Below are 225,152 nucleotides of genomic sequence, written 5' to 3'. Positions count from 1 at the left end.
ACTGGAAATGTGCTTGTGTGCTGACAGTGTGAGCACTGGGGTTAAAAAAGCCCTTTCTACTATTCTCTTTTTTCATCATCTGATTTTTTACAGTTGTGCAGCAGGAGTTGTCTCACTCTTTTTAGTAATTCCCCTACAACCTCTAGCTAGCTTTGATAGTAGGTGGTGGAGAGGGGAGGGGGTGGAGAGGCTGTTGGGCTGGGGGGCAAAATGTGGATTTTTAAATGTGGGGGGAACATGCCCCCAGTGGAAACTACACCTGCGGAAACTGACACCAGTCTCTCCACACTGAGGAACTGCTCAAATATAAACCACACATACCCTCTAATGTCTGGTTCACTAAAGTGAGTTTAACATAAAAAGAATGTTTTTGATCATACTGAGCACTCTGCTTCAAGAGGTGTGAACTGCCTTTTTGCTGCACTACTGTATTGCATAACCGCCGGATTTGGGTTGTGGGAAGTGAGTTTACAGTTACAGTTCAACTCTGGTAGGTTAATACAAAACATCGCTGCCTCAGTCAGATAGACATTTTAGGCAAAGCGCTGCAAAGTGTTTTAGGAAGTGACGTTGTCACACACCATCAGGAAACAGTGTTTCTTTTAATATGTGTAAGTCGTAGGCTGCACATCAGGCCAGCAGCCAAATATAACACAGAAAACGTAGAAAACGTCTAGATTGCAAAGGCAGATACAGGAGAAAAGTGTGTGCTTGAGGAGCTTGGAGATTTTAGTACAGCTGAATGCCTCTCATTAGTACGTAAGGTGAGTTACTCAAAACAAAGTCTTGGTTTTAATTTGATGCTGTTTAGTAAGAAGTCATTCTTTATGGATAAACATAGAGAATTTTTAAAGATTTGGAACTTTGGCCCGGTCACCCGTAGACCTCGGTTGAAGAAACAACGTCATTAAGACAGGTTGCCTTTGTATTTTGTGGTGGATTTTTTATGTAGATAGAAGAAAAATTCAAATTTCAGTAGCATGAAAGAACTGTTAACACCAAGAGGTTTTGAACAAGGAAGTTGAGCCAGAATTGTTCCTCTAATTTGACTTGGTGAGACTAAGTTTAGACCTGGCTTTTCCACTGGCAAAAGCACAGTAAAGTATTTCATCAGTGAAAACAGCGGACATCCATAAACGATGCTCTCTTTAACTACTGTCATCAAAATCTTTGCAAGCATAGAAATTAGAAAGTAGGAAAGCTGGTATTAGAGAGGTTGTCAGATAACAGAGATCGCAGGCTGTTCAAAAATGTGGGTTTGAGAAGTTGGCTGTTGACGACAGCCCGCAGTTTGCTTAGCTCAGTATTGATCGTGTATTCTGGTGACTTACCAAGGTTACTAAGGAACAATGGCTCTATTCATGCTTTCAGTTAAAGTCCATCTGGCTACATCTCTTTAGTTTCATTTCAACATTGATAAAGTCGATTCTCAGTCCTTCAATAGAAGGACGCTCTTTATTGATGCAACATATGAACCTGACAGCTTCAACGTTAATACACTTCAGCTTTCAAAGGACTTTAATGATATTTTGTGTTGTTTCTGAAGTTTAGCCACTTTATATAACAATTCTTAATATTATGTTATAATGTTTTCATTGCAGGAAAGTCTGGCTGCTCTGCCATGTGTGCAGTGTTGATTGTGCACACTAGTGAGACCCAGGACTGGGCCACTTATTTGAGGCTCATCCTGGAGGCATCACATCACTTCTCTCAGGATTCCATTACTTTTTATCTTGCTGATGAAGGCAAATCACTGCAGGATGACGACTATTCGAATTTTTCTCTCCAGCAAATGCATCGTGCTTTTGGTCTCAGTGGCATTCTTAGACCTGCACAGCAAACCAGATGCGCAGGGCACCTTCAAGAAGGTTCTTCAGCCTCCATGTAAAGTTGTAGCGTTTATGTGTGGGGTGTCTGAGAGCGATGGCTTAATGGACTACTTTCAGCACTGGGACCTTTGGCGGAAGCTGGATTCAGAGGATGACCCATCAAAATACATCTCAACAGTCCTTGAGGTTATGGCTGAGGGTAGGTAGCCTTCATGTTCTCTAGTAGTAGAACCTCAGACACTGTATTCCTGAGCATACTGTAGCCCTCACTTTTGGGTGAGATAAATGATAACCATTAGAAGTCGCAGTTATTGCAATAAATTACTCTATGTAAAAAAACAATGCCACCAGGGGTTCTTTGAGTGATACTATTTTCAGCTCCCTATATCGGTAGTTCTCAACCCGGTCCTCAGGGAACCCAAGACAGTCCAGTTGCAACACATAAGGACAAAATGTGGTCCCTCTGGGATTCCCTGAGGAGCAGTTTGAGAACCACTGCCCTATAGAACCATGTTTGAAAAGAGATTTGTGCACGTGAAGAGCCCTGACATAATGTAAATCTATACCAGTTTAAGGGTTCTTCCTAGAACCTTCACATGATGTAGAGGTTTTTTCAGCTTTAGAAAAGTTCTTCATGCTCACACATCTCAATTACCAAAAATAGTTCTCAGGGATGGGGAACACCGACCACACCAACGCGAACAAACTTGAAAGTTTAAATGTTAACAGTTGTTCCTTGAATGTTCAGATCTTGAGTTAATGAAGAGAACATTCTAGAAGCTTTTAACAATCAAATGGCGCACCAGCTAAACTTCGTTTGTTCGGGTCGGGACTTTTTCGGGTCTGGTTGGTGTACTCTGTCCTTAAATAGCTATCTACTGAAAGGTTCTTTAGGGAGCCAGAAGTGGTTCTTCAGTGGCATCACGCAAAGAATGCTTTTTGGCACTTTTATTTTTAGGAGCGTACTTTTTCACTTAGTAACGTTCAGAAATGCATGTTTTAAACTTTCAACCACTATCACATTCAAGATTTCAAAGAGAAGAGGAGATGCTTTGTTATGATTTGTATTTTATGAAAAGTTAACAGGCTTATTTAATAGAAAGGAAAACCATCCTTTACATTTTTGCCACATTGTTTGTCATTTCTTTCAAAAAGAACCAAAAAATGTTTGGAAGTTTATTCTTGAATCAATCTAAACAAAATATAATTGTAGTTCATGTCAATGTAATTAATTTCATAACTTTGTAATTAATTACGTAATTACATCTAAATAGCACTGCAAAATGACAGGAATATCTCTAATACCTCTAGACCATCAAGGTTAAGGTTAAGATGTAAGACTGTCATGTGGAAGTTGCTCATTACAACAACTGACCTAGTTTATTGATTGTTAGTTAATAGTAAATAGGGGACAGTGCTAGTTAGAAGCATTATGAATCTTGTGGGTTTTATTTACTGTGATCTGTTCTTTTCATAGAAAATGTTGAAGAGTGTGATCAAGATCAACATCAAGATCAACATCAAGATCAACATCAAGATCAACATCAAGATCAAGATCAAGACCAATACCAATGGAGGACTGAGTATGAAATCCCACCACCGAAACAAAGTACAGACCTGACTGCCTCAGAATATGGCCTGACTGCCTCAGAGTATGGCCTGACTGCCTCAGAGTATGGCCTGACTGCCTCAGAATATGGCCTGACTGTCTCAGAGTATGGCCTGACTGCCTCAGAATATGGCCTGACTGTCTCAGAGTATGGCCTGACTGCCTCAGAGAATAACCTGACTGCCTCAGAGGAGCCGGAGAAGATAGAGCAGTGTCACCAGTTCCCCCCATTAGATGAGGATCCACATGTCTCAGATAGAAACCCAACACAACCTGTGAGTCCAACACAACCTGTGAGTCCAACTGCAGTATCATCAGAAGAGCAGGCCTGTCTGACTGTCCAACCACACAGAATACTTTGTGGGGTAAGTATATTCAGGACTTGAAAGGACATTTAGGTTCAGCTGCTTTTGTAACACAGATAATATGGAGGAGTCAAGCAATGTTCAGCCTTTTTTTCTCTGGGCCTTGTGTAATAAACATCTATGTCTGCAGCCTGCTGTGACTCCACAGCCTACTGACTTTGTTCCAGGAACTGTCAGGGCTGCTATAGCTGCAATGTCACTGGTCACACTTTTTTTTGTGACTTTCACACATTACGCTCTGTCAGTCTTTTCATTAACATGAAATGACAAGTGTTTGGATAAAAAAATCTTCCTGAGCAGCTTTTCTCCTGCACTTTCAGGCTCAGGTGGATGTTTATGTCATCATGGTTAAGAAGCTGGACAGTCAGGCCAGTGTGGAAGTGGAATTTTGCTGTAAACGTTCAACAAAACTCGTGCCTGGAGTGCTTGTGAACGACTACATTGTCAGAGCTCAGTCACCTGGTAGGTTGAAAACTGTTTTGAGTCAGATCAGAAAGGGGAACTTAAGTTTTAAGTTCCTCTCTGTTGCCTTTTCACCTTTTAAACTAATTTGCATCTTGCGACTGAGTTTTACCCTTTAAAAACTCCCAGGTTAAATGCTTTAATGCCTCCAACCCTAGGCTTATTATTCAGTAAATAAAGTAATCTTTGGACATACTACTCAGTAACTGCTATACAATTATTTGCAAACTAGTAAGAAATCAATATGTCCATTAAGTCCAATAAGTCCAGCTGATCTTAGACATGCTTCATCTTGACATTAAAACTTAAAATATTTTCAATTCGTTAGCCTTTTCTATATTCTATATTCTATATGTCTGTGGACAGTGGTAGTGGGTGGAGTTGCCTGTTGTTTGTCACAGCCATTTGGTTGGCACACACTGTTTTAAAAGTGTTTTATAGATAAAATCTGCTTTCTTGCTTACTCACTCACTTTAGAGTCACGTTCGGAAATTTGTACTGTCATTTTTTGACATTATTTGAAAATACCAGCTGCTGTTTACAGTGTGGGATGACAAACTGACCAACATAAATGGACCAAAATTACTTAGAAACACTTTTCTTCTTATATTAACTTACATTGAATTATTAAATCACATTACATTTTTATTGTTTCTCTTGTAAAGTTACAATTTTGGAGACACAAGGTTTTGTTCTGACTGTGATGGTATGTCATTAGAGTTGGGAACTGAAGTGTGGGTGTACATACAGGCCCTTTGGGCTTAAGTGGTTAAAGTGTAGTCATATTCCAAATCCGTATTGTTCTGCTTTCAGATATGCCAGCTGGAGATGTGTCATTACATCTTTATACTAATGAGTCAATTCTGTGCTCAACGACTGTGACATACTACACAGAAATGGAGGAAATTAGCAGTTATCTTGAGAAAGTGATGGATCCCATACAGTTCATGTGTCAGGTAATGATCATCAGTTTCCATTGTGTTCATCTATTTTTTATTTATTTAATTTTAGCATGGTAGCAAGCCTTTAAATCCCAATTAGCTTTTCATATGTGACATAAAAAATGATCATCACATGCAGTCTGCACATATAGCTTATATAGTGGCTGATCCAACATATATAATGGCTGATCCAACATTTTGTGACACCAAATTGTCATCAAATACAAAATAATAACATAATTATATTATAGGTAATTGGTCATTGGCATACACTGTAAAAATGGGAATTTAGAACTTCTTATAAAAGTTAGTGTCCAGGCTGCCTTAAAATTTTAAGTTATTTGATTTCAGATAATAAGTTGAGGGGTATAAAACACAGAATTTTGTTCTGTTAAGTTGTTTTTAAAATGTAATTAATTTAAAAAATACTGTTTACCATATGTGAATCCCATTCCTTTTTAAACATAATCCCTGCTCTCCAAGGTTTTATAGGGCTTTTATAAGGAAAATTTTAGTTTTCCTCCCTTTTTCGAAGTAAAACAGTGTGATGTAGCATGTAAACACTGCTCAAAACATTCAATCTCCAGTCCAAAATCAGCTCATTTTGAATTCATTTTTTTATGATGTCACATTTACATATATCCACCAAATTTAGCCTACTGCAATTTAGCCTTGCCAATTCCTGCTAAAGATAAACAGTGTTTCAACCCAGATTGCTTTCTGAATGAGGCACAATACAGGGCAGCCAATCAGAGCAGAGGCCATTTACATACATCAGACGCATTAAAAACAACAGCCTGTTTAATTTAGGCATAAAAAAGTGGTTGGAAAAATGGCCACGTAAAAACGAATTATGGCTATTTTTGTTGCATAAAAAGCTCACAGATACAGTATTGTATGGCTTTTCTTTTTCAGGCATTTCAAATTTCGTCAAATGCATCTGAGGCATTGGATGATTTGTTTACAAATTCACTCAAGAATCGGATGCCTGCGAATGGATTGCAAGTATTTGGAGTTAGTCAGCTTGAACAGGAGAATACACTGGCAAGTAAGACATATTGTGTTTGCTTTTTGATGCATTGAAGGATGATATGTTAGTGCAGAATGTGTGTGATGCCCTGAAGAAAGCGATGTACTGAATTTAAAATACATCACATCATTACATTTTTTTTTCTTTCGGTTCACTTACTTTTGGCAATAACTGTGCCAGTTTTATTTATTTTATGAATGCGTAAATGACATATATATGTTTCAGTTACATAAATTCAGTGCAATGCATTATGATTACAAGAATGCTGTGGTATTTGAAATGATGAAACTAGAGTGAATAATAAATGTTCGTGATAGAGAAACTGAACAACCCATATATCAAAATTTGCTCTCATGGCACCTTCAGATCAGCGGAACTCAGAACTCCCGACGTTGCTTCACTTCTCAGCCAAGTACGGCTTAAAGAAACTGACCAGCATGTTGCTGCAGTGCCCTGGAGCCTTGCAGGCCTACAGCGTAGTGAACAAGAATGGGGATTACCCAAACACTCTGGCAGAGAAGAGCGGTTTCTCTGACTTGAGACAGTTCATGGATAACTATGTCGTAAGTTTGCAGATTTGTTTTTGTGATTTGTTTGTGAGTCCTTAGATTGTTAGGATTTACTCTTATGGTTCACATCCATTCAATGTATAATTTGCTCCTGAAGAACCAAAGTTTCCTAAAGCCAGTCATTTTCAGTCTGTTTTAAGGCTTTAAAGGCACTTAAATGTCTCTTTGTATTCTGGGAGATACAAACCTTTGACAGGCTTCAGAGAGGAGCAATGAGTGATGAGTTTAATTTAAGAAAAGCAGCCTGGGTCTTGTTTTCAGGTCATATGAATTGATACCAGCACTTTAGGATCAACTCATCTTCTCGAAAATCAGCATTAAGGCCACTGACTTTAGAATATGTTTTGATATGTTACTATATGTTTACTATATTTTGCTACGTTTTCTTTTTTGAAAATATTGTTTTCAAGGATCAGGCTATATGGGTAAAACAGCTATGTAATAACTGAATAAGTGTGTGGTACATTTTCCAAAGTACTAGATAATTATTTTGCATAATGTAATAGTGAGTACAATAGACAGTTTAATAAAACTAGACTGAAATGCCCAACAGGTTCTAGATATTAACCCCTTAAATGGCCTGGGCTCTCCAACAGTCCCAAAGCTTTATTGCACACTTCTATAACCTGAGAATAGTTCTGCCGGTTTGCATTGAAGTCCCTGTAATTGCTGAATAAAAAGCCCTAGTATGTAATTTGGTCTGGGATTTTAAGGTGTCAGTTGAGTAAGTGGTACCTCCTCCAATGTGTTGTGTAACTTTTTTTGGTAAAATGAGGGTTAGTCCTGAGACAGTCTGACTAAATGACACTGAAACCCATAATACGTTCTAACTATTAGGCAGGTAAAGGACATAGTAAAATATCTTATATTTGTATAATTGTTTGGAGTAACAAGATGGTAAGTACAAACATACTACATACTAAATTCTGCTGTAATGTCACATGTTTCATCAGGTAAGCAAATAAGAAATGTATTAAATGCTTAAAACTTTGTAAAATTATAGCAAGAATCATTGCTTTGTTTTACAGTTGAGATTCACCTTCATTTCTAGGCAACATACAGGTACATACTACACACTATAAGGACTGATGTGTTTGTGTCACCTTTTTACCCCATATAACTTTGTGGTACTAAGAGGTGTTTCCAATATACTTACCTGGTTAAACATGTGTCATTAAAATGAAATTTTATATTTAGTAAGTTTGTTTGTACTTACCACATTTTTACTCCAAAAAATTTTTACTTTCTCTACTTATAAGATAGTTTACTATGTTCTTTATCTGCTTAATAGGTAGAACCAGTTAGGTGTTTCAGTGTAATTCAGTTAGAGACATAAATAGCCACACAGCTCTTTGGAGTTTCTTCCACACACTTGCTTTGTTAATCCCTTAAAATGCCAGACATATTACATACTAAGGCTTATTATTCAGTAACTACAGGGACTGGTCAAACTGTTCTTAGGTTATAGACATGTGTAATAAAACTTTGGGCACCCTGGGAAGCCCTGGCCATTAAAGAGGTTAGCATCTAACCTGTTGGGGATTTTTTAGAGTAATTTAGTTAAACTGTCTTATCTAGAAGTTTGTGCTTGTTACCTTGAACTTGCGGAATTACCTGGAACTTAGGGGGCTGTAAAAGAAGGTGTTACCGTTATATGTGTATGTTGAAAATTAGTGAATTACATGTTCACTGTTTTGATAATTACATTTTTAATATCTGTATCCATGAGGTGACACTGAAAGAAGCCAGCAGTGTATATTTTGTGTATGTGTGTAGGCGAGAGACAGAGAGAGAGAGAGATAGAGAGAGAAAAAAAAAAAGTGTATGAACTGCCACTACGCAGTAGCTAACACAGGAGGTAGCGCAGTATTATATTTGGTTTGGTGAAGCAGCTCAATTTGTACTGTCTGTTTACAAAGTTCACAAAGGATGACAGAACAAAGCTAATGTTTTAAAAGGCTTATTACATCCTGAGGCTTATACATGGACTACAATGCAAACTAATTCAGTTATTCTTCAGCTACAGAAGTGTGTAATAGAAGTGCGGACATGGCTTTAAATGGGAAAGAACATAAAAACACTTTCATTCATTGTCATTTTCTAACACATTACAGCTCTCATAACACTGTTTGAATTTGAAAGTTCACTGTTTTGATAATCATATTTTCAAAATATGATTCTTAGTTTTCATTTTACTGTTTGTATCTCCCAGAGTCCTTTACCCATTTAGGGAACATTGTAGCTGTCCAGAGTAAAACATGTATCTCCAAAATAGGAAGTTTACAGGAGAAGGCAAAAACTTTCTTAATTTGTGATGTAAGTTCACATAACGAAGCTGTATTCCAAGTAATTTTAGAGCATTTATTTTGGTTGTCATCATTAAAATCACACATTATAAAGGACAGCCATGTTCAGATGATGTAGAAAAATAAAAATGGACAAAAATGGAGATCCATGTTTTTATTGAACTGCGACGATATATATAAAACAATGAATGACTGCTTGAAATTGCTTTTTAGAAGTTTTAGATCTGTTTTTACAAACAGTTGATGTCAGTTGTATTAACCCTATAAACATTTTTTACACATTACATTACACTCACCAGGGTATATTTTGGTTTGACCAAATCGTAAGGCAAATTATTCAGTAACTGCATGAAATAAATGTAAATTTTTATTTTATGTAAAAGCTCCCCTCAAATGAACAGAAAATGTGTTTTATAATCATACACATATTTCCATATGCTTAAAATTTACTGCTGAAAGCCAAAAATCTTAGACTTTTGAAACATGAAAGTTATGAAGAATATGGCGAAGTGCATTTTGGAACCACCGGTGGTCTCAAGGAGTTGAAAAGATTAAAAACATTACACTCTTAAAATGGTTCTTCAAGGGTTTTTAAGTAAAAGGAATGGTTCCATTTAGGACCATGAGTTCTATAGAATGATTTCATGTTTACATGGTTGCCGTGCCGAAAAGCTCCTTCAGATTGATAGAGAATGTGTTATATACAGATATGGATAGTACCTAGTTACATTATATTTTCTAATCATAGTACTTCTATTCCAGTATATTAGTAAATAAAGGATTCTACTTTTTACTCAGGTACATTTCAGTCATTCATATGTAGTTACTAATTCCTTTTTTCACTATATCTTAATGGTGGCAATATGTGTTCTGCTTTGTGATTGGTCACATCTCCAACTTTGGAGCTTTAGCATTGCATTTTAGTACAAAAGACTCCCAAAAAGTGGAAAACAGTGCCATACAATCTTCATCACCATTTCCCCATACAAAGAACAATTTAAGCATGAAATGGTTCTATGTACAACTCATAGTTATACTCATAGTTCTAAATAGAACCATTCTCTTTACCAAAGAACCCTTGAAGAACCATCTTTTTTAAGAATGTAGGGGACAGTTTCAGTTCCTCACTCCCAAAGCTGCATAACACATTATCTTCATAGCAGATACTGAATTTACACTTGCTACTAAGTAACACTCTTAAAATTTATAACAGAGTGAAATAATATGCTTCAAGGCGTTAATGAGGATTTTGTATGCTGTGTAATCATCCAGGAGACAGTGGACTTGGTGAAGTCTCACATGGAGGAAACCATAACAAATCCAGCTGATGCAGACATCTATGAGCCGATGGCAAACGCCTCGCAAAATTTCGTCACAAAGTACTCCATCCAGGAGGACATATACGAGTCCATGATGGAGCTGAATCCTGAGATGCAGTTGTGTAAGTCTGTTCTATTTAACAGAGCTGCGTTTGGGCAGTTGGCTGATGTGATTGTAAAGCTCACTGCCTGAGAAGTCTTCATGGTTATACAACACTATAGGATGACTGTGACAGTAGCACTGAGAGAAATGTAACTAATTGCTAATATATAATCAAAAAATAAATCGTTACATTTCTTAATTCAATCGTGCCACACATTTCCATTCATTCAAATAGAGTAGAGTCAGTATGCATATACACTGTTAACATAAAGCTAAATTATTAATGGAACCACATTTAAACATTTCAGTTACATTTACGTTTACTGCAGTGGAATTCTCTTTGGATCAAAAATAAACTGTTTTCATTCATTGAAATGTTCTCTATCCAGCAAAAACTATGTGGACACTCCATCTAATTATTGAGTTCAGGTGTTTCAGCCACACCCATTCTTAACAGGTGCATAAAATCAAAAACATAGCCTTGCAATCTCCATAGACAAATATTGGCAGTAGAATGGATCATACTAGAGAGCTCAGTGACTTTAAACATCGCACTGTCATAGGATGACTCCTTTGCCACGAGTCAGTTTGTGAAATTTCTGCCCTGCTAGATCTGCCCCAGTCAACTGTAAGTGCTATTATTGTGTAATGCAAGTGACTAGGAGCAAAAATAGCTCAGCCACAGAGCGGGGCCGCTGAGTGCTGAAGTGTGTAGTGCGTAAAAATCGCCTGACCTCTATTGCATCCCTCATTATAGTGTTCCATAGTGCTTCTGGAAGCAAAATCAGCACAAGAACTTTATGCTGGGAGCTTCATGAAATTAGTTTCCATGGCTGAGCAGCTGCTCACAAGTCTAAGATCACTATACACAATGCCAAGTGTTGGCTGGAGAGTTGTAAAGCACACCACCACTGGACTCTGGAACAGTGAAAATGTGTTTTCTGTAGTGATGAATCACGTTTCACTATCTAAAAGTCTGATGGACAAATCTGGCTTTGGTGGATGCCAGGAAAATGCTACCTACCCGAATGCATAGCGTCAACAGTAATGTTTCGTGTAGGAGGAATAATGGTCTGGGGCTGTTTTTCAGGGTTTGGGCTCAGCCCCTTCGTTCCAGCAAAGGGTAATGTTGCTACAGCATACAATGACATACAAAGCAAACAAAGATTTTAGACAATTATACGCTTCCAACTTTGTGGCAACAGTTTGGGGAAGTTCCTGTTCCAGCATGACTGTGCCCCACAAAGACATGGTTTGACAAGTTTGGTGTGGAGGAACCCCGTGGCCTGCACAGTGCCTTGACCTCAACCCCACTGGACACCTTTGGATGAATGTGGGGGTGGGGTTTATGGCCAGGTGTCCACATGCTTTTGGTCATATAGTGTACTTTCATTAATTTTTGTCTAATTTACTTAAATTATTAATTTAAATGTTCTTTTTCTTCAGTGTATGAGGCTGATAACTATAGAATTACCCATAGTTTACACTATCTATTGATTTTAAACTCCAACATAACCAAACAGGACTAACCAGTGAATATATATATATATATATATATATATATATATATATGTATGTATGTATGTATGTATGTATGTATTTCATACATACTGAAAATTAATCAAAATTAAACGTAAATATTTTCTGTCTGCAGATGAGGACTTGAGCTGTGCCTTAAATGAGTCTGATAACCCAGAGGAAGCTATGTTGAGAAAATTTTTTGAAGGTAAGTCTAAATATTTCCTGCCAGAGCTTAAGGCGTAATCAGCATAATCAAAATCTTATTGTTCTGGATTATCATTGGGTAGAATATGAAAGATGAACGATTATCTTCATTCTGAGTCAGGTTGAATACTCTACGCAAAAATTGTTTTCTTGCTTAATACTGTTACTTTAAAAGGCAAGTTTGGTTGCATATTTACTTATGTTTAATAATGCATAGGAATGATATTGCAAGAGGTTTTTAAATAGCTTTTATGTGCAGTGTAAATGTTTAGAATTTATAATGGCAAGGTTGATCTATAACTAGTAGTACTTTCACTGGATTTGATTATTTTTGCATTTCAACTAATGTTAATAATGGCTAATTATTAATGTATAAGCACAGTTATAATTTTGAGATATTGTGACTTATTCAGTAAAACCAGAGGAGTATTCGGAGAACAGTCAAGAAGATGGGGTGAATAATGGTTATCCAGGCACAAGAGCTGATGAGGAAGATGAACATTTAGACATCTATGCAGTGGAGGAGGAGGAGGAGGAGGAGGAGGATCCATATAAGATCTGCTGTGCAGAGGAAATCTATGACACTGTAGATGAGCATGAGAGCTCTGCAGTGCTGAATCGTCCACCAGCCCCGATTCCTCGGCCAGCCGCATCATCTGAGCCTGATGAATGCAAAACCTACATAGCAAGTGGTAGGACCCTAAAGTGTACTATAACCAGAGATGGGTCCAAGTAACTTGGGTTGACTAGTACATTAGATGTAAAAGATATTTCTCAGAAAACACTAATATTACAATAAGTACAAATAATAATAATATTGATAATAATACAGTAAGTCACGATTATGTCTGTGTCAATGTTTTCTTTTTACCATTTCCAAACTTCTACTTGGTGCAGCCCAGTATTATTTGGTGTTATCATCCAATCCTTGGTTTTGGTATTCAGTGCTTCATTATGTTTAATCAAGTGTGATATTACCTCTTAAAATCCCATGCTTATTGCATACTATAGCTTATTATTCAGTAACTACATGGACTTTAAAGCAAACTGGCTGAGCTATTCTTAGGTTATAGAAGTGTATAATAAAGCTTGCCATGTAAGGGGTTAACAAATCCATGCAATAGGGCCTTCAAATAGAAATCTGGACCCAAACTTTGCATTTACTCTAATGATATATGCTGATTTTACAAGCAAAAACACACTTCTGGCCAGTTATTTTTAATAATGTACTCAGGTGCCCAAAATGTTTGCACAGTACTGTACTTGAGTAGAAGTAAAAGTATTACAATGTGAAAATACTCTGGAAAGTACAAATCCAAAAAAAAAAGTGTTTTTGAGTACAGATTACTCACCTCTGACTTCAACCAATGTTTTCTTTATTTCTAGCTGTATTGAAATGCTGTATTTCCCACTTTTCAGTTCTCAAATGAAACTGTTCATTATTGAACATTTAATCTGTGTTCTGAATCTGATGTTAAACATCCTCTCTGTGGCATATTATATAGTAAACTAGGTAGATCATTTAGCTCATTCTCTGCATTCTTTATCATGTTTCTGCAGTGTTCTCCTCCAAGGAATCATTATATTCACTAAGCGGCCGCACAGACAGCCAGCCTTCTAATGGTAGGATATTTTTACAAGCTTGCATTCAATTTAATGAACTACATGCATTATTTTGTACTTGCTATGAAACAAATATGAAAGTTATGTAGTTATGAGAGGGAGAAATTGTACATAAGGAGTTGTTCACCTGCTCTTCCAGCTTCAGTGTGGCCGGTGAGAGACAACACCCTCAGCAGTGCTCATGACCCCTACGCTGGCATGAAGACTCCAGGCCAGAGGCAGCTCATCTCCCTGCAGGAGAGGGTAAAGGTGGGGGCGCTGACCGTGGAGGAGGCAGTGCAGGAGTTCAAGGCTTGGCAGTTTGACCAGGAAAAACGGTCTCAGTCCGTTCGCTTTCAGCAGGTACTGACAGGCCATCAGCACTAAGCTTCACACATAGCGTAACACGGCTGTCCAAAAAAAATCCAAGTATCTCCTTTTTTTTATTTTTTTTATTTTTCTACTTTATTTGAGCACAGCTGCTGCAATGTTCCAAAACTGCTTGGAATAAAAGCTCTTTTATTGATTAACTTTAAAAATGAATAGCATTTTTGCCCTTACCTGTAAAATTACCATTTTGGAGATACCTGTTTTTCTTCAGACAGTGATGATAAGCAAAATGATTCAGATCTGGAAAAGTTAATGTTTTATGCACTTGACTGAAAACTTGTGGCACTATGCTGTAGCCAAAGGCTTAAAAGCTAAAAGAGACATCTTCATATGTCTGTATCTGTGTGTGCCCACCTCTAGGAGAATTTGCAAAGATTACGAGACAGCATAACTCGACGGCACAAAGAGAAAGGAAGAAGTGGAAAGGTGGAGGGTAAGAATTTCATATCATATAAAAGTTGGAATTCAACGATATATCCCTGTATTGTAAGCATTATGTGAGCAATGTCTAAAAATATATTTCATTCACTTTTTAAAAAGCATTTAAATAGTATGAATGCTAATAAGAACAGTTTTATTTCAATATATTTTCAAAGAAACCATGTTAATGAAATAACAAAATAACGAAATAACAAAATCTTGTAAAGTAATGTTTTAATTTCATGCACACCAAACAATCATTAAAAACCACTATCAACAATTAACGTCCTGGTAAAACAAAACGAATCATGTTATTTTCAAGTAAAGTATTAGAATTGGCTTTCATTTTTTTACCAAACTGATGGTACTAATAAAACATACTGCATGTTTACTGCATGTTCCCTGCAGAGATAGAATTACTCAGAATGGGCTTTTAGCCACTAATATTGCATACACATTTAGTAAGAAATAAGCCACAATTCCTACCTAAACAAAAACAAATACACAAATAATTAAAAAGAAATTGTTTAAAAAATTCTAAATAAAAACTAAATATTAACTATTTAACTGTCATTAAAAATGTGTTAGAGGAATATACACCAAAAATACTCTCACTCATACAATCATATCAAAATCTTAATTTTTTTAAAATAGTAAACTTATAAGAGAAGAAAAAAACAATGTGAATGAACATTAACGTAGCAAGATTTTATTTCAAGTAATTTCAGGTCATTTTATTGGTCCATTCATGATAAAATGTTCACATGATGTAAAGGGCAGTTGATATTTTAAAATTGTGTAAAAAAGTAGATAAAAAAATGAAAAACAATGAGTTTTAACAAAGGTTTTAACATGACAGCACATAACCTTAGTACTGCTTGCAGTGGGGTTATTATACTCTGCTATGTTACTCTCCATCTATGTGGTACTTTGTACCAGAAATGACAGTAAAATGGGGAAGTGAGTGATCTTTTTGTGCTATATTCACTATTTCCTATTATCTGTTAATCTCCATTTACTTCATGTTTTGATCAGATCTGGAGATAACCGCTCCCATGCAGAGAAGCCTCCAGTGGGGTTCTCATATAAATGTAGAGTGTTCAGTGTATGAGCCCACCCCTCGTTCTGTGATCCTGCCACCTCCCGTTAGCAGACCCCCACAGAGAGGAACCTGGCAGACAGGAAGCGCGTCCAGCACGTCTAGTGAGTAAAGTCTCATCATCTGAATATCTCATTAAGTTTTGCTTCTTCTTTTAGTTTACATTTAAATCTATTTTCCAAGAACTGTAAGCCTCTGTCTCTGTCACCACTCTGAGGGAGTGATGGGTATACAGTAGAGATGTATACTTGTGCATGAATCGAGCTTTTCGACTGAAGTTCAACTGAACTGAATTTTTTGTTGCAGCACCAACATAATGTTTGCATTCATGTAGTCTTCTAATAAAATGAGCAATATAATTTCTCATCTTACAGTTAACCTTATAAAAATAGCAGTCCCTTTGGATTTGCTAACATATTTTTACCTTAAACTCTACTTGTTATGACTCCATTCAGTGAGTAAAAGTAGCAACATACGCTCAGCTGAATGTTTTTTTAATTGGAGGAGATGAGGAATTGTACTATAATTGACTTCACTAATTGTTGTGGGACAAAAAGTAATTCGACATTACGCTTTAGTTTGCAGTTTGTTACTATTGAGTTTTTATAGACATGATAGACTGCACTTCACTAAGACTAACTGCTTAAAAATAACAACATTATGCACTTTCACCATCTGTGGTCGATAAAGGAGCTGACTGCCGCAGATATTTTGCAGCGTACTTTTCTGTGGTTTGGTTACATCCACGTCTCATCATTTAAGCTCTAGACACTTGAATTAGCCGTTGAGCACATGCAAACACTCTTAGACCAGTGTTTCCCAGAACTGATAAGCCTCTGACATGTAATTATCGCTCATGACAGTGATTAAAATGGCCCATGTTTAAGAATGCATCATGTTGCTGAGTTCTGTATGTATCAATCTAGAGCATTTACAACCATTATCTTAATACTCCCCTTTAGCTAGTACCTTTAAGTAGTTATGCCAGTCAGTCAATGTACTGTTCACTTATGAAGATTACAATTTAAGATAAACAGGTCAATAAACATGATCCAAAAAATCTTTTTTACATTAACTTAAATTACAAGTTAAGAATGTTTTTCCTGTAAAGTTACCATTTTGCAGTGTTTTTTCCTACAGTGATGATATATATAATATGATTTTTCTTTATGATTTATTTTTACTTATTTTTCATTGAGTCCATACACATGCAGGTGAAAATGCAAAAAAGAACTGCTTATTTCTGTAAAATAACAACACTAGCATGTTATGTGCTGTTAATTAAAGTGTAATATTGTTAGATTGCTTATGAAACTCATGTAAGACATTACTGTATAATCTGAAAAACCTTATGTATTTCTCTAGTACATTATATTAAATAGTGTTAAACATTACATAGATTTTACAGATGACAGCTAATTCATTAGACACAAACCTGTGAAAAAGCTTTTGTGGAGCTAACATTACATAATATTGCTGCTACATTTGAAGGCTGTTCATTCAAATGTTCCTGCTCTTTCATTGGATAAATCACAGTGACCTTCGGTTACAGAAAAGTAAATCTGCAGAAATATCTGGTGAAATAACAGTCAGAATCCTTTAGATAAAAGCTCAAAATAACATACATGCCCCTGAGTTTCACAAGTCTTTAAGGGTATATGAGGAGTCTTAACTACTGGCTGGGTCACCATGACTAAAGTAGCAGAAAAACTGGATGAAACAGAAAGGTGGTGTTTTTTACTGTAATTATATTTAAATAGAAATAGCTACTGTTTATTTATTTTTTTGTGGCCAATTTTGCTGTCAGACATTTTTTACTGGTTTTTTTTTTACAATTTTTTAAACAATGTAGGTAAGAAAAAAAGGAGTAAATTCTCTAATTAAGGCCATATAGTTATATCGATGATCATGAATATGCTGCTTTTCAACAGTATTGTGACATGTACCTTTGTCCTGAACAGGTAGCGGCAGCAACAGGCTGAGCACGCTGAGCACAATCAGCTACAGCAGCGGAGCAGACGGCGAACTCGAGGTGAGCAAACTTCCTTTCGTCATTTTTTAATAAGAACCACAATATTAACTACTGTCTTTCAGTCTAGCTAAGATAATGAGACATTTAAATTTTGCTTCTTTGGTTTTGTAATAAAAAAAATAGTTTAACCCCTTAAAATCAAAGGGTTATTACATACTAAGGCTTATTATTCAGTAACTACAAGGACTTCACTGCAAACTGGTTGAGCTATTCTTTTTATATCACAATTTACATCACAATATATCGACTTTTCTAAGCATATTATGGATATTGTCAGTACTTAAAGATCACTTTACAACTGCATGTTTGATAACAAAGCGAGCATAATTAGTCCTGTTTAATTGGATTATGTGCAGCACACTGACTGAAATGTTCAATACAAGGAATTGGATTCATAATTTTGGAGAATATTTTTTCAAATGCAGCACCTCTTTATCTGTTCTTACTTATCAGATATCAGAAAAAACAAATATTGTGACATATATTATGATATCATGTTTTGCCATATCGCCCACCGCTAGACTAACGTAACTATCACGTAATGGAAGCTTGTACCCCACCAATTAGCATTGCGCAAACTACATACATGAATCATAACACACTTTCTTCAACCCACATTCAGTCATCAGATGATCTTGGCCAAATGATTTCTGATCAGCGTTGGGGTGATTACTCAAAAAAAGCAACCTATTACAAGTTACCAGTTACTTCTCTCAAACTGTGATTGAATTATGTTACTTACTACTTTCTGGAAGAATGAATCTCATTACTCATTACTTCTAAGCTACTCTGTAAAACTCATGTGTACCAACTATACAATGCAATACCAATCCAATGGGCCTTTTCAGTAATATATTCAGAAAGATATAGTAAATGACAATCATTTTAAAGACTTGTAAGTATCCCGGCCTTTTAACAAGACACAGGCAGTTACGCTGATTGAAATGAACTGTTGATGCTGCTTGAGAAAACGAGAAACTAGCCAGTAGAAACAGTTCAAAAACTGCCTGGAAATCAGATCTTAATTAAAAAAATGTTAAGCTTACAGAACTGTTTCTGAATGAAAAGCAAGTGTGTGGGAGAGGTTGAGGTTATGTCTTCTACAGCATAAGCTTCTTATTAGAGTGATTAGATGCCTCAAAAGATTGTTCGCTGAGTTTACAGTGCTTCTCACACTCATGCTTTACTGCTCACGTTCACAGTCAGTAGTCACGTAGTCAACTGAATTAAGTAGCAGGCACATGCACAAATTATGTACAAGGACAGGCAAGGACTATATATATATATATATATATATATATATATATATATATATATATTGCTGTTGTCGGAACAAAACCTTGTATCTTCATTTTTGACGTTTTTCAGTTTTTCAGATATTTTAAAAAGACCTGTTGCCCTTTTCATTGTGTGTAAATTTCATGATGAATGGACCAAAAGAAATGGCCCAAAATGACTTGGAAAAAAGTCTGGTTCCATTGACTTACAAAGTAGGTTTTTACCTTCTCCTGTAAAGTTACCATTTTGTAGATACGAGGTTTTGTTCTGACAACAGCAATATACATAATTTATGATATACAAGCATTGCATGTGATTTATTTTGTCCTCTTAAAGACATACCAGTAACAAGTAGCAAAATTGTAATGCGATTACAAGAATTTTGAGTGTAATGTGCTACAACACTTACAGGAAAAAGTATGTTATTATAACATTACTCTGTACCGCATTACCCCTAGTTCTATCTAATGGACAAAAAGTGCATTGCATAGCTAAGTATAGTAACAGCCATCATGAAGCTTTAATTTTGTGTTTACTTTTGTCAGTTGAACCAAAATTTAAACTGCAGTGCATTGAATTACTTAGTTACAGAAAAAGTAATGATGTCATTGTAACACATTACTTTCTACTGCATTACTTTGTAATGCATTACTTTGTACACTCTCTAATGGACAAAAGTCCATTGCATAGCTAACAATAGGAGTATTTGTGGTGAAAATCTGAATTCTAGTCTGTTTTTCTTTTTGATCCTGTTTGGTTGAAGGAGCCTCCGGAGATCGCTCCTCCTCCTCGGCCTCCACGCCCAATGGTGGAACCTCCGCCCATTCTCCCCCCACCCAGAGTCCCTCCACGCACACCTGAACGGTGAGCCACACTTTTACGCACCTGTCTTAACGTACAGATGTCTGAAGAAGAATTAATCTTCCAAAATCAGATCCTCTTATGTCATTTTCTAGAACTCTATCTGATGATGTATAAAATCTGAACCAGTATCATAAGGGGACTTTCATATTTGTGTCACACAGTCAACATGTTCTCACAGCGCTTTATAGACACCTCTGGTAAGCGTACAAGTGTTTTATAAGCTGCATGAGCAGCGGAAACAGAGAGGAAGTGCCACGTGAACTACAAACAAGCCCCTCGAAACAGCAGCCTTCAAATGAGGCTACAGGAAAGAGACAGAACACAAAACTGAGACCTCTGAGAAACTGGTGTTATTGAAAATGCAGTATAAAGTAAGACGTTTGTACAAATGTTGTATTGTTGCACTTTATTAGTGTAAAATATGTAAAAGGTTTCGCTCTCTGTGCTCCAGATAAGCGACAGATGCAATCGTAGTCAGAGAGAGGGTTGGTTTTAAGCTCTCTCCTGTGTGGCAAACCAAGATAGGAATCAGAAACTCCACCGACCACAAATACTTAGTGCACAATTATGAAGCGAAACTGTACACCAGAATGTCTGCAGTCCTTCTTTTACTCTTAAACTAAAGTAGATAGTGGATTATATTTTATTCTGCAGTTCCAGCAGCTTGTGTGCATTTCAGAGAAGCTTAATGAGCACGGGTTCTCCATCAGGTGCATGGTGATTGCTAACAGAAACGGATTCTGTATTTGAGACTGAGTCAAGATATGGTAGGTTTGAAATCAACTTAGTGTAGATCAAGGTCTATGATATATCTAACTGTTTTCTTAAAAAGTATTTAATTAATATGATGGAGATCCTGCAGGTAAGGACTGAATTATAAGTTCAACAGTAGCTTCAAATATCTGAGACATCCATAGTGATCAACCTCTAGAGACAGTAAACCTTATATTCACAGCCTTCAAACTGTATAAATTCACTGATATCTGTACAGTTTATTTCTACCATTAAACCATCAGAAAAACTGTGTGAGCAAATTGTCCAACAGTTTAAAAACAATGGGCCTCATTCACCAACCATTCATAAGAAGAAATTTCTTCTTAGAACTCACTTAGGCAGTTTTCACAAAGATCCTGACATTCACCAGTGTTTTCTTATTTGGGATTTGTTCTTATGTAAGAACAGAATCTACACACACTCAAGAGCACAAAGGTGCAAACAGTTCTGCAGTTTAAAAACACGCCATGAATCTGTTGTAGACTTTTTCTTAGGACTTACCTCAGGAACAAATTTTGGTGAATGATGCCTATCATTCAGAAAATCCAGAGAATCCAGAGAAATCTCTGTGCATAAAGAGCAAGGCCAAAAACCAATACTGAATGCCCAAGATCTTCGATCCTTCAGACGGCTCTGCATTAAGAACCGATGTGATTCTGTAATGAATATAATCACATGGGCTTGGGAATAGTTTGGAAAACCCTTGTCAGTAGACACAGTTTGAAGCTGCATCTATAAATGCGAGTTAAGACTCAAATACGCAAAGCTAAAGCCGTATATTAGCAACATCCAGAAACGCCGCCAACTTTTCTGGGCTAAAGCTCATCTGAGATGGACTGACGCAAAGTGTGTGCTCTGGTCTGATGAGTCCACCTTTCAAATTGTTTTTGGAAAAATGGATGTTATGTTCTCCAGGGCATAGAGGAAAGTGACCATCCCGATCATTACTAATGCAAAGTTCAAAAGCCAGAGTCTGTCATAGTAGGGGGTGTGCCAGTGGGTAAGTTGTACATCTGTGAAGGCACTATTAATGCTTAGGGGTGTATATACATTTTTAACAGTTAAAGTTACAGATAAACAGTCTGGCACACAGTTAAAGACTGTAATTAAAGACAGTCAGAGAGAAAGAGAGACAAAGACAGAGAGCAGAGTCAGGCTGCATTCTGTGATGAACTGACAGAACAGAAAGTCTCTGATGATGTTGAATCTTCTTTAAGGTGAGATTGAGGTGCAAACACATCTTTGCTAATGCATTTTTAAGTATGTTACACTCCAGATGTGACTACGTATACCACATTTTACACAGGTAAGTTGTATAGGTTGACATTTGTGGACATTTGAAGAGCCATATTTCACAGTGAGCCACACTGTGGTAGAAGAGGGACTGTCTGAATAGTAATGAGTTCCAATAAGCTTTATTTCCAGATGATCAAAGCTGATTTGACCTGTTCCTATTTTTCCTCCAGACTTCCAGAGAGCATGCTACATGAGCGTTATGTATCAAGTCCGGCTCGTGTACTCCACCATGTCCCTCCACAGAGGCCCATCCCTCCACCACCTGTACCACGACGGCCACGGTGATCGCCACCTCATCCTTGCTTTCTTGTCAGTTATAACAAGCTTGTGGATTTGTGAAAGAAAAGGACTTTTCACAATGAGAGAAGCAGAAAGCCATGGAACATAGACTTCTCTTCATGACTGCCCTCTAGTGGCCATGACTGCATGGACAGCTGTAAAGGATTACTGCAACGTATGACAAGTGTTATGGCGCTTTCGAGGTTTTCTTCAGCAACATGAATGAGATTTTAGAACATTTTACAATTTACAACATAGAAGTAGAACATTATAAAATGAGAAGCACTTGAAAATGAAGCAATATAAATTACTAAATTGAAAAATCCATATCTTGACACACTGATAAACTGATAACTGGTTCTGTCACTGGTTAAATCCATATCTTAACTCACTGATAAACTGATCACTAGTTTTGTTGCTGGTTAAAACCATATCTTAACTCACTGATGAACTGATCACTGGTTCTGTCGCTGGTTAAATCCATATCTTAACTCACTGATAAACTGTCGCTGGTTAAAACCATATCTTAACTCACTGATAAACTGATCACTGGTTCTGTCGCTGGTTAAAACCATATCTTAACTCACTGATAAACTGATCACTGGTTCTGTCGCTGGTTAAAACCATGTCTTAACTCACTGATAAACTGATCACAGGTTCTGTCGCTGGTTAAATCCATGTCTTAACTCACTGATAAACTGATCACAGGTTCTGTCGCTGGTTAAATCCATGTCTTAACTCACTGATAAACTGATCACAGGTTGTCGCTGGTTAAATCCTTCTGCACATATGAACAATTATTAAGCCAGGCCCTTTAAATGTTTTTGGCCTCATGGGCAGTATGTCATGGTTAATCCAGTCCAATCAATATTACCTTTATCAGAAAATCTTTTTGTTTGTTTGTTTGTATTTATTCACAAATTAAACAGTCACTTTTGGCCAAATGCCTGTCTTCATGTGGTGAGAACAAGAATTAAAAGTGAGTGGAGCTTGAAAAAGACACTGAGACGTAATAAATGTAAGAATAATGTGCAGATTTGGGGGCTGGTAAGAAAACAAAGCTGTTTGTTCTGTGCAGTGGCATTCAGACTGAACTGAACTTGAAATAACTGCAAGAGGAACAATAGAAAGAAAGACATGAGAAGGAGAAACATGAATCCAGCCTTCTGGCTGTCTAACCCTAAGTGACTGGTTTATGGTTGGTTTATTTATAATTTTAAGTGTACTTGTTGTTCATGCCATTGTTTGCAGCTTCTGGACTTAATTTGTAGTCAATGCCATTGAGTTACAGTGGACATGCTTTGCTGAGCCTTAAGAGAGTAGTCCAAGGTTTTTCCTCCAAAAAACATTTTAAACATTTTCATGGTCATTAAAAACAATTTTGGTGTTATGGGAGGTAATTTTGCACTGTTACTTACTTTAGAAGACCACATTTCTCAAAAATATCTCGGAAGACTGGCAAGAAATTTGGTTTTAAATGAAAAATAAAGGGGCTATTCCTTAGGCCTAGAGTAATGTAGGCATGCATACAGTGGGGATAAAACAATCTTGTGCCAATAGTGCTATACTGCAGTGATCTTTTAAAGCACAATGACCTCAGCAGTATGTAGTGACCTCAGTGACCAATGATATCAACAATTGAACATTATGGAAATGTCATATGTCATAACAACAGCTTACCTGCTGAGAAAGATTCTAATGGCTAGAGGTGCATAGTGACTACAGTCTTTAAAAAGATGGTTCTTCAAGGGTTCTTTAGTAAGTACAGTAGTTCTAAAACCATGAGCACTCATTTGTATGCTTAAATGGTTCTTTGCATGGTGAAATGATTCTTCAGATTGATGGAGAATGTGTTGTATATGGTTCTATATAGAACCTTTTTGAAAATGGTTCTATAGAGCACCAAAAACAATAGAAGAACCATTTTTGGTGTTCTATAGAACCTTTTTAAAGGTTCTATATAACACATTTTCCATCAGCCTGAATAACTATTTTACCATGCACCATGCAAAGAAACATTTACACATTTAAGCAAATGGTTCTTTGAGCATTCATGATTCTATACAGACCTACTGTCTTTACTAAAGAACCTATGGAGAACCATCTTTTTAAGAGTGTACATTTACTTGATGAATTTGTTCTGAGTATTCTAAGTATATTCCTAAGTATAAGTAAATTGTTCTAATAATGTACGTATACTTAGGAAAGAACAAATTCAAGTAAATGCACACTCTTAAAAAAGATGGTTCTTTAAGGGTTCTATAGTGAAGACCGTAGGTCTATACAGAATCATGAACATTGACCAAAATGACCATTTTTTTCATTGGTTGATTTGCTGTTTTTTCCTTTTCCTTTCAGTCTATTTTGGACTTCTTTTACCCACATCTGCCTATTTAATCTCTTATATTAGAGTGTAGCTCGGCTCTGTTTCTCAAGGTTGCTGCAGATCTTCAATTGAAAGTCAAACTGATTAGAGCTTTAGGCTAAGCCAATCCCAGCGCAGGAGGCAGGACATTAGCAGCCAATCCGAGCTCAGGAGGCGGGGCTTGTCGGAATACGGGTGGGGAAAAATAAATAGCGGCGGGCAGAGCGTGTTTAAATGAGCCGCTGGTGCGCGCAGCACTACGAGAAACGTGCGACGGTACAGCGGGAAAGCTGGAGTGTTTCCGCGGGCAGGTCAGTACGGACATGAACAATTAAAGTGCGACTGAAAACGACGGACGTCTGAACATTGTAGACGAGTCGTAGACACTAGACCGAGGAGAAAACCGTAAGCGCGTGCTTCATTAGCGTGAACCCCATTCTCCTGTCTCTGCTGGTGCTCTGCGGCGAATGTGCAGCGTTTGCAAAGTGCAGTAGGGCAGTGTCCTCACAGTGCTGGACTTGGGCTACTTTGGGCTTCCAGAGGACTCTAAACACGCCTGAGAGGCTCGAAATGTTCCTCTACTGGTAGTTTTCTTGAGTTGTAGTTACTTCTGTCTTAAATATAAGTGATGTAGACTGAGTGTGAAACTGTTATTGAGTGTCTGTGTGTGTTTGTGTGTGTGTCTGTGTGAGGAGAGAGGGAGCAATTGCTGACGTCAGTAGAGTAGACAGAGGCTGGCTAATTTGTATTCTGCAGAAAAAAGGGCCCAGAAATGTTCTCATCCTTAAGCAGCACTCATGCAGCCAAATAAGGAATAGCAGAGCCACATCTTAGGTGAGGCAGGCACAGCTAAGAGGCTTTAGACCCAGTTTGACAGAGAGAACTAGACACATCATTGTGTGGCTTTTACCTGTGAGGCTGCTCCTGGACTGAGTCAGCCCCTTTGCCTTTAGGCCTGTGTGCATTCTTGCTTGTTGGTGCTGAATGAGAAGTGGCTTTTGGATGTTTTACAGTGACCTGATTTGTCCCTGATGGGATGCAGACACTGCGGCATGGGCTGAGTGGAGCGTCCGGCGTGAACTTGCAGCCACATATGGGCCAACTTTTAAGAAAATGACTATAAGCTGAAATATTAATGGGTATAGCAGTGTCTACACGTGCTTCCGTTAATCCTGGACAATGTGGCCTCATCACCCTCGCCTAAATAAATCATGTGTCGACTCTGGCTTACACTTGTAGGCTGCCTGAGGGATCTGCCTGCCAAGCACAAGTAGATGGTATCATTCTTGTACATTTTGAAGCAAAAACACAGATCACCAGCAAAGGCAGTTTACACAAATCAAGGTGGAGCAAAAATGAAATGTTGTTAGAGTTTCACTCACTTGAAGTATCTACAGAGTGTCGAAAACTCACATTTGCACAACATACTTGACCGAAGTTTGATTCTGTAGTTTTGCACTGGAGCTGGAGGTGGGCGATATGGCAGAATGTAATATCATGATAAATCAAGTTTTTTATGATATGTAACGTGTCATGTCAAAATATTTATTATTTCTGACATTTCAAAAACACTACCAAAATTTTTTAATCCAATTACTTGTATTAAACATTTTACACAGTGCTTTACTCAATCCACGTAAACAGGGCCAATTGTGCTCTCTTTTTTCTCTTCCCATGTAGTTGGTAGGTCATTTTTAAGTACTGATGATATCCAAGATATGCTCAGAAAAGCATATTGTGACATCTTGTGATTTAATTTATTGTGATAATGATAAATATTGTCATAGTGCCCAACTATGATGTTCATGTAACTAACAGGTAATGGAAGACTTTTATTATATTAGCCCCTTAACTCCAGTGCAAAACTAAAGAAGCAAACCTTGAACCTCAAACATGTCTTGGCTGATCAACACTGTTTGGTGTAAGGGGAAAATATTGTAAATTAGGTTTTTCAGTTCCCCACTCTTTTAATGTCTTTGAATGCTTTGCTGTTGTGTATTTGGCCAGCAATGTGAGAAGTTGTTGAAGCGCTTCACCTTGTATGGACATGGCTTGGAAACATTTTGGTCTGTTACATGCCTGCTGTGGTGGGATATTTTTAAACATTTCTTGGGAAATCGTAGATTATCTCAGAGACACATTTGTTTAAAAATGTTAAAATATCACTCCAGTTGGGTCCACAACACAGATCAACTTCCCAGACGTGATGAGGCAGTTGATGAAAGGATGGATGCGAGATCATTTCTGTTCAGCAGTTGAGAGTCGAGCAGCTCTAGTAATTAGCACCTAGTAGATAAACTTGTTGTATTCGCATGTAATATGGTAATTCTGGAATGTCAGTGGGGCTAAAGAGATTATTTAATTTTCGCTCGGGTGGACCACTGGGAAATACTGAAGCTTTAAATGTCATTGTAATTTGGTGGAGCTTATAATCTGTGGGTATCTGTGGATGGTGCCAACCTGAGAGAGCTGCTGAAACTTCATTTAGACATCATTTTGTACTCTTCATGCTTCATTTCACCCTTCATTTACAATTTTAATAGACATTCTTTTGTAAAACATCTTCTGAGCATTTTTAGTCTAACTCTAAAGCAATCACAAAAACTGTGGTATTGACCTGTATCTGTAGTGCTAGAGGACAAATTCCTTCAGTTATGTAGTGAATGAACTGTTCTGATGATTGCCTGTATGCCAGTTAGAAAGCTCTTGTGTAACTGTCACTTTCCCACATTTTATTATTATTTTAAAGTGGAGAGTATCTTTCAAAATAGACAATTCATTTGTGCATGTGTTGTAGACGTGGGCTCTCATAGGCCAAGGTTAAACCATGTGTCGTGGACAGAGTGTCCACGACTAGGTAAACTAGGTGAAAGATTCCAGCATTTGGGTGAAATTCCAATGTTAGCCTACCTGGCTAACGTCCCCTTCGTCTGATTGATGAATAATTTGTGTTGGCTGGTTAATTTTTTATAACCTTTGTGTAGAATCATGTTACGTGTGTCCAGTGTTCTGAGGAGACAGTCAGAAACGTCATGAAACTCAGCTTCAATGATTTGGCATTGACAGACTGAAGTACCATTCGTTATAATTTCAGTGCTTTGAGACAGATCAGACAGCGGTTTACTAGCGTGATAGAGTCTGTATGTGTGCTAGCAAAAATTACAGGTGATAACAACTTTAAATAATGCCAGACAGGCAGTGTGATCAAGCTGTTATGATCAGTCATAGCACATTTTGTTGTCGTTGATGCTTTAGGATTTAAGTGGGGTTGTAAGAAAACTCCAAAGGAATAGAACATCAGTGAAGATGTGAAGATGTTTTCTCAGCCTTAATTTATTTGTGAACAGGAAGCGCAATATGATAATATTTATCATTACAATAACTAACTTTGAAGTTTTGTATTTTCAGTGTGTTTCTTGTTCTCTGTTCCAACTTCTCAAACCAAAAATATACATTGTGTATCATAAAATATCGTGTATTATGATGTTGTATTTTTGCCATATTGGCCACCCCCACATGTAAATATTTATTTCTGAGAGCATGGGAATTTTAGCTTTTACTATCAAGTTATAAACACTGGCGTTATCTGAATAGGGTATGTTTACAAATAAGTAATTATGCATGAGAGCAGATTGTATGAGGGAAAAGAGAAACTTAAACATGCTCAGATCAGATGACATTTTTCTCTACAAATCAAATAAGTTTGATTTTTCACATATAGTAGTTGATGTCTTTTCCTTTCCTCATTCATATTCATGATTCGATGGTTGCCCATGAAACCCGTTGTTTCATCCTGCTTATGTAGCGTGAACAGAGCTGAGAACAATCTGGTAATGGCATGTATGTGGTCATTATAAACACCCATCAGCACTGCAATGATTGAGGAGTCGTCCACCGGATGTTTCTACCACAGACACCTGATTCTCTCTGTCCACATTGTGTTAATGTTACCCCACGTTGCCTAGCAACCCTCTGTCTCCCCCCTCACCCTCCTTCGCCCCGGTTGGCTGCGGTGGATGTGAGAGTGGTACTCAACGTGTGTGCCTATGTGCGAGCGTGTTTTTGTTAGTGCTACGCATTTCAAGGTCTTTGCGCACAAAGCAGCATACTAATGAATTAAAGTAAACAAGGCGGCGAACAGACAATTTATGGTTCAGTTTGGACTGCGCTGACAGATTTCTCCTTTCACTTCTTGCTGGCCTAGCAGATTGTAGAGCAGCTGGCAGAGATGGCGGAGGGCTGTTTGGCTGGGAAGGCCTCTACTTAAAGACGCAGATCACACTGACCACTCACGGCCCTTATCATGTGCTTATATGGAGTTTCTTTGTATATTCAGTTTATGTTATTATCCAACACACAGGTGACACTTGATGAGGATCAAGTTGACGTGAAGGATCAAGTTGATTTAGTAGTTCAGTAAGCAGACTCATTTTCTCTTTTCAGGGTGCTGGTAGTTCACATTGGCTCACAAGGGTGTTTGTGTGTGCCTATCTCACATAGTTGCATAAGTGTGTTATCGTTCTTTATAAAGGTGATGTAGTGGCAGCATTACTCAATAGTGAGCTGTAGAGTCTTCTGTCATGATGCTATGGAGGCACTTAAAATGGCTGGATTATCACAGAGCTGTTTTTAGGTGTGACGGAACAGTCTGCATCCCCCCGACCAAATTATCGGTCCACACTCACATAACAGAAGGCTCCGAAACAGTTGTCACAGTCTGCATTCCACACATTAACTCAGAAATGTCTACTGAAGAGGCTCTTGCGATAGCAATCTAGCATCATGACTAGCAATCATAGCAGTGCAGTAGTGGGATCTAATTATCATATCAGGATGGATTTTGTCAGGATCATTATTCTATTTTGAGAGAAGCTGAATGAGCTTTTGTGGGTGTTTTTGTTGCGTTTACTTTAGCACAGAAGAGTTTAGCTAAGACCTGAGTGCTGTTTACTGTGAAATAGAGGTGGGCGATGTGGCAAAAATCTAACATTGTGATACTTAAAGAAATTTTCACAATATACAATATGTCACTGTATAAATTATTCAGATGTCTGATCAGTTGGGACAGAGAAAAATAGAAAAAGCAGTGCTACATTTAAAAAAATACTATCAAAACTGTGAACACAATGATTTTTATTCAATATTTGGCATACTGTGTTGCACTAAATTCAGTGAAATGGGACTAATTTTGCTCTCTTTATAATGAAACATGCAGTTTTTTCAGTGCTCTACAAATACTGATGATACGCACCATATGTTTAGAAAACCATAGTGCATTTTATTGTGACATAATTTTTCCTGATAACTATTTTATATATATATATATATATATATATATATATATATATATACAGTCATATTGCCAAGCACTACTGTGAAATAAAATGTGTGGCCACTAGTTTTAAGAGGTTAAAAATTCTGATAATTGATAATATAAGCTGATATAATTTTGTAGTTGTATTGTGTATTGTAGATTTTCATGTTATACTACAATACCTTTAGTTAAACTATTCATTGCTGACAGATGTGATTATTAGTTCTCAGCTGTCACAGCAAAAATTTAAATTAGCATCAGAAACACAGTCTAAAATAATTTAAATATTGTAGCTCCAGGGTGGAGCTACACAGAAGTTTTTGCTGTTTTTGGTTTCTGCTACCTTTGATTTTTCTTATTTTTCATTGTTGTTGTTTTTTTTTTATAAATACATTTTTTTTGTGTTATCACATGTTGTTCTCTTGCTAAAGACGAGAATAGCGAGAATATATCTGGATACATTTTCCATGTTTTTGCTGTTCTAACTATGAACAGCAAAAACATTCTATATTTTTGTTAGTAGATGGCACTACGAACAGTAGCCAATGCTGAGAACAAGTAAGATCGATTTGTAAATGTCAAGAGAACTGGTCATTTGTAAATGAAAAGCAAGTTATGCCGTTATGTACGTTATGCGAGAAATGTGACCTGCCCCTTTTTACACACAAGTGTCATTGATGTGAGGAACGAGCCACCTTCTTCACTTTTGGATGGAGTGATATGGTTAACTGCGTCATTTGGTTCTAACACTGAGGTTGAAACATTCATATAAACAATTGTCACCAAAGTGTGGCAGTCAGAATCCTAGTCATCAATCCAAATGCCTAAATATTTATAGCAAGCGACGTGCTCTGTGGATGCCCCCTTTAGGATGCAGTTTTTACCAAATTACAGTCTACGGGGCCCTGAGCATTTCCCTCCATTAGGATCAGTTAGATCAAAGATATTTTATTACTGGATTTTATTATTTATATATATATATATATAGAGAGAGAGAGAGAGAGAGACAGCAATATCATGTACGTTATTCTATTTGAACAGAAGTTCTGTCTTTACACACTCTTCCAGCCAATCAGCTAATTAACAAGCCCTTCATGAGTTGAACTGGCTGTGGTAAAGCAGGGAAGAAAGTGTATTTATATATATAATACAAATTAGGTCCATCAAATGATTAAAACAATGAAACGCTGAATGGTCACATTATTTTATGTAGTTATTCGTGATGAATTACATTTGTCTTATTTGCTTTCACCTTAAAACTACACTTCGTAAGTTTGGGGATTTGGTGACCTCTCTGGTGGAAATGTGTAATTGCACACAACATGTGGCATTTTGTAACATCAGTTGTACTTTGGAACCCTTCCCTGAGCAGATGAATCTGATGATTATGAGCATGTTGAAAGAGTATTCAAAAAGAGCTCAGTTACAACTTGGTGGACAACAGGTCATCTAAGTTTGTAAGTGAATTATCTACTGTCTATTGTCATCATATCTTCATCAGTATAATGTTAATTTTGCATTTCAGACCTGGACGTTGAGTCGGACCGTCGTTCTGTGCCTGCACGTGTGATGGTAATACGTGAAGACATATGATGTGGTTCAAAAAACTCCCACAAAATCGGACCCCATGTCTTTGACTTTTAAATGATCATTTCAGGCTTTACAAAGCGACCTGAAAATCACGTGATTTCCATAGTGTGAATGCAGTTTCAGTTTTCATCACCAGCGGCTAGTGAGAGCACCAGTGGCAGCATGTTTTATCCAGTGAGCGTATATATCAGATATACAATCAGTAATTCTAACTCCGTGATTTTAGCCTCTTGCTTTCGTACTGCTATGGTACGTCTTGTTGGTTTATCCGTATTTCTCCCGTGAGCACTGTCTGGCGTCCTCTGGTGCTAATGCTACTGATGTTACTAGCATCAGTGCTGTGTTTTGCTTCCTTCAGTGATTAACTAATTAATCCCAGCATTAATTCTGGCAGTAACAGGAAATACAGTCACAGAATCTTAGCAAAAGCAGCTGTGCTTCAGGATGGAACTAAGGATGGTTTGAAGGGTCAAACTAGGATACTGCATTAACAGCATTAAAAAGGGGGCTTAGTCAATCATTTATTGCATTATTAATGCGTTAACTTTGATACCACTAGTACAAAAATATCACTGCTGTCAGAAACCTTGTATCTCCAAAGTTAACTTAACAGGAGAAGGAAAATAAAATCGTTACTTTAAATGGAAGTTCATAGAACCTTTATTTGCGAGTCATTTTGGAGCATTTTTATTAGTCCATTCATCATAAAACTTTAGTTGTAAAGGGCAGCTATCATTTTCAAATTCTGTAAAAAAGTACAAAATGACAAAAATGAATATACATGATTTTGTTTTGACAACAGCGACATTTTCCCCCTCCGAATGTATATGTGTATATATAACATACAGTGGTGTGAAAAAGTGTTTGCCCCTTCCTGATTTCTTATTCTTTTGCATGTTTGTCACACTTAAATGTTTCAGATCACCAAACAAATTTAAATATTAGACAAAGATAACACAAGTAAACACAAAATGCAGTTTATAAATGAAGGTCTTTATTATTAAGGGAAAAAGAAATCCAAACCTACAGGGCCCTATGTGAAAAAGTGATTGCCCCCTAAACCTAATAACTGGTTGGGCCACCCTTAGCAGCAACAACTGCAATCAAGCATTTGCGATAATTGGCAATGGCAATGAAATTGGCGCTGTGGAGGAATTTTGACCCACTCATCTTTGCAGAATTGTTGTAATTCAGCCACATTGGAGGGTTTCCGAGCATGAACTGCCTTTTTAAGGTCATGCCACGGCAGCTCAATCAGATTCAGGTCAGGACTTTGACTAGGCCACTCCAAAGTCTTAATTTTGTTTTTTCTTAAGCCATTCAGAGGTGGACTTGCAGGTGTGTTTTGGATCATTGTCCTGCTGCAGACATTACATGGGCTTCATTTATAAACTGCATTTTGTGTTTACTTGTGTTATCTTTGTCTAATATTTAAATTTGTTTGGTGATTTGAAACATTTAAGTGTGACAAACATGCAAAAGAATAAGAAATCAGGAAAGGGGCAAACACTTTTTCACACCACTGTATGTCAAAGTTTTTGAAACTATATATCATTAAGGATTACATTTTCACTCTTGTATATTAATAGTAAACTTACATTTTTTATTTGTTCTATTTACTGTTTTTTTTTTATTTTCTTTGCTGTTTAATTTTATTTTCTTTGCTGTACTTTTAGTTTTATGAAGTTATCTTTACTCCTTTTAGTCCTCTGTTTTGTGTAAAATGCTCGGCTACATTGTAAATGAGAGTCACCCTCAGTGTACTCTGAGTTTAAACAAAGGTTGCTTGCTTGCTTGATTGAGTATCTATATTACTCTATCATCTATAATTGAAACTCATCAAATGTAGTTTTAAATGGACTCTTAGTAAAAAAGTCTCTTTAAACCCTGTTGGGCAATGGCATTATGGCCTGGTCAGACTTTGTGAGATATCTACATCATAGATAAAGGCTGTTTGTCAGGCCTGGACAGTGATAGAGCCGCGCATGCTCGGACACCCCCTTGTTCTGTGAACGCCTGTTGTCCTTGTCGTGCCTGCCCCGGCTGACCAGAGCCATGCCAGGAACCTTTGACTCGTCCCTGCTACTGTTTACTCACCACCCATGCAAGTTTCTGATATGAACTCGCAATGAAGCCTGCCTGTATGTGAGCCCACACTTCAGTTTCTCTATCTGTCACTAAATTTACATATTTCAGTTTCATAGTAGTTACTGAATAATAAGTTTTAATATTAACAACTGCATAATAAGCCTGTGGTTTGTGGCCTTACATGTATCATTATTTCTGGTTTCTTTCTTTGGTAGCCCTCAACAGCCTGTGTGGTTTGCTTTGGTCACTGAGAGATCAGCATTGGTCTGGCGGTCAGCACTAATGTGTGGTTAATGACATCAGGGGCTGTTTACAGAGGGCGCTTTCTCCTGGTTAATATGTCAGAGAGTGTAAATTGTAAAATGCCATTGGTGTCACAAAAATGGAGTATTGTGTACGCAGTATCAGAGACCACCCTCCATTTATTTAATTTCTAGTCAAAACAGCCATTAAGTACAAGTTAGGATATATAAGCTTGCATAAGGAAGGGAAAAGTATTATTAAAAGATTATTAAAAGAAAAAATATTAGAAGCGATAAAGAAAATGGGACTCCTAACAACCTGGTAGACCACCACAACTGTCACCATCAGTTAAACAGTACTTAAAGTGTTCATCTTTGAGAGAGAGGAGAAAATCAAGCTTTACTCTTGCTTCAGATCTGAAAAAATCCACAGGTGTTTCTGTCTATCCTTCCACTGTGAGACAAAAAACTCTATGTGAGACAAAAAGCACTATGAGTCTGAAAGGATCTGTAGCTGCCAAGAAGCCCTTACTAAGAAAAGGAAATAGACAGAAAAGAAGAACATTTGCAGATCAAACAAAAAAGCTGCTGGTGGTTCTCAGAACAATGGACTGACCACCCCAGAGTCCAGATCTCAGTATCACTGATAGTTTGGAATTACTTGGATCGTGAGAGACAGAACATACAACCAGCTTCTAAGGCAATAGAAATTTCTTTGAAAAACTGAAAGCAAGTCTCTTAAAAAACTGGAAGCTGTAATAAAGGCAGTCAGTGAACAGTTTACTTGTTTACAATTTAATTGTTGCGGCTTCTGTGTAAATTGACTTATATGTTTTCTTTTTTTCCGGCATTGAAAATGAATAACTCAGACAGGTCCCTTTTGACTGCAAAATAAAGGGTGGTCTCTGACTTAAGACACTGGCCATATCCACATTTAATCTATCAAACGGCAGGCTTTGCTCAGTTATTAATCTTAAGACCTAGTATTTAGTAACTACTGTGTTATTCAGTGACTACTATTAAAGTAATATGTAAATTATGAAGTAATGAGAGTGAGGAATTGAGTTTTGGGCCAACATACAGGCCCTTCGAACGTGAGAGGTTAAAGAAGAATTTAAATAGAAGAACTGAAGAGGTTTAGACTTCTCTAGGAGTCTTACCTTCAGTGCTAATTTATAAAATAAAATTCTTATTTAACATTAAAGGTTAGGTGTGGGTGATGCTCACCAAACCTGAATTGTAATAATATATGTTGGGCTCCTTAAAGAGCAGACAGGGACTGCTTTTGCATCCAGCCTCTTTAGTCTTTAGTTTTGTTATCATTCACTGTGCTGACAGTGACTGTAGTGTGCTAAAATAAGGCATGTACAGATCCAGGCTAGCTGAGGAAAACGCAGGAGGCGCATACATTTCCTTTTACGCTGCAGTTGTTTAAACGTTACTGCTGGGAGAGCGGAGGAGCGGAGAAGCTGGAACAGTTGGAGCGCGTCAGTGCGGGCCGCGGGCCAGCGTGTCTGCTGAAGATGTTTACGGTACTGAGAGGGTCTTCTCAATTAAAGCGGTCCGGCTGCTGGTCTCCAGCACTCCTCTAGAGCCATGTTTGGAGCTGTGCGCTATGATCCAGCGCGGCCCTGCTCTATCTCTACCCCCCTCTGCCATTTGTTGACAAAGCAAAAGTCAAACGCTGACTTACGTAACTAGTCTCTCTCTCTCTCTTTCTTCTTCTCTCTGCATACAGCAGACCCCCGTCTACAGCTCTTTTGTGTACTAATGCGGCGCTCTTTTTCACAGTGAGGTAATCCCCTAGAGACTCCTGGATGGAATATCATAGTAAATTTGTCCATGTGCCTCCCTTTGAGATGTTGATGGTAGATGAAGAAGCAAGCAGGGATGCAGACAGTGCTCTACAGTTACATTCTAGAGGCTTCTGGATTAGCATGAAACGATTTTGCTGCTTTTTTTGTGAAACTTGATCACAGACATAACACCATATGTTAGAAGTCCAGTTTAAAGACAGTCTGCTGATTGTGTTTAAATAGGTGCCATTGGTTATAAATCATGTTTAACCCTCTGAAACAAAAGCATAAAAGTGGCCTGGGCATGTCTTTGTATCTGTATATAATGTAATTAGACTATCATCAAGTAATCCTATACAGCACAAACTTAGCAGTTCAGTAATGCCTGTTATTCAGTATAAAACATTAAAAATAAACCCAAAACTAAATAATTTTCCTTAAATTTGTGCTGAACACATTTCTGGACTGTTCTAAAATCTGTGCTGTTGCAGACTGATTTTAGACCTTCAAAATAAGGTTGAAGTAGGAAATCAGGAATGTTGGTACCAGGTTTCTTTTCTAGTTTTACATTCTGATGTTCAAACGTATGTATTGTGTAATACTCTCTGTCATTTTCATATTTGGAAACCCTTTATTCATCCTACTGTTGACATCACTAGGTTTCTATCTGTGGCATGCCCATCAGGCCCACTTGTTTTATGCGTATGTCTGTCTGGAATGTGGCAGACCGGCTGGGGACTGAAACCTCCCTAACTGCCTCTAACGAGTGAGTGGCAAATATGACGAGCTATCCCTTGGTGCTCTTGATCAGGTGCCTGTGATCCTAACAAAAGAGCTCGTGCTGGTGTTGACTGTAGAATAACGCCATGGTCAGTGCTCAGTCTGGCCTGTGCCCTGTTCCCCAGCCTCCAGACGCTCCTGAACAGCAGTTTGGCTGTCTACACGATGGACATTTGAATTCTGAGAAGGTATGAGATATTTGCTATCTCTCATGCGGATGCCTGGTATGTTAGATGGGGATGAGGAGTTTGATGGTGTAATTTGGTCTAGACATGTTAAGTAGGTGCCACATTCCCAGGTGGCAAGTGGTGACAGGTCCATCTTGGTGGTCGTGGTGTGGAAACAATCAAAGCATGGTCAAGGTTGAGTCCTTGGAAGAGAAAAGGACAGTATGGCCGTCTCCCGTTCCAAGCCTCACCAAACAGGGACTGTTTAAGAGAGTGTTTCTCTCTTTGGACAAGGACCTTATGAGTGTTGCACTAAGGAAAACCCACTGTAAGGGATCAGAATAAGACGAGCTAATGTAACATTTAACTGATAGTGTTTGATAGTGGCAAATTATGAAACTAACTAGATCTTTTTATAACAGACAACATGAGGATAGGTAACTGTGCTCAGTAAATATATATGCACATAGCATTAATCGCTGTTGTGTTTTAGATATTTGGTAAACAGTGGGAAAATGAATGAAATTTTTATCCCTCTACTTTAGTGTGCAGTTTGATACACACTTTTTTCTTCTACTTTATTGCATTACAAATTGCTGTTACATATTTGCTTGTCTGAGACAGTGACTGAGGACCATTTCCATTTAGGATTATGCAAAGCAGTGACTATGCTAACCAGAGCTCTTTGAGAGAACTGCGGTTAATATTCATTCTAAAGGCTTAATATTTCAAGTGCTTGTAGACCCTTTGTTGTGGTAACAATAAATTTCACTGGTTCATTTATTTTGGTAATCATTTTTCTGAGTATAGCTTTATAATTCATGTTATTTCTGATTTTGAGTTTGTGACAGGTGTATCTGCCTTTTTAGAATGACAAAACTTTGGGTGTGTAATTTCCAAAAATCATTTGATTGATATAGAACCTTTACATGTCAGTTTAGGGATAGTGTCTCGTGTTTGTGTGTATGTATATCACATATTTTATCAGCTCCACTTACCATAAAGGTGCACCTTGTATTTTTTTGGGTGGTGGATCACGTGTCGTCTCTGACATGGTGTGTGTGTATATATATATATATATATGTATATATATAGGTCTTGTTTATTGGTATTTTGGTTTAAAGAATGGAAAGTGTAAAAAGCTTTCTTTTATATAATCATTAAACTGATGCACATCATTTAACTCAGAAAACAAATCTGTTTCGGGTTAAATAACTTGGGTTAAATTATTTGTTTGTAATTGTGCATTTAGCCAGGCTAGTTCTGAAGAGCTCCCATGGTCTTATAATACATGCAAAGATTATGGCAATGTCTTTCTAAAGCTTATGATGTCCTGTATACAGTTTTGTCACATCTAGAGGTAGAGAAGAACCTTTTCTGCATCTTTGTTCCCGTGTTTGATCTCTTCTTTCACTCTTCACAGGGCTCTCCAGCAGGGGGCACAGTGCGATTTGATGCCACCCCTGGTGAGTCTTTCACACTTTGCTTCATTTCTGCCTGTCTGCTTTTGGATTTTATCCATAAGCTTTCTGAGTTCTGGGTGCAACAACATTTAACCATGAAGATGGACCTCCTGAGCAGCTCCTCAAATACTTTTACTGTCTGAAGGCTCACAATACCAATGACAGCGGAAGTAGTAGTAAAGTAGCAGTAGTAAATTAGCTGAGGTGGACCACATGCTCATCCCACTTGCCAAAATGATATATTGATAATTCTTCTGTAGGAACAACCAGATGAATCCCAAACAGTTCTGTTTATAATTCTTTTTATTTTAGGAGTGTAGAATGGCCTATGGATCATTTTTCCTCCATAGTAATATTGAAACACTGAAATTCTTAAATTGAAATTTAGTGTTCCTGCTGAAAACGCTTTCTATTCCATTACCAGTTCTAAATTGGGAACTATTTATATATTAATGTTATATTTAGATTAGTAGGCAAAATTGTGCAGTCTGAAGTCTTTCAATGCTTACCCATTGTAATTCATTGTCCGCATTATGGTCAATACGTACATTCTGTTCACAGCGCTTTGAATCACCCATGTTTTCCGGCATATAGTTGATTTCTTGCTGTAGGAAGGCTCATGAGTGAGCAAACACACACAGGCTCTCTCTGTGCTCCCTGCTGGATTACAGTATTGTTGAGTTTGTGTCCCTCTTTGCCGGGGCCTCTACATCCTTCAACCCATCTATCTTTCCTCGCTCGCTCTCATGTGTTAGCTTTCTTTCCCCTGACAGCGGGGGTGTTTATTTGTTCTTTGTAGTACTTTGTACTAAATAAGAGAGGGGTTAGAATGGAAATACAAACAGAAAAAAACTTACAAAGTATATTTAGGATACAACGGTAAGGGAATTTAGGGCCGATGCCGACGTCCAGTATTTTTCAGGAACATATCTGTTGTTGCTGATACATAAACATTTTGAAAGTGTAGAAATTGGAGCTAAACCTACATGGATTAGCATAAAGGAAAAATAGATTTCTGTAGGGTTAAAAATGCAGCAAAATTAATAAAATGCAGATCTTTTTAACACCATAAAAACTATACATACAATAAATCTTATCAAATATCGGTTTTAAGTATCGGTCAGATCTAAACAGCAGCATAAAGAATTATCTGCTGATACTGATAGAAAGCAAGTATCATCATGCATCACTAAAGAATAAACACCGATCAGGCATATCATTATGACCACTTCCTTGTTTCTATGCTAATTGTCTATTTTATCAGCTGTGTCTGATCCACTCAGACCAGCGCAACACACGCTGACACACCACATCAGTGTTACTGTAGTGCTGAGAATGATCCACCACCCAAATAGAACCTGCTCTGTGAGGGTCCATGGGGGTCCTGACCACTGAAGAACAGGGTAAATGGGGGCTAACAAAGTATGCAGAGAAACGGATGGACTACAGTCTGTAATTGTAGAACTACAAAGTGCACCTATATAGTAAGTGGAGCTGATAAAATGGACAATGAGCATAAAACAAGGAGGTGGTCATAATGTTATGCCTGATCGGTATGAAATAGACCAAGTAGACATTGCAACAGCTAAAATTCACTTTCAACGCAAAACTTTAATTTCTGATTTGGATCATAATCATATAACCTGACACCAGAGGCCCCTCAAATGATGATTCAGTCATGATGGCATTCTCATTGTTGTGTATGAACTCACAAGTCCAGTCAGTCCAACAAATAACAAACTGCTTTCGGGCTGCGTTACATTCTGCTGTTATACTTATCCTTTTTAACATTCTATTGTACCTCATTTACTTCCAGTGTAAATTGTGAGATGATGCAATGCAATACTGAATAACATGTAATCAGTCTTGAATAGTACTAATTGTCTGAAGCATCTCACTTATGCTCACACGTGGTTGCTTGTATCCGGCAGCGCGTCCACTCCTTTCGAGTCCACGCAGCCTCTCTGCTGTGCGGGTGACTCCTCTGAGGACCATGAAGAGCTCCCCTGACCTTATGCCCACTGGTGAGAGCATCTGTTATTTCCCACAGTCCACAAACACAGAGTTTACCTCTAAAGTCAAACTCACTAAAGCTTGTTGAGTGACACAGTCCTGATCTGGTGTTAGATATAATGAACAAGCCTGTTTTAACAGCCATTTTATCTCATTTGTTTGTCTTCTACTGTTTCTTATGTGTCGCTGCCCCGCAGAGTTGGATCCCACTCGTGTGTGTAAGGGGAAGGGTGCTGTAACCCTGAGAGCCACACTAGTCCACATCGACGATGAAGACTGTTTCCCCCAAGAGTCAGCCACAAACCCAGCCAAGTGTGAGTTAGAAGGCGTTTCCGTCCGTGTTTTAACTCTTTTTTCTGAATGATGTGCATAATAAAGTGCACAGTTTTGTGTTCAGTGGTTCTGTTTCACTTACATATATTTATGTGTATAATTGATATCAATAATTAATTTGATCAATAATAAAACTTAGTCAATAATTTGGTCCATTGAATTCATCTCTCAGCACCCAAGTTAAAAGTGCCCGAGTGTTTTGATAGGAAACACACTCAGCAACGTTTGATGGGCGGCTTGGTTGCTCGGCAGCGCAAATAACTTTCGATGAGAGCTCATATTTACCGGGGTCTGTCACAGAAAGCTTTTGTCTAGAACTCCCACATTGGGTGCTGGGACCGCCGCATGGAGTTATTGGTGATCATAGTGTTAGAGCTATGCTGGCTTGCTGCCAGGACATGGGGGAGATGCTTTAATTATTGCGCCAGAATAAAAAGGCCAGTGAAACAAACACTTCTTACAGTGGAGTCAATGGTCTCCCTGTTCTGATGACAGAGTTCACAGATTGTGAGAGAATCGTTGTTCCCAGCCACGGGAAATTAGCATCTCTGTGGATGAAGACCTTTTCAGGGAAGTAGTCCATACTGGCAGACGGGACTGGCAATTCGTTTTAATTGAGGATTAACAGTTCTGTTCTGGGGTAGTTTGTGGTTAGCATTGAAAACAAACAGGTTTACTGCCAAGTGGAGGCAGCAGTGTTTCATGTTTATGCCTTGTTAGGTGTAAAGAGGCTCTTGGGAGATTTATGGACTCTTTTAGACTCCAAGCTGTTTGGACTGGTTACAGGTGGGTGGCTTGAGGCGGTCAACGGAGATGCCACAGAAACCAATTTGGCAGAGGAAGAGGTAAAAGGCATCGGAACTGATTTAAATTCAGCGCAGGTCAATAAGGCTCCAAAAGAGGTAAGTCACCCTGCCAAAACATTGTTCTTTTTAGCTGAGTTGTTTCTATACAGATCACTTGGGTACGAGTACTAAACAAGATTTAATGTCAAATAATTATAAGGAAATTACTAGTTATTTTATAAATGTTATCACTGTACTCAGTATATGATATTCTTTGCACATTTGCTTGGCTACATAAATGTTAGAATAAGTTATATTCTGTGTTTTGTGTGGTTTATTTCGTTTTAATTTGAATCAAAGTGCATTTAAATTATTGAAAAAAAGCAATATTTTGTCCTTTGTCTATTTTGTGTGCTTGTAAAATGCAACTGGACAAAAAAAAACCCACAGGAACAGCGTGGAATGTATAGATGTGGTTGTTTATACTTCCCTGATGTTGTAACATTCTATTCAGGTTAAGTGTCCTGAAAGCTTGGATCAGTCTCACCTCTCCTCCAGCTCAGGTCCTCCGAGTGCTCTCATATCATCAGTCAGGGGGTCTTCCTCATACCCACCTACCAGCAGCGTAAATCCAACCATTGTCCTGCTGCAGCACAGCAGAGGTAAAGGCCAGTCTAATCAAAATATACATATATCAGATGTTAGAGATCTGTTGAAAGAAACATAACACAAACAAAGTTTATTGTCAAAATTCATTGTGATATTTGATATGCATATTGATGCTAATTTGTAATTTTGGCGTCCAGTATTCTGATATTTTTGTTAATTACATGGTAACTAATAATAGAGTAGATATACTGTATAATTATTCAAATGGAGCATTGAATCGATATTAAATGAATACAGAATTGCAGATTTGAGTGCCGTGTCATTTGGTATCAGTATCAAATAGTCAAAAACTCACATTTCAAGTACAAAACAGTTTGCCATACATGTCATTGTGAAAGACTTAGAAGGCATATTAAAGACCCAACGGTTAATCAAACCAATAGGAGTCTGGTGCTAAGCTCCAAGGGCCGGATTCATGAAAGCTTTCTTAAGAAAAACTTGTGAAAGTTCTTAAGACAATCACGTAGAAGTTTATAAGAATGTCCTTAAATGCCATTCTTGAATAAAAACTTTAAAAGTTCTTAAATATTCTCTTGAGAAAATCTTAATTATTTTCTTAAGTTTTCTTATCTTGGCTAAGTTGCATTTTACCATGTACCATAAATGACGCGAGATACATTTTGAAATTGTATTGGCTGTTATTTCCATTATTTAGTTTGATCCAATCAGAGGACAGCAAAATGGAGGAAAAACATCAAACCAAGCATTTTAAAAAATTTAGCAAACAAGAACTAGAGGCAATGGTGGAAGAAATAGCCAACAGGAAAAAAGTCCTCATTGGAAAATATGATAAGTGTGGGCTGACGGACAAGGATGGGCAGGAGTAGCAGAGGCGGTGTCCATGATAAATTTAGTTGCTGACCTTGTTAACTCTTACAGCCAAGTGTGACAGGTGACAAGACAAGTGTGAAGCTATTGTAAGGTTAAGAAAACATTTAACATAATATTTTCAAGAATACAACTTGTTCTTAGAATTATGCTTAAGAAAATTAAGAATAAGATAATTCTTAAGTAGTTAGTTGAAGAATGGTAATTTTTTTTTCGTAACTTTTTTCTTAAGAATGTTCTTAAGACACTTTCGTTAATCCAGGTTGGTCTGTATTAGTTGTGATTTCTCACTCTGAGTGTGACAGTGTGCAGTGTTGGTTTGCAGACGCTGCAGCGGAGCAGAGCAGAGTGTGTGATCAGAGCTCCAGTCAGAACCAGGTCAGGCCACAACCTGAAGGCCCTAACAGCCCCTCCGGTCAGATGGAGGGCAAGAGAATGAGGATGACCATGCACTCACCGTGCCCTGTTCCACCGGAGAAGCCTAGAGTCCCTGTACGGGTAAGAGAGAAGAGATCTTTTGCTAACATGTAATGCTTCAATAGGGATGAGTTTTCAGTTCAGGTTTATCAGGCCCTTTGAAGTTATCATAGGCGTGAAGTATTTTTCATAACACACTAGATTTGTTTGTTTGCTTTTTTCCCCCAGTAGCACTTTTTATCGATACATGCTAGACGGCCAGTTTTACAAGTACACTACCCTTCATAAATTTGCAATCACTTGTGATAATAATAGTTTTTTACATCATTCAAAATGTATAGTCACAAAGGTCATCAAAATTTATTCAATTTGTTTTGTTCAATTATTTGTTTGCCTAATTAATTGAATTAAATGATTATAGAATTTTGTAATTATCTGTTGATACTATATCTTGTACAGAAAGGCATTCTGAATGTTAAGGGAAAATTCCACCCATTTTTCAAACTTTCTATATAATTGAATGGTTGGGATAAAAACGAGTCATTCAGATTGGTTTGATGTGAAATGGTTGATTGTAGAGTAACTTACTGACTGAGATTTCTTTGCAGTGGTGGTGATAGAAACCAGGTGTCAACACAAATATAGCCATTTTATTTACTATCCCAAACCTAAACCACCAGTGAACTTTTATGTGTCTTCTGAGTTTTTTATATGTAATGTAAAATAGTGGAAAATCTTGAAAAATAAATTTTCTTTGCGGACTGTTTTACCTCATGGTGCAGTTCATGTATCTTTACACCATGAATGTGCTTTAAGAATGATGTTTTAGGTCAAAATTTAATCTAAACACTATTGTAAATAGTGTCACGGACACTTTAGGCAGGTTATTCATAACCGTTTCTTGTAAGAACTCTGAGAGAGCTTTTAGAGGTGGATACCTGCTGCCTTTCACCACCACTGGGAACAGTTCTGTCTTGGTAAGGTTCTCTAGACCATTTCACATCGAACCACTCTGAATGACTTTGTTTACATCTGAACCATATAATTATGCAGAATTCTTGAAAATTAACGGAATTACCTTTTAATTTTATTATAATTTCATTAGATGTTTTATCAGAACCTTCTTTTATTGTACTGTGCTACTACTTCGTAGTCATACTTTTGTTTTACAAATATGATTTGAAGCTGTATTAATTCCGATTTTTTAAGTGATAGTAGACCTGCTGTGGTGGTTACCTTCAAACACTTAGTGTCCAGTTCAGGTTGTAACCTTGGTACCACCAGGTGTATGTGTGACCCTCATTGCATAATGTTTTACAGAACACAGAGAAGTCCAAGGACTGGTACAAAAACATGTTCAAACAAATCCACAGAGTCCCAGGTAAATAGCTCTTCCCATGACCATGACTGCTGCTTTTTTATGTACCGTTGTGTATTGAGTGAGATCAGATTTGTGCTGCATCTGTTTCTTTGTGTGCATTCATGCTGTTCAGTGTGTGTTCTGTCTGTCATCCACCTTATTCAGAGCCTGTTGAGGAAAACCCATACCGTCCCACCTACATATTCCCTGAGAGCAATGACAGGCCACTGAAAACCAGAGGTACCATTAGTTAAAGTCAGCCTCATCTGCTCATTCTAAACTCTCCTTCACATGCACCTTGGTCAGAGCTCACTGCTTTCCAGTTTCAGCCACAGTGCGACTTTTTCAGTTCTGTTGTCTTCCGTTGCATTTGTTCCAGCGCAGAAGTGAGAAGAGCATATTCTAAACCTGCTAGTTTCCTAGTTTCGGGCAATATCAGTAATGATTCGTTGCCATTCACTCAACTTGTACTAGTGGCTTAATTTAAGCAGCCTGTCCTCCTGCCAGTGAATTTATCAGTGCAAATCTATACTTATCAGCACTGATAAACATTGCCTATTGTATTATTTAATGTTTTCTTGCTTTACAGTGTACTGTACACTGTCAGCACTCTGTCCTGAAAAGTCACTGAAATTTGCCACAGAAAAAATTTGGCATTATTGCTCTTGCTAGGCAGAAGGAGGCTAGATGGCGCTGTTGACTTTAAAGTTTGTCTAGTCTGTAGGTCTGAAGTTTTGCATGGCTCCTCCTTGCGGACACAGCCTTTCAAGTCTGATCAAAAACCGATGCTGTATATGGAATCCATTGTGAGTAATGCCCACTCCTGTCAATCAAATGACATTTCAAGCATCAATCAAAACATAAGTCTGTCAAGTTTTAATTACTAAAGACTTCCAAGGAGACTACACTGTATTTAAAAGACATTCATTGATTATTGCTTCCATTCTTAGAGCTCTAATGCACATGGAGTGCTTTAGATGGCTCTGCTTTTAGAGAAGCACTCTGTTAAATTATTGAAACAGTCAGGACAGACCTAATGGATTCAAAGTAACTGTTGCACTCTAAACAAAGTAAAGTAAGTGAACTGAATGTGTATCTGAAATGGCATGCAGTGGTAGGGTATACACTGGTCTGCATTCCTCTGGTGCAGATTTATGATGTGTACAAATCTTGTTTGACTTTACTGATACTTTCTCCCATCTTCACAGCCTTTAAAGGGCTCATATCATCAGTTTAGAAACAGAGAATTAACTCTCCAGCCTGTACAGTCTGTACTTTGAAACTAAGCAACAAAATGGCCTGTTTTGAATTTATTGTTTTTGTAATGTCATGAAATCCATCACACTTCCATACATCTTCCTATTCAGTCTACAGCAGTTTAACTTTGCTCTTTCACAATGAAGTTGCAAGGAATGTTTCAGGAGTGCTTGGACTGCTTTTTGAATAAGATGCAGTACAGGGCTGCCAATCAGCCATATACAGTAACAAAACAGCCAGTTAAAGTCTACAGAATACAGAGAGGTTGGAAAATTGAAAAATGAGTGAATTTAGATTTTTCTGGTTTTGGTAAATAAGCCTACGAAAACATCCACATTAAAAATATACAGTATGAGCCTTTTAAACCAAATAGGGCAAAAGTGCCCAAAGCACTTTCTTATTAACATTAAGGCAAGGCAGTGCTTGTTGCAGACCATCACTGCTGCAGGAGTGCCATCTACTGGTTGGACTGGACTTGAAATACAAGAGCTGCGTCCTGTAGGTGCTGATCAGCTGATAATGACTGCTACATGCCATGCTAATCCATGCAGTTTCCACCTACTGTAAATTAGGTGCACTGAATGTTTCACTGTACTTAGAATTCTGCATATGATTGAGCTTTAGTGGGTGTGTGAGATGTCTCTTCCAGGCCTGTTAACAAATAATTGTGATATATGGTATCTTTTTTGTGGTGTTAACCTTTTGTAATCACATAAATGAACAATAATCAACACCTTTCTCAGTGTTCCTATTAAAATCACAGCAGCTAATCAGCAGATAATTGAATAGTAGAAGGGAACTGTAGGCAGTGATTCTTATTGATCTTCGTCTCTTTTTCAGATGAAAGCCCTTCACATGGTGTAGATGGTGAGTGTGTTGTGTTTACCTGTGTTATGTAAAATAGCCCAAAGGATGACACATGCAGTCTGGATGGCAGGCTGATGGCCACAGTGGAGAAAGTCATTGCTTAAAGGGCCCATGTCTGTTTTGAATTTTATTTTTTTGTAATGTCACGAAAATTAACATTTACATATATTCACCGGTTCAGCTTACAGGTTAGCCGCACCCGTTCATGTTAACATTAAAAGGAATGTTTCAACCTGTATTGCTTTTTGAATGAGGTACATACACTCTCAGAAAAAAGGTATGAAACTGTCACTGGGGCAGTACCCTCAAGGGTACATCTCAGTACCTTTAGTTAAGGAACGTAACTGTACCATAAGTTGCACTGACTCCACACACCCTGTCTCGTCCCCAGGCTTTTTATTTTATTTTTTCTGTTTTAAAAAATTAGGTTATGAAAAGGTACAAATATTTACTTTTCACCCGGGAAAAGCTTATTTAAGGCACACAATTGGACCTTAAAACACCTGTTGTACCTTTTTGTACATTGTTTGTACTTTGATTAAAAAAATATACCTGCACAGTACATTTATTTCTAACAGTGTATAGGGCAGCCAGTCAGAACATACATTATTTGCATATATCCCTTGTAAAGGTACAGTAACAAAAATGACCAGTTTAATCCTGAGAGATAAACAGAGGTTGGAAAATAGTCATGTAAAAATACATTTTGAATGTTATTAGTACATTAACCCATACACTTTTCTTTATACATTATACTCATGGACAGAACCCAAGGGAAAAAATTAAAATACCAAAAATATAGGGTTTGGGCCCTTTAATGATGTCACTGTCAGCTAATGCCTTTTTACACAGATAAATGTAAATAATACATTTCTTTACAAAGTCTTGGAGTTTGTGTATTGGTTCATTGTGGATTGAGGTTATGTCCCTCAGGTGTTTATTAAAGTTGAGTGTTTTGTTGTGTCGCTTATTTGCTGAGTGTGAGTCCTTTGTTTATTGTGTCTTGTTTTCCAGGGCGAAGTGTTCCACGTTCTAAAAGCGCAGTGGACATGGGCACTTCCCAATCAAGCCGAAGGGTCCCTGTGCCAGCCCGAACGTCTTCCCTGCGGCCAGAGAGGTTTGTCCTTCTAGAGCAAGACCGTTTTCTCTTCTGGAGAAACTTGAATTTTATGCTACCACTCTTACGGGCATAACTTATTGATAAAGACAATAACAGCAAAACAAGTAGAACCATGAACAGACATTGAAAGTATTGATACAAACCATGATGAAGCCGTTACACAGGAACATTTCCATTCTTCATTTGCATGATGTGAAAGTAGCTGTTTTACACTATTAAGCTCCGTTCTCAGAGAAATCAGAGCAATGAAGCCATAAGCCTCAGTGAGGAGGATGCTCAACCAGAACTTGCCCTTGTTGGTTGCCATGGCAACTCTCCTCCTCACACAGGATTGGCTCTCTCTTCTGTGCTTCCCTGCAGGAATGAGTGGGAGCCCCCTGACAAGAAAGTAGACACCAGGAAGTACCGGGCCGAGCCCAGGAGCATATTCGACTACGAGCCGGGGAAGTCTTCCGTCCTGAGGGTGGAGAGACCGGTACGATGCTTCTGTGTCCATGCATGTCTTACGTGTGCTCGACCTGGTGGGGGAGTGTGTGTGCATGCCGTGTGACACTATGAGAGCTGATGTTTTTGCCTGCTTCGCTTACAAGGGCAGCGCACACGGCCGCGTCCACACAGGCTGAGGCCGTTCCCCGGTCCTATCAATAATCTTGTTTGAATGACTCACAACCTTGTCAGCTACAGGGATGTGGTTTATGTTTTGGTAGCCATCTCTAAAAGCCTTAACCCCTTGAACTCTAGGCTTGATATTAATCTTGTTCAGTAACGACCATGAATTATTCAGTAACCACTACGGCCACTAGGGCTGCACAAAATCGTTGTTAATTGTAATCTCATGAGCCTTTGCAATATTGATATTGTAGAGACCGGCAATATGTAAATTAGCTTAGCCATTTACAAAAGTATTTAATAATTGCAGTGAGAATTTTGACCAGTCACAGTGCTTTTGAGGAATCAAGGAATTTAGGTAAAATACTACAAGGCAGGTTTTAACCATGTTACACTGAGTGTTCATAATTTATATTTTTATTATTATTGCAATACAAAATTTTGTTATTATTATGTAGCCTTGATTTGTAGCCACAAAAGTGAGAAATTGAAGTCTGGACTTTTCTACAAGTCCTTTAGAGTTGAAGGGGTTAATTGCCTCCAGTGGGTTATATGAAGAAGTCAAATAAGATTCATGCATCTTTATTTTTCATGTGTTTTGTTCAGATCTGCACAAACCACTGTGGCTTTTCCCAACAAACCTCATTCTGTGTTTAAGAAAGGATTCTGCAGACGTAAAAATGACACTTTATTCAGCGCTGAGGGAAATAATGAATAAATAATGCAGAGGAGGCGTAGTAGGGGAGTCAGCTTTCTGTGAAAACGAGCACCTCCCTCCCTGAGCTTGCCAGGGCTTTTGTGCGTGTTTTTAGGCTGTTCTTTCTGCCATTCAGGCCTTTGCAAGCATGACTCAGAGTGCGAATGGATGTTATTATGTAATACCTCTGATGACATAGAGCTGCAATAAGAGTTTCTTTCTGGAGATGGTACAAAACAGCTCTGAGTCTCTTCATTCACAGTGCTCACATTAGAGGCAGAGAAAGAGCCTTTGAGGTTCTTTAGTATCTAATTATCATGAAGGTAATTATAATGGCCTCTGGTCAGCTCCTATCTAGGGCAAAACACAATCTTTTCTGTTTTCTTTAATAATGTAGCTCTGCAGAACAGCATAGAAAAGTGTTGCACTAAAAGTGCCATAAAACAGTGTATTTTAATTAAAGAAGCAACACCAAAAAAAGAGCTTTGTGAGAGCAGATGTATGCTTAGTAGAGAGCAGATGTATGCTTAGTACCTATATCTTTCTAATTGCTTACATAGTGTAAACTCCATGAGGAGTTTTCAAAGGGCCTCTTTCCGTCACTACTGTATTGTCTAAAGAAGCAGTTAATTTCCTGTTTCCTGTTCTCATGGCTGCTGACAGAAGCCAGACATTCAAACATGAAGTTATCAAGCAGAAACCTAATCCAATTTAGCATTAGCTGTGTTAGCCTCATCTTCTTAGAAACCTTCTACCTGGTGTGATATATAAAGATCCCAAGAAATAGGATCTTTCACAAGTGTCTCAGTGTATCATTCAGTCTCATGATCTTTGTATTTCTGAACTGTCCTCTTTCTCTTTCTCTTTCTTTGTCTTCCATTCCTTGTGGCCATGCCTTTGTAAACTCAGGACTTAAGCCCCGAAGATGTAGATTTAGAGAATGAACCATGGTATAGATTCTTTTCAGAGATGGAGTTTGGCAAAGCGGTAAGTTGTCCAAGTTAAAGTGACCTATATTTGAGAAAATGCATGTCATACCTTTTTAATTTGGCACCCTAAACATTCCTGCGTCTGCCTGGGAGGACAGCCTCTGCCTCTACCTCTATTTCAGCTTCACCCCATCACCAGAATTCCTCATTTCCTCAGCCCTGTCTCGTCCATGTTGCCTGATGTTATCTCTCACTCTCGAGGCTGAGACATTTTGCACAGTTTGTGGAATTAAGAGGTGTGGTTTTATCAAGAATGAAAATTTGTAGGGTGAAGGTTTAGTAAAAAATGCCAGGAAATAGTGGAAATACCTATTGGTGATCTTGGGAAATTCTGTTTAGCTCTATGATAAAAATGTCTGTTGTTAAAAATTGAGACCACCTCCTCCACGTTTTCATACAAACATCTAAACAAGGGTCCTCAAACTCCAGTCCTGGAAGGCCTCATTGGTTGGTTCAGATCATGTTAGAGCAGGGAAAACCCTGCAGAGTTTGGTGTTTAATCCGCTGTAACACAGCCCAAATTAACTTTTAAAGGAGTTGGTAATTAGCTGGTAAGTTGAATCACATGTGCTAAATCAGGGAGCACACTGTGGCTTTTCAGGATTTCAGTTTCAGACTGTACCTTCTCTCTTTTTTACTTTTCCTCTCCCCTCCATTTCATTGTCTTGTCTAGTCGTATTTGGCATCACATTACAGACTTCATTCTTCTATGTATTTTACAATGTAAAGCAGTTTTCTATTTCTGCCAACTCTCTAGAGCAGTTTTGTTTTCTGATGTGACATAAGAACATCAGCGTGAAGGTTGGAGACAAGAGAACCATGTGTCTGGAATCTTTACCTTTACAGTTGTGTTGGATTTGGTGTGCCGTGTGCTATTCTCTATATAATAACACTGTAATGTAATTATTAGTTTCTAGTATGCACTGTTAACTTTCATCTGTCCTTGAAGGCAGATGCAGGTAAACTTTCAGGCCCACCAAAAGCATGTTTGGCATTTGAAGTCAGTGCATATGATGCAGGAGGAACGGCTGTCATTATGCAATCAGCGGCAGTGTGCCTGTGCAGTGTTGTCAGCAACTCAGCACCTGTGAGTAAATAGCAAACTGATTTGCACTTCTGCTCAAGGACACAGTATCCCCCAAACTGATCAGGTCAGTGCAATTTTTGCTAAGGGAGGTTCTATTTACACACTGAGGAAAAACAATAAAGATTTTTGCATTATGTTTTTGTACTCAGAAATGTCTTAAAGTGAGCGTTTGGCAAAAAATCTAATGCTCCAAATGTAGTGACAGATATTTTAATGTCAGGTGACTCCTTGCTTAGGGGAAAGGGCCTTGTTTGTGTGTAGTGTGTATGTGTTTGTGTATAGAGAAGGGTTTATTTGAGGCTACTGTAGACTGACCCTTCACAGAGTACTGTAACCCCCCCTCCGCCCTGCAATGGTGTGCAACCTGAGGCCACTCGTCATGTTTATCATCATCTGGTATGCCACCTCCATTATAGATGGAGGCTCCTTTTTTTCCTATCTAGATGTTTATACCTATTTTAGATCTCAATGACAGATGACAGAGGGAAGACATGGTCTTCTGTCAAAGCAGCAGTTTATTTCATAGAGAAGTATAGAAAAGGAAAAACATGTGACATTATTTGGTGTCTGAAGTTTGCTTCTTTTGTTATTTGCTCTCAAGCTATGAGGTTAATGTAGTATTTAGTAAGTAATTAGTAAGGGTCTTATTTAAGACTTCAATGATGATATAAAATCAGAACACTATTGTTATATAATTGCTTTTCAAAAATTATTGTCATTGGATACGTTTAGATTTTACCTATTTTTTACCTAATCGATACTTGTTGATGCATGTATTGTATTATGGAACAGCAGAATGTTGAGGTGTCTCTGGGTTATTGTGCTAAAATGTGTGCATTTTCATTTAACTGCATTTGTAACCCTATCAGAATAAATGTTTTGTTTCTCTGTAATGCTAATCCAGATAGTCCCAACTTCTTAATTTTATAAGCGTTTATGCATCTGCAACAGTACCAGCACTGGCAGATATGTACATGAAACATAGAAGATGTCAGCGTCAGCCCGAAATTCCCATATTGGTGCATCCCTAAATAGAAGCACAGTTGTATACACAAAAGGTGTGGACAAAATTGAGGCTTCAGAGGTGGTTGATACTACTGTACATAGCTATGCAATGTACTACAGTATATCAGTGTGTGTTGTCAGAAACCACACAAGCAGCTCTAATTGAGATTGACAGTTTGGGGCATTTAATTTATGAATCAGGCATACACAGTGCTATAAGACACTGTTATGTGTAAGGTACAATAATATTATAGCATCAGTGCAAATTTCAGATGCAAACTTCAGATGCCAAACATGACTTGCATGGGATGAATGGCTGAATGATGCCTTGAGCAACTGGACAGAACATTTTCTTCTTATATGCTCAGATAGTTGGTATTTAGCTCCGCTCTAATGTCAGTAAGTAGTCATGAGTAATTGCAGGCCTGAGTCAGTGTCCAACCTTCAGTATGATGTCAGAATCAGTGTCTCATTCCTCCCCAGAGCATGTGCTATGGTGGGAGCTTGTGAAGTTTTCCCTGCAGCGCACACAGTCAGTGACATCATTAGCAAGTCTATACCAAATTAGTCCCACATTACGAGGGTTAGAGTCAGACTTTTTTAAGGTATCACACAACGATATGACAAAAGGAGGCACTTCAGCAGCTGTAAAATTTCATCACAAATTCTGATACTTTTTCAGTAACAGTTTCATACAAATGAATTATTCCAGACCAATGAAGCTGTGTTTTCTGATCCTGTCCCTACACTGCCCATTTTAGCGTTTGCTCTGCTCTAACGCACCCATTTTAAACCTAAGAGGGGGTTACTTATGAGCAGGGAAATCCACTACAATGTGCAGGATCACAACTAGAAATGCTGCCCCAAACACAGTTTTATGTTAGATGACAGCTGAGTACAGAGCAGTTCATTAGAACATGATTGTAGAATAAATTGCAAAAGTCTTTCTGACACAAGCACCTATGTTAACCAGCATTCTGGTCAGTTTAAACAAATGTGACAGATTTCTGATGTCAGAAGATGCCTTGCTTAGGAAGTAGCCCTTGTACATGCATGTGGAGGAGGGACTTATTTAAGAGTTCTATGAACTGACCCTTACTATAAACCCCCCCCCACACATAGCGTGCAACCTGAGGCTACTCGTCATGTTTACCATCATCTGGTATGCCACCTTTATTACGTATGCGGCCTGTTTTTCCCTTCCTGTTGCTTGTTTACATCTGTTTTAAATCACCATGACAGCAGACAGAGGGAAGGTACAGTCTTCTGGGAGTAACACCTTATTTCATTGAGAAGAAAAGAAAAAGCAAAATGTGTGATTTTAAGTGCCACGTTTCAGAGAGACAGCCTTGGCTCCTGTTTGTGTGTGAGGCTGCAGCGTAGCACTCTGACTTACATGCTATTTATACAGCAGAAAAGTAGTAAATTTTGTTGAGTCATCTCCAACACCTGTTAGGAAACTAGCACATGAAAACAGGCAAACATTGTTAACACAGTGTTCCATTGACTCGCTTTGATAGTCAGAGCAAAGGAATTCATCTCCTAGAAGACAATGTCCAATAGTGACTAATCTTCCATAAGAACCACATATTACATATGAAAAACATTTTCCTAAATAATACTTGACGACATCAACTTACAATAGCAGTTGGAGAAAAAATAAGGCCAAAGTTCAATACATGTTTATTAGATTCTCAGTTTCTTCTTTCTTTTTTTTTTTTAAAAAAGACTTTCAAAAGTAAGATTTCAGTTTAAGATTTAATGTTTTTCCCAGCTGGAGTTGTAATGCTCATAGTCATGAAGATGGACTTTTAGGCTAAAAAGAAAGGAGCAGCTATGTAGGCCATGGCTGTGCATGAAAAGCCACTGAACTATGCTTCAGTTGATTAGCACAGCACTCTGCCATTCAGCACAGTATTCAGCATGAGCTGATTCAGTTGATCTTCATAGACATTACAATTCTAGTTAGTAAAAAAAGCCTCCTGAATGATTGTTCACCAGCTAAAAATACTTTTTATAACTTCTTTTATAACCAACTATGGCAACAGTTATTTCCCTGTTTAGTGCTGCTGCATCATCCACAGTTGCATGGAGAAGGAGAGGAATATGAGAAACTGTTTGTGCTGCCTGGCTGGTAGCAACAGGCTGTGGTGAAAGCTCCAGAGAGAATGGCATTGGGCTTTGCCCATACTTACTTTAGCCAGTGTTAGGTCACTGCTGGCAGCACGGTCAGTCTTTGGCTTATGCAATAAAGGAGATATTACATGTTTCATAGCAGACTTAAATGTTTATCAGGGAGTAACATTCTGTTCTTATCACTTTAAATCCTAATATAGAGGGAGGATGCTGTACTCCCATCTTAGCCGAGACTCCAGACATGTGAAATGTTAGGATGGTTGGCATTTTATGTGATGGTTGAGTGGTTTAAATCTCAAAGCCTGCCTGTTTCCTTTCATTGATAAAATTGCAATTGATAGTTAGGTCACTGGCGCTACATTTTTGGGTAACTTTTATTATAAACCTGCAACTTAGAAACTCTCATTTTAACTGTGGCTGGCTAAGGATGAAGTAAGGAATTCAGTCTGATTATCTGCTCGACTTTACACTTGAAGATAGAAGACATTTTTTCCTGTAGTTTTATACACCATTCAACCGTTCTCATATTGCCAAATTGCCATCACTTGTCATATGAATCATTTTTATTTCATATACAACAACTGTATAATATTTAAATATTATAAACTAGACAGAAGTTTTTTTTTAATTATTTATTCAGTATTTGATCAAAAACAAGCTATTAAATGATAAATAATTGTACCTTAATGTATTACGATTATCTTACTATCTATTTACATTTTTGTTTGTGTGTGCTTTGAGATTTGACCACTGATTTTGAAATAAGATGCATTCTGGATGCTCATTTTCCTAGCTAATTATTTGAAACGTGAAGTTGCTCAGGACTCGCATATTAGAATAATTGAATACATCTGCAACCAAATTAGTTTTATATTATTGAAAACATTGATTCCAAACTTTTGAGCAGTAGATCATGTGAAAGTAATACAACATCATCTTGGCCAGCAGCAATGGCTGTAAATACAGAGGAGTGAAAGTGAGTTTTATTTACCATTATTACAGCAAGGGTGGGATTACATAACGAGTGTGGCTTTCACTTTCTTGCTGTTTCCCCTCAAACAGTCATCATTATCGCTGTGTTTGTGCTATCTCGGTATCTAGGTCTAGATGTGTGCTGCTTCAGATAAGGCCCTCACGCGTGCTTCCTGTTTGTGAATTTGCTGCACCAGTGCCAGGCTCAATTAACCGCTCAGGCCCGAAGCCCTACAAAAGCACGCTGCCTTCTCCTTCACAAGTTCCACAACAGGCAGACAGGATGGGAACAGAAGGGCCATTTTCCACTGATAAAAGTAGCTTCATGTGTCAGTTACCCTTGAAGAATGAAGCTTCTGGAACATGAGGGTTTATAAATAGAAGAGTCTTTAGACCTGCCAGATTGAAATTCTAATACAAAGCTTGACATTCATGTCCAAAGGTTATTTGTGATCCTTTTTTTTCCCCTAGCAACCAATGGGACATGTTGTGGTCAGGAGAATAGGGCCCATCTCTTTATCCGTTGGCTCGGGGGGAGTGGGCACACGGGCCGCTTTCCTCAAAAGGGACGGTAGCGGGTCGTGATTGTGCAATCTTATTTGCAAACAACACTTGTGCTTTTATTTTGAGGTGCTTTGTTGGTGCATGTTATTTTTGTACTCTGTGACGTCCACTTGGGGAAAAGCAACAGAAACAGTGACCTAAAATTAGCCGACTCTAAACCATTCAAAGCACAGCAGCCCTCTGCTGTTCGGAGTTGCTGCCTGGTAATAACAGCCGCTCTCCTTATTGGCCCGGTGCATGAGCCGCCAAAGCACGGCCAAATGAAAACTTCCTCTCACATACTATTAATGTCACCTCTGTGCGTATGTGCAGGATGGCGGATATGGGTGTACGCAATGCATGCTATTCTGAAAATGCGAGTGTGTGTTCTGTGTGAGTGTGTGTGTCTCTGCCCATGTAATTTGGCCTGCTTCCCACACCAGCTGGTTAATTGTCTGTTGGTCTGCTCGGCTAGTAATGAGAGTGACTCAATAGCAGACAAAAGAGAGGCTACACAGAGAGACAGGAGCTGATTGGCTGAGCCGCTGACAGCCCCCTCCCAACATGGGCGCCCCTCAGAGCCCCCACTAACCCCGCCCCTTTGCTTCCAGCCGCTTGTTTTCCCCCCCTAACTTGCATGCGGGCCAAAATACTCGCTTGCTCCTCCACGCTACACTTCGTCCGGAGGACCTAGGAGTTTCAGCTTTGACCTTAGGAGACCACTCCGAGGCGTTCAGCAGCTTTGACCGACTCTAATGTGCCCTCTCCTTTTCTAACTGCCAGAGAGTTGAGCCTGTGGAGCTATCAATGACTTCTTTGTTTGGTTTGTTGCAGAGTGCCCCCTCTTTCAGCCCCTTGGAAACACCCTCCGACCTGCAGCAATAGTAAGTCCTCACTCTGTTTCCTTCTTTTTTGCTATGTTTCGCATATTCATCTTCTTCTCCACCATTTTTCAGTGCTGATGTTGAATAGCTGTGTGTTCTCAGTGCTGTCACTGGGGCTGTGGAGACATCCCCTGCTTCCCCTCCTGTTTCCTGAGCGCCTGTTCGCAATATCAGTACAGTGTGTCCTGTGGGTGTGTGTGTGTGAGTGGGTGTGAAGCGTGTGTGTGAGCAAGGGGGTTTGCTGGAAGAGAAGGAATGGACAGTATGTGATGATTTATTCCATGCTGAAACCAGTGTCTGAAAATGAAACCTGGATGTCTTTTGTGGAAAGATAAGAGAGCGCTCCCTCCCACCCATCAGCTCCACAGAATTTCCCCCAGTCTCATCTGTGGGGGAGTGCACTAAGGGCTTTTTATTAGGCTAATGTTTTTCGTGCGACGGGGGTATTTAGGTAGCAGCCACACCACCGGGCACATTCTTACATCACATGGCTTTGTTTACGCCTGTGCTGATTTATGTTGTGTTGCTGTCGTTGGGACAAATTTCAATGAATCCCTGGCTTGCCACAGTCAGTGCTTTTACGGTTTCGTGGCCCAATGTTAGAAAGTTCCCCAAGCATCTTTCAAAAGCTGTGAGGAGAACATTCCATTCCTGGGTGAAAAACCTGCGGTATTCAAGCTTGCCTTAGAAAAAGATCAATAAAGTCTACAGTTTGCCTGCCAAGATTGTTTCAAGCCTTTTTTGGTTTGAAGATTCAGTGATTGTGTTGATTTACTTCAGTTATAGAAACTTGAAGTATCACTGTTACTTTTTACAAATCTCAGATATTTCTCTGAAATATTATTTACAAGAGGCACAGGTTTCAGCACAATGATTTGAGAGTTGTTCTGAGACTATCTCTTAACAATCTGTGGCATTTGGTTTTCATCTTTTGCTTTCCCTTTGATGGCTAGAGGATGTTTAGCTTTTTAAAGACTTTATTGTTTTTTTTCTAAAGCCACATGATTCAGAGCAGTTTCCCTGTTATAAACCATGAGGCCAGCTAGCATTCTGTGCTAAACATGGTGAAAGAATGCTCCCATGGCCTTTGTAGAATGGCATAGGATTCAAGATAGAAACACTTCATTTTTGCAGGAGTTTCCTTTTCTGCAGACAATGCTGTATTTCTGTATAGCAGACTGTTCATAAAAGCAGGCTGGACCTTTACCTTTATGGAAAGTAGTTTTACTTGTTCTGATATGTGTATCTACAACGGACTGTGAGCGAGATCTAATGCTCAGGTAAATCTGGTAAGATCATCTCCAATCCAGCAGCTGGTGGGCAACCGCTCAGGTTCCCGTGTTTGAAGCCCCTGGCGTCCGCTGTGACACAGATAGTCACTGTACACAGCTTCACTGGAAAGCATCTGCATTCCAGGAGTTGTCACTAGTGTCACTTATGTGGCTGTGTCACTTTTAGTGCCTGGTGGATTACACAGAACATGTAATGAGGCAGTCATTACAAATTGGCTGACTGGAAATGCCCAGTAATTTTTACTGGAAGCTGTTGCTAAAAAGCAAAACTGGATTATTTTTGGATTATGTTTTGTTATATTTACTTAATTATATTGAGTTTGTTGGAGCAGAACATGCTTTGTAATTGTGTTATACTTTTAATGCACATACAAATAAGGTGTAAGTTATCACAAAATTTCCAAATGAGCAGTTCACCCAAAATATCCAAATTATATTCACAAAATCTTTTGAAAATTGCGACTTTGTTTTATTTTTCCAATCTAATTATGTAATCCAAACAATTTGCAATCCTTTACTACTCAATTCTGCTTTTATGGAATAATTTAGTACATTTTTGACCCTCACAGGGCAGATCTTAGAAAAGCTGTGTTTTGGACACAGTAACACCTTTGTTGAATAGTGAGTAGTTCAGGAAATTTTTGAATGTGCTGAACAGTTTTACCCTGGAACATTTTAGCATGTGTCCAGCAATGAAAGGAGGGTGTGTTCGAGGGATGTGGTCTAAGTATTGAGCTGATTACAGCGGGTGAATAAGCAGCCTTCAGGGAGGGAAGAGCACATGTTTGAGACCATTCACTCTAACTTAATGCTTGAAATCCTCTTCATGCCTAAAATCCCCTCCCAAATCACTTGTTGGATTATGGCCTACATGAGGCTCACTGTTTTGTTTGTTTGCAGGTTAATTATAGAATGGCTTTTTTTGCCTCCAGGCATATGCTGTTATTGATTTATTCTCTATTGTGCAGCACTCTATTCTTATATAAGGCATGAGTTTAACATTCGCTGTAAGAGTCCACATTTCTGTCATGAGCTCCATGTAGGGAGCTTCAGCTGTGTTTTTAAAAGGCTGTCTCTCTGGCCTTTCAGGAATGCTCTGATAAGGGTTAATGCAGCTGTTTCTGTCTCATCAATATCAAGGTGCGAGCACTCAGGCTATGGCTGGCTGCAGACCCAAAGTGTTTCGCTTTGTATTCATGCCCAGAAAACAGTTTAGCCGTTGAAGGTCTGAAAGTAATTCCCAGCATTGGCCAGCTCTGGATATATATATAGACATTTATTTGTGATTAAATTGGAATTTTGCGAACTCCATTGATAAGGTCAACAATTTAACAGATATGAAGGAGCGCTCATATGAACGTGGTCAAGAATACTTAAAGAGACACTCTTTTCATTTCTGAGAATCTCCTCTGTGATCCTCTTAAAGTGATAACACAAACACTCTGTGCTAATTAGGCTTATGGGGTGAATCTGATAATTTCCTTCTCTGTGTTTGTTGTCAGCTCGGCCTGCAAAGCAAGTGCTGGTGTGGCGGGGAAGGAGGGCGGCTCGGCTTCAACTGAGCATGCGGCCCCAGAATGCGACCGGCACATTTACAAGAGTGTCCTGGAGGGCGGCGACATCCCATTGCAGGGCCTGCGTGCGCTTAACAAACGCCATCCCAGCACTTCCTCTAAAGGTAGGCCTGCAGCCTTCACTCTCCGTCATGGTTAAACCTGTGGCCAGGAATACTAAATACTCAAGCATACAGGAGTCTCTAGTGAACTAGACTTTACTGCATGTATTTCTAGTAGGGCTGCATCGTATGTGTTAGTGCTCACATTAATGGTCTGCTAAGCTCCAGCAGATGACTTGTCCTTTTAACCCTGCTCATCTTGTCATCAGCACATTCCTCCCGCCACAGTATCACTAGAGCAACACCAGTCATTTGTCTTCCTGTGTTCCGTCGAAGCTGTTTTTTTTGTTGTTTTTTTTTCACACTTGACACATAACAGATGTCTGGCCTGACCTTTAGTCACCTCTGTCTTCACTGGTGGCTGGCTGCTTTTGGCCAGAAGGTCCAGCCGCGCCAGACGAGGATGGTGGTTAGGGCCGGCTGGGCGTCTGTGGTACAGGCTGAGAGGGGGCTTTGGAAGCTGGCGCCCGGCTCTGTTGTTTGGGGTGTGAGGAAAGGGGGCTGCCGCTGTAGATAAATGCAGGGATATAGTGTTTGTTGCTGGACCTGTGGGGGTGGGATCAACTTGTAGGGCATGCATGCAGGGGTGGCCAAGCATGAGGAAGTCAGCTGTCAGACTCATGGAATGCCAGCACACATGACCTGGGGGAGGTTGGGGTGGTTTTTAAGGGGGTTTGGAAGGGGGTACGCACAGGGGGGGATGAGGCCTGTTTCCGCTAATAGTTAACACAGCCTGAACTTTAAGACACAGATGTAGCTCTCTTCTGTGCTCAGCTCATTTCTCCAGGCTTTTCCTGAAATTAAGTATAGCATCTGTATATTGTTGGTTTACTGTACTTTTGAAACAGTATCTTTATAGAAGGAAAAATGTCCCTTTAACTTAAAAACCTGTATAATTTTCAAGCATTTGTTCATTTGTTGATTTTGTTTGGCATTAAATACTCACACAGTATCAAGGGCAGCTGTTTCAAGAAAGTCTAAAATAAGGTTTTCTTGTAATAGCTATAATATGCTATTTGTCTTGCCTAATTTAGTTAAATGTTGGCTTTTGTAAAGAGATTGTAATTTTTTTGTGCAAATGTCCATGAAAGTATTTGTAATATACTCTGTGATGATTTCACTCTCTATTGTACAATAAATATACAACACTTACTAAGTAACACAAGGTCAATAAGTGTAAACAGAGTTAATGGACGTTTTGGATTGTGAGGTACATCTACAGTGTGTTTCAGAAGCTCCTGTGAGGCAGTACAGACATTAGGTCAGCAGAGTTTAGGTCAGATACGTCATCAGAAAGGAATTTCCTACACACTTCCAAACTCATCTGGCTCTTGCCATCACTAGTTGACTTAGGTACTCTGTAAAAATCTGTGAATTGGAAGCATTCATGCCTTCTGCAGCATGTAATCTTCAGGTTCTTCCCCCAGGATCAGCATATATACTTGAAAGAATTGCCTTCCTCACATTTTACGCCAATGTAAATCTGAGTTTTCTTAATGCATTTGAACAATAACCTTGGTGTCAGTGCCACATTTGACAATGCGCTGCCTTGGTGCAGACTGTGTAAGAGGTCATAGGATGACCCATGGCAGCTCTAGCTGGAAAAGACTTCAGAATAGGAAACAACCACATCTGGTCTACTTATGGACCTTGTTGCCAAGTTCCCACTGTGAGTGAAGTGATGAAGTAAATATGTGAGTGAAGGAATAGGCAAATACTTTATTTTAGAAGTTCAGATCTCATTTGACTTGGTCAAAATGGATATGATGTCTTTGAAGTGAAGCTCATTTGAAATGGCAAATACCATTGTCCCAGGACTACTGACATGTTGATCATCTCTCTATTCATGAATATTTAGATCTGACGTTCTGAGACTGAAGGAATAGGATTTGTGTTGTGTTTGCTGCAGCTTCAGTTAAGAAACTGCATGACTATGTATGTTAAATAAAGAAAGAGGATGTGCTGGTTGTGTTGTAGTGTTCTCAAGGGGGACTCTGGTATTTTATAGAGGGGGATCATTCAGCTCTTTTTTATATTTAAGATGCCAGAGATTTTCTGGTGCTTTCTGAACCAGTTAGTTCTGTTAGTTGCATAATTTAAGTAAAATGTGTTTCTTTTTATCATTATTTAATTTATGATCATTGCATGGCAGTTTCTTTTATTTTTATGTGCTCATCATATTCCTTCAAAGGTTAGGTATAACCAGTGATTTAAGGTCGTATTTTTGAGATTTTACTGTAATAGTTCTGAAGTAGTTCTCTGTGGCAGATCTGCATTCTGTAGCTACAGTTATATGCATCCTCTTTGATAATCTGATTTGTAATAGTTTTTATCTCATTTCTACTGTTGTATATTCTTCAGAGAAACAAAATTGTCTAGTACTGATGATATGATAACAATGAAATGTGTTTTTGTGTTTTTAATTTAGTGCAAGAGTAATCTAACATGCTTTTTGTTCTGTTACCCTGCATGCCTGCCAGTGGATTATAAAGGTGGGAATGGCTGTATGATTTCACCATGCTCCTCTGTAAATAGTCGCTCAGTTCTTGCCAGTAACACGCTAGGTAATCAGAATAAGAGTAAAAAGTCTCTGTCTGCTGCCAAAGCCTGCATCCCTCAAATCCTTCCCTCCAAGTTCAAGCCTAAGCTTTCCCCTTCTGCTGATGAGGGCCAGGAGAGGAGGGCTGAGCCTGCGTCTCGGCCAAAAGCGCACAGCTGTGAGGATCTGCACCAGGAGCCCTGCCATGTATTGGGCAACGGAGATGCAACAGACAGTGATCATGGGTTAGCTTCTCACTCCAAAGCCTCCAACTGTTTGCCTGAGAGCAGGACATCTCCAAAAAACGGTCCTCTCAGTGGTACTCTGAGGAGCACAGCGGAGTTCTCTGCACTGTACAGGAACATGCACCACATCCAAAGGCCCAGCTCACTGGGCTCCAGCCCACATGGCAGCGTCCGCAGCCTGGCCTCTCTCTTTGAGAAGCCAGGGGACGAGCTCAGTGGTCCGGAGCGGTCAGGGAATGTTCCGCGGGATGCCGTGACATTTCGGGTGATGGAGTTTGAACGCATCATTCAGCGCTCCAGTACGGCACCCACTCGCTCCGCCTCCATGCCCACCCTACCCAGCGGCCCAAGCCCCGCCCACAGTCCTGCCCCTGGATCTTGCTTCCTCCAGTCGGCTCTCTCTGCTGAGTCTTTGGTCGTGCCAGGGCCGACACAAACAGACGACTGCCCGCTAGTGCCTGTAGAGGACAAACTGTCCAGAGAGGAGGCTTCTTTCTCAGGTGGAGAAGCAGCAGAATGCATGGAACCCTCTAATCAGAACCATACCTCAAGAACTGACTCACACTCACACACAGACGGAATAGAAGAAGAACTGGAAAACAGCTGTGTTCAAAGTGCTGCAGCTGAGAATACTTTAAGTGGTCCCTCAGTGGCCAGCACCCCAACATCAGAGCACCATCATCACCACCATCATCATGACCATCTCCCCTTCCACCCACTCCACCTCAAACCCAGTAAGTGTAAAGGCTCCTGTCCGGCCTCCTACACCCGCTTCACCACCATCCGCAGGCATGAGCGCCAGCAAGCCAGCAGTAGCTTTGTCCCAGAAAGAAGAGCAACCCCTCCCACAAACTTATTATTGATGGGTCCAGCGCCGTTTTCCTTACGGAGAACGCTGCACACTCATCAGGCCAAAAAGACTCTCTCAGCCACCAAAGCCCTGGCCGGAGATGTGGCAGATGGTCGAATCTTCTCGTCCAGGCCCAGGCCTGTTATCCCTCAGCGTCTGTCTTCTCTGGAGGTGCTGGAGAGGCTCAGTAATGGCGACGGCTCGCCGTGCCAGGGGGGGGACGCCCATGAGCTCACGGACGGGGAATGCTCAGACGCCAATAAAAACCACTGTGGAGGTGGCTATGCTGCGACTCTCCTGAGTGTTACTCTCTCCACATTCACACTTCGCCATGGCCATGCCTGTGACCACTCATTTCCCTCTGATCCCTCTCTCCTGTCTGCTATCCCTTCACCACCAAATGACTTTACTTTCCCCATCTCAGTGGTGTGCAGTGTGTGGCCAACTTTGTGTGCTCTTGTGACAAAATGACATGATATCCATTCTACTTTGTTTGGTATGTGACAAAGATATCACATTCATCTCTGTTTCAGTTCTGCTGGTTTGTCTGAAAGTATGTCATTTCATGTCAATAATGTGATTTATTTATTTATTTATTTATTTATTTATTTGACCTTTTCTTGTGGTCAGTTGTTATTTCACTCAAGCAATCTTAAGCAATCTTGAATTGCGATTGATCTGTCAGTGCAGTCCTCAGAACCTAGCTGTGGCAACCTTTGATTCCAAATCTTTAAAATTTTTAAATGTCAGCCAAATATAATAACACAGATATTAACAAATACAGCTGTTATACAGTTTTCTGTCTTACCGAACAAAGAAAAGAGCTAATATAAATGAGATTTGTTCTTTATAAGCTTCTGCTGTGAATTTTAGCACCCCAGATTCCATCATAAAACTACACCTAATACTTAACCATATTATTTTAATGAAACACTTTCCTTGCCATGACTCATAGTTTAATGAAACATAGTTTAAAATAGCTTCGACTAAATAGTTCGACTGAAATGATTGTTCGTTTGATCTTTTTGCACCTTATTAATACATACTGTTTTACATTTGTCATTGTGATCTCTTTGTATTATACATTTGCACACTGTGAATGTGAATGTATATTCTCACATATGTGATGTTCTATAGTTTCTAATACCTTCTTTTATTTGGACACATCATGGCTAACATTCAAACATTTTTATACTTTTGTAATCTGATGTTTGCAGTGCTGAATCAAGCATGGAGACCATTGTGTGTTCACATCAGTTTGGTTCTCTATTTACTTGTGTGTTCTTTCCAACTGCATTATCCATGCCAGATCCTTCATTAATTATCCTCATTAACTTTTTAGTTTATTGTTGTGTGGTGGTAGTGTTTCGACTGTGGTGAATTAGCATGGGAGTTCTCTTGATTCCGTACATTTTTTAGTCATCATGCCGAAAATGTATTCCGTAAATTTTATTTTGTAAGTTACTCTTGTTTGTCTCAAACAGATTCCGAATCCTCACACCCATTAAGTCAAGGAGACCAGGGAGAAAACACAGATGAGGTGGTCCGCAGACGCTATGGAGACAAAGAGGTACAGGTTATGTTTTGGTGTTTGTAGTGAACATACTGACGACTGTTTTGTTAAAACATCGTAAATATTGTTCAGTTTTTCTCCACATACCATTTTTTAAATGCTTGAAAACTATTCATAATATCTGACAGTGAATTTGGATAAATTGTGCTAGAAGAATACTTTGATATATAGGTAATGAAACAATTTAAAGAATTGTATATGCATATAAAGTAAACTGTGTTTTATGAACTATTCTTACATTGATATTGTGAGTACACTGCAAGCCAGATATCATTGCTATCATAAGAAAACTTTACTTTGTCAGACTCATCTTTATAGGAATAAACGTTTTCTTAACATCTGATATTGTTACTTAAATGTATTTTAGATTTTTTTGTTTGGTGTTTATATTGTTTTTATTGTTAAGCATTCACATAGTATAAAAGGCAGCTGGCATTTTCAAATCGATTAAAAAAGTTACATGACAGCAGCGATGTATTTCCAGAAAATTCTAGAGGAGCAGAGGCGCCTGAAGCGAGAGCAGGAAGAAGCGGACATAGCGTCCCGGAGACACGCAGGCCTGGTGCTCACCCATCAGCAGTTCATCACCAATGACCGCTTTGGGGACCTGCTTACCATCAGCGACACAGAGAAAAGGAAATCTGGACCAGAGGTGACTGACTTACTGACTCATTAACAGGATGACTTGTCCCTTTTTTGAGGAAGTGTGGCTTATATGTTTCCCAATAGGACGTTCCACCACCGTGAGACAGACAGCTACATGACAGCCATGATGTATTGCTTGTATTATTTTTGACTGCATTGGTGCCGAGCATCATGTTCCAGTGTTAAGAGTCTGTATGACGTATGTTTACAGAGAACACCTGCCTTGGCCCTGTTTAACTTCAAAGCAGAGACTGTAAAGTGAGTGTTCTAAGTGATATTTGATATTGATATTTGTAGCATGATAAATTTATGTTGATTACTGCTAATAAATAATTTTAAATGATATATAGATAGATAGAATTTTAAAAACATTTTAAATTATTTATTAGCAGTAAATGCATATTGACAGTTTAGAAAGACCTAAATAATTTAAATAATACAATACTTAACTGGACTTCTCTCATTGTCAGGGAGCTGCCATTTCAAAAGGGAGATATTGTGTACATCTATCGGCAAGTGGACCAGAACTGGTATGAAGGAGAGCATCATGGTAGAGTTGGAATTTTCCCTCGCAACTACGTTGAGGTACGCTCATCTGCTTGCAGTAATATTTCTTTTTGACCTGTATAAAATAAGATTTCAGTCTGGTCACACTATATTCATCTCATGCTAATCATTCTCATTTCTGTTTTGTGTGCTGGATTTTTCTAGCTCCTGCCCCCTACAGAAAAAGCCCAGCCCAAGAAGAGTGCTCCCGTTCAAGTGCTGGAGTATGGAGAGGCCATTGCCCGCTTTAATTTCACTGGTGACACCGCTGTTGAGATGTCTTTCAGAAAGGTAGAAATTACAGACATCAGTGTATGGACAATGATTAAACTGAATATTTAATTATATCATCAGTGATACATTTTAGTCTGGAATCTAGTTTAATTTTAGAAGTACAACCCCATTTCCAAAAAAAGTTGGGACGCTCTGCAGAATGTAAATAAAAATAGAATGCAATGAAATGCAAATCATCTATACCATATTTTTAAAGGAAAATACTACAATAACAACATATCAAATGTTGAAACTGAGAAATTTTATTGTTTTTTGAAAAATATATGCCCATTTTGAATTTGATGCTAACAACACGTTCCAAAAAAGTTGGGACGTAGGATGTGTACCATTGTGTTTGATCACCTCCTCTTTTAACAGCACTCTGTAGGTATTGGAGACCAATTGCTGTAGTTTTGAAAGTAAAATGTTTTCCCATTCTTGATTGATACAGGATTTCAGCTGCTCAACAGTGTGGGGTCTCTTTTGTCATATTTTTCAATTCATAATGCGCTGAATGTTTTTAGCAGGTGACAGGTCTGGACTGCAGGCAGGTCAGTTTAGCACCTGGACTCTTTTAATATGGAGCAATGCTGTTGTTATACGTACAGAATGTGGTTTGACATTGTCTTGCTGAAATAATGAAGGCCTTCCCTGAAAGAAGTGTCATCTGGATATGTAATCATGTATATCGGTCAGCATTAATGTTGCCTTCACAGTTGTGCACGTCACCCATACCATGTGCACTAATGCACCCCATGCCATCACGAATACTGGCTTTTGAACTGTGCACTGATAACAAGCTGTGTGGTCTATAGCCCAGAGGACACAGCGTCCATGATTTCCAAAAAGAATTTAAATTGATTTGTGGGACCACAAGACACTTTTCCACTTCCCCTTAGTCCATTCTAAATGAGCTCAGGCCCAGAGAAGGTGGCAGCATTTGTGGATGCAGTGATGAACTGTGTTCACAGAAAGTGGTGTTCAGAAGTTTTTCTGAGCCCATGCAGTGATTTCCACTGTAGAATCATATCTGTTTTTAATGCAGTGCTTCCTGAGAGCCCAAACATCGCAGCCAGCAAATACTGGTTTTTGGCCTTATCCCTTGCATACAGAGATTTTTCCAGATTCAATAAAATCAGCAACAATAAAACAATACAATTTCTCAGTTTCAACATTTGATATGTTGTTTTTGTATTATTTTCAATTACATATAGGGTTTAAATGATTTGCACATCATTGCATTTTGTTTTTATTTGTATTTTGCACAGCATCCCAACTTTTTTGGAAATGGGGTTGTACATAACTGTTACAAAGCATGTATCCCTTCCATTTCTTCTCTTGTAAGAGTGTGTACATTTGTAGACATATATTGTATATACATACATTAGGGTTGTTAAACAGTTAAAATAATTAATGATGATTGCATACATTTGTGTAGTTAATTGTGATTCATCACATTTGCCCCCTTCTTGCACAATATTGTCCCTAAAGAGAGATTTTTTCAATGTAAAAGCAGTGCATTTGAATATAACTACACGAGTGGCCAAAAAACACTTAATCAGAAAGCATTTATTACTTTTAGCAATAACATTTTCATTGCGTGAACATGGGACTCACATGAACCAAACATAAAGCTCACATAAAGAGATGAACATGATAGTAGGGTGAATGATGTTTCCTATTTTTATCACCATGGCAAGAGTGGTAGTAGCTTTGGTTTTATCAGGAGAGCGCTCATGAAATTTGCCATTTAAAAGCTTTATTTGAATGAAAAAACTACGGCTGCTGAAGTATAGCAATAGCATAAAAAAAAAACATACAGCATTTGGCCTAAGACTCAAAAGTCTCTATTCTTTTCTGTTTAAGTACAATTACTCTCTTTAGAGGCTGTCAGTATTTTAAAGTTATCTATTTAACCTTCTCTTTGCCTGCAGGGCGAGCGCATCACATTGATTCGTAGGGTGGATGAGAATTGGTATGAGGGCAAAATCTCAGGCACCAACCGGCAAGGCATCTTCCCTGTCACTTACGTAGAGGTGCACAAAAGACCCCGTGTTAAAAATGGAGTGGACTACCCTGACCCTCCCATTAGCCATTCCCCTCATCGCAGCACTAATGCCTCGCCACAGGTGAGCAACACTCATGCTGCTCTGCTGCTCTAGTGCAGTGGTTCCCAGCCCTGATCCTGGAGTACTGCTGCCCTGCACACTGTATAGTTTTCCTTGCTTTAATGCACCTCCTTCAGCTCAGGAAGGATTTGTTAATGTTAGAGCAAGGAAAAATGTGAACTACTATAGTGAATCGGTTGTTTTTTGAGGAAAGATTTAAAAAACAAGTTAAAAGTTCTGTTTTATTTTCTAGTTGTATCCATTATTGTTTTCATTGTTTGATGGTTCACTCTCTTTTCCCTCCTCGATCTTCACACTTTTCTTCCTTCTCTTCTTCGTATCCGTCTTCCTGACCCTGATCTATGTGGACTCAAAGCCGTCCCGTAATCTCCTCACCACCTCCCCCCTGCCCCTTCCCCGCCCTCCTTCCCGTTCTGTGTCACCTGAGGTCCATGCCGTGTCCAGCGAGTGGATCTCCCTCACTGTGGAGGGGGTGAGCTGCAGCCCCCCGGCCGCCCCCACACCTCCCCTCCCGCCCCTACCCAGCGGCACCTACCGCTTGGGCGAGTATCTGCCGCCATCCCACTCTGCCAGCCCTGTGCCTCCTATCACCAGCAGTCCCTACTACATCTCCCCTGCAGCCTCGCCGTCCACCTCGCCCCTGCCCCCGCCCTACCCACCAAGGCCTAGCTCGGCCACTCCCTTCCTCACCTTCACCCCGCCGCAGGGCGAGGACTTTCTTCTGTGCCCCCCCTCGCCTCGCCTGTCCCGCAGCCTGAGTCCATGCGGAGGCGCTGGCCTGGAGGGTTGGCTGGGTGGTGGGGGTAGCGCCAGGCTGGAGCACGAGCTGCAGCAGGGGGAAAGGGTGGAGCTAGACAGGGTCGGCGGCCTCCACAAGGCTCCGTGCAGCTGGAGCAATAGCCCAGCAGAGGTATCTCCTGCATGGTGTGAAATGCTTACTCCAGGTGCAACCAGTGCTGTAGCTAAGCTTAAGTCACTAACATCAACTTCCGACCTAATGTTTAAATTAAAGGGCCCATATCATGGAGGATCTAATTTACTGTGCTTTTTTGAAATAAGAGTTTGATTGTATTCTACATACTTGTCCATACCAGTCCATATATGGAAATCACAGCAAATGGAATGCAAACTGTTTTGAATTCATCTTGGTTGTGATGTCACCACCGTGAATACATGTACATATGTAAAACAACAAATTCATGTTGAAATGGTAAAGAGTGTTGTTACTGCCACAGTCTGTCGCATAGTTGTTGGAGCGCAAGTTGGAAGTGGTCAGAAAACAATAAAATGTACTGTTCCTGGCTGATGGGAAGCAATGAAATATTTCAGGCTTCTGAAGGATCAAGACATTTGAAAGGAGTGGCTGAAGTTTATTTTTCCAATGTCCCTGAGGATTTCAGTCTGAACCTTTTCAACAGTTTGTACCATCAATTTCAACTTGGACTGCTTTTTTTGAGTGAGGCAATCAGAATAGAGGTCATTTACATATATCAGTTTTAAAAACAAAGTAAGAAATCTTGCCTAGTTTAATTCTAAGGGATAAAGAGAGGTTGGATTGTAAGAGAGGTTAAATTGTCATGTAAAAATACATTAATGCTGTTTTGGTATACAAAGTTTGACAAATTAAAGGTGGATTTTAGGGAAAAACAAAAACAAACCCAAAAAATATGGGCCCTTTAAAGGAACAGTATTGTGACTGAAATGAGATGTGATGCGAGCTTGTATACACACACGCAAGGCAAGGAAACACATTTGAGGAAGAAGTGGCTGCATGGATCCTTTTGAGAGCTGTTTGTTTAACACAAATATAGAGAAAACAGTTGCAGGCTTTCCTGTGGCTTCTTGTGAAACTTTGCATGTGTAGTGTGGATCTCTATATATGGAACGTTATACCAGCAGTTGAAAATTAAGCCAACTGCAGACAGAGAGATTCAGATGTGATCTATAATAATTTGTCTGTGTTCAGAATATGTTTCATTTTTATATTTTGCTTTAACAGCATCGGGGTTCCAATTCCAATACAATATATAACCTTAAGTGCTCACTACTATTCATAAGCTTTTCCACTTTGTAATGGTTGGTGTATGTGGGTGTGACTTGCAGGTTGTTGTTATTTTTGTGTGACTGCAACAGGAAATGTGGTGGCTGTTACTAACTCACACTCCCCAGTGAAGTTCTAAACAAAGATTCAACTAAAGTCCAGTTTAACCTCAGGGTGGCTTTTATAGCTGACCATTAGTGTCCTTTTTTCCTCAGCCTCTGAAGAATGAAGGAGACTACCATGGGCGATCCTCAAGAAGTCCGGTCATGTTGTTCGACATCCAGGATAACAACATGAATGCCAACTCATTCACGGTAACACATCCACATGACAATTTCTCCAACTCTACAAAACAAAGCCAGTTAATAGTTCATGCATAGATGGATTGTTGTTGTTATATTTGCAGTGTAAAATGGGGAATTCATGATCTAAATCCAGTCACTGTGAATCACCTGAACCCATCTTTCATTTCTGTCTTTTTTAAGTTTTCTAGTATTTAAAACTCCCTCCTTTAATGCATGCCAAAACTCTGTAAAATTTCTTGCATCTATAAATCTATCTAATCCTTCATTTTTCCTGTATGGACTCACTCTACTGTCTTACTCTTCCATGCCTATTCCGTGGATCCTTCTCACCACATCTGGCTTTTGTGGTATTAATGGACAACCCTTCTTTTCTGCCTTGTTACTCACTGGACTTCCATTGCTGTCTTCTCTAACCTGCCCGCCCCTTCCTCAAACTCAATCTCCATCTGACTGACTGACCCTTCCTGACCTTTCCTCTGTGGACCCTCCTTCTGCTGACTTTCCTCCTCCAAAAGGAGGCAGTGTGTAATGAGATCATGAATATAGCAGAGACCTCAGTGAGGTACTGCAGCACTTTGTCCCGTCCTTTAGACTCCACCCACAGACTGATGCCCCACCTCAGTAAACACTCTCTCATCATTTCCCAGCAACCCCAGTCACAAAGTAGCAGCCCCGAACCTGGACGCCTGAGCTGCGGCATGTGAGTATTGCGTCACCATCTGTATGTGTGTGTGTGTGAATGTGTACACCATCTGTGCACAACACTTATCATGCCACAACAATGAATCGTGTGTTACAGCATATTAGATCACCAAACAGTGCAGGACTTAAGCACTCCGACACTACAGAGCCACGTCCCTACATGATAAATCATATACTGTAATTCTCTGTTTAGTGTCAGGTTTTCTGCCTTCAGATTTGATCCTAATGAGATTTGATTTGTTTATTTTAACTTCATTCCAGAATCATCTACATCAGTGGTCACCAAGCCTCATTCTGGAGATCTACTTACCTGCAGAATATAGTTGCAACCTGCAACCAACATGCTGCCTCCCCCTTAGCCAACACTAATGTATCTGATTTAGCCAATTAAGAAGCTCTAAAGAAGTAAATTAGCTGGAGCAGGTGTGGCAGATTGTGATTGGAACTAGACTCGGCAGGAAAGTAGATCTCGAAAACCAGGGTTGGTGACAGGACTGACATACTTGAATCTTTTTTTCTGCAACAAAATTGGTCTTGATTAATTTAAAACACTAATTTCAAACTTTTGAAAAGTAGCATATGCCGATAGCCCTGTAGCACTGTCACACTTTAAAGCCCCCTTAGGTCTACCACGGCATGGAATACCTTGTTTTACATTTGGTTTAATTTTGTAGCTTATTGAAAGGAGCAGTGATGGACGATGGTGAAAGTGATGGATGAAGAAGGTGGATGATAAGCTTAGACTCTTATTGGTAGAGTGTAGGGTAATTACATATAAATACTGATGTAAGCTGTATAGTATTTACACTTATACATTGGTATACTAATGTATAGTAAAACCACCATTGTGATTTGACTTCTAAGGGTTAACACAGACTAAAAACAAGGACAGTAAGTGATATTAAAAGCCACTGATGCTAAATGGCAGGCAGTGGATTCATCTTATTCATCTCAAAACTAACCCGTTAACAATAAAAGCTCGTCTAGAAAAAGATACTCAAAACACAGGCTTCCATAGCCTTATGTAACTGTTCAGCAGTGAAGACTTTTAGGTGGACTGGTCTCACCATGGGAATAACTTACTATCCAAACTTTTCACTGTCCAACTATGTGTACTAGCTCTGTTCCAACTATGTATCATGGCTTCTGATGAAGCGCTCACTCCAGTCAGCAGACAAAACTATCAGTCTTGTTTTTGCTGATCTTATTTTCTTAAGTCTTTATAGACCAACAGAGTTTTTCTGAATATTGTGTAAAGTGCATGTAAAACTTGATTTTGTACATTTTTACATTTATACTGTCTCAGATAGTTAGAATAAGAGTGCAAACTTGAAACAGTGTCCGAAAGAAGCTGCTTGCATGTTTGCTTAACCAAATACAGGATTTATAATAACTTTCAAACACACTTGTGCCCCTTGTGTGTGACGTGTTGTGTGGCCATGCAGATTCCAGGCCCTGTACAGCTACGTGCCACAGAATGACGATGAGCTGGAGCTGCAGGAGGGAGACCTTGTGAACGTCATGGAGAAATGCGATGACGGCTGGTTTGTCGGTATGTCATTAGTCACAGAGCTGGATGCCATACAGACTGGGCCATATAGAGTTACAGTGCTACTAAATCAGTCTGTCTGCAGAGCCCTTAGCACAGCAACCACAGCCCAGCAACACATTGCCCTATCATCCTTCCGTGACTCAGACTCATTACTCTTCTACATGTGTATGTGTGTTTGTCTCTGCAGGTACATCCAAGAGGACTAAACAGTTTGGCACTTTCCCAGGGAACTACGTGAAAGCCGTTCATTTGTAACATGTGATAGCGAGTGGTCTGTATGTAGAGATTCTAACAGCCTCGATTGGACACCATTACCGATGAGCTCAAGTGTTGATTTTTTTTCCCCCCTTCAGTATTGTATTTTGCCCAGGTGAATGTCCAGGTATGTGATCAGTAAGGTTTGCAGCATGTCGGCGAGGACAACTTTACTGCAATGGCAGATAATCTTTTCAGTCTTTCAATTTTTTCTTTTAATTCTTGCTGTTGTATTTTTTAAGTGAAAGGCTCCTTTAACAGTCCTTAATACTTTACAATATATTTAAAACTTATTTAAAAAAAAAAAAAGTTATTTAATTTTACATTTGCATCGCTGAATTTAATGCCATGGCGCATGTTTTTACTGCATCACATACCTGACATTAACACACTAGAGACTAGTAACTCTGAAGTACACAAAACAGACTAAAAACACATGGAAGACTCCCAATTACTCTACTTTGAATGTATAAGGGCCTTGCAGTGTGTTGTAAGTTGTTGGAGGGTGACTGAAGGCAGTTAAAGGAGTTTGGCACCATTGAAGGTTAACGGACCGGACAAAGGTCAGCAAAGCCCCATGCGGGTCTAAGAAATACTTCAGTATTGAAAATCAATTTGGACTTCCTGTATACACACTGCCTTTGACAGCAATATAAAATTATGGGGCAAATTTTGAAATGTTTGTGTGGTTACAGCTTCTGTACAGACATGGCCTTCAAATGCACTGAAACAGACACTAATGTTTTAGTGTTTAGAGAACTACATCAGGTAGGGGTTGCATAGACTATTTGACTAGTCGGTTCACTACATCAGTGGTTCTCATAACAGTCCTCAGGGACCCCCAGACTGTCCAGATTTTTGCTGCAATTTAACTTGCAACACAGAGATAGAGCAAGAACATGGGCTCCCAGAGGACCGGTTTCAGAACCACTGCACTCATGTCCACTACTCAACGCTGTTGGCAACTAATCAAAGGACAGTGCCCAATGACCTCTTTATTTGTCTTTTCAACCATATCGCTGTTGTCGGAAGAAAACCTTGCATCTCCAACATGGTAACTTTACAGGAAAAGGAAAAAACATACTTCACTTTTAATGTAAGTCAGTGGAACCAGACTTTTGTCCAAGTCATTTTGGGTCATTTCTTTTGGTCCATTCATCATGAAATTTACACACAATGTAAAGAGCAACAGGTATTTTCAAAAAATGTCAAAAACTGAAAAATGTCAAAAATGGAGATACGAGGTTTTCTTCTGACAACAGTGATATGTAGGAATACAGTGACACAAAATGGTGTGTCTTCAGGGTTACGGTTGCCTAGTAAAAATTAGTAGTCGTGCAACCCCTCAGGATGTTTTTAGAACTGATTCTGTCAGCTTGACTGAATAACAAATGGAATCTGTTACAAACCCCCTTATCTCCATATCTCAGAACTTCATATTTTTGATGATAGTGCTTTTTCATTGAAATATAAACTGAATGGACCAGCACAAAAATTCTGCACTGAAAACATCCTGATTTGCTCTGAAACCGTCCTGACTGGCTTTCTTTCCATATAAACAGAGTAATGGAGGTATGTTATTATCTCTTATGGCGTCTCGCATTTTGATAATCATGACTGCAGTATTTTGAAGCACATCTGTTACTATATATAAAAAATGATGTAAGTTTTCTGTTGATAATTAAGGGAAGACTATGCTTTATTTTGGTGTCCATCGGCTGATAAATTTGAAACACTTAGCACTTAGTAGTGTGACTAACGTTGCATATTATACTTGCAGTTAGGAAATGTAAGTATAGCAACCAAATACTGTTTATTCCATTGGCTCGTACACTGTGACAGCGTTTTAGGGCCAGACGTGAGGCAGATACAGTGCTGCTGGAGTATCCAAACCAAACTTCTAGAAAAAATTAATAGTTCAGATTTGAAAAAATTTAAAATATGACTTTAAAATATTGTAATATTTATGTCCTGGAAATATGGAGGTTAAGTTACTTTGAAAGTGGCCCTATGGATTGCCCTAAAATACTGCTGCACTGTAGACCTGTGTGAGATATTAGACTTTTTTTTTCTTTAGAGAATGTTGTGAGAATGAAGGATAGCATGCATTAACAAAAGTTTATACTATCATTGCCAGCTACATCAGACAGTGGCATGCCTGATGGTACATCAGACAGTGAATGTGTGATACACGGCTGTGTTGGGAATGTGTGATGGGTAATGAAATGCCGTACCTCCTTCCAGTTCCAATCTTGAAGTGCCATTTATACGAGTAAGCTACAAATGCTCCAAATCTGGATGCAGGATGCTCAACAAACTATTTATAATTTTCACGCAAGATTAGTTTTCTCTGCTATAGCTGCGTTTCTGGTGTGGTTTCAATAGAAATGAAGATAAACTAATCAATTACTGTGTAGAACTGTGGTAAAGACATATCATGCATGGGTTTCTGGTGTTCTCTGACAGCCATGGAGAGTTTGAGCTTAAGGAAGGTTGAATGCTTCTGCTCTCTGTAGTATTGTGCAGCCATGCCAGAGTGTGTCGCTGGTGAGCATGTGAGGAGTGTCTCATCAGAGGGATGTCAATCTGTGTGTGAGCCTTCTGTCTGATACAAACGCGTAAGAAAACCCATTCATCAGTTACATGCAGTAGGACTGAAGATACAGTCACTGACCACTTCATTAAGTATATCTCCTTGTTTTTGCACTTTTCGTCCATTTTATACCTAACCTAACCACCACATCAGTGTCACTGCAGTGCTGAGAATGACCCACCATCCAAATTACACTTGCTCTATGGTGGTCCTGTCCATTAAAGAACAGGTAAAAGGGGGCTAACAAAGTATGCAGACAAACAGATGGACTACAGTCTGTAATTGTAGAACTACAAAGAACTGCATCTATATGGTAAATGGAGCTAATAAAATGGACACTGAGTGTAGATACAAGGCAGCGTACTTAATGAAGTGGCCGGTCGGTGTTTGCCCTTGTTTGGAATGTATTTGCTATCATCACCAAAGGTTTCAACAACCTAAGACCACAATCTGACCTACGTCAATATTTAAGTTGTTACCCTACATATCAGAAATTTGCCATGGCTTTATTCTGTTTGGCTCCACAAAATGTCATGCTATATACAGCATAAGCATAAGAATATAGTGTCTTGAGAAACCTGTGCTTTGGATATGAGCAAAGAAGCGAATTAGTTTTCTCCTTTCATAATTGTAAATATGTATATTGAATGAATGAATGACAGTGTTTGAAGTTACAACAGCCTCTATGAACATAGCAGTTTATACCACATGAAGACTTTTGAGAAAGCACAGAGTTGCTTGGCACAGGTGCTGTAACCAGAATGAACGAGTGAGAATATCTGACACTGTGCTAGGACTGAGATGCCTTTTGTCTCATGGCTTCATTTATTTGTGCCTCATTTTTATTTTGCCTTGATTCGTTCTTAAGTAAATCAATGTTCCTTTGAAGGATATGATGATTGTTTCAGCACACGCGTGTCATGGAAAACAATTACCGAGATCCTGACTGCGAACGCCACAGTTTATTAATAAAGCGTGTGACATAATGCCTGTAGTGCATAATGACGATGATGATGTGATCTTCCACATGCAGAGGCCCACCTTGCAGTTGTTGTTGTTTTTGTTTTTTTTTTTTTGCAGTGCTGTTACAGTACAATATTGGATTTAAAACACTATTTACTGCTGTGATTTCATTATTATGCAATATTTAATAAACTATATTACAGCTTTGGACTCACTCTTGGTCTGACTTTTCCCAGAGGCACTTTGTCAATCAGACATTCAGACATTAATGTTGGCTGTCTTTAATTTTGAACCTCAGTGTAAAACCACACACAGATGTTTCATGAGTTGTTCCAGCTGCCACACACAATATTTCTCATGTTTCTCATTCAAGCACTCTCACATAATGTGTCCTCACTACGAGTGCGCTTTTATCAGATTGTTTGCCAACATGGAACTTTAGAATCGGGTAGTAATTGGATCCAAAGCTTTATATTCTATATAAATTTGAGGCGGATGCCGTACAACCACCCTTCAGCTTTAAAGGAAACCAAGTGCACGTTATCTTGGTGCTGTAAAATCGTTATGTGCAGCAGCCGCAAGACTAAAAAGGAGCATCTTCATTGCCGTGCTCTTATTATGAAGGTAAACACTCATTTTTGTAAGCCTCTCTAGATAAGAGCTTCTGCTGAATGAATAAACATAACAGACAAATTTTAGCACTGTAGGCATTCAAATAAATAAACATCCAAGAGTGTTTAAGTTTACCAGACCCTCTCCAAAGGCACTCCTTGGGCTATGGTGCTGCTGTTTCAGCAGTTTCTGAATTGGACTTTAAGAAATTCAAATTGTGTTTTTTGGGCCTGTATTATGGCTTACCTTAAAAGCTTATTTGTAGTTTTTTTTTTTCCTGTTCATTTTTTGCCTCCACTTATGACATTCTTGAGTTATGTAACAAAAACAGTCATTTACATGACCTTTTTCCAACCTCTCTTTATCCCTTAGAATTAAACAGGCTGTTTTTATTACTATCCCTTTACTGATATATGTAAATGACCTCTGTTGTGATTGGCTGCCCTGTGTTGTGCCTCACTCAAAAATCAGTCCAGGCTGAAACACTTCTTATAACTTCAGTGAGTGGGTGGGGCTAAACTGCTGTAGGCTGAATAGGTGGATATATGCAAATGAGCTGGTTTACTTGGCATCACAAAAACAAGGAAATTAAAACGGACTATTTTGCTATTCAGTTTTCAATCATGGGATGAGGAGCGAGTGTTGTTCTTTTTACACCAGAACAATTTCCATTATCTGAATCACCTATGGAACACATTAAGTCACTCCATGATTCATGCAGCTGATGGTTCAAGCATGCAGTCTCCAACATCTTGGTGCAGTCTCACCATTACAGCATTAATAAATAGCCTGCTTTAACCACTGCAGTATCACTATATGTCCACACGAGGGCAGCACAGATCAGAAAATAGTGTCCCTAAGTGCAGACAGTCACAGATGAGAACAGCATTCTACATTTCATGCCCAAAAGAGCAAGCGAGTCTTTCATGAGAAAAGCTAATATAATTAAATAGATGTCCCTCATTATCCTAAAAGGGCAATTTCTAATGGAATACAGGCTCAAGTTGGGATATTTAATACACTGCTGAGAGGTCGAAAGCATGGCTTAATAGTTAAAGAGGACTCTAATGACGGCACAAATGAGCCGCTGACTCTCTAGACTTCTATTTAATACCACATACCACATCATAAAGCACAAAAGAATTGGAAATTACAAACCCTCAACTGAACTGTGACAAATTACATACACACTCTATGGCCAAAAGAATGTGGACTGTGGATTCTAATCAGTGGGTTTGGCTACTTCAGCCACAGCAATAACTGTAGAAACACTTCTGACCTTTGAAAAAAGTGATTGTTTTTGTATTGTAGTTCATGCTTAATGATGTTCATTTGAATGCCTATGCACTGCGAACAGGTTCATAAAATGAAGCAAACAGCCATGCAGTCTCCATGAACAACCACTGGCAGTAGAATTTGAACATGGCACCATCATAGGATGCCTTCTAACAAGTCAGTTTGTCAAATTTCTGCCCTGCTAGAGCTGACGCAGTCAACTGTAAGTGATTTTATTGTGAAGTGGAAACATCCAGCTCAGTTGTGAACCACGTAAAAACAGTCTGTCCATGGCTACAACACTAACTGCTGTGTTCCAAACTGCTTCTGGACATCAGCACAAGAACTGTTTGTCAGGAGCTTCATGGATTGGGCTTCCATGCTGAGCAGCTGCACATAAGCCCAAGGCCATCACACGTAATGCCAAGCGCCGGCATGAGTGATGTAAAGCACTAAATTGGAATGCCACATCACCCAACGTAAGTGCCCAACCTCACTAATGCTGTTGTGGCTGAATGGAAGCAAATCCCTACAGCCATGTATACATGAGAAAGGCTATGATTTTTCTTAGTGAAAGTGGCATAATTAATAGAAATCGTAAAAAAAAGACATTTTTTTTTAGGTACTTTGCATTTTGTTGCCATATGGCAACAGCATGCAACAGTGGAACTGCAGTCTGCAGTGCAATTCGCAATGGGAGTAAACCAGTACTCTGCAATAGGTCACTACCACATTCATCATGCAGGCGTGCCAAAAAATCCATGTGCCTAAATGTTTTGAGAATACAGAAAAGCATGAAAATAGTTATAACAATAAAAGATCAACTTCCAATGTAAAAAAGTTGTGGAAATGGTAGCGTCCACTGGAAATGCATTCATTGTCTCCCATTCTATACAATGCAGATTGCAGTGGTTGCAAGTTATATTTTATCATTTTATATAAAGTGCTAGCATCTAAACTGGTTTTATTTATGAAAAAGAAACTGCAACTGTTTCAGTTTTTTTTCTAGACGTATATAAATGCTGAACCATAGAGAGACTGAGAGCTTCAGTCCTCACCATGCGGTTTGTGTGGAAAAAGAACTGCGGAGTGCAACAAGAGGAGGTGATAACAAAAAAGCACATCATTTTACACAGAAAGCCTTCAATAAAGAAAAAGGTGAATATGTTTGTACTGTAGTTTATGCCTAATGATTTTGATTTGAATGCTTATGATTTTGGAATGAGATGTTTGCCAAATATTCATGATGTGCATGTGTGAGAGGTTCTGTGTGGAGTAAGATTATCAACCCCTTACACACCCAGCCTTTACAACCTGTACAGCTTCTAGTGCTTTATTCAAGTTGTTAAACACATGAACATATTTTTGCTGTTGGAATAAAACTTAGTTAAGGTTAACTAAGTTAAGCTGTAACTTTGCAGAAGGAAAAAACTCTAAACTTTTAATGGAAGAGACACAATATAAAAGGCAGTGGCTATTACAAAATTATGACAATAAAATTAAAAAATGCCAAAAATAAAGGAGGTTTTGTCTCAACAGCGATGATGTACTCATTCCCGTATACAGTCAAATGCAAAAGTTTGTGCGCCCTTGGTCAAATTAAGTTTTGTTGATTTTTTCAAGTGAAAGTAAGTACAGGGAACATACATCTGCACATTTTAATACACAGTTACTATTTATTTGCTTAACATATTAGGAAACATATAAAACATAAAACATGGTCTGTGAAAAAGTTATGGCACATTTTGTATTATGTTTTATTTTTTCCAATATGTTCAACTCGGCAAATTCATAGAAATTAATAAAATTAGCAAAAAAGCCATATTTAAGTTCCCTTATTTTCACTTAGAAAAGCAACAAAGTGTGTAATTTGACCATGGGTGTTCAAACTATACATGCATACCATTGTACTTAAAATTAAATTAGAAACTACTACATACTACTTCTATTATGTATGTGGAAAAGAATAATTACAAGAGGCCAAATACTTGATGACTGAATTGCAGGTGACAGAAAGCTAAAAAAATATAAATGCGTCATGAAGAGAGAGTCAAAACTCATGTCAGTGTATGCAAAATAAGAAGAAAGTAGAGGAACCGCACTGACAGAGAGACAGAAGGACACGGAACATGATAGGTGAGCATCATTAACTCACATCCTTGATATTCATGACAGGCCTTCCACTTAGAAGGCCTTTCCATCCAAAGCTGTGGACTGTGTAACAGCCTAAAAGAGCTTTTAGGGCCTCATCACATATCAGTTCGCCAGTTTGCTAACCATCGTATCCCTAGAGGGAAAGCAAGCTCATGACCTAGTTCATGTGTTTATTCTAATGTTAGAATTGTTTATTTTCTTCCGCCACAGAGCGATTAATTTTGCATGCTATTTACTCCCTTTGACTCAAGATCGTACCCTTTAGTCGCTTGCTGCATATTGTTTATGCAGGCGTGATGGTGGAACACCGAGCTTTGATCACAGCGCTGATCTGAATTAGCTGCAGCATCTTAACCAACATTTGATTGATTTTTTTTTTCCCCCCACTGAACAAACAACTGATTAAACACAAAAAATTGTTCATCGTTGTACAAAATGTATCACACTTAAAATCAGGTGTTTGAACAGAAACAACTTTTCACAAAAAAGCATGGGAATTTGGTATTCTGGGAGTAGTTGTTAAAAATAAAAGCTGGTCGATATTCAGTCAAAGGCATAAGTTTAGGCACCCCTGGTCAAATGACATGTTTTGTTGCTAAGTACACATCTGTCAATGAGAACACACTTCTGTGTATTTTAATGCACATTTACTGTTTATTTGCTGAATTGAACATACTGGGGAAAAATAAAACATAAAATATGGCCGGTATAAAGGTTATGGCACATTTAATATGTTATGTTTTATTTTTTTTCAATGTTAAATTCAGCAGTTATATAGCAATTGTACACTACATTTACAGAAAAATAGCATTTTTAAATGTTTACTGCAGAGAATTAGTTAACTTATTTTCAGTTTTGAAAATGAACAAAATGTACAATTATATAATAAAACAAGATGTAATCCTGATTAAGAATAGCAATGGATTCTCCCCCTCCCAAGGGGGAACTCTATTTGGAGTCTAGAAAGGCTCCTGCTCCTCCCTGGCTCCACCCCTCCACCATTACACACACCTACAGACACTTGCAGAGTTTGGCTTCTTACTTTTTGCAAAGTGTTAAAATTTTCATTAGTTTTTCATTTTATTGACTCTTTCCTTTTGGTTTTTGCTTTCAGTAAGTCCGAAGGTGCATGAATAGCTTTAGTTTTGGTATTTTGTGAAAAGCTGTAGTTTTAGTTTTATTTTGTTTAAGTTTTAGTTTTTATTATTTTGTTATTGCATGCTGTGACAGTAGATATTTAATAAGAGTAGAAGAAAATAAACACAACGGTAGACTGCGCTCAGCTCAGCTTTTGCATTTCTTAATGACAAACGCAGAAGGGATCTCATATTCATGTACTGCAAAAACAAAAAAAATACTTTTTTATTATTTATAATAATATTATTTAATATTTTATTAGATGTTTTTACTGTTATGAGAATTAATGAGCACATTCATTTTAGTAATAGTTTTAGTTAACTACACTCTTAAAAAAAAAAGATCTATATAGATTCTATATAGAACCATGAACACTCAAAGAACCATTTGCATGCTTAAATAGTTCTTTGCATGATGAAATGGTTCTTCAGACTGATGGAGAATGTGATGTATAAGGTTCTATGTAGCACCAAAAAGGGTTCTGCTATTGTTATGAAGCTTGTAACAGTGGAAGAACCCTTTTCGGTACCACATAGACCCTTTTCTTTATTAAAGAACCCTTGAAGAGCCTTCTTTTTAAGTGCGTATAATAACCCTGCTGTGTACCTGCCTGCCTGTCCTCGGACCTCTGCCTACTGTGACTCTGAACAAGCATTCCGTGACGAGAGATACGCCATCGTCTATCCTTTATGATATGATTGTGATTTTATACTGACCAACTATGCCAATGTTCAGGACATAAACATTTGAAGCATTCATTCTGTGCACCACATTGTGTAAAACATCAGCATGTACGGGTTTACAGTTCTGCCTCAGTTTCTGGGGAAAGCAGAAGATGAGAGACGGGCCACCAGGGAGTCAGAATGGTTTCCTACATTTTTATAGCATTTTTGGGTGATGCAAAACCAGCCCTTCTGGAAAGAGGGTATTATAATTATTCATCCTCCAGTTCCCCTGGTTGGAATAGTTTATCAGTTAGTCTTTGTTTCTTAGCTGTTTTCGAAACAAGTCATAAGAGCGAAACATCACAGAAAATCATTTCAAAGTCCTGTTTCACAATCCTAGCAGCCATAACACATTCACTGCTTTACTTGTAAAAAAAAAAAGTTTGCTGGCTCTGTGACGCTACAGTGAACGTCCCCTTTACTGGACGAGTGATGCTGCTGTGCTGCTCTGTGCCGTCTGTGCCTTCAACAAACGTTATTACAGTAAAGCAACACAACTTTTTCACTAAGGCAGAAGGAAGTTTCATAAGGTTCGGAAAGATTTCTCGCAGTGAGCAACTGAAGCTTTTTAATGACATCTTTAATTATGATCCCTTCAGGGTTTTTAGGTTTTCACTGATGCATCCACAATCATATATTCTTATTACTGATGCGTTCAACAGCAGTTATATGTTTAATAAACATGGGACAAAAAATATTCCACTGAACTAGCAACAACACCAACCCAGTACCAGGTATTGGTCTCGGATCGACCTGCAGTCATATGAAAAAGTTCGAACACTCCTGGTCAAATTACATGTTTTGTTGATTTTCTAAGTCAAAATAAGTGAACACATCCTCTACAGAGAACACACTTCTGCACATTTTAAAGATGTTTATTTGCTGAATTTGACATATTAAGAAAAGAAGCACAGAACATGGCCTGTATTAAAAGTTATGGCACATTTAACATGTTTTGTTTTTTCTAATATGTTAAATTCAGCAAATCACTAGAAACTGTGCCTTTAGAAAAATGCCACATTTAAGTTTGTTCCCTGTAAAGGATGTTAACTTATTTTCACTTAGAAAATCAACAAAACATGTAATCTGACCAGGAGTGTGGAACTTTTGCATAAAACTGTTTATTAAGTATATATGGACCATTCAACTGAATTCGTAACTGTGGTTCCAGAGTAAAAAACTATTTAAAAAATTAAGTATTCAGACCTTAGATATTTACAAGAATTATGTTATGATCTATTAAAACCCAATGCCTTAATTTTGACAGTAATAAAGTAAATATACACAAAATCATAATTTACAGGGTACTTTCTATTGGGAGGAACCCTAAACCCTACATTTCAACTTGTGAAAACAATATTTTCCTTACAATATTCAAATGTATTTTTTTAGTGTTGTTTTAAAAACTTAAAAAAAAAGGCTGTCCCACAGTTTCATGTCACTACCGAGACACAGAGTTTTACTCCATACTCCAGCCTTATTTTAGCCACACCCCTTTTTTTAGAGCAGGAAGTGAGACTGCATCCCTGTCCTTCATGGCCACATGATGAGCACTTACATCTCATTGTTCTGAAGTAAATGTGTCCCAAAGTCTGAAAATCAGTGTGAAACATTAAGAATTGTCATTACCAAAACATTTTCCGCGATTATGTAAACATTTTGTCTTTTAATAAAATATTATGAATGTGTGTACAACTGTTAAAAGCTATGTTTGCTAGTCATGAACTCGCTAACGTTTTTGAGTTGTACTCAAAATTAGCTAAAACTGTCACCGCCAAAACAGTCATTGTAGAAACATTTGGTAAAGTTTCGTAAGTATTATGATTATTTTGGTAGTGACTAAGTGGAACATTCAATCATTTATTTTATTATTTTAATAAACATAATAAAGGTATAAGGTCACTCAGAAAAAGGACTTTAGTCTAAAGTTCAAGTCAGTTGAAGGTCCAAAATGTGTTTTCAACTATGACTTCGAACCAGTTCAGTAGAATGATCCATTTACAAAATGTTGGATTGGATATGACAGGAACAAAAATCTGATTCAGTCCTGTAACAAATCTGTCCTGAAACAGCACCCGCTCAGTCTGTGCTGTGATGTTGTTAGCTGTGTTTCTACCTGTGGAGTTGAATGTTTATTCCGAAAGTCTCTTCTGAACATCATTGTAATTCTTAACCAAGACTACAGGATACTGTCCAGGATAATAAACCTCTTTTCTTTTTGTGTTCAAATAACAAGGCCCCCCATTTAGTAGGGTAGTATTAAAAGATACATAGAGCAGTAAATTATGTTGTGTTTTATTAACAATTCTAAAGCATTTTTCTCTGTGAACTTTGTTATTGTAAGCATTTCATAGACATCACAGTCACCACAGAATTTAGAGTATTAAGAATAAACATGATTTAGAATGAAGATGATGGATTTATAGCTTGGATTAAGCTAACTACAGAAAGCCTCAATCAAAATAACTAAATACAGTTGATGTAAACGTGTGAAAGATTAATAATGCACAGCAACTTTCTAAAAACTGTGAATTATGATTCTTGAAAAAAAAAAAAAACAAATTAGTATTGTTAAAGTAAAAATATAAAACTATGATAAATGTGTTATTTCAATGATTCTTTTAATTCTTCTTTAGGATTCAAACCATAGTAGAGAACGTTCTCATCGACAGCTGCCCAGGCCATGCGCTCTGTGGTGAATGTGGCGGTCCAGTCTCCCGTGGGGGACACGACTATAGCCCCCCCACAACCCTGCACACGCTCACCCATGTACTGCAGAGAGGAATTAGCTGCTTCCGAAGCTGTCCGTCCTGCCACAGGAAAACATCTCTCAGAATCAATGAATTAAAGGGAGCTAGCTGACCTGCATTCATTTCTGTGAACCAGAGTAAATGTAACAAGTTTTTACTTAACTAGTGGTAAAGGTAGTTACTATTTGCCTAGCTAGCTATTAGCATGCTAGCTTACCTAGCCGACATGAAACGAAGCATAAGATATTCAAGTGAGTTTGTGAACCTTGTATTTTTGTCAAATATGTCATTATATCACAGATTTAATGTACAAACTTTCATTTGTCATTATCCTCTGTTGTAAGTATCTGTGACTGCTATCACACTAATTTCAGCTAGCTATGGGTTTCAGTCTTTCCCACACTGAGTTACTCTACAGCTCTAGCTTAAACACGCAAGGCAAGCATTTAAGATATTTTTACTTTGTATATGGTTTTTCAGTGAATAGTACATACTTAAACCTAACTGTAAAAACACCTAACAGCCTAACTGTGAGTATTAGAGGAGTCTGTTAGCCTGTTAGCTTTTGGAAGAATAGCTGTTTGTACTGACAAACTGAAATGAAATAGTACATTCCACTGTTCACAAATTTTATACAATATGTACAATATGTCAATACTATAAACAAACAGAGTATGAGTGCTGTAACTATTAATTACAGTAAACACCTGGCAACTCTGCTGCTAGTAAATCACTGTAAATTTACAGAATCATTTTTCACAGTGCAAGTCCACTTATTGGCAGAGCCAATGGTAAGCTGTTAATGTCAACAAGACTCAACAGAGATTATGTAATATTCTATTATGAATATTCTGCACAAACCAGCTCAGTTGATTATCATAAGAGACAAAACTAACTGTAGTGCACAATTATGGGAATAATTAAAAAAATGGAAATGATCAGGTATCCATGCATTTAATGGCAGAGGACAGAACAACTTCAGACAAACTGGAAACGAAATATTGTATTGGGACCATTCTGAACACACCAATTCAGATGGTCATGTTGAACAAAATGAACTGTAGAGCACTGCTAGAGCAGATTATTGTGGCGTCAGTGTAGATGGAAACATGGCAGTGGGCTGTGATTCTGCTGTGAGTAGTGCTCTTATTGAAACACCAGCAGAAAGGCACATAACACTGCACTGAAACAATGTGGGAGGTCACCATTAGCCACAGGCTACTACCCCAACACAAAATGGCCAAACCCCAGACACAATAAAACATATGGTGCGTGCCTCCCATGAGTCTCTTTGCATGATCCTCTGCATGACCACACCTCTGGAGCCTCTACGGCATTGCGAGCCAAAACTGCTACATTATTTTTCTTCTCACTCGCTCCGCTTTTGTAGAAATTCAAATTTCAAAGGCCTGAAACTTAGACTTTTTGTTATTTTTACTGTGTCAGTTCCCTGCGGAAGGCTGTGCAACAGAAATAGAGTGTGAGGATTTCTATTTCCTCGTGCTGTGTGATAAAGCAGCGCGGCCTGCTACAGTCCTTGGGCGCAGCATAGGTCACTCGGGGAACAGGATAAGGCAGGCTGCTCACACAGCTGCTGTGTGCATTCATTCAGTGCTGCTGCTGCAGAGCAAAGGACTGTCAGAAAAAAAGATAAATGGTAGACCCTCTGTCTTAAGGTTTCTTCTGCTTGAAAAAAATCTAACGGGGGTTGACACTGCTGTGCATGGTGAGAAAGCAGAGGATGCATGTTTTAATCAAAAAGGGGCAGTTTCTCTTAAACCAAAGACTTGCTGCTGCTTACAGTGAGGCAGAATAGCTGTGTTGCTGTGGGGAGGCTGGTGTTTAAAAGGATAACAGCGAACAGACATGGCAAAAAAAGTGAAACGGCGCTTCCGCAGTCATTACCACAGAAGTTGCAAGCAAACAATAGCCCGCTGACCCTTCTACACACTCTGCCTCATTATCCTCTGCCAACAGCGGCAGCCTGGCCCGTCCCCTCCCCTCAAACACACCAATTAAAATGATTGGCAACAGCAGTGTCAGATCTCCACGCCACTTATGTTAATACAGCACGGTCAAGCAAAATCTGATGATAGGATGTGGAAGAGGGGGACAAAAATAGAATATTATCACAGAGATTTCACAACCCGCCGCATGCACAATGTATAGAACATGGCAGCGAAAGGCAAGCAGAGAAAACCCACAATAACAATAATGCCCAGCAGGCAAGAGCAGCGGCCATCAAGTCCGCTTCATTCCTCTGGATGGATTGTGAACTGCTATCATATGGGGTGCATAATATGGATAACAGCTTGTGCTCGATTTGTAAATGTTTACTTGAGGCATGCAATTTGGAAAACCCCGACACATTTTGTCAATACAAAATATGTATCACAATATTTCATTTTTTTGCAGGTTGATACGTTTAGACAGCCTCCAAAAAACAGCAGTGTTTTTAAAATGGTCAAAAACTGAGTACAATGATTTTTATTCAATGTGTCACACACTGAGCTGCATTAGATCCAATTAAACAGGACTAATGTTTAACTGTTGCTGATCTTTGTGCTGAAACATGCAGCTCTTTTTTAAGAACTGACAATATCCATGACTTCCTTAAAAGCATGCTGTGACATAATTTATCACATTAATCATAAATATCAGCACATTACCCACCTTTAATGTTATTATGTCTCATGTACACTACTGTTCAAAACTTTGGTGTTGTTTGATGTTTTTAAATGTTACATATTATTTACCAAAAAGTGTATTTCAGAATTCTGAGATCCAGAAGTGAAGGAAATAAACTAAACCATATTATCTGTTTACATCATTATAATCTAGGGCAGTTATCTGCCCTGAGATTTGATCTCCATTTTTGAAATATGATTAATTCTGCATATTTATTTCATTAAAACAAAAATTTCCAAACAGTTATGTTGTTAGGATGTAAACTTGCGTGTTTTAAAAATGTTTTGATGGGAAAGGCGCCAGTGTAGAGAAGCTTGCAGAGTCCGAATTGCTTACAGTGGTGGTGATAGGAACTAAACGTCTGAAGCATCTAATGCCTCTAAAAGACCTCATAGCAAGGTATTACACAAAATAGTAACAAATACTATTTGTCACTATTGAGATAAGGTTTTGCCATATTTTTTAAAGTACATTCATGGAGGAGAGGTGCATGCAGGCTGCTGTGAGGCAAAATAGGTCACTTTTTTTTCCCCCAGATTTATCACTATTTTATCATAATCCACATTATATATCACTGCTGTCGGAAGAAAACCTCGTATCTTTAAAAAGTTAACCTTACAGGAGAAGGAAAAACATTCTTAGTTTTGAATGAAAGTTAATGGAACTAGATTGGAACTAGAATAGAATACTTTTGGAGCATTTCTCATCAGGAAATTCTGGCACATTGTAAAGCTCAGCTGGTATTTTCTAATTCTGTAAAAAAGTACAAAACTGAGATACAAGCAGCAATAGAAGAACTCAGAAGACATGTGCAGGTTCACTGGTTGTTCTTGGATAATAAATAAAATTGCTATATTTACGTTTTAAACATCATGACCCCTGTTGCTATCACCACCACTGTATAAATAAGTTAGTTTATTTAGCCTACAATGAACCATTTCACATCAAACCACTCTGGCTGATTTTACATCTCAATGACTAGATTATGCAGACATTTAGAAAAATTGTCGCAATTCCCCTTTAATTCTCAATTATATATATCGTCCTCGGTCATTTTAGAATCTTCTGTGGCTCCATTCATTATTCATTACACTTCTTTATTTTTATTACCGGTTCCTAGTGTCCTACTCATTATGTGAACGCTGTCAAGTTGCACAGTGACTAGCATATTAGAATCATTTTATACATTTGTCTGCAACCAAATTGGTATTAATTTTTTGAAAACATTGATTCCAAACTACTGAACACTATTGTAGTTGTGAACTGGCTATGTAAAATTAAGTCAAATCAAATCAAACCAAATCAAGCTTTCTTGGTCACACACACAGCCATACCCAGTATAATGTGTAGTAAAATGCTTATACAACTGTCTGTTGCCATGAAAAACAGATTATACAGTGGAACAATATAAGAATAGAAAAAAGGGAAGAAAAATATTAAATATAAAAATATAGGGATATAATAAAATACAAGGATGTCTAATATAAAGTGCAGATGTGTGCATGTGTACAGTGATCCATCATTAGATCTTTAACCTGTCTTATTTGCACTACAATACACATGCAAAAAAGTAAAAAAACTTAGATACATGAAGAGGTTTGTACTTTATGGCTGTAAATTATAATACATTAAATAATTAAACAAGAATAATGCTCTCTATTTCAACACTACTGTGGGAACTCCATGTTTAGCCAATTACAGAAGGCCATTCACTTTAGAAGTATTACTGTCAGACTGAAAACTACAGACACTGCAGATTCATACTGGATTTAAATCACTCCTCTTGTCAGTAATGACAGCAATTACAGAACATCTGCAGATTAAACTGGTCTAGCTCAAATTGGGATTAAGCCATGGTCGATTTATCATCTATACAACTGAAGAATCCCCAACTCTGCACATTTTAGTGGTTTCTCTGCTTCCATCACACCTGATCCAACTAATCAGCTCATTAACAACCCCATACTGAGTACACAGCCATACACAGTATAATGTGTCGTGAAATGCTTATATGACTATCTATTGTCATGAAAAACAGAATATATATTAGAACGATATAAGAACAGAAAAACAGGAAGAAAAATATAAAATATAAAAATATAGGGATATACTAAAACACAAGGATGTGTAATATAAAGTGCAGATGTGTGCATATGTGAGCTTATGTGTGCAGTCATCATTAGAGTTTTAATCTGTCTTGTTTGCACTACACTTCATATATGGAATGTAGTTTATACTTGTTTTTAAATGCAAAAAGTAAAAAAAAACTTACATGAAAAGTTTTGTACTTTATGGCTGTAAATTATAATACATTAAATAATTTAACAGGCCTGCTGGCAAAGAAAAATGCTCTCTATTTGAACAGTAAACTGTAATTTTCTATGGATTTGCCTCCTTATCAAAATAATTACACTAGAGAACTGTGCAGATAACAAGGTGCTCATCAGCTGCTCCTGCTTTGCTGACAGCTGCCAAAAATTAAAACTGTAATTATGAAAGGGGGGAATGTTTTGGATCTGTTCCCTTTTACCTCCAGCTTTTTAATTTATTAATTCCCTGACATCGATAAACACAACAATTGCTGCGAGCAAATTAGCAAAGCCATTTATCTCGGCCAGTTACACGAGGAGAATAATCTACACTGATCTATCGCTTCCTCTATCTGCACCTCAGATCAGGTTCCATGACATCCACTATGTGGATTTAGCTCCTGCCTCATGTCAGGTGTTTCATTTCATCTTCCTCGGTGTGTAATCTTTACTGCATGTCCATCAGTCCAGTGCATGAACGTGCCGGCTTGATAAACCTTGCTTTCGCATGCAATATGACAGATCAACAGCACGACAAAGGCAGTTTCATCTGTGATTGCCAATTTGCTAAGCAGCAAAATAGAGTTCTGAAGGAAGTGTCTCATACTGTACCTTGGTCCATGTGAAAGAGGATGAGCCTGGCTAAGGTGACTTTCAGAATAGACTCGCCATGACCAGTGCAGGACACTGCGCCAGTCTTATTGTCTGCATATCCACCTGATCCTTATCACACAGAGGAGACAGCACAATAATACCCAGCCTTAACCTATTGTACCTCAAAAGAAAGCGCTCTGCCAAGCCAGTATCGATCAAAACTGTGCTCATCTCTTTGAGGAAAATGCAATTTTTCATGCTAAGAGTTAGTCCGGAGTTTTAGCTAAACACTGCAGTTTTTAAATTACACCATTTTAAAACCCAATGGCTAATTTTCCAGACACAGGAAAAAATGTTAGAGCTGGATTAGTTTTACCAGAGTGGGTTCTGTTATTTGTAAGGGATTTTACTGTAAGACTCATAAAGTTTTATCCTCATATTACAAGTCCAGACTGAAAGGTCAGCGTTATGCAGCAGGTGCCGTGCTAATTAATAAAAATAACAACGCGATGCATGGCCATGTCTAGTAACAGGTTCTGTTATTACTTTTCCATGAAGAGGACTGCTATTCAGAAGAATGGCTAGAAGGCCATTCAGAGAACCCCCTGCTCTGCACATTTTATTGTCTTCTCTGCTTCCAACACACATCATTTTATTTTGGTACATTCAGACTCTGGGGAGGGCAGTCCATTGTTCATTTTTTGTCTCATTTTCTCAGTAAAGATTTCATAATAGCTACACGTCCTTTGAGACCCATTATGTTGTCTTCTCATTGTTTTTTTACATCTGAAGCAAAAGTATTCATTCTCTCCTCTCTCTCAAAAATGAAAGCTTTGAGTACTGTTTATCTAAAGGGGCAGGTGTAGTGGTCTACCCACCATACTACTGATTTTTAGTTTGAATTGTATTGATAGATAACAAAAAAACAAAGTTAACTGTAGGATGTGCCATTTGCTGGGTGCTACAGATTGTTTTGAAAGAACAGTACAAAATACATAAAAGCTAAATAATAGTAAGTTTCCTTTAGCAAATGTCCAGTTGAAATGAGGTATTGTCCAATTAAAATGAGCTACTGTTTGTCAGGTTTGTAAACATTCTTACAGCATAGAGTAGCAGCATTCAGGAAGCATGGTTTCATTAACTTTGTTAATTCATGATATTTGGAAAATATGATACTGAATTTTATCAATACCACTCAGCACTACAATAAGGCAACTCACCTATAACTGGAGAATCTCCGACTCTTCCCACCATTTTGTTCCTGATTCCTCCTGTTGAAGTTGCACAGGCGACATTACCGAAGGAATCCAGCGCCACAGCTCCAACTGTGTCATGGCCCCTGCATAATTACAGAAGTTTGGTAAGTTTGAATAAGTAGATGTCAGATTTTTTTCAGATCTGTAATTTATGCTATTTGACGAGGCATTGCCAAAGTCCGCTGAAGAGAGTGAATTATTAATCACTCTTTCATTCAAATGCACCTCCTTTGTACTTCACAGAGGTTTCTCCTCCATATCCTGCCAAGCATGGTCCATTTATAATCTAATGGAAAAAGGGTTTATTATCCTTCCAACGGAGACTTTGTGCGTTTTTTTATTGTCTTTTTTGAGTTTGGTGTCCAAGAAAAGCACACTGTGATCTTGCTGTAGATATATGAGAGATGTAAGAGATGAAACGTCCAGCATTTTCTCAAGTCTTCTTGACACAGACAGCATACCTGAAAATGACCCATCATCATCTGTCAACAAAGAGCATGGGTATAAGTGCAGTACAGTTCTACAGGCACTGTTCCTACTGCATTTATGCCTAATCAAAGACACTGCAGAGGACCTCAGAATATTCTAGTGCTGCAAAAACACCCACATATCTTCAGTGGGGAACCCTCAGGGCTTTCTAGGGTCTTCAGAATAGGCCTAATGATTTCTGTGAAATAAAATGTAGTCCATTTTTATTGAACATAATAATCAATCCTGCTGTATTTAAAATACTCTGCAAGTATTGTAGAAGCAAACAGCAATTTTCCAAAAAGATATATATATTTTTTTGTGGTATCTAGGTATAAACAGTGAGCTCCCTCTTGGATGAATTAATGTGTCAGATTAACCACTGACACAACTATAAACTGAAATGGAATCAATCAATTGTGTTTTGATTTATGATAGACGGGATCAACTTTATGACAAATTTGATCACTGTAGGCCCTCTGAAAGTCTGAATATGAGCCACTGTCTAACCAGAAATATGTATTTTACAAGCTTCAAATGTCCATGTTTAATGTAGAATGGCCAGAAAATGTTCATGTGAATTGCCATTAGCTTAGCACTAACATACTACTAGAATTCAGCATTATCGAAGAGGTGGGTTTTCTTTTAAGGGCCTTGCTCTAATAGTCACAGTTCACCACTGGATATCTTACAAAACTAAAAACTTCATCAACCACGAGCACACTATGGTGTAATTCTCACAGTCACAAAAATCTAAATGCAAATATTTCATTTCACTTTGAAAAGTAATAAAAATACATCCTTCTGCTGGATAAGAAGCATTCAAGAACCCAATTGTTTTTTCTTATTCTGAAACCATACAGTGCAGTCTGTAAGTAACCGGAAAGTAATACAGTTTGTTGTACTGACTCTGTATTCCAGCGCCTGGGACTTGGAATGAAACAATAACTGAGAGGTTAAATGTTTAGTACTTGGTTTCAAACGCTTTGCAATCAATCACTGTCTGAAGTTCCCTACCTACAGACATCAGCAGATACTGGATACCTTCCCTAGTGATGTTCTGCAATGCAGTTTCTGCATGTTTCAGGGACTTTTTGCCTTCAGTCTTGTCTCCACCACCAGAAATACATCCTCATTGGGGTTCAGCTTGGGTGAATGACTTGGACAGTCAGGAGGAGTCCACTTTTTTGGCCCTGAACAACTCCATGCAGCTGTAGTAGCATGCCGCTCATCCACTCATATGGTCTGCCATGGTCTGCTGAGCTGTTTGCGACTGCTATGCTCACCGGTATATATAAAAAACAGCTATGATTTCTACATAATTTGCCTGATACAGATGTAAAAGACTCGTAAATTAAAGGACATCCTTCACTTCAAACTCAAAGTTATTGTTTCAATGTCTGTTTGAGTCAAAACACCCAAAAAAGAAATGTCACTCTTTAATGACTGTGCTATTGTTTGTGTGTCGCAAGACAAGCATGTGTTATGACAAAACAGCATGAAGGACAATTCAAGGTAAAATTAGGAAGCAGAATGCTCTCTGGGAGAAAAAGGAGAGCAAACAAACTCCTTATGAAGAATATTTGTCTGAACCAGGTGGCGAGGAATCACTTGTCAGGCTTCCGAAGCGGAGCATCAATCACTTTTGACAGGTGCTTGATTGCTCTTTTAAATCACCAGTGATGGCTGGATCTAGCTCAGCAGCTCAGGTAAAAACTGCATTTAAAAGCTGCCTGATGATGGACTGTATTTCACACTTTGAAGTAATCACAGAATTATGCAGTAAATCTTTTAATATCCATAAACAACCTAATGGGGCATGCAGACACTCAAACTACAAAGCTGTTCCTCATCTGTCCTGAGCCACAGGTGGTCTGACTTTGTTCCGAACTCTGTGCATCACGGGCAAACTGTGTTCTATTGTAGAGTTTCCAACACATATATATATATATATATAGCAGCTATGGTCTGTATAGTAAGCTCAAGCAGTTAACAGAGTATCATTACAGTGTAGTCATGATAAGACTGAGACATAAAGTGACAAAGTGAACACTTTTGTGTAATTAACTCAGCTATTTACGCTAACAACTATTGATTTACTGTACACTCTGAAAAATTTGTACCTTTCAGGGTACAAATGCTGTCACTGGGGTGGTATGGTGGTGGAACATAGTTGTATCATATTCCACTGCAGTTACATTTTTGTTGTATTGACTATGAGTTTGTTGTTTTGACCCCAGTTTAAACTCACTTTAGACAGAGGCATTGCATTCAACTGGTCTTGAGGACAATTGCCAAGCCCATTTTACCCCAAGACTGAGAAAAGACCAAGTCCAAATGACGTTGAGCCTGCTGATCTATGGTCCCAAAACTGAGACCAGACTCAAGTACTATAATACTACCAGTACCCTTTTTTTCTAACAATGTAGGTAATTATATCGCTAATTCTATGCTAAATTTCCCAATGGGGATCAGTAAAGTATATCCAACAATCCCATCATTTGTCCACCCAGCGCACACACCCACCTACCTACCTTGTCCCAATATATACATATATATATATATATATATATATATATATATATATATATTGCCAAAAGTATTCACTCTCCCATCTAAATCATTGAATTCAGCACCTAGGCATGCAGACTGCTTCTACAAACATTAGTGAAAGAATGGGTCGCTCTCAGGAGCTCAGTGAATTCCAGCGTGGTACCGTGATAGGATGCCACCTGTGCAACAAGTCCAGTCGTGAAATTTCCTCGCTACTAAATATTCCACAGTGAACTGTCAGTGATATTGTACCAAAGTGGAAGCGATTGGGAACGACAGCAACTCAGCCACGAAGTGGTAGGCCACGTAAAATGATAGAGCAGAGTCAGCGGATGCTGAGGCGCATGGTGTGCAGAGGTCGCCAACTTTCTGCAGAGTCAATCGCTACAGACCTCCAAACTTCATGTGGCCTTCAGATTAGCTCAAGAACAACATAGAGAGCTTCATGGAATGGGTTTCCATGGCTGAGCAGCTGCATCCAAGCCTTACATCACCAAGCACAAGACGTGTTCTCTGCAGTGACGAATCACGCTTCTCTGTCTAGCAATCCGATGGACAAGCCTGGGTTTGGCGGTTGCCAGGAGAACGGTACTTGTCTGACTGCATTGTGCCAAGTGTAAAGTTTGGTGGAGGGGGGGTTATGGTGTGGGGTTGTTTTTCAGGAGTTGGGCTCGGCCCCTTAGTTCCAGTGAAAGGAACTGTTAATGCTTCAGCAGACCAAGAGGTTTTGGACAATTTCATGCTCCCAACTTTGTGGGAACAGTTTGGGGATGGCCCCTTCCTGTTCCAACATGACTGCGCACCGTGCACAAAGCAAGGTCCATAAAGACATGGATGAGCGAGTTTGGTGTGGAAGAACTTGACTGGCCTGCACAGAGTCCTGACCTCAACCCAATAGAACACCTTTGGGATGAATTAGAGCGGAGACTGCGAGCCAGGCCTTCTCGTCCAACATCAGTGTCTGACCTCACAAATGAGCTTCTGGAACAATGGTCAAAAATTCCCGTGAACACACTCCTAAACCTTGTGGAAAGCCTTCCCAGAAGAGTTGAAGCTGTTGTAGCTGCAAAGGGTGAGCTGACATCATATTAAATCCTATGGATTAAGAATGGGATGTCACTCAAGTTCATATGCGTGTGAAGGCAGACGAGCAAATATTTTTGGCAATATAGTGTATATCAGTTGGCCAATAATATTGGCCAATATTGACATTTCATGTTTTTACCACATTAATATTTTTGGCAATATTGTGCTGAGAAACTTTTTTGGTCTCTTAAAACTTGATGGTTGTGTCACTGGAGAGCCCAAGAGAGTCTCCACCACTTCATGGTTAGTATAATAAAAAGATGTAAAATATATACAATTCTCCCCTTGAGAATAACAAAAAACAGTATAACACTTTTGAATGAAGAGAAGTAATGAAAAATAAGAAAAATAAGAGGCAATTAACAGAAACCAACTCTGCAAAAAAAAAATAAGACTGTGAGTTTCTGCTGTTTACTAGAGTTAAAAAGGTGTGACAGTTGAAAACAGCCAGTCGTATCTGTCAGTAAAGCAATGTTTTACTAAAACTATTGGAGCTGCTTTTCCCGCACAGGGGTTAAGCCTAGTCATAGGCTTATTATCAGTTATTGGAATTTTTAGTATTTAGTATAGTTCAGTATTCGCCACAAAATGTTCCTATCGGTCGGGCCGTAATGATCACACAAATGTTTACTCCATTAAGCGAACGAGTGCAATGAACTACTGGCAAACACAGTACAGTGTATTTGACTCCACTTTTTGACCTCGGAAGCAGGGCAGTGACTTTAATTATAACTGCATTTAAATCAGTGTGTGTTTTAATTTGGCTCTGTGCCCTCCGCGAGCGCTGTCACATGCGGCCTGGTGTTATATATGAGCAGGGTCAGGCAGACTGGGCAGTGGGAGCTGCTGTATAATCATCCTAAATGAAGGGTGGAGGGTAATTGCGTTCCAAGGGCTTCGTATAAAAGAGCTCACTGACAGTGGTGTGGCTGAGCGCGGGGAGGCCATCAATAATGAAGGTGCGGCGGCGGGGCAGGATGAAAGGCCGTAGCTCAGCCAGCTGTCACTTAGCACCCCCACGGCACTATTTTTACCGGCTCCCAGCGGGGCTGGGGTTACACCTTGCCTCGGCCTGGCCTCCCCCACTCCTCAGCTCTTGGCGCAGGGAAGCAGAGGTGACAGACTGGAGCGACTCTGCAGGAGCGGCTGCAGTGCCTTAAGGCCACTGGGAAAGCCTTGAGCCCCAGCACAGGTGCAGCTTACTGCTGTGAGGAACAGGGTCAATGGGCCTCTCCTAGGCCATTCATGTCTGAAGAAGCGTACACACTGCAGGCCTGTTGACCACAGAACCTTACAAGGGCCCTAAAGCAACTCCCGGTGATAAAAGAGGAACTACACATGAAAGTATCTAAATGGGACAGGTGAAGCATGCAGGGCTAATTCAAACCTGTCAAACAAACATAACTTCAAACAGGGCTAAAAATAAAGATAGATGCACCACTGTATGATAAACTGACCCATCACTGGGCTGACCTATTATGCTTATTGAACAAAATGTCTTGCAAAGAGTTCTCTCTCAGAAACTAGAGTAAACAATAATATCATGAAGGTTAGACTACATTAACATCTTAATTTTTTTATTATGTGATTCCCTACAAGCTACTGAAAAAAACGAAGCAAATGGATGTACAGGTTGAATCAAGGATAATATTATAAATACAGGGTGTGTCAAAAAGATTTCATAGCGCCATATTTTTACAACCGTGAGGTGCCTAGGAACCAATCACATACCAATTGAAAGAGGGGGTCATAGAGTTTCTGACTGTCGTATGGCAGTTAAGCTCGAACAGCTCAGTATAATACCCTGTATTATCACGTTTTTGGGTTGGGGTCAGTTAAATTTAAATTATAAAGCAGATAGTTGTGGTTCTAAAATCTGACTGGCTAAGCCATATTCAAAGTCGTTATAAAATACTCAAAGTACACACAATTCAGTTAAAAAACATTCACAGAGGATAGAGCTATTCTAAATAAGAAATCGTCTTGTTATCATTTATTTCTCCTAGACATGGTTCAGTTCTATTCAAAATTAGTATGATATGCAATTTTCTTCTATTCCTGAAATTTGTCTCCTGAAAAACAACCCTTGGATTTTTTCACTTTGAATAAAATAATATTTGCATTAAAAACTATGGGATCTCATCTGCAGTCTATCTGATTACTGTCTGAGAGACAGAAGAACAACTTCTCTTGTTTGTCTCAGATTTTCTTGTTTGTCTCCAGAATATTTTACAATTAAATGCTTGGGTTAAGCTCCTCTTTTCTTCTTATGGGGGTTTAAGAGAAATTGGTGATTCTCTTTTAATGGCATACTGAGACAAATAAAAGTTGATCTTAAGAAAGTCATTTTTTCTTTGGGTTGAGCTGTCTTTTACATTAATGTTTTCTTGGCAACCATGCTTTTTTCTTTTAGTGGACTACATCACTCACTGGCGGAACTGAAGAGTTTATATTGCAAAATGCTGTATATCCATTTGTAACTATTTTGCATATAACATGTTTTGGAAAAGGATATTATATATATATATATATATATATATATATATATATATATATATATATATATATATATACATATATATAAAATGGAAACAAAGAGAATTCTTGAAAGTGGTCTATTATATGTTTTGCAAAAAAATGCTTATTGCAGTGATAATTTGTTGATCATTAACTTTGTTGCGAATTTTAACATATGTTGCTTTGTCACTGTTTTATAAAAGCCTAACACTACCCCTTAACCATAGCAACATTACTGTAATTCAAGCTTTATTGCTTTATTGGGTTTGTTCAGGAGGCAAGTAGTAAAATTCAATTCACAAGTGCCCCGATTTATCACCTACTTTACCCAATTCATCTACTGAATTCAGTTTTTCCTTTTCTTTTTCAGTTGAGCTGAATTTAAATTTATGTGTTTATTCTGAGTTGTTGTTTGAGTCAGCTAAGTACCATGATAACTAGCTGAGATGGCATGCTTTAAGATGGCCAAGTACCTACCATTGTGAGTTAAAGAGCTCTTTGACACCAACAATATACTTCTTACAGCGGTGTTCCCATTCTTTCCTCTCCTCCTCAGTCACCAGTGCGTCTGTGGGCAGTGTAGGCACCCCGATGCTTTCTGCAAACAGGTTTGCCCCTCTGCCTGTCAACATGACATGATCAGTCTGAATAAACAAAAATTAAAACACGAAAAAACAGGTCAGTAATGATCTGAAACATTAAGGAGCAAAAGAAAATACACTGACACATTGCATTTATCTAAAATGATTCAAACATTTTATCTGCTGTACTGTTTTTAAAAAAAGCATGTGTTATAATTGAATAATGACATTTCACAGAAAATGGCATCATTATTCTCCAAGTTGCTCTGTGTAATGTAATTACCTACACTGCAGCAAAACTAGGTTTTGTAAAAGTCAGCACTGGCCTTCAAACCTCATCACCTGAACAGACAAATAAGACTGATGTACTACCTTGACCTGCGCACTCAGCATGCTAACAGCTCCAATTAGCTCTTGAGTCACAGCTGTGGTTCAATCTACCTCGTCTGTACATTCCCAGGCTGTGGGCTTTAGTGGCCTAGTGTACGGCTTGGAGGGAGCTATTAAATCACATCAAATGAAGCAATTGCCAGCATTCTTGCTGATACAAGCCGACTGAAGAACACAGCACCTACGGCTGGTGCTCAGATAATGAGCCGCAGATCAGAACTCTGCAAATGACCCCAAAAAACTGGATGATGTGCACTTCAACTCATGGTCAACTATGCAGGTAATTTCATAGCTGTATCATCACTATTGCTGTGACTCTCAACTGAAGGTCACTATTCACAAAATAAGTGGAGGCAGACTCTTTGAAAAGCCTACTGAAGGACTTGTCTTTCCCAATGTTGCCACCTAATTCCCAATGACAAATACAAACAGAAAAAAAATTATCTCAAGAGTCTTGCAGAAATAGTGGTAATTTGAGAAAAGAAGACTATGAAATGTTTGTTCTTTGTTGTATATCAGTTTGATTGTAAGCTCAAAATGAGAGCACTCTAAACCTTAAGTACAATTAGTCACAGAAAAGAAAATCCATATCCATGTAAATTCATATAAAAATACATCATTTGAGCATTTGAACATTTTACTTCAAAGTCTCTCTCACATTATGAGTGTAACACCAAGCTGATATACAACAAAGAGTGCTTTTTTGTAGGTACATGTAAACATGATTATATTCATTTTAGAATGTTCTCATAATGAGTGCCAGTCATTTTGTGACTCCACAAGCTTCACCATTGCGGCACAAAACAACACAGGCCTGTGCCCAGTGATGGTTAACTGAACTTTCTGCTGTCTTTACTGAGGAATATTTTACAGCTATTCCTTAGTTTGGAAGCACATGTTTAACAAAAAATGCCATGAAATGCCAAGATAACTAGATAAAATATATTCTTTTGTGACAAAATATTAGTAAATTCGGTCTCACCTTCTGCAGGGGTGTCCAAACTCTTCCCCAAAGGGCCGGTGTGGCTGCAGGTTTTCATTCCAACAGGGCAGGAGCTCACATGATCAACAGCTAAAGACAGAGACCAACTTATTAAACAAGTGGAATCAGGTGAGCTCCAGCTCGTTTGGCATGAAAACCTGCAGCCACACCGGCCCTTTGCAGATACCCCTGTGCTATAGCCTCCTATAGATTATCTACTGATGTTCGAATTGTAATAAACTATCTGGTGAAACTCAGTTGATTCTTAACAGTGGCAAGGTTAGGATTTGTATCAAGGTTAAAGTTAGGGCCAGGGTGAGGGTTAAGTTTAGGTTTTGGGGTGAGGTTAAGGCTAAGGTTAGTGAATTAAGGTGGATTTATAGATATTTTGTTGAATGTAAGTTAAGGATCTACGAAGCATCTAATGAAATATAAAAAATTGTGTTTTAGATATATAAATATAAGGCATTACGGAAAACTCCCTTAAGAGAACATCACAGCAAAAGAGACCCTTACGTTTTTCCTTGTGATTGTCTCACCATGGCAGAAATGGGTTTTAAGTACTGCAAATATGACTACATTCATTTTAAAATTATGCCAATAATGGGTGCTGATAATTTTGGAGGGCTCCACATCCTTCACCACTGGAGCACAAAACAGTATAGGTCTGTGGCAGTTAAGGCTTAACCCAACTAACACGGTAACAACCCCAAGTGACTGTAAAAATGTATTGTTTATTTATTGATTTACTGCATGCAAACCAAAGCAAGAGATGAATATTCCCACATGTATGAGTAGCTGAACCTTTAAATGTGCTTTCCACCTGGTTACCCTAATAATATTACTCTGTTACTAACACAGGCCTAAAAAGAGTGATACATATTGATCTATGCATGTAGATGCATGTATTTGGTACACAAAGGGATACACTGCAATAGATAACACTGCCATAATACCAAATAATATCATTTTCAGTGTCCTATTTAGCTCTGAGTTTGAAATAAAATGGAGACAGACGATAAGTCCAGCTTGGGGAACTTTTAAATATTAAAGTGGTTATTAATGTCATTTTTCTGTGTCAGATGTAGTGCATTTTAGATCACAGGCAAGAGCATGAGGTCACTGAAGCTCGATCGCTGCATTGATCACGTTCTGATGAATTTTTAATACTGCCTATTAAACAGACCTGCCAATCCCTGGTAAGGCCAAGGTCTTTTGGGGCAGTCAAGACAGGTGCTGTACCAAATCAATTCTCATGTAATCTGGGCTTTTTGTGTTCCCCCTGTGTCTGCAGCCTTGGAAGGTGAAATTGGTGTATAAGAGGTGTGAAAACCACTTCATAGAGGCTCTATTGACAAATATTTCAATAGCAGAATTCTAAGCAGCACAAAAAAAGACATCAGGAGAAAAATCACTGAAACAGGTACAAGATTCCTGAGACACAGGCTAAAAATTAATGATCCTAGTACTTAATTTTTGACTAATTCCTCTGGTATTGACTTTCATAAACAAGGATTGATGTGGAATTTACGCTGCTGCGAGATAAATCTGCTATTTGTAACAAGTAATTATAAACTCTGTCAGATACATTGAGCATCTTAGTCAGATGAATAAATCAAGGCAAAAGCTATTGCAGAATGACATGCTGTTAGTCTTCTGTTAATGAGCTCTCTGCCGTCTTCCCTGAGCTTTAAAGGAATTTTTTAAAACATTTTTTCTTTTGTTTCACAACAAATGCCCTAAAAATGCCATGAAATATCACAATAACTGGATCAACTATACGCTTTTTTTTTGATGGAAAACACTAGAAAACTCCTTTAAGAGAACATCTTAAGTCAGACACCCATTGGCCACACCACTCAAATCGCTTCCACGTTGAAGTCGTCAATTCCTTACTGTTAGCACAAGAGACCTTTACATTTCCCTCCTGATTGTCTCAGAATGGCAGAAATGAGTTAGGACCTACATGCTAAAGACACATTTCTCTCACAAAGCTGTCTTAAAAAAGAGAAGAAAAGAGCTGCACATTGGATGGCTTGAATCATTGAGCTCCATCTGAGCAAATTCATATTATAAGACTTCCATTTTCACCATTACAAAGAGTGCTGATTGAAATCAATCTGAAAATCAGCCAGCATTGATCTCCCTCTGACTGTCATCTCAAAGCTGCAGATGAAATAACATCTTAAAGTTTAAGGAACCAGAGAGAGTCATGATATTCCAGCTTCTGATCTAAATGCCATGGCTTTTTGGGAAACATTTACGTATTTTTAAGAAATACAGGTTGTAGTGCTGATCCACTATGTGTTTCATTCATGTGTTGTCTAACTTTGTTCAGTAGACTTGGCAGCACCTGGACAGGATCTTCAAAGAAGCCTTTCAAATAATAGGTAACTGGTAAGAACATCGAGTGCTGATTCTTATAATTCCCCATTTCCATGGTGAGGTTCAGCAGACAAATCAGCCTCAGCAGTTGTTATCAGAGCCAGACATACACATCAGTGAAGCCTATAATAAATGACCACATGAGATGGAATAAATATCATATTGTGATTATACTGCAACAAATTGCAGTCATTGTTTGCTGTACATTATATTAAAACATACTGGCAAACCTTTAATGTAAGACGATTAAAGGTCAGCCTGGAAAGAAAAAAAATATTTTCACCAAAATTTGACCAGAGTTTGTTGGATCACATGAATACACTGATTCATCCATCCACTCTGAACATCATCTTAACTGTCTGTTATCAGTCAAGATGCACATAATTTAAAAAAAGGAAGGATTTCTTAGTGGCTCATTTTCACATTACAGTCCTCTGTGATATCAGTACTGCAAAGGTCAATACCATGGCAATGATTAAAGGAGAATTCCAGTTTTTTCAAAATATCTGCTCAATCAATAAGCAAACGAAGTCATTCAGAGTGGTTTAATGTGAAAGATGCTCCATTCTAGAGAAATTTACAGTCAGAATTGTTCACAGTGGTGGTGAGAGGAACCAGACATCTGAACAGTTTAATGACTCTAAGTTACTTCAGGCAGTTATCACACAAAATGCCTGTGAATTCGCTACCTGTTGCTTGGAATATTGTTTTATGATAGTTTTGTGATAAGCTTTTGGCCTAAAGCACATTTTTAAAATACATACACAGTGTAGAAGTACATGCAGGGTGTCGTTAGGAAAAATAGTACCCAAAGAAAAGTTATTATTTCAGACTTACCACTATTTTATCATTACCGACATACCATATGAAATTATTTGCACTGCCAGCATTGTGGCCCCAGGTTCCTATCACCACCACTGTACAGAAATCTGAGTCTGTAAATTTCTCTACAACAAACCACTTCACATCAAACCACTCTGAATGATTCTGTTTATATATCAATGTATAAAATACTATTTAATTACAGACATTTTGAAAAATATGTGGAATCTTCCTTTAACAAACTATATATTGCGCAGTCCTACATCCAACAGAAGAAAGAGTGAATACAATTACATGAAACTGAAAATGTGAGTTCAGCTTGATCAATAGGGCAAATGCATCACACAACAGCTAATCCATCAAAGAAACAGAGGAATCGTGAAAGGGTAGAAATGGTGGAAAATGCACCTTTTCCATCACGGCACGGGCGAGGCTAACAGGATTGGCAATGTTTCTAACTGAGGAAACAGCTCCGGCGGCCAGTGTTTCTCCCTCCATGATGATGGCGTCCAGCTCCACTTCTCCATCAGTATTCAGCACAGCTCCATGACCTGCAGCAACACAGCGGCAGCGCCGCGGGAGACTCTTACAGTATCACTCTGAAGAGAATGACTGCTGCCCCCCCCGACCCCCCTCCACCCGCTGCATTCTTCCAGCAGGCTCCATCTCGTATCCCTCTCTCCACGCACATTTTCTCACAGAGGGAGGAAAAAGAGGGAAAATTAAGTTTGACCTTTAGTCTTGGTAAGGGACTCTACTCTGAAACTTCACAACACTTGGTGCGAGAGTGGACATACTCAGTCAATGGAAGCATGCTGGGAGAAATGAGTCTAACTACTATCATCTGGGTGGAATCTGGCTGGATCCTCCGCCTCATGCTTGTAGACCCCCTGTTCAGAGCTTTGTCAACTTACTGCGGCAAAAGAGCATTTCTACAGAAATGATTAAGGAGGGAGAAGTGCACAAAAGTAGTATGTATGAAATGACTGAAGTGTGAAGAGGATGGTTCAGGAACACTGCTACAGCATGAACCCACTGAAAGCCTAAATCGAGAGCGCCAAAACTTGAAGGCTGATTTTGTACTAGAACTGCACAATATGGCCAAAATACTACATGATGACTAAACATCTGCTATTTGGGTGATATGTAAAAAACATTATACATTTATAAAACATTTTTATAATACACGATATGCATCAAATATTTTGTTTTTCTGAGGTTTAATAATTTAGAACAGACAAAACAGAACCTCTGGAGACACATATAAAAAAGTAAATAATAGTAATAATAAGCTACAACTACATTTATTTTATTCAAAGTTTTACAAACTGCACTGCAACTTAAATAGGCCTAATTACACTCTATCTGTAATGAAATATGTAATTAGTCAGTGTTCTTTAAGTAGTGACGATATCCACGATATGCTCAGAAAAGCATACCGTGGTATAATTTATCACAATAACGATAAGATATGGTTATACTGCCCACCCCTAATTGCAATATACCTTGCAAAATATTCAAACTGTACTGGTGAACCATTAATGTGACATTTAAAGACAAGCCAACATTATTTTGACTAAAATTATTTATATTTGCTAGATGATATGAATTTGTCAGGATGCTCAAAGCACAATGAAAACATTAGTAATTTAATAATTTAATATGTAATAAATTTGAATGTGGATCTGATGCAGTGTATAAGGGACGAAAATAGGCTAATTAGAGATGCACAATCGCAATCAGCCAAGATCAGAATCAGCAGATTCTGCTCAAAGCACAAATTTGTCTTTATTTTGGCAGATCTGAGTTGCATAAATATTGTAAAGTGGGTATCTGAATGTATTTGAGTGCTGTTAAACCTATAGCTAAATGTCATAGCATAGTTATACTTGACTCATTGTGCTGAATAGCCAGTTGCCTCTTACTTTCTATGTGGCACTTTACATGATCCATGTTACTTACATAGGCAAATGGTTTAAAACTGAAACTTTAAAATGCCAGTTTGGCCCATTAATAAGCAAATAATGCTGCTCATATTGCAAGTAATTAAAAGTACAGGAAATGTGCTAGTGTGTTTCATGTATTCATTTACTGCACACTGTGTGAGCTTTGTATTAAAAAAGTCTAAAAAAGGTATGTTTTATTTATTTATAATTTTATTACGAACACAGGCTTGTTTGCATAGCCAAGCAAGTTCCGTCTCAAATATTACTAACTAGAGGTTGAACAACAAACCTTTGTCATGCTAAAATGTATATCTGTTTCCACATTAATATAAAATATAAAAACATTCATTTCAAGAAAAATATAGCAATTTATCTGCGTCCTTGAATTTTTCTTTCCACTCCATTACACATTAGGCATAAAAATAATGTACTGTCTCATTAAGTGACATCATGACGAGTAAGTGATATCCCGTCAGCCTTCAGGGGAGCAAGTTCTAAAAAAAAGTTGTTTTTATTTAACATTGATAATTTACTGTTTTCGGCTTCCATTACAAGGTACATCAAGTATAACATATCCACCCCGTCGTACAAAACAGACAGAGTAAACAGTTATTTATGAATTTCTTTGTAATGTTCACAGAAAGGTCACGTCATTTACTGTTAAAGCTGTACTAAGATTTTTTTGTTTAAACTGAAAAAAGTAGCATTACTGAGACCAGAGGAGAAAAACATGCTAAACTGTGGTGTCTGGGCGCTGCTGCAAGTCTCCCTGTAAAGTCTAAAATAATGATTTAAAAGTCAGAGGCGTTGGGTCAGGCTTCATGGGAGTTTTTGGACCACATCATATGCCTTTATAATATACATTAATATCTTTTAGAATTTTATTAATGTCACATGATGAAGGCATGATGACAATAGTAGAACTAAATAAAGTAAATAAAGTAGAACAATCACTAAATCATATATATATATATATATATATGTGTAAAGCAATAGCAGCGGAGCCTCTAGTCCCAGCCACAGCTGCTGAGCCCAGCAAAACACCAAAAATTGCCATTCTGTGGTTTGATTCTTGCTTTGTATTTACTGGGAATAAAGTGTATGGTGAGGTTACTTCACAGTGTGCCTGATGACCACGACTGCCGTGTTATTTCAGCAGAGGATAATGTCTTTGTGAATAGACTATGTCAGATATTGGAGGTCAGTTCACCTTGATGGAACTGAGTGGGTGGGGGCAGGACAAAATGTGTCTGTAGCAGGCGGAAGCGGGACAAATGATTCCGATTTTCTGCGAGATCGGGTGAAATTTTGCAGAAGTGGGACTAAAAAAATAGTCCCGTGCAGATCTCTAGTCCGATACACAACTGATGTTACAGAATGTTCTTCAGCATGTTGTGTACTATACATTTCCACCAGAAAGGTCTCCAAATCCCCAAAACGTACATAGTGCAGCTTTAAGAAACTGGCATGATACGGTTTTATAGCAGGGAGAGAGGTATTCAATTTTGCAAGAAATGTTCCCTCATCACAACAGTATAGTGGGGACTCCGTGTTTCTTCACACAAAAAATTTAAATGCTTAATGAGATATTTTTATTAAGATCAATATATAATTGAAATTATGGAAGACAAAAAAGTGTGATTTCTTGACAGAAAAAAATCAATTTGTCTATTTGGCATGGATTTTATGGACTTTATGACTTAATTACAAACTGAAAGCCTTGCTGATTTCACCACTGCAAAGGCCAGTATTGTGATAAAAACAAACAAACAATATTTTGTGCAGGCCTATTTTTGCATGCTGCAGCAAAAGCATCTTTCGAGCATAAACATCTCTACAAGATTGTAAATGCACAATATGCACACATTAACTTTGGCTGTTAAAAACAGTAAAAACAGAGTGACACCTGAAGCAACTAGGACAGCAAACATAAACAGCTAAGGAATAATCAGATACACATTCAGACACCATAACGCTCTCATATTCATCTCTTTTGCTGAGTGAGAAGCATCTTATTTCCCCAATATGCGCTCCACTCATTCACACCTAGCCGCGCCTGTCTCCTCTCTAAGTAGCACTGCATTAGTCAGCTATTGATCAGTCTGTGCTTCTGGCTACTCCAGTGTATAAAATGATCCCCCCCTTGATGAAGTGCTGATTCTGCTGCTCTTCTATGAAGACGATCTGCCATTTCACCTATGGTGGCAGTTAGCCATCACAAATGAGATAGACCCTGACAGGCAGCTTGTGTTAATGAAGTGTCTCGTTCGGTCCCTGCTGGCTCGCTGTAATCTGATGAATACTCAAGAACCTCTCACCTTGCTCTCGGGATAATCATTAACAACAAAGTGTCAGGGGTGTACAGTGAAACACAGTCCAAGTTCCAGCTTGAGAGGAAGTCCCTGACAACACACTATGCTGAGTAGTTTTAATGGTTACTTTGCTACCTGAAAGAGAAAACTAGACACTGACAGTTTTGCCTAGGAAAAAGAACCAGCATAAACCAAAAGCTAAGTGGAGTAAATTTAGAATAAATAAAAATAATAAAATAAAATAAAAGGATTCTAAATGGTTCTTGGCTAGGATGTTTAGCTTCAGGAAAAAAAAAAAAAAGTTTAATTGGTATGGAACCTTTACAATATGTGGAGGTGCTTTAAAGATTTTTCTCATTCATCTTATTTACAAAAACCTTTTTTAACCATCTGGGGTCCACAAACGCGCCCACATGTCGAAATTGGATATTTTCTATCTTTGTGATAATACAGCACAGAAATATGGTTTAAACATTTCCTGACTCTGTAGAGTCACCCTTTCGATTCCATCTTATTGCAAGACGGTATGTGATTCACATCCAGAGATATGAGGCTATGAAGAGGGACTTAGATACACATCACACTGCCTCTCACCGTGTGTAATTGGTGGATTCCTGTGTCCGTCTACATGTTGTGTAAAACCGACCAGTGGACACTCAGGAAATATTTAAGACCTTACCCATCATGTCGGAAAGAGCTTCATTCTTCCATCAGCTGACACTGGAGACACATGTAAAAATGGCATGCAAAGAGTTTACAGCCACTGAAGTTGCTGCAGCAGTTTTGTAAAGCAGCGTCAAAGATAACAGAGCATTTTGACACAAAACATATGGGTATCATGCTATATGCAGGTGCCTTTAAAAGCGAATTTAAGAGGATATGCAAAAATTGAGAAAATGCCCTCAGACCCCAGAGGGTTAAAGAACCATTTGATTAGTTTTAAAGGTTGATTCTATAAAAAAAACAAAAAACATGCTGAGTAGTTTTAAAGGTTACTCCCTTACTTAAGTGGAAACAAGACACACACTGACAGTTTCACCTAAGAAAAACAAGTCAGCAAAATCAGACCAAAGCTAAGCGGTGTTAATTGTGTTGGTGTTGATCTTAAAAATAAAGGTTATAAAAAAGGGATAATAATTCTTACCAAAAATATGTACAGGTACAGCAGGAGTGCCTTATCCTAGTCCTGAAGATCTACCAGTCCAGAGATCAGATCTAACATGCCTGGCTTTAATAATAAGATATGCATGAGCCTGTCACAATTACTACATAATCGCCTCATTGCAATTATTTGAAATGATAGCAATTGTTTGAGATGAATGCAATTATTTAAGCTGACTGCAATCATTCTCCACAGTTATTAGATTTTACAATCATATTATGCTGCAACAAACAAAATGTGAATTGGTTGCGCTGCAATGAGGCCAATAAATGTGCGAGCGTGAGTAATATTTGTTTATTTGTAAGCTATATAGCTATTCTAATGTTTTTAGAATGTATGCTGGCAGAATGAGTGTTTTTTGCTGATATTTTCACTCTTGTGAAGAACAAGTGGTCTTGCTTAATTCTACACATAATTCTGTTGATGAAAAATGTGTTGTATATGGTTAAAAAGGGTTCTTTATCGCAACAAGAAGGGTTCTGATATTATGATGTAAATCCTGTAACTACAGAAGAACCCCCCCCCCCGCCCCCCACTGTTCCACAGCCCAGGCTGATTAAGCATTATATAATGCCCAAAACACAGTTCAAAATCAGTATTTGAAAAAGGTTAAACATCAAGACTGCTACACTGACCAGCATCAAAAACCGGATCATCCTCCATCATCCTCACAGCATCTTCAACAGCATCCAGCGCGCTGCCCCCTCTGTTCAGAACCACGCTCCCTGCCAGAGCAGCAGCCTTTACCCCAGCCACAGATGCCTCGGCTAATGTGTCCGGTATGGCCCATGCTCCACCGTGCACCACAATCACAGGCTTCATCCTCAGGTTTCAGCAGGAAGCAGATAAACAAACAGCCCACACTGCCAGGGAAAGAGAAATTACTGCCAGGTTACACTTTCCCATGCACTGCCCTTGGCCTGCACTGCGCTATGTAATATATTATTCAGATGAGCACTGACAGAACAGGTTAATGTAACTCTCACAGCTCATCTCAGCGGAAAGCCCTGTTTACAGGACGCTGGCTGTCAGCCTGCTGTCATGTTTATACCTGCTCCATTAAGGTGAGGGCCTGTTCATTTGGCCCTGCCTGGTCTGCTCTTCATCCACACTGATATTCTACAGAATTACCCTCCCTCTCTCAGCAACTAAACAGATTCACACTTTTTATATAAACTAATTGTGTAAAATCTGTGCAGCTATGCAGACTTGTTCAACTTGCACTACATGTCCGAAAGTTTGTAGACACCAGCTTGTCCAAACTTTCTTCTGAAATCAAGGGTATTAATAAGAAGCTTGTACCCAGTTTGCTGCAGTAGCAGCTTGTCTTGGAAGGCTTAGACGATGGAACATTGCTGTGAGGATTTGGTTGCTTTCAGCCAACAGAGTATTAGTGAGATCAGGTGCTGATGTTGGATGATTAGTTCTGGATGACAAATGGCTCTTCAACCCATCCCATATGTACTGGATGGAGCGCCGCACCGCTCCACAGCCCAATGCTGGGGAGCTTTATACCCCTCTACCCCTCTAGCTGACATTTAGTATCAGTCACAGTGACATTAATCTCATGTGCAGCTGCTCCAGAGCATCTTAATCCATTGGATACTTAAATATATAACTTTCTCATTCTAAAGGTCCAGTATACTGGACAGTTTTTTCCCCAGGTATTCTAGCTCTATACAGAAGCAGGTACGTCACCACACTCACTTTTAGGAACTCTTTGTATTGGTTGATCGTTTAGTAGAATGTTTTCTTTTTCATTCTTGTCATGAACAAGAACAAATACGGCAGCGAGAGAGACGGATACTCTCCACCTCCAAGACTAAATACCAACTATTTATTTCAGAAATGTTCTTGTATGCATGTCCCTCTAGAAGGTCCCTCTTGTGAAAGGTAAAAAAGGAAATGGTAGTTAATTTTTACATACTGTAGAGATAAAGTTTAATGTCCAATGATCTGGACATTTGGACTCAGTGCTGTAAATTATGCTTTGATTATACGTAACAGTCTCATGCATTACAAAACACAATCATTCAAGACTTTTATTTTGTTAAAAGTAGAAGAATTTTATGTGTACACTGGACACTGGAATTAGGCACAAGATTTTGAAAAATTAACATTTATTATTGTCAAGATAACAGACCCAAACTAAAAACTGAACATTTCCAGAAACGTTATTTCTGTCTACAACACTGGACTTATAAATGTATGTAATACACCTATATTATGTAAATCAATGTACTATGTAATATAGATTATGTAATGTTTTCTGGCTTTTTTCATCAATTACTTCAACTGTTTCGACCATCTGTTAATTTTGGATATAGTATTGTACATCAGTGTATGTTCTTTGTGTTTAAAAGTTCTTTGCTCATTATAATAATATAAATATTATGATAAAAATCATTTCATATTTCAGGAGCCATTCATGCAGACGTCCAGGTGGTTCCAATAGTTCAGAAGCTCTTTCATGCTGCTGTACATCCAACGAACACTGGTATTAATAAATATGTTCATTTCTATAAAATCTCCCACATTTCAGTCCAAATGTCCAGTATACTGGACGCCAAGTATTTAAAAAAATAATAATTCATGTATTATGTTAGAAATGTGTGTACGGTATTATAATATATCACAGTGTGAATTAGGCTCATTACACTGCACTGTGTGGTCAGAAGAGCCTGAGCTCGATATAAAACCGAATATATCAGAGACGCTCATGACTGCTGCTTTAGCCTCCTATGAGGCAGATTTCACAGGCTGGTGTAGTAGGAAGCTCGCTGCTCTGAGAAAACGTTCATTTTCCTCATTTTATTTTATTCATGTGGGTACTAAGCTGAAGTTTCTGATATTCTGTGTTTCTCGTATGGGCTGTCTAGGCTGCCGTCAAGGCCACTCTCATTCTGACATTCTGGTCTGGATAACGTAACTTGTAAGCAAGAGCGAACTTAATTTTTCTTTACCTCCTTTTACAGTTTCCACTATCCACAAGACTAGACTTGCCTCGGGGATTCACGAAAACCGTTAAACGTTCACTCGAAACGATTTCAGCCGCCTAGTAAAGTCAAATAGTACAGCCTCGACCTCTCAACTCAGGCTGCTTTCACATATCATTAAAACTTTGCTGCACTAACCAATAGACTCTCAATGAGCTCATTGCGCAAATTGTTCTCTAGCCAATAAGATCCTGTAAATCTGAATACGGACTAATAGGAACTTTGACCGCTACTGGCTACTTGTTCGTTGATTGGTCCATACATAACATGAAGCCAGTTTTACTCTTTTTTCAGTCATGTATTTTGAATTTCAGAGTAAATTAATCTGGATCATTTCTGGCTAACCAAGAGGAAACGCTGCCCAGCAGGATCGTCCGCTTGACTCTCATTTTATTGCCTTTATGCAAATAAAATTGTTATATGTCGTCAATATATTCTACCTTCGAAATAGAATAAATACACTAATCAGGCATAACATTATGACCACTTCCTTGTTTCTACGCTCATTGTCCATTTTATCAGCTCCACTTACTATATAGGTGCACTTTGTAGTTCTACAGTTACAGACTGTAGTCCATCTGTTTCTCTGCATACTTTGTTAGCCCCCTTTTAGCCTGTTCTTCAGTGGTCAGGACCCCCATGGACCCTCACAGTGCAGGTACTATTTGGGTGGTGGATCATTCTCAGCACTGCAGTAACACTGATGTGGGTTTGGTGTGTTAGTGTGTGTTGCGCTGGTCTGAGTGTATCAGACACAGCAGTGCTGCTGGAGTTTTTAAACACCTCAGTGTCACTGCTGGACTGAGAATAGTCCACCAACCAAAAATATCCAGCCAACAGCGTCCTGTGGGCAGCGTCGTGTGACCACTGATGAAGGACTAGAGGATGACCAACACAAACTGTGCAGCAGCAGATGAGCTATCGTCTCTGACTTTACATCTACAAGGTGGACTGACAAGGTAAGAGTGTCTGATAGAGTGGACAGTGAGTGGACACAGTGTTTAAAAACTCCAGCAGCACTGCTGTGTCTGATCCACTCGTACCAGCACAACACACACTAACACACCACTGCAGTGCTGAGAATGATCCACCACCCAAACAGTACCTGCTCTGTGAGGGTCCATGGGGGTCCTAACCACTGAAGAACAGGGTAAAAGGGGGCTAACAAAGTATGCAGAGAAACAGATGGACTACAGTCTGTAACTGTAGAACTACAAAGTGCACCTATATAGTAAGTGGAGCTGATAAAATGGACAATAAGCGTAAAAACAAGAAGGTGGTCATAATGTTATGCCTGATTAGTGTATATATTTTCTATGGACAGATTTGCTAAAGTCATCCTGCTAAGTGAGAAATCTTGCTTTATGAAATAAGTGCATTTGGGAAGCATAAGAGCTGAACCAGTTCACTGAAGTGAGAATCTGAGATATGCCTGTGTGAATACATCTAGAAATATTAGAGATATGTAGATAGACCCAGTAGTGCACTAATAAAGCTCTTCTCATGTTTGTAAACACAACACCTATGCCTGCCCAGTTCCCACCATCCCCACCAACCACAGCTGTGTCTCAGTTGTCAAATCGATTGGAAGTGGAAATGAGAGTATGAATTCCTCACCCATTTCCTGCATGACCACTGAGATCATTTCATAACTGAGGAAGAAAGAGGCAGAGAGGGAGCTGTATGAACTGAGCAAGCTTATCGGATACCTGTAACCTGACTTGATGCACGCTTAGAAAGTTGAAAAGTGTGAATTTTAGCCGATGGGAATATTACTGCTATGGGCATACTGTCGGCAATGGGCATCTACTTACATACCATCTTGGTACAGAGGTTTTGTTGTGTTTTGTTTATTTCACGCAAATAACAAGTAAATGCTTACTATGATTTAATTACCGTCACATTAGCCAGTCTGGTCCGACACATTTAAAAAAGATGGTTCTTGAAGGGCTGTTTAGTAAATGGCTCTGTTTAGAACCATAGTACAAGAGAACCATGCAAATGGTTTTTTGCATGGTGAAATAGTTCTTCAGATTGATGGAGAACGTGTTGAAAAAGTGTTTTAAAAATTGTTCTACATAACAGCAAAAAGGGTTCTTGACATCGTTACAATAGCAGAATCTTTTCTGGTGCTATATAGAACCATTTTCAAAAAGGTTCTATATAGAACCATATGCAACACATTCTCCACCTATCTGAAGAACCATTTCACCATACAAAGAATCATTTGTGAGAACCCTTGAAGGACCATTTTTTGAGGGGTTTCAGTAAAATATATTTAGTAAAAGTGTTGCGTTTTGTTTCTGTTAAGAGTATAATCAAAACATAGGCCCATAATTTAAACAGGTTTTGTGTACAAACCTGTCAGGCACTCTTAATGGTACATCTACAGTACCTTTAGGTAATGAAAACAACAATATTCACATTGCATTTCAATAATATTTTATAAGTTGCATTGACTCCATACAAGACTCCAGGTTTTTTTTTTAATTTTGAATTTAACCCCTTAAATGGCCAGGGCCCATCAGCGGGCCCAAAGTTTTATCATACACTTCTACAGCCTAAGAAGAGCTCAGCCAGTTTGCACTGAAGTCCCTGTGCACTCTCGGAATTAAAAAGGTACAAAACTGTCAAACTCTTGTCACTAAGGTGGTACCCTCAAGTGTACATCTCAGTACCTTTAGTCAGGGAACATAACTGTGCCATAATCCATTGAAATTATATGTTATATGTAAGTTGTACCGACTCCACACACTCCGTCTCATCTTCAGGCTTTTTATTTTATTGTTCTGTTTTAAAACATTAGGTTATGAGGTACAAAGGTACAAATACATACTTTTCACCTGGGAAAACTTATTTAAGGTGAACAATTGGACCTTACAACCACTGTTGAACTGTTGAGGGTACATTTACATTGTTTTTACCTTGATGAACAAAAAAATGCACAAATGAACAATGTAATTACTGAATAATAAGCCTCAGTATGTAATAAGCCTGGGATTTTAAATGGTTAAAAAAGTTCAATTATGAAAATGTAGAAATATGCACTTTTATGAAAATGAATATAGTGTATCTTTAAAACTCATTTAAGGTACGTAAACTGACCTTAAGGATGATGTTGCACCTTTGGGAGTACATCTCTATTGTTTGTACCTTGGGGGACTAAAAATGACCTATACAGTAACGCTTTTTCTGATAGTATAGTGCATGTTTATCAGTTATCATGACTATCCCACACTTGGACAAAGACATTAAAGCTGATGGAAAACAGGAATAGATTGGCTTTAGCATTAAAAGCTGTTTGAAGCATGTAGGTTCTATTTTCTTTCTGGTGTAAAGAAATGATTTAAATCTTTGACAGGTTGATGTGCTTCATTTGAATGACCGCTCATTATTCCTGTAACTTTTCATACATAGAAAGCTTTGATGAGTCGGACCTCGACTTTAAGACCCAGAGACGAGGACGAGGTGCTTGGAGTGAAGGGAAAGTGCAAGCAAAGGCACTTCTAGGAGTCAAGTGTCCAGAGGATACTCACTAACCCAATCTCGGTGGACTAATGATGAATTAAAGCATCGTGTTTCTCTTGGTGGGCCTTATTCATTGATCTGCATATTCCTTGTGCATTTAAGAGGGCAACTGGGGGATCAAACACTTAAGCTATGGATTCTTTATTTAGATGTGGTTTGCAACTAATGAGTTAGGTAACACAAGCTGCTGTTTGTCCCTGAAAGTGACGGTGAACTCATTTCCTCTGCAGTGCAGCAGAGCTAATGCCGGACCCTCCCAACCACTCGCTGCATCCCAACACCAAGTGATGTATGGAGAGGTATAGCCTGTGATGTATGAGGAGGTATATACGGTGTGATGTATTGCTCCACTCTAACCGACTCATTTGCACCCCAGAATCATTTGTTCCACAGGATCAATGGCACATATTCCAACAAACATTGTGTATGTTGTGCATTTGTGGCAATTAAATTTATTGGACCCCCTCCCTCTCTTCAACAGCATGAGAAAAATGGCCAGCTATAATGGTGAATAGGGTCCAGTCATAGCATTGATTTAAGCAGAGGGTATTCTCTTATTGCCATCTTATTGATCATGGCCATCTATCATTTTTCAGCCTCTGCATTAATCACGGTTGCAGAATGGTTTCAAATAAACCCTCTCTATACATGGATACAAAGCCAGCGACAATGAAAATTATGGGGCCCTGTATGGACCCATGATGTATGCCACATCTTAAATGAATTAGCTGGGGGGTTAGTTCAAATAATTAATTCAAGAATTTGAATATTGTTCATATGTCATCTTTGGCTTATTTTCTTCCATACCGTAGCACACAGAAAGTTCATTTTTTTAACTGATACCTTTTTTTGCAAAAAAGGAGTTGAAGATTCAATATTCTTTTGGTTTGTAAAAAGCAAGGATGTCTTTAGGAGCTGCCCTGCATACTGATGCACATACACCAAACTCTCTTATCTTCTACTGAAAAATTCCAAATGTCATAAAAAATCAGCTGCATTTAAGCAGGTAAGACAAATGAAAATTTTGACCATGTTGTGTCCACTAAAAACTACTACATTCTCTATGAAAGTAGCATAACAATATATGCTACACTTCCACTTGGAGACAGGCTGCAGGTTTTTACTCTCAGGAAACTGTATCAGTGCAGCTATTTTACAGGCATTTCAGAAAGTGGTGACATACAAATAGCTTGTCTAGATGCATAAATCCTATCAGGAAAAAAAAAAAAAAAAAAACAGAAAAACAAAACCTGATGTGAGCGATAGTGCTTACTCTAAACGCAGGTTGAAAAAAAAAAGATATTGATGCCCTACATACCACAGTCTGTCAGTGGGGTTTGATAAACCACTGAATTTTTTTTTCATTATGATGCTGTTGTGAGAAACTCCAAGTAGATCATAAATTGCAGGAAATAAAGCAGTCTGATATATTTCCTTGCCTATAGACATAATCGCTTTTTATTAGCATGGAACAAGTGCCTGGAGGGATATGCCTCTCTCCATTTAAATAACATTATGAATAAACTACCAAATTATGACATTTAATTTGTTAATATTGCTTTGAAATGCTGTATTTCACACACACGCTACTCTGAAGGAGAAACAGAACGGGTTTGCTTTATTCAATTCAGATTTTGTTATGCGCATAATTTTCACGTCTAGAAATTCATTCTAGTGTACTTGTCCTCTAAATTGAGAGATGGTTAAAATGCTCACATTCAAGCAAAGGGAAAATTCTAGCATTTGCTAGAGCCGTGTTTCAATATGAAATAGCTCCTTGGATAAAAGATTTGATATTAATGGGGATTCTCTATTGACAGGTGCTGTCCAGGTCCCAGAGCAGGCCTCACCTCTGTCTAGAGAAACAGACCATTATGTTTATTTATGTTTTGACCCCCAGCACCAAGTTAACCCAGACTTTGATTATACCAATTTGCAAAGCAAATTATTCATTCAATCCTCTGAACAAAATGACTTGGTGTTCCTGTTTCAGTTGAGTCTGTGCTGTCCTCAAAAGAGAAGACACTATCAGCATAACATATAAGCATCCTGAGGGCATTTAAAAAAAAAAAAGAGTTAACTTAATTTGGCATGGGAAGGCGCTCTCAATAGAATGGACTGGACTGTAATAATTGCCGATATTCAAAGCGCCGATGGTACCAAAAATAGCCGTTTTCAATTTGCAATGTATGGTCTATTATATTCATATTTTTCTATCTTACCAGAGGCAGTTATTAAACTTTCTTCCACTGCGGCGCTCACTGTGGAAATTATTGTGGGTGACAAAGGGTATTGGCTTGTCAGAATACTGTGAGCCCACGCTTGAACTGAGCGGGTTGCTTGGACACTTTTGGCCAGGAGCAATAGCAAGCCTTATCTGCCCAGGCCTTCACCACAGCAGCTTTAATTTAGACGCTCTGTCCTAATATTGCCACAGTATGTTTATCCTCTTCTTTACCTCAGCAGAAACGTTTGAGCCCATAGACAGATATTAACGCTGCACTATGTAACATTTTTTTACTAAAACTAAAAGAGCATTACTGAGTCAGGAGAACAAAAACACACTGAAATATGGTGTGCGCGCGAGTCACCCTGTAAAGCCTAAAATAATAATTTAAATTAGTTTAATTTTAGTAATTTAAGTCAAAGGCGTCGGGTTGAATTTTGCACGAGTTTTTTGGACCCCATAAAACATTTTAATGTATTTTAATGTATGAAAATTTTATAACATATTTCATCCTTGGGGTCAGTTTGACCCCAGCAATTTAAATCTTCAGGAAATGTCAAAGTTCTGGTAGGAAGTATGTTATCCGCCTTCTCCCAGTCACGTGAACGATCAGTGGTTCTCGCACTACTACAGATGTGGTTATGGTAGGTTAGGGCCCTAATGCAGGGGGAAGTTTGTTGAAGATTATTGCAGTTACAGTTTATACTGACCTCAATATTATCCAAAACAACCAAAACAAGTATGTGTAAATGTTGATATTTCTTATGTTTTATACAGTTAAACAGCCTGGGGTCAGAATGACCCCAAAGAACACCAGTGTGTACAAAATGTGTGCAGGACATTGAAAACATATCATTATGTTAATTTTAAGTTTACTCTGTTGTCCTCATTAAATTAGAAAAAGTCATTAAATATGAAACAAAAAAATTATGTCAATCATTTAGAGACATTAAACACTGAATACAATAGGAGTGTTGCATCAGATGAGTCAAGAAAAAGGCCTGGCTTGATGTTTAGGTCTCAAATGCAAAATCAACATTATACTGATGAAGATATGATATCAATAGGGGATGATTTACTTACATCCTTAGAAGACACGCCCTGACAGAGTTCTCTTTGAAAACTCTCTCAACACACTAACAATCATCAGATTCATCCACTTGGGGAAGGGGTCCAAAGCAAAACCAACGTTACAAAATGTTCTTCTGCATATTGAACGCATTACACATTTCCACCAGAGAGGTTGCCAAATCTCCAAACATTACATAGTGCAGCTTTAAATATTACTACTACTACTATGATTCCTACGATTCCTACGATTCCTACTACTACTACTACTACTACTACTAATAATAATAATAATAATAACAACAATAATAATAATAATAGCAAAAGGGCAAAGCATTTCATTAAGGATTTTTTTGCTTTATTGATCAAATTTATGACAATACTTGACATTTATAGTAGCACAAAAAGGTTGGTGAATTCAAAAGGAATTTCTTTCTGATTGTGAAAATTTTTATTTTAGTTTTAGAATTTTTATTTTAGTTTATTTTAATTTTATTTATTTTAGTAAATGAAATGACTTACTTGATCTACAGTCAGTAGATTCATTCCACAGTGGTAGAAGTACAAAGCAGTTCTACATGAACCCATAACCTAGAGCACAAAGGTTTAATGTTTTGATCTATATAACAGATTTATCTAACAGCTATCAGTGAAGCCTGCTGTTTCTGCACTGCTGGAGGGAGAGTTGCAAAACCCTTGTGGATGCGTCAGTCTGGCAGAGTGTGGGGAAATATTTTTCCCCCATAAACTAGCTCACTGCTTTCAAACTTGTTCTCAAATTGTATCCTCTAAATTTTTTTAAATTAAGCTGTTTGTGCAGTACAGGAACAGTCAGCATGACCTTATTTTGGGAGCAGCCTCCTACCAGCTTCTGTTCAAATGGGGCAAAGGTGATGTCTGATGCAATGAGTGATCATCTCACTTCTTCTCCTACTCTCTTCCTTAGACTGGTGACTCAGTGGAGATCTTTGTCTGGCCCCAGGGAATTCCTCTTTCTGCAGTATCAGCGACGGTCCTACTCCTGCTATACTCGTACTGTTATCATTTCATCTGAAAACAGTAGAAGCTCTGGATGACACTTTTTGGCATACTTGAGATCCACTATTGTCACTATTGATTGTATTAGCAATAATCTATTATGTGTTTTGATGATTAATTACGTAGTCAGACTTTTAAAAAAGTTCAAAAGAACTTAGTGTAACTATAACAAACCGTACTCAACTTGATCAATTTCATTTAAAAAATACAAAATACTGTCAGGTTCTACTTCATACTGTAAGAGAGAATTTAAGTGCCAACTAACCCCACCTGTTTTTGAGGAGGTTCTTGAATTGAGCCATGCATTTTTTTCTTAAAAATAGATGTTGCAATATATTCAGATGGAAATGTTTTGCAAAATGATTTTCAAAACCAGAAGCGCACTGGATTTTGGTCTTTGTAGGTGAGCAAGTAGGTTGGCATTTATAGAACTGCTTGTGTTGTGTTTAAATGCTAAATCAAGAATTCTGTCAATGTTATTTCAGCTTTGCTGTCTTTGTGCAGAAGTGTAAATTATTTCCATAGCCAGGGGGTTTAATCCCTCCCTTTTCGCCCCTCATTGCTCGCTAGCAGCTCAACACAGAGTCACAACATTTTACACAAACAGTTGCAGCTGTGTTCTAGTTAATCTGATAATGGGCCTGCAGAAAGAGGCTAATCACTGTTCAGTCATCAACAAGGTGATTTTTTTTTTATCAGTGATTGTCTTTTTTAATATACTAATCAAGTTTAATCAAGTAATTGTAATAGCCCCACTTGTCATCAACCTTTTTTGGGGGCACGTTAGACCCTTTTCACAGAGGTTCTATAAAGCACTACCTTCATTGAGAATATAATTTACAGATTCTTATTATTTATTATCTGAGTAGATAAAATCCCTGATTTTCCTACTTAGCCAGTCACTGGCATTTCATCTCAGCACTATCAAGTCTTCTTGCTTATCCTTGGCAGCAGTTGTTTACGTAAAGCACAAAAGTACTACTGGATTTATCATAGAACAGTCATGACAAAATATCATAGCCTGCTCTCTGTGATGTTGACAGTTGCTGTCTCAGTGCACTGTAGCACCTGTTAGTGAGGAAATATACAGCCATTTTCCTCTGAAACAAAGAGTTGGCAAAAAGGAAACCCCCACAGAGTAAAACAGAAGGTTAACGAGACTTTGGGGTTTTAGACTTCATGAGGGCCATTAGTTCTCTAACTGAGCAAGCCTTAATATCCTCTTTCCCCCTCTGCAGCCCTCGCTCTGCCCCACACTCGCACTGCTTAATAATTCACACGCAGGGCTATTGCGTTCCACATCCTGGGTCTGGGCTAAAATAACAAATCCATCATGCTCGCCATCGGTACATTCCCACGAGTTTTTGATACACACCTAAGAACCCTGTGCGAGCCTTGTGAGAGATCTGAACAAGCTCAAGATACCAGCAGCGAGACTTAGGAGCTCTCTCACTGCCATTACTTTGACTTTACAATTGGGAAACTGTCAATGGTGACAAATGCATCGGAAGATCAGGGTTTATCAAGGCTCACACACATACACACACATGCTCACTCAGACACTTCACACACACAATCACACACCAACTGGCATGATTCAACGTTGCTTGTAATCATGAATTTTGTTGGGGAGCTTGCTCTGAGGCACAAAGTCAATTTACTATGACCAGCTCTGGATCTTTTGACCATTAGATAAAGATTGAGTACAACTTACACACAGCACAGCCAAAGCTAGACAATTCATCACTTTTATGAAATCTCAACTGAGAACAATTACTTTTCCCAGCATTAAAAAAAGAAGTCTAATTACCCTGCAGTGTTTGATGTGTGATCAATCTGGAATGAGCTGCGGATCTCTTCCACAAGCAGACATTTGAAATGTTAGGTTTTAGGCTTCTACACACGGGGTGTATTGCTGTAATTGATATGCCTTTTTTGTTTTCTGTGTTCCATTGATAAACGCTGGATAGGCAATAAAGCAAAGTGTTCAATCCGAAGGGAATTCCACTCATTTTTCTACATTTCTGTGTAATTAAGTCGCTAAGATGTAAACAAAATTCAGAGTAGTTTGATGTGAAATGCACCACTCTATAGAAACTGGATCAGAACTGTTCATAGTGGTGATTATAGGAACCAGACATCTGAAGCATTAAGTGGCTCTAAAAGCTACTTCACAGGGAGCATTTCCATGAAATGGATATGAATATGTTACCTGATGCCTGAGGCATTGTTTTATGATAGTTCTGTGATCAGCTTTTGGCCTTTTTAGATTTACTACTGTTTTACTCTCATTCACATTACATACAAAAAGTCAGACACCTATAGGTTCACTGGTCATTTTGGGTGGCAAATAAAATGCCTATATTTGCACTGCAGACATTGTGACCCCTGGCTCCTTTCACCACCACTGTAAAGAAATCTGTGTCAGTACGTTTCTCTACAGTCTATCATTTCACATCAGAGCACTCTGACATTGTGTACACCTCAGTGATTGAATTATGCAGACTTTTGGAAAATCAGTGGACTTCCCCTTTAAATCACAGAAATATTGTGTATTAAAAACAGATTTGTCTCATAAGAAAAGCAGAAGCAGAATCTTGTGCAGAATTAACCAGCTATTAGTGGTGAACACACATGCAGCCTGCAGTTTTGATTGTGACCACTAGAGTGCTGTAAAAATCCATTCAAATTCTTCATGTAGAAAAGCAAATTAATCTAGGCAATCAGTAAATAGTGTCAAGGCTCTGAAATTCCTTTTAATTGCACATCTTAACAACAAATCATCATGTACTATCTTGATCCAAAGGCAGAGAAATCTGACAGCCTATTATGGGACATCTCCAGCTGCAGGCTACTTTTGGAGATAATGAGATGATGGACAAAATGCTCTGTGGTATAATGTACCATTCTAAATGTTTAAAATGTTCTTCTTAGAAATGGAACATTAGGAACTCGGACTGATTAAGGCCCAAAGTCACTTTTTCAACCTCATTAAAGGAGACCTTGAAATGAACTTAAGACATTGTTAGCCATCCATATCTATATGACAACCGAGCCTTCAAAAACATTCACCCTTTCCAGCTATCAAACCAGATTAACAAGTAACCAGAGGACGTTGCCCAAATAAGCCATCGATGGAGGAGAGCAGTTTCATTAGAAGGGTGCTCACTGCACCAAGAGGTGTCTGAATAGAAGCCTCTTGTATTTATGAGAGAAAAAATAAAATATATTCTATGTCAAAGTGAGGTTATGTTGGTTTTAAAGAGGAATTGCACTGATTTTTCAAAATGCATAGTTAAATGGTTAAGGCGTAAATTAAGACATTTAGAGTGGTTTGAACCAGATGTCCGAAGTGTTTAATGTCTCTAAAAGCTCCCTCACAGACAGTTATTACATTCAGTTTTGAGAGAAACATTTGGCCTAAAATGTTAAATAAAAAAATATTTTTTAAATCCACTCATGGTGGAGAGGTACAGTCAGAACATTGCTAGGCAAAACAGTCCCAACAGAAAATGTGATTTTTTTTAAGATTAATGCCTATTCAACACTAACATTAATCATGATTCATGATCAACATTACGTATGAAAACCACAGAAGACACGTGTAGGTTTACTGGTGTTTTGGCTAGTAAATAAAATGGCTGTATTTGTGTTATAGACATTGCAACCCCTGGTTCCACCACCACTGTAAAGAATCTGAGTCTGTATACCATTTCACATAAAACTACTCTATGTTCGACTTTGTGTACATTTCAATGACTGAATCATGCAGAAAATTAGAAAAATCTGTGGAATTCCCCTTTAATAACAATTTTGATAACAATTTATTTGAATGTTGCTACACAATATTGACATAACCATGTCATAAATGTGTCAAGGCAGATGTCATATGCTGTCATGAGTTGTCATGACAGATTATTTTCAGTGATATCACAATGTCATGTGACATTTACTGTTAATTGTATCATAGTGGTTGGCTCAACAGAGTGCCCTTAGTTAGCCTGTGACATGTCATGATATTATGACAGATTATGTCATCTGATGGTAACATATACTGTTATATTAGTGAACAAAATATGACATCGTGTTATGACATGGTTATACCAATGTTATGCAGCAGGGTCCATGCACCATGTAAAGTGTCACCACAATTTAATAATGTGAAGTTACTTAAAACTGACAGCCGTTGCTCTCAAACCAAGATAAGCATTTAGCAATGTAACATGTACACCACAAGCTTGATATTCACCACATCTTTCCTTCTTTCCCACACTACCTACTTATTCAATACACAAATAAATCAATGCATCAGTCCTAACCCTGTTTGATTATTCCATTTGCCAAACACTCACTCCAATGAGAATCATAATCCTATCAAGTTGCATGGACGTGTCAGCTACCTAAGCAGCTGTTTTAATCAAGAAGAATTCTTTTACTGAGAATGAGAAAGTTCTCCTAAGGAGCCGGCCTACAGTTCTGTGGGTTAGCATATAAATTAAAACTAATGCCACAATGTACCGGTATGATTTGTGGGAGCTTCAGGCAAGTCTATTGCAGTTTCCGGAGCTCTTGAAGACAGTATGTATAATTGAGAAAAATAATCTACGGTGATCAGAGTAGAATCAGTAGAAGATGACTAATCATGGAATAAGGACAATACATTCAAAAGGGCCTTGAAATATACCAATGCGGAGGTCTTTGCACAGCTACTGTAGGTTTGCTAGGATTTAAACAACACAGCTCAGTTTTGTATGTATTCATTTTTTGAAGGTCTTTACTGATCAGAACCTAAATAGACTCTTTGAGGTTGCCATCAAAGAATCTATTTGGAGTAAATCAGGTCACAGTCAATAGACCATGCAGGGATGTAACTGTGAATCATTTTATCATACAGAATTACAGGCAGGACTACTCAGATCTATTACATTGGGATATCTCTAGGAACTACTTTTTACTGTGGAAAACAAATGATAAATGTCAAAGGTCACTGGTGCTTGCATTTTCACTTCATGACACTTTTTAGTACATGGCATTGGATCACCACGTTCCAGTGGACCGATACTCTATGAACATGCAGTCGTTGAATGTGACACTGGGTGTACAGATGTTTGCCAACAGCAGAGTAATCCATTCAGTCATTAATTAGGCAAGCAGGCTTTCTTCCTCTTCCTTCTGTCTTACCCCACTTCCCCACCTCTCTCTCTTTCTGTGTGTGTGTGTGTGTGTGTGTTTGTTTGCGAATGTTTTCTCTCTATAGACTGCCTGTCACAAATGCCTAATCCATCTTGGCAAACTGAAGCATACAGGAACACCATTGATTAGTATTCACGGACACAACAAATTGAGCTGACTTTGTGCCCTGCTATAAATATGTAACAAGTGTCTTCCTTAAGACAGATTTCACCTTGGTTCATTTGTTAGCTTACCTTTGTTTATCCTTTCTATGTAATCAGCTCACTTTTTCTCATATATTGGATGTCTGTACAATAATAAACAATTGGCTCCCCAAATTAAGCTCCCAAACATTCCTCATGTTATATTTAGGTGTATAGGTTATATAGGTGTACATTTTATATTGATTATTGCCTTATGTTTAACCCACGCCTAGTAGATTCAATCCATCTGTAATTGGCAAGACACTTGAGTCAATGCGAAGAGCAACCACGACCACACTTTCAAATTAGGTGGAAAACTTTAGTATTTACTCATCATTTTAGCCAACTCATTATCTTAAACGTTAGCTGTGTTTTGTCTCTTGCTGGAGGTTTGCGCAGTTACAGATATCCACAGCGCAGAGAACAAAACTGCTGCAAACTCTTTGGGCTTCTGAGGATGAGAACATTCAAACAAAGATGGTAATTGATTAGGTGGTTTCCAAGATAAAGTGAGGGACGATCTCTATACCAATATAGCTTGTTAGGGCAGCTTGCTGATGAAAACTCATCACTTCACTCACATGAAATATGTATATGAGCTTCTGTTATCTACAAACTTTGTAGAAAAGCCTTTAAGGCATTTCCATTTTTTTTGCTTCAATAATGCTGAAATATTGATATTTTACAGTGTTGTTAGAACAATGTGTATCCAGCTCTATCTATATGTTCTCCAGTAACAGAAACCCAAGCAGCTCTTTCTGGTGTTTCATAGCTAATGGAAAAGACTAAAAAAACTTCTGTCCACCTGAAATCAAAGTTAACCTTTTTACCTTAGTTCATGTCCTTGGTTGCATTTTATTTATAAAACAATTTGTTTTTCCATAATGTTCAATTAAAACTATAATTAATTAATAATTAAATATTATTATTATTTTTGATTATGTCACCATCCAGCAGTTGGTGGAGAAAAATAATATTAACCAATAATACCTCCTGTCCCTGTCTAATCAGCCCCACCACAATCTAAAAAGATGGTTCTTCATGGGTTCTTTAGTAAAGGCAATGGTTCTATTTAGAACAAAAGGGTCAACATTTTTGTATGCAACCTATACAGGACCAGTTCTATATAGAACCGGACTGATGGAGAATGTGCTGTAAATGGTATATAGAACCTTTTAGAGTATATATAGAATCCATATAGTACCAAAAAGGGTTCTTCTATTGTTAAAAGCCTGACATTGTCATAATAGCAGAATCCTTTTGGTGCTATACACAACCATTTTCAAAAAGGTTCTATCTAGAACCATATACAACTCATTCTCCATCAATCTGAAGAACAATTTCACCATGCAATGAACCATTTAAGCATGGAATGGTTTTTTATAGAAAACACATTGGTCTAAATAGAACCACTGCCTCTACTAAATAACCCTTGAAGAACCTTTTCAGTGTGTACCATCGAAAATGCTCAGCTAGTCAGAAACAAGTGTTTCACTTGGAAACATGATATGTTATGGAATAAACGTGTTATAGTTTCCTTTTCACGTTGGATTTAAGACAGTAGATCTGTCGTTTAGTAGCTGTACCAGTGAATACCTAACAGTGAGGCTGTCTGACTCTACAGAGGCAGAGACATTAAACGGAGGACCGTTAGATACCGTTAGCCAGTGCTGAAGGTGTTTGACGTTCTCCAGAATTCGCTTGTGAGACCCAGCCAATCAGGACGGAGCGGGGCGGGGCCAGAGCGCTCATACTGTGGCTATAGGCGGGGAGCGTTCGCCCGAGAGCCCTGCGTTTAAACCGAGCGCGAGGAGGACATGAGTGTTTTTTTGTTTGTTTGTTTCCACGCTGCCGTTATTTAAAGAGCCGTTAACGAAAATTCAGCTCAAACGACAACCGCTCTTTCAGTTCTCGACACATTTGAGGCGAATTCAGACTGCACGTCCCGTCTCTCGCCACTTTTTTGTCGTCTCACCTGCACTCGCCGTGCTCAGGAGAGGAGAGGTGCCCGGTAATGGATCAGGACAAGTACTTGCCAGAGCTGATGGCCGAGAAGGAAAGCCTGGACCCCTCTTTCGTTCACGCCATGCGCCTTCTGGCTGAAGGTAACACGATTATTTTTGCCCTCTTCACCGTTTTATTCTCCGTTTTGTTCATCGTTCTCCTGTATGTGTGCGGTGTCACAGTCTCATCGGGTCTACTTACCCGCTGTGCGTCTTTACATTGTGAGGTTTGCTAAAGCGCTACCAGTGGGGTTTTCATAGCCGTTTGTGTGGTTTTTATCTAAAATGCTCTTGCGTTTCTGGAGAACAGGGTGAGGGAGGGAGGGAGAGAGGGATGGAGGCGTGCCTGAGTACTGCTTTTCCCCGCCATGCTGTTAGGGGGTCAACAAGCTCCTCCTCAGGTGTATTGGGCTTCGAGCTCTGAAGTAGATTAGGGGACTTAAATGTCTGTTCCGAGGCAGCCAGGGCTCTGTCTGGTTAACTGGTGCGTGTGGTTCTCTCTTCATGTGCGCAAATAACCGGGTTAAACTTCGTCTTAAAGAGACCTCAGTGCTGCCCATGTCATCACCCCACGAGCTGGAATCACAGAGTGATTGAGAACTCAGTCTCCTGGAAAGAGACGGACTTTCCCTGTCTTTGTAGAGACCAGCTCAACTGATGAGCAGTAATAATTAAGATATATCATTGCTACTAGTACTACGAAAAACAGTAATGACAATAATAAAATTTAAACAACTTAAATTGTGATCACATCAAAGACAATATTACAGTAGATTTTGAGATTTGAGTTTTTTCCTGTCTAACGTTTCCTCCATTTATTGGTTAGTGCAAGGAAGATTAGAGAATGATCCATATGCAGCCAGTCAGAATGATCCATATCCAGTGACACGGACAGTAAATTGTATGCAGAATACATTACTTTGCTTAATTTTGTGGAAATCTGCTAGTAAAAGTGCTGTTTTGTTCAGCGATCCAAACGCCTCTACTATATACTGCATACTGACCTGACAATGAAGTCATGTGTCATAACTGAGGTTTTCACATTAATCAGTCATGATAAAACAATTCCATAACTTCATCTTATCATCCGTTTACAAATGGATGCATATCTGTCTTACTGACTTCTCCTGCCTTCGACAAGTCTTGTGTAGTAGGTACCAGAGAGACAGTCATAAGTGCAAGAACAAATTCAGCGGGTAGTAACATTTTTGCAGAAAACAATTTCAAGTCCAGGAAAGATTTCACCTCTCAACATCTGATTATTGTATGCTTACACTGTAATAAAGGTTATTATTTATAATCACAGTGGTGATATGAAGCTAAGAAGCCAATTAATTCATGATTTATAGACACTTCTTGAATTGTGCGTAATGTGAAGTGTGATCAACACTTCAGAGACAAATTTTAGAAATTACAGCAAATTACATAATTAATGTCATATTAGGATGTGTTCTTACTAAATGATGCAACTGACAACTATATGTATATATGCTTTAAACAGCATTTTTACAGTATGTCTATAAACATCATTTCTTCTCATAGAACGACTCTATTAGTGTTGCTGTGCTAGTTGATCTTTGTTTATTGCGCTTCCTAAAGGTTGACATTATCATTTACTCACTCAAGCGTGGTCAGATTTAGACTGCTCTAGAACCTGTTCCATATAAAGAGCCTTACCCTGTGGGCTCAGTAGCCTGTGCGTGTTAGTGTATGCTTTGTTTGCTTCATCAGGCTTAAAGGGAAACCTCAGAGAGCCCGTCTCATCCCCGGCATGATGCGCAACCTCAGTGCCATGACATATACGACAGCTGGAGTTTTCTGCTCCTCCGTTTCAGACAGGGATGATGAATGAGTTTGCTAGTGAGAGGCAGCTGAAGTTAAGAGAGGCTAACGCTTTGAAAGAGGTACTAAAAGAGGGCCTTGTTTTACAGAATCACTGATTTGGTCTTTGTGACATCCTCTGTGAAAATTGTTTGGGTTCATTTGTTATTGGTGTTTTCAAGAGCCTACCAGTCAACCATTATGCTTTTGTGATCAGTGTCCAAATTTGTAATCCTGATTGTCCGGACCCTTTGTGGACAAGTGCAGGGCTTTAGCTGCAACACATAATGATGCAAACAGAAGCGTCTTCTCTTCAGTCCCTGAAAATAATTTGCAAGTCATTCTCTTTATGGATTGATCAAGATATCATTCAACCAAGGGCTAATAAATAATTTGTGTGCTATCTGATGAATTTAAATAATAGATGACGAATATGATAATCTGTGCGCCTCGCCATATTGAGTGTGAATATTATCACAACATGCAGATTGACCCAGAATTAAAGCCAGTCACTGATAGTATAATAAAGGTGTATTAAAGGGTAAGTCAATAAGGTATAAGAACAGACATTGTATGCCATTGTCTGCATGCTCCTCAATATCATGTTAAAATAGACACACTGGTACTGCACTTGAGAAATAGCTGAGGGCTAATTCTCATTAAAAGTCTCCAAGGAGCAAAGCAGTGCAATGCATCACTGTCATCATTTCTAAAATAATAGGAGTTATTTCTACCAAATATCTCTGATGGTCCAGAATGTGGACCAGACACTTCAGACCGACACTCAAGCCTGTTTCGTATTACCCATATAGCGGGACTAAAACACAGGCAGAATTTCGCATGCTGCTTGTATTCACAGCAGATGTGATTCTCTAAAGCACATTTAGGGTGAAAAAAAGATCTTACAGCCTCGCTGTTTAAAGTCTCTCATGAGCCAGGAGAATACTGCTTGAACAGTGAGTTTACATCCAAAGAAGATACCAGAGATGCTGCTCCACTACTGAGCTTTTTCAACAAAGGCATGTAAGGAAATTTATAGGAGACTGTGTGAAGGTAAGTCTACAGGAGCTGAACAGTGACCAGTTGGTAGGGGCGCATACATTCGTTTTGTTAGCCGTTCCCTCATAAAACATGAACTCTCTCAGTGGCCCAGCTTAGGAGGTACAGAATGTCAAGTGAAGATTCCGTTGCTGGTCGAAACCAGTGGTTATAAAAGTTTTAAAGTCTGCTTGGCTGAACTGTGTTTAAAGTCATAGAAAAATACTTGCACATTTGACCACAAACATCAGTTGAATTCTGTATTAATGCACTTGGTCAAATTACATGTCTGCTTGATTTTCTAAAGGAAAATAAGTAAACAGATCCTATACAGAGAACACATGTCTGTACATTTTAATGCACAATTACTGTTTCTTTGCTGAATTTTACATATTGGAAAAATGTAAAATGTGTATTATGCAAAACGTATTGCACATTTTATTTTTTATGTTTATGTTATTGTTTCTTTTTATGTTATTATGTTTTTTTCCAATATGTTAAACTCGGCACATCAATAGAAAGTGTGCACTAAAATTTGCATATTTCATATTTAAGTTTAGTCCCTGTAGAGGATGTTTTAACTTATCTTCACTTAGAAAATCAACAAAACATGTAATTTGACCGTGGGTGTTTAAACTTTGCTTGGTACCTGTGCCCTTCATTATTTGCTCTTCTAATAGCGAAGTTACCATCGTCAGTCTAAACTACTGATCATAATATGGATAGCCATGGTTTGAAACTCGTGATTGGCTGAGCCATTGTGAAATACTTGATATGCTCACATTTGACCATACACATCAGTTAAATTCTGTATTAATTCGCCATCGTATTAAACACCCAGGAATTGTTATATTGCTAGGGAAAAATATGTTGCTTGGTCCTGTGCCCTTTATTGTTTTACTGTTTTTTCCATCTGTGAGTGTGTTACAGAAGGGGAAAACACTAAGATGTGCAAGGCAGGGGTGCTCCAAAACCAGCCTTGATTTTAAAAAAAGGAAGTGGAAAGCTAGACAGAGATGAATAGTGATTAATATGGACGTGTTAATATTAGACGTGGTGGAAAATAGTGCTAAAATTGGGCATTTTTCACTTCTAGTATTGAAAAAGGTCCCAGAAGTAAAACAGCTGTTTGAGTTGAAGCTATCATTTAAACAAAGCCTTAGAGGTTTGTCTGAATCTCAGCCTGAGACACTGGCTCCCTGCCAGCCTTTATTTACCCAAGCATGTTATCCAGGCATGCTTTATTTATTCCCTCAGAATACCTTCGTGATAGGCAAGCCTGTTAGCAGGGCATGTACCGTGACCAGCACCTGGACCCACACTAAGTGACTGCAGTCCTTTCTTACCGCATATTGGCTCACTTTAATATCCTCTTGTTTCAGGATGGACTGTTTGATGCACTTGTTCCTGATTCGGCCGTGATCAGAAACTCTGATAGACCCAACGCGGAATTTTTTGAAACCCTGAAAGAGGAAAGCTGTTAAAGTCTGACATTTTAAAATCGGAGTTGGGTGAACGATAATTAATGACCTGAAGAACAGCAGGAAGAAAGAATAACATTTTAAGGGTCTGAATTATTGATGTGTTTATTGTCTGTAAAAAATTTTGGCTCAAAGTCTTACCCTTTATTCATATGGCGTTGTAACATATAGTACATATGCAGGCAGTTAAGCAGCCCCACTTGGTAATCCTGTGAGACTCTTATCATTGCTGATTTGGTATGTAAAGTTACCATGTGAAGATGATTGTAAGATGATTGGTATGTAAAGATGATTAGGGCTATGGGTTTTAGAGGTCATAGCTTTTCTTATGACTTAATTTGTATAAAATCCAACAACACCACTCTTGCTCGTTATAATCACTTAGAATTCTTTAAGAGATCAGGTCAGGTTTTCCGTAATTCCAGGGTAGATAATAATGTCATACCTTAAGAGGGTGATGATTGATACGCAGTGATTACAGTGGAAATTAATTAGAGTGTAATTTACCATACATACATTGACCTTTATAATGAAAGGTTCTTCTTCCTGTCAGTTCAGGGCCTTCTCTCTCTCTCTTACTGTTTATTCAGTGTAGCTTTATTTGTAGCTGAATTCTGTTACTTTTCTGTTGGACTTTTTAAAAGTTCCTTTTACATAAGCAAACACACAAACATGGTGTTAGCATGCAAAAGTTTAGTGCTTGATTTTTATTGTAGGTTTGTTGCTGAAACCTGATAAGCCTGCCTTAACTGCAAACTGCACATTCAATTCTTTTGTGCTTTGCTTTTTGCATTTTTCATTGTAACAACCTGCAAACGTGAGGCCTATTTCAAGCAGTTAACAAAGCAGTATTACTTGAAATTGGGTCAAAAACAAAATCAATGGTATCAGCAATCAGCTAGATTAGCTAAGAATCTTGCCAAGATCTTATTTTGCTAACATGATTTAAGGCTTGTATACATTGCTAATGCCAAATAGTTCACTAGTTATCACATTATTAAAAGACTATTATTGTTCAGTAATGGGATTTCAAGTACAGAATGAGTTCAGGGTTGAGGCAGTTTGGGAGGGAGCTGTGTGGTTGAAATAACACACGTTCACCACAAGGGAGAAGTCTTACCCCCTGCACGTTTTTCATTCTACAAAGGCAGTTTCAACAAAAGAAGGTTCTCCATTCTAACTGGGAGAGTAAATGAGCTTATCTTCATTGCTATTTTATCACATATCCATGTTGCTTTATATGCTCAGTGACTAATACAAACCCAGCCTCCAAAAGTGTTTACTCTGTAATCTGAGAATGGTATATTTCTATACTCTTAAGAAGCCTCTGACAGAAAAGCTAAAGAGCATGGGTTAGTGTCTCCAATCCACGCCTCCGCTTCGAGTTGTTGATTTTAGAGTGTTCACAATACAGGGCAAATCTTGCCTTTGTGCAAAAGCTTTTCCAGTGTAAGAATAAGTAGGGAAATCTAAGAAGCTATGTATTCCATAAGTGCTGCAAAACCCTGTATAGCTGAGGATATTAAGTAAACATTAATCGAAATTGCTGTTTTCTTTTAGGTTTGTGCTACACACTTAAAAATAATGGTTACCCATTTGTTCTTGGCTTTGAGTATCTTACTGAAAAACCACTAATTGATATAAAACCTTTGCATAATGTGGGGGTTCTTTAACCTTCAAAAAAGGTTCTTCATTCTCATACGTCTTATTTACAAAAGTGGTTGATTAAAGAACCATCCAGTGAATGGTTCTTTAGGGAACTAAACTGAACTAGTTCCTCTGTTGCATCGCTACAAATAACCCTCTAGGGCACCTTATTTTTTCCAGTGCATAAGTTGATGTAATGGGTCAGTACCAGTAGGGGGCCTTTAATTGTTGATTTTATTTTGCTTTTCTGTAAAAAGAGGACAGTCTGTACTGTAAGTTTAACAAACTGAGGGTGTGTCTAATTTTCACAAAACGTCTGTGTGTGCAGAATTGATGTTGTAGCTGCCAGCAATGCGTAAATGAGGAAATCAAGGTTTCAATTTGTGTAAGAAAAAAAATGTGAGGTGAAACAAAGAAAAAGGTTCAATATAGAGATGTATTTTTTCAGAACAGCAGCATTTAAATTTGCTTACAGACCCTGTATCATTATGTATCGACCAGGGACATTTGTAGAAGACTTTAAAAATCAATCATGATTGATCACCATGATCTTGATTGAAATGCTGTGCCTCCATTTAGAGAGTGCCATCATAGACTTAAAAATAAACATCTTAAGGTGCCAAAATTCAACCAAAAATGTTCTTTGGAGTGATGCCATTAAAGGAACTTTTGGTTCCCTAAAGAATTTTCCATTAATAGTTCTTTAAAGAACTATTTCTGTGAATGAGTTTTTTTAACTACTTATCTCTCTAGTTTAGTTGTGGCCAGCTATACCCATTAGCTAGGTCTTCCCATCACAGGATGCTACTAAGCTGGCAGGGTGAAGGCTAGCATGTGCCCCCTCTGGGTCACAAGAAGCTACATTGCAGTTTTGCCACATAGCTCAACTTGCTTGGAGAAGAATGCTAACTGCCAATTCTGTTATGCCTGCATTGGGTGCCATCACAGGGGTCTAATGAAGGGAGAGGGAGGGCCATCCTACCCACCTAGAGAGAGCAAGGCCTGTTATGCTTGGACTCCCAGCCACGGATGGCAGTAAATTACACCACATTACATCATAATATGCATATCTACTGAGCATTAGAGGATCTCGTCAATAATTAAAGAACACTGACCTACTGTGTGTTTCCTTACAAAGAGCATAATTAGGCCCGTTTAATTGCACTTAGTGCAGCGCAGTATGTGAAGCACCAAACAAGTTTAATTGTAATAGATTTTGTTCAGATTTTTAAATGTTACACTACAGGGGCTTTTTAACTGTTCCAACTTATTAAATCTCAGGAAAATGAAACGTTCTGATAAATGTATTGTATCATGAAAATATCTTAAAGTATTTTGATGTATTATTTTTGCCATATCTGCCACCCCTAGATAGCTGCGGCAACATCAGGAATCGGAGTGTGAAGAGCCTTTTTAATGTTTAAAGAACCTCCACGTAATGGAAAAGGTTCTGTACCAATTACATGTTTTCCTAGAACTGTGTCCAAACCAAGAGCCATTTAGGAACCTTTATTGAGGGTGCTTTCACCCAAACACGTTTTATCCGTTGCCTGAAATGTTGGCAGAGTCGGTTGTCAATATATTAAACTGCTCAGTTTCACACAAACGTGTTACGATGATTTGAGCAACAGCTCCTTTCTTCTGCTGCGCCCTCTGAATCACTAATTTCAAAAAGAAACACATTTCTCTGAACCCTAAGAAAAACTTGATGTGTGGACAAAGGAAAGCTGTATTATAAAGAAATTGTAGAGATAACATTTACTACTTTATATTGTCTAATTTAGAATCCATTGCTTTGGAATGGATTTGGAAAGGGAATCCTGTTTTTTAGCATTATACTGTCCCATGGTAAGCAGGATTAAACCTACGTCTTAGTGCCTGCCCTTCTGATTCTACTTTACAAAAAAAGGCTTCCGCTACAGGGACAAACGTCTGCCTAGAGCTTTTTCCTTGAAGAGTGTATTGATTTTATGTATTGTGAAAGCAAAGCATGTTCTGTTGAGTTCTGGCACCCACTCTGTGGAACGGTGCCAGAGTACCTGGTTTCATCTGTGAGTACAGCCGGAGTCTAAACATATGGTCCAATGTGCAGCATCTCAGATGAGAGCTAATAAATGAGTGGGAAAAATGTGTGGTCTTCATGCTCTGGGTCCTGCTTTGCTCACAACAATAAAGTAAACTGACAAGGCCGGGAGATGTGTACTTGCTGGAAATAAATGTATTTTATTGTTTTCAGTCAAAGATGTTTCATTATGCAGTCTGGTAACTTAATTTGTTTCTCTGGCAACATAAAACTCAGGTTTGTAGACTGTGTGGTTTAAAAAAAGATTGATAGACTATACCATTTCCATCTCTTAGACAAGTGATGAAACACCTGAGTGTGCAAACGACAGCTGTTTGAAATGCAGTGTGATTATGGGGTCAGCTGTTGCTGATAGCTCTCCATTTCAAAACTCATCAAGCACTTTTTTCTCATTCACAGAACAATCATGCATAGGCTAATAGGTTAATGCCAGCTTTCACAATATTTTGGCGATTGTTGTTCTGCTGTAGAAATTGATAGATGCCCTCGCGCCCTTCTCTAAACAATGAGGGAATTTCTCCCCAGCTCCTTTTCTCTGATAATTTGTAGTCGTTAGATCCAGTTGCTTCAGTCTGATTGGCTGTGAGAATGAGAATCTGGTAAGATTTACTCTTTCCTTTTTTGGAAAAAATCAAGACTATGGATTTTGATTTGACTGCAGCATTTACAGAATCCCCACTCATAGATTTCTGTTCCTGAAATAACAATATTCCTAGGTAGCAGTGTTTGATAGCCTTATCAACATATTGTTGAAAAGAGTGCTGCCAGATTGTATTGTGCTCCATACCTAATTGCCATGAGACTAGCACTGTGTTGACAGAAGCTGGAATATGGACTCTGATCACTAACACAGTAAAAGCGTTCGCATAAACTCCATGAATAGACATAAACTACATACAATTTTAATTTAATTTCTAGTGATTGGGCAGTTTAACACTGGTCTGTGCATATAGGGCTCATGCCAGAAAAAACCCTACTTTTCAAGGAAACAGTTTTGAACAGTTTGATGTATTTTGTAGACTGTATATTTTTTACTGTTAAAGTTTTTTAAAAATTGAACATTCGCTCCCAAGTAAATTCACCCACAAAGACAGTTCATTTTTATTATATCTTGAAAACCAATGTCTTTTCATATTTCCTATTCAGCTTGTGCTATGCAAAAAAAAGGTGCTGTGCAGGTACATTTTTGGTTCATCAAAGCACAAACAATGTAAATGTACAACAATGTTTTTAAGGTCCAACTGTGTAAATTAAATATTTTTTTCCCAGGAAAAAAATTACGTATTAATTCCTTTTCATAAGCCTGATGTTTTATAACAGAACAGTAAAATAAAAAGCCTGGAGTAAAAGTGCAGTAGATTATTGTACAATTATGTTCCCTGACTAAAGGTACTGAAGATGTACCCTTGAGAGGACCATACCGGGGGCAAGAAGGGTACCACCACTGTGACAGTTTAGTACCTTTTTTTCTGAGAGTATACAGAAGTTTAGCCCTGCCCAGTGATGCTGAAAGTGTAAAGAGTGTTTCAGCCCAGACTGCTTTTTGAATGAGCCTTGAAACGGAGCAGCCAATCATAACAGAATGGAACTGGGGTGGTACCCCTCATATCACTGGGGGGTTACCCTCAAAGGTATGTCTTCAGTACCCTTAGTTAGGGGACATAATTGTACCATAGTCCATTGCACATATTGACTTTATACACCCTGTCGTGAAAAATTATGTTATGAAACAGTACAAAACTGCGCTTTCTCATGGGAAAGTGAATGTAGTGTACCTTTAAAACTTATTTAAGGTGTACAGCTGGTTGAATGATTAAGGGTACATTTACATTGTTTCTACCTGCCTTTGTATACAGTACTTTTGCTCACAGTATAGGTGATAAAGAGACATTGGAAAATGTTTATGTAAAATAAATTACAGCTTACAAATTACAGCAGAAAATTAAGAAAATGTAGGAGGATATGGACCCTTTCTAGGGTCGGTTACCGGAACAAGGATTGAGTCTAGTGTTGGACTACAATATATATTGAATGGAGATTCTCCACTGAAAAATACAGTCCACGATTGGGCTTAAAGTCTAGTGACCAAACTCTCGTGTTTAGACACCTGAGCAGTACAACTGTCTGATCTTTGTCAGGGGGTTTTACAGCTGCTGTAAAACAAGATCCATTTCTTATTCTCAGTGATTTCTTTAATAGTAACAGTACCCTCTGCTGTGCTTTAGTTACTGCGTGGCCAGTAAAGAGCTCTGTCTTTTGATGGGTCATTTGAAGAAACGCACAGCTCATGGAGATGAAGATTTATTTGAGAAGCAGTGTTCCAGTCTTTGCTCTTCCTGATTGGGCTGCATATAGTTCTTCAGTTTTGCTTGCATTACGATTGACAATTTACATTTTACCATCAGAAGACAAGGAAAAACAAAAATGCAGGGTATTCTCATTAACATTTCTGAATGCACTAACAGAGCTCTGCTCTTTCCCTCAGTCCCTTACTGTTCCTGCCCTCATCCGCAGACAAGCCATGAGGAGAAATCAGACTGAAATGCTGTCTCCCTCTAGTGCATCACACACACATACACGCACTTTCCTCTGTCTTGCACTGGGAATAAGAGGCCCCAGGCCAAGGTTCAATTAAGGAACCTTATTACGATCATGAGAGCTATTACTCTTTTGGAGAAGAAAGAGCTCTAATGAAAAGCATAGGAATGTGATCTGTGGGTATTTTGGAATTATCTCACATAGAGAGAAAGAGAAAGAGAGAGAGCAAGAGTGAGCGAGAGAGATCTACACATTACTGCGTACTTTTAAATTCTAGTTACATGTGAGCAGTAGGCCTCGCAGATTCTCATAACTGCTAACAGAAAATCACATTTTTTAAAACCCTTGACTTAATTAGCATCACTCTGTGTTGCAACTTCGTTATGGCACACTGAAAGCTGCCGGACCCCGCTGAGCTGACATCTGTCCACCAACAGCCTTAAAGCTTCACTGCTTTTTCTGGTAGTTTCCAGAGCAGACGTGAGGAGTTCTGCTGGGTGTGCAGGCAGAGATTTATTCTAATTGGAAGAGAGAGTGATGAGATGTCCTTCTTTGTGTGGAGGTCAAACAGCAACATCCAGGGAGTTTTCATTCCTTTTAGAAACATCTGGGGATGGATGTTGCCGTGCAGACAGCACTCATTAGCGTCTGCTAAATTTTGGTACCATGGTAATATGAACGTTTGAACAACGTTATTGTCAACTTACTCGGCCTTTGATAAGCATTTTCGAAGGTCTGTTCAGAAAGTAGTCTGGCACTTGAGATACCTTTTTTGTGCTAGAACTGCAGCTGACTTAGTGAAGCATTCCATTTCTGATTATGCAAAATCCAAAAGTACACTAATCCCTCAGGGTCGGTTGATTTTGTAATGTGCCTCAAACTGATATATCCCAACAAAGAAGAAAAAAATGAAAAAGATTGAAAAATGTAGCTCTAGAAGGGAAGATGGAACACCTTTAATATGTAGTAAATGAACTGATGCTGTGTGCCTCTCCCTCCAATATTAGATTCCAGCAGTATTAGCTGGCCTTATTAGCTACCAGTGATATTAGCTAATCTTTGTATACACGTTTTTAAAAGTGACTTTTAACAGCAAAACATCTAAATTAGTTTTCTTGCCTGCTTATTTGCACATCAAAGTGCATGTATACTGCACAAGCGTTAAACCCTGGTTTCTTGCTATATAACCTTGATAATGCACTCAAAAAATGAAATGTTGGTTTTAATCGGTTTTGATCTTTAATCTCTGAGTCAGTTGTTTCAATGAAATATGATGAGCTGTCAGATTTTCTTGTTTGGTCAATGCAACCTTATTGAGTAAAGCTCATCTTTTCCATTGGCCTCTGGCACCAGCTATTTGCTTATTATTGTACTCGTCCTCTTTGTGTTGTTTTTCCCAGCATACCTTCCATTATGTGTGCATCTTCTTTATACTCTTTGGTCAGCCACTTAGCCTCGTTATTGTTGGCTGTAAGGTTGAGTTACCATGTACTCTGCTGCTGAGCGTGTTTCTGCAACAGCAGGTTGGACAGAAATAACTAAAGCAAATTATGTATATTTTACTTAAACTCATAACTTGTGTTTCTTCATCAGTTGGACATAACCATATTAAGTTGAATGTTGGAGTAATGCATAAAGGCAGTTATAATGCAGTTGCATGGAACCACATGACATAACATTTTTAAGTAAATTCATTATCAAGGCTGATGTCTCAGTTGTATTGTTATACAAGAGTGGCACAGCTTCATTAAAATTTCTTGACTGTGGTTCTAAGGGTAGATCACAGACATGGCTAGGCTAATACAGCTGATGAGATTAGATGCCAGGAAGTTTCATATTTGGGAGGTGGATGGTGTAAATAAAATTGTGGGTGCGTGCATCTGTGGGGTGCAGCTGTTGCTCTAACGATAGAGTTCAGTGTGATAGCAGGAGTAGGTCTGCACAGTGCTTCATACCAGCCTCAAATGAGGGAGAGCAAAAATAAGTACTTAAAGTGGCAATAACCAGGAGATTCCTTTTTAGTTATTGTTGAAGCAGAAACTACTTTTCGTGAAAGTACCTATGATTTTCTTCAAATTATGTCACGTCTTTAAACATGTTTAAAACGATCCCACATACTTTATGCTCACTGAATTCATCCAGGGGATTCATTTTATTATCTTTTGCCAGCTCAGTGAAGCAGTGACGCTAGAAGCCACATTTTCAAGGGCTGCAATAGAAATAACCTTGAAAGATGATAAAGAATAGTGTAATGCTATGAAAGTGTAGAGATACCATGGATGTATTTAAGAGACTACTGTCGTCATGTCCATTGTGCCCAGATTCCTTCACTTTTAGTTGTTGCAATGAATTAGAATTTGCCTGTGGGAGATAAGACCAATACTTTCTCTTTCGTTGGCTCTTTGAACAGGAGAATACTTCTTACTGCCTTAACAACACTCTTTATTTCTCACCTAACTGCCTGAGTTGAGAGTAGATAATGGGATTCAATTTCTAGGGGCTCTTGTTCACTGTACAACCTAGAGAACCTGAAATGTCACAAAGTCTTTTAACGTGTTGTTGACAGAAAACCACCGGCAGGTCTGATTATGCACATTCTCTTGACCACTGAAACCCAGAGTGCTGTAAGAGGTTAATTTGTTTAGTGTTGCCCAATAGTTTCACCAGTACAATACAATACATTCTGATTGTCAATATTACAGTTTAGTTACACAACCTCTACTTTTCATAATGCTATGTTTTGGGGGAACATTTGGTTTGCAATCTGTAACAGCACTCAGATGGAGCTGAGATTACTACAGCATGCATTGGTACATGGTTTCTAGATTGGTGCAACTAGAAACACTCATATTCTCTCTCTTTCCTCCGCTGCATGGTTTATGATCTTGTATACAGAGCTAAAATGTTAATTCAAGGTGCCGTGTGGTGGCGTTTTAAGTGCTGAGGAACATAAAAAGGGTTTTATGGTGGTGGTGTCCTCAGCCACAACTCGCCACAGTCCCTCGTAAATCGAAGCCGCACCGTCCCTCATTGTTCGGTCTCACTCACCAAGTGTCTCTCATTTTCAGCTCAGTTTGAGTTCTTTTGTACCTTTCATCAGAGAACGGAGAGAGAGAGGAGGGAGAGAGAGGAATAGAGAGAGAGTTGGGTGTTCTAATCCACACTACCTCTTCACCACGAGTGACAGAATAAAAGAGATCCTGTCATGTTTGAAAGAGCCATCCAGTCTAGCTCGACAGAAATTGTCGCCATGCGCTATGAATGAATCATTTCAAAGAGCCCGCTGTGGTTTCACACTGTTGTTAGGCTTCTTTACTGGTGTGGAAAAAATAGACATATACACCTGCCACTTAAAACATTATCACACTGTATTATTATAAAACCTTTACATAAATTAATACTTACCATAAGGGGTGTAAACATGCATAGAGGAGTCATGAAGAATCAATGTGTAGGTAGTGAATAAACTACATTGATTTTGGAATGTTACAGTCAGTTATGATTGATTATAATCATAAATAATAAATAATGTTTAGTAATTTTATTTAATAAATCAATAAACTGTGCTCTTTGGCAGCTGTGCTAGACCAAATACAATTCTCAAACAGTACCTCCTTTGCTAATTAGCATGTAATTGCCTGATCACAGTTCTTTGAGATAATCGTGGTTGTTTTCCGGACTCATAAGATTTTACAAACATATTGTACCACAACAAGCATAGTGTGAGCCAGATACATTTCCATCAGGTGGCTTGAACCAAATATATATATTTCTTCTAACTTTTTTATTTCTGACTTCACTGTGAAACATAACAATTGCAGTAACTTATTTTTTGGTTTACTTTCCTCATCAGTTAAACTTATTAATGTAAATCTAGTAACATACTATTTCTTGTATAGTTCATTAGTTATTAAAGTAAATGTAGTTAAGCTTAATTAATTTGGGTAAGTCCTACAGACTGAAGAGTCTTTTGCACAAAATCTTGTCAGCATTCCCAACAGTTTTGTTGGTGTTCTTATTTTTTTTTATACTTCTTTTACATAATGTTATTTTTGCATCATAGCATATTCTCATGCTAAAATTTTAAGTGTAGATTTACATGTTTTTGTTATTTTCATCATAATGCTGTTGTGTCTTTAGGTTCACCAGTTCAGCCTATCGTCATAAATACTATTAATCGGTGAAAAACAGCCCCCAAGCAGTTTCTGAACAGAATGACAAAGATGCTTGAAGCCATTTGATGTTGTTTCAGTTGAAACCATCACACTACACATAAATGAATATTTGCAGCTAAGTGCAGTTAAATGAGAGGTTTACTTACCAGGCTGTGGTACCAAAATTTAATCTAACTCATCAAGAGTAAACAGAACTGAAAAAAGTAGAGTACTGCTAGATCTTTTAAAACTATTTAAAATTATTTGGCTATGTGAGTTAACCTTATTGGCTGGAGAAGTGTGGCTGTTAATTAACTTTTTTTTTTCAAGGCAATACATTTGCATGAAGTTTTTTAGTAAAGTCAACTAATTTAAGTTTACAGTGTTGAAGTTTAACTGTGTGCTGTAACAAATTAAAGGAAATGTTTGTTAGTTTGGTAGCTAGGTGGCTAAAGGTATATTTTGGCATGTATGCTTGCAAGTGACTCTGTGTAATTCAGGGGTGTCTATCTGCTGTTTTATCTGCAATGGGCCAGTGTTGCTGCAGGTTTTCATTTTGATCATCAGATTCTACTTGTTTAATAAGCTGGTCTCAGTCAAACAACTGATCATGTGAGCTGGCCATTTACGGGTAAGACTGGACACCCCTGTTGTAACTGTAGACGCTTGTTATGCACACTACAGTGCAGTGTATAATCTCTTGTTAGCGGCAAAGTGAAGAGATTGAAAACAAGATCACTAATCAGTATTTGTAGCTTTTTTAGGTTTGTATTTTGATAGTTAAATTGAACAACAAAACAAACTATTTCATATTAATCGCAATTTTTTATATGACAGTTAATCGTCACCTAAAACTGCATGATTGTGACAGGCCTACGTACTGAAAATAAATAAGTCTTTCTTAATGGCAGCCATGTTAGTGTCGAAAAGAAGATGAGCTGTGTAACGAGCTTTTCTAGTAATAGTGTTAAATACCACACAGTATTTGCTGTCAGCCTTGGTGTTGTTGGGTGTATATATATATATATATATATATATATATATATATATATATATATATATATATTGCAGTTTGAATAAGAAACTGCATATGCATTGAGGCAAAAACGCAGAAGAGAAGCGACCGTCTCTTTGGTTTAACTCCACTGTATGGAGGCTGTACTTTAGCTGGGCTATTTCTCGCTGTTAGTTCTTATAAATAGTCGTATATCACAGTCACCAGGAGAGCACATTAAACGTGCAACATATGCTTTATTACATATGCAACGAGGCAAAAACACAAAAGAGCAGCTCCACCCCTTCTATCTTATTATAGAGCTGTTGTGTCTTTTTGGCAAATCTTGACAGCCAATTTTTAACACCAAAATAGGGTTTACAATGAAGCTAAACATTAGTAAATCCGTCCATAAGTCCTTTGATTGATGTTTTCTTCCACTAATAACCTTCTGATGATGTCTGTAAAACAGTTAAATACACAATGATGCTTCATGGACCTGTAAATAGTGGAGCTTGTTTTATTGACATTATTTACATAGCTTGGTTAAGGTCATTGTCAGAATAACCCTCGCCCAACAAATGCAGTCTGCCTAGAGGAACAGATAATTGTAATAGAGGAACCCCGCAGAGAGCGTGTTTTATTGTAACCAAATGTGTGGACAAAGAGCAGCCTTTGAGCCGCAGGCGAGCTGGGTAACACACCGATAATCTATCAGCGAGGCAAGCACAACAAGAGAGCCCATCTTTTCTGAAGGCTGAGAGAAAGCGTACAGATGGGGTCCGCACCAGCAGGAGGCTCTTTTTGCATACCCCCCTCCGCATGAGCGAGTGAGAGCGGATAGAATGGATGTATGTGATGTGCTGCAGGTAGAGGATGCTGAGCGAGTTGCGGCAGAGGTGAGAAATAATGAGCTTCTCCTGCCGAGCTCTTTCCCTCTCTCTCTGTCTCTCTCCTCCCTCTCCCTCCTTTCGGGGCTGAGGTCTCTGCTGTATTGTTCTACAAGAGTGGCACAGGTTCATAATTCTTAATTCTACCGAGCATTAATTTACCTGCGACAGCGAGGGAAACCCCTGAGGAAGCGTTGGTGACAGCTTCATTCCTGGGCTCCTTAATGCTGTGTGTCTGCTCCGTCTCTGCCGCAATTCTCCAAAGCACCATAAAATTCCTCAACCAAGAAATATTACTGTTTTGCGCAGCAGGTTTTCAGTTCGTGTGTCTCCTGCTAACAAGCATTCAGTGGACCTAATGTGACAGGTGACACATCTACAACATAATCACAACATTCAGACACTTTTAACATGTGCACTGGGCGATCCACACAGTTAATAAATGGCTCAAAAAACAAATAGAACAAAGAGTCGTCTTCTCTGGTATCCAGTTTGGGGTTGGTCATGGGCAATAAAATCAGCAGTAGAGCAGAGTGGGGCAGAAAAAACTAACACGGGGTAAATTGTAACATGGATTTTTAATGTAAGTAAACAGGTTCAATATGCTTTATTTATGTCCTTGTATTCCTATAACAACATCATCTACAAATTTGGGCCGCAATCAAACAGATGTTTCTCTGGATTCACCCTGAAGACTGTTTTTGTACCTTTAAAGTAGATTATTTTCATCATAAATGTTTTTGAGTTATTTATATAAGTCACAGAATTCACATCTATTTTATTCGTCCTCTTGGTGTCTGTAACACAACATAAATTAGAAGCATGTAATCAACTCACAGTGAGAAATAGCCAGGCTAAAGTACAGACTCAGCAGGGTTAGTTACAACTAAGCCCCCCAAAGGGAACAATGGAAAAAGTCCATATCCCCCCCATATAATTCAAAACAGTCACTTGTTTGGAAGATTCATAGAAAACGTGCTATAAATGTCATGTAAAAGAAATAAAATTTTAGCATGCTGATATTTGCTGTTCTGATTTGTGGTCAGCAATTAATTTGCTTTTTCATGTAATAGGTTAGAAAGGTCATCTGGTTCAAACATCATAGAATTGTATTGAATCAATCAATTTGCATCCATTTACTAGACTTTTTAGCTACTGTTACAGCCCCATGGTCTGTTAAATTGTCAGAAAAAAGGTACTGTCAGGGATATTTTGTTCATCAAGGCACAAATAATGTTAATGTACCCTAAAAGGTATGTCAGTGTGTCTTCAGGTCCATTTATGTACCTAAAATGAGCTTTAAACGTACCCTACATTCATATCCTCAGTGGGGAGGGCCATATTTATACCTTTTCATAACCCAACATTTTAAAATGGTAATGCATTAAAAATGCAGTAGTATATGGTACAATTATGTTTTCTAACTAAAGGTACTGAACACATGTCCTTGAGGGCACCAGCCCAGTGACATGAGGAGTACTGTCTTTTTTCTGAGAGTGTACAGTTAATCCCACCTATGGGGTAAATTGTGATGTTTGCACTCACTCTGTTTACAGCTGAATTGTTTACAACAGTAGGCGCTAGAAACAAAGTTTTGTGTCTTTATTTGTTGCAGGAATGTGCTGGGTGCTTATAAAAAATCGATTCATATTAAAAAATATTTTGCACAAATACTTCTAAAAATTTTAAGAAAAAAACAAAATGTGTTAGGTTTTGCCCTGCTCTCCCATAAAGCACAGATTTGTTTGCTGCACAAACACATATACCTCTGAAAGGCAGAATGCTTCTGAGGGCCTTTATTTTGTTGTGCACATCTCTTTGTGCTAAAAGGCAAATAAAAAGAAAAGGCTATGCCACTCTTTGACCTAAGCTCTGAATACATTTCAAGGCGAGCTGTTTATTCTGTTGCAGAAATTGAAAAGTACGAAGGGGATGAGCTGAGAAAAGACGGGGAGGTGAAGAAGTACCTGGATATCATCAGCAACAAAAACATCAAGCTGTCAGAGAGAGTGCTTATTCCAGTGCAGCAGTATCCAAAGGTAAGATTCATGTCTTGCGCTGCTGTGTTTTCAGGATAATAATAGGGGCGACAGTTGGGAAGTGTTGACAGGACACCTAAATCAATGTTATGATCATGAGGACATCAAGATGTTGCCACCTCTTGAAAGAGATTTGTCAAAACTGTAGAGTTTCTGTCATGTTCTGGGTTGAACAGGTGGGCTTTCCAGTGCAGATTACTGATTGCTTTGCCACTTCTGTTTTCTCTGTAATCACTAAAAGTTTGGCAGCAAACGGTGGAAAACATGCATTTTATTGTTACTAGAAAGTTGCGTTTTCAGTTAAACTCTTTTTATAAGCTAGTTCCCTTTTCTCTTCCTGGGAAATAAGCGTTTCTTCTTACCCCATGTGGCCGTACGTTAAATTATTTGTGCCAGGAGATAAAGAGGCAGGAAATCATTTCATCTACCGACGCTATCAAACACCATCAATTTTGAGTCCTGTTACTGTTCATTCATCAGTGAAGAAGCTGGGAAACGCCCCATGTGGCTCTTTCTCTCAGTCTATAGCGCAGAGTACTTTTATTCACACACAGCAGTGAAGCTCTTGCAACCTATTATAAGGCATAACAGTTTGGATGCTGGATGATTACATTTTTATAAACTCGCCAATAGCTGGATTATGGTGGCAGAAAATCTTTGAAATACTGCTTTGATTCATCTGGAATTGAATCATAACACTTAATATTCCATATTGGCTGATGCTCGAAGGAAAAGCATGGCTTTGTGTAGTTTGCTCAGATTTTAACCTGCCGCCAGGGATCTCTGAGAGTGTAACACGCTGCCTGCATGAGGGCTGTATGAAATTTTAGTGACCAGTAATACTTTTAAAAATCTAAAATTCTAATGTAATGTAAGGCAATTCAGTGTAATGTAATTTAATCAACCAATATAATTTTCTTATCTCAGAGATGTCTGATATAGATGACAAGTCATTTAATATTGGTGAGTTATTGGTGGGATTTTTACCAGTACTAATAAATCTGCAGGCCCTCGATATCACCTGGGCCCAGGTCTACAAAGTTCAAAAAGGCGTGTAGGCAGTATTTATGTTCAGAGGAGGAGGTCTGTATTCAGCAACGTCAAAAAGTATTTGCCTTCCTCCTGATTTCCTCTATCTTTGCATATTGTCGCTGTCCAAAGAAAAACATGTATCTCCAAAATAGTAACTTTACAGGAAAAGGCAAAAACACTCTTACCTTTCAATGTAAGTCAATGTAAAGAGATTTTATTCTAAGTGATGATAGAGCATTTCTATTATTCCATTCATCATGAAATGTTCACACAACGCAAAAGTCAGATGGTGTGTTGAAATGATGTGAAAAATTGAAAAATGGACAAAAATGGAGATTGGTTGGTTTTCATTGGGCAGCGACAGTATTTGTCACACTATATAGTTTCAGATTCTCATTACTTTTTCACACAGGGCCAGTTGGTGTTGAATAACTTTTTTAATTCAATAAATGATCATTTTTAAAACTGTATTTTGTGTTAAGTCATTTTGTCTTTGTGTTACATAAAATTTTGTTCGTAGAAGTGAAACAGTTAAGTGTGACAAATAAGCAAAAATAGAAGAAACTGGGGGGAGGGGGGTATTGAATACTTTTTCAGAGCACTGTAGCCCATGTCCTAGAAGATGGGCACTATGAGACATCAAGATATCTGATACAAAAATGGGTGAAAACAAATAAATAAATAGTTGAACAAGCATGATCTGCATTAGTAAACAGAATAGTTAAAGGAATAGTTTGGCGAAAAATCTAATTTGCGCGATTTTCCGCTTACCCCAGATGTAGTCATTCAGCCAAGACATGATTGGTGTCCAAATTTTGTTGCTTTAGTTTAGCATTGGAGCTTAAGGTTAACATTGCTCAGTAATCATCCACATCCTCTCACTTGTTGTCTACAATGACTACCCCAGCATTCAGCTAGTGATGTTTTGTTCATTTTTATTGCCATAAACTCATACTTACCTTTTTCCTGACAGTTTCACACACCGTGGGACTAGTTTTAACAGTAACTCAGAAGATGAAAAAACTGTTAATTCAATGCAATTCTATGATGTTTGAACCAGATGAGCTTCCCAACCTGAATACATAAAAAATATATTCAAATGTGGCAGTGTAAGTTATACAGTGTACTAAACCACTCTGCACAACCTTAACGAAGACCTGGATGCAGTTTGAGTGAGTTGAGAGAAGTTCTGAGGATGTATTTTTGGAAAAAATGTGGGTGTCTTTTTCATGTTTGTTAGTTGCACTAGCCTTGTACATTAGCATACAGTGATAACATAAAGGAACCAAATGTAGTTACTAAACATGCTTTGGCTGATTGACAGTACCTGGGGTAAGTTGAAAAGTGTAAATTAGAACCATTCCTTTAAATTCCTTGACACCTGCTCTGTATCTATTGCAGTAAACAACATTTATAGTCAGAGCTTGGCCCAAGTTTGTGTTAAACTCCTAATAGTTTGAGTATACTTGCAGATAAAAAGCTGTGAGCGCTTATCACATGAAGCGATCTGTGAGAATCCTCAGCTTCTAGTAAACATATGCTCAGATTCTGGCCTACTTTTCTACTGCAACTAAAAAATGAGTTGCTGTAGTGTGCTGAAATGTGCTAAGACTCTTGGGTTGGTGCTGGATATTTGTACACACACACACACACATGCACAAAACAATTGTAGACAAAGTACATGCCTCAGGTTTTGTGTGCTAGATCTGTGTCTCGTTTAAATCATAAGTGCACAACAAAACAGGGTTTGTTTTGCCAAACCCGTCTTTTTCACAGGATTTGTAGCGCTGTGTAGTTATGATAACTGAACCATAATGCTTTCTAGCTATTTTCCTGGAATGCAGATAGCAGCTATGCATTGTTCCATGGCTGCCTTTGTGCAAACAATGTTAAGATTAGTTACATGTCTGGGTTGCGTATATAGCAGTCGGTACAGTAATTTAGTGTAAATGGTGGCCATTTTTTAGTCATGCACCCACCATTTTCTTTCATAGAGTTATGGACATTAGATCTGCACATTTCCTGCACTGTTTACAGGGCTGGAAGAGAAGATAGAGTAGCAATCCACATTCAGTGGCATGCGAACTTCAATCATGGCCTATGCAATGAAAATAAGAGATTCAAATGATGATAATTAAGAGAAGTCTTACCAGTACATACTTTTACATGTACAGATGTGATGCTTTCACTTGGGACCGTGCAGCATTGCTGGCAGAGGGTGCAGGTGGTGGATTTGGAGGGCTGGTGGGAGGGGGTTGTAGAGGGCCGTAGGATCCGCTGTAATTGGCGCCAGCAGACAGTGGCAGGTGTCGAGGTGAAGTGCGTGGGGTCAGACAGGAGACACAATAGTGACAATCAAATAACTTGCGCCGAGTTGAAAAATGTGCCACATCTGCCTGCTTTATTTGATGTGCTTCCACTTTTGACACAGTGCAGCTTGAGTGTCTGAATCTGGCAGTCTTCACCAACAATGAGGCTTGTCTGAAGAATGTGGAGAAAACAAGATGACTTTTCCTTAAGGACTAGGAGTACCAGTGACTTATAGAGTAACTCAGTAGTTCCAATGGTTAGTTAGAAGTTTTCACTCTTGGACGGCAATAGACGTTACACTGCTACACTGTAAATACAAAATTACGCATTCAGTTGACCCATTCAAGCTCCGCAAGGATGGAAATGGCCAGGTTTTACTCGGGGAAGAGTACAGTTTTTTTCCTTTTCCTTTCCTTTCCTAATCAAATAATGAATGTGTGAATTTTGTGCCTTTCCTGCACTCAGCATAAGTTTTGTCTGCTAAAGTCAAGAGCTGAAAGCTTGACTCTTTTGTTTTTCTTCGAAGTTTGACTTTTCTTTATATTACGATCTCAACTAAAAGAATAAAGACGCCTAAATTCCACGTTACCAGAAACTGTACTTTTGATTGATTGTTTCAGAGACATCAGTTTAATCGTAGCTTACACCTCAGTCTTTAAATCAATTTCATTTTCTTACGTACAGGAGGTAAGAGTAGGAAAGTTTTTTTTTAAAACATAACTGAACTGGTTAATGAACTAAGAAGTCATATAAGCCTTATAGCCATTTATAAAAGTTAAATAAACAGTGTAAAATACTGAAATATATTGCTTATATATGTTGTGATGTACTTAGCTAGAAGGTCAAAAATGTCCGGTGCCCATTTAGTTACATATACGCAGTGAATGGCTGACATTGGTAGTTTGTACAATATCAATCATAATTTCTCCTTTGGGTCACATTGTTTAATATGCTAATTTATTGTGCAAATTTTAAAATGAGATAATTTACTGAAATTTTCAACAAATACATGAATCGTTAAAAATGTTAATTACTTAGTATAGACTAGACACTCAAATACCACTAAGGTTTAAAGAAACAAGAAAGCGATTGACCACTTTTATTATCAATTGTGGAGTTTCTTATCTGCTTCACCATACCTTCTGAACACAGGGACGGACAGCTGCACAGTGCATTACTATAGAGACAGGGTGGGTGGACCCTGCTACACCATGACTTTTTCCTTGGCTGAACAGACTGAAGGCTGGACTTGGAGTGTATTCAACACCCCTTCAACCCGTGCACATGCGTTAGAAACAGTGCAAAGTGACTGGGCCTATATGCAGTTTCCCTATAAAAACAATTACCTAGATTTCAAAATCTTAATCAGAACACTGTACTGTCCCAGCTGTTCTTCCCAGAACAGTGTTCGAGTGCATTTCAGCCCATTTCCACCTTCAATGCTCTGCCCACAATGCATTCCTTCATGCCTGCTGTAGCGGGGTTGGACAAGCTTTAAAGACAAAATTCCATTCAACCAAATGAGCAATTGAAGCACAAAACTCACATTTTGTTAAAATAGCTACATTTAGAATGCATCATTAATTTCAATGATGTTTATTTTGTTTGCATGTGAAAAGTAACACTGTTACACAGGATAGATCATGTGTAGTTTTTCTTGACAATGCAGTCAATGCAGAGAAATAGCAAAGCATTCAAATACAAAAGAAAAGTTATTTTTGTATATAGTTGTTCTGGGTTATAGAAGTGTGTAGTTAAACTTTGTACCCACTAGTGGGTCCTGGCCGTTTAGAGGGTTCCGGAAACTAAAGGTTATTTAGTGACTCTAAATAAATATTGCTAAACTTACTCATTATGTTGAATGTAGGGATGAGAAATTGATCCCAAAAAGAACCAATTCCTTGGTTCCAGATATTTGGGAATCAAGAGTTGAATCCAAAGCTTTAGATTCAATTCAACACATTCCATTGAGGTTTGCCTGCACCCAGAGTGCACTTGGAGTATTAAAGGTTTTCTCACTCACTATATAGCCTGTCTGAAAAACTAACATATTCATAGTCTGGCTGCATTTTACTTTAGGCAAAGTGGAAACAAAGTAAATTGTAAAATTTGCCAGTGCCAGAACACCTACCCACCTGAAGGAGTTGACAGAATCAGATACAACTTAGGCAGCTCCTGATCGTCAGCCAAGTTAATTTATCTAGAATTAGCTCAAATATAATTAATGTTGTGTTCTTTATTTTTGCCAAATGTCTTTCTTCATGTCTTGGTTTTTGGAATCAAGATTATTGAGTGGAATCGATTCTTGGAATAGCCTCCACCAGTTTCTGTCTCTTGTAATTGGAATTTGGGTTGACACCAGCAATGCTGGACTCAAATAGAAATAGCTAAATTAGATTTTTGCTAGCATTCTGTGAGAAACTGTCCAACCAACTGTTACTAAGAAAGAACACATTTGTGGGTGGATATATCAATTATGTAATCAATTGCTTACCCCTTATTTACTACTACTACTTCAGACTTTTTTCCATATATTTCTAAGTCATGAAATGACAAAAGTAAGCATGTTTTTTTCTTCAAAACAACAAAAAGCTTTCATCAGATTGAAATAATCATATAATATCTCCTCTTTTACTATTGTTTTAGTATTAGCAGTTAAAAGTTTAGAATCTGCACTTTTGACATACTTAGTGTTTGCTTCGAGCTACAAGCGGGACATATTTAATGTTGAACTACACCATGCATTTGTTATCGCCCTCAATAACAGCGTCGTCTAAGGGTTAACTAGAGTTTTTATGTGTTGGTGGAAGAGTCAGTTTGTGGATAAATGCAGAGGATGACATCCAGAGCACAGAAGCAGCAGTGCCCAGTTGGAGCAGCTCAGTGTCTGGTGGAAAGGCTTATCTGGGAGGATGTAATTAATCCTAGTTGGAGGACTATTCTTTGCGTGTGTGTTGGTGCTAAATGAGGCAGTCTCTCCGGAACAGCATCTGTGCTGTGATTCAGTCTGGGCTGGAGTTGATCTGACTTTCTTTGATGTTCTCATTAAAGTAGGTTGACTTAAATTCACATATTTGCATGAAAGAGTCTAGCCTATTTAATTCCTCTCCATTCTCCTACTTTGCCGTGTCGTAGGCCTGTTTGTCTGGTCGGAACATGGCCCAATTTACTCAAACTTGTAAATGGTGGGTCTGAATGTACTTGCCCCATTTTATACAATGCATATTCTGACCCATTTACACTTTTAATTTAGCATCAAATCTCAAACATTTGCAAAAATAAATAGAATATAAATTACATATAATAATATATAATGAGCCTTGAGCTGAAATCTCAAATCCAGAACCAGTAATATGTGGTCAGTAGTTCAGACTGTGTTGAATATATTGTGTATCTGTGATACTGTGCTGAGGCAGTCAACAAAATCAACTTCTTATTTGAAATCACACAATATTTCCACAGAATAGTTTCATTACTTTCACAAGGAAATGACATATGAGTATGATTACAGCGGCAGTAGTGGCAGGTTTTTATGATAATGAACAAAAGCCATGGCAGTCGTGCCCACAGGCTTCTGGTAGAAAGACTGACAGGGGCATTGAAAAGCTCTCTCTATATGCAGAGAAGTCTGCCATGTTTTTTTCCTGAGTTGATATAATGACGCATCAGCATATTCTATGCCTCTTTAGTTTTCCTGAATCTGTTATGCGGAGTCATTTTTTTTAAATTACACAGAATCAGATGCACAGTGCTCAGCAAAAATGACAATGTAGGAGAGAGTGATGTTGGCTCGTGTTTTTTTTATGCATATGAGCCACATGCCCTAAAACACATACCATTAAAATGCGTGCTACAAACAGCACTATTATTTGTAACCATTTATATAAAATATAAATTGTTTATCTATAAATTACTTTAGCAAATGCATCATTTCACCAAGAAAAATAAACCCTGAGGTTGTTTGTGAAATGTGCAGCACAGCACAAAGAGCATTTTTCCTTTGTTCTTGCTTAGACCTGTCCTTATGGGTCTGTATGCATTCCATTATAACATCACACAACCATGCAGAGTTCTTTTCTTTGCTGTTTGTTATCTGTATGCTTATGAATAGCTAGGTGCATGATATGCCGTGACTGGGCCGGCGAGGCACAGCCAGCGGCCTGAGAGAAATATGGTTCCTGCTGACACACAACGTAGATGTCTGCGAGCAGATTCAAGCCAAGAGAGTATCTCACGCACACACTGTAGGCTGGTTGGACAAATGAATGGGAGTGCCTGCGCTGCTATCTAGTAATGTGAGAGATATGGTCACCATGGAAACCCCTGTATTAAGATTTAGAAGAGGCATTTGGACAATCCATCAAAGGGGCGTTTTTGCACATCAGAGTATTTCTGCAAACTTGTTTTATGACTGCCGGTGGTCTTTACCCTACACAGGATGATGTGGCTTTGATCAAAGACATTAGAAAGAGGATGAATGGGATATGTGTGCAGAAATCGAGATCTACTTATAGACTAATGCTTTGGGTTTGTGTGGCTGTGAAAAGTGTCCAGGCTCAATATCCAATTGCTTTGAACGCTCTTAAAAATAAAGGTTCCAAGATGTTTGGCTTGGATTTACAGTTCTATGAGAAACCTTTAATTGGAACCAAACCTCTACATTATGTGGAGATTCTATAGATTTTAAGGGGTAGATTTACTAAGACAGGCGCTAATTACCGACAGTCTATTGGCACTTTGCGCTGGTGGGGATGGTCAGTTTAACAGGGTATCTACTAAGATGGTCTATAGAAATGAACACAGGTGCAATTTCATAACTAATATATGAACAGCACATTATAACCACATTTGACTTATGATCACAAACAATTGCAGGAAGGCTAGTGGCAAAAATAAGATGAGCTTTTCTCAAGTGTTAAACAGCACGCGGTCTGTATTTACTATCAGCTTTGGTAAATCTGAGAAGGTGCTTTATTATAACAGTCTCCTCCCAGTATTGACCTTTTTTGAGAGCTTCTTGTGTCTATTTAGTAATAGCCACTTTTTGGGGCCAAACTGGAGTTTGCGACAGTGCAAAACTAGTAAATCTGCCCCTAAGATTCTTTGCACGCATGCATTTCACTGATAAAAAAGGTTCTTTAAAGGGCCAATCATTGAAATGTTTCTGAGGGAGCAAGAAGTGGTTCTTCTATTGTATCGCTCCAAAGAATCCTTTGTAGCATGTTTCTTTTAGAGTGAATATAATGAAAGATTTTGACTGAAACTGATCTTGTCTGCCTCTATACCATAGTTAGAAGCAGCCAGTGTTCAGTGCACCGCACGCTGACGATCCAAAGCAGCACAGAGTTTAGGGAGAAGAGAAAAACCATGCCATCACTCACAGTGCTCCGTGGGGACGGAGCATAAAACTGACAAACAGGTGTCCGGCAACAATTGCGGGGGGAGAGAAAAACTTGCATCATCAGCAGCTGGATCAAGGCAGTTGCTGCACTGCAGAAATTTAAGGCTGCCATCTAGATTGTCACAGTTTGCTAGCTCTATTCAGACACATCCTGCTGCTTAGAAAGGCACCTAGAACCTTGAGGGAGAGATTTAGAACCTTGAGCTTCAGCAGAACCGTAGTGGTAATTGGGGCGACGGCAAGTGAGTCAGAGGTCTACATGAGCCAGGATAATAGTATGGATCTGAACATGATTCATAGCTCAGGGGAAGATATAAGCAGCAGGTATTCATTACATGCTATAATAAAATTAATCAGATTATCAGCAATAATTACTAGCTTTACATGACACCATGTAGGGATGCCATGGTTACCAGCTGGTATGCCACATTATAAAGCTCAATGCTAATCCAATTCAAAGGTAGTAATTCTGACAACCATATATGATTACTCACTTCTTAATTTGTGAAGGTAGACGTAAATAAACCACTGCTATAAATTCACTGAAAAGCATATATTTTAACAATACTGTGATAATACTGAAACCCATGATAACTTTAGGCCTCTGATGTAATCACTGAAAGAATAAAAGATATCTTGGAACATGAAATGATCTTAAATCTGGTTAAGACATTTAATCTAGTGAAACTGCCTTATTCCGTTGGTCATGGTATTATATTATGATTAGAGTAATTTTAAAAAGTTGTAGAGCAAAAAAAGTTTTTATTAGTTTTATTTCAGTGCACAACTCCTATTTACATTCATTCTACATTCAGAACCATTAGCCTACTGTGTTTGCACACACAGTGGAATTAGACCTCCGCATTTAACCCATTCGTGCAGTGAAACACCCGTATACATGCAGCCCTATCCACAGCACCCGGGGAGCAATTGGGGGTTAGGTGCCCCCAGAGTGCACTTCAGTCACGTACTGTCAGCTGAGAGGATCGAACCGGCAACCTTCCACTCACAAGGCTGGTTCCCTAACCTCCAGCCCACGACTGCCCCTCAAGTTGTATTTGTTGAGTTTGACATATTGGAAAAAACATAAACATAAAATACAAAATGTGCCATAACATTTGCCCAGGCCACATTTCATGTTGTATTTGTCCAATATGTTAAATTCAATAAACAGTAATTGTGCATTAAAATGTGCAGAAGCATGTTCTTTGTAAAGGATGTGTTAGCTTAATTTCGCTTAGAAAATCAGCAAAACATGTAATTTTACCAGGGGTGCTTGTAAGATATATTATTTAGTAGATTTAGTTGTAATGTTTATTTAACAAATATAATTAAATAAAATAAAAATTAAACAACAAAATTACAGTTGAAGTTAGCACATTGTATGGCTAATCTGGTTTCAGTGAATGCAGTCTTTCAACCCTGCGTCTTGTAAGTCTGTTTTGCCACTTATTGTGAGCGTTATTCACTAGAAGCATGCACAAAGCACTCTTGGAGTGTTTTCAATCGAGCAAACACAGCATCGTGGAAACTTTCTGCTCTGCGGGCTGTGTTGCCCCACTTCTGTTGCAGTTAAAAGTCATGTAGTTTAAAGCTAAATGCATGGAGAGAATCAAAATGAGGAACTGGCAGTAGACTACAACCAATCTCTCGCACCCACCTTTCCTAGACTGACAACCTAACGACTGACTACCAGCTTCAGCACCAGTGGTAACCACTTAAATTTCTAGCACTGTTTCTAGCACAGTTTCACAGACGTCCCCAAAATAGCACCATTGCTGCATTTTTGTGATAACTGAGCAGATGTTTCTAACCTTACTAACAAGTTACAGTAGCCACAGAAGCATTTTCCAATATGGCGGTATGGGATTTCCCTCTGTAGCTCTTCACCTGAAGAAACGCACCTAATCAAACATGCAGTAGCATCTTTGCATGTTGTCCTCATAGACTCTGGGCTTATCAGTTTTCAGTTATTGTGACCTTAACACACAGAGGTTTCAGCTTGCTCTGTACACCAGAATAATCCTATTGTTGTTTCACTGTAGAAATCCTTGGTCCCAAAGGAAGACCAACCTAGTCAAAGGTGTTTAACATAGATAAGCCTGCGAGTGGAGCCCAGCGGCACACCAAGAGAGAGAACCAGAGTTTAAGCAGCTGTATCTTCTTTATGAATTAGGGGCTGCTTGAGGGAGTAGCCTCCAATTCCCAATAAAGTTGTTTATTTGAATAGGAACGCAGGCTCAGATAATGTGACTCGTTTGTGACGTACAGTGGTTCGATTCAGGGGACGGCTGTGGAGAAGCACCGAGCTCATGGCAGTTTCAGGTTATGGCAGCACAGTTCTGCAGCAGTTACGTGTAAAGTGAGCAGCCAAGGAGGTTGTGAATTAATAGGTGACCTATCTAATGAGTGTGTCCATCAGGCCCTGTTTTTTTACTGCATTATCATCATGCAGATTGCAAATAAACCATTCCCAATTTAACAAGGTGAAATTGAAATGGAATTACATTAATTATTTCTTTTAATTGAGTAATCTTGGCAGTCGTAAACAAATCTTTTTTGATTCTTTGCCCTTTCTTAAGTGCTCTGTGCTCTGAGGGTTGCATAGTTCTGGCTTCCTTCATGCACTAAAGCCTACTTTCTGTAGAAGCGTGGAAGCCGTAGGTTGGGAGGAAGTAGGCTGGCTGTTTCTCATCTGTATGGATAAGGGTCCTTAAAGGTGTCAGCCTCCTGACTCGGCGATGGTCTTAATGTGCTGTTTGTTTACCCAACATCTGTGCTGTCGGCCCCCGAGTGCAGAGCTCAGTGTGGGTGCAGTAATGCAGGAGATCCATCAACACATTCTCCTTAGGCGCTGCGCAACGCTGCTGCCTTTTTTTAGAGCTGCGCTGAGCATATCCTCCAACAAAATGCATGATGTGGGCTTTGTTTTTTAACATAAAATTTTATGCCCATTCCATTCAGTTTCCTAATTGCTGCCATTGTAATCTGATTGCTTTGTTTACAGTTGGAATCAAATCTGTTTCTAATCCGTTCCATCTGATGTCTCATAGCATAAGAAATATGACCTTGAATCTGAAATTAGCTACTATTAACAATATCTAAATATTATTTATGTACACAGACGTTCCGTTTGACCTTCAAATCACTGCACTCAAGAGAGATGTATTAATGACCTTACATATACTAATATGAAGGTCACTGCATTGAATACAACATGTAAAACTGTGTTTCCATTACAGATATTCTGTGTTTTATGCATTGCACAGGAAAAAAGTCCCTCTGTCTGCCTACCTTTCATCTTCTTAAATTTGGATGTCATATTGCCTGGCTAAGCTACAGTGATTTCAAAGCGTTGCAGTTTATTTATAGAGGGCATGAGGGCGTCTTCAACAGAGGAGCACTAATGAGACAAATCTGTAAGCAGCCTTCACATGTGGCCATAACTCAGGTGTGTAGAAATAGAAATTCATATCCCGATTCCTCCAATAATCTTCCTCAAAGCTCTTCAGCTTCCTCTGAAGCTCACTCTAATATAGGATGAGTGTTGTCAGAGCACTTCCTTTTTCAATTTTTCTTTCTCTCTGTCCCTTTGTCTCTTTTGCTTTTTATTTCTGTTCTACTTTCTCTCTCCCTCGCTCTCACCTTCTGTCTGTCGCAAGGCTTCCCAGTATCAGTGACTAATATATTATTTACCAACATATGGAATAATTTAATTATTATTAGCAGTTTAAAGTCAGTGTTTACAAATGATAATTTAATGTCTGATTTTAGCTCACGCACTATGGCATGCGCCCATCCCCCGGGCCCCGATGGCGGCCAAGAGCCGGCAGGAAGGCGAGGCCCAAACTCCAAGCGAGGACGAAGCCCCGTAAGGAGAGGTGAACCGCGAGTGAGTTTGGGCCCTGCCTTCCTGCCAGCTCTCGCGGCTGTCATTCGGGCAAGGGGGACGGGCGTATGCCATACATACTGTAGTCACTGGTAATGGGCATTTACATTGTTGACAACTTACTCAAATGGATAACATAATGCATAACACCCTCAGCCCGCACACAGACGATTGAACATTTTATTGTCCGTCCTGGAGAACAAGGCTAAAAACATACTTAATGCAAGTACAAGAATGCAAACGCTTTAAGCTACACAGATAAGATTTTGTGCTACGCTGTTCTAAAGTGTGTCACTTTGCAATACACAACGCATTCTGAGCACTGCAGCAAGCGGCACTATAGTGACAGCCAAGCCTGGCTAATCTGTCTTGTACTGCCAGTGTGCTGGGACACTGTGCAAACTGTAAACAAAAACAGAATGCAACGATGTGCAAATCATTTAAACCCTGTATTTAATTGAAAATAGCAGAAAGAATTTGTAGCCCGAATAACAGAATTATGTATGCCTGTATACATTGTATTTCCAACTAACAAGCACACCTTAGTAACACAGACCATTCAGGTGTTGCTTTTTGGTGTGAAAGGATCCATTTTTTATGGTATAGCCAGATTAAAGATTTTTATCATTCAATATTGCCCTGAAGGTTTGTTGCTGGGATCGCTGAACATCACTGTACTATATCAGTGCTCATGTTGAAAGCTGCAGCTGTGCTTTTGATTATTGTGTTTTCTAAATGAGTTACTGCTTGTAAAGAATGAACTTGTGGTGGCTGCTGTCGTGGAAACTGGTGATAAGCTCAACGGAACATCACTTCCTTCACAAATTCTTTCTTCCACTTGACTCTTTCCACTCAAACTTTCTAATTCTTTTTTTGTTTTCACCATCGTTATTCAGTTCTTTTTTATTGTCAACATTGCCGTCAGCAGTAAAAACACATTTTAATAACCCAGCCATTGCAGCAGGCTAGGAAGAAATGCGAGTTCTTGAAAGAGATTTGCACTTGCTTTTGTGATGGAAGCATTGACATTGCAGTTGGCTTATTCCAACAGAATCTGTTTTGATGCAGCCTATTTTGTGTCTGACCAAACAGGATGGATCTCGCGTGGGAAGGTTAAAAGTAGTCCTTTTGTTAATCATGTTGGATATTTGTGAATGTGTGAAAATAGTTCTGGAGGTTTGTAAAAAGGGATAAAACACAAAAAACCTTGAAGACAAGTGACCACTTGAGCCACAAGCTCTGCATTTTAGTGATCAAAATGTGAAATGTGGCCAGGGGCACCAGGCAATAGGCAACGTTGATCTCTGATTGTGGCTAATGTAAGACCCTGTTATCCGGTACTTTGGTTTGTCCTCTATAGTCCTCTTGCAGTCTGGGTGGTTTTAACCTCCGCAGTACTGTTAGTGGCCTAGTTGTGCTGTACCAGTAAGAGTGCTTGGGCAAGACTCCTAAAGTCTTACATTCTACATTCCACACATCCTACCACTGTGTACCAAGTGGCTGCTAATTTATTTATAAACTATTTGCATATAATAATGTAGTCATTGCTATGTTAAATTAATCATCCATTAGAGTTTTAACCACTTACACTCATATCACATCAAATATGGATTATAGAGTGAACAGGCTTTAAAATTAAGATTATTTAGCAGTAATATCTGCATCAGCCATAATGAGGTGTTAATTATCAGTTGCCATACCATCCAGAAATCAGAACTTCCAAATTGGCATCCCTAGTCTGTCTGTCTCATTGTCTCTCTTACTTTCTTTTTTCTTTTTCTTTTTTTTCTTTTTCATTTTTTCTTCCTTTTTTTATCTTTCTCTTCATTTTCTCTCTCTGTGTCTCTCCTCTGTGTTTCTGTCTTTCTATATCTCTCTATCATTTTATCAAACTATCTATCTCTCAGCTCATTAGCTCCTCCTCAGTCTCAGCAGGGTTGTATCCTCCTCTTAACGCCACTGTACTGTATCCTGCCACTGTCAGAGCTCCTCAGTGCTAAAGTCTGTGTCCACTGACTCACTCTAGCCAGCTCCTCTCTGCTGCCAGTCCTGTAGCGCTCACAGGCTGCAGCTCAGATCCGGCTCGGAGGAGCGGCTGGGCCTCTGCAGCAGCGCAGCTGTTTCAGCTGGCAGGGCCAGACTCGCCTCATCCGTGGATCTTATCTGGCCCCGTGCATCCCGGCAAGGGTGCAGCATTTCACCCTCCAACTCAAACAGAGGCAAAATGCCTAGCCACTATTTGGGATAATAGTGGCTAGGCCGCGCTCCACGCCAAATGTGAATAGTGCACCATCGGCTATGGAGTTTGAAATGGTATCGTTTTTTTTTTTTCTTGAAATCTTATCGGTATAATAATAAAGGTGGATCATGCTGTACAGTAAGACTGGTTTAGCATCAGGCATGATAAAAAATAGAATGAAAAAAGAACAGATAACCTGTCTTTACTGAAGTTTTTCATAACAAGCACTGATGGTATAGATGCACAGGGAGGACAGGTGTACTAAAAAAAGCTCACCGCAGAGGTGTTTTTTCATGGTAGATATATGCACATTTTTTCTCCACATGGAAAATACTTGTCTCACTCTAGTCTGATATATTCGTAAATATAGAAGCATCATTTGCATTAAGTCTGTCAGGAGTGGGTCACAAGAAGTGGAGGAAAATAGAACAGCTGTCCTAGGAGAGCTGTAATCCAAAATAAAATCCAGTAAACTAAAGTACAGGTGCTCTCGCTGCCATTGATTTTGGCAGCCAACGAGTCTTGTTTAAGAAAGTTCACAATATATTGTGACAGTTCGAGCAAGCAGAGGCTAATGAACTGTACATTTTCCATTTAAGTAGTTATCCTCCGTCCTATTCGGACAAATCCGCAGTGCTGTGATCCGGCTGAATCTCTGATGTGTCGAGTGTCATACTTAATTAACTGCTAGGAAATATCCCTATTAGACAAACCATCCCCTTGTCACAGTGCTAAAGTGCGTCTGGCCTGGACTCTGATGTGGCATAAATGGAAGGCTACGTGGTCCCTGTCCCTGGGCCCTGAAAAGACTCTGTGAGTACTTTGAGAGAAAAAAAATCAATGTGGTCTGCATCAGAGAGAATCCAGCAAAGGTGAAGGTCCCTGTCACAAAGCCTCAAGTGTGAAAACTCATTTGTTCAGGCAGCTCTGCGCATTCACAGCTCGGTCCAGTAGGTCGTAATAAGCAGAGGTATGGCCAAATCTCTCATTGGTTATCAATAAATCCACATCGTGCTGTTGACTCTTTCTCTAGCCCTTCTTCTGTCGTCTGATATGGTCTGATATGACCTATTGATGTGCGATCATTTTATGCTAATGCTTCTCCCATCATGCCATGCACACACCTTGCGAAGTGTCAGCTCCATCATCTTGGTCGTGTCACTGTTGCACCAGCGTCACCGTCCGCGCCCATCATTCTTCAGCCTGCCAGCCAGCCTGCCGCTGCTGGGGACTGCAGGGGATGGCTTGCGTCGTTTCAAACCTCATTTAACACTGAACCGTGCCCCCTAATAAAGCCCAAATTGCCCACCGTGGAGCTGGAGAGTGGCTCCAGACATTCATTAGCTTAATGAAAACAGGCCACTCCACTGCTGCCGCCCAGCGAGCGCCTTCGCTCCGCAGCCGAGGCAGCCATCTGCTCGAGGGCTCCTGGCCAACTGCGGAGAATTCCCGTTATATCCACACCGCAGGAGGATGGGCAGACAGCTCCAAAGCCTCCAGCTTTAACGCTTGGAAAAGAACATTCCTGTAGACGCAGTGCAATACTGCAGCAGAATTAAATGGCCAGTGGTGGAAAGAGTAATGAAATCCTTAGTGAATTAGAGTAGTGCTGCAGTGATAATTCACTTGATTCATAATCTGTGATAATTCACAGGTAAAAGGATTAATGAAGAGAAATGCTCAAGTAATAGCAAATTAGTACTTTTTTTGAAAAAATTACTCATATAATTAAGCTACTTTGAATTACTTTAAGTTAGGATTTGCCTTGCAGAAAGAAAGTGTAATGCTCTAATGGCACTTTTAGCTAAACCTAACCTATTACCTTAAATGTAAAATTACATTAGCTAAATTGGCTAGCTAACATGCACTTACAGTAGAAAATAAGCAATAGCTTTATGTTTAGTTAAAGAGGTGTCAAAACACTATTAAGTTGCATAAATGTCTTGAATTGAGCCAAAAATAATACATCTTTGAATACTTGATTCAAATAAATTAAAATATAAGTAAGATTACTTTGATTGAATTATTCCACAAAACGTACCATTACAGGGAAATATGTACACAGGTTTCTGTAATGAGAGTAGTGGTAATTAGTTGCTTTCCACCTCAGTAAATGGAGTGGACCTCCCAAATGGTGTCCCACTCTGTCATGTGGAACCGCACTCGTTTTCAGGGGTCTCTAGGCAGATGTGGTGAGAATTCAGTCTTGTTCTGTAAGTCATCTCCCTCCCTATGTGCAGCTGTTCTGGCTTCAGTGGTTTCCAGCCATGTGCTAGGCAGGGTATGTCAACATGTGTTATGGCCAACTGTTTCATCCTGACTGCCGCGTGTCAGCTAACCTTTGAAAATATTTGAAGGGCAAGCTCACTTCTCTTAGCAAAGTCTGTCGCCCAGCAGAGCAGAAAAGAATAGTAAACAAGCTCAGACAGTGTTCTGAAATAATGACAGAATCACTCATGAACAAATGCGTGCTGCTGGAACAGCCTAGCCTTCAAGGTACTGCCATTCACAGTTGACATTCTAGAAGGATACTGTATGTTTTAAATATTTGCTGTGTATACTGATGTTTTATGTCGCTTTTATAGTTCCTTTCCACTTTTTTAACAACAGTATTTTCTGAAATTCTCAAATAAATAACAAAAAGAACTCTCGAAGTCTGTGTATTCAGAGCAATCTAGTGTTAAGTGTTTACGGAAATGCATTTTAGAAGAATAAATCTGCAGAGCAGGGTAACATTTTAGAAGACAATACAATGAAAAAGCAACACTGAAGTGGAGCAAAGAAACAACAAGAAGAAAACATTCTTCATTATTACATTGATTTCTCAGACTTTCCTGAATGTGTGACATGTGCGCCAGGGTTGAAATCAATGTTGAACTAACACTTAGAGTGTTAATTTGACTTCATTAAAGATGGGTAACTTTCATGGTATAGAATACCCTGGGGAAAGTGGCTTGATTTTATATTGTATGTAGTAAACTTCAAGTCTGTTAGGAATGACAGTAAGATTATGCGACTAGTTCATAGAGGCAAAGGGAGACGAGAGGGGGAAAAAAGGAGCGCTGAGTAACTGGTCTCAATGACTTCTTGACCACTGTGTGGCTGAAATGGTAGATGTTGCCCCAAGGCAATCACTTGATAGCTCATCATCTGCACAGTATTACCCGAATCCCCATTGGAGATAAACTCATTATGTTACGCCTCATTCAAGTGTAGACCTCTGGATCACTCCAAGGATCTTTATTGGCATCTGCACATGTTCTAATATCTCTGAGAGCAGCAGAGGCCCACCGCTGACCCTGAACATCGATTAGACAGATGACTGACTGCGGTCCCTCCAGATAGAGGCGCACGCTCCGACATGCAGGTTTCGAAGGTGCACAAACCTGCCTGTGATCAGCGATACACATTTGATAGATGGATGCATCAGATATTCGATTCATTTTGAAAGCCGTTCTTTTCAGTTGATTTGTTTGGGTTAGGCTGTATCTGGCTTTGTCCACGATGAGGAGAAAAAAAAAAAGCTGTGGATGTTTTTTATTGACTGTGAGGTAAGAGAACTGTCAAGCAGCACGAGAGACCAATGGTATTGCCTTTTCTCTTCTCCATTACAGTTTAATTTTGTTGGGAAACTGCTGGGGCCCCGGGGCAATTCCATGAAAAGATTACAAGAGGAAACGGGAGCAAAGATGTCCATCCTTGGCAAAGGCTCAATGAGGGATAAAGGCAAGGTAGGATGACAGTCTTGTTTTTGCTCTTGGTTGCACTGTCTGAAATATGCGTGGCATTTGGTCGCCAACCAATATCACATTCACTTTAAATTATTGCAGGTCAGTTTATGTAATTAATCAAATTAACATGATGCATGTAACTGAACTACAGTGGGATTTACTGAACTAATAAACACTACCATTAAAATTTGTGTCACTATTACTAACACTAATATCATGAATGCTGCTGAAAATATTTTTGTTGTCCGGTCTTCCGGCTCTAAAAAATTCTACCACCAGCAGCGGGAATGTTACACAGACCACAGCGTTAAGTGGAATGTTCCATCAGGGGTTCAGGTTTCCCAACTTTTGCCGTCAGCTGCAGTAATGAAATAAACTGGATGTTGATTTTTTGGGGGGCCATTATGCTAAAGTTGCTGAATACCAGCTGAACCCAGTATTATACAACAACAAAAAAAGAGTACGAATAACAATATACACTGCTAAAGTTCTCTTCTGATAATCATCCATTTTTACCAGTACTGCTGTCACCATGCTAACGTTTACATGGCTTCAGGCCACTATCAGTCATGTTTTTTCAGCACAAACATGTGAAGGCAGCATAAGTGTTTGGTGTACAGTAGCCTACAGCACAAGAGATTGTGTTGACATAGACATAAACATGTCTCTTTGTCTGAGGCTGACACTAACACTAGTTAACATTACATTGGTTACAACGTTATCCATGGTTGTGGTAGCTAGTGCTAATAGTTGAAATTAAATGCTATAAATCTAGCTGACCTGACCATCTAGTTTATCCCATACGTAGAACAAATGGTAAGATTAGTTTTTTTTTGAGGGTGCAGTAAGGTCCCCCCCAAGAAGGTCCTCTTTAATCCCTCCAATGTTCAACCCAAAGTTATGCCCTTGCTTTGAATTTACATGATTCAGATGTGCCAGTTAATGTAATTCAAAGCACCATTTTTTCAGTGTACTGTTGTTTAGCTATAAAATAATTGTGATTATGTATGTATGTAATTATGTAGTGACTTGTAGCTCAAATAATTACACGTTTGATTTACAGTCTGTATCGGCAGGTTCATTTCTGCAGGTCTGCTATTTTTTGCTTGTTTCAAGGCAAAGAAATGGTAAAAGTCAAAAATGTAAAGCAGGGTTTATATTTCCCGCAAAACAAGACTGTAGTCAAGATGGTAACTTTTTGTAAAATTCAAAACATAAAACATACATATCAGTTGAAAGCTCAGAATCTGAACTTTCAATAGAATTTCTCCATTTGTTTCAAAGAGCTGTAAGTAAATAATAACTCATATCAAGAAAGCTTTGCTATTGCTGGTGATAACTGCAGCATCTAAGGGTTAAAAAATCATTCATTTTAACCAAGTCCATGATATATTTCAAATGTCATTGCTTATGATACTGTTTTGAGGGTGTGTAAGTCAGCATGTGTTGCCTGTACACAGCACTTCTTCCTTAGCAGAACCATTTATCCTTCTGACTCTCAGTCCCCTGAAAGCTTGTCTGTGTGAGTGTAAGCACATCCTCAGCAGCTGCTGAACTCAGGAGCAGCAACCTGCTCCTAACTGCGGTCTGTAGGAACTCTATTATTTTTAGAGTTAGACCTTTTTGTATACATTTGTTTGAGATGAACTAAGTGCTGCTAATTCCTGCACACACACCTGTGTGCAAACGCTCTTAGGCATATAGCTGAGCCAAACTGGCTGAGTACCAGCAGCTTCATCTAGAATAAAGCTTTATATTAACCCATCACTATAACCAAGTACTGACAGTGTGGAAATCCTGTTGGCCCAACTGTACTTGGAAAAAGACTGCAGAGGAAAAATCTCCCAGTACTGGAGCCAGTGCACAGCTGTATAAAACTTGCAAAGAAACATTTTATTTTCATTTGCCACTTTATTTTTGACAGCAAGGGCCTGAATCTTGATAAAGGTGCACGACTGAGTTATTTCACTTTATGTTTACACCATGTCTGCGCCAGTTCCAGGTGAATATTTAAGCGGGAATACATTTGCATCAAAGATTAGCTCTGAGATTCAAAACAATCCTACTGGCTCTTGTTTTAGTCCTACTGCAATCGGTTCCTGCCGAGCCAAGCGTTCTTGAGCATGTCTGAAGAGTACAACCACAGTGGGGAAGCATCATGCTCGTACCACCTGAAGACTGAAAATGAAGGGTATCACGACCACACGCATAATTGACGACATGTTAGACAGAGCCATATTATCTTGGCTAGATTTTCAGCACATTTACCTGGCAAAGATTTAAGACGTTCGAGTTTAAGGAGTTCTTAATTGCGTGCTGTAATGTGTTATAATTAGGTGGAGTGCATGTTTCCGCACTGCTTCACTCCTCGTTCCTCTCTTCTCTTCTAGGGTTTAATATTTCTTTGGTGGTTGGACAAATTCAGCGTAGTACTCTACATTTTTTAAAACAGAAAGCACCAAAAAAAGATTTTTTGAGCAAAAACATAGAAAAACAACTCCTTAAAGAACCTTTCAGTGGTTGATTCTTTCAGAGCTGTTTTTGTAAAAGAGATACTTGAGTGTGAAGAACCTTTTTAACCTTATATATATATATATAATTATAATACATTATATGGATATATTATATATATCCATATAATGTGATAGAGGTAGGATAGAATACTTGTTAATATTTTTTTTTGTGAATTATTAACAGCTAGATTTCATGCTATGAAATGCGTGGTACCAGGAGTTGTTTCTATATTTCTTTTGAACACAAGTCATGATACCAAGCTGTTTAAAGTGATGAGTGGAGAGAGTAAACTTGAGCTGGAACAAGCAAAATCATCGTTGCATTCATCTCCTGTGATCCATCCAGGATTTCCCTGGCCAGGAAAGAAAGATTTCCATTCCTGGACACAAAATGTCCAGCCATCCATGCTATTTCATTTGTACACAAAAAATGGCTTGATTAGTTCCGATTAACCTCAGCAATTACCCTCAGTAATCAGGACAATTGTCTGGGAAAGGTGCACTGCTGGTGACATATTCAGGCAACAGTCAGCACTGCAATGAAGTAACTGAAAAGATTAGGTTCTGTAGCTGAGCAGACATTAGACTGCATCGTGAGCATAGTTTTAGAATTTTGGAATTTAGAAAAAAATCAAGCCACTGATCGAGTGCACAGGATGTAGCAACCCTACTCCCATTTGGGAACACTTCAATTACCCAGTCAAGTACAGTAATGGTGGGCACAGAGTGGTAGATCAAATGATGACAGTGTGCCGACATTGCTTAACGTGAGTATCAAATACTCGTGCTAATACCTAACTCCTTTGTGAAGGCATCACCCAAATGCCTTGTTACCAGAGCGAGGAGAAAACACGAGATACAGAAGCTACTTCTCCACACAGGATTCAAGCAGCTGATTCTGAACGGCAAAACAAACGATTTGCGTTTATCGCTTCCGATTTGCCTTTCTACTCTCAGATGTAGAGTCCTAGATACCACAGTTTGCTTGGAATGATTAAGTCATGTTAGAAAACCCCCTCTTACACTCATTTCAGCCATATAATAACAGCAACACTTTATATTCAAACACAAAACCTGACTGTAAATTAAATTGAAATGCTCAATGTTGAAAAAGAATTGTAGCTGTATAGCCTACAAAAATGTCATTACTTTTATTATAAGCCATAATAACACACAATTAATGATGTAAAATGTAATATGGATCTTGCACTTTTATTTATATGATTTAATGTTTATTGAATGTCTTCTAAAAGATGACTTGGCTCCCTTGACAAATGACTGCTTTCAACAAGCACTGTGGTCTTTTTAGAACAACAGTGGGAATTACACACAAAAAATGGGAATTACCAGTAAATAAATACCCTTCTGTAATGTTAGGATTCTATACCAATTAAATGTTTTTCCTAGAACTGTGTATCCAAGCAGGGAGCCTTTACTTTCAAGAGTGAACTTGGTCTGTTAGGTGCAGGCTGAACCCCAGCCAGATTTGAGTAGCATTGATTCTTTTTGAGTTTTTGAAGTGGCTGTATGATTTTTTTTCTCTTAGCAGAACAGAATAAACACGAGCTTGGCCTCCAGCATGATCATTATTTATCCAGCTCCTTCTTTTGATCTTTTTTTTTTGTCTACACTAGTCCAGTTTTATTGATTTGAAGTAGACTGAATAGGTTAACACTGATGTGTTTACATTTTGAGCTGCTATAAAAATGCCCAGATTGAAGCTTTAATATGAGATGCAACCATCTTACGTAATGATCTTCTGCATGTCTGATTTGCTGCCTTGCTGTTCTCTTCTGTCTGTCAGCGAGACTGACACTGAGCCACAGGAGTCAGAGCTGGCTCCATTGCGTCCAAGATCCAGTTTTGCAATAGACACAGATTTCAGTCAAAACAAGATGCATAATTTATGCAGAGCAGTGCAACTTTCATGCCTGTGTTTCTCTCTCTGAGCTTAACTAAGAGGCGCTCAGGCAAGGAGCGAGGCCACCATTTACATTGCTTGTTTACCATTTCTCCCCGTGTGCCTCATGATCAAGCAAAATCTCCAATGCCCAGTAGGCCTACTGATCTAGAATGAAGACAAAATTACTGTTTTTAAAGTTATTTAGATCCCAGTCCAATTTAGGCTCTTAATGGAGAACTCCATTTTTCAAAATGTAAACAAAGTCATTCATAGTGATTTGATGTGAAATGGTTCATTATAAAGATACTTGCTAACTCTTTCTTTACAGTGGTGGTGAACCAGGGGTCATGAATATAGCCATTTTATTTACTGCACATAATGATCAGGAAATCTATGCGTATCTTGAGTTTTTATATGTACTGTTGGTATATAAGAAAGTGGTAAATCTGAAAAAAAGGAAGTTTTTTTTCTTTGGGTGCTATTTTGCCGTAGAATGCTCTGCATGTACCTTTCCACTGTAAAAAACATGTTTTAGGCCAAAAGCTTAACTCAGAACTATCATAAAACAATGTCTCAGACATCAGGCAGCATATTCAAAAGCACTTCATTTAATAACTTTCCGTGAGGGAGCGTTTAGAGGCATTAAACACTTTGGATGTCTGGTTTCTGTCACCACAACTGTGAACAGTTCTGACTGTTTAAGTTTCTCTAGAATGAAGCATTTCACACCAAATCATTCTCAATGACTTTATGTATCCTCACCATTTGATTCTACAGCAATTCATAAAAATCGGTGACATTTCAACCCTTTAAAGGTTTAAAGGTTTTTCGTAGCTCATTGAAAGAGGCAGAGAAACTCTGCAAATGCACAGATTAGAACCTTTCATTCAGTACTGTCTTAGTGTCTGTTAGCAGAAGAGGAGACACTTTATAATGATTTGAGCTGAATAAAGTTATTGATGTGTGGAAAGACATCTTGACATTGAAGCAAATGGGAAAAAGTTAAAAGTGCAGACTTGGATTAGCCACACAATGTAAATTGAAAGTGAATGTAGTTATTATGTAACTCACTCTGTAATTGTATAATTTGATAATTATGTTTGTGTAGTATAGAAAGTGACAGTAATAACTCTAGACTTCTGAAAGTGAAGCTTTCTTAAAATATATTGGATACACACGGCAAAGACGCTATTGTGGCTGTTGAAGGAATCATCAACTTCGTCAAACAAAATCGTCAAACAACACCTTTTTGTTTTGTTTTTTGTTTTCTAACTGAGGCAAGTATTTTCTAACTGAGGCTTCATTGTTCTGTTGAGTCTTCATTCACTGATCTCACAGCTGAGCGACTGGGCGAGTTCTTGGCATTCAGGAAGGTGAAATCTGTTGTTTGGTAATCAGAGCTGCCCACTGATACTGTACAAATATCCTGTAGCTGTCAGTGCAGCATGTTCCTCTTTTTACCCATTGAGAATAAATAAAAAGAAGGAAACACTTGCCATTATGTCATATCTGTAGTGGGTTCTGGCGCACTTAGACAGACTCACTTCAGTACCTTTTAAAACTTATCCTGGAAGACAGAGTCAGCTTTTAAAACAATAGAGCGCTTTGCTGGTGGACTGACATAAAAGGAAATTTAAAGCGCTCAGACTTTAGACAGGAAAATGTCAGCCAACTGAAAGTTCTTCTGTCTCAGAGAAGATGGGAAATAAAGCAAATACTCTTACTTCTTATGTCTATGCAGACTATTTCCTTCCATCTTTTAGGCTGTGAGGTAATGCATTGTACTTTTCAAGTTGTCTTTCCACACAACAATAAACAGAGAGAGAGATAGACAGAGGGGAGTTCTGTTATGCTCTTTACAATACAGATTTTGCACCTTAACCTGTAGAAAAATCAGCAGATATTACTTTTGTTTTGCCGTTCTATTCAGATATAATTATTCAATTACATATTTCATTAAGAATGTTTTTTCTTTCTGCAAAACAAGACAAGTGCACACAACAATAACTGTCCTTAAATTCACATTATAATAAATTATCTCTTACTTTTGATTGAAAGTTCAGTTTGCAATTTGTTCAACAGAATTTCTCCCCTAATTTCATTCAGCTACAAATGAGAAATAATTCATATTTAATTTCATCATTTTTTTATCACCAGCAATAAAAGTGACTTCTGAGAGTTAAGCCCTTGAACCCTGATTCATTATTATTCTTAAAAGACTCATCTTCTACATTTTACTTGTAAATTATATGTTTCCTTGAGGTCTACCTATGCTGTTTGTGCAGCTTTATGTACCAAAAATAGTTGTAATTCATTCATTTTTCCCAGGCCTTTTTTCACCCTCTCTTTATCCATTAGAATTAGAGAGGCTGTTGTTGTTACTGTGCCTTTAAAACAGATGTATGTAAATGACTTCTGTTCTTATTGGCTGCCCTGTATTGTGCCTCAGTTAAAAGGTAGGCTGAAACACTTTTTATTATGTGACTGTGAGTGAGCCTAGCTAAACTGCTGTAAACTGCTGAATAGGTGGATATACACTATGTGGCCAAAAGTATGTGGACACCCCTCCTAATAATTGAGTTCAGGTGTTTCAGCCACTCCCGTTGCTAACAAGTGTACACAAAATAGCACATTAAGCAGATTGGATCATACTGAAGAGCTCAGTGACTTTAAATGTGACCTTGTCATAGGACGCAACCTTCAGTTCAGTCAGTTCATGAAAATTCTGGCCTGCTAGATCTGCCCAGGTCAACAGTAAGTGCTGTTATTGTAAAGTGGAAGCATCTAAGAGCAACAACAGCTCAGCCATGAAGTGGTAGACCACACAGACTCACAGAGTGGGGCCGCCAAGTGCTGATGCAAATCGCTCACTACAGAGTTACGTGGAGGAGGGGGTGATGGTCTGGGGCTGTTTTCCAGGATTTGGGCTCAGTCCCTTAGTTCCAGTGAAGGGTAATGTTAATGCCACACAAGACATTTTAGACAATTATATGGATTCATCTTTGTGCTAACAGTTTGGGGAAGTCCTTTTCCTGTTCTAGCACAAAGCGAGCTCCAGAAAGATATTATTTGACTAGTTTGGTTTGGAGAAACTCCAGGCATCTGAACAAAGCCTTGGCCTCCACTGAACACCTTTGGTATAAATTGGAATGTTGAATGCAAGCCAGGAATTCTTGTCCAATATCAGTCCCTGGCCACACAAATGCCACAAAAATTGACGGAATGGGCACAAATGCCAATAAAAAGCCTTCTCAAGAAGAGTGGAGGCTGTTATAGCCTTAAAGGGGGGGGGATGTCCAACAAGCTCATATAGGTGTAATGGTCAGGTGTCCACATACCTTTGGCCATATACTGTATGTAAATGTGTTGATTTTGAATTTAAAACAGACCATTTTTGCTGCTCCATATATGTCTCCCTATATGGACTATATGAATTATAGAGTAGATGACAACTTTAACACTGAATTGTGGACCCACATATCAGGCCTTGTAGTTTAAGGGGTTAAATAACCCAAACATGATTGTAATTTTGAAGAATTAAAATAGAAAAAGTGCTTTCTGAGCTTCATTCAAAGTAGTGCATGATAGAAATGAAGTGATTGGGTCACATTGCATCAGTTGTCAGTTAGAGTTAATCAGAAATGAAGAGGTTGCAGGGGTGTACATCACAGATCAAGTATCTTTGAATGCCCCCGCTGTCAACGCTCTCCAGACTTTGAGTACAAGTCACAGCCAAAGGTAATCAACATGAGAAGGTAATGTAGGCTGCAGTAATTATGAGCTTTCTGAAGAATAGTTACTGATGACCTTCAGCAATCAGAGCTACTCTGGAAGCTGGAAACAGATATATCCTCCTTATTCTTTCTCCCCGGGGAGAATTTAATCTGAGAGGAGGCAATGGCGGTTTATTGCTGTTGAACAGCTCTCCACTCCGACATTTCTGTTTGTGCATATTACTCTGCATGAAATTATCGTTATGTCTTCTTCAGCGTGAAATCACAATGTTTCATCTTGTATTTTTATGGAAGGTTATTGCTTGTTTGTTTGTAGACATCTCTTGTTTCAGTGTGAGTAATGAAACATAATAGCAAACTCACTTTGTAAACTATGATGATGGAAAATGACCCGAGCTCAAAATGATGATGCTTTTCATCAGCATAGGTGCTGAAATTCAGTTTATCAAGGTGCACTCGCTGCCCAGAGAAAATAATGCAAGGCCAGACATGAGTGATCTGACCAAATTTTCTTATTTCCAGGAAGAAGAGCTGAGGAAAAGTGGGGAGGCGAAATACGCCCATTTGAGCAACGATCTCCATGTTTTAATTGAAGTCTTTGCACCACCTGGAGAGGCCTATTCCCGCATGAGCCATGCCTTGGAGGAGATTAAGAAATTCCTGGTTCCTGTAAGTTCATTTAGACTTTGTTCACTCTAACTCCTCCAGGGTAATTGGGAGTTGCACATGAGCGTGAGTTTGCTCCAGTTCTCTGATTAAGTCTCCAACTGTAGCTCAGCCACTGGTTTCCACATTGTAATTGAAAAAAAATGGTTTTGAAGGTTACATTTGTGGTTAAGTACAGCATAAGGGAGGGAGCAGTACAGTCATTTGGAGGGACTGACTTGACAAAACTTTCAGACAGAGTATGCTTGTGGAATTTTCTACAGATCTCAATTCCAAAGAAGGTGACAGCATGTGTAAATATTTTGAACTCTGTTGTGTTTTAGATGTTGACCTTTACGCTTGTAACAATCTGGATGGTCCTTTTCTCCTTTAGCCCAGAAAACACAATGTCCATCATTTCTACTGACAATCTGAAAGGTTGACTCACCAGACCACAATACACATTACCTCTGCGCTGCAGTGCACTCAGATGAGTTTGAGCTCAGAGAGTCGGCAGCGTTTCTGGAAACTGTTTGCATGTGGCTTCTGCTTAGAAGCATAGTTCAGCCTTAACTTGCATTTGTGGATGCAGCGATGGACAAAGTTTATTGACAACGATTTGTCAAAGTATTCTCGAGCCCATGTGGTGATGTCAATCACAGAAGCGTGTCAGTTTTTAATACAGTGTCATCTAAAGCAACAGAGGTCATGGCATTCAGTTGTGGTTTTTCACCTTGACCTTCTCTAGATTCCCTAAATCTTTTGATGATATTGTGCACTGTAGAGGGTGAAATACCTAAATCCATGCATTTGCACATTGCAGAACATTGGGCCTCATTAACCAACTGTTCTTAAGAATAACTTTTTTCCTAAAACTCACTTATACAGTTTTTCTGACATTCACCAATGTTTCTTTATTTGGGATTTGTTATTAGGTACAGAATCTACACACAGGTTCTGCGGTTTAAGAACACATCATGAATCTGATGTAGACTTTTTCCTAGGCCCTTTCTCAAGAACAAATTTAAGAAAAAAGTTAGGAAGATATTGGTAAATGAGGTCAATTGTTCTTAAACTGTTGAGTGGCCAACCTCCACCCCTCTTTACTCCTAAAAGACTAGGCCTTTCCTGCATGCTCCTTTTACACCCAAACATAATTACATCACATTCAAAATTTTACAACATTCCTAGGCTTAAATTGCCCCTGTCGCAACTTTTTGGGAGTATGTTACAGGCGTCAGTTTCAGAATGAGAACTATATATTTACAAAAACAATGAAGTTAAAAAGTTAAAACATAAAATATATTGTCTTTGTACTGTTTTGTTTAAAGACAAGTCAAAGCAGATCACTGCTTTCTGTTTTAACTGCATTTTACATACTGTCCCAAACTGTGTTTTTTGGAATTGAGGTTTGCAGAATCTGGGAAATATTCATCACATCATTGTCCCATTACTGATATTTTAGTGGGCAGTATGGTAAAACTATAACATCATGATACTTCAAGACAGTTTTACGATACATGCTAAGTATCATGATGTGTTTTTGGAACAGAATCAATAGTGCCACATTTAAAAATACTATCAAAATCTATGAATACAACAGTTATATTCACCATTTCATATACTGTGCTGCACTAACTAAATGAAACAGAACTACTTATGCTCTCTTTGTAATGAACCATACTATTGTTAAGTTTTCTGACGATAATGACGATTTTCACAATATGCTTGGAAAACATAATTTATTACAATAAAGATAAATATTGTTATTTTACCCAAACCTTTGATCATGTTGATGATACAAAATCTCAGAAATTGCAAGTTTAGATTAGAAGGAAGAAAAATTAATGCACATTAATATAACAAGATTTTATTCCTATCGGTCCATTCATCACGAAATGTTCACATGAGGAATCTGGCATTTTAAATAAATAAAACATGCAAATTAGTGTTACAAGCCTTTGATGTCACAGCATTGATATTTACTAATGTATGCAATTTTTCATTAATGCAGGTGACAACTATTTATTATTCATATTCCACTGAGTTTTCTTGTACTCTATTTCCATACAATACAGTTAAGCACATATTCTAACAGAGTAAAAAAGAACTTTCTCTCAGCATTTTTCCTTCTACAGCTCTAACACGAGGCATAATGTATTCAAACGTTAATAAGCAATGTAGAAGGGCAAAAGCCCTGTGAGGCACAGTCTTTCCTTGGGCCTGAAGCATTTACCAATAATTAATGTGCCTACTGTATATCTGTGCATGGTCTAGACTGTAAATATGGGTGCTGCTGTGTGAGACGGTGGCCTCGGGGTGAGAGACGTTCAGAGAAAGACCCTCATGCTGCTTTACCCATCCTGCCCTGGGCTTTACAGCGTAGCCTCAGCCTCTGAACACACAGCTCTGCCTCATCAGCATTACTGCAGCCCAGGCCTCTCCACTTAAGGCTTTGTGTTGTATTCCCTTTTTCACGCCTGCTGTAGACTGGACATACATTTCAAACAGATGGGAACTGTCCAAGGTGCCTTGACACACCCAAGACTCGTAATGCCTTATCACACCTTTTTCTCAAGCTGTTTCTTTTGTTACAAAGCTCTGAATTTACATTTCACTGCATATATTTTGTTAAGGTCATGACCACAGAAGCTTGTGAGTGATATTTAAAGGAATTTACATGTTAATGAGGCTTGCGGCCAAGTTGGAAAATGCAGATAAACAAGTGCAAACTACTGGTAAGGCTCAAGAATATAAAGACCAGGTTACTGTTTGCTAAAAAAGTGCCTGTAAAATTCTGGCCCAGCCGATATTAATGTAGGGAAGTATATTAAGTGTTCATTTGCAAAAAAAGGTATCTCCATTTTAATGAATTTTCATAGATCATAGATTTTCATACATTTTTATTGTGCATTCCAGGTAATATCAATCAAAATGCAGTTGGGTTGTTTTGATTAAGTAAAAATAACAAAATACAGGTAGCTTACAAAATAAAACTTTACTGAAAAATTGTTGTTTTAATTATTTTAATTAAATGCATTTTTTGGCAAAAGCAGATAACTCCATGTGATATATATGGTATTGTGTACTGTACAGTAGAGTAATGCATTTGCAGTAGTGGCTGCAGTCACCAAATTACAGCTATATTACTGAATATTATGGAGCAATTTCATACAAAATGCATCAAAAGCAGCTGACTGCTACACTGAAAAAGTAATTTACCAAGCCAAATGCATGGGCCTACATGAAATAACATATATACATTAACACAATTATTGCCAAAAGTAAGCCAACTGAAAGAAAAAAACTGTTGGTGTGACATGTTTTGTACAAATGATGTACACATCTGAATCAAGTAAAAATTCAGTACCATCACTGTGTAATTCTACAACACAATGTATTTCTTCATAGGGGTTCTCTAACAATTGATTCTGCAATACAGCAACAATCTTCTTATTATACGTAATATGATTGTGTGCAGCATGTATTTGTTTCTTGTGCTGCTACTGCAGCACGTACACTAAATGTATTCATTTCTTTCGTGAAGTATGGGATATAATTCTGGTAATGGCATATCTTGGCTTCAGAATATTGAGTTTACGGCAGTATGCAAGTGGCTCTTCTTAGAGATTGTTGCCTGGTTGGAGGGAGACGGTCTAAAGCTGGGATGAGTGCCATGAGTTGGCAAATTTCAGGCAGATGTGTCTGTCTCTTTGCAAGAGTGGCTGTTCCAAGAATGTCAAGGGCTCCTGAGTAGCTTGTGTAGGAAGCCAGAATGATACGACAGTCAATCCTTTTGCTAAAAAGCTATGCATTCTATTATACAGGCTTCTGGTTTGTCATTTTTTCTTTACATAATTTGAATACATGGGCTACTGTCTAAATTGTGTGAAACTTTAATGAAGAATGGACCAATGGAAGTGGAATCAAATTGCTTGGAATAAAATATCTTTACAGTTACCTACATTTAAAGTTAAGCATGTTTTTCTCCTTCTTACCATTTTGGAGATAGAAGGATTTGGACCAACTGACAGATATGTAACTTCATTTTGGGATAGATACAAGACTTGAGGGATCTCTATTGGGATTTCAGTAGCGCAGCTCATTAATGATCTGCTGTCAGGCAATTGAAGGACTAGAGGACTAGTGGAAGGAATGTAAAATGATATTGGAAATAACGTACCAAATAACAGTGTTTTGGACCTCCAAAGCATGGTTTTTAGTTAATAATAATAAATGCATGTAGATTTTTCTCTGCACAGAATTTACATTGTCAGGTTTAGACAATGCATTTTGGTTCCACTCATCATAAGCACAGTCACACAATGTATTTTTTTCATGAAAAACTTAAAAAACAAATCAAATCAAGTCTTTCTAATTTTGATTTGACTGCAGTCCTTTTTTAGTAAAGGTTATGTCTCTGTTAGCATCAGCACATAACGATGTGACAGGGATCTTAAAGCCTTAAATCATGCATTCGGTGAGCATCTTTTCTACAGGCAGACAGCAACCGCAATATATGTCCGCAGATCATAGACTTCTTGGTCATACAGATGTACCTCCATAATGATATGCGAGATCACGCCTCATGTTCTGCTTTCAGCTGGTTCTTAGAGTGTTAGCTATAATGAATAACTTGTCTAAAGCGAGTCTTTACATGGTTTTAATCTGTAAGTAGTTGACCTGGGCTTCTGTATCTCCCTATTTGTATATTGACTCAGTGCATTGCTATTCACATCTGCATCTGAACTTAATTAGCTTTGCCATAGCTGTGCCCTTCATGATGAGTCCATCAAGATATCTATTACATCTGTTTTGCATGAAATGCATTTTCCTTCCACAACTCATTTGAGTCTTCTGTGTCTAAGATAAAGGGGAAAATGTGAAATTAAATTATTTTTGCCTGAGACCACTTTAGGTAAAAGGGTAGGAGACAGCATGATCAATCCTTTAAAAAAACATACTTTTTTACACTACAGCACATGTGGGCTAATGTTCACTGGCAGTTTTGGCAATTAGCTTATTAGCACAGGGCTAGGGCTGTACAATATTGACATAAAATATGACGTTTGATAAAGCTGTCAGATGTCACAATGACAATATGAGAAGCGATAAATTGCTATTCAAATAGTGTGTCTCTGACTGGATGTGACGCAAGCTGTGCATGTGTGTGTTTGAGCTGTGTGTGTGTGTGTTTCTAATTGTCAGTTTAGATTAAGGGTTAAGTTGCTTGTCTCCTGCATGGGAGAGCAGGGGTCAGTCCCAGTGCAGAGAAGCACTTGTGCTGCTAATGTAGTGACGTCTCACTGGCGTTGCATGTATGAGGTAATTCAATCTGTTCTGTCATCCTCGCTCTAACAATGTGTTTATTGTGGAAACTCATATCGTGATAACGCTAAAAATATGATTTATCATACAACCCCACACAGGCTGATATGAGAAAACAAAGTATGTACTATAAAATATAAACAAAAGTTTTTAAGTGCTGTTCTTTGTACTGTTATATTTTTGGCAAAAGCAGATAACTCCATGTGATACATATTGTATTGTGTACATATATTTTATTTGTAATTATTAACTCTAAACTGTTTTTTTTAATGTATATGATTTTCCTGTAACTGTCTGTGTATGGCCTGTGCTCATACACTGCAAAAATTAAAACAATGTAACCATTTGCATGGCATTTTTTTATTTTCTCAGCTTAGTTTAGTCAAAAGTTCTGCTATTTAAAGAAAAAACTACAGCATCTTAGGTTTAGCTAACAGCAAGATGTGCTTATTAAAAGCCTAATAAGCTGAAATTGCTTTTCTTTTATGTATTTTTACAAAGTTCCTCCCTTAATTTAGTCATTAGAAGTTCCCACCCACAGGCTAGAACTCCCCCATCACACCTGAGGGCTTTCTCATCTTAGACCATGGAGAGCTGTGATGTCACCAGGATTCAAACTCACAGTCTCCTGATGAAAGGAGTTGTTTAAAGTTCTGTGTTTAAGGAAGAATGAAAAAAGGTGAATAAACTCAGATCAGTGTGATCTGTGCTTAAATAGTTCCTTATGCTCAGACAGAGAGCATTGTCTACACTTATATAAAGAACGCATACACATGTTAATTAATGTGTTTTTATTTTTGTTATTAAACATTTTGATATCTTTTCATTGTTTCTTCTGTAATTTTCCGTTTCAGAGTGGCGTGACTGTCTAACTGCCAGATCATCAGGAGAAATGAGATCATGAGTTTAAATCCTGGTGATACCTTAATCCTCCGCATTCAGGAGTCTAAAGGCCACTGTTTACCAGACGTTTCTCACTGTACAGTGCCACGCAGTGTTGCATAGCCTCAAGTAGCATCGCATAGCAAATACATTAGTGCTGCTATACTGCATAGACTGTGTCACAGTGAAGACCACCACACTCTACACTCTTAATTACATAAATTTAACTACATAGAACTTTCAAGATAGTTGATCATGTTTCGCATGAGTTTACTACCTCCTCACAGCCTCACTCTACAGGCCTGTGCACAACTAAACAATTCAAAAATATGGAAACTACTGTAATATCATCTAAAAAATACAATTTCCTGTAAGATGAAAGTGTAAGTGCAAAACTGAGCTCACCTTTGAAGGCAGCACAGCAATCATACATGAGGATCTTGAGAAACACATTCACAGCAGTAAAAGACAAAAGCTGTGCATGGTGAGTAAACTACAGTAAACAAGTTTAAAACAACATGTCGCTGTCTGCCCAGCTAAATCATACCTATTTGTTGCTAGTGCGCTCCCTGCTATAAAAAGCACTGTAGACCAGCATGGCTGGTCACCAGCATAACCAGCACATGTTTTGGATGCTGGTATGCTGGTGAACAGCACTGGAACTTAATATGCTGGCCACCAGCAAAAGCAGCACATGTTGTGTTTTGGATGCTGGTATGCTGGTCAGTCAATACCAGCATAAACCAGCTTAGACCAGTTTAGGCCAGCTTGGAATTCACCTGCTCATCCACATGGATAAGGATATTTTTTGAAAGATATTTTCTTCCACCACGTTTTGGCCTCCCGCCTGCATGAAAACAGTGTTTTATGTCACTGAAAATGGAGTCCTGGGTGGAGATTTTAAAAACTCTTTTTGTGGACAGAGGTTTCTGACTGCACTGATGTCTATGGCTATTGCTGTTTCAAGAATTGTAAACATGCTTTATGGCTCTGCATATCTGACTTGGCTGATGACCAGGCTGCTTCTTTGTGCTCAGTAATATCAGCTCTAAAACCAGTTCTGATTAATTTATCTTTGCCTTATCATTAGACGAGTAATGACTTGAATAGAAATGCAAATTTCTTATAGAATCTACATACCAGTTCTTAGCTTGTCATGTAAGTTTTGTTGTTTCCTTCACACTGAGTAAAATATCATTTTTGAGGGTCATGCGAAAAAGCATTTTCTGGCATTGTTGGTCTTGATAATAGCATAACTTAGAATGTAGCCTAGGTATTTTATGTTTGAAAGAGCATTGAGCATCCTTGTATTTTTAATTTGTTGAAAGAGCCATTGTGTATGACGTGAAATGTTTAGTTACTGGCAGACTACGCTGACAAAAAAGAATGCTGACTTTACTTGATTCAGATGTTTACTTCAGTTCCACATGAATTAAAATGTTACTTAAACACCTTTTTTCTTTCAGTTTCCTAATTATTTGGGTTTTTAAGTTGATTTATTTTATTCACCAAACAAGTAACGCCAGCAGTCTTTTTTCAGTATACTAGTTGCACTTTTTAGTTTCCAAATTAATCGATTAATCGAAGCCATAGTAATGTCAAATGCTGAGTGGCACACTATGACGCACTGAGAAATTGAGCGGTGCTTGGTGTCTGCACCTTCATTAAAAACAATGGTTTCGGTGATGTATGTAGCTACCTTAACCCTTTAAAGTTCTGCTCAATCTTTTGGTAGAGCACATTTTTAATCACTACATATTGATTTGATATTGATATTAATCTGATTTTGCTACAAAGTGCCATCTTGACAGTTTGGTAGATATATATTTTATACGAATATTTTAAAAATTGTGGGGTCAAAAAAAACATAACACCAATTGTTTTCATTATTGCCCCAAACAAATAAAACCTTTTTTCTTGGTGAGGACATTAAAGGGTTAAGAGGAGGAGGCCCTCGCCTCTCAGGCTAGGGGTGCTGTGTGATGGGGAGATCAAAACCTGTGGGTAGAAATTGGCAATAGCTAAATCGGGAGGAGGGGGAAATCGGGGCGTTGTCATGAAGCACTGAAGGCGTAAGTTCGGCTTGACTAAAAAGCTATGCAGCTTGCTTCAAGCTGACCTGACTTTTCTTTTTTTACAGCGTAGCATGATCTTGTCATGATGCAGCTCAATGAACAGTGAAGTCAATCTGCATAAAACATGAATAGATTTGTGCATCTCAGAAAAAAAGAAACTAAAACACACAGAAAAAGAAGGAATTGAACAGAAATAAAGAAGAAAAGCTGCTAAAGTTCTAAATCCCAAGCAGCACGGTCCTTATTGATTGTTGACTGGATTTCCATGAAAAGGCTACTCTCATCTAACTGCCATTTCTAATATTTGCCTGTGCCCAGCTGTTACGCCAAACAGGAAGGGGAATAAGTGGTTTGTGGAAATGAGGCTCCATTTATCTGCTTGTGGCACTGACAAGATAATAAAATAAGCGCTATCCACGCTGTAATCGGCCTTGTGATTCAGGGCCCTGTCATGTTCAATCAAATGAGAGAGGGGGACTTTATAAATGCAGGAAGTAGCAGTATTCTTTCACAACAATGCACTGTTAGCTGTTGTCAAGCAAAGTTAATAAGCCATTTCTTTGTTTCTCTCCTTCTTATGTTGTCCCCTTTACTATCTAAATGAAAGATATATGTGCACCTTTGAATTGTGTACATTGCAGGATCCTACACTGCATGTAAAGCTGGAGCAGTCAGGACTCTATATATAAGCTATTATGGTTCTCCCCGGGGTTTGATAATTTGCAACCTATATGGGACTGGATAATTTTATGAATTAAATGTGATAGAGTGGAGAAAATAGTAAAGTGCACAGCGCCGCCGTTCATAAAATCGCCATTCATCATCTGCTTGAAACCAGCAAGCAGCAACACCAACAAAGCATGGACAAATATAACTTCTGATATAACACATTTAGTCTAACGCCCGGTGTGACTAATGTGTTTAAAAACCAATAAAATGCTTTGCAGAAAAAGTTGGTGAAAGCATGCCTTGGCGTTTAGGATGAACTAGCATACGCCGCTTAGGCTTTTTATCTCAGCTTGGTGCTGCAGAGGGCGAGAGAAAAACTTCCTGGCAGCACATTTAAAACTCCTGGCCTACAGTCTGCTAATCTGGCAATACATTTAAGGCTCAGTCACTTTGACATTGATTTCTGCAAAAAATGTGCATCCAAGTGAATCGTTTGTTTCTTTTTCCACCACTTTTAAGAGCAGTGTATCTGTAGGCTCGTGTGACGGCTGACAGAAGCTGTTATGATGTGGAGGATTAATCTACAGGCTTATTTAATGTTCTGCATGCTGCCTTCTCTTCCCGCAGGACTACAACGACGAGATCAGGCAAGAGCAGCTCCGCGAACTCTCCTATCTGAACGGCTCTGATGACCCAAGCAGAGGGAGGAGCGTGCGAGGACGCGGCATACGGCTCACCTCCACAGCTTCTACACGGTATGGTTCAGACCATCCAGAGCTGTAATCAGGCTTGCAATTTTGGCCCAAAAACCAAAATATAGCCTAAGACTTTCGCTTAAGCTCGACCTAAACCGACCCACAGCACCAAGTTTACAATCCAAACCTGTCACAATTTGACAAATTCTGTCCTACAGCTGGACACTGAATAAACCTGCATATTCCTGATGATGATAACAGATGATTGCATTTGTTAAGTTACCTTAACGACAGTGTTAAGTACCCAAGCAACAGTGACAGCTGGCATCAGATAATTAATAAACAAAAAAAAAATAATACTTTCAGCTGTCAGAAAATTAAGTTTACCAATTTAAATTTCCAGGATTATTACGTCCTAAGGCTTATTGTTTAGTAATCAGGGTTGGTAGTAACAGAATACCTGTAATGGCAGTGTATCAGGTTAAAAAAGAAGGGTAACTGTATTCCGTTACAGTTACAGTAAAAAACACAGATATCAGAATATACATAGATTATGAATATAAGGTGATTAAAGGCGGCATTACATTCAAACCACATACATGCAGACATTCAACTTTCATTGAAATTTACCATTGTGAATGATAAATATGTCACATCAAATGTGTAGATTTTAAGAGCTTTTCATTTTGGGAAAATTGGAGTCGGGGCTGCCACCAGCAGAGAAATCTGAAGAAGAATCCTCTCAAGAGGAGCAATTCAGACTTTTATTCAGAAAATATGTAGAATGTTTAGTCAGTATTTCCTTTATATTGGCAGGAGTAAGATGTGCAGCATTTTCCCAAAGATATTTGAATCATGCATTTACCCTGATTTCACATCACAGCTGAATCCAGCAGTCAACTGGAAGTACAGTTTTTATTCTAATTTTTTGCCACATAAAATTCTACAGTTTGATTAAATGTAACTTTTGCCAGCGTGCTGTAGTGAGTCACAGTTAATGTTAACAGTAAGAACAAGAAGAAAAGAGTCTCGCGAGCGTAAGAAGGTTAGTTTCTTTTTTGAACGTTGCAGAATTGTGCAGACGTTAAAATGGCAACATTATTGGTAACTAAAACAATCAGCTCCCACTTAATTTTCACCTTAAGTGAAAACATTTTGAAACTCATAGGACTCATGGGACTGAAAGCTAAGGGACCATCAACAAATTACATCACAAAGAGCGATCATTGAACTCTAGGCACACCGCTCCAATATGAAGCTTTATGAGCCAGTGCAGGCCTTTTAGCAGACAGAATACAAATGATCAGTCAGAGTTTTCAGAATGGCCTCTATTTTTAATAGATAAGGGTTCTCCATGAACAGTGCAGTTTTCCTGTTTGCCTTGTGCTAAGTCATCTTGTTGAAATTATTTTTTCCTGGCTTTGAGTGCTCTGTTACTGCTAACACTGACATGTGGCATGCAGCATGGCCATTAAAGCAGAACATTTCTGTGAGAGTTTCATTTTCACTTTTCTTATGTGTGGAAAAGATGGAAGGAGCGTGTTTTGTACATGCTTCTGCTAGTGTGCTGCTCATGGTTAACTAACAGAAAGCAGACTCTGAGCATAATAGCTTTTTGCTCACATTTTACATGTATGTGAACCATTGCTAACTGAAACACAGTGGAAATACTGGTGCTACAGATATTGCAATTGTTCATTTTCCACTTGAAAATAGATCCTCTTTCACATTCAGATCTGTTTATCTTCTGAAAACGCACCTCACTGCTGCAGGTTGTGGACAATGTCAGTTTACACCACCTCTACGACAGTGCCCTAAGTAGAATGCAAAAAAATAGGATCAGAGTACGCATTCCATTAAAATATGCCTGAATCTGCTCCTTTGAATCACATCAGGACATCAGTAGCTTTTAGTCTGGATAAACTTGACATAATGTATTATTTTCACGTTGGCTTTTTGAGCCTCGACAAACCTCACTGCAACAACAGGAGTGGCTCCAGCATGCCACATTCAAAATTACTTAGGGTAGTAAGGAAGAATACAGTAGGGAGAAAAACTCAGTTATAGAATACCGTCTAGGAGAAAACCAAATGTGAAATGTAAAGCCTGACACATATCTGAGAAATAATGTCAGAACCTGACATGAAAAGTCAGGTCTCATTCGGTTCGGACAAATATTTCAAGCTCTAAGCTCATCTTTCAAATCATCCATGCTGCCTTTAAAATCCAGTGCTTTTACATGCTTCAAAGACTTTCAGAGCAGTTATCAAAGAATGAACTCATCACAGGTGAGAGCTGAGAGAACCGCGGCTTTGTTTGAATGCGACCTGCCAAGTAAAGCCAGGATTTTACACTCAATACATCTGTGCAGTGCATGATTATGAAAGTGCCCGAAGCACCTCTGGCTCGAAGTGATTGTGTGAGGTTATCAGATGAAACTGTAATTGCCACTCATCAAACGCGCATCTTAAACTTATCATCATACATTATTCAGGCCTTTCATATCTTAAACATGCTCCTTTCTTTAATTTATATTTCATACGTTCTACGCTTGCCCCGGCTTGCAGTGCTCTCAGAAGAGTGAGAATTCCCCTGACAGAGTGACAGCTTGCCCTACCTCAGGTGGTAAAATACAGCCCCATCGCATGTTTCTCTCATCAATTAGAAACCCAAAGCTCCTCCACTCCTTGATATTCTCCTTATGGCGTTCCAAGAAGTTGTTACTGTAAAGCAGCGTGGGTTAGATAAAGAGAGAGCTGATGAGGGGAGAATTCTTTGAGTTCATTTGAATTGGAGAAGATGGAATGGAGATCTGCATTCATCTAAATATCTGCTGCTCAGCAGTGCTGCCACAGCCATTGTTTAGTTTTGCTACATTAAATATAGATTTAATCTGGAGAAATACCTTCAACATACATGAGGCACATACTAATTATTATTATTATCCGGTATACAGCCTGCTATTGGGCATCTGCTTGCATGTTGACATTATGAAGTTGTGGGAGAAAGTGCATGGGAGAAGTGCCAGGAGATCTTTCTTCGTTATAAAATCGAAAGACTTAAAATTTTCACTCTCTTAAATGAGAATGTTTGCATGTGAAACAGATTATTGTGCAGCATATGCTTTTCTAGGCATGTTTTATTTTGCATAGGAGAAGAACATCTTCTAGCTGATAAGAAGTCTGGCCTTGAAAGATGATACACACCTGTTACTATAACTGAACCCAAAGTTTTTTTTTTTATTTTTTTGAAAGTTTGGTTCTAAAGAACCTTGATTTGGGATTACTTATCCCAACTCTGTGCACACCCACACCTACAGGATGAATGGGGCTTTAGAATTTTCACAAGGCACTACTGAATAACAGTAAAACCTTATGATGTGTTGCTTTACGAATCCTAAAAGAAGGCTTTCCAGGGATTTCTAGAAAGCACGTTTAAAAATAAATAAAACAGAATTTTAGGAAGAGCATAGTTCATGCCCTGCGGCTCCAATATTACCTGCAAGAGCTGTTCTCAGCTGAATTTCAGCATGTTCAAATATGTGTGTTCTACATGCTGCTGTTTGAAAACTGTAGGAAGGAACACAAAACAAGAGCTATACTGTGGAAAAGAGTAAGAGAGATGAAGATTGCAGTGTTTTTGAACAGTTTGCAGTTTCCCCCTACCAGGCATTATGGAGGTTTAATAACCTGTCTAGGATGAAAATGGAAATTGGTCGAAGTCTAAGGTGAAAATAGAAGATTTTTTGTGACCATGTAATAAGAAAAATGCTAAAATCAGCTAAAGCCAGAATTGCCTAAATCTAACTGGCCTAAAGTACATACTACAGCATAATAATAGCCAGTCATATTCCAGTATGTGTGCACTGTGAGAACTGAATGAACTCTGAATATCATGGATTATATTAGTGTATTATGTAGAAATGTATATGTAAAAAGATCTCAGGTTAGTATCTCTGTATCTCAGGTTAGTTTGGTTCTTTTTCACTGGTCCGTTCATAATGAAATTCTAACACAATGTAAAGGACATCTAGTATTTTCAAAATGAAGACAAAAATGAACATGCAATATTTTGTTCCAGAAATGATGATATGTATATTCATACTAATTGTGTCAAAGGTAATAAATTAATAATGCATTAACATGCTAAATGATTACACCACTATTTTTTTAATGTCATTATTATCCTGGTTTGACCCATCGAACCACCTGTAGTTCCACCCTAAACTCCAAACCAAAAGTTATTTCCAGCTGCTTCCATGATGAATTTGTAAGTTGTGAGTAAGCAAAACACAGCACTAATGCTGGGAATATCAGTAAAATAAGCAGTGGAGGAGTTGGAACCATTGACTGTATTTATGAAATATATGATATATACACATATTGGCTTTAACATGCAGCCACTGTTGCTCTCACTGGACATTGGAAACTGATTGGAAAATGCTTCCCCCTGTGGAAATCACGTGATTTTCATGCTAATTTACATTTGATGGTCTAGTATTATCGAATTATTGAAAGTAATAAATACATTCTGGTGACACATCTTTTGTCCTCTTGTATACCTATAACAAAATGCACAGTGGCAAAAAACTGAGCAAATCAGACAAATGTGATTAATTGTGATTAACTACACAAAAATAATTTGCTTAATCATGAAGTCACCTATAATTATCACATATGTGATATATTTTTCTACTTTTCACAGCCACGGAACTACATACAGTTTTGAATGGCATTTCACCATGAGGTTGGAAGGCAGTGACAACAATGACTTATTATTGAGGAGCTGATGAAAGATTTCATCCTTGAAAAGTAGCTGACACATCTGAAGAGGCAGGAAACGTCTGATTTAAAGGATACCGTAACTGTAACTGAGACTCATAGATCTGCCAAAGTATTGAGTAAGCGTTTTTGAACTCTTGCCCATTTGAGATTTGATTGTTCCACTAATAATGACTTCTATAAATGTTTCTGTTTAAAATGCCTCGTTTCATTGTGATCAAGAAAATAAAATCTCATGTGAAAGAACTGGTGCGAATGGCTTGAAGCAGATACAGGCTCTGTTATTAATGGTGGCCAGACTGGGTTCATTAAGGGCTGGTTAACCCTGGACAGAATATGTGCAGAGGTCATATGCATTTATGCTGAGCAGCTGAGGAATCTCATTAGAAGGCAAACAGAATGAATGGGGCTCAGGCTGGTTTTGGGAAGATCTGGCTTTGACCCATGTTTGGCCCATTAAAATTCATCTCTGCTTGCTGTAATGCTATTACTGTGACAGTCCACTTGGCCCTTAAAGGTCTGTGCCCTTTCCTTTGGACATTAGAGCAAGCCCTTTTAGCCCTTTATCATTTGTCCAAGCCTTAGACACACTGTCGTGCATCTCTGAATATGAAAACAATAACTACGAAAGGCTTTAAACACTTACTGACCCTGTTCACTTACTGCAGGCTCCATTTACTCTATGATATCTCTAATACTAAATGCACTATCAGTAAAATATTGCAGCTATGCTGCCTGATGCCGTGGGGGTTCACATCGCAGCTCTCACCTCCCCCTTTCTTCGGAACGACTGCTCAGCAACCAAGACGACCATATTAAATGCCATACTTCATGCATGGTTTACTCCTGATCCACCCTTAATAAACAGATGGATTTCCAACCTTTCAATCATCAGCGCTCATGAAAAATCAGCTACGGGTTTTCAGGCAGCAAAGCGTAAAAGTATGAGAGCAGAAGAAAATCTAATTTCTTTTATGTTCGAAAAGACGATTGTTCCCGCATGAGCCATGTGCAAGAGGGATTTTATACAGCATACATACAGAACCCAGTGTACAGATACAATTACAGTGCTACATAAGGGACTGTGAGGGTGGCGTAAAGCACAATAGATGGAACATCATATACATAATGCAGTAGGCATGTAAGACTGGGAATGCATAGAAGCTGAGCATGTGTCTTTTCTATCTGTCAGTTTGTATCTGAATAACAGTCAAAGGTTTTATCAGTTTGCAGTGCTTCTGGTTTGAAAGAAGAAATTTTTGGTTCTTATATTCAGTAAGATCTCACCTTTGTAGTTTTCTAGAAATGCAAGAATAAACTCAAATGAAAAGTCTAGAGTAGTTAACCCTTAAAGGTCACAGTTACTGTTGGAGATGACTGAAACATGATGTAATTTGCTGTATATTTCTCATGGCTCATTGAAACAAGTGAAGAAAAATAGTCAAAAGTGCAGATTCTAAACATTTTGTTTGTAAGTAGAAGAGTATATTTTATTATGTTTCAAATTTGATGGAAAATTATTGTTCTGCAGTCTTGTTTTGCTTTATATTATAATGTTTGGCATCAAATGGAAAAAAGTCAATGCAGAATGTAGCCTAATCAAATGCAGATGTAATTCAGTGTTTAACTTGCTATGTAAGTAAGTATTTAATAACATAATTACATTTATACAGTATAGCAAAATGAAAGTTACTAGGAGCTAAAGCTAAGGTTTCACTGGGGCCTGTATGAGCTAATGTGGGGCCTTTATTGCCGCAGCTTTCAGCAGCTTTCTATCACAGCACTGCAGCATTTTATTACACAGAAAAGGCTGCTAATGCTGATGTTCACAGGAACTCTCTTTATTCAGAGTCAGCATTATTTATACAGTGTTTTCCTGACTGTAGCAGGGATTGAGCACAGCACTTATTTCACGTCCTAGCCTTACAGTACTCTAATTAGTATATCAATCCGCATTTCAGTGGAGAACCTAAGCGGTTTAATGAAGCTGCATGGAGTGGCGTTGCTATTTTTACACTTTTGCATGGATCTTTTCATGGTCACAGCCAACAGTATCATTCTAGAAAGCAAACAATGGTTTTTGTTTATATTTTCCCCTGGACAGGGGTCGTGGGGGAGCAGTGCCACCTCCTCCACCCGGCCGTGGAGCTGCAGCCCCTGGGGGAACCGTGGGTACACGCACTTCCCTACCCACCACCATGTTAGCTAGAGGAGTCTCGACCCCCAGGGCCAGAGGAACATCAGGGACCCCCGGATATAGAGCCCCTCTGCTGCAGGCCACACATGAAGCCTACGATGACTATGTAAGTAATTGTACAGGACTAAAAGTTTTGTTTTTTTGTGCTATGTGGTTTGAAAGTTCTAAAATCCACTGAGTCTATTATCTGTGCTCTATATAATCAGGTTGTTTATGTATTTATATATTCAAAGAAGCCATAATTTTAATTAGCTCTGAAAACTGATTAAATGCTCTTTACTCATTGAAATAAGTCCCACATTTCTAATCATTTCTTCTGAAAGCTGATTAAATGGTATTTATCCTTTAATCATACATTCAAATAAGTCTCACATTTCTGATAACATCTTCTGGAAGCTGGTTTGTATTTTAATGACATAGCATCCACTAAGAATATGACACTTTGATCTTTGCAGCCAAACAGAATCCTTTAGATGCATCGACAGTTTTGCTTATGTACAGAAAATGTGAGAAAAGCTTCACGGGGGCTAAAGTTAAGATAGCACATCTCAGATTCTCTGAGGTAAAATGGAAAAACTCACTGATGTGGCCTTTCTGTTTACCAAAGGTTGAATGAACTGGCAATGGCAGAGAACATTCAGACAGATTGAAAATGGTGAAATACAGGGCCATTTCACCTCCCACCTTAAATGGGTGTCATAGTTCACAAGATACAGTAAACACATCGAACTACACAGAAATGTAAAGGACAACTTTGGCTGGAGAAATTGCAGTATTTACTGTTATCTGTGGAGCAATAAGTCTTGGTCCTACTTTTATGTGATGTCAACCGAATAAAACGCTATATGGCATAAAATTGATGAAAGTGTGTGCTGGTGTAGAACACTCATACAAATGCTGTCATTACTATATGGGAATGTCACAGTTTTCACCCATACAGTTGTAACATTGAGCTTTCAGCAACAATAACAAAGAAACACTGGATATAAAGACACCCAATAATCACATTTTTTATTTGTACTGAAGGAGTGTACATATGTGGTCAAAAAGATCATTTTGAGAATTTCAGCCAAGTGAACATCAAATCCCAGCCTAATGAAAAAAGCAATATTTCGTAGAGTCGATCTCCACCGAGCTTTGGCCTTATGCAAAGCGCAGTGTGTGTGCTGCGCAGTGGCAGATTGGGCTGTCTGCATGGGGAAATGTAAGAGCACAGGCTCATTACCAAAGTGAATTGAGTTCTGCTGGAGACCCTCCATACTACTGGAGAGCCCAAAAGTGTGGACATTTTTCTGCAGTAATTGGGGCTAGGGAAGGCAGGTAGGGGCAGGCAGACACATATCAGGGGATTAAGGAATGAGAAGTTTGCCCAGAACAGATTTTTACTACAATTTTCCCCCGTCCCTCAAATCTTCCACTGCTCATCCTTCTTTCCTGTGCTCAATTTTCTTCATACACTGGACTTTCGAGAATGACCTAACAGCTTTTCTCATGAAATTGTGAAATGCGCCAATATTTCATGGAGGCTTCTTCATACAGGAAGAAGCTTAATATATAAAGCTTAAAATTATATTGCACAGTCAGTGACTGAAACACACGGAGACCAAATTCTGCTGGGGATTGATATCTGACTGTATGACATGGGATAGTCATGTGTTTAGTATCCCTTTAATGCTCCATCACATTTGTTTTCACTAATAGACAGCGTAGCCATGATATATACTGTGCCTTGTCCATCATCATCATCACTTTTGTGTGCATATATATATATATATATATATATATATATATATATATATATATATATATATATGAGTGAATGTGTATGTCTGTCTGTCTGCCCTGCGATGGACTGTATCCTGCCTTCCGCCCAGTGACAGCTGGGATAGGCTCCAGCGCCCCACCGCGACCCAGAAGGAAAAGCGGTTTAGATGATGTATGTATGTATGAAACGTAAGGTTTAGGGTTTGGGACAGACACCTTACAATAGAAAATACCCTATAAATTAGGATTTTGTATATATTTAACTTATATTATGTATATATTCATTTTGATCTTGATTAATGCCTTGAGTTTGAATAGGTCATAACACAATCTTTGTGGATATCTAAGGTCTGAATACTTTATTTATTTATACTGTGGGACCATTATAAGTAGAATGGTTAATTGGTGGAACATGCATGCATTGTTGCTTCAGTGGACATCAGTGATGAAAACTGATTTGTGTTCACCTTATGGAAATCACGGCATCATGTTTAGATGCATAAATCTAATCTTAGATTCATGTTTAGATTCATGGTCCGGTGTTTACATGATGAAAATACACACACACTTTCTAAGCCGCATATCCTTCTGGGTCACGGGGGGAGCTGAGGCCTATCCCAGCCATCATTGAGCGGGAGGCAGGAAACACCCTGGACAGGTCATGATGAAAATACACACACACACACACACACACACACACACACACAATCATCTAAGCCGCTTATCCTTTTGGGTCGCGAGGGTGAGCTGGAGCCTATCCCAGCAGTCATTGGACGGAAGGCATGATGAAAATAATGTTATTGAATTATTGAAAGTAATAAAAATTTATTTTGTAAAGCACATGATCTGACAAAGCTAAAAATGTGTACATTTTTATGCTTATTGTGTCACAAACTACTATTTTGAGCAAACTAACAGAATAGAATTATACTTCACACCTCGGTGGCCTTTTATTGTTACTTTAACAAGACAGGACAATAAGCAAGACTATACATAACAGCACATTTAGCAACAAGGGAGAGCAAACATACAGGCTGTGGCAGCATCCACACAAACAGTGTATTCAAAGACAGGAGGAAGAGTGAAAACAGAAGGAGAAAAAGGAGGCTTTGAATAACGGTAAAGAAGAGACATCCCCAGGGGTCTGGGGGAGTGAGTTCTCCATGCAGTACACTGGGTACAGTTTCATAACTAAATGCTTGCTATGTAGTAGTTTTTGAGTACAGTAAGGCAGAAGAAGCCAATTTTCTAACAGCTACAGACTGTCTGCAGGGCTTTGAATGATTGATGTGCTCTGTCAAGTTGTCAGCTTCTCTCATGAAATAGACACTGTGATAAAGGCCATCATTGCACCTTTTAGGGTGAACTGATTCATTTTGGTGCATAACAGCAAAGTCATAGAGATATTAGCACTGAGGGAAAACAATGAGTCAAAGCTACAACATGATGAAGTAGAAGCAGAATATAACATTTTTTTCAAGTAGCGTCTATCTGGATCTTTTTGTTATTCTGACTTTGAACAAATGCTCCAGAATATTTCAACCTAGTCTCTGTCTACTGCATCTGTATTGTGCAGTTTGTTGCTGTGCACACTATATGGCCAAACGTGTGAGTTCAGGTGTTTCAGCCACAACCTTTGCTAATAGGTGTGAAATCTAACACATAGCCATGCAGTTTCCATAGACAAACACTGGCAGTAGAATGGCCATGTCATGTCATGCTACCTTTGCCACAAGTCAGTTGTGGACTTTCTGTCCTGCTAGATCTGCCCTAGTCAACTGTAAGTGATATTATTGTGAAATGGAAGCATCTAAGAGCAACAACAGCTCAACCACGTAATGGTAACCCACAAAACCCTCACAGAGTGGGGCCGCAGAGTGTTGAAGTTTGTAAAATGAATTCTCTGTTGCATCAGAACCAGGAGCTTCATGAAATGGGTTTCCATGGCCATGCACCAAAACACAAGCCTAACATGCTCTATGCGCAATGCTAAGCGTCGGCTGGAGTGGTGTAAAGCAAGTCGCCGCTGGACTCAAGAGCAGTGGAAACGTTCTCTATGATGAGTCAGGCTTTACTGTCTGGCAGTATGATGGGCAAATCTGTGCCAGCGCTAGTTTGGTGGAGGAGGGATAATGGTCTGAGGATGTTTTTCAGGGTTTTGGCTTGGCACTTTAGTTCCAGTGCAGGTTAATACTAATGCTACAGCTTATAAAGATATTTTAGGCAATTGTATGCTTCCAACTTTGTGACAACAACAAGGTCCTTTCCTGTTCTATCATGACTGTGGTCTTGTGCACAAAGTTAGCTTCACAGAGACATGGTTTGATGAATATGGTGTGGAGGAACTCCGGTGGCCTGCACAGAGCCCTGACCCCAACCCCGTTGAACACCTTTGGGATAAACTAGAATGTTGATTGTGGGCCAGGCCTTCTCATCCAACATCAGTGACTGACCTTACAAATACTCTTTCCCACAGACACACTTCAAAATCTTGTGGAAAGCCTTTATAGAAGAGTGGAGGCTGTTATAGCCACCAAGGGCAGAGGGCACTCAATGTTAATGCCTATATATGGTTTTAGAACAGGATGTCCAAAAAGCTCATTTTGGGGTGTGATGGTCAGGTGTATACATATGTTTTGCCATATAGTTTGCCAAATTTCCCTTTAAAAAGAGCTGAAAACCTCAAAATTTGCTTGTAAGAATTATTATTAGAAGTCACTTGCCTGTTGGTGTGGACAAAATTATTGTATTCAAGACATCCTTATTATATTATAAGTATGCTTTAAGTCAAAATTATTTTCTATGTTAATCAACCGTGTGCTATAGAGATTAGGCTAAAAAAAAATGCTGGAGTCCTTAAAGATTTGCACACCCATTACTCACCCAGGCCAGCAGAATGAATGCTCATGAATAAACAGAGAGTTTTCAGTCACTGTTGTGCTCTTGTGTTTTTGTGGATTGACGGGCTTTGAATCCTGCTAATCATGGTTCTTATGTAGATCAACCCGGCTCTATCACAATACCGCCTCTCCTCACTCTGAGCGCTGCAGCTTTACTCACACGGCAGAAGGGTTTGTTCAGAGTGCTTATCACTCTGCTGTAACACACACAGATACCCCTCTCTGTTTGAGCCATCCCATCCCTCTCTAGCAGCATCAGAGTGTAGGTTTTAAAAATGCAAGTGCAGAAGTCATCTTTCTGCCTTTATAAGTTCAGATCTCAGTGTGTAGGGTTGGCAATTAGCTGTTATTTCATTACTGTCACATGAGTGGGTTTCATGGAAACAGTAAACCAGTTTTAGTTTTGTCCTTGTACTGTAGAAAGCAAGGCTTCTTTTTTTTAGACTGGTCCACTTCTCAGTGTAATATTTAATAGTCGGCATTGTACTACCTAATCTCTATGAACAGTATCTGACAGATCCATCAACATAAGATGCACTTATAATAGAAGCCAATGGGCAGATGCTTCAGCTCCTATAATATGTTTGTTTTAATTAGTGAGTTTTCTGGTTTTTACCAAGTCTAAGGAAACGCCACAAAATTATTGTCCGTGATAATCGACCATATGATATAGATGCTGCTGATAGACATTAGGTTCAAAACTACTGTAACTCTACTATACTAGCCTATTATTCAGTTAATCTTAAGACTTATTACTTAGTAAATGCTATAAATGATTTGATAAGTACTATGAAACTAATACGGTACTGTGCAAAAGTCAGAGACCACCCCTCATTTATTTAATTTCTAGTCAAAACAGCCATTACCTGCAAGTTATTCATTTTTAAGCATAGGGAATAAAACATATATTTAACAGAAAATTGCACAGAAGTCTCAATAACTAAATATATTTGTCACTATTTAGTGTGTCCACCTTTTGCCTTTATTACAGCTTCCATTCTTTTGAGGAGACTTACTTTCACTTTTTTAAGGAAATCAACAGGGATGTGTTTCACACTTCCAAAGTTCAGTCTTAGAAGTTGGTTGCACATTCAGTAATGTTGAGATCTGGACTCTAGGGTGGTCAGTCTGTTGTTCTGAGAACACCAGCAGCTTCTGTGTTTGATTTGCAAATTTTCGTCTTTTTTGTCTATTTCATTTTCTCAGTAAGGGCTTCCTGACAGCTACACATCCTTTCAGAACCATAGCGTTGAGTCTTCTCACAGGGGATGAACAGAAAAATATGGATTTTTTTATATCTGAAGCAAGAGTGGATCTTGATTTTCTGTCAAAGTGCTGTTCTTCTGATTGTGACACTTCTGGGGGTCTTCTAGGTCTTGCACATTTATTAGGAATCCCGTTTTCTCCAAGTGGATCATCTTATATCAAATCTCCACTTGAAAAATGAAAAATAAATAGTACTGTATGAATGTTATATAGTAATAAGAGTAAGGCATTGAAGTATGGGCACATACGGTCACATATGGCTCAAAATTTGGACATTTGCTCAGGTTTAGAGTTTTTTCTCTACATCTGTTAAATGAAATGGTATGATTCATTCACTTGTGTATTTATAACTCAAATAACTACAGTTTGAAAGTTTGAATTTGACTTGTTTGTTTCACAAATGCAGAAAGGTCTTACAAACGGTAGGCCTCTACTTTCACATAACTTGACAAGGTTCAGTGGGCAGGAACATATTTGTGTATTCATGTCACTTTTAGTCTTTGTTAGTGTTGTTTGTGGTGTAGTTTTGCAGGTGACTTGAGAATCTAAGCTGATGTTATCACGGTTAATTGAAGCAGCGGCTCAGTTTGAATGGGTTGCTGCACTGTCACTGCAGAGTTATCTGTGGAACTTTGTCTAGATTATTGTTTAGAAAAAATGTAATAAAAAGATTTAGATATTGGCAAAAGTCTCATCAGTTTGCATAACATCCATCACACATGCATATCTCTCTGTCTAGGAATTTGTGCTATTAATAAACAACAGGATCCTAGTAAATCTCTGCTTAGATAGCATAAAATCACAGCATAGTTCTGCTTATATAGCATTTAATCATAGCGAAGCTCTGCTTTTTATTCTTTACTGTGGTATAGGCTGTAAAAGTATATTAATGAAAGAGGTCAATGAATATGGAAAAGGCTCTTGTGTTGGACTGTACTGCCTCACATGCACAGACTGCTTCGCATGGAGAGAAGATTTGATTGTGGGTTTGGAAAATATTAGGAAATGGCTTTTCTTGCACTATTTCAAAGGAAGGCTCTCCCCACTCCAGTAATTGTTTTTTAACAATAGGTTCGCTTACAGCGCTGAGTTGACATTTCTGAGGTGAACTAATTATGGAAATGGAATTCTCCATGCAGAACTCCTTCCTTTAATAAAACAGATGTACGACATACACCTCAAGAAGATTGTTTAATAATTTCATACTCTCAGAGACAGACTGAATACCAAAAGGCTCTAGGCATCGTTTCTTATTTCAGGCCTGTCTGAGTTTTAGAGGCTGTTAATATCGAAGCAGATGCAATACAGCAAAAAGTTAGCTTTGGTAATTGGCTATGACCATGTTTGGCAGATGTTAAAATGGCTGGCAGAGGTTGTCCTGTAGACTACTTAGCTCCAATGAACAGCAACTGTGTTTGTTGTGTGTTGTGCACTTTTGCATTGGATCATTTTTTTATGTAAGCACTGTAGGACCATCTCCAGAATTCTCTGTAGGCCACTCGTGATGGAAATGTGAAACAGTACGAGGTGTGTAACAGTAGAATGTATTGTATCGTTCAGTATGAGCCTCTCAATTCAGTACACACAGGTATCGAACAGTATATACAACAGACTGGAGCGAGTACTCACTTTAATACTGATTATATTGCATGAAGTAAAATATAAATTAAAGATGCAAGTCTACAATGAGGGACGACCCTTGAAATTCCCACATCCTCTGAAAATATAGCTCCCTAATTATCTCAAAATCGAAAGCAGGGACTAAAATCACAGTGCTTATTAGCTTGGGACTAACATTTAAAATATTTAATGTAAAATATTGTACTTTTACGATATTGAGTGGTCTAATAAAGTGAAAATTGAAACACTGACATATTAACATAAAAATGATTTTCAGTCACTTCTTGCTTTTCTGCATCGAAAAACAATTCTGCTACACCATTACCAGGATATTACATAATTTCAAAAAGTGTGGGAATACCCCCCTACACCCACCAATTTTTGCCCCAATGCCCTAAACATTACATATAAAATCACTGCCAAAACTGCCAGTGACATTTTAGTGTGTTCATTTATCTCAGAAAATGACAGGAATCAAGACTGGAGCTTTAGTAACTTCCATAACTGGAAACTAAAGTGAATATCTGTAGTGTTTGGTTTACAGTACACAGCTCCATTGCTGTTATTACTGGATGGTGTTATTAGTTTTCTAAAGCTCCTGAAGCTTAGATGCACATTCATTAACTCAGGCAGGTTTAATGCTGTTTGTCTGTCAAGCAAGACGAGGTGTTCATAATTCAGTCCCAATACTTTTGAGGGCCATGAATATGCATGTGTTTATTCATGGACAGATGAGCGAGAGGTATCCTTGGAGATTTTCAATGAGCTAACATCATATAACTTTTTAATTAAAACAGGGCAATCTCTTTCAATTATGACAAAAATCAAATTAAAAGCTGGCTGCTGGTCACCCACTATAATTGACTTGATTCAATTATATATGTTATTGTTTGCCCGAGGCAGAGACTGTTCCATTACCTTGATGTCATTTTACATCCTTTACACCTGGATGATTACTCATTGTCTTTCTACATTAATGAGCACATACATGTTCACAAACTTTCACTGAGGAAAACAAAAACACCATTTGTGTAATATAAACTGGTGGTGCAGCCTGTATGTTTCTAATATATCAACATATATTTGAATATATTGAATATATAGTTTATTTGCTCCTTTGTTTTCTTGCATTTGAGTTTGTGTGGTTGTTATTTGGAAAGAAATCTTGTAGAGAGCCTTACAGCAAATCTCAGGCTTGTTAATGTTTATTTGTGAAAACAAAAATCAGTAATTAAATTATACGACTTTTCACCAGCATTTGAATGAAAGAAGAAGCTCTGCAGTTATTTAATTTGAGATTAATTAGCAGCTTCAGACAGTAATTGTACCCTTGGATGCAAATACAGTCACACCATAATCTCATAGATGCGTGAGGGAGGAGACTGTCTTTTTTGGTTTTGTGCCCTCTTAAAAAAAAAGAAAGGATTCTTTGTAGCGATGCCTTAGAAAAAAACACTTTTGGTTCCTGTAGCACAGCATGTGCTACCCCGGGCTCAAGGAGGCTCAAGGCAGGGTTCAGGGTTGCAGCAGCCATATTTCTTTAATTACACACCAAATAAACACAAACTCAACCAAACCTAAACTAAACCTACGCTATGCTACGTTGGCCACTTTTCAGTGGCTTTCAACTAACTTACTAGACTTTTCAGTCTTTTACTCAAGCTTTTCAGCTCTGTACTCCGTCTTCTCTTGCTGCTGCTTGTCCCTCTCTCTCCCGCTCTGTTCCCTCTCAGCTCTTGTAAAAGGCGCTCCTGAGCTGAGAGAGAACGAGAGCTCGCCGCTCTGCCTCCTCCTCACCGCCCCAGCTTGCAGCTTGGCCGCCCGGGTCGAATGCGAGGTGTAGTGAAGTGGCTTCACTGCGTACCAGGGGCGGGGCTCGGGCGGCGGAGCTCGGGACTCGCTCCTTGTCGTGCCTCTCGTTGCCGGCACCGTCGTCATCTTCCTCCTCCTCCCGCCGTGACTCGCGTCACTCGGGTCACTTGGCGGTGCTCGGGTTTTGCGCTCCGCCCCCTCCACACTTGCGGCTCTCTCCCTGCCGTCCTCGCCGGTGTTCGTTGCCGCTGGATGTTCAGGCCCCGACGATGAAGGCCGCGAGAGGCGGGCGCATGCCACAGTTCCTTAAAGAACTTGTCAGTGGAAGGTTCTTTAGAGAACTATTTTTGTAAATAATATATGAGTGCGAAGAACCTTTTTAACGTTTAAAGAATCTTTACATAATGTAAAGGTTCTACACCGATGAAAGGTTTTTCTTAAAACTGTACATCCAAGCTGAAAACAATGCAGGAACTTTTAGTTTTAAGAGTGTATTTTGAGTAGTAACCACTGTACCCAATAGTTATTACTGATTATTTATAGGGAATGCAAAATACAATTTTTATACTTTATGCAAAATACTTGAAGTCTATTTTCTATGATGCAAAACAGACTCTTCTGTATGCACCTATTAGCTGAGAAAACCATTTACTATCCTTACAATGGAAGCATAATTAAGCTTGGTTTGCTAAGGGGAACATAAACATATCAAGGGTATTCTTGTTCTCGTATTTTTAAACTAAAATGCAAAAACGAAGTAGAGGGAAAGGGTAGAGCAGAGCCAAGAAAACACAAAAAGAGCTCCATCTAATAACCAAACAGTAAGAATATTTATCAGAGACAGAAGCCTCTCAAAGTCCCCATTTCTTTCCCATTCTCTGCTGAGGAGGAGGCATTCTGTAGCAGCCTCATATGAGGATCAGTCACTGTCATGGGGGGTGCTGGTTGTCAATTGATAATGGAGCACAGTATTGAGGGCCTTCGCCTGCCTGCTGTCCTAATTACACTAGCAGGGCTCTCCACCCATGTGTTAACACTTGATTTATTTCCCCTTAGCTTGCTCAATAAGTCCAGAGTTAATTGGATTTCCAAATGAGTGTTGAAATATAAGGATCAGGCATCATTAACTAGAGACTGCTTTCCTAATGCATTGTGCTTTGTAAGTCTGTGTTAAGGTCAAAGAAGTGAAAGGCCAGGGTTCTGTCTACAATTGGACATTACAATAGGTCATTAGACCTCACGGTCACATACACTGGTTAGGTTAAAACTGAAAAAAAAACAAACAAACAGAGGAGAGCTTGATGAGTGATGTGATGACTTCTATCAGCAGCCACTCCGATGCTTCAATCAGAGTCTCGATATTTAAAACAGATTATCCTTTATTCACCAGAAGAAAAGAGCACAGATTTGAGTCTTCGAACTACTCTGTGTCTGGCTGTCCTATGGTGTCCTATGATGATGAAACAAGCAGTGATTCAAGCGCAATTAGTGAATCAGCTTCTGTGCGTGGAAACAAGCGTCCATGCATGAGTACCTTTACATAGTGTTTGCAACAGACACACCCCAATTTACCCACATATATATATATATATATATATATATATATATATATATATATAATTTACATGACGCACGCCCTAATTCATGCAGAAGTTTTGATGGTAAGCCATAAAACAAAAGTTTTCAGCAGCTCACGAGCCAATGGTTTTTCTCATAGGCAGAGTTTGGGGTCGAGCAGGGAGTGCACTGCCCCCATACTGGGCAGAGCTTAAATAGCTTTGTAGTATTAAACTTACAATGACTGAAAATAATAAACTGTGTCTTGAACAAAATGCCATAGCCTTTTTTCAAATAAAGGCATGTAATTGTGTAGTGTGATTAATAAAACACTGGCTACTTGGGCTTGTACTGTGCTAGGTAAGCTATGTTTGTATTTGAGAGGTAGTTAATTTTCTATATAAGTAGTGCAAAACTAGCAGCGTTATCATTGTTATTTTCTATTTTTGCTGTTATTGCTGATATTATTAATGTTATTGTTCAGTTATTTGCAAATGCAAATCAGGCTTTTTCAGGCTGTTAAAATATTAAATTTACATGCACTTCTACCAGACATTTTTAATACAGATATGACAGAGGTGAAACTGATGAATAACAAAACCGTTGGTGAAATTTGCGCTCATTTTACATCAAAATTTGAATATGCCCAAATGTTGTAATCATATCTTCATCAGTATAATGTTGATTATACCACATTTGAGACCTAAACATCGAGGCAAAACTTCTTTTTAAGTCTGTGCATGTGCCGTTGTTACACAAAGATGCATGATGTGGTCCGTAAAACTCTGAAAAAAGTCTAACCCAAAGCCTGTGGCCTTTAGATTATTTTCAGGCTTCGCAGGGTGACTTGAAACAGCGCTTGCATACCATATTTTAGAGTGTTTTTTCTTCCTGACGAAGTAATGCTACCTCTTTCAATTTGACGAAACAGTTCTTACATAGTGCAGCCTTAAATTCAATGTCAGCAAAGATAAGTAGTGCACCATCCAGCCAAGAGCCACTCTGGGGTCAGAAACTGACAACTGATGAAGAGCCAGAGGATGGAAAGTTAAATTGCGCATGAAAAAATATACTTTCTGAACATTAGCAAGGTGGAGCTTTAATGTAGGGGGTTATAATAAAGTGACCAGTGAGTTCACATGGCCTACAGTATTAAATTGTCAGTGTTATCCAGTATCAGGCAGTACATTCTTGTTGGGGCCTGTTTTTCTGCAACGTTTATTCCAGCTGTGCTGTCCTGACAGCATTTACCCATCATGTTCAAGTCAGTGCACTTTAAAAGAATTGTTTATTTGCCTGATGTAATGGAAGCATTTCAACAAATACTGTGTGGCAGTCAAAAGTACACTCAGAGATTCCATGATATTGTCATATTGGTCACATAGTGAAAAAAGCTGCTCGTTTTCAGTCAGTGAAATGATCCAACCAAATGAGGATGTCAGAACACTAGTGCTTTCTGTTCTTCTGAAGAAGATCCCTTTTGAGAGCTGTAGGTATTAGCGTGATTGACACATCCGCAAATGTGACTTAAACCCACTGCTGTTTCGGTACTTTGCTGTTTAAAATGTGCAGTGTTAACAAAACGGTCCATTAGAATGAGTGCGCAGGTCGGCGACCCTTTCATTATGAGAGAGAGCTAATAGAGCAAGGTTTCTGTGTTAGATCGCTTAAACAACTTAATCCCTGACATAATCCTTAACTTTAATTTAGTCTAATCCGTGTTCACACTCATAAAACCACAACCGAGCCAGAGGGGAATTTAAATGTTGTTAAGGGAAAAAGACAGGGCCTAAATTGCTCTCTTTGCCAGACGAGGTCTTTCCAACAGATTAGACCTAATCAAAAGAGGCAAGAATTTTCTGCTAATCTCTGAATTATAAAAGCACTGAGTGCAGCGTAGGTTATGACTCAGTTAAAGTCTGTCGCACTTCATCGTGGATTCAGCCAGTGAAGAAGCGTTATTCTTGTCAACGTAATCCATAGTGCTGTAATTGCATTTTTTTGAAACGTATCCTTTTTGGGGAATGGAAATTTTCTTGAACATCCATCACTATTTAACCCCACTTGTGGAAATGCATTACACCAACGGCATGAGGGCACACATTTGCTAGACAAGCGTGCACCAAGGAAGAAACAGTTTTTGACATTTGAGTATAGCATTTGTCAGTAGGAATCTGTGGTTCTTTTCTTTTCTTGTTATTTTTTTTTTTTTTCTTTTTTGGACGTTAACTTAATTGAAATGCAGCCTATGTTGCGGTGTGGCAGGTTTTAGAGACAGCACGAGGATTAATCCACAGCAAGATGACGGATATAAAGGAAAGCTTTGAACATCTGATGCCTTTACCATCAGATGTTTAGAAAAAGATAAGGTGATAAGAACATGTCTTTACCTGAGAAAAATGCAAAGGAAAAAGGGGGAGGAGGAACAGTGACAAGAAAAGGAGTGCCAAAAATAAATGCAGCAGTGACAGCAAAGGATTAAGCACTTTCAGAGCAGCCCAGCAGCTCGACTGGGAGCCAGAGTGTGCATGTATTCCTCTCAGCAGGAGCGGCACCGCCTGCCTTGCTTATTCATTACACTCACTAGCTTTAGCTTTACATTAAGGCTTACGCAATTATAAATGTTGGCCTTATGCCTCGTGAATAATTAGCCAAAGTTCAGACTGGTGCTGCGGACGTGCTCCTGAGAGGCTACACATAAATACCAGCACAAGAAACGAGACAGTGCCTAAGCCCTTATTCGGGATGTATTGCATTCATTTCAGTGTCACTTGACAGAGGAGGAGCCTGACTTCCTCTGAAGTCGTTTCATCACATTGGGATTTATTGAAATGCTGTTGACCTTCACAAACATGAAGCAGAGTTTACATGCTGTTAATTACGGCCACCTCTAAGGGGTTAGGACACTCAACCTTACAGGAGTGGCAGAATCTGAAGGAACCGAGTTTGATGTGGGTATGACTGACAGTGAACACACATCAAAAACTCTTTAGATCAAAAACTGCTGTACCTGTAGTCTCTGATAACACTCACATTCACGATTGTGCCACCATGGCTGTGAGTGAAGGCTTGTACTGCCTGACCGTTTGGTGCGCATTTGAGTGTACTTAGAAAAGATTAGAAAATTGTATGCACTTATGCAAAAATGCTTGCACACTTAAAATGCTCCCATTTAACTTCTTATTTCTGGACTTTGAATGAAATTCCTGTGGAATCTCTTTAGTATATAAATGGACATTTTAGTCCCCCATTCAGCTGGCAGGGTGCTCCACATGACTATTGATGAATTCAAACCCATACTCAGGAATGCTGAAGCAGCCTCATTAGGATTAGTTCACTCTCAGAGACCGCAGCAAATGTGCATATAGGCCATTTTAGAGGTGATGTTTTTTTTAAGCCTTTGCTTTTGCAGTGAGTTGCAGTGACTCTGTAGTGAGATATTAAAGGGCCCATATTCTACTTTTTGCTCATGTAGTTTAATGTACCATAACAGTTCCATTTCCCAATATATCTTCCAACCTCTCTTTAGCCCTTAGATTTAAAGTCTTATTCAAAAACAGTCTGGGATGAAATACTCCTTATATTCAGTGTGACTAGAAGTGAATAATACATCTTGAAACTTGAAAAAATATTTGCATACTATGTCAAGCTCTTTAGTAACATGAGAATATTTACTTGCAGACATGGCGAAATATGACACAAGTGTTTAAGGGCTCCATATCCTACATTTTTCTTATATTTTGTCTGCTTACAACATATATGTGATTTTATGTTACAAAAACAGTCATACTTCATTTTTACATGGCAATTTCCTCTATTTATCTCCTCTATTTATCCTTTAAATTAAACAGACCGTTTCTTGTTACTGTTCCTTTAAGAGTGATATGTAAATGAGCTCTATTCTGAATGGCTGCCCTGTATTGTGCCTTGTTTAAAAAGCAGTCTCCTTATACATTTTGTGTGAACACATGGGCTAAACAGCTGTAAAATGAATAGGTGAGTGTATGTTAATGTGTAGATTTTTGTGACATCACAATAACAATAACTTGTAAACATGCTGCTTTTTCTCGAATGAACTGCATTGACTGGGGATTAAACATTGTGTTTTGACATGTTAACAGTAATTACATGCTACATCAGACTGTTATTTCTGAAAAGTGTTGAAAATGTGGTTGCCCATAATGTGGGCCCTTTAATATGGGAAAATTCTTGGCTTAACAGCTTAATGCTGTGTATACATGAGGAGTAATCAGGAGACACTGCAACAGCTTGTGTCTTATTAGGGTCCAAGCACGCAAGTGCGTAGGACCCTATTGTTTTTGTTAGTTTTTGAGTTTTTTGTTAGTTTTGTTAGTTTGAGTTTTTCTCTTCTTCTTCTTCTTCTTCTTTTTCTCCGATAAAACGAATCGCCCAGACCAAACCGTAAGTCCCAGAGACATGATACTTGGTCAATAGGTAGTAGTCCCTCCCGCTACTCAGGCGCGCGACATGAGCCCAATCGGCCTAAAGGTGGCGCTATTGTGCAACACAACGGGTTTGGCTTTTTAACTCCTTCCCCAGATTTTTGACAGACAAGACACATTTTTTCCTGATTCCTTGGGTACAACAAAACAACTTTGTAATTTGGACCATTAAGCTCCGCCTACTTAGATTTTGAGCTAATTTGCATAATATGCGAAAACTACTTTTGCGAACTTGTCCTTCAGTTTTCATCCTATCCTCATGTTTTTAGTGTCAAAAAATTCAAGACAGTCTGAACATCAATAATTATCCAGCACATTTTTAATTTTGTAATCAAAATGGCTGCCATATGCAAATTGATCCTTCTGGAAAAATCAAAATAATTCTTATTTAATTGAAAAATCTGTAAACTCGAGAATCCTTCACCCAAAAAATTTAAACTTGACAGGCTTATTCCTAAAGAGACTCTGAGGACATCTATCAATTTTTGTGCGCATAGGTCATTAGGGGGCGCTGTAAATGCTACATAGCTGTTTCTCAGCATCCGTACATTCGATCAAGTTGAAACTTTGCAAGTACCATCTATTACAAAGACTATAAGTGAATCTTTCAGGACACTTCGAAATATTTAAATTTATGGCCGCCATTGGCCAATAAGCTTTCAGCAGCCATTTGACAGGCTTAGCATTGGCCAATCCTCATGATACTTGATCTATTACTATCTCACCATCCTCTAACAACCTGTGAAGTTTCAAAATATTTGGCCACTGGGGGGCGCTATTACTGAAAATCAAGTATATCTTGTACATTTTTGGTCAAATAACTTAGATGCCCTCATGCAGTGCAGTGTTCCAAACCATTTTTTCATTAGAAGTGTTTTAAAAAAAGTGCATAGTTTTTTTTCAATCGTTAACTGTTTGAAATTAGCACTTTTCGAACTAGTCCGTGGAATTTGAAGCTAACTTCTCAAAACTGGTCTAGAAATACTCTGTAGCCTCTCTAGGTAAATAATTATCCAGCACATTTTCCATTTTTTGCTCATTGTGGTCTCCCTCCATCACTAAATCATTGCAGCCATAGCATTGCTAGCTTTAATTGCTATAACTCATCAGTCCTTGGTCCGATAATCTCAAAATTGTAAATATGTTTATAAATTGAGACTCTGATATGGCTTGCAAAATTTGATCCTGATTGACCAATAGGGGGCGCTTTAGCACTGAAAAACACCTAAAATCTTTAAAAGTGTTGTTACAACAACACTACAAAGTCTACAGATAAATAAGAGGTGTCATTTGATTCAGTTCACTGATCTGAATAACTTTGTAATTACATGTTGTGTCATAAATTGGACTCCTTTTCTGGTATTTTGAATTATTCATTTAAAGACTACAGCTTATTATACCAAGGTCAAGAGGTCAATCTGAATAAAACTCAGAGAACATCTTTGATGAATGTCCCTGATCAATTTTCATAACATGTGGAGACCTTTGGACCAATTCTGACCCACTTTCACTGTGGTCCTTTATGCTAAAAGGGCCCTTATGGGTCCATTGGGTCTGTTTATGTCATGCTTATCAAAGGCTTTAACATGGAGAAACAAAATACTTTGCAAACGCAACAAAGACAGAAATCTTACCATTACTCATGTATTTCTTCAAACCTTTGTAGATCAGTAAATTGAAATGTAAACATATATTAGGTTTAAAGCCCCCTGCATTGTTCATGACAAATGAAGGCCTTTAGATTAACTCAGACTTCTTTTCAGCCTCTCTGACTCGAAGGCCCAAACTGCATTAGGCCTGATTGGGCCTGCTTGGCTCAAAGTGCATGAGAGCTTCTTGGGCTTATTAGTGCTCGGACCCGCTCATTGCCGCTTGCGGCTATATTCTTATTTTGTTTTTTTAAAACATTTTTAGCAACATTTTTAATAATAGAAAATGACCAGTTTTTGGGGTGCTAAGATGTCGCTTGCATGAGGCAAATCTGTTTCAATAAAAAAAGCACTTGAATATTTTCAGTGGGATCTCAGAGGACCAGACTCTGCAGATTACACTTCATTTACACATTTAAAACCATAGCAGAGCATCTGAGAACATGCTTGTGGTATAAATTATGTCAGCCAAAAATTTTCTACCAATTTCCTTTTAATGATATAATCTCATTAAAGTCCAGTGCTTGTATTGGTGGTCATTAATGGATGGCCTCTGTTGTGGTGCTACATTGCTAACAAACTGTCTGGTCTGGGTAGTATTAAGGGTTTGATTAGACAAAATGCAGCATAAAGACAGCTTTTCTATGCTGTTCCATCAAGGTCAAGTACAAAATAAAGCTTGTGCCATCAAATCAGAAGGGATCTGATCATTTATTTATTTTGTTTATTGGTTATTGCATAAATAGATAAGTTTTTTTGGGGGGGGGGGTAGTTTATGAAATAAAGATGCATGTCATAGAAGAACCACTTGAAAGAATCACTTCTGTATCTAGACCATTCTACCAAATTAGTTAAAAAACAATATAATTAACAACTATGTATTCAGACCTTAGATATTTGCAAGGATTATATTATGATCTATTTAAACCCAAGACATTAATTGAGATAGTAATAATCTAAATATATACATTATAAATCATCATTTATAGGGTACTTTCTTTTGGGAGGTGTCAGTCCTAAACTCTAAACCCTGATTTTTAACTTGTGAAAATAATACTTCCTTTTTTTGCGTTTTTTCTGTTGTTTTTTAAATGATCTTTTTGATTTCTTTTAAAGTGACATTGGAACATTTAGATTTATCATGAGTTTAATTTATAAATAAAAAAACTTTTATTAAAAAATGCTGTCCCACATTTTCATGTCATTGCCAAAACACAAAGAGACTTAGTCCATAGGCGGAGCCTTATTTTAGCCATACCCTTGCATTTTAGAGCAGGAAGTGAGACTACATCTCTGTCCCTCATGGTGAGAAGGTGAGCAGTTAGATTCCACTGTTTTGAAGTAAATTTGTCTGAATATATACAAGGTTTGAATATCAGTGTTACACTAAGAATTGTCACTACCGAAACACATGTTCTGCAATTAAGTAAATGTTTTTGTGTTTTAATGAAAAATATTATGATTTTATGTGTGTACAGCTATCAAAATTAGCTAAAATCATCACAACTGAAACAGTCACTACTGAAACAATTACTAAAGTTTTGGAGGTGATATGATTATTTTGTTAGTGATAAAATGGAATGTTCAATCATTTGTTGTAATAAAGTAAACATTAATTTACAGGATCATTCAAAGCAAAACTGATGAACCTTTTTTTAAGTTTAAAGAACATCCACACAATGTAACAGTTGTGTACTAATAAAAAGGTTTCTCCCTAGAACCATATATCCAAGCCAAGAACCATTTAAGAACCTCTGTTTTTAAGAGTGCACCAGCCACATTTTAATGTAAATAAGTTGGACAGGCGTCTTATTAAGTGATAAGGTATTTATTGTTGTGGCTGTCAGCGATACTGTATTAATCTGGGCTGGGGGTCAACTGCTAACCTCGCTCTCTCCGACATGGCAAATGAAACAATTGTCCCTGCATACAATCAATATTTTGTGTTGGACATGATTCAGCTGTGTCACTCCCCTCACGCTGGGAGTATATTTATAAGGGAAATCCTTTCGCAGCGTAATTAAACATTGATTTTTCAACCCTAAACAATTACAGTGCTGTGTGGAGATGGCATCTGTCCTGATGTATGTGAGTTTTCTCTGTTGAGATTAACCCTGCGTGTTTTTGTGCTTTTAGGGCTATGATGACGGATATGACGGGGAATATGATGACCAGAGTTACGAGGCTTACGACGACAGCTACAACAACCAGTCTAAAAGGTATTCAGACTTATTCAGAATGGCACTCTTCTTTACTGAGTCTGTCTACTCTGTCATATTCCATATCGGCTTTACTACAGTATTCTGCAACTCAAGTGCTTTATGGTACATGTATACGTCAACTTGATATATGGATCAAAGTTAGTGTTAAAAACACTTGAGTGATCCTATACCTTAATTATATTTATTTTACTAATATATATTCCATTTTGTCACTACCAAAACAGTCATAACACTACTGAAACTTTACCAAATGTTTCTGAAGTGATTGTGATTTAACTGCTCACCATGTGGCCATGAGGGACAGGGATGCAGTCTCACTTCCTGCTCTGAAATGCAGGGTGTGACTAAAATAAGCCTCCGCCTATAGACTAAAACTGTATTTTGTTAGTGACATGATAAATCATGTCAGTCAAATGTTATTACTGTCTCAATTAATGTCTTGGGTTTAAATAGATCAAAGCATAATCCTTGCAAATATTTAAAGTCTGAACAACACTTGTTTTTTTATTATTTTTTAATGTGGGTCTGCAGTTTGAATTAATTCGGTAGAAAGTTCCATATATCTGATGATGTACATGTTCACAACTTGATGACAATCTCCCATACACTGAAAAAAGTGCTGAATTTTGCACATAATTTCCATATGAATAAAATATATTACATAATATATTACATCATAACAATTTTATCTTTTAGTTTACTTACTTTTGGCAGTAAATGTGTTGATGTTGTATATTTTATACATCCATAAATGATAAGCACATTTGGCTTAAGTAAATTCAGTGCCTGTTTGGTGTGCATGCATTTTCCATTTTCTGAAATATAATTTTGTATTATTGCAGTGTTTCAGAATATTACGAATATGGACATGGGACCAATGATGATAACTACAACGATTACGGTAAAGACCCATTTCTTTTGTTGCGTAATGAGTTAAGAAAGCCAAGGGAGGAATGTGTGTCTTCCTCTGTAATTAGATTTTGAAATATTCAAAGAAATGCACATGCAGATACACACAGATTTTATGACTGTTATTTACAAGAAACAACAGCCATGCTACTTAATGTGCAGAGGGAGTTAAAAGCAATATTAGGTATTAAAGTATAAGCATTAAAGCTCTGCTTAAGGATTGCTGCATGTATGCCAGTTTTTTAGTTGTAATAACAAAGGCGTTTGAATTGCAGCCCATTCTTAAAAGTACAGCATTTCCATTTACCATGCTCTCTTCTTAAGCTCAGAGCGAACGCTGTGGCAGTTTCAGCCATTCCTTTTTGAGGCATTAAGAAACAATAACAAAATCAATCTGTCAATGTAGGATGGGCAGTGACAGACATTTATCATTGGAGCTTTGTTTTCTTTTCACTGTTTCTCAGTAGTCCCTTGGCATGTCTCTTGTTTAATTTGTAACACTGCTATTAATACAGAATAACCAAACACCCAGATGGATATTGTAACACCCACAAGTCGTTTAGGGAGCTTTCCTACCCCCTACACATTTAAAAGCCCAGCTCAGTGAAACACACTGCACAGTGGGTTATCTGAGGCAGCATGAGTCATCTTTAGTGGACTCAACTTTTTATTTAAGCTTGCTGGAGGAAGTATGTAACAGCTTACAGGGTCCTGTGTCAACCTTGGTGAATGGCACACCATATACAGCTGCCTGCTGTTGGTCCTCCACCTAATACTTTTAATCTTTTTTGAGGTATTGTCAGTAATATGTTCAGAGACTTTGGCTGTCACCTTTAACTGAGTACAATCTGCACTGAGAGTAGTTAGGAGATTTGGCTGCAGTACAATCAATCAGCTTGATAGGGGTATAATGATACACTCTGCCTTTGATTCAGTTCACAATATTGGGTTCACCATTCAGTATTGTTATGTTATTTCCAATCAAATTAAAATTAAGGAAAATTATGACTATGATCATGCTCTTGCACAACTTATTAATGACACTATAGCTTTGATTTGCAAACAATACAACTACATTAGATGGTGTAATAAATAGAACGTCTAGTCTCCACATCGCATTGTCACAGTCTTGCATCACAATGTCATAATGCCCTGTTACACCTCTAGAACTGGAGCTTTCTATTTGCTACAGTGTTTTGTACCACTATAAAAGAAGCACCGTGCTGTCTTTATTGTTGGACGTATTCTGTATTCGTCATGTGATAAGGCACACATTCAGAATGGAATTCACATAGCCAGGGGCTAATTATTGATTTTTTCTTTTGAGTAAAAAATAAAAAGCAACTGAAGTGTGAAGTTTAGTCCTATTCAAACATTTGCTTGCTCAAAATCGTAGTTTTAAAAGGAGTTAGGAATGTTCAGCTTACATTCTTAAAGGAGAGGCGTAGATTAAAAGGCAGAAATAGTTGCTTTCTGCCTCTTTCTTAAAGGATTAACAGTGCTAGCATCCATAGCTAGCAAGCGTAAACTCAGAAATGGCTCGTTGCCCTTGTCAGGTACATGTGGCCTTTCTTCTGTCATTTCCCACGGTAGTGTTAAATTGCTCGCAGCAGAAAGATAAGAAAAAAAAAAACCTCCTGTTTCTGCCAGTGGCCAAACAGTCAGGGCGCTACGCTCTGCGGTAGCCATCTTACCTTGCTGGGTTGCTCCAGGGGTGGCTTTAAGATGCACTCGAAATTGGGGAGCGAAGCCAGAGCAGGGCTGGAGGCCTTGCTGCCCGCTGAGAGAGGGACTGTGGCCTTTCAGACGCTGCTCTGCCTTTTGAACAGCTGCCCTCACCGACTTACGTCTGAAACCAGAAATCCAGCTGCTCTTGGCAGGGGCTCTGCTGTTCTCCACTGAAGCCACTTTCACACTGTGTGCCTGCTTGCCCATTCCCTTTGCAGCACGGCAAACACGTGCACTGGAGTTTCACAGTGCGGACGGCACAAAAAAAAACAAGAGAGCAATGATTTGATTTTATGCCCCATAAAAATTCTGTGACATGGAACCGAAATCTCAGCCGTGCCGTGAGAGCCGCGCTTGTAATGTCATTTGAATGGTAACGAGGTGCCGTGGTCAGGGCCAGCTTTTCACAGCCAGGCAGCTGTGAGGGGACAAACAATCCAATTTCATCTACTGTAGCGAATAGCTTTGGTTGGTTTACTCTTATTCAGTAGATTGAATATTAAGGTTTCTGTTTCTTGAAGCAGCGCCAGTAATGCTGCTCTCCAGTCTTCTCTGGAATCCCACTGCCAAGCTGCAATGGAAACATCAAGTTAGCTGCAAAGAGCGTTAGGGTTCCTTGCCCTGAAGGTGGGCTGATTGTTTTGTGGATGGCCCACTGAGCACGCTCATGGAGCCTAATGGAGCATCGATTCCCAGCACCTACTGTATTTATATGACAGCTGGGTCATAGTGCGAGCTCAGCCAGGAATTCATGCCTCATCTGCTCAGCCGCTGCTAACTGATAATTAGGGCACTGTGACATTGCATACTCTTCAGATGCGAAAAGTGAAAACGGACAAAGGCAAATGTGGATAGAGCTGAACTTCACACTCATGTTTGCTGTTCACTTGATCAGCCAACAACGTTCTTGATCCTTGCCCAGGTTTAATACTGATATTGCTATATTATGTCCATGCTAAGTCAGATAAGAAGTCTCAATCTAATCTTGTTGAAACATACCCATAGCTGGCCCAGGAATTACACCTGAGATTTAGGACCCCATTTCCCAAACTGCTAAGAGCACAGCACAGGACATATCCTTCAAACAAGCAGGAGATTTTAATTCATTTATTCAGTTTAGATTTACAAGGAATATACACATTAACCCCTTAAATGGCCAGGATTCACTGGCGGATTAAAGGTTTTACTATACGCTTCTATAACCTAAGAATAACCCAGCCAGTTAGTATTGCAGTCCATGTAGTTACTGAATAATGAGCCTAAGAGGAGTTAATAAACCTTTCTGTAAATGTTCCAGCAGGATTGGGAGGGTTACTTTAAGAATGTATTCCATTATAGATTACAGATTCTGAATTAAAAATTAAATCTATTACCTAATTCAAACGATTAATGTAATCATTACTTTTGACGTACTTTCGGATAACCTGCCTCTTCGGGTTACAAGACAGAAAATAAGGGATAGCTCCCCAGGAGAAATCTTAACAGGAAAATGAAACATTTTAGTACACTGAGGCTAAAAGCTCTGAGACTAAAACACTGGGAAACTAGTAATCACCGATTCAATTTACAGAGTTCAACAACTATGCAAATGCAAGTCATGTTACAAACTACATGTTTTGCCTTATTTATTAAAAAATGCTACTTATTATACCGAAGTCAAAAGATCAATGTGGTAGATATCTTATTTTGAGACCCCTCATCAACAATAATTATAAATAGAGGTCATTCTAAAAACTCTAACAGGCCACCAGTTGTGTTCTGTCTGCTGAAAGGCCTATACTGGTTGGCTTCATATTGGTTTGTCGTTTACTTCAGTGTTCACCAATTGCGTGTAACCGGTAGATGCTGCTTTAGCAGTTTCAGTAGTCTACAGAAGTCAGTGAGTTTAAAATGTTTACAAAGCCATTAATCACACGAATACTAAGTGGGAGCTGAATGTCTTAGTGTCACATAATTATAGTTTACACATATTAGCATTTTGTAACCATCATTTGAAAGTGATTGAAGAAAGAAATCCTTTATGTGAAAGTGAAACTAACTTTGCCACTCACAAGACTTTGCTTTCTTTTCATATTTCGGAGCTGTTAGTAAATGTTAGCTCACTTCAGGTTTAGAATCTGGCAAGTTGACGATGTTTGATTTATTTTCAGTCAAACAGTAGAGTTTTATAAGGCAACAAACAAGAATAAAATAGTTTACTTCCAGATCAGTTTGCTGCTGTAGAATCTGGCAGTGTGGAAATGCCTGATTCTCATATCCTCAGCAAAAACTTTGTAGATTGGGTGAATGAAAGGCTGCAAACTGCTGCTTGTTAGTCAGAATTCTCTGCTGGCAGCAGGACCCTCCCTCCACTGTTCTTCTCAAAGCAAAAAAGTCTTCATATCTACACAATCAAATTGACATATTTATCATTCAGAACAGCAATTTCGGCAAAGGCAGCACGTTTTTATGCATGCGGTTTGACTGTAATCCTGCTGTTAGTCACCCTATTTTTCATTATGTTCCTGCTGGAACTGTATTAAAATACTGTTACATTTTTTGTATCCTTATTACATAATGCCTTCACATGTATTCCTTCATTACTCAGCCCTGTGTACCAGTGTAGCCACTTTAGCTGCAATCTCAGACATGTGCAAAAAAGACAACAGCTATAACCAAGAACACAACTTTACATCAAGTAAAAGAATGATGCGTACAGTAATACACGGCAGTATATAAAACAGGGCACAGTCCAAGCTGTTAAAATAATTTACCAGCATCTGCCAGACAATGAAGCTTTTAAATGAGCTGACATGATATGAGTCTATTTTTAGGTGTCTTTTTTTCAGATGCTCATGTTAAAAATGTTCATGACTGAATAGGTAAATAGATGCATTGTCTGTTTGATTTCTTCAGGCACTGATACAGATTTTCACTGCTTATAATGTCTTGTGGTCATTTTACCTGTAGCAGAAGAGGAGTGGACTCAGCCTCGGCCAAGCCGCAAAGCTCCGACAGCAAGACTTACACGAGGGGGATACAGAGAACACCCCTATGGTAGATATTAAAGGTGCTCTAAATCGGTGACCTCCCCTTACTGGCAACCTGACTTAATAATCTAACAGAACTCCAAATCTAACCTCCCCTAATTAAGGAGCAAGAAAGTGCTTACAGCATATGGTCCCTTCTCTTGTTTTGATAACATGACTTATTTATAGAACACATCTAAGAAACACAATCTAGATCTGGCAAGGATCCTGCATAAACGAAACACTTTCATTGGAATGCTACTTAGATGTTTTTTTGTTTGCTCCCCGGAATCTAAAGCATGGAGTTGCCTACGAAGTGATGCTTCCTTGTTCTTGGCTACCATTTCACCAAGTCAAAAACTGCTACCCTTAAGTATTAGACACCCATATTGTACATAACATCTTTCTTAATATTTCTTGATTTGATGACAGTAAATAATGAGTTTGTATATTTGATTTTGATATCAGTATTGGGATTGAAAGCAATCAGATATGTATGTAGCTACCTACAAGTGCTCTGCTTTGTGTGTAGCCTGTATTTGTACATAAATATGTAATAAAAAGAACATAAAGCACCTTGTGTAAGCTTCTCTAAATAGGTGACCATAATTGTTAAATTTTTGTTGCCATAATTTGTTAATAGAACTGACATCATTTTTGTAAAATTAGATAAGTACATACATGTTTTTAGTAATAAATGCCTGTTTTAGTTGAGGAAACTGCTAATATGTTTGTTTTTTTATATACATATATATACATACATATATATACATTTACGTAACAAAGGAAGTTAACAAAAAGGAACTTTAGAGAGGTTGTCGAGTCGTTTTGTGTAACAATAGAGAAGCTGCATTAATACAGTTTCAACTTTGTTAAATAATTTTAACACTAGCACTAAATTGTTCATTGAATCTTGATTCGTTATTTAAATGTTTAAGGTGTTAATGGAAACCAACTGTTTAGATCAATAAATTGACTTTTTTAAACGTATTCTTTAAGCTTGACCTTATTAAACAAAAACTCTGACTTGTTTGCACTAGCGTGACTCCGTGCATGATATGGAGATTCAGGAGGTAAGAACAAACCCGTATTACAATAAGACTGTCTAAATGCCTTCAGCCATTGGTGTTAGCCAGTATACACAAAGTATGTGAATATGGCAGATATTCACAATGTTTCATCACTCATTGGAGTGAATGGGATACATTTAGATTGCTCTGTTTCTGCTACCTTTATTCTTCTTCCATTGAACATCAGGGTTTGTGTTGTAATACCAATGCTTTTAAATATCAGCTATTGAAAGTCACTACTTTTTAGAGACCTGAACTTTCTTCTGTGACTGTTAGAGCTGAATGCCGACGCGTATAAAGAGACTGAAAGGATGACTAAACGTTAAGCAGGTAACCCTAATAATAACTCTAATGTTGCGAATGCCAGTCATAAATTAAGTTACTTACACTTAAAAAAGTAAACCTGCCCTGTCTAACCCCCCGGATAAATGCATCGGCCCCCTAAAGCCGCTAATTAAAGTTAACTAGTGACTTCGAAAATCACTCCCTAACGCAAAAATTAACATTGCATTCATTAAAAGAACTAAAACTGATGTTAATACCTGAGCAGTTAAACGAAGCTTTTTAACCAGAACCGGAAATGAAAGGAGATGGTTGCTCTCAAATCAGATTCTTCTCCGTGACAGCTTTTGTCCCACCCCACAAATTGGTTTACTTTTTTGATAGTGGCACAGGCTTTGTCATCCTGTTTTTTATCCCTTACATTCATCTTGCATGTGATTGGAAAATTTGTTTCGACTCTTTGTCTTATCCATTGTCTGTCATATGTGGAGCATACCGTCAGCAATGCAATATCTGAGTCTTAAATAAGAATTCTTTTTTCAACAGGTGTCTCTGCGTGAGCTGAGATATGGAAGAAAAAATATGAAGTGGTAAGTAGGAAAAGCTGCCTCCGCACTGATGAGTACAGGCTGTGATTATACGCAGAAACTTTAAGCCTGTCATAGCCTGTATCATCTGTACAATAGCTCTGCCATGTGATAGGCTTGAGTAAATTAAGGGGTCTGTGTCAGAACACGGCAAGTACTAAATACACAGTTTATTTAGTATGAGTAGTTTTGATTAAAAGGCCTGTATCATGGAGGTGAGTTTGAAGTAACATGTAAACGCTGTTCAGGTTTCAAAATGTCCAAATATGGAAAGACAGTTCACTTTAAATTTGTCATGGTTATGATGTCACAATCTTGAATACATTTACATATGACTGTCTGTTCAACCTACAGCACATTAGCCTGCCCATTCACACTGAAGTGATTAGGAGTGTTGTTACTGCAGACGATCTGCAGTACGATTACACTCATATGCAAAAGTTTGACTGCTACTAAAATGACATGTTTTGATGATTTTCTAAGTGGAAATAAGTTAACAGCCTCTACAGAGAACATTTCAGCTACTTTTAGTGCAGATTTTTTTTTGCCTTTGTTTAACATATTGAAAAAAAAAACAAAACATAAAAGTGTGCCCTATCTTTCCGCAGGCCACATTTTATATTTTACTTATTTCTAATATGTTGAATTCAGCAAATAAACAGCAATTTTGTATTAAAATGTGCAGAAGTGTGTTCTCTGTAGAGGATGTGCTAACCAATTTTCACTTAGAACATCAACAAAATGTCATTTGACGAGGGGCGCTCAAACATACAACTCAACCTTCAAATCTTCCAAAGAATGTAAACATCCAAAAGGGTGAATTTTATTTTTTTTTCTGAAATGTCTGAAGATTTCAGTCTAAACCTAACAGTTTGTTTCCTTAATTTCTGCTTTTTTAACAATATAAGGCAACCAATCAGGATGGAGGTAATTTACATATCAGTCTTAAAGGCAAAATAACAAAAATTGTTATAAGTAGACAAACATAAATAAAAATAGGAAAATAGAATATGTACATTTAAATAACATATGGAGATATATAATTATGGAAGCAAGAACTCTGCTGCTTAAAATATTTGCATTTAAAATGTTTGTGCCTGAACTGGTAGCAAATTCAATATATAAAGTCCCATTTTTTGGCAACTCTTTACAGCCTACATGAAGGATTGTGAGACATTTTTGGAGGGCTTTAGAGGCACATTTGGTAGAATTATCATGCATATGCCATTTTGGATGCTGGCATGTATGAATCAAGGATTTAGACAGTTGTGACATCAAACCAAAATGGGTGTTTCTATAGGTTCAGTCATTTGTCAGTTAAAGCCTCAGTCAGAAATCACTAAAATTGGAAAGTTATTTTGAACGTTGCAACACAATGGAGAATATTAACACTCTTCAAAATGAGTGCATTTAGCATCGCTGTCAGTAAACACCGCACTAGTTCTGGCATAGCTTAGTTGTTGTTTCTGCTACACTTTTCACAATGTCCACTATCAACGTGCATTTTACTGAAAAGACAGTGCATATCTTTATTAGTTTTGAAAATGCTCATATTATCAGTTAGCATTCCTTTAGAGGCAAAAAATCATAAGTCATGATCTTTTCTTTGAAGCTGTCAACAAGAAATAATTATATTCTTAAATTTCATTACAGCAAAAGCAGTGATGTTTTAAAATAACTAAGCTCTGACGAATTGCTGGACAGATTACAGCAGTGTCTAGAGAAGGTGTACTGAAACAATGAAATCCTTGTACTACAACAACATACACCTACAGACCACAGACTTGCAGCACAAAGAGCATGGTGGCGGCAGGAAGGGACGAGGGTATTGCACAAAAAGAAACAATAAATAAGCTCAAGGGCACCAAACAGTACAGATGTGTAGCAGAGTGAAGTGGAAATGGCAGGAATGAATGGCTAAATTAATAGCTAGGTACATGCATGTGAGAAGACGTCCCAGTACAGCGCAGAATAATAATATGATCATAATTGTTTTTTGTGTGATTTAAAAATGCCAACTTCCATTGACATTGTGTGTGAGCTTCAATAGAAATTGTCCAAAATTAGTTGGAAAAATGTCTTGTTACATTTTCTTACATTAAAAGTACTTTCTCCTGTAAAGTTACCATTCTGGAGACAGGACACTTTGTTCTGACAAAGTATATCTTCGCTGTCGGAACAAAACCTTGTATCTCCATTTTTGTTATTTTTTTATGTTTTATAATGTTTAATATAATTATAGTGTTTTATTTTTTTATTTTTAATGTTCATAATTTGAAAATGCCAGCTGCTCTTTATACTGTGTCAAAATTTCTTGACAAATCAACAAATACAAACGGCCCAAAATGACTTCTAATAAAATCTTGTTACATTAACTTGTTACGTTAACATTGAAAATTCCACTGTCATAGTTTCCGACCTGCTTATCTTTAATGAGCTAGAACATAGTGCAGCTCAGTAACACAGCTAAACTGGACACTTTAAATTGAACTCTCAATGTCATTAAGTGCCTCTAAATAAGCACCGCAGTACAGTGTGCATAATTTTACCTAACTTTTAAAAACATATAGTGGTGGGTGATATGGCAAGAAATATATCATAATCTAAATATTTTAATGATACATGATACATATCACAATATTTTGTTCGTCACTGGTTTGATACATTGGAACAGCACACATCAGTAGCGCTGCATTTAAAAAAAACTACCAAAAACTATAAATGCAATGATTTTATTCCACGTTTCACATAGTGTCCTGCACTAAATCCATTAAAGGAGGAGAGTTTTTTTTTTTTCTCTTGTAAAGTTGCCCTTTTAGAGATACATGGTTCTGTTCCAACAGCCTTGTATCTTAATTCTGTTTTTGTTTAAGCATAATAGAAAAAAAGTAACATAACCAACGAATGGACCAACAGAAATGGTTCAAAACAACTTTTATTAAAGTTACTTTTTTGGAGATACAAGACTTTATACTGACAGTAACAATATACTAGTGCAGGGTGGAAGAAGGGATTGAAAACCAGAAGATGCAGTAAAGTGCACAGTGTGTCTACTGATTGAGGTAGAGAGAGACACCAATCAGTCAGTGTTTGCTGTTAAGAGTCCTGACAGCGTAAGAAAGCAGTAATTAGTCTCAAATTTTCTACACTCAAAGTTGCACTGTAATTTGCGGTACAGGGACCATATTCCCTATAGAAGACTATGATTGTCTTCTAGCGAATCAAACCATTTACCTCTTTCTATATCACATGATGCATAATTCAGTACATTTGTTGGACTGGTAGATAAGTTAGACTTACTACAAGCTCAAGGCAATCATTCTGCACAGACTGTTTAGGAAGTTCAGCTGGAGCTCTTCTGTGTACCTGCTGAATACTCACCAAAAACGCAATCAATAACGTCAGATTATAAAACAATCAGTTCGCCCATTAATGAGAAACTGAGAGGGAGGGGATGTGCTAATGATTTTGTTGTGACAACTCAATTAATAAACCATTTAACAGAGTAGCAGACATCTAGCATGGGGTACGCTTGGAGGTAGAACCCTACTCCAAATGTTACAGACTTGCAGGATTGGGCATACGCATTAATTACACACATGACTGCAAGACCCAAGGGACCAGTGTATGATCTCAAGTGGAAAGGTGGCCTTCGGAAACATTGCTTCGAACGTTTTATTTAATTAACACTTCTTTTAATTATCCTGCAGGAGCTCTTCTCCCCAAGTGACACGCATCCTGTATAACAAGACAAAGAGAAATGCTAACACTTGCACTCACTTGAGGAGCATGTTTATTGTCTTTTTTAGTTTTAGTGGCTTCAACAGGGATAACTTTGCTAAAACTAAAGAACTAAAGGAACATAATAAGATAAAAGAAGGCATGTAACAGCGATTTGTTTCCTTTAGTTATGTATAGAGAATCACCAGCTAGCTTTTTTTTAACCATTGGCGCTCTAAGCACAGTCAGTCTGGGCCAGCGTTTCACTGATCCTTACAACATTTCACTTAACATATTATTGTCGACTTTACCTCCATTTAAGCATTTGCCAGAGAAGAGCACATTTTGCATTACCGTAGGCAGTGTACAGGGTATTAGATCAGAGCAGCAGAACAGAGCGAGAAAGGGTTCCTCAGGGGCAGAGAATATGTTATCATATACTGTAAGTATGATTTAAATATGAGCCAATAGAAGAGATCAGACGAATTCATTGGCTTTTCTTTCCATTTCAATAAATGATAGTGTCATAGAGCCAAGGCTTTTTTTTATGCTACCGTATGTACATCATGAGCTTCAAGCCAGAAGGCAAGACATGCATGAACAGGTATGCATATGCATGCATTATGTATAAGGCTGAGATCACTGAGGCCTATCAGGATTGATGTTTAAAAGGTGACACAGCTTAACCAACTGCATCAGCCTTTAGCTGTTAGACGTTTAGCCATTATCTGTAATGCTATTACAGCAGTCCATCACAGGATAATACAAAGTACCCATCAAGTGAAGGCCGACATGCAAACAACTGTAATATTACTAGATTCAATTGACCTGTCCATGCTCCAGCCACTGATGTCCAAGTGGCACATCTGTATACGTATTGGCCCTATCACTGAGAGATTGTGAGTTTGATCCCAGGTGATGCCAGAGCCATTCTTGGCTGTGAGTCCGAGGGAGCACAGTTGGCCTTGCTCTCTATGGGTGGGTAGGATGGTGTGATGTTAGCTGTCTGTTAGCTGATGTAACAGTTAGTGTTGGTGTTGTCCTGCATTGGTAGTGGCAAAAAAAGGAAGCATGTGCTGGCATTCACCCTCCTAGAGTTGGTAATATTGTGTTATTTGAGGAGACCTAGCTAGTGGGTGGAATTGGACATTAAAAAATTGGGGAAAACGCCAATGTATATTTAATATTCTACCGAATTGGTTCAAAGTCTTGTCAAACGACATGAACACTAAACTAAAATCCTTTTTTTGCTTCCTATACCTTTATTATGTTTATTAAATTAAATGAACATTACATCACCAAAACAGGCAGAACACTACGAACACTTAGCCAAATGTTTCGGTAGTGACTGTGTTGGTGGTGCCAATTGTAGCTAATTTTGAGCATTACTCAAAGACGCCAGTACATGACTAGCAAAAAAGTTTACTTGATTACAGAATATTGTGTTTCATGTGGCTAAAATAAGGCTCCACCTATGAACTCTTTTTGTTTCAGAAGTGACATGAAAACATGGGGCAGCATTTTTTGAATAAACTCATGATAAATCGAAATATCTTTATTTTAAAAGAAACCAAAAAGATTTTTTTACATTACAAATTTACATTATTTTCACCGGTTGAAATTGGGGTTTGGGAATTGGGTTTGGGACAAACACCTCCCAGTTTGTATATATTTAGCTTATTAAAATCTCAATTAATGCATTGGGTTTGAATAGATCATAACATAATCCTTGTACTATCATTGTGTATTTATGGTCTGAATACTTTATTGTTTTGATAAGTAGTTTTTTACTATGGGCTTGCTATTTGGACTAATTTGGTAGAATACTTTACATATATGTGTGTGTGACTGGGTAAAATACCACAGTACTTGTTTTCATGATGCATGTTACTTATCACAGTATTTTATTTATCTGAGGATAGAACACATCAGTAGTGCCCATGCACTAAATCCAATTAAACAGCAGTCATTGTGCTCTCTATGTAATGAAGCATCCCTGTTGTAATCAGAGCCGCACAGGTGGAAAGTCGGTCATCTCGCTCCTGTGCTGGGTATGAAGCATCATCACATTCATTCTTTGAAGAACATCTCATCTGTGTTCAGCACACACAACTGCTCACTGACTGACACATGGCAGCATAGAAGTGAAATTGTAGAGCCATAAGCTTTAGAGGATACAGTCTACCATTCTTACAGACAGTTCACTAACCCCATGTGTCTCAGCTGTGTTGAAGATTAATGAAGTATTTTTCTTTTCTACATTTCACAAGTTCAGAACAAACATAACACACTGCCTCCAAATTCAGCCATTCGCTCTGCATTCAATCATATTTGTTGCTCTGTGGCAGGAGTAAATGCATTTATAATGACAAGGGCTGATTAATTCTTGATATATTCATCTAAAGAGAGACTCTGTAATTCACAAACAGAAAAATCCAATTTACTGTCACATAATAGTGGCATTTCCATCATGTCGGGGAAAAAAATGCTGTTTACGATGACAGAGTTGGCCGTCATTTGGAGGAGGAGAGGGAGCAATTTGAATAAAAGCATTTTTCACAGTGCAGAGAAGAGTCCTCAACTCTTGCTGTGCAGCACAAAGGCAGGAGGACATCACCCTTCTCTCACTACACTCATTCGTGGCCTGTGCTCCAGCTTTTCATGCACACTTCTTGATTGAATGAACTAGAATTGCCTGTATTATACAGCCAACTGTTTCAGTAATTCAGTACATTCCTGCCACCAGTGAAATTACTAAACATGTAGACTACATGGAAAATCAGCCTTGAATTTGGAATACTACATATAGACAAAACCATCTTAAACCACATTTTCGGCCTAACCAGCAGCAACCTGTGAAGCTATTAAAGCCGTATTTATTTTCAAGTACTCTTTATTGATTATTCAGTTATTTGAGTTGTAATAGCAATAAATGAGCCTACAACAAAGTATAAAGTGGTAAAATGCTACATTTTGTAAAATCTCATTGTATAGTCTTAATATCAATTGCTAAAATATGTCAACTCTACACTTTTTTCTATTCCAGTTGAGCTCAAAACAAAAATACTATACTTTCGAAACATTACACACCAATGAGTGCTCAGCAGCGTGGGCTCGTAAATGTGGCATGCTGATTTGATAATTGAATTCAGATGGTTTTAAATGCAGCGTGATAACAAACACACAATTAAATGTTAAGGACTTAAAGCACTTACCTTTCAGGAGTGCAAACATATGCGTTAGCGTTACCTGCTATATTCAGACATTTATAGTTCTGAAGTGTGAATGACGCCAAATACCTGTACCCCTATCTCTTGTACCTGTCACCCTCAGCTCATTAGTCTGAGGTAATTATCCTCCTACCCTATCAAGTGGAGACTTCCACGCTGGAGGCCAGGCTAAAGGTGTTTACAAGGCTGGGCCACGGAAAAGGTTCACCGGCTGCTGCTTAGCGAACCCTCTCCATCTCCAATCAATGCTGATAACAAACAGAAACGAACCTCTGTTGTACCTCCACTGTTCAGCCCTGATCACAGATTAGTGTGGCTGATGTAGTGGATTGAAAATAAAGCCACAAAAGTCAATGTAATTAATCTAGTGGAGCATTTAAAACAAGAAATTGAATTGACTTTCATTACATTTAGGCGAAGTTGTTAGGTGAAGGGGAAAAGAAGGCAGAATTCTCTGTTGAGGGATTCTGAAGTAATCAGCTGAAACCCTAAATCTAATCAACAACCTTACCAATTACTAGTTTTAAGAGAAAACCTCTAAACATTTAATACTAATCTTCTAAATTGAGCACTTGCTGTGTCTTGTCCTAAACAGCCAATGAGAAGTAGCATAGTACTTAAGAAACAACATGGATCAAGTGGTACCTTATGATGGTACACTGGGAAAAAGGTGAGGCACTAGAAATACTTGATTCAAATCAGTGTTTCATATCTGCATTAATGTGCAAAATAATGCACATTTTTGACTTTCATTTTGCTCATTTAGGTAATAATTGTGTTGATGTAATCTCTGTGAATAAGAAGTACAAAATTGATTTCAGTAAAAATGATGAGTGTCTTGAGCAGATATTCGACTGATTGCTGATTTTTA

At 38.4% G+C, this 225,152-nt stretch overlaps 4 protein-coding genes across 9 annotated transcripts; 3 read left to right on the top strand and 1 right to left on the bottom strand.

Moving 5' to 3' along the window:
* Window positions 1-1,605: 1,605 nt before the first annotated feature.
* pik3ap1 (phosphoinositide-3-kinase adaptor protein 1) lies at window positions 1,606-23,236 on the top strand. Its single transcript, XM_036574440.1, is given in 17 exon segments — window positions 1,606-1,783; window positions 1,785-2,028; window positions 3,307-3,803; window positions 4,124-4,265; window positions 5,079-5,221; window positions 6,122-6,254; window positions 6,603-6,799; window positions 10,384-10,552; window positions 12,188-12,259; window positions 12,672-12,950; window positions 13,819-13,881; window positions 14,021-14,223; window positions 14,611-14,683; window positions 15,706-15,873; window positions 17,731-17,801; window positions 19,843-19,943; window positions 22,184-23,236. Coding segments are annotated over 17 exon segments (2,832 nt in total). The 5' UTR covers window positions 1,606-1,621; the 3' UTR covers window positions 22,299-23,236.
* A 1,621-nt stretch (window positions 23,237-24,857) lies between these two features.
* LOC118810578 (sorbin and SH3 domain-containing protein 1) lies at window positions 24,858-77,056 on the top strand. 5 transcript variants are annotated; one of them, XM_036574439.1, is made up of 27 exons: window positions 24,858-24,968; window positions 38,058-38,100; window positions 40,029-40,121; window positions 40,308-40,424; window positions 41,230-41,345; window positions 41,743-41,890; window positions 43,051-43,223; window positions 44,463-44,523; window positions 44,668-44,742; window positions 46,600-46,626; window positions 47,641-47,743; window positions 48,107-48,221; window positions 49,962-50,039; window positions 56,619-56,668; window positions 59,463-59,638; window positions 62,116-63,546; window positions 64,754-64,839; window positions 65,327-65,494; window positions 65,699-65,745; window positions 65,958-66,072; window positions 66,199-66,324; window positions 68,241-68,435; window positions 68,791-69,345; window positions 70,692-70,790; window positions 71,297-71,481; window positions 72,929-73,035; window positions 73,223-77,056. In XM_036574439.1, the coding sequence occupies exons 3-27, from the start codon at window positions 40,091-40,093 to the stop codon at window positions 73,288-73,290; spliced, it is 4,452 nt and encodes a 1,483-aa protein (XP_036430332.1). In that variant the 5' UTR covers window positions 24,858-24,968; window positions 38,058-38,100; window positions 40,029-40,090; the 3' UTR covers window positions 73,291-77,056. The 5 variants fall into 5 exon arrangements, with proteins under 5 accessions (XP_036430332.1, XP_036430331.1, XP_036430327.1 ...); XM_036574438.1 differs by lacking the exon at window positions 62,116-63,546 and having other exon boundaries at window positions 71,429-71,481; XM_036574434.1 differs by lacking the exon at window positions 62,116-63,546.
* Window positions 77,057-85,028: 7,972 nt separating this feature from the next.
* Window positions 85,029-112,656, bottom strand: si:dkey-103j14.5 (isoaspartyl peptidase/L-asparaginase). The gene is made up of 7 exons (XM_036574433.1): window positions 112,514-112,656; window positions 110,186-110,413; window positions 104,539-104,681; window positions 99,448-99,614; window positions 92,311-92,429; window positions 91,109-91,219; window positions 85,029-85,559 (listed from the first exon to the last, which is right to left on the bottom strand). Exons 2-7 carry the CDS (start codon window positions 110,370-110,372, stop codon window positions 85,354-85,356), a joined length of 933 nt encoding a protein of 310 aa, XP_036430326.1. The 5' UTR covers window positions 110,373-110,413; window positions 112,514-112,656; the 3' UTR covers window positions 85,029-85,353.
* Window positions 112,657-127,562: 14,906 nt separating this feature from the next.
* khdrbs2 (KH domain containing, RNA binding, signal transduction associated 2) lies at window positions 127,563-216,376 on the top strand. Of its 2 annotated transcripts, none has more exons than XM_036574432.1 (9): window positions 127,563-127,887; window positions 146,343-146,470; window positions 164,956-165,072; window positions 173,745-173,891; window positions 183,449-183,576; window positions 190,402-190,600; window positions 209,662-209,744; window positions 210,590-210,648; window positions 215,337-216,376. In XM_036574432.1, exons 1-9 carry the CDS (start codon window positions 127,797-127,799, stop codon window positions 215,429-215,431), a joined length of 1,047 nt encoding a protein of 348 aa, XP_036430325.1. In that variant the 5' UTR covers window positions 127,563-127,796; the 3' UTR covers window positions 215,432-216,376. The 2 variants fall into 2 exon arrangements, with proteins under 2 accessions (XP_036430325.1, XP_036430324.1); XM_036574431.1 differs by having other exon boundaries at window positions 215,334-216,376.
* The last annotated feature ends 8,776 nt before the right edge of the window (window positions 216,377-225,152 follow it).

This window comes from Colossoma macropomum, unplaced genomic scaffold (assembly GCF_904425465.1).
Source record: "Colossoma macropomum unplaced genomic scaffold, Colossoma_macropomum, whole genome shotgun sequence".
Classification (NCBI taxonomy): Eukaryota; Metazoa; Chordata; class Actinopteri; order Characiformes; family Serrasalmidae; genus Colossoma; species Colossoma macropomum.
This window is presented reverse-complemented; position numbering and strand designations above follow the sequence as displayed.

Coding starts and splice junctions, on each gene's coding strand:
- si:dkey-103j14.5 (XM_036574433.1), bottom strand. CDS start 110,372: ATGAAGCCTGTGATTGTGGTGCACGGTGGAGCATGGGCCATACCGGAC. Junction 99,615..104,538: donor CCCGTGCCGTGATGGAAAAG/GTGCATTTTCCA, acceptor TTGTTTATTCAG/ACTGATCATGTCATGTTGAC. Junction 85,560..91,108: donor CCTCTTTCACATGGACCAAG/GTACAGTATGAG, acceptor TTCCTGTGGCAG/GACGGACAGCTTCGGAAGCA.
- khdrbs2 (XM_036574431.1), top strand. CDS start 127,797: ATGGATCAGGACAAGTACTTGCCAGAGCTGATGGCCGAGAAGGAAAGC. Junction 173,892..183,448: donor TTAAGAAATTCCTGGTTCCT/GTAAGTTCATTT, acceptor CTCTTCCCGCAG/GACTACAACGACGAGATCAG. Junction 210,649..215,333: donor TGATAACTACAACGATTACG/GTAAAGACCCAT, acceptor TTTTACCTGTAG/CAGAAGAGGAGTGGACTCAG.
- LOC118810578 (XM_036574439.1), top strand. CDS start 40,091: ATGAAGAGCTCCCCTGACCTTATGCCCACTG. Junction 64,840..65,326: donor GACGCTATGGAGACAAAGAG/GTACAGGTTATG, acceptor ATGTATTTCCAG/AAAATTCTAGAGGAGCAGAG. Junction 65,495..65,698: donor AAAGGAAATCTGGACCAGAG/GTGACTGACTTA, acceptor GTATGTTTACAG/AGAACACCTGCCTTGGCCCT.